Source organism: Salvelinus alpinus, chromosome 5 (assembly GCF_045679555.1).
Source record: "Salvelinus alpinus chromosome 5, SLU_Salpinus.1, whole genome shotgun sequence".
Classification (NCBI taxonomy): domain Eukaryota; kingdom Metazoa; phylum Chordata; class Actinopteri; order Salmoniformes; family Salmonidae; genus Salvelinus; species Salvelinus alpinus.
Genome location: NC_092090.1, coordinates 32,638,489 through 32,926,846, shown reverse-complemented (window position 1 = coordinate 32,926,846; position 288,358 = coordinate 32,638,489). Strand labels below are relative to the sequence as shown.

The following is a 288,358-nucleotide window of genomic DNA, read 5'->3' as shown; positions in this document are numbered from 1 at the left end:
CTTTACACAGAGCTGGTGTAACTGAGTTAGGTTTGTAGTCCTCCTTGCTCACACACACTTAAGTTCTGCCCACAAATTTTCAATGGGATTGAGGTCAGAACGTTGTGATGGCCACTCCAATACCTTGACTTTGCTGTCCTTAAACCATTTTTCCACAACTTTGGAAGTATGCTTGGGGTCATTGTCCATTTGGAAGACCCGTTTGCGACCAAGCTTTAACTTCCTGACTGATGTCTTGAGATGTTGCTTCAATATATCCACATCATTTTCTTTCCTCATGATGCCATCTATTTTGTGAAGTGCACCAGTCCCTCCTGCAGCAAAGCACCCCCACAACATGATGCTGCCACCCCTGTGCTTCAGGGTTGGGATGGTGTTCTTCGGCTTGCAAGCCTCCCCCTTTTTCCTCCAAACATAACGATGGTCATTATGACCAAACAGTTCTATTTTTGTTTCATCAGACCAGAGGACATTTCAACCCCATGTGCAGTTGCAAACCGTAGTCTGGCTTTTTTAATGGCGGTTTTGGAGCAGTGGCTTCTTCCTTGCTGAGCGGCCATTCAGGTTATGTCAATATAGGACTCGTTTTACTGTGGATATAGATACTTTTGTACCTGTTTCCTCCAGCATCTTCACAAGGTCTTTTGCTGTTGTTTTGGGATTGATTTGCACCAAAGTACGTTCATCTCAAGGAGACAAACCGACTTGCCAAAACTATAGTTTGTTAACGAGACATTTGTGGAGTGGTTGAAACCTAAGTGTATGTAAACTTCCGACTTCAACTGTATGTACGTTTTCCAGAGAGATCGTAGGGTGTGTGGGTGGGAGTAGGCAGTCTGTCAGAGAGGGTAGTGTAGTACTGTAGTGAGTGGGCAGCAGATGTCAGACTTCTCAGCCCTCCCCCGCCCAGGGAGCACCTGTTGGGCCGGGGGCCATCTGGAAGTTGAGACCTATTACTCTGTGTGTGTGTGTGTGTGTGTGTGTGTGGGCGTGCGCACATGCGTGTATGAAAAGGGGGTTGGAGGCGTTTTGTCCCGCAAGGCCACACCCCAGTGATACACTCTACACTGACCTACATGACACTGCACTTCTCCAGACCTCCACATCCCTCTCTCTTTTGCGTCATTTTCCATCAACCCCCAAAACATCTCTCTCTCTCTCTCGCTCTTTGTCTTTCCATCTAAAACATCTATCTTCCATTACATCTGGTCCTATCAGAACGCTTCGGAGGCGCTGCTGTACATACATTAACAATTCTCACACTGCCTAATAGAAAAGATAAGACATATAGATCAGAACTAGCGTCAGTGACACCCCAGGTAGAGTGAAGCTGCAGCTCTGCCACACCTTGGATGGTGATACAGAGGTGTGTATCACTGGTAGGGTTGCAATTCTACCGGTAATTTTGGTAATTAACAGAAAATATATGGCAATCTAGTTTTTTGGCAATTTAAACTTAAAGATATATTTTTTTAATTATTCATATATAGTATTCATTTATTATATCTGTGTCCATGAGTTTCTAGTAGATAGACCATACGGTTCAAGAGAAAATAGTTTAATTAATGAAAAAAAAACAATAGCATTATTTTCAATTAACTCTGGAACTCTTCCAACTATTGACTTTTTTTACAACTGCCACAAGTTTGATGCCAAAACATTGGCAACAAATACTTATAGACATAGTCAAATAAATAACTTTGTAAAAAAAAAAATATATATATATATATAAGGCTAGTTCATGCTGAAACCCTCATATTTAACACCAATGGTATTCACTAAGTTGATATTTAGGATCATGTTTTACAGCTTTGTCATTCAAAATTTTATTTTTTTTGAAAATCATCTTAATAAATGACTTCATATATTTTACATGTGATACGGCCACGCAGAGGGCCCGAGATCATTACAGACACCTGTGATATTCTGAAGTACCCAAAAGGGCCACATTGTGATAGATTACATCAAATCCTAGTTAGTTCACTGGTAAATTTTGAAAGTTTCCAGTAATATACCCTCCCTTTCCAACCCTAATCACTGGTTATTGTATCTCTGCTCTGGTCTGTAGCAATGCTGCTGCATCTCCTCTCCTGCTCCAACAGATGTGGATCCCCATGGTGACAGGAGAAAAACACCAGAGAGCACTGCAGATGGATGAGTTACACATCACAAAGAGGAGGAGACAGAATGACAGAGTATGTGTTTGTGTTGCTGTGTGTGTGGTGTGCATGTGAATGTGCGTTTGTAAAAGCAGGTGTGAGAGCACACATACAGCGTGTGCATGACTCCATGTAGACAAATGTATATATCTGGGCCTGTAGTTTCCTAATAGATGGGTGTCAGGGTGAGAGACAGACAGACAAAGGGAGAGAGAAAGCTCTCAATTCAATATTTTTTAATTTTGCCATGTCTACTGAACAAAAATATACGTGCAGCAATTTCAACGATTTGACTGAGTTACGGTTCATATGAGGAAATCTGTCAATTGAAATAAATAAATTAGGCCCTAAACTATGGATTTCACATGACTGGGCAGGGGCGCAGCCATGGGTGGGTCTGGGAGGGCATAGGCCCACCCACTTGGGAGAAAGGATCACTCACTGGAGGGCCAGGCCCAGCCAATCAGATTGGGTTTTTCCCCACAAAAGGGCTTTATTACAGACAGAAATACTCCTCAGTTTCATCAGCTGTCTGGGTGGCTGGTCTCAGACGATCCCACAGAAGAAGCCGGATCTGGAGGTCCTGTGCTGGCATGATTACACTTGGTCTGGGGTTGTGAGGCCGGTTGGACGTACTGGCAAATTCTCTAAAATGACGTTGGTAGAGAAATTAACATTTATAATGAACATTCAATTATCTGGCAACAGCTTTCCTGCAGTCAGCATGCCAATTGCACACTCCCTCAAAACATGAGACATCTGTGGCTTTGTGTTGTGTGACAAAACTGCACATTTTAGAGTGGCCTTTTATTGTCCCCCGCACAAGGAGCACCTGTGTAATGATCATGCTGTTTAATTATCTTCTTAATATGCCACACCTGTCAGGTGGATGGATTATCTTGGCAAAGGAGAAATCCTCACTAACAGGGATGTAAACAAATTTTTGCACAAACTTTGAGAGAAATAAGCTTTTTGTGCATATGTGCATAACATTTCTGGGAACAAATTCAAGCAACACTTCACATGTTGCGTTTATATTTTGTGTTCAGTAATAGTACGGTAGGTCTCAACACCTAATAGCAATACTAGTGTCTATGCGAGAGGAAAATGGAAAACGTTACCGAGTATTGGTCGTCATGGAAACCAAATTGTCGTAACGCCATATGGCTGCTGGGAGAGGTGAATTATGAGATGTTGGGGAGATGTTGAGGGTGAGCCCATGGAAGGTCATGGACTTGCAGTAGTATGTACAGCCCTGAAGGTGGCGTTGTATTGTATGACAGGTACTATACATTACCAAGCAGATTATTCTGTCATATTTAGTCACTACACATAAGCCAACAAATACTCTTTTCGATACTTTACTCTTTCTATTCACCCCTTTCCCTTTTTCATCTGTACACAGCATGTGAGGATATCATAATGGTTGTAAACCATATGGTTTGAAAACGCAACAATACCATAGATTATCATCATCACTTTCGAGCCTGCGTGAGTGGCACAGAAATTAGACAGGCATGCCGTTATGTGAGTTTTATCTGAGCACACAGTTAAATGGAGAGTGAAGGGGCATCATTCTCACTGGGGCTTAATGTGTTTGGACTCACAGGGTTAAGAGTAATGACAGCTTCTCCAGACAACAGAATCCTCCCGCCGTGCCACGCCTGCTAAAACAGCCCCGTCACATCGTATCCTAGCAGCACCCAGGGCAAATAGACACTACTCTGTCAGAGGAGGAATTCATACCCACAAAGCACTGATGCCAGACCCCCTCTCTTCCAGTCTCCCCCATCGCGCACAATCATCTTTAGGTGTCACCATGTCCACACACCCACTCAGGACCAGAGAGGGTGCAGTGGGGGCAGACGGGGAAGTTGGGGGAGGTAGGGGTGTGCAGAAGCCTGTCTATTTTGAGGTCATGTTTGATAAGCCCTTCCTATGAAGTGACGAGATGAAATGACAGTTTGCCAAAAGCGGGTCACGGGGCAGGGTGTAGGCAGCCTAGCATGGTCGTCTATGGACATAATTAGGCATTCATTATCATATCAGTTAATTACTGGACTACTGGTTGTTTTCTCTCAGGAAAGATCCCTTCTGGACACCAGCTCAACATAGGGAACAGATTTCTGATGCATACATATTTTGTTCCTTTTTCTCTCCCGTTCCCTTATTATAATAGTTGTGATGGTTAAACAATGGCTTTGCTCTTATTCTAGCTGCAGGCGCCATCTGGGAGCGAGACGTGCATTACAGGAGCTATCCATATGGTCGGGCATCATGACTTTGCTCATCTCATCTCCCGTCAACATCTCTTCTGCTCAAGTCCTCTCTCAAATTATCCACATACACATTCTTAACAGAAAGACAAAAACATGCTCGTGTTTATGTATTTTTGCAGAGATTATACAAATTTACACATATCAGTCGGTATTAGATTAAAATGTTAAACGCATGTCTTCAATACTCTTAAAATGTACATTTCCTCATTAATCAGGTGCTATAGATTAAGACTCTTCATACTATCTGATTATAACACATTTATTATAATACAGAAAATGATTTGCCACCTCAATATCATCCCCACCCCCAGTCGTTGTTCAGTGTCGGGAGCTGGGGGCTTTTTTAGACCCATCTGCTGTCTCGCACCTTCTAATCTGCACCCCCCACCCCCGGAACCCAACGGCACCGTACTCCTCATCCTGTCCCCATCCTACCCACCCATCACCCAGTGCATAATATATTCCCCCTGTAGCCAAATACTACAGCTCACATTGTATTAAGCCACATTGCATATGCTTATAACACGCACACACACAGTGATGTTTACAGACCTGTCATCTGGAATGTACTGTGGGCTAGATGTAAGATAAGTGTATCTATGTATATTTAGAAATAAAGAGTGTCGATATTAAATCAGTATAAACCTCTGTGTGTTTACTAATTAGGACAAATTCTTATTCTACTCAAAATAAACACTTATTCGTCACAATTACTTTTTTATTGTCATCTGTTTTGTTGATCAGCTTTCTTTATGTTTACAAATGGAAAACATTCTCTGTCCAGTGATACTTTTCAATGTGTAGCTTTACGAGAGAGAGAGAGAGAAAAGAGAGAAAAGAAAGGAAACAGAGAGGCTGTCCTATGTTGAAACTCAACCTTGACTGTGTACATCAGACCTCCAAACAACTGATGCCCTCTTCCTATCGTGTGTGTGTGTCCACGGGCCAGCCGAGAGAGGGTCCTAAACCTTGTAATTCCACAGAGTGAGAGGCAGAGGGTATGAGCTGTTGAACAAGATAAAGAGGAGAGAGGGGATGGAGGAGAAGAGAGGAGATGAGAGAAGGAGAGCGAAGATTAGGGGAGGAAGGTGTGATAAGGAGATTCCGAGTAGATGCAGAAGCATGGATAAATAAGAAAATATAAAGGGGATGCAAGGACAGCAAGTGAATAAGAAAATTAGATTGCTTGTGAGAGATAGACTGAGGGGAAGAGGACAAAGTTGAAGGCTGTGTGAGAGGCTGGTTATCCCCCCCATCTCCATCTCTCCTAATCTCACTCTGCCTCCTCCATATCTCTCTCTCCATCTCTCCATCTTGCCAAATAGTCAGAAAATTCACCGCCAGTGTGGTTGTGGTTTAATTGGCTTTCAGTATTCATAATTAAAACAATGCCTTGACGTGCAGCTCCTACATTGTCTTCCATTAATTTCAGATTGCTCTTGTCATTTGCACATTACCCCATGCAAAAGCAAATTAAAGTGTTTAATTTTCCCCCTTCATATTCAGCGTCATCTTCCCCAGCTCTCTCTGATTAGACTGCTATTTACCAGACCACTATCCCACAATTCTACAGCACATAAAGCAGGCGCAGAGTAGGACCCAGGGGATGCTGGGAATAAGGAAAACAAAGGACTCTGGGATGTCCAGGGCAGTTAATGACACTTTCATGAGGAAATCAAAATAGCTCTTTAAATCTGGATGCTATTTACCCTGGCAGCAGATCCTGTTGACTGGTTGCTGATGGAACAGAACAGAGCGGTCCCGGACCGTATGGACAGACTAGCGTTCAGCAGGCCAACAGGGACTTTGATTGTTTACAGGATCAGCTGAACAAAAGAGAGGGGAATCATTCCCTTCTAGCCTCAGGCTGTTTGGAGGACCTTGGCCTCCTCCCTCTCCCATCTCCCTCCTCCTCCCCCTCCTCTTCTTGGCCATGGACAGTTTCAGGGGAGGCTATCCTGGTTCCTACCCCTAATGCCAAGCCCAATCAACCCTCTGGCCCCCAGCCTCCTGGCCCCCATCCTTCTGGCCCCCCAGCCCCGAGCTGAGGAGAGCAGAGGGAATTCTGGACTGACAGTCGCCCCCAGGGCCGTTGTGACTGTGCCCCAATCACAGCCCAGAGTGACAGCTGGGCACTCTCTCACCTCCTGATCTGGCTTGGCCCTGCCTCATGGGGTCAGTCTCTGCATCAGCCAACCCAGGACCACAGGGCTGGAGGCTGGAGGACACTGCTGTTCTGGTGCTGCTGGGGGATGGAGAACTCCACTGATCCAGCTCCACACACTGGGTTCTAATAACTACCCTTCTCCTTTTCCACTGCTAACTTTCTGAGAGCTTGAGTTAGAGTTGGGAATTTGACAGCAGTGGCTATACGTCTTGTGCAGTTCCTTTTTTTATCATACTGGCTGAAAGGTGTAATTATTTGCCCCCTAAATATCCTGACGTGTTCACTAGGCCTTCCACTCAGCACGTATAATTTAATTTGAATTCATTACTCCAGTCAGTTAATATATTCATGACTTCCAATTCCCTGCGCTATCCTGCCACCTGGAGTGTCCTCCCTTATCTGTGTCACGCTCCCCCCTCCTCTCCCCCGCTGTGTCCCTGGGGGGCCATGAAGGGGTGTTAGGGCTGGGGTCAGAGTGGCCCACTGGTCCCCACCGTCATTAGGCTGCAGTGGAATGTGTTAGAGCAACCAGCTGGGACCAGGCTGGCCCTCTCTGGGGGAGTGGTGGGGACAGGGGGGGCACCTGCACCGGAGCCTGACTGGATGGGCTGGCAGGGCAGAGGGGTGAGAGAGGGGGCCCCATAAGTCTGGCAGCATTGGGAGAGGGAATGAGGAGTCAGACTAACAGATCAGAGAGACTGTGTTCTGAATTAGAGTCTGTGATTTTGGTAACACTTTATTTGGATAGTCCATTTGTAGAAGCGCTGCAAACTATCAGTAACATGTCAACAGATGGTGTGTTGAGCATCTATAGATGGACTATAGACTAACTTGTTGAAAATGATAAGATACAGTTGAAGTCAGAAGTTTACGTACACTTAGGTTGGAGTCATTAAAACACATTTTTCAACCACTCCACAAATGTCTTGTTAACCTGTCTAGCCCCGGGGTTCAGCTAGCGGAACTCCTCCCACATTCCACTGAAAAGGCAGAGCGCGAAATTCAAAAAAATATTTTTGAGAAATATTTAACTTTCACACATTAACAAGTCCAATACAGCAAATGAAAGATAAACATCTTGTGAATCCAGTCAACATGTCCGATTTTTAAAATGTTTTACAGCGAAAACACCACGTATATTTATGTTAGCTCACCACCAAATACAAAAAAGCACAGACATTTCTTTCACAGCACAGGTAGCTTGCACAAAACCAACCAAACTAACCAAGAACCAACCAAACTAACCAAGAAACAACTTCATCAGATGACAGTCTTATAACATGTTATACAATAAATCTATGTTTTGTTAGAAAAATGTGCATATTTGAGGTATAAATCAGTTTTACATTGCAGCTACCATCACAGCTACCATCACAAATAGCACCGAAGCAGCCAGAGTAATTATAGAGACCAACGTGAAATACCTAAATACTCATCATAAAACATTTCTGAAAAATACATGGTGTACAGCAAATGAAAGACAAACATCTTGTGAATCCAGCCAATATTTCCGATTTTTTAAGTGTTTTACAGCGAAAACACGATATAGCATTATATTAGCTTACTACAATAGCCTACCACACAACAGCATTGATTCAAGGCAACAGTATTGATAGCGACAAAACCAGCAAAAGATAAGCTAATATAATGCTATATTGTGTAATTATTTCACTAACCTTCATAAACTTCATCAGATGACAGTCCTATAACATCATATTACACAATACATATATGGTTTGTTCGAAAATGTGCATATTTAGAGCTGAAATCCGTGGTTATACATTGTGAAAATGTAGCAACTATTTTCCAGAATCTCCGGATATATTTCTGACACTCACCTATTCTGACCAAATAACTATTCATAAACTATACTAAAAAATACATGTTGTATAGGAAATGATAGATACACTAGTTCTTAATGCAATCGCCGTGTTAGAATTCTAAAAATAACTTCAGTACGACATACAGCTTACGTTATAGCGAGACAGCGCCAAAAATCAAGGCGGAAAACACAACAACACATTTTCGACAGAAATAGGAAATAACATCATAAATGGGTCCTACTTTTGTTGAGCTTCCATCAGAATCTTGCACAAGGGGTCCTTTGTCCAGAACAATCGTTGTTTGGTTTTAGAATGTCCTTTTTCCCTCTCGAATTAGCAAGCAAAACTAGCCAAGTGGCGCGAAGCTGTCCATCGTGAACAAACGCAGAGAACGGAACACGGCAAAACTCCCGAAAAAAATTCAATAATCTGATAAAACTATATTGAAAAAACATACTTTACGATGATATTATCACATTTATCAAATAAAATCAAAGCCGGAGATATTAGACGTCTATAACGAATGCTTTTCAGAAGCCAATACTGATGACCTTTCTGCGCCTTCCTGAACAAAGGAATTTGGGGTCATGTCATTCCAAGCTCTCTCTTTTGACCATAGATATACCTAGAAACCCCATTTCACCTCTCACAGCCTATTGACATCTAGTGGAAGGCGTATGAAGTGCATGTATACTAATAGATTTCAAGCAAATTTATAGGGAGGCCCTGGAACAGAGCCTCGATTTCAGATTTTTCACTTTCTGACAGGAAGTTTGCTGCAAAATGAGTTCTGTTTTACTCACAGATATAATTCAAACGGTTTTAGAAACTTGAGAGTGTTTTCTATCCAATAGTAATAATAATATGCATATTGTACGAGCAAGAATAGAGTACGAGGCCGTTTAAATTGGGCACGATTTTTTCCCAAGGTGAAAATAGCGCCCTCTATCCTCAACAGGTTTTAACAAACTATAGTTTTGGCAAGACGGTTAGGACATCTACTTTGTGCATGACTGTAACGTTCGTCGTCTGAAGATGAGGAATCATCGGACCAAAGCGCAGCGTGGTAAGTGTTCATGTTAATTTATTAAAACAGAACACTAAACAAAATAACAAAGAGAATGAACGAAACGAAACAGTCCTGTCAGGTGCAGCAACACAAAACAGAAAACAACTACCCACAAAACACAGGTGGGAAAAGGCTACCTAAGTATGGTTCTCAATCAGAGACAACGATAGACAGCTGCCTCTGATTGAGAACCACACCTGGCCAAACCAAAATAGAGACATAAAAAGGATCTCTAAGGTCAGGGTGTGACAATGACAAGTAATTTTTCCAACAATTGTTTACAAACAGATTATTTCACCTATAATTCACTGTATCACAATTTCAGTGGGTCAGAAGTTTACATACACTAAATTGACTGTGCCTTTAAACAGCTTGGAAAATTCCAGAACATTATGTCATGGCTTTAGAAGCTTCTGATAGGCTAATTGACATAATTTGAGTCAATTGGAGGTGTACCTGTGGATGTATGTCAAGACCTACCTTCAAACTCAGTGCCTCTTTGCTTGACATCATGGGAAAATCAAAAGAAATCAGCCAAGACCTCAGGGAAAAAAATTGTAGACCTCCACAAGTCCAGTTCATCCTTGGGAGCAATTTCCAAATGCCTGAAGGTACCACGTTCATCTGTACAAACAATAGTACGCAAGTATAAACACCATGGGACCACGCAGCCGTCATACTGCTCAGGAAGGAGACGCGTTCTGTCTCCTTGAGATGAACGTACTTTGGTGCGAAAAATGCAAATCAATCCCAGAACAACAGCAAAGGACCTTGTGAAGATGCTGGAGGAAACAAAAGTATTTATATCCACAGTAAAACGAGTCATATAACGAGTCCTATATCAACATAACCTGAAAGGCCGCTCAGCAAGAAGAAGCCACTGCTCCAAAACGGCCATAAAAACCGCCAGACTACGGTTTGCAACTGCACATGGGGACAAATATCGTACTTTTTGGAGAAATGTCCTCTGGTCTGATGAAACAAAAATAGAACTGTTTGGCCATAATGACCATCGTTATGTTTGGAGGAAAAAGGGTGAGGCTTGCAAGCCGAAGAACACCATCACAACTGTGAAGCACAGGGGTGGCAGCATCATGTTGTGGGAGTGCTTTGCTGCAGGAGGGTCTGGTGCACTTCACAAAATAGATGGCATCATGAGGAAGGCGACTTATATGGATATATTGAAGCAACATCTCAAGACATCAGTCAGGAAGTTAAAGCTTGTCGCAAATGGGTCTCCCAAATGGATAATGACCCCAAGCATACTTTCAAAGTTGTGGCTAAATGGCTTAAGGACAACAAAGTCAAGGTATTGGAGTGGCCATCACAAAGCCCTGACCTCAATCCTATAGAAAATCTGTGGGCAGAACTGAAAAAGCGGGTGCGAGCAAGGAGGCCTACAAACCTGACTCCGTTACACCAGCTTTGTCAGGAGGAATGGGCCAAAATTCCCCCAACTTACTGTGGGAAGCTTGTGGAAGGCTACTAGAAATGTTTGACCCAAGTTAAACAATTTAAAAGCAATGCTACCAAATACTAATTGTAGTGTATGTAAACTTATGACTCACTGGGAAAGAAATAAAAGCTGAAATAAATCATTCTCCCTACTATTATTCTGACATTTCACATTCTTAAAATAAAGTGGTGATCCTAACTGACCTAAGACAGGGATTTTTTACTAGGATTAAATGTCAGGAATTGTGAAAACTGAGTTTAAATGCATTTGGCTAAGGTGTATGTAAACGTCCGACTTCAACTGTATACCGTTAAGATGCTCCAGAAATGCTAAAGCCATTATGTTGAAATGCTGCTGATGGTCTACAGATAGTGTGTTGAACATCTATTGATGGACTATAGGTACATTCTTGTTGAAAGTCAACAGACAGGTGTAGAGCATCTCCAAATCATTTCTACCCCATGATGCTTGGCCACTAAGCCAGACTCCAGAGGGGAGGCCCAAGGCAACGTCCTGACTAACTGACTGACTTGATGGGACTTCAACCAGGCAGAGGCACACATAGACACACTAATAATCTCCTCCAACGTGTTGGTTGTTTTGTGGTGTGCCTCATGGTAAAGTTATGCTTCATCCACACTGCATAGAAACAGAAACACGCTTTGCCTTTAATTTAACAGTGCATTTGATCAAATAGCAATGACAGTATGGTTATAATAATTTGGGTGGGCATATATATATTGCATGCTCGTTTTGAAGGGGAAATCTGCAGTTGCTTCATCAATTATTTGACTTCTAAATGAATGACATGTTCCCATTGATTCTTGAAGACTGTAACTTCTAAATGTCTCATGGGCTTAGGTCAGGCAGAGGCTGTCGACCCCATCAGAACCTAAAATACAAGTTTGTTTTACTCCAATGTTTGTAAACAAACAGTATTGTTCACCTAATACCTTTTTTGCACTATTGGTTAGAGCCTGTAAGTAAGCATTTCACTGTAAGGTCTACACCTGTTGTATTCGGCGCACGTGACAAATACACTTTGATTTGATTATATAGCCTCAAAACATGGTTAAAACTGTACTTTTGATATCAGTCCTTGCATCCGTACCTCTGTCTAGGAATTTGAGTGTGGTTACATGTCTCCAACCCCATCTCTCAGCTTACTTATTGTATAAACTGCTGATTGATGCAGTTTAAATAAATATTGCATCTTTAAAATCAAAAAGCAGTATTATATTCTCTGTTATATAGAAATCTGACAGACACTGTGAAGCTGTTGTAGAGATAGGAACCACTATAACTCACACTGGGTTCAGAACAAGGATCAGAGATCCTCTCCTCTCCCTCCCATAACTCCTCTCCTCTCCCTCCCATAACTCCTCTCCTCTCCCCCATAACTCCTCTACTCTCCCTCCCATAACTCCCTCTCCTCCCCTCTCCTCTCCCTCCCATAACTCCCTCTCCTCTCCCTCCCATAACTCCCTTCCCTCCCCTCTACTCTCCCCTCTCCTCTCCCTCCCTCCCATAACTCCCTCTCCTCTCCTCTCCTCTCCTCTCCTCTCCTCTCCTCTCCTCTCCTCTCCTCTCCTCTCATAACTCCCTCCCTCTCCTCTCTCTCCCATAACTCCCCCCTCTCCTCTCCTCTCCCTCCCACAACTCCCTCTCCTCTCCCCTCTCCCCATAACTCCTCTCCTCTCCCTCACATAACTCCCTCTCCTCTCCTCTCGTTTCCTCTCCTCTCGTTTCCTCTCCTCTCCCTCCCATAACTCCCTCCCTCCCTTCCTTTCCTTTCCTTTCTTTCATCTCCCTCCCATAACTCTCCTCTCCTCTCCTCTCCTCTCCTCTCCTCTCCTCTCCTCTCCTCTCCTCTCCTCTCCTCTCCTCTCCTCTCCTCTCCTCTCCTCTCCTCTCCTCTCCTCTCCCTCCCATAACTCCCTCTCCTTGTTCTGCTCTTTTGTTTCCTTCCCCACTCCTGGCCCACATAGACTACTAGAATATGTCCCTTCTGTCTTTTCAATATTTCATATGAGGAGCAGCTCCAAGCTTGATCATTGCGGGGTGCCAGTGGAGGAGTTCAAAGGCAGTGGAGGTCCCCTGACAACAGGCAGGAGCAGGGGTTGGGAGGGGGGAGAGGGGGAACAGGGGGAACAGGGGAGGGTGGAGGGTAAGAGGGGGTGTCAGCCATCAAACAGCCTGACTCTGACAGAAGCTCAGCCCAAAGCAGCCCTACTGTACACCTGCCCTGGAGCAGGAAGAACGAACAACTGGCTCCTGCAGGAGAGGAGCAGCATGGATTGATAGATGGGGGGGAAGGACTGTCTACTTTACTGACTGCTGTAGGTAGATCACACAAAGAAATCCTATCTGTAAAGGGTTGGGTCACACATAAGACGGTAACTCTTGAAAGTGACTCATTTTGTGTTCAGCACCCCCATGCTGTGGACAGCTCCAGCTGCCTCTCAGCAACTGGATTAAACCAGACTAGTCTGTAGTAAACAGGAAGTGGAAGACAAAGGGCACTACTGATTGGGTATTGTTCTCCAACTGGGACGGTTTTCTTTTCTCCCTTTCTCTGTCTTTAGCCCCTTCTTTTATCTGAATATATTAATTTTTAGAGTTGGGTATTTTTAATGTGAGAGTGTTTTTGGGATGAGCGCGCGTGTGTTTGCGTGTGTGTGTGTGTGTGTGGGGGGGGGGGGGGGTGTATTAGACAGGAGGGGGCTTCATTATTAATCAGGGCCCTTCCCTGTGTGAGTGCTGCTCTCTCTCTCCATAGTTTAATGACTGAAAATGAGCCATAATTATGGGCTGTCAGTCCGATGTACGGCTCCCCTCCGCTCCTCCATTTCAGAGGTCCATGTCATCTCCTCTGCTGCCTGGCTGCTCTCTCTGCTCCACCACGCCCGGAACCCCTTGCCCCCTGTGCTGCACACCCTGTACCCATCACCCATCATCTCTTCTGTCCACCTCCACCATGGAAGGAACATGCTATTCTGTCAGCATCACTCTGCGTTAGTTGGTATCACCGAACCACATGGCAGGAAGTGCACCTGAAAAGTCCACTCTGTCCCTATGCGGAGGCAGGGGTAGTGGGTGGGGTCAAAAATGAAATACAACAATGATATGCCAGTTTCACCATGGAAACCTTAATATCCCACTTATTACATGCACGCGTTCTGTTACTACAACTATCCTTGCACCTTTCAGCATTTATTTTTTTATTTTTCATCTCCACCTTACTCAGATTGAACTTCTTTGCTCTCTAACCCCCCTTTGCTCTCCCTCACTCTCTCCCCATCCCTCCATCCTTTCTTCCATCTCCCCCCTTCGTCTTCCCTCCCTCTGCACTTAAGCTCATCTTTATGCGGTGCGTGGCTTGTCAGGCCTGATGATGAATCTGTTTATGAGTGGAGAGGGCTCATTTCCCCTGAGTGGCCTCTCTCTGCCTCAGCCCAGGGAGGATCCCTCCAGCTCTGCAGCGTGGGGTTGACTGGCTCTGCGGCCCTGCACCAGAGACCCCACTAACACCACACCATCATCATTTCAACCAATCACAGGCTGGAGAGGTCAACACCAACACACCGTGTCACTGACCACTGACACTCACAGTGGGCCAGAGAAAACAACGCCACACAGTAACATGGATCTTTATACCTCACTGACTGTGTTCAGAAGGAAGCAAATACACTGCCTTACTCCTCCACAGCAGCTGGTCCGTAATGCCTAAGGAGAAACAAAACATAGCATGCATACATATAGCTTAGGTTTATGGTTATGAATGCCTTGTAGTTACCTGTTCTCTCCTATGGTGGATGCTAACATTTGAAACATCCACTGTAATTATGTGCACGTTGAGAACAGATGCTATATATCTAACTTCCTCTTTTCAGATGCCGTATCTTAATTTGTCCGTCCTGTTGCAGGACTTTTCCTGCACAGTAGAGTATTTGAGGTTTCCACTTTAAAATGTCACACTTGATCTGCCCTAATGAAAAATGTATCAACCCCTACAAAAAAAATCCATGAATTATAATCCACAAAATTCATGTTAGAGCATTATTTTCCTGCTCTAGCAAACTATCTCAAATTAAGATCCTACATATTTATCTATTTTCTTGTCACATCTATTAGCAATACAGTATATGTAGAGGTGGGTGTGGTTCACAGGAGGCTGGTGGCACCTTAATTGGGAAGGACGGGCTCGTGGTAATGGCTGGAGCAGAATTAGTGGAATGGTATCAAATACATCAAACACGTGGTTTCCATGTGTTTGATGCCATTCCATTCGCTCTGTTCCAGCCATTATTATGAGCCATCCTCCCCTCAGCAGCCTCCACTGGTGTGGTTCCATGCTTTGCACAGGCACAGACACACAGACACAGACACACAGACACACAGACACAGACACACAGACACACAGACATGTCCCACTGTGCTATGAGCGCTCCCACTCTCTTTCCCCTTCTCTCTCTCTCTCACATGAGGGATTTGCTGCTTGTTTAAGTCTTCAGCATCACTTTCAATATGGAGAGCTTAACAAAATCAAGAAAGCAACGTTATCAACATAGAAACCATATTGTCTGGGACTGGCTGTTCCCTCCTGGGTTTTTGAGTATGAGCTTGCTGTTAAAATTCCGCCAGCGTCTACAAACCCCTGTTGGAGGTGGTGAAGGAGCTAGCTATTATCAATTAATCTTTGCTTTTTTCCCCCTCTTCCAGAGACTTGTACCATATGGTTCTCTGTCAGCGCCTGCTTTTAATTTACTCATTGTGTCTGCTGCGAAACAGACCAACAATTTATCTGGATTGCTGATTTAATCAGGAGAGCGAGGAGCGATGGAGGAGAGAGCTACACTCTAGCAGTCCAACACACACACACAAAGGCACACCAATACATACTGCTTAGTCGCACACATACACAAAAACCCAAAGGACTACACTTTAGATTTCATAATTGAAACTACAGTATAACTGTTTACATGTTACATACAGTACATATTATGGCAACACTATCTACACACTGATACAAATACACAGTCCTGCATACTTACTTACCGTACCCTTTTGTGCACACACCCCTACAAAACCGCCTACACACACACCTCCACTTCTGCACAAACCTGACCCCAGAGGATAGTTATGTTGACACATGGAAAAGTCATTGGCTTTGGTTGTGCATCTGAGCAGTAAAAACCATTGTGTTCCGTTCGCTATTCCTCAGAAGGTGCCGATATGCCTGTCGTGACCTTTAGAGGACGAAAGTGATTTGTCCAGCCAAAGAGACTGTCTGTCCAAGTCCACTTTCTAGAAGACCTAGCTGTTACACCCACTCATCCTTATTTATGTCAGCCGTTTCATGATCTAGGGAGGCAAAGTGCCAATAATACAAGAGTACTACCTGTCTGCAGTGGATGAACACATGTTTCTTACAAGGTTGTGAAGCACCGTTGTCATGCCCTGACCTTAGAGAGCCGTTTAATTTCTCTATTTGGTTAGGTCAGGGTGTGATGTGGGGTGGGCATTCTATGTTTTGTTTTCTATATTTCTTTATTTCTATGTTTTGGCCAGGTATGGTTCTCAATCAGGGACAGCTGTCTATCGTTGTCTCTGATTGGGAACCATACTTAGGTAGCCCTTTTTCCCTCCTTTCAGTGTGGGTAGTTAACTTTGTTTGTGGCACTAATGCCCTGTAAGCTTCACGGTTGTTTCTTTCGTTTGTTGTTTTGTTGGCGACATTTTTAATAAAAAGGAAATGTACGCTGACCACGCTGCACCTTGGTCTTCTTGCAGCAATGGCCATGACAACCTTAGACTAACACATCGCCAACGGAAGTCTGGGAAGGAAAATAATGTGTGTGAATGCTGTCTGCTCGCTGTTATGTTCACACAAAAAAATGTGGGGTTAAAAACAACCCAATTTGGCTATTTGGTAACCCAGCGCTGGGTAAATATTGGACAGAACACACGCTGGGTTATTCTGACCCAGCCCATTGGGTTGTGTGAATAAACCAACATGTTGGGTTGATGGAATTCCTTTAACCATCATTTGGGTTGTTATATACTTTCATGCTGGGTTGACCTAGCAGGTGGGTCTTTTTTAAGGCGTGCCTTATTAGGGACGTAGCTTTCAGGTAGTTATTTTTGACCACCCGTCAAAAAGTAAATGTAATTCCTATTCATCATGTTAAGTTTGTGCATTACAAATACATTTAAAAAAATGAATATTTCTGCACATTACATATTCTAATATAATAATAATAATAACATTATTATTTACATATTGTAACAAAGAGTTAATTATCCCAACATTGCGATTTACATATGCTTTTAAGGAACTCAAACACTTGTGTAAGCCTCATTGAAGCTTCAAAACTGTCAGTGTTCAACCTTAACATATGTTAACAATACAACAGAACAGTTGAACCGTAATGACACTGAAGTATCTGAACTATCTAGAGATAGAGAGAGAGACGTGGGTGGTTTGGTTCGTCTGCTGTATGTGTAGGTCTCAGGTGGAGAGAGTGTGTGTGTGTGTGTGTGTGTGTGTGTGTGTGTGTGTGTGTGTGTGTGTGTGTGTGTGTGTGTGTGTGTGTGTGTGTGTGTGTGTGTGTGTGTGTGTGTGTGTGTGTGTGTGTGTGTGTGTGTGTGTGTGTGTGTGTGTGTGTGTGTGTGTGTGTGGAGGGAGGTTGGATGATGGATGGAGTGATCTCATGTGGTCTCTCACCACAGATTCTCAAATACATTATCCATTGCTGCGTTTTACAGCAGGGGATTCCTACACCCTGATCATTTCTCTGTACAGTACAGTATTACACAGATCAGCATGCTCTACTGAGTCCTCTTACATAGATCAACTATCTCATCTACATCGAAATAACTAAAACAGCTAATGCATTCAAACACACGCCTAGAAATTGCTGTTATATGCCCACAAGCAGCTGTTTCAGGGAGACCCTCAGATGTGTGCTATTGTCTGTATAAGGAGCTCTTAAAACACGCACAGGTGTCAGCTACTTATAGATGCCTGCCAATGAATTCACGCTGAGTTCCTGAAAAACCTGTCAACAGTATGACACTGGGAGAGATACCCACACATTACACATCTCCTGTGGCAGCTGTGTCTGCTGAATTGGGTCTCCCAGAGTCACGTCCGTACACATCAACCGCCTACCGTTTTATCAGAGGACGCCGAATAACGCTTTCAGTGAAACGCAGACTGCGTAAATGAGCGTTTGGATTGGCGGGACGGGATATGACACGAGAGTGAAATGGAAAAGGAATGTTGTCCTTCTAACAGATAGTGTGTCTGTGTGTGTTGCTATATGATAAACAGCTTTAGAATCAGCATTGTGCATAGGGACCAACCTACCTCCAGAGGGACTATTGGGTAGGTGCACGCGTGTTCATTCAACTGTGCCTGTGCCTGTGCCTGTGCCTGTGCCTGTGCCTGTGCCTGTGCCTGTGCACATTGCCTCCAGTGGAGCTAGGCGCTGTGTTCAGTGTGTATGAGGGATGGGCAGCAGCTGTGTGGAGGAGAGAAGAGGAGAGTGGTGCTCAGGTGGTGGGTAGTGCAGGCTGATCATCACACCGTTGGGTCTGCCTAATGATGGGACCTCGGTGAGCACACAGGCAGGACAGGCTGCCCTGACCTCCCATACCCAGAGCAATCCCTACCCCAGGCTTTCAGCAGCGCCTAGGCCCCTCTAGCACAGGCAGACTAACCAGGGCAGTCTAAATGAGAGATTGTCCAGCCACGGTAAGGTCCATTTTATGAAATGGGTGAAGACAAGAACAAAAAACAATTGGTCTTTGAAGAACAGAAGAATTCCACTGACAGGATAAGACTAAACATCAGTTGCTTAAGCAAATCCAATGCTTTTTAATGAGTGTAAAAAAAAAGATTTTGAAATAGTCCCACAAAAATCCATTCTCCGATCCTCAAGCAGAAAACATTTTAAATAAACATTTCACCAAGTCAGACTAATTGCACATGCCCGCCGGCTGTATCTCAGTGTTTCAAAACAACCCTCTCTCCTGCTCCTATGAAGTTTATCTAAACTAACAAGCATCCCAACAACAGAACATGTTTGCATATGCTATCCCAACTCAGAGACTGTGCCAAGAAAGAAAGGGAAAGGCAACGGTATTTGGTCAGCCTCCCAAATGTAACACTCAGGCATTCAAATTAACATTAGACCAAATATCTTTTGCAATTTCAATCTACCGGAAATAATGAGAGAGAGGTAGAGAGAGAGGGAGGGAGGGAGGGAGGGAGGGAGGGAGGGAGGGAGGGAGGGAGGGAGGGAGGGAGGGAGGGAGGGAGGGAGGGAGGGAGGGAGGGAGGGAGGGAGGGGCACTGACAGCTGTGTGATTCTCATCCCTTGGCTCTTGGCAAATATAAGGTCATAGATTGAGGTGGCCAGGGAGCCACTCCACACACCCTCCATACACAAACAGCTCCATGCCTATATAACAATATCCCACTCTACATCTGTGCTGCCACCAGTCAACAGGAAGGGGGGGGGGGTGAATGAGGGGTGAGAGTGAGAGAGGGAAAAATAGAGAGACAGCAGTGCAGAAACAAAGAGAGGATGATGGAAATAGAAAATAAAAGATGATTGGTTAGATGATGTATGGGACAAACAGAGAAGATGATTGGTTAGATGATGGTATGGGAGAAACAGAGACAGAGCGAATGCAACATACAAGGGTGCATGTATTTTGAGAATAGTGTCCTTCCATCATGTTGACAGGGAACTAAATTCTAGTACTGATGGAAAAACTGCTGCTGTACCTTTTTCTGATCATTACAGCTCCATCCATTTGTTTAACAAGGTAGTCACGCTCTTATTGATCAAATCAAATGGAAATCAATAGGCTCAACGACTACCATTGTGCTCTCTGATTCTGCCCGTGTCTGTGTTCTGTGTGAGATTGAAACATCAGAAGACACCGTCCACAAAGTCAACCTCTTCCTCACCTCATTTACCTCCTTTTATCTCCCCCTTTAAAGATGAAGACTTTGCCGGGATATAGGTGTGCTGTTCAGAGCGTTTTATCTTTAAATGGATGACCCTTGACTTCTGTCATCAATAGCCTGAGTTGCACCCACCCCTCTGAACCAGTCATTGAACCTGACACATTACTCCAATACAGGTGAACATGATGATGCCAACTGGTCAGAAACTCAATGGCCAATGACCAATAAATATCCAGTCAGACCCTGGGGTCCCAATTTAATCAGAGACGGAATGCTGAGATAATAGAAGCAGAATGAATTGATACTGTAAAATGTAGATTGTGTTGCAGAGGTAGACTATTTGCTTGCTGAATGAAGTACCTGAATACTGAGCACAGTTTTACCTTATAGTGATAATTAGGGCCCCCTTAAACGTTCCACCTCAAGTCATAGAAATGTAGGGAGAGTGCTCTCAGCATGCAATACAGTGTACAGTATCTGAAAGCAAGTAGCGTTGACTAACAAATGAAGCGGAAAAGGACACATCTTCTTCTTCACCTTAATGCACTCTGTCACACTGATGGGTACTCAGATAAATGAGAAATCTTTCATGATCCAGTGCAATTATTCCATACTGCAGTGACGTGTATTCATGGATGCCAAGGGAAGCCAGGCTTCTCCCAAAAATGTAGCAACAAAAAACATACAAAATGATATATCTTTCATCTCTCTGTGTTTCCTTCAATTCGCAAGAGGCTGAACGTAAATGTATCTCACCGAAGAAAACATCAGAGCGAACGAAACAGCGCCCCTCGGTCTCAGTATGTGTAGAGTATCTATCTGATTCTGTCTGGTCAGAAAGAGTATGACATTGTTGCTGCCCTTGCTTTGAATGCAAGGGAAGCCAGCAAGCATTTGGCCTCCCTTGATAAAAAAAAATTATAATAGCCAATCAGCGTTAAGCTAAACTGAGTAAACTCAGCTGTGAATGGTCCTGGCGCACCAGTGTCAAGGGAAGCCAATTTGTACTTGGCTTCAGACCAATCACATCAGTCAGTTAAATAAAGGTTAAATACATTTTTTTTTATTAAAATCACGAGCAAAACAACAGAAAAAATATGGAATTGTTGCATCTCATTGTGTTTTTGTCTTCTGGTGGCAGGCTAGTTATAATCGGCCCTTTCCTAAATTAGCCATGGATGGAGATTTGGACTTGAGGTTTTACTTAATTCTCCGTACTGGCCAATGATTATAACTGCGATTCTGATCCAACCATAAATTCATACATTGTGCCCTTGGCCTGAGGGGATGGAAGTTCAACATGTAGCTAGATGTAGTAGGCTAATGTTAACTAGCTGGCCTGGTGTATCAGTACCCATGAAAGGAAGTTAGACTAGGGAGCAAGTATTTTAGCCAGGTAGCCTAGGATGACAAAAACGAAAAGCGTATACTGTATGCCATAGTCATAGACCGTTTAAGCAACATGAAAGAGGAGAATGGCATTGGCGTTTCTCTACAAGTAGGGTGAGTCAACATGTATTTTCTACTTGCACACACACACACTAATGGTGTAAGTACTTCAGTAAAAATACTTTAAAGTACTACTTAAGTCATTTTGGGGTATCTGTACTTTACGTTGCTATTTATATTTTTGACAACTTTTACTTTTACTTCACTACATTCACTACATCAAAAAGTACTTGTTACATTTTGAATGTAAAATGGTCCAATTCACACACTTATCAAGAGAACATCTCTGGTCATCCCTACTGCCTCTGATCTGGTGGACTCACTAAACACAAGTGCTTCATTTGTAAATGATGTCTGTGTTGGAGTGTCCCCCTGGCTATCAGTAAATAAAACAATCATAGAAATGATGCCGTCTGGTTTACTTAATATAAGTAATTTGAAATAATTTATACTTTTACTTTTGATACTTAAGTATATTTTAGCAATTACATGTACTTTTGATACTTAAGTATATTTAAAACCAAATACTTTAGACTTTTACTCAAATAGTATTTTACTGGGTGACTTACTTTTACTGAGTCATTTTCTATTAAGGTATCTTTACTTTTACTCAAGTATGACAATTGGGTACTTTTTCCACCACTGACACACACACACACACACACACACACACACACACACACACACACACACACACACACACACACACACACACACACACACACACACACACACACACACACACACACACACACACACACACACACACACAAAAATGCACACAAAAACACACACACACACACACATCAGAACCATGGCCAGCCACATCATACTTAGCTTACGTTGATTGGACAAAATCGTTTTTGGTATCTTTTAGTTGTCACTGTATTAGACGAAGCATACAGTCGTTGGTTAGATGATGTTGAAATGTTGAAGTTGAAATGGTGCTGGAATAGTGGAGGCAGCTCCTGTTTTCTTTGAGACTTGCGGTAACTCTGGTTCTAAATTGTTTAGTAGTCTGAAAATGTCGGAAACATTAACTTGCTTGTCCATGCTGTAGGTCATGTAACTGTTTGTTACATGCAATATGTTTTGTGTAGTTCACCGGACAGATGTTGCTCTCTGGTTTTGTAATGAAACAAAGGTGTGGTTGAATTTATTCTGCCACTGTGTCTTCTTAATGTCTCGGGCCTTAGGCCTATATATCACGGTGTCAAAGCATATGAACTAGCAGGTTATAGAGCAAACAACACAATTATCACAACACATAGGATGTAATATGGCTTTTTTTTCTGGATTGGCTTCCCCGGTAATTTTACCCATGCACCACTACAGACTACAGTAAGTGTGAATATGTCCCTGCAGTGTGCTTGTGTAAGCTTTAGTGTGAGATGGGAGTGTGTGTCTTTTGGTTCAATCACCCCCTGCTTTAATGCTCCAGTGTCTGGACCTGGCCAGTTACAATGGGCCAGGTCTGTCTCCACACAGTAGCCGAAGCACAAGGCCGCTGTCATTCTACACCGGTGCACTCTGCCGCATTCTGCTACCGTCATTATGCTGATGACAGTCCCATTCTTACCCTTCTCTCCCTTTATCTCTCTCTTTCTCCCACTTTCTCTGCTAACGGCGCTCTTCACACCTGAGGCAAGGCTATTGAGCTCCCTCATCACAGTTTCCCACTGCCATCTCTGTCTCCCACACAAACTCTGTGGAGGTGGACAATAAGCCATTCAGCCATGGACTCCCATTACTCATACACTCATTGGGCCCATTCAATACGGCCCCTCGAGAAAGGCGGCAAAAACTCAATAAACCATCCGATAGGCAGCTTAGGACTCCACACTTAAAACAGAAATGCAAACCTAATTCTCAAAAACACCAATAATATGATTATGAAGCTGTTTTTAAAGAAATAATGAAGCCTACACATAATGTGTTGCCTCATCGAGAATTTACCAACACAAGCTTAAAGAAACAATAGCATCGGTTGCCTTCCGTCATTTTTATCAGCTTTTATCGTGGCTAGTGGTGTTAAAATCAAATTAGCAAAACAAATCAGCCATATGATGCAAAGGTCTGCTCATAGTTCTTTTTATTGGCAGGTTTTTTTCTCCCGAAGTTGAAGCTTTCTCGCCACAAGGGTCCCTGTGGACCACACCAGATGTTCCAGGCAGCACACTTCCCCACTCGCCTCCTAATGTAATATTCATGGGCAACCAGGCACTGACTTATTTATTTATTTCGTCATTCTGCACAACAACAGGCCACGTACAAAGCATTTTCTCTCCCTCCTCTCACTTCCTCCTCTCCCTCTCACCCGCTTTGCGTCCCCATTTCTTTTTTTCCCTGACATTATTCTAGCTTTTTTTCTAATTTCTTATTCCGTATCTGTAGCGTAGTCTCTCTCTCTCTCTCTCTCTCCTCTATGTTTTCCTCTCAGCGTTTTATTAGGCAGATGGGTGGGGAGTGAATGGGAGTGTTGACTAACTGATTTCTGTCTGTGAAACTTAATGGTGGCTCTTAAATACATTGAGGCATAATTTACTACCTTCTCTAATGCATTGGAACACTTCACATTCTTTGTTTGGTCTTGATAATTGGGCTGGATGTTGTAATGCATTTCTACACACATCCTGTTTGGGTGACAGCATTTCTATGACAGATTGGCTTGTTGTTTTGTTTAGGGTCGAAGCCTATTTCTTCTCAGACACACTCTGGAATTTGGCAGAATACAACGTGTCAGTTGATAGGTCAGACCAGTCCCTTTCCTACTCAACCCCACACCCTCAGGGTTCCATGTGTCCTCCTCTTGCTCTGTCCATAAATGGATCAAATACGGCCAAGGAATCACAGAACCTCATGTTAGTGCCTGGCTAGAGCGAGGAGGTAGTATGGAAATCTCATTTCTCAAAACATAACATCCTTGATGACGCTCTACCACGACAGATCTGTCGATTAACAAGAGCACCTTGTAAGTCCTCAGGGGGTCGAGGGCTGACAGTGAGATTATGTCACGTTGTCTCTGAGCAGAGACCCGACCCAGCCTGGCTGTCTCTCCACAGAGAGAAGAGGGCCGGTCCCCCTATGGACACACAGAGCCCTGCAGGGAGCTGAAACAAACAGCGTCGGCACTGAGGGAAACACACAGGGAAACACGGAGGCACAGAGCCACACTGCTCTCCTGCTCCACTTGACTACGGTCCAAGCCGACAGCTGATGGCAGCGACGCTGAGCTCACATCATGGAGGAGCAGATGTGGAAGCAGCTTTCCAAGTGCAGCAGCACCGCCGTCCGCCACCACTCGCTTCCTCCCTCCACTTTGTAAACTCTCTCTACCGTCGCCATTCTCTCTGTACAGGGTTGGAGTCAATTTGGGATTTCAGAATTTAATGAAATTCAAACAATTAATTGAAATTGAATTTGAATTGGCCACACCCCACGGGAAGCAGAATTTGAATTGAATTTGAGTTAAAGGAAGTAGAATTTAATTCAAATCAATTCAACTGAGACATGAAACATTAAAGTCTCATTCATTTGAAAACAATTTTATTAAAAGGATATGCCACTTATTTATGCAAAGAATACACGTACCATTTCAAATATTAGTTTGATTATAACTCAAGTATGTCAAACAGTATTTTTCTTTGTCGTGAAACGTTAGATCAGATGTTCCCACTCTTTTATTGCACATGACCCTAAATTGACACCAGAATATGCAGGGGACCCAACTTGGAAAAATGATATCCCCTTGTTAATGCTGTGTGTTCATATTCACAACATTTTAGGTCCCGCCGGCTGTCCAGATACATAATAATGACATGAAAGCGCATTCTAATAGTGTAAGAGGTCCTTAGTTGACACTAAAAGGTTGTATTCTATACCCATGTAATGATTCAACCTCATGCTACATGTTATTGGTAACCATACCTGATGTCAAATCAAACAATTCTATGGTAATGTGTAGAATAAATAAACCATTTGAATTTTGTTGAGTTTAATTCTACTTCCTTTCATTCAAATGCAATTCAAATTCTGCTTCCTGTGGGGAAATTCAATTGGAATTAAAGTGCAATTAAAGAGCAATTCGCAACACAATTCAGAATTGACCCCAACACTGACACTATACTTACATGACTCTGTCATATTCCCCTTTCAACCAATCCTGTTCCTGTCTCACCACCTTCCTCCTCTCACCGTGCCACTCTCCACTCCATTCATCACTTCCTCCATCACTTCCTACCTCACTCGTTCCCTTCTACCCTCCAGTATCTATGTCAGTGTTTCTTCCTAAACATGGCTTCTATTTGGCTCAGAGACCGTCTCCTCCCTGTCTCTCTCTCCCCTCCACCTGTTGCAGTACAGAACCTCGTCTCCTCAGCCAGCCAGACAGTCTTCCAGTCTTCTCCCACCTGAGAAGCACCTGATTACACTGTAGTCCACATCCCGCCCTAATCCTCTCTAATCACATTCACTTTAAATTACCAGCTAATTAGAAACTAATAAGTAATTACTCTTCATACGGATTGGGAATTGTGGGGTCCTGGTTGTCTCATTTTTTATCTTGGCACCAACCTCATATCTGGATAGTTTATAGTTATGGCGGTATGCTCATTCTGTATGAGTGTATTGAATGAGCATACCTGAGTAGAGTATGTACATGAAAAAAAGTATGCACACAATTACTGTGTGTGTGTGTGTGTGTGTGTGTGTGTGTGTGTGTGTGTGTGTGTGTGTGTGTGTGTGTGTGTGTGTGTGTGTGTGTGTGTGTGTGTGTGTGTGTGTGTGTGTGTGTGTGTGTGTGTGTGTGTGTGTGTGTGTGTGTGTGTGTGTGTGTGTGCATGCGTGTGTATGTGTATGCATGCATGTCGTGTCTGAGTGAGTGCTGCATTCCCATCACACTCTGTTTGTCCTTAGCTGTAACCCTGGAGACAGTAATCTCCATACAGGCAGGGGGGGAGGGAGGACTCTCAGTGGGACGAGTATATCAGGTGTCTAGGTCAACTGGGTCAGTTAATATGGCTGTTATCTGAGCTGGAGGGTGGAGGAGGGAGGATAAATCAGCTGGTGGTACAAAGGGAGCTCTGCCCAGAGAGAGTGAGTCCTGTTGGGCCTGCAGCGGGAAGGTCAGGTGGTGCTGCCAGGTGGAGGGGAGGAGGTGGTGGTGGGGGCAGACTGATATCTGTCTCACTCCTACCTCCCCTTTGCCTAACACAACAACACAGCTATGCAAGGCCTGCCATCTTCAATATTCTAGTCAGCCAACTGCAAGAATACCAAAACAACCTGTCTGGTAGGCTGCAGATGCTCCAGCCTCTCCTCTCTTCTTCTCCTCCTCTCCTCTCGTTGCTATGTTCATCCCTTAGCCATTCTCTCACATATGCTTCTGTGTCTTTACTCCTCTCCATCTGATCCCAAAACAAAACAGACTTTTTTTCCAATGTGAATGTGATGGCGTATAAAATATCTAGACAAAACTATGTTTCATGGTGCTCTGGTCATTGTGTGCTCGGGAAGATTTACCTGAGCATACTCTTTAGTACGCTGTCAGTTTTGCTAATTCAAGTATAATGTCTAAGCAGGTTCTATACTTTAGTTGAAAGAATTTTGGCAAATAGCTTCCGCATTTGATCCTTCAAAGAGCCAGTAAATAGAGGAGAGAGATACCATCGGATATATAGTAGCTACAGGCACTACTGTACCTTGCACAGACAAAAGAAATGGGGACTGCGCCATTTAAAAAGGAAAGAAATTCAATCGCCTAACTCAATTTGAAATATTTTTCAGGCTGCGGATAGAGCTCATGTCTTTTCATTGTCAGTTCATTTTTTTTCTTCCCTTTCTCACATTTAGACAAACATCAAGTAATAAGATATGCGTGTAGTGTTGAGAAGAAGGCATGCTCCGCAGAACAAATGGTGTTAATTTGCCGCACGTCTCTGAAGCTGCACATTAGAGAGAAGCCTTCAGGGAGAGAGAAAGGGAGGGAGAGAGATGGAGGGAGGTGTGGGGGAGGGGGGGGGGGGAGAGGAGGCAGCAGCTGTGCTGGAATTAATGTCTGCATGCCAAATTAGAAACACCATGCATCTCCGTCAGAACCACCGGGGGAAAAGATAGGAGAAGGGGGGAGAGAGGGAGAGGCTCAGACAGAGAGACAGACGGACAGAGATATAGACAGGCAGAGAGAGACAGACAGACAGACAGATGTGGCTAGACAGATACATTGATAGCTACATTGATAGATACTGTAGTAGATACAGGAAGATTGATAGATAGAGCTAAATGCTACTAGGAAACCATTTCCCTATCAGTGGCGTGTATTCATCGGTGCCAAGGGAAGCCAGGATTCCCCCCAAAAATGTACCAATAAAAAAACAAAGAAACGTATAAAATAATTTATCTTTCACCTCTCTGTGTTTCATAACTGTCCTTAAAATTTCACAAGTGGCTGAATGTATCTCACCAGAGAAAGCATCAGAGTGAGGGAAATCTAGCTGATGCTGTTGAACTCAATAGCAAGGGAAGCCAGTGAGCATTTGGCATCCCTTGATATTAAAAAAAATAATGAATAGCCAATCAGCGATGAACTAAACAGAATGAGCTCAACTGCAAATGGTCCTGGTGCAGCAAAAAAAAAAGGGGGTCGAGGGAAGCCAGTTTGGATTTGGCTTCAAACCAGTCACATCACATCAAAAGCAAAACGTAATTTAAAGAATGAATGTGAATTGTTGCATCTTGTTATGTCATTGTCCTCCTGTGGCTAGCTAGCTACAGCAGCTAAAAGCATCCCTTTCCTAAATTAGCCATGGATGGAGATGGGGATTTGGACTTGGTGTAACGGCCAATGATTGTAAAGGCGATTCTGATCCAACAATAAATTCATACATTGTGCCCCTGGCCTGGGAGGATGGAAGTTCAATATGAAGCTAGATGTAGTAGGCTAAAGTTAACTAGCTAGCTGGCTCATTGTTGCCCATGAAAGTAAGTTAGGCTAGTTAGTCGACTTTAGGACAACAAAAACGAAAAGTGTGTAGGCAACATGAAAGAGAGTATGGTATTGGTGTTCCTCCACAAATAGGGGGCGTCAACATGTTTTTTATACTTGCGCACACACACACACACAGACACACACACACACACAGACACACACACACACACGCACACACACACACACACACACACACACACACACACACACACACACACACACACACACACACACACACACACACGCACACGCACACGCACACGCACACGCACACGCACACGCACACAAACACAAACACACACACATAGATCAGTACCAAGAACAGCCACATGATACTTAGCTTACATTGATTGGACTAAATTGTTCGTGGAATCTTTAAGTTGTCACTGTGTTAGACTAAGGGATAGGTGTTTTTATGACGTTGAAGTTGAAATGGTGTTGGAATGACGTTCGCGGAGGCAGCTCCTGTTTTTTGCGACTTGCGGTAACTCTCCGTGGTTATAAATCAACAGTCGGAAACATTAACTTGCTTGACCATGCTGCAGGTCATGTAACTGTTTGCTACAGGCGCTATGCTTTGTGAACTTCACCAGACAGATGCTGTCCACTGTGTGACTGTCGTCTTCTCGTTGTCTCGGTCTTATATATCAAGGTTATAGAGAAAACGACGCAATTATCACAACACATGTAGTATGGCTTTTTTCCTGGCTTGGCTTCTCCATTGATTTTACCCACGCACCGTTACTTTTATCTTGCCCTCTTTCTCTCTCTCTCAAACCCCCAGGATAAGTGAGTGAAATCCACAGTGTTCATCCCCACTCCCTATCCTTACCAGTGCACACTTGACTCCTAAATTCTGAGCATGGACCGCTCCTTTAAGTGATGAAAATTCTGATATGCTCTATCAACAAGCCTTATCTCTCTTTCTCACCACTCCGTTCCACTGCTCATCCTGCTATTACTTTAGGGAGGAAGAGAGGGGCCTTGTCTCATGTCTGTAGGGTGGCTTTAGGTTTAGGCATGGAGGCACGCTGAGGAGTCTGGTGGGAGGAGCTATAGGAGGAAGGGCTCATTGTAATTTTTTTAATTTAATTTTTATTTCACCTTTATTTAACCAGGTAGGCTAGTTGAGAACAAGTTCTCATTTGCAACTGCGACCTGGCCAAGATAAAGCATAGCAATTCGACACATACAACAACACAGAGTTACACATGGAATAAACAAAACATAGTCAACAATACAGTAGAAAAAAAAGAAGAAAAAAAAGTCTATATACAGTGAGTGCAAATGAGGTAAGATAAGGGAGTTAAGGCAATAAATAGGCAATGGTGGCGAAGTAATTACAATATAGCAATTAAACACTGGAATGGTAGATGTGCAGAAGATGAATGTGCAAGTAGAGATACTGGGGTGCAAAGGAGCAAGATAAATAAATAAATACAGTATGGGGATGAGGTAGATAGATGGGCTGTTTACAGATGGGCTATGTACAGGTGCAGTGATCTGTGAGCTGCTCTGACATCTGGTGCTTAAAGCTCGTGAGGGAGATATGAGTCTCCAGCTTCAGTGATTTTTGCAGTTCGTTCCAGTCATGGGCAGCAGAGAACTGGAAGGAAAGATGACCAAAGGAGGAATAGGCTTTGGGGGTGACCAGTGAGATATACCTGCTGGAGCGCGTGCTACGGGTGGGTGCTGCTATGGTGACCAGTGAGCTGAGATAAGGCGGGGCTTTACCTAGCAGAGACTTGTAGATAACCTGTAGCCAGTGGGTTTGGCAACGAGTATGAAGCGAGGGCCAACCAACGAGAGCGTACAGGTCGCAGTGGTGGGTAGTGTATGGGGCTTTGGTGACAAAACGAATGGCACTGTGATAGACTGCATCCAATTTGTTGAGTAGAGTGTTGGAGGCTATTTTATAGATGACATCGCCAAAGTCGAGGATAGGTAGGATGGTCAGGTTTACAAGTGTATGTTTGGCAGCATGAGTGAAGGATGCTTTGTTGCGATATAGGAAGCCGATTCTAGATTTAATTTTGGATTGGAGATGCTTAATGTGAGTCTGGAAGGAGAGTTTACAGTCTAACCAGACACCTAGGTATTTGTAGTTGTCCACGTATTCCAAGTCAGAGCCGTCCAGAATAGTTGCATTTAAGAGCAGTTGGAGGCCACGGAAGGAGAGTTGTATGGCATTGAAGCTCGTCAGGAGGTTAGTTAACGCAATGTCCAAAGAGGGGCCGGAAGTATACAGAAAGGTGCCGTCTGCGTAGAGGTGGATCAGAGAATCACCAGCAGCAAAAGCGACATCATTGATGTATACAGAGAAGAGAGTCGGCCTGAGAATTGAACCCTGTGGCACCCCCATAGAGACTGCCAGTGGTCCGGACAACAGGCCCTCCGATTTGACACACTGACCTCTATCAGAGAAGTAGTTGTAATGGCTGGAATGGAATAAATGGAACAGAGTCGAACGTGTGGTTTCTATATGTTTGATGTGTTTGATACAACGTATTCCAATCCAGCCATTAAAATGAGCCCATCCTCCTATAGCTCCTCCCACCAGCCTCCTCTATGCTGCACATACCTAAACAACCCTACAGACATGAGAGAAGCTCCTATAGATCCTCCCACCAGCCTCCTTTGGTGTGGCGTCACACGGCTGTAGTGGCCCGTGGGGAGGCATGACGTGACACAGTGATGGAACACCCTCATTGCAGAGGTGCAGGGGCCACCAGCCTCAGCCCCCGCCCCCTGGGGACGGTCACGCATATCATTAGCAGGCAGGGGATCAATAATGACTTTACAGGCCCACTCTAATGAAACCTGCAGGGCAGGAGGGCAGGGGCCTGGGGGCATGGAGCTGGGAGTACAGCATTCATGAATACACGATGAGACAGTGTGTGTGTGTGTGTGTGTGTGTGTGTGTGTGTGTGTGTGTGTGTGTGTGTGTGTGTGTGTGTGTGTGTGTGTGTGTGTGTGTGTGTGTGTGTGTGTGTGTGTGTGTGTGTGTGTGTGTGTGTGTGTGTGTGTGTGTGTGTGTGTGTGTGTGTTTGTGTGTGTAGGCCTATGTGTATCTATCTGTATACATTTGTGTGTATATATGATTCAGTATGTGTGTACGTGTGCGTGCGTGTGCTTGTACTTGCGGGAATATGTGTGTATTTGAGTGTATGTGCACGTGTGTGAATGTGTACCTCTGTGCTTTTGCATGCATATGTGTGTGTGAGTGAGCTTGTATATGTATGTATGTGTGAGTGTGTGCTGGGAGGACAGAGCAGAGCGGAGCGGGTGAGGAGGATGTCAGATGAAGGACACAGAGCAGATGGTGAAGCGGGTTCATCTGAATGCCTTGCAGTGTTTCTCCTTCTCCAGGCCGTTTGTTTTTCCACTGCAGCAGGGCCAGCCAGACAGCAAGGCAGGATCCCTCACAGCTCGGCTGCCTGACACAAACCTCCACAGGACCACGAGCCAAAGTAGGACCCAGTCAGCTTACATACCGTAGTGCCAGAAGCCTCTAGTCATATGTAGATTCATACGACTATGTTCCACACAGACATAAACACTAGGAAGAATCGCGGTGGCTGCTATCATTTATTCTGTAGCTGCTATCTATTTACACCATGCACGTAAACAGCTGTACACGTGCTATCATCATATATAACACTGGTATAATGAGCAAATGTGTAGCTCTGTAGACGATCTAAACCCAATTACACACAATCCTCGCACACAAATACTTACATTGTTTCCTGCAGTTCACAGTAAACACACCCCTACAGACACACAGAGTAGTCATACATAACTGGTGTCTGATGGTGGATGACTGTAGACACATGCTGTAGCAGGTCACAGAGTTAGAATACCCATTGACTCCATAGAGAGGAAAAACAAAAATGTTCTGTTCATTAGCCATTTAATCTTCTATCTTTTTCCCTCTGTGAAGCTAAATTAGGCGTGCCATTCTTTGTGTCCTCTGCAGAGACAAAGCACTGTATCCCCCCCCTCACCCTCTCCTCTCCTCCCTCCTTCCTGTCATTGTGTGGTGTGCATCTCCTGTCTGACCAACGGACCCCCTCCCACGCTGTGCCCCCTTCCCTACACCCCCCCGGGAGGTGACATCTGCCGGGACGCGCTCCGCTGGTTCCAGATGCACTGCCGCCAACACCGGAGCGCTCATTTCAATTCCATCATCCTCTCCCAATCATCTCCACTCTCCCCTGTGCAACATTAACGAGCCTCTTTCATTTGAATACATAATTAGCCGCCCGAGCACTCTGCTTCACTAATTTTGAGACAAAAGGATCGAGGAGACGAGAGAGTGAGGGAGAGAGAGGGGGTGTAGGGGGGAGAGAGTGAGGCAAATAAAAAATGTAACATTTGCATTCTAATTTGGAGGAGAGGGGACGGAGGGAGGATTTTCCATGTGCAGTTTGGTGCATCTCCTCCTCTCTTCTTTGTCTCCCCTCTTTCTTCTTCTGTTCTTATCTCTTTCGGTCTGTCTTTATGTTTTCAGGCACATACTGTAGCTAACTGTGTCAAGGAGGAGATGTGAGTAGGGTTGTACAGGCCTTTTCTGGTCAACACGCCTGGGCCTCTCATCTCAGAGTGTGTGTTTAGTGGATCTGTACTGCAGCCCTTGGGGGCATTTGTGCACCCCAGCCAAAATAAAACACACTCCAAGACAATAAATCACTACTCTCAATGAGCTGCAGCCAGCTGAGACACTGCACTTATCACACACACACACACACACACACACACACACACACACACACACACACACACACACACACACACACACACACACACACACACACACACACACACACACACACACACACACACACACACACACACACACACACACACACACACACACACACACACACACAGACGAAGGCAGCAGTTCATAGTACTTTAACATCTAGAAATCAGCTCTTCAATATTACTTTGCCATTTCATACTTGAATGTGTTTATTATACTTTTAAAAAATGAATAATTATATGGTTGTACATCATTTTACAGACGATAAGGATTTTGAGGTTATTTTTATTTGTAGCACCTGAAAACATCTAGTCATCTCTAGCGTTTACTTATTCCAAATGAGTTTGAGGAACGACTGCAGTCGGTAGCTGTCACATACACAACTCTAACGTATTACGGAAACATTTTCTACCACTTCTGGCTCATTTTGATTAGAAGGTTTATATGGAGGCCTCACACAGTATATGGATCACCATGTTCAAGAGAAACATAGAATCAAGTACTGTCCATGTGTCTTCAGCACCGCATTCCTGTATCCTAAAGATGCTGCATATCTAATGAGGTACCTCTGTGTTAAAGAGTGAGAACCTCTGCTGTGTAAGTATTTCCACCAACTGTGTGTGTGTGTGTGTGTGTGTGTGTGTGTGTGTGTGTGTGTGTGTGTGTGTGTGTGTGTGTGTGTGTGTGTGTGTGTGTGTGTGTGTGTGTGTGTGTGTGTGTGTGTGTGTGTGTGTGTGTGTCTGTGTGCTCGTCTCACTTCCTCTCTGGTCTCCTGCCAACCCTACAATGCTGTCAGTCAGCCGGGAGCCAATTGGGCGCTTTGATCCTATTAGGGCGCGTGCCAAATCAACACTTTCCTTCATTAAGGGGCCGCACGCGCCAGCTAACCACGTGCCCGCCCAGCTCAGAGCTGTGCCAGTCAAGCCCTACAGGTGCCCGCCTCACCTGCCGCTATCCCCAAGGGGCACCTCTGCCCTCTGTGTGATATGGGGCGGATCCAGCATCAACACTACCATGTCCTATAGGCCCTCTCTCTCAGTGATAACAGTATAATAACAACAACATGCACAGTGTAATCCACCACCCCCATAAAACATGATTACATGTTATACCCCCCCCATCACATCACGTCTCAGGCCTCATTCCACTATACAGTATATACACTAATGAGCATGACTGCCGCATTCTGTACATTGGCAACGTAGACACCAATCACAGTCAGACATGAGGATGAGTTGAATACTGTAGGTAGGTAGAGCCACCTTGATGTGTGGGGAATGTTCAACATGAATATAGTATTACCAGCAAGTCCAGCAGTGCTTCTCATTGTTTCTCAATGATTGAGTTGAGCAGGGTTTCAGGGAGGATCGGCCGTTACCATTCCAGCTCATTTATCATGTATTGACTGGGTGGTATCTACGGAGCATAGTATTCTGACAGTTCTGACTATGTCCTGTGTATGAATGCAAAAGCCCTGTCTACATTGGCAGGTCACAGGGGTCGGCGGGGGTCACAGGGTCAGGGCCGTGGCTCAGGCGGAGGGTCCTCCAGGAATAAGTCAGCACAGAGAGGAGATAAAAGCTCAGCTCCATCTCATTTACTGCACCTACATGACCTCTCCACATGACCCCTGACCCCTAGTCGGTGGATGGCTATGAATCTACAAGAAGCTAGTTTCACTACACTACACTGTCTGGCTTATTGAGCTGTGGACATCACTGCCAAACTTGGAATTCTCAACGGCTTAGTTCACTTTACATTCACCCATCCATGCACACTGATTGTTAGCTGTCATTAAAATGTTGCTTACTGTTTTTGTTTGTTTGTTGTTGTTGTGGTCTCAACTTAGTATTGCAAATTAGAATAGTAGAATACACAATGTGCAATTCCTAAATTTGGTTGTGCAGCAGCAGTTTTTCTCTTGTGATGTCAGTCACTGATAGTCACTCAATTAGCCCATGTCAGATTTTTGGGGGGAGGGATTGGTAAATTAGTCTAGCAGCAGATGTAGGTACGCAGACTCACGAGTAACTTCAGCTCCTCATGATGACTTCAGATCCCCATGAAAGTTGCCCATCCCTGCTATGGTTGGTTAGACTGGGTCAGTATGAATCAGTATAACAGTAAACTACAAAGTGGCATATAAGAGTTCGGTCATATGGTGAGATACATCCATTTAATACAAAATGTGTTTTTCTGCAAACAGTAAAAGACCTGAATAAATTCAGTCATGGAAATCAGCAGAGAATTTCAAAGGCATCAGTTTTTCAGACAGTAGACATACTCCAAACAAACAGACTAGTCCACGTATTCCATGTTGCTTTGGCTTCTTTGTTCTTATTTAATGATGCCAGGCTTTGAGGAGGCAGACACAACACAATAAAGTCACAGAGGTGGAAGTTAATTCAGCATGCCAAATCACCAGAGAGGCCTAGCAGTGACATATTAGTTCCATCTCTCAGACGATCTCCGGCATCAAGCAGAGCTAAGCGACTGGATGATGTCATTGTAGATTTGATGAACAACGCCATTTCCATATTGTGGTTGTGTAGACCATCAGACAGGCCTTTTTATTTGCACAACATTGGCTCGGTTTCCCCCTCAGTCAGGGAAGGGTTAAGTCCTCTTCCAGTGTGATGTCTCCGCATCGATGTACATTATGTTCTCCTCATTTGCATACTGCAGCGCGAGCTCAATTAAAATGAACTTTTAATTTCTTACAAGTAAATTAGTTTTGCATGTGATGCGTGCAAATGTCGGGATAATGGGTGCTTTTTAATGAGCTCCGAAGCTGAGCGCATCCGATAAACTCCCGGGGAAGAGGAGGGAAGGGGAGCGGCACAGAGCGACCAGGGACACAGCACCCTGCCAGCCAGCCTCTCGCTCTCACCCCTTCAATCCCTCTCTCTACCTCCCTCACTCCCTCCAGCTCTCTCCCCCTCTGTCCTCTTGTCTATACCTCTCTCTCACCCTCTCTCTACCTCCCTCCGTCTCTCCCTCTATCCCTCCATCTCCCTCCACTCCAGGGGTCAGAGGTGGTCTTTGTGTAGTGTGTCTGTGTGTGCTGATGATGTCAGGGACTGGGAACAGGTGTGCTGACAGAAAGAGGCCCGTTGTTGTAAGGCAGCGGCTGCGTAAACAAACCCACCGGTGGCTGGCCGCCTGCGCCACCATCGTCACCCTCCCTGACAAACGCAGGTTAGAGATGCTCAGCACTACATAGGGCGGATCACAGGAGTCACACACACACGCTGTACGGACACACACACACACACACACAGCTGGCTAACGTCTCTATTCTGAGTGCGTAGGGGCATAGTAGTGTGTGAGGTGGTGGAGGACGTGGCATGCTGGACCCACATGACAAACAGACAGTCAGACACACACACACACCATTAGAGCAGAAAACCCACGTTCACTCTGCTGCAGGTGTTCCCAGCATGAGTCGCCATGGGCCAGGGAGCCAGTGAAGGATTATCTGAGGGAGAGCTGGGGCCACTGCCACACACACGTCCTTACTGCTAAACTACCACCCACACACAAACAACACACAATACAGTCAAACTCACACATTACCTACTATATGGCTGTTTGTGGGGTTTTTCTGCATGTTTTGCTATCTTAGTACTGTGTGTGTGATTATATTAATGTGGTGCCACGTGCTAGTTCCTGTTGTGTTGTGTGTGTGCGTGTACAGGAGGGGCGCTGCCATGGTGAAGGGCCGGTCATGGGGACTGACATCTTTCTCGCGCTCTCTCTCCTCCTCTTCTCTCCACCTCTCTCTAACCCCCTCTCCCAACACAGCTGCACAGCTCCAGATTAGTGTGGCTGTACCTGAGAGGCAGAGAGAGGCACGGCAAGCTGCATGCTAAAACCCAATCAGCTAATGTTGATAAAGGAGGCGGGGTGCGGACATCTGTTCACACAACACAAAACTCATTTGAATCACAAGATTAAATGACTCACATCTGGTGAATTGGAAAATATATTTTTGGCCTCCTCATTTTAATTTGGGTGGTGGAGGTGGGCAGGCAGACTCCAGATGTAGACCTTTCGAGTGGTGGGGTCTTGTAGCGAGAGAGGGAGGTATGTGGGCGAGGATGATGATAACCTGAGCCACTGTCTGTCTGTGATTCTCAGTCATTAGTTTAACAGACGGAAGCAGGATCAACTGGATTTAGCCCAAGCCTTGGCGTAAATGAAACAGTCCCTGGTTGTAACCCTCCGGGCCACCTGCTTCCTCTCCCATGAACAGGGAATGGAAGCAGCTGCTGGAAGGAAGCAGGCAGCGGCTCTGATAAAGGTGCCACTGACATGCCATGGCCGTGTTATAGCCCCACTAACAACACAAACACACTCTCGACACTTAACCTACGACCTGAAAACCACTAGGAGACACTCAACTGCATCTGGATTGAACCAGAAAAGGGGGATACCTAGTCAGCTGCACAACTGAATGCATTCAACCGAAATGTGTCTTCAACATTTAACCCAACCCTTCAGAATCAGAGAGGTGCAGGGCGCTGCCTTAATCAACGTAATCAGCACCCGAGGAGCAGCTGTTGGGGTTTAACTGCCTTGCTCAAGGGCAGAACAGCAGATATTTCCACCTTGCCGGCTCGGGGATTCAAACCAGCAACCTTTTGGTTACTGAATCAACACTCTTAACCACTAGGCTACCTGCCACCAGGTAGTGATAAGGAGAATGAATACAAGTCTGACTTATTCATTAGAACTTTAGAGAAATGGAGATAAAGAACCAAGATTCCAAGATTCCAGTAGTTTTAGACATGATGGCCTATTTCATGTTCCATCATTGAGCACCTCAAACATTTAAAAATGCTTTGTCCTTTTGTTGTGACAGTAGAATAGAAATTGGCTGAGGGAGAGAGAATGGGCAGAAGGGGTCAAGGCCCTGAAGGCAAGAAGCTGAGAATTCTATTGTGCTGCCATTTTTTCTGCTTCCAAAACACACACACACACACGCATACACGCACGCACATATACACGCCAAGCCCTCTGCTCTCTTTTGCTTGAGTGAGTTTGGAGCAGGGTTGCTTGGGGGACTGTGAGAGGCATGACAGCCGTGTTCAGGGCGGCAGAGGGCTATGGCCACACTGGAGTAATCAACCACTATATCGCTACTTGGCTACAACCGCAGTGAAGGAGACAATTACTGTACCGTACACACAACAAGGCTGCCCCACTCCCTCAACAACACTGATTCAATTCATTTCTATCAACAACAGAAAAGACAAAACACAACCAGGTTCAATAATAGATCCCGTTGTGTTGATCCTCATTGCCATTTATTTTTGTACATCTAGTATATAAACAGTAGTCCTGGTGTGGTGTGGCTTTCTCTTCTCTCGCCACGTTATGTGGACATACATACAGGACATAATGTATGTACCTAATGCTATATATGTCTGTGGGGATTCCATATGTGCTGAGCCAGTGAAGTGGAACGGTAAAGGGACAGGTATGTACTGTAGCAGGAAGGATCTTTCTATCCATCCCCAGGCTGTTCTGTTTCTCCCTCCCTGGGTGGACTACTTCCCTACTACTGCTCCTGTGATGATCAGCGCTCCTGTGTGGAAGGATGCTTTATGAATTATGAATGGCCCAGGCAGGCCAGTTCTGTTTTAGTTTTAAAACAACTCTCCCCTCCTCCTCCTCCTCTCTTCTCCTCCTCTCCTCCTCCTCCTTTCCTCGGGCGGCAGATCTGGGCAGCCCAGTATAATTGCATCCTGGACAGCTGGTGTGTGGTGCAAGAGGGAGTTTGTCTCCATCTGTGACAACGGGACTACTGGGTACATGTGCGAGGATGCTCAGCTGAGGAGAGAGGTGTGTGGAAGGGTGGCGGTATAGGAACACACACAAATATACAATTAACACACTAATATATGCACACATTTACACTGAGTGTACAAAACATTAGGAACTGCTCTTTCAATGACATAGACTGACCAGGTGAAAGCTATGATCCCTTATTGATGTCACTTGTTAAATCCACTTCAATCAGTGTAGATGAAGGGGAGGAGACAGGTTAAAGGAGGAATTTTAAGCCTTGAAACAATTGAGACATGAATTTTGTATGTGTGCCATTCAGAGGGCAAGACAAAAGATTGAAGTGCCTTTGAACGGGGTAATGTAGTTGGTGCCAGGCGCACCGGTTTGTGTCAGCAACCGCAACGCTGCTGGGTTTTTCACACTAAACAGTTTCCTGTGTGTATCAAGAATGGTCCACCACCCAAAGGACATCCAACCAACTTGACACAGCTGTGGGAAACATTGGAATCAACATGTGCCAGCATCCCTGTGGAATGCTTTCGGCACCTTGTAGAGTCCATGCCCCAACGAATTTAGGATGTTCTGAGGGCAGAAGGTGTTCCTAATGTTAGATATATTCAGGGTATAGTCATGCTGTGTCAAAGAACAGCAGTATGTCAGGATTGGAAGATTGCTATGGGGAATAAAAATAGCATGTTTCTCTGAACATGGTGAAACAAATACATTTAAAAAGAAAAAGGTTTTATTTATGTACGGAACTGATATATAAGCAAGCTACTTGGCCACCGCTGGGGATCTGTGGGTTTAAATAATTGGAATATGGATTCATGTTATCTTAGAATTGATTTTATACTATATGCCTGTATGGTTAGTGCTGGTGTTAAAATGGCACTGTTTTACAAGTAGGTGTTTGTGAATGCGACTGTCAGTGTCAGTGCACCTGGTGACTGTGTGTCTGTTGACTGTATGTGTGTGTGTGTCAGCATGTGTGTTAGTGTGTGTTTGTGTGTGTGTTAGTGTGTGTGCATGCTCGAGGCGTGCATATTTTCTTTGTACATGAGTGGTGATTAGCACAGCTCTGCCAATCACTGAAATTTACATTAAACCTGAAATTAATTTCATACTTTTTTTCTCGCTTTAATTATGCCAACATCTGCTGCGAAGCCGAGCTGCACACATGAATTTTAATAACTCTGTTTTTTTTCTAATTCCCTCTGAACTCTGGGGAAAAACAGCTTGGTGGCAAATTTTTCCGTAAACCACAAAGAATTGTTGGTGGAGAAAATAGACTTGATCAATTAGTTTCCTCTGGCTCTATTTCTCACTGCTGTTGTCACAGCCCCTCAAATGAATACATTACCCAGAAACACTGTGCCCTTCCTCTTTGTTAGAGAGCACACAGACACAAAGTCAATCTTAATGTCTGGGAGGGCTCCACTTTATGATTAGAAATGATACACAAATCCTCAACCAAACCAATGAAGCTAATAGTAAAAGGACTACATGTGCCCAGTGTATGCAGTCCAATAACACCCTTCGGGATTATTGCACCAATTGCCCCATTTAAAATCACTGCAATAAAATAACAGCTCGTAATATCTTCAACTCCATTGTAAACACTCATACACCGTTCATATCATTTATCATCATAGTGCGTCAAGCAGAGAGCGGAGGCTTTGCCGACTGCTGTCTGTGATGTTTTCCTCTTTATATCCATGTCATCTCCTAACAAGTGTTTAAAGGGGGCACCTGCCAGTCCAGCCGTTGCAGTGTTTTAACAAACCTCCTCCAACCAGCCGTGGCCCTCCATGAGACCTCCACCCCGCTGGGTAGTTAGTCATTCATCAAAGGCCCAGAGAGGGAGCAGGGCCTGGGGTCAGGGCTGGGCCACTGGAGTAGCCGCCTGCCGACCCGACTCCACACAGCAGGACACTGAGCCATCAGCCCTCACACACTGGAGCACGAGACCTGCAATTACACAGCCATTCAGACCCAGTCCACAGCCCTAGTAACCACCGCCCATAGGCCCAACCCACTGTCACTACAGCAATCAATGAGCAGGCACAAGTGCACAATATCAACACTGATAAATAGTGATTGCTGAAATGACTTTTGAATATCTAATATGTCACACTCCTGACATTCCTGATGAATGAAAAAATACAAAGTCTGGTAAGTCAAGACTACTTTCTGAGAGACTCATCAAAGACAACTGGTGTTAGTGTGCTTCCCCTATGCAGCCTGAGGTGGCGCTGTGTGCTGTGCTGTGGTGTGATGGAGGGATGGGGAGGCCATGAGACAGCACTATGTAATGTCTCCTCAATAAGAGGCTCAGGACTGAGGGGTCCCACCACACACTGGTCCTGCGTTGTGTGAAGTCTATGGGCTGTGGGATGGGAGAGGGGTCTGGAGGGGGAGGGATGGAGAGGGAGGGAGGGGATAGAGAAGAGGAGGGGGAGGCAGTGGTAGCAGTAATTGGGATGTGTGAGAGGTAGAGTGGGAGTGTGTGTGTGGGGGGGTGATGGGGATATGGAGGGAAAGAGAGAGGGGTTGTAGGGCTGCTTGTCAGTGGGGTTTCTGTAAATACGTTTCAGTTCACGGTGGGGAGCTCTGGATGAGCTATACCCCCCCCCCCCCCACCTCACCCTCCCACCCCGCCACCAACCCAACAACACACTATAATTAATCCCTCTGAAGACAGATGAAAGAATCGACTGCACAAAAAGAATAGCAGCCCTGGCACCGCACGGCAAAACAATCTTATCTCACCTCAGACTGTGGCGGTGGCTCAACTCAGAGAGCAGGTAGAGACAGATAGAGAGACAGTGGAGCAGAGAGAGAGAGAGAGAGCAGGGTAAAGCAGGTCTCAGTGGTCCCAACTAGACCCTCTCAGATTGATGTGTTTTAAAAGACTCGTCCTGAGAGGATGATGCAGAGAGGGAGGGAGAGAGGGAGGAGGGAGATGCTTGCGTGCATGTGTGTGTGTGTGTGTGTGTGTGTGTGTGTGTGTGTGTGTGTGTGTGTGTGTGTGTGTGTGTGTGTGTGTGTGTGTGTGTGTGTGTGTGTGTGTGTGTGTGTGTGTGTGTGTGTGTGTGTGTGTGTGTGTGTGTGTGTGTGTGTGTGTGTGTGTGTGTGTGTGTGTGTGTGTGTGTGTGTGTGTTTGTGTGTGTGTGTGTGTGTGTGTGTGTGAGAGCTGGTGATGGTGGGGGGGGGGGTTGATGGGAGTTTGATGATGAATTCAGCAGGTCTCCACAGCGTGAGCCTGCCTGCCTACCGCTGACGGCTCAATCGTATCCAATCACACAAAGGATCTATTGATTAGCGGGGTAAGAAAATGAGCTCTCCCCTGTGCACGTCGGGCTCGGCAGGCCGCCTCATGTGGACTAAGCCCAGGTGATAATGAGTGGCTCTGCTTTCTCCTCTCTCACTTTATTCAAATTTCCCCTGGCTCCATCGTCTCGTTGTCTCCTCCCCATGCCTTTCCTCCCCCACCCCCCTCTCCCACACTGCAGCCTCTCTGCCGCCCTCCTCCCCCTACCACCCTCCCGCACACTGCAGGCCCCCCCCCCGCCCTCCCCCATTAGTTACACTTATTTTCACAAAAATAATGCATCAAGAACAATGATGCGTTCCCACTTATAGCAGGGGTGCTTGTTTTCTGACAATAGACAAATCATGTTGCCAGCCAAGTGCAGGAGCAGGGAAGACTCTGTATAGCTGATCTCCATGTGTAATTGTTGCCATATAAAGTGTATCGTTGAAGAGTGCAATGGAGGTGAAAGGAATGGAGCTCCAGGGATGCTTTTGTTAGATGGTGTTTATAGCTTTTTAAAGCACCTCTTAGCTAATTCTCCACGTTTGATGTGCATTTGAATGAGACACCGCATTAAAAAGGCAAAACACCACAAATACCCAAAGACAATCTGACCAGAACATTACCTACACAATCTCCTCAATAGCTCCTTATGATAAGAAACACTTTTCCTCTCTCTAGAAGGTGATTATGAAATACTCTGCATTTTGAACACAGGTTAGTGTTCAAAATGCAGGCTCCATCCAACAAAGCAAAGGAGCTGATCGTGGACTTCAGGAGACAGCATATATATATATATATATTATTATTATTTTTTTTTTTTAAATCTTTATTTTAACAGGGAAAACAGACTGAGACCTGGATCTCTTTTACGGCTGTGCCCTGTGTAACATGTTGACATGTACAGTTTTAGACATACAGACAAGAACATTTCAAAACATACACAATTCAACAGAAACAATCACAGACAACATCATATTGATCCTCCATAAGCATTTTAAAATGGGCAAGGGACACCAGAGTGTCTAACTTAAGTTGGATCTGCAGTTTGTTCCATGAATAAGGTGCAAAGGAACTGAAGGCAGTCCTACCCAACTCTGTGGAGACCGCAGGAGTCTCTAATGTAATCCACATCTGTGATCTGGTTTTAAAATTAGTACATCTTGTGGAAATTAATGATGATATATATGGAGGTAGTTTTAAAAGAAGTGCTTTATAAATAAACAAGAGAGCATGTTGCTCTCGCCTCACAGATAGAGAGACCCAACCCACATGTTGATATAGGATACAGTGATGAGTTCTGTAACTATCACCCGTGATAAACCTGAGTGCACAATGGTAAATAGCATCCAGTGGTTTTAATGTGTTTGCCGATGCATGCATATAGATAATATCACCATAATCTAAAACGGACATAAAAGTAGCCTGCACAATTTTTTTCCTATTTACAGAGGACAGACAAGCCCTGTTTCTGTAAAGGAATCCTATCTTGAATTTGAGCTTTTTTCCCAATTCAGTAACATGTTTTTTAAAAGAAAGCCTATCATCTAACCATACCCCTAAGTATTTATATGCAGAGACCTTATTGATTTGAGTACCATCCAAGCTAGTGATTACAAACGTGTTTCTAACTGAGAGTTTAGACCTAGAAAAAAACATGACATTTGTTTTCTTAGCGTTTAAAACAAGTTTAAGCTGTAAAAGAGACCCCTGTAGTATCCTAAAATCAGACTCCAACTGCATTAAAGCTTGGTCCGCTGTTGGAGCAATAGAGTACATCACTGTGTCATCTGCATATAAATGGAATTTACAATATCTGACATCATCACCAATGTTGTTTATATAAAGTGAGAACAATAGTGGGCCAATTATTGAACCCTGAGGGACCCCTTTAAGTAACTGTAAGGGGTCAGACTTGACCCCATCGACCATGACGGCTTGAGTTCTATCTTTAAGATAGTCATAAAACCATCGGCAGGCATCAGTGCCCAGTCCTATAGATGACAGCTTACTCAAAAGGATAGCATGGTCTACAGCAGGGGTGTCAAACATACGGCCCGCGGGCCGGAACCGGCCCCCAAGGAGGTTCGATCAGGCCCGCAGGATAATTTGAAAGTGGAAAAAATGCATAAAAGACATGGAATTAATATTTTTAATTCGCTGCAATTCATGGATTATCCGCTAAGGGGCGCACTCTTTCCATCAGAGTAGAAGACAAGCCGCATCACTGAGACAGACTGAAAACAGCAGACGGTATCAATGCGCCATCTGCTGCTTGTTACGACGTTGTTAATACCTTGGTCTCTACCTCTCCGCTACACCCTCATTAGCCAAAATGTCGTTATCCAAACGGAGAAAAGTAGATAAGGAGTGTAGAATTTTCAAAGAAAAATGGACCACGTCCTATTTATTTACAGAGATGCACGGAAAACCTTCGTGCTTGGTGTGTTTGCAACAAGTTTCGGTATTGAAGGAATATAATATTCGACGCCACTACGAGACTCATCACAGCGAAAAATATGACGGCTTGCAAGGACAACTGAGAAGAGATAAGATTAACGAATTGCTGGCGGGTCTGAGGAAACAGCAGTCAACTTTCATCCAGAGCCGAGAAGTCAGTGAAGCAGCGGTAAAAGCCAGCTACCTAATTGCTATGAAACGGTACAAAGACAAAATTGCAGGACTACTGCGGGAGTTTGAGAAACGTTTTCAGGTATTTGGTGAACTTGAGACAGAATTTTCAGTTTTTCGCTCACCTTTCACAGTTAAAGCTTCTGATCTGCCGGTCGAAATTCAGCTAGAGATAATTGATTTGCAGTGTGATGCAGATTTGAAGGGCAAATTTGCCTCTGTAGGTCTGGACAGATTTTATCAGTATCTACTACCAGGGTACCCCAAATTAACAGCCCTGGCTGCTAAAATTTTGTGCATGTTTGGGACAACCTACCTTTGTGAACAAATTTTCTCAGTGATGAATATCAATAAAACAAAAATGCGTTCAAGGCTCACAAACAAGCACTTAAATGACATTCTGAAAGTGACAGCTAGTCAGGACATGACACCTGGTGTTGATGCACTTGTACAGGCCAAAAGATGCCAAGTTTCAGGAACAAATACAAGTCCAGACTAGACTAACACCTTTAAAATGCTGCCTTAGATACTGTTTGCATTGAAAGAATACAGCTCTGTGAAGATGAATCCTTACTGTGGTGATTTAAAAAATGTGCACTTTAATGTTAGTCAGCAGCTTCAAAACAAAAGTTGTGTGATGGAATTCTACTGTTCATACAACTCCATAAATTTTCAGTATGTATTGTATGTGTATGTATGTTTCATGTATGAAGTTTACAGATTTACAGGACAGGCGAACACTTTCTTCATTACACATTTAAAATCACTCTCCTTAGTTTGTAAGGTGTACGCAGGGATTACATTTAGATTTTATATGCGTATGTGTAAGTGGTTTAAAAATTCCTTTCTTTAAAAGTCTCATTTAATCTTAAAGTGCATTACTATATTTTTCAGTACCAATTAAAGTTTTGTGCCTTTGTACAATCAGTGGGATCAGTTGCAATGCATATTTGTGAATGATAAAAGTAAATTGCACATTTGTCTAAGGAAATATGAGGTGTTTCATGAAATGTTTTGTAAAAGGATAGTTCATTAAATTTCAATATTTTCCTAATGTTCTTGTGCTTCTTTACACCAAAACAAAGGAAAGACATGATATTTTGGTTATTTATAGCAGAGTATGGTATAATTTTAATGGTCCGGCCCACTTGACATCTCCCTAGGCCGTATGTGGCCCACGATGCGAAATGAGTTTGACACCCCTGGTCTACAGTGTCAAAAGCTTTTGACAAATCTACAAACAACGCAGCACAGTGCTTTCTATCGTCTAAGGCATTTGCAATATCATTTACAACAAGCATAGTGGCCGATGTGGTACTGTGTTTAGATCTAAAACCAGATTGATTGGTACTAAGAATACTGTTAGCAGAAAGAAAAGACTGTAACTGTTTGTTGACTATAGATTCTAGAATCTTTACCAGACAAGGGAGCCTAGAGATGGGTCGATAGTTATCCAAATCACTACCGTCACCTCCCTTATGTAATGGCAGAACAAAAGCTGCTTTCCACACCTTAGGGATATTTCCTGTGCTTAATGTTAGATTAAAAATGTGTGTTACTGAACCAGCAAGAATAGGTGCAGCACACTTAAGTAAGTACGGGTCTAAATTGTCAGCGCCTAAGGATTTCTTAGTATCAATGGCACACAGGGCAATTAAAACCTCTGCTTCAGTTATTTTCTGGAAACTAAAAACAGGGTTACCATTTTTCAGAGTAACGGTTGAAAAGCAAGACGAAAAATCAACTAACTGGCCAGTACCACAAAGTCCACTTTTCCTTTCAAATAAAAAACCAGCAGAGATGAAATGCTTATTAAAAGCATCACAAATATCATTTTTTTCAGTTAGAATACAGAAGTCTGAGGTAATTTGCTTAGGAAGAGAAACAGCAGAATTCCCCCGTTTCAGTGAATTAACGGTTTTCCAGAATTTTGCAGGATCTCCTGCAGAATCTGTCATAGCATTAAGGAAGTAATTTGATTTTGCCTTTTTGACAGCTGCAGTACATTTATTTCTCAATTGCCTAAAAAACAGCCAATCAGCTGGAGTACCTGTTTTCCTCGCCAAGGCCCAGGCCCGATTCTTTTGCAGGAAAAGACCTGACAATTCAGGAGAGAACCAAGAACTGGTTCGGTTTCTTACTCTGTGATTCTTAAGCGGAGCATGTTTATCAGACATAGAGGTAACAATAGAAGAGAAAAAAGCAAGGGCTAAAACCGGGTCCAGAAAGCAGCAAGTGGATAAAAGCTCAGAGTGATATAAGTCAAGGATAAAAGCTTGCTGTGAGAAATGTTTATAATTTCTCTTAGAGATTATACAGGGATCAGGGTGTTTCAGCCTGGTATCTCTAATACAAGCAATAGGGCAGTGGTCACTGATATCATTTGCAAAAACCCCACTGGCTGTGTATTTATGGGGGGTATTTGTTAGAATAATGTCTAGTAGAGTGGATTTTACTGGGTTCTTAAAGTTGGGACGGGTTGGTTTAGTTATCAGCTGAGTTAGATTTAGCTCAGTACAAATGCCTTTTAATTTATCGGATACTGGTGAGAGCCAATCCAGGTTAAAATCTCCCAAAATCAGTAATTCAGAGTTTGCATAATTAGACAGTATATCAGATAATTTGCATAGAGTACAAGGAGGAGCTGAGGGGGGGCGATATACCCCTGCTAGAGTTAAATGAGCATTATTACCAAGTACCACGTTTAAAACTAGACATTCATATTGCTTTGAGACAGAGGTTGATATGGACACAGAAACATTTAAGCAGCATTTAACATAAATCGCAATACCACCACCTCTACCAACTCTATCAGTTCTATAAATATTGTATCCAATCAACTGAACATCTGAATCTGGCACAGAATCACACAGCCACGATTCAGATACAATCAGAACGTCAACATTTGATTGTGAGACCAAAATTTCAATAAAGTCCAACTTTTGGATCAGGCTTCTAGCATTCAAATGAATTATTCCAATACCATTGCTACGGGAATTCATATCAGATGGAGTATCCAAGGTAGCACCTGAAGCTGCACTGGATGAGCAATAAACCATTTTCGAGCTATTGACAGAGCTCAATTTTATGGGGACAAGATTACTACTAACAATACCTCTCTGCATGTGAGTAGTATTCGCAATACGGTGATTGGACAATAATCTAGGAATTGCAGAAAGGTTGTTAACTGTAGTTTGTTCCATATTTGCAATTGAGGAACTAATTAATGAAACTGGGAGAGGAGCATTGAACATAGTCTGATAGGGGAGCGTACAATCCCAAAAGTCAACCCCCGAGAATACACAACGTCAGGTATCAAAGGCTCTACATGAGGCAAGAGTAAGAGACATGTTGGTGGAGAGGATGCTGGAGCCATACCTGTTAAGATGAAAATTGTCCCGAAGAAATAGACCTGGTCGGTCTGTAAAAGCTGCAAAGTTATCCACAAAAGGAATTCCCCTCGTGCAGCAGTATCCCTTAAGCCAGGTGTGTAATTGGCGAATACGACTAAAAACCATATCCGTGTAGCGTGGGGATGGAAATGGACCGGAAACAACACACTGCTTCCCAGATTCCAGCAGCGTATTTATCAATGTTTTAAAATCGTCTCTCAATTTCTCTGACTGCTGGAGTTTAATGTCATTTGACCCAACATGGACAATGACAGTTGAAGCGGCGGAGTGCTTGCTAATAAGTAGCGGTAGCATGGAATCTAGGTCAGAGATCCTAGCGCCAGGGTAGCAGAAGGTCTCAGCTTTCCGGATTGAAACGTTTCGGACCATGGATGAACCCACCACGAGAACGGAAGGACTACAGATGGGTTTATTGGGTAAATGACGGGGCCTCTCCCGGGTGATCTGCCTCCTAGCTGGTTGAGGGGGGCTAGCAGCTGAGACTGACGACCTAGTGGCAGGCAAGGAGCGCAGATGAGTGTGCTTGGGCACTTCCACCTGAGAGTGAGATGGCAGCAGTAGAGATGAAGCGGAGGGACCCTGTACAGTATGATTGGAATGCACTTCCAGGTCTTCCAGGACCTTGAATCTCCTCCCCAATTGTAGCACCTCCGAAACATTTGATGGATTCCGTTTCCTGGAGTGCTTTCCTCCCCGGACAGCAATCCAGGCATCCTGAGGCGGAGTAGAAGGGGTGGAACAGACCAGGCCCTTCGGTTTAGCTCCTAGTCTGGGCCATGGCTCATTTAAGGGAACCGAATGGAGTTTCTCAGTTACAGGCTCCCCAGAAGTGGAGGTGCCGAGCCAGGGGCAGGTGACGTCGTCGATTTTGGAGGTGGTTTGTATAACCATGGAGTCCAGGAGTTCTTCGTCCTCCTTGATCTGGCGCAAGACAGATACTCTCCCCTCCAGCTCAGCGACTCTCTGGCTCAGGTACTGGCAGGTGGTACATCCAGGGGTGAGCGAAGCCATGAGAGACAGGTGGGTTTGGGCCCGGAGGCTAGCAGTTAGCAGTTTGTTTTTAGCCTAAAGCCAGCTTTTTGCCGAACTTTTCCAGAGAGAAAAAAAACACTTTCCATCCACCGTGGAGCGAGGTCAGCTTATTATATATATATATATATATGAGCACACCCCTATCCAAATCGACGAGGCCACAGTGGAGGAGGTGAAAAGCTTCAGATTCCTCGGCGTGCACATCACAGACAACCTGAAATGGTCCATCCAGACAGGCAATGTGGGGAAGAAGCCGCAACAGCGCCTCTTCAACCCCAGGAGGCTGAAGTCATTCGGCTTGGCACCTAAGACCCTCACAAACTTCAACAGATGCAACATTGAGAGCATCCTGTCTGGCTGTATCACCGCCTGGTACAGCAACTACACCGTCCGCAACTACTGGGTTTTCCAGAGGGTAGGGTGGTCAGCCCAACCTATCACCGGGAGCACTCCAGGACATCTACAGCAACCGGTGTCACGGGAAGGACAAGAAGATCAACAAGAACCGCAGCCACCCGAGCAACGGCCTGTTCACCCCGCTACCATCTAGAAGGCGGGGACAGTACAGGTGCATCAAAGGTGGGTCCAAGAGACTGAAAAACAGGCCATCAGACTGTTAAACTGCATTGTTGGAGCTAGAAACACCAGTATTTGGCTGCACCTGCGATAACATCTGCCAAATATGTGTACGCGACTAATAACATTTGATTTGATTTCATGATTTATATGTAGCAATAAGCTGACAATTTCCATATATTTTTTTAAATAAAATAAATACCATAGGGCCTCCTGAGTGGTTCAGTGGTCTAAGGCATTGCAGTGCTAGCTGTGCCACTAGAGATCCTGGTTCAAGTCTAGGATCTGTTGCAGCCTGCCGCGACCGGGAGACCCATGGGGCGGCGCACAATTGGCCCATCGTCGCCCGGGTTAGGGGAGGGTTTGGCCGGCAGGGATGTTCTTGTCCCATCGTGCTCTAGCGACTCCTGTGGCGGGCCGGGCACAGTGCACGCTGGCATGGTCGCCAGGTGTACGGTGTTTCCTCTGAATAATTGGTGCGGCTGGCTACTGGGTTAAGCGGGCATTGTGTCAAGAAGCAGTGCGGCTTGGCTGGGTTGTGTTTCGGAGGAGACACGGCTCTCGACCTTCGCCTCTCCCGAGTCCGTACGGGAGTTGCAGCGATGAGACAAGACTAACTACCAATTGGATACCACGAAATTGGGGAGAAAAATGGGTAAAAGTTTAAAAAATATATATATAAAAATAAATACCATAAATGATATACATTTAAAATATATGAAAAATGCAATAATTATGTCATAGAATCTAAGCAGTATTATAACTGTAGATACAATAACAATGTAGATGGCAGTACCACATAGGTATTCACAGACAGACACTGTCGTGGTTCATCAATTCAGTACAGCTGGTTTCCTTGGAGATGGGCTTCTTTAGTACTGGCATTTTCCATTATCTTATTTGCAACAAAAGCCTTTGCTTGTAACTGTCAGTCCCTCAAAGACATATGGGCCTCTACATGGATGGAATCACTTTATACAAGTTTAAGGGGTTGTTGGAATGCTTTCAGAGGTACCTTTGGAAAGAGGGATGTAGTGTTGGTTAAAAGCTATTCTCCGAACTGATGTAGGCATGCACATCACAATGTATCTCTGTGTGGTGCTCTGAATATAATGGCATCAAAATAACCAACAAGATACTTAAATTCACCCCTTTAGAGTGGGTATAAAAGTCTCCTACACACATATGCACGCACAGAGAGAGAGATGGGAAGAGAGAGAGAGAGATAGGAGAGAGAGAGAGAGGCACGAGCTTCATTTTCTCATTAGCTCATTCAGGCGAAATCCCTCGCTGCTCACTGGCCTTTTCACATCCACCTGTCTCCATTGTGAGTCCCAGTGCTCCCCCCCCCCCTCTTTCCCAGAGCCCCAGACACTCTGCAGGCCACCTGATCCTAAAGTTGTCAGCATTCCGCCACACACAATTAAACCCATTCCTGCTCTCCATACGCCGGCCCTAGTCCCTACACACACACACACACATACATTCACACACGCACCTCCACAAGGACACGCGCACACAGACACACGCCGGACAGAGACACACACAGGGCTTAGGCTAGGGGTGAGACATCAGCCCTGCAGGTAGCCACATGAGGGGGTTCAAATACCACTCAACCTCACAGGGGTGCCTGATGACCTTTACCACAATACCGTCACTCCTCCTCTTCCCTCCATCCCCCCCTCCCTTCCTCCCTCTCTCCAGGCTGCCCGTCACACAGACATAGGGGCCTTTATCTGCCCATCCGTCTGTGTCTCTCTCTTAGATCAGCAGGAGATTATGGGGCCGTGTCACCAGGCCTGATGGATCCTCTAGCACACAGCAGGGACCAGTTCTGTCTGTCAGGGGACGCCCAACGCTCCTCCTCTCGGTCTGGGGATGGGAGAGCTTCAAACACAACCATTCCTCATCCAATCCAACGCGTCATTATCTGAGTATCAAGTGCTGCTTTTGTCTCCAACACCATCAAACCAAAACATCACACCGCAACACCCCGGACACTATATTATATTATAATGTATTCATAAAGATGACACAGTGGAATCCCAAAGACCCAGGGAGACCTGAGAGGAGCAGTGAGATAAACCCCATATGGGTGTTTCTCAGTGTGAGCTGCAGTCAGATAATAAGCCCCTGAAGCCTGAAACACACACACACACACACACACACACACACACACACACACACACACACACACACACACACACACACACACACACACACACACACACACACACACACACACACACACACACACACACACACACTATTCATGAGCTGAAGAGGGGCGAAGCCAGGGGAGGTGAGAGAGGGAGAGTTCCACCTGGTGTACTTTACAACCAAGTAGGGGGGAAAAAACGACAAAATAATCATAAAACGTAGTCGCACTGCCTTCTGTTCCTGACAGGAGCTGTGTCTGTGCCCTCCGTGTGCGAGTGTGTGTGATGAATAATGCATGGGTGTTCATTAAGCAGAGTGTGTGTGTGTGTGTGTGCTCCCTTCCTCGCACTGTGCCGCACCGCCTGCCTTGTGGCTGCCATCTGGATTCACGCCATCGACTGCCAGCCTTCAGAGCCCCAGTTCCAGCAAACATGGGGGGAGAGGGGGAGGGAGAGACAGAGAGAGAGAGAGGGGAGACGTCAACTTAACCATTTCCAAGTGACGCGGTGTGTAGAGTTAAGAGGTGGAATGAGGAGAATCAAAAGGATGCACTAAACTGGATCGAAAAGTCGTTTATTAAACCACATTCGGAATATTTCTAATATACTAAAGGACTTGCCATTTATCCCATATGTAAAGCAGTACTTAAGTACCGGTCGTACACACTCCTCTACAAATAAAGGAGCCACGTGACTTGGATCATCTCCTGTGTGTATCCGCAGTATCCACCGATGCAGAGATGTCTACTAGCACGGCATGAACTATCCCGCCGCCTGAGGTCTGGGTGGGATACATTCAAATAGAGCACTGTACCGTAACATCTGTTGAGGTAATATGTAGTAGTAACTATATTGCAGGGCAGGGGACTTACTGGATGGGGGGAGAGGGTAGGGGAGAGGATAGGGGAGAGGTCCTTAGTTTGATGGCTTCAGCATGAAGACATTTTACAACATAACACAATATGTTATGAATTACAACAATGCTTTAAATAGCGACCCACTACACCACACTATAGACTATTATAGCCTATACGGTGCATCCGTTTCAATGGGCTTTGATAAACGTGTGATCTTCAGAGAAACACATTACAGTGTGTTGCTTTCCAACCAGTCCTGTTCCATGATGTAATTTCTCTTTCTCACTTTCCAACCAGTCAGCTTCCCCGGCCATGACGACAGTCTATGGTAGTAGATTACCCGTGGCCTCCAAACCAGAGAATGGCTATAAAACATTAAGGGTGGAGGGTGGGCACACCAATAAATCTCACACACCACACGTCAACTTCATGGTGCTCGCTGTGGCCGCACTGCATGCGCTCACACTGTAAACCGCTCCTCTGAGGCGGTCCGCTATAAAGTTGGACCATGCAGCTCTGCGGTCGGTCACCATGCAGACGTTCCGTCACCGGTCTCATCTGAGACTATACTGAGGTGCAGCTAAATATAGAGACTCAACACGGAGACGGAGGAGAAATAGAAAGAGTGGCTGTTATTTCCTGGCTAACGCGTTCTATTGTGGGACACAATCGGATTATTTCGCTTTTGTCAGCATTTTGTGTTTCACTGAGGATTCGAGGCCTTTGTATATCTGTGTTTCTCTTCATCTCAAGAGTTTTAGCATGTCAAGTTGAACCTCCAGCTCCATCTCTCTGGGACAAAAACACACTTGCTTCATTTTGATTATCGAGCCCTTTGTATGAATAAACTACAGAGGTTGAATCGTGACAGTTCTTTTGCCTGTGAGCACATTCTCCCATTAACCTTTTACTGCAGTGGGCTAAATCAGGGTCACACAGAGTGTTTCTGGGTAGTCTTAAACAAATCACTTTGAAACAAAAGTAAACACCTCACACACAGGGTTATGGCCTTAATAAAGAAGACCCCTGTACCATGTCAGATATAGAGTTGAAATGTATTACATTTTGAGTTTGCATCCCAATATTACACTTAATATAAATCACAGATGACTGAAATATAAAAAGAACGTTTGACATAGAAACACCGGACTTTCGGAATCTTAAAAAAAAAACATGTTTATTCATTATGAAAAATATGAATAACATTCCACCCATGAGGCCACTAGGTCATTTGACTACAGGAAAGAGGCTACGCTATCTGCCTGCCTGTAGCACAGCCAGGTCTGAGACACATAGCAGGGAGTGAGTCAGAGTGACAGAGACGGTTGGCAGGGTTGGTGGCTGGCAGAGACAGTGTGAGGAGTAAATGTGTGGGTGGGTGTCTGTGGGCCGCTTCATTAACACTCCTGCTGTTGAAGGTACAGCTACACACACATTCCTCTGGTGAAATGTTCACCTCCTGCTCTCCCCTCCAGCTGTCTACTGCTGCTGCAGCCCCCCCCCCCCCCCCCCCCCCACGCACTGCACCCTCTCCTCCCTACTGCCTCCTCTGAGATGGCAAGGAGATGGGCACAAAGGAATGTGTGTATGGGTGTGTTTGTACGCATGTGCTTGTGTACTGTACATCCTGTGTGTGTGTGTGTGTGTGTGTGTGTGTGTGTGTGTGTGTGTGTGTGTGTGTGTGTGTGTGTGTGTGTGTGTGTGTGTGTGTGTGTGTGTGTGTGTGTGTGTGTGTGTGTGTGTGTGTGTGCGTGCGCGTGTGTGTGTGTGTGTACATCCCTGTGTGTGTGTAACCTAACCAAAGAGCGGCATGGTAATAATGAAGCTCCTTAAAAGGAGTTAGCCGGCTGGGATGGTGTACATCTGGAGGGGGTTGCAGGTCACAGTAATCTGGCACCGCCCGTTCCCACCATAACGATCTCACCGCTGAGCAGGTGGGCTGCAGGGAGAAAAGTTTGAATACATTTTCAACTTTCCAGGAGGAGGCTACTGATCCATAGAGTTATATGAACAGTGTTGGTATGTAGATGGAGAAAGGGATTTGTTCTACACATTTATCCAAATCCCTAACACCTGTTTATGGTTAAGTAAATCAACATGGCAGACATTATTTGGCACTGAATGAGTGACTGTAGAACTGTACTCGCATCATGTTGACACGTTAGTCACCACTAGTACATCGAGTTTCAGTGTCAACAAGATATCACAGTCTCGCGTCTTGACGTCCTTGGACAAACGTCTATTTTTGACTAGTAAACTGACTTCATCTCCCGACGTCCTGTATTTAGACACACAGCTCTCCCACATGAGCTCCAGACGATTTAGGCTCACAGAAACAACTCTACGGTTAAGGCATTCACTCTGACTGGGTTCAATTAAGGGTTAAGGTTTGGGATAGGGTTATAACAGAAAGGGTTAAGGTCAGGCATTCATTTCCGATTGGTTATCAGTATAGGCATTAATTGCGATTGGTTAAGTTAAGGAGAAAGGTTTAGGATAGGGTTCATTAAGTTCAGGCATTCATTCTGATTGGTTAAGTTATGTATTCTCCCTGGTTCCTGTTTCTACTATTGCGAAGTAGTATCCAGAGCTCAATAGCATGGCTATTATAAGAAATCTAGCTCTTATCATTCCACAGATGCATAATGAACTTGTAGATTGTATGCATGTGTGTGTGTGTGTGTGTGTGGGTGGGTGGGTGGGTGGGTGTGTGTGTGTGTGTGTGTGTGTGTGTGTGTGTGTGTGTGTGTGTGTGTGTGTGTGTGTGTGTGTGTGTGTGTGTGTGTGTGTGTGTGTGTGTGTGTGTGTGTGTGTGTGTGTGTGTGTGTGTGTGTGTGTGTGTGTGTTCCTGTTTTAACTCAAGAGGACAGGCTGTACTTGGCTCCATAGTGACGAAGGATGCTTGGTTATCTCTACCTGGCACCCTTATCACATCAGCACATGTGACACCTTTCAATAACCCCCTCTCCATCTCCCTCTCTCCCCTCCCCTCTCTTCATCACCAGGGTTCAGACGTGTGTGTGACAGCAAAGAAGAGAAGAGACACAGCAATGGAGAAAAAATAAGAGAGAAAAAGTAGGGAGAGGAGAGAAAGGGAGACAGGAGAGCTAAAGCGATAGATAGAAATAGAGAGAGCGAGAGAGAGAGAGAGAGAGAGAGAGAGAGAGAGAGAGAGAGAGAGAGAGAGAGAGAGAGAGAGAGAGAGAGAGAGAGAGAGAGAGAGAGAGAGAGAGAGAGAGTGTGAGTGAGGAACAGAAGTGTGAATGGGCATCATGGCTGGCAGGCCTCCTGGCTAGGAGCCACTGGGGGATTGTGGGTGTCCCTCTGCCAGCTGGCAGGTCGTTCCTCCCATCTGTGGAGGTGCGGAGAGTGTGCAGTAATCTCAATAAGAGCGCGGCTCAGCCCAGGACAGATTTAAAGGGATATGGCCAGCTGGCCGGGCAGGTCTGAGCCAGGCAGAGCAGGAAAGGACTGGGCAGAGTCCGGCTAGCCTGCCAGCCTTAGCAGTCCATACCACCACCTCCACCACAGATCCTCTCAGCTACTGCCACAGCTGACTAACTTGCTGCCAACTACAGCTGGAGGCAGCTAATGCCATGCCAACACTCTTCTGGATCATCATAAAACAAAAGCAGAGCTTGGGAGATTCTTTTGTCAAGGTATGGGGAAAAGGCAGTTTGTACTCAGCTTCTGTTAACCCTATAGACTCACACGGTTTTATAATACGAAAAGAACTGCAACTATCCTGAACCATTTTAGATCTCTCTCGCTCTCCCTCCCTCTCTCTCTCTCTCTCTCTCGCTCTCCAAGAGTGAGCCTGGGATTGAGAGAATCAGCACAATGAATAGGTTTAGCTCACCTCAGCCACAGAGATGAGCTGGCCTTTAGGCAGGGGTTAGAGAGCTGTCTGTCCTCAGGGTGGCTCCTGGTGCTGCAGATGGCCAGTAATTAGAGGCCAGGTTGGCCCAGGCAGGCCACACACAGCTGGGCAGCAGCAGCAGCATCAGCAGGCAGGAGGCCTGGGGAGCCAGGTGAGAGAGGAAGGGATGTTAGGGAGAGTGAAAGAGAGAGATTCAGGTTAACAGCTGTGGCCTGCCCCTGGCGCGCACACACACACACATACACACACACACACACACACACACACACACACACACACACACACACACATAGAGACATACACATATTCACACAAGCACCCCTCCACACCCTCAGCAGACTAGAGGAACCAGGAGCGATTTAACTCCACACATGTGGAGGGAGACGAGGGGAGGGTGTATGAGGCTGGGGGGTGGGAGGGAGAGGAGAGGGGGTATGAGGCTGGGGGGGGGGGGGGGGGAGGAGGAGGAGAAGAAGAAGAGGGGGGTGTTTACCGCTGTTTAAAAGGCAGTGGATGCTGGGAGATTAATAAACAGGAGGTAATAGCAGAAGGATTCTATATTTATTTTTTATCTTAAATGGTGCTTGTTTGTCAGGCTGGATGAATATTGACTGTGAAATTGGGATCAGGGGCGACACATGCCAGTGCTCTGCCTTATCTCTGGGATGCAGGCAGCCAGAGGGGCGTTATCGCGCCACCACAGGAGCGTGCCAGCACTCTAGCGCTCTCAAAGCCGCCACATTCCCTTTGTATCAGCCTGGAGAAGCCTGTTTACCTTTCAGTGGCTTGATATTCCTATTAGAGCTGCTTCTATTTACTTGTTTCCTCTCTACCATGTGCCGTCTCTCATCTCTCTCTCTGACCTTCCCTCGTACCACAGGGTGGCTTATTTGGCTCTGTCTCTCAGGGGACAAATATATTCTCTCTCTCTCTCTCTCTCTCTCTCTCTCTCTCTCTCTCTCTCTCTCTCTCTCTCTCTCTCTCTCTCTCTCTCTCTCTCTCTCTCTCTCTCTCTCTCTCTCTCTGTGTCCCTCTCTCTCTTTGTCTCTGTCTCTCTCTCTCTCTCTCTCTCTGCGTCTGTGTCTCTCTCTCTCTGCGTCTCTGTATCTCTCTCTGTGTCTCTGTCTCTGTGTGTTTGTGTCTCTGTCTCTGTGTGTTTGTGTCTCTGTGTGTTTATGTCTCTCTCTCTCTCTCTCTGTGTGTCTCTCTCTCTCTCTCGCTCTCTCTCTCTCTCTCTCTCTCTCTCTCTCTCTCTCTCTCTCTCTCTCTCTCTCTCTCTCTCTCTCTCTCTCTCTCTCTCTCTCTCTCTCTCTCTCTCTCTCTCTCTCTCTCTCTCTCTCAGCTGACAGATCAAACAGCAATGTGACTTTTAAAACTCATAGTCATCGCCATCCATCAACCTCCACCTCCTCCCTTTGTCAAAGCCTGTTAGAATCTATTAGAAAACATCACAATTCACAACCAGAGGTGACATTTTAAAGGAAAGCTTCACTTCACAACAGATATGCAGATTTCAACCCTATAAAAGGGATCTTATCTTCACAGAGAGGAGACTCGTGCCCAACACACAACACAGTGAGTGCTCCCTCCCCAGAGAATGGACCAGGCTCTTTCAACACAGTGCCCTCTCCAGAGAATGGACTAGGCTCTTTCAACACAGTGCCCTCTCCAGAGAATGGACCAGGCTCTTTCAACACAGTGCCCTCTCCAGAGAATGGACCAGGCTCTTTCAACACAGTGCCCTCTCCAGAGAATGGACCGGGCCCTTTCATGGGCCAATCCCAGGCCCCCAGAGAGTGACCACAGAGCACACAGCCCCAGGACAGGCTCACCAGGGGGGCTTTGAGCATCTCTCTGTCTCGCCATCACTACATTCCCCTGCCCTTTTGAACCAAAACAGAGAGGGTCGAAGAGAGAGCGAGGGATACAAAAAAGGCGTGTGTGGAATTAAAATAAAAGTGAGAGAGAAACAAGCATAGGGAAAGAGAGAGACAAAGATAAAGAGCATGATAGAAAACAAGTGAAAAGGAGGGAGAAAGAGCGCTCAATAAAATATCTATCAGGGAGAGGATGAAAACGCAACACTAGTCTTTTAGTTCATTTTTGCCTGTAATTGAATAAGGCGGATGGGACTGGGACTGCCTTTAAATGTGCATTGAGAAAGGGTGTGTTGTGTGTGTGTGTGTGTTGCACTCTCTTGCTCTCCACAGATCCCCTTCAAGTCCCCAGAGGGAAGGGCACTCAGATTCCTTGGGCGACGTTTTCCTCTCCTCTCGCTGCCAACTCTGTAGCTGTTGTTTTTATCAGCCTCCTTCACAGGGCTTGGCTCAGGGCGCGAGGGATAAGGCAAACAAACACATGGGCAGCGCTTAGCAACCCAGATCAGAGTGCCTGTGAGGGGTCTGATAACCAGAAAGGCACAAGTGGGGGCGCCTACCCGTGCACGGGCTCCGGAGGGGCAAAGCTGCCACTGGACTGCTGTCTGACAGAAGAGCAACTGGGACTGGAGGATGGAGCCATAGAGACCCTGTTGGACTGGACTGACATCCAGGAGATACTCTGACCCCAAACCCGGACCCATAGGGTCTCGCAGCACAGCGGTCCAATATCATTACATGCTGCAGTAAGCTACAGTTTGGAGTAATTTCCATTTCAATACAGTCAATTCAGGAAGTGAACTGAGTTTAAATGGACATGACCCCAACACTTGTACAGCAGGTTACATACCGCACATCCTCAGTCCAGATGTTTTGCTCTTCACACCCATCCGTCACCTCAGCAGGTGGCACCAGACAGACGGCGTGAACTTCCTTCAGGACAGGAGACACCATTATCTGCTGAAGTGGCATTGTTGCCATGCAGAGTGTGCTGCACACGTGCAGTATCACCTGCCAAGACACGGCCATCTGATAGGCTTGGCCGGGGAACAGTGCCAGAGTGTTCCCGTGGAGAGGAAAAGAGAAACACATAGGCATATGTGAGATGAACCTCAGGAAGATTTTATAGGAACTGTATAATAACCCTACTTTCTGCTGTTTATCTTCCCCTCCCCCTGTTCCTCAGTATTGTGTATCAAACTAAGTATCATGATCTCAAAATGTTTATGAAACCTATGCTCATACTACAGCCCATTAAGATTTAACCTTTGTCTACAAGAGACAACCTCATCGCTGGGTACATAGTGTGCCTTGATTTGCCCGCCTGCCTGTCTCTCTCTGTCTGTCTGTCTCTCTGTCCGTCTGTCTCTGTCTGGCCGTCCGTCCGTCTGTGCCGGTCTGTCTGTCCGTCTCTGTCCGTCCGTCTCTGTCTGTCCGTCTGTCTCTGTCCGTCTGCCAGGCATAGGGGGCATGTTGTCCCAGCTTGTGTCCTCTGCTAGGCGGGCAGAGCGGGGGGGCGTGTCCCTGGCACAGCTGGTCCTGGCCAGGGGGAGAGGGAGAGAGGAGGGAGAGCCCCTTGAACAGGTGGCCATTTCTACGAGGCAGGACCTGGGAGAGGAGAGCAGCCCCAGCTCTACTTCCTGCTTGGCGGCTTGGCTGGCCGTGGGGCTGCAGCAGACGGCCCTGTCTGAGGGCCAGAACCTCCACAGACCTCACTCTCTCTCTCTCTCCTTGACAGCACACACATCATGCAGGCACAGAGAAGAGTGGAGGAGAAAAGAGAAAGAGAAAGAGAGGATGGACGTGAAAGGGAAGGCTGAGGGAGGTTATGGTGAGATGCAACCTTCTGTCCTAGAGCTACTACTTGGGCAAGGGGAGTCTCTTGACCCCATAGTTCACCACAATACCTCTGTGCAACTACTTTAATAAGAAACAAAGCCATTTACTATAATGAATGTGCTTCATCTCTGTTAAGCCTTTCAACTAAAGCACTTTACCCCTCCTTTATCATAGTGTTATTAATGAGATCAAGGTCTCATCTCTCCCTTCCTCATAGTGTTGTTGTTTACAGATAGGATCACCTTCCTTCTAATTGCCCTTGTCGGCTCCACTTCAAGGCTCTCACTGAAGGAGACACAGTTTGCAGTGCACATTATGGACCTCTGGCTCATATATCCTACGCTGCAATATTTAGACCTCCTCTCCAAAAATCAATACAATGAGATGGTTTTTGGCTTCATTTCTTATTTCAGTATTGATTAGTGTTACAGTTATGTGCGCAATGTCAAGCCAATTAAGGAGAGTTAATAGATTTTTTCCCCACACAGGATGGATTGAATTGGATTATGCAAAGCAGATCAAATAAAAGGACTCCCTTGCCTCACCTCTATGTCTAAAATACTGTTTTTAATGAGAAGGAGGGTACTACAAAGCAAATACACGCACCACCACTCCTGCTACTATAACCCACAGTAGTATTATTGCCTCTGTTTTAAATGTAATGCTTATAAATAATATCCACAGAGAGGTCCCAATACAAATCTAAAACACTGGCTTTCATGTGTAGTAATAATGTTAAATAGAAAACACATAGTAACATAGCATATTTCAATAGACTAGTAATAGCAGCCTTAAGAAAACTCCTACTGTGGGTGCAGCTGAGTTCCTAGTGGGTAAAAGTAATTTGTAAAATACTTTAATCAAAAGGTAGGGTTGCAAAGCTTCCGGTAAATTACCAAAGTTACCAGAATATTCAGTAATGTTGGTAATTCCATCTATGGCAATCTATTGTAATTTAGGTAATTTATACTTGAATAACTTTCAAAAAAAAATATTAATATATAGTATACATGTTTTATGTCTGTGTTCATATTGTCCATGAGTTTCTAATAGATAGACCGTATGGTTCGAGAGAAAATAGCCTAATTAATGAAAAAAGCATCTAAGCATTATTTTCTAATAACTCTGCAACTCTTCCAACTATCAACTTTTCTTCACAACTACCACCAGTTTGACACCAAAACATTAACAACAAATACAGAGACGTAGTAAAATACATACAACTGTGTAAAATAAATATAAAGGATAATATCAAAGACAGAACAGTATTGTCCCAGGGTCGTTACAGTATGAAGGCTAAAACTGCTTCTCCAATAGAAATCCCCGATGTTATGGCTCATGCGTAGAAACACGTCATCGGGTCTAACGGTCGTCTCGCGCCTTAGATATAAAGTTGTTTTTTGACAAAAATTAAAATGAGTCAGTTTGTCACTAACGAAGGTGGAGTAATAACATGTTCAACTACTTAAGACATTAGCTCGAATCTAGGTTGTGCCTTTAGATTCTGCAAAAATTAACAACTAAGGTAGAATTGTTCACTTCTCTCAATTACTTATCAAACCCCAAACCCTGGGCTAATCTGTTTTGCAAGGTTCCAGGAAGTCTCGCTATGTTGTGCCTCTTGGTTTAGAAACTGTGATATACAGTGCATTCGGAAAGTATTCAGACACCTTGACTTTTTCCAAATTTTGTTACGTTACATCCTTATTCTAAAATTGATTAAATTTTTTTTTTTTTTACCCCTAATCAATCTAAACAAAATACCCCATAATGACAAAGCAAAAAATGTTTTTTACATTTTTGCAAATGTATAAAGAATTTTTTGTTGTTGAAATATCACATTTACATAAGTATTCAGACCCTTTACTTCAGTACTTTGTTGAAGCACCTCAAGACTTCTTGGGTATGACGCTGCAAGCTTGGCACACCTGTATTTGGAGAGTTTCTCCCATTCTTCTCTGCAGATCCTCTCAAGCTCTGTTAGGTTGGATGGGGAGCGTTGCTGCAAAGCTATTTTCAGGTCTCTCCAGAGATGTTAGATCGGGTTCAAGTCCAGGCTCTGGCTGGGCCACTCAAGGACATTGAGACTTGACCCGAAGCCACTCCTGCATTGTCTTGGCTGTGTGCTTAGGGTTGTTGTCCTGTTGGAAGGTGAACCTTCATCCCAGTCTGATGTCCTGAGCGCTCTGGGGCAGGTTTTCATCAAGGATCTCTCTGTACTTTGCTCCGTTCATCTCTCCCTCAATCCTGTCTAGTCTCCCAGTCCCTGCCACTGAAAAACATCCCCACAGCATGATGCTGCCACCACCATGCTTCACTGTAGGGATGGTGCCAGGTTTCCTCCAGATGTGACACTTGGCAATCAGGCCAAAGAGTTAAATTTTGGTTTCATCAGACCAGAGAATCTAGTTTCTCATGGTCTAACTCCAAGCGGGCTGTCATGTGCCTTCTACTGAGGAATGGCTTCCGTCTGGCCACTCTACCATAAAGGCCTGATTGGTGGAGTGCTGCAGAGCATGGTTGTCCTTCTGAAAGGTTCACTCTGACAGAGAGCTCTGTCAGAATGACCATCGGGTTCTTGGTCACCTCCCTGACCAAGGCCCTTCTCCCCCGATTGCTCAGTTTAGCCGGACGACCAGCTCAAGGAAGAGTCTTGGTGGTTCCAAACATCTTCCATTTCAGAATGATGGAAGTCACTGTATTCTTGGGGACCTTCAACGCTACAGACACAATCCTGTCTCGGAGCTCTATGGACAATTCCGTTGACCTCAAGGATTGTTTTTTGCTCTGACATGCAGTCAACTGTGGGACCTTATATAGACAGGTGTGTGCCTTTCCAAATCATGTCCAATCAATTGAATTTATCGCAGGTGGACTCCAATCAAGTTGTAGAAACATCTCAAGGATGATCAAGGGAAACAGGATGCCCCTGAGCTCAATTTCGAGTCTCATAGCAAAGGGTCTGAATACTTATTTAAAGAAGATATGTCTGTTTTTTACATTTTAAACCTCTTTTCGCTTTTTGGTTATGGGCTATTTTGTGTAGATTGCTGAGGATTTCATTTAAAAAAAACAATTTTAGAATAAGGCTGTAATGTAACAAAATGTGGAAAAAGTCAAGGGGTCTGAATACTTTCCGAAGGCACTGTATGTTGAAACCCTCATATTAAACACCAATGGTATTCACTAAGTTAATGATTTATATTTCGGATACTGTTTAATAGCTTTGTCATTCTATTTTTTATTTTTAAATCATATTTTTAAATTATTTCATATATTTTACATTTAAAATACCCAAATGCGGGACAAAAGGAAGATTTCGCGGGACAGTGTAGCCTATTGAATAAAAAGCCCCCTCCTGCAGCACCGTACAAGCTAATTGAAGCGTGCCTATAGGCTACTCAATTGCCTTGCCAAAATTTGGTCATGCCGAAAACAGACCAAGTGTGTGTCTGTTTTCTGAAAATGTGGGAAAACTTGGCCAATGAAACATTTCTGGTTGGTCTCAGGGAATGTAAAACATTTAAGAAAGGAGACTTTGAAAACTGGATTGAGTGAAGTAGCAGCAAATATGTTAAGTGAGCAACTAATGAGCATGGAGAGCCTTACAAGTTTGACAAAAATGATCTTATATCTCTTCAGTTTGATCACCTTACATGTATATAAACTGAACAAAAATATAAACACAACATGCAACAATTTCAAAGGTTTTACTGAGTAACAGTTCATTTAAGGAAATCAGTCAGTTTAAATATATTCAGTAGGCCCTAATCTATGGATTTCACATGACTAGGAATACAGATATGCATCTGTTGGTCACAGATACGGTAGGGCCGTGAACCAAAAAACCAGTCAGTATCTGGTGTGACCACCATTTTCCTCATGCAGCACGACACATCTCCTTCGCATTCAGTTGATCAGGTTGTTGATTGTGGCCTGTGGAATGTTGTCCCACTCCTCTTTAATGGCTGTGTACAGTTGCTGGATATTGGTGGAAACTGGAACATGCTGTCGTACATGTCGATCCAGAGCATTCCAAACATGCTCAATGGTTGACATGTCTGGTGAGTATGCAGGACATGGAAAAACTGAGACATTTTCAGCTTCCAGGAATTGTTTACAGGTTCTTGCGACATGGGGTTGTGCGTTATCATGCTGAAACATGAGGCAACGGCGTCGGATGAATGGCACGATAATGGGCCTCGCGATCTCGTCACAGTATCTCTGTGCATTCAAATTGTCATTGATAAAATGCAATTGTGTTCGTTGTCCGTAGCTTATGACTGCCCATACCATAACCCCACCACCACCATGGGGCAGTCTGTTCACAATGTTGACATCAGCAAACTGCTCGCCTACACGATGCCATACAAGCTGTCTGCCTTCTGCCCGGTACAGTTGAAACCGAGATTCATCCATGAAGAGCACACTTCTCCAGTGTGCCAGTGGCCATCGAAGGTGAGCATTTGCCCACTGAACTGAAGTCGGTTACAATGCCAAACTGCAGTCAGGTCAAGACTCTGGTGAGGATGATGAGCATGCAGATGAGCTTCCCTGAGGTGGTTTCTGACAGTTTGTGCAGAATTTCTTTGGTGGTGCAAACCCACATTTTCATCAGCTGTCCGGGTGGCTGGTCTCAGATGATCTCGCAGGTGAAGAAGCCGGATGTGGAGGTCCTGGGCTGGCATGATTACACATGGTCTGCAGTTGTGAGGCCGGTTGGACGTACTGCCAAATTCTCAAAAATGACGTTGGAGGCGATTTATGGTAGAAACATTAACATTAAATGATCTGGCTAAAGCTCTGGTGGACATTCCAGAAGTCAGCCAGCCAATTGCACGCTCCCTCAAAACGTGCAAAATCTGTGACATTGTGTTGTGTGACAAAACTGCCCATTTTAGTGGCCTTTTATTGCCCCCAAGGTGCACCTGTGTAATGATCATGCTGTTTAATCATATTCTTGGTATGCAACACCTGTCAGGTGGATGGATTATCTTGGCAAAGGAGAAATGCTCACTAACAGGGACGCAAACAAATTTGTGCACAAAATTTGAAAAATAATATATTTTTTGTGCGTATGGAACATTATTTCAGCTCATTAAACATGGGACCAACACTTTATATTTTTGTTCAGTATACTTACTTTTGTAGCTCTTGTTCAGAAATATTTAGTAAATGACTTGTGTTAGAATATATTTTAGAAAATGAGGGACATGATTGTTTGGTTGCGGGACAAAGGGCCAGAATGCGGGACTGTCCCACACAATCCGGGACATGTGGTCACCCTAGTGATAAGGCCACACAGTGGGCCAGAGATAATTACAAACACCTGTAATAATCTGAAGTACCAAAAAGGGCCACTAGATGTCTTGTGATAGATTACATAAAATCCTTGAAACATACCAAAATTCTGCTAGTTTACTGATAAACTTAGAAAGTTTCCAGTAATATACCTTCCCTTTGCAACCTTAATTAATAGGCTATGTCAGACATTGGGGGAAGACTTTCATACCAGTAACCTGAATGTGAAAATGTTAATACCTGGGCAACGAGAAAGAGGGAGAGGTGATAATTCATTCACCCGTCTTTAAAATAAAAACAGGTGTCTCTCTGTTTGGAAATTCTACAATGACCTTTATGGAGAGTCTCCTCTGATGAAATATTCATGGAGCCGGTACACAATATGTCAGAGGCTAGCGGCCTAATTGGCTGCAGTTACATTCTGACTGGGGGTGTCTCTTTTCTCTCGGTCTCATTGTCTGCCGTCTGCTCCAAGCTGGGTCCTGCTCTCCTGTCTAAGTGGTCTGGTCTCTGTGAAAAGCACATCTGAGGACTAACGTGGGTCTATATCCTGCAGACAGACAGATTCTCTTGTTTAATGACAGCCACGTAAGAAAAAATGATAAAAAGTAAGTCTTTCAAGTGTCAGGTCATGTCATGACAACCAAGCCCTGATACCAAACAAGTCTCCAAATAAATTAATGTGACAATGGGTGTGTAAATATATGTATCCATGTTTCATTTTCCTGTTTCATTTACACAATGTATTTAATTTGTCCCATTTTTATCCTGCTGCTACTCTCTGTTTATTAACCATGCATAGTCACTTCACCTCTACCTACATGTACATATTACCTCAATTACCACGACTAACCGGTGCCCCCACACATTAACTCTGTACCGGTATCCCCTGTATATAGCATCGCTACTGTTATTTTATTGTTGCTCTTTAATTATTTGCTCTTTAATTATTTGTTATTTTTATATTTCTTTCTTTCTTTTTCTTTCTTTTTTACCTCAGTTTATTTTAGTAAATACTTTCTTGACACTTTTTTTTTTTTTAACTGCATTGTTTCTTAAGGGCTTGTAAGTAAGCATTTCAGTGTAAGGTCTACTACACCTGTTGTATTTGGCGCATGTGACAAATAAAATGTGATTTGATTTGATCCCCTAACGACACCCTACAGGGATACAGAGGCTTGGGTCGGGCAAGAGAACATTTTGCCACGGCACCCACCACAATGTATAGCACCCTACCTGTGAAAGTGGGGGGGATCAATGCAAATAGTCCAGGTAACCATTTGATTAGCTGTTCAGGAGTCTTATGGCTTGGGGGTAGAAGCTGTTAAGAAGCCTTTTAGACCTAGACTTGGCGCACCGGTACCACTTGCCGTGCGGTAGCAGAGAGAACAGTCTATGACTAGGGTGGCTGGAATCTTTGGCAATTTTTAGGGCCTTCCTCTGACACCGCCTGGTATGGAGGTCCTGGATGGCACAGTGATGTACTGGGCCATACGCACTACCCACTGTAGTGCCTTGCGGTCGGAGGCTGGGCAGTTGCCATACCAGGCGGTGATGCAACCAGTCAGGATGCTCTCGATGGTGCAGCTGAGGGGCCCCCTATGTTGAGGATCAGCGTAGCAGATGTATTGTTACCTACCCTTACCACCTGGGGGCAGCCCGTCAGGAAGTCCCGGATCCAGTTGCAAAGGGAGGTGTTTAGACCCAGGGTCCTTAGCTTAGTGATGAGCTTTGAGGGCACTATGGTGTTGAACGCTGAGCTGTAGTCAATGAATAGCATTCTCACGTAGGTGTTGCTTTTGTCCAGGTGGGAAAGGGCAGTGTGAGATTGCGTCATCTGTGGATCTGTTAGGGCGGTATGCAAATTGGAGTGGGTCTAGGGTTTCTGGGATAATGGTGTTGATGTGAGCCATGACCAGCCTTTCAAAGCACTTCATGGCTACAGACGTTAGTGCTATGGGTCGGTAGTCATTTAGGCAGGTTACCTTGGTGTTCTTGGGCACAGGGGCTATGGTGGTCTGCTTGAAACATGTTGGTATTACAGACTAGGTCAGGGAGAGGTTGAACATGTCAGTGAAGACACTTGCCAGTTGGTCAGCGTATGCTTGTAGTACACGTCCTGGTAATCCGTCTGTGAATGTTGACCTGTTTAAAGGTCTTACTCATATCGGCTACCTTTAAACAGGTCAACATTCACAAGGCGTTAACCTACCTCCTCCTCCCTCCCTGCCAGTCGGTCCTGGCATTGTGAGTGAGCGTGATGGCACTCAGAACGTGTGTCTCTGTGCCCCTTGGTGGGCTGTCATCACTCCCTGGCATTGGGAACACAGCACAGCTGCAGGGGAACCGCTCAGTGGGGAACCTTCGTTTCCATCTGTCTCCTATTCAGGGTGGCACCTATTTAGAGCAGCTCAGCGGCTGTGCATGCCATGAGCCATGAGAGGGAGGGAGGGAGAGGGGAGGGAGGGGGAGAGGGAGAGAGCGCACGAGAGAGATGGAGAGAGAGACAGGGAGAGAAAGGAGGAGAAAAGAGGGGGGAGTTGTGAGAACTATAGGAAACTACACCTGTGGTAGTTGTGGTTTTACTCCCACTGCTTGTTAGATGTCATGTCTATAAAAGCAACACTATGAAGTTGTTTGCCAACTGGGGCACTTGGTTTATGGTAAACAGACCTAATGAGCTAAATAAGAACGCTGAACATTTAAATAGAAATGTTTCTTCTGCACATTCTGGTGCCATCTAGAACCTAAAAGGGTTCTTCGGCTGTCCCCATAGGAGAACCCTTTGAAGAACCCCAGTTGGTTCCAGGTAGAACTGTTTTGGGTTCCATGTAGAACCCTTTCCACAGAGGGTTCGATAAGTAACCCAAAATGGTTCTACCTGGAACCTAAAAGGATTCTCCTATGGGAACAGTAGAATAACCCCTTTGGAACCAATATCCCAATAACCCCTTTGGAATGCCAATATCACAGTCTAATTGCTATTTGTCTTGAATTGCTGCTTTTTTATGAAAATTGTCACTCAGAAAATAGTATATGGGATAAACATATGTTATCTATAACATTTACTGTATGTTTGCATATAATAACATTGTCACTATAACATTCTCTGCAAATATACATCAGTGGCTGCATGTGCTTGTGTGGTGAGTGGGTATGTGTGTATGAGAACGCACTTAATTTAGCAGGTGCTCTTTGACAGTTCTTGAATGTGCGCCAAGTCTGCTGTAAAAAAAAAAAACTCAGCATGCATCTGTGTGGGGCTGCGCTGTGACAGATGGGGACGGTTTAACTTATAGAGTTCGGTTAAGATCCGGAGGTTTCTGGGGCTGTCTGTGCCAAGCAGGTGCACATAAACACCCCAAAGAGAGGATAGAGGAGCCTCAGCTGCCATATTTCGGGGGGCTATTTAGATGTCCATAGACTACTGAATATACACTGCCAAGGCTATAAGCTCAGGGAAATCCTCTTCTATAGCTCTCTGTGTCCTCAACAAACACTCTCACAATATCCTCCCATACTGTACAAGACAGAAAGATAGGCCATCATAGTGGAATCATACCTCCAAGCTGACAATTAACTGACAACTACTAACATCTGTCAAACCGACATAGAACGTAAAGTAGAGAAAAAACAGTGTTTTGCTGTATGTTTACATTCTACGGACCTGGAAGAAAGCTGGGGAATCCCTAAACTTTCACCAACAGTGTCACAGATATGAACACCTAAAAACAAACAGCGTGACGTAGTACAGAAACAGAGTTTGTGATCCCAGAGTCACCAGCCAGCCACAGTGTTCCATACAGTGTGTACCTGTGGCAGGAAAAACCCAAGTAAGGACTTGGTAAAGGTGAGCGGTTCATCCATTCTGAAGTGGCCAGGTGTCTGGCAGGAGGACTTCCTACCATATGGCTGCTTCCCTCCCTCTCTCTCTCTCTCTCTCTCTCTCTCTCTCTCTCTCTCTCTCTCTCTCTCTCTCTCTCTCTCTCTCTCTCTCTCTCTCTCTCTCCCTGCAGTCATGAGGCTTGTTAGACTTTCTCTCGGTGCAAAAGGTGAAAAGTTCCTCTCGTCTCCTCTCTGTCTGTTTAAAAATATATATTTTTTAACTTTTACCCCTTTTTCTCCCCAACTGGTAGTTACAGTCGTGTCCCATCGCTGCAACTCCTGTACGGACTCTGTAGAGGCTAATGTCGAGAGCCATGCGTCCTCTGAAACACGACCCTGCCAAGCCGCACTGCTTCTTGACACACTGCCTGCTTAACCCGGAAGCCATCCGCGGAGGAAACACCATACAGCTGGCGACCAAAGTCAGCGTGCATGCACCCGGCCCGCCACAAGGAGTCGCTAGAGTGCGATGGGACAAGGACATCCAGCCAAACCCTCCCCTAACCCAATTGATCTCCCGGTCATGGCCAGCTGCGACAAAGCCTCGGAAAGAACCTGGGTCTGTAGTTACGCCTCAAGCACGGCGATGCAGTGCCTTAGACCTCTGCGCCACTCGGGAGTCCCCCTCTCTGCCTGTTTTTAAAGCGACAGGACACATTTTTGAGGTTGAGCATGCATTACCAGAGAAGAGACCACAATTCCAGTTTCAGAAAATCAGAAGGGAAATGTAAACAAAAATAGAAAGAGAGAATCTTTCATCTGAAATAAGGCAGGTATATTTGCTGACTTTCCACCAGATTTTTCATCAAAAGTCCTACTTTTCCCTTCTGATGATTCATGGGTAAAGTGATAATTAGGGCATTGTCCGTCCTCCTGCTGTGTTTTAATTTGGGGAGAGAGGCCTGCATGTCGCTGATAGAAGGATCTATCTGACACGGCTAGTCTAGCCTGCTACATCTGTGAGCTGCGAGCAACAGCCGCTGGGGAAGATAAGGCAAGACTAGCCGCTCGCCCAACGCTCCACGCAGTGCTCCACCCTCTCCTCGCTCCGGTCCCCTCCCCAGTCCCATGACCTTATCTGTGGAGAGAAAGCACCGCTCGGTCACGATAGCACCTGCCAGGGCCTGAGCTGGGATAAAGTGATTATGTGGGAATCATTATCTCACCCCCCCCAAAAAAAAAATATATAATTTTATACCTGCCAACATCTGAGAGTAGGGGAGGCAGGCAGGGGTCTCCACAGCCTGACACACAGGAGCATGCACATACACACTAATCCAATGGGGCAATCTTCTCCTTCTCAGCAGGCAATCCCAGGGTTTGATTTGAGAACATGCTATTACTTGATCATCACATGTTAACTCACGGCGCTTACATGTAGCCATGGAGAGGGTCAGCATGATGAGAGGTTTAGGAGGGAGAAATGCTGGACACACATACATACAGTACATTTAAACATGAAAATTCCAACTTCGGTACATGTATTCATTCCACTGAATATCACATGGAAGCAGATTCCATCAGATTGGATGATGTCATTGGGAGAAGCTTGAATATACTAACAAATTATTTTGATGCTGTATTTTTTACCCAAAATAATCTTCGATCTTAGTGCACAGTTGAGGCAGGGAAGGCTCTCTAACATAGAAAGCACCTAGAATACAAAAAGGAAATGAAACCAACTGACTGTCAATCTATAATTTCATAGTTTCCAAAGTCCCAAATGTGTCACATGAGTGAACACCGCCCTCTACCCCACACACCCGTTACTCTCACATCCACTCTGCTGTCCACCATCTGTGTGCTGGTTTCACTCTGACAGACAGATGGACGGCACATCTGTGTGCTCACATCCCCTCTCACTTCTGTCCCAGCTACACCACACCGGGTGCTCTGCGGGTCAGAGGGGTCCCAGCTGTACCCTCTCTGTCGATTCACAGAGGAACCCCTGTTCCTGATTTTACCTCACCCGGCCCTGCTGGAGCGCGCACACACACACACACACACACACACACACACACACACACACACACACACACACACACACACACACACACACACACACACACACACACACACACACACACACACACACACACACACACACACATATACACACACACACACACACACACATATACACACGCCACTGGGACAACAGAGCAGAGAGGCCAGGGCAGGGAGGCACTTGGCATTTGGACTGACTGAACCACAGTGAGTGAAGACAAGACCCTCAGCATCTAACCAGGGGGTGAACAAACCCCCCTAAGGCCAGTATCAGTGGGGGGCAGAGCTATCCATAGGGTGCAGAGTTGGGGGTAGGGCTGGCTGGGCGGAGGGAAGGAGAGGTGAGGGAAGGGTGTAGGGAGGAAGTGTTAGGAACAGGAGGAGCCCTGTCTGTGTCCGGAGGGAAAGGGAAAACAGCGCTGCCCAGCCTGGCCTGGCCACAGACACAGCTGGTTCCTGCCAGAGGAAGCCCCAACGGAGGCCGAGGCCTGGTGTCTACCGCTATCACAACCCAGCAGCACTGTTTACCTTCCCCTGGGGAACCACCCCTTTCACACGGTGGGGACAGGACTCACACACAGACATATACACACACAGTGTTACAGATGCACACAGTCGCGGCTCACACGGGCGCCACTGCTCTGCTTTCCCTGTGTGGACTAGAGGAGGGTTCAGGCCAGTGCACTGCCCCACAGCCGGAACAACGAGGAAACGAGGAGCCACGAGGCTAGCTGACCTCCCCCTGCCACTCACACACACACACACACACTGTTACCTCACACACTCCTGTTGAGTGAGTCGGAGAAAGAGAAGGAGAGAAAGAGACTACTGGGTGGAGAGAAAGAGCATCGGACACAGATAATTACACAAGTCTGGTGGCGTCGCGATCCATCTGAAGTGACGTGTCGTGGACGGAACAAAAGTATGAGGTAAAGGGAGAGTCATTTGAAGACTGTGTTAGCTGCATAAAGTTAAAAGGAAGTCCAGTTTTTTTTCTCTGTCTGGCAGCCATGTGATCTGGCTGTGCTGGGCTCATGTTCTAATCATGAGAGCCAGAGGACTCACTCTGTGATCTCCCCAGGCCTGGATGAGTCAGTCAGTCAGTCAGTGGTCAGTCAGTCAGTCAGTCAGTCGGTCAGTACCCTGAGCACACAGGAGAAAGGACATCAACCCTCCGGTCTACACACTGACCACAGAGAGAAAGAAAGATAGTCCTATCAACTTGTGTGGTTTAGTGTGTCCCCTGACCAGTCGAGAGTTCTAAAACACACAGAGGACAGGACAACGTTGTGGATTACTGCTGTGGGAGGGGGGGGGGGGGTGCAGAGCATGGCTGCCGAGGTCCACCTGGAACGGCAGAGGAGGTCTGACCTACAGAGAGACTCAACCTCAGCCTCCACCTCGGCCAATTTGAGCGCTCCTCCCAGGGTTCCCACGGTGATGCTGACCAGTCACAGGGGGACGCTGTGCAGATGGAACCCTCACAGGCTGGAATCTGGCAAACCCAACCTGGCAACCAGGAGCCACCGCACAGCCAACCAAGGTAGGTGGTGATCCTTTTCTGTGTTATGAGAGGTACTACAGGCTGTGCCTCTGTTGGCAGCGCGCTACAGTGACGAGTGATTGTGGAGAAACTCCTGCTGTCATTTCTCCTCATTAAGTTGGAGTGATTGATGTGTAATCAGATTGTGTTGAGTTAGCACCACATGCTCCAGACAAGACATGGAAATTAGCTTCCTACTGTAGCTCCTGTAACTATGGTGAAACGCTTTACCAACTGTCACTTGATTTTCAAGGTCAAAACAGACCCCAACTTGTTTTCATTACTGAAAGCATAGTTTGCTGTCAAAACCCTACACTGTAAAGACATTAGAAGTCAGTGGCACATATGTCCAAGTGGACTGGGAGGGAAAGGGGTTCAGGCTGGTGAGGACCTGAGGATGGGGACTTCCCTCTGGGCTTCCCCTGGCAGCTGGAGGGGCACACTTCCCTTTATTGTGTTTCTGAGGGGCTAGGGGGAGGGTGGAAGGTGGAGGGTTGGAGATGCTGAGTGAGGCTCATTCATTGTCAAGCCCAGGTCAGGACCCCGAGAGACACTACTGACCCCATCAGGGCTGTTAGTTAGGTTAGTGGGGTCCCCTCCCCTCCCCTCACTTCCACATCCCTCTCCTGTCTGCTAGCTTCTAGCCGTCAGACCAGCACACTCAACAGCATCACTGGCTAAGGGAGAAATATGGTGTAACACAAAGGAAATGGGAGAGTCCTTGTAATCTTAATCTCATACTTTCTTCCTTTCTGAAATCCACTCTTTCAACACTGAGAGGAGAGGATCGCTTGACTGTTTTCAAGCACACGCTGTCAACAATGCAAATGAAAATCTGGTAATTGATTAAAGTAGTGTAAAAACTGGAGTAGTGCCTTTAGGTAAAAACTTCACAAATCAGTGAGGCCAGTAGCAGAGAAATGCATTAAAAGCATCAGACATTAAAGCTGTACTTTATAGACTCTAAATATTTAAAAGGGGTGCCGTCTTAGAGGAGGACTAATACCCAACATAGTGAATTACCTGCGGCAGCTCCCATTTCTAGGCAGTAATGAGCTTTGTGAACATTTCAGTGATAAGCACTCTATAATTAGGCTTAGTCATAAGCATCCCCTGTAATTCTCTGATAAAAACCCAGCAGAACTGAGGTAAACGCTGGCTCCATCCGTCAGGCTTGCCTCATGTTCCAAGGAGGTACCCATGTCCCTATAAACAACACTCTTTGTCTGATCAAGTAGTTTACCTGTTTGGGGGGGGGGGGTTGTACCGTTCAGGCATCATAATGGTAATGGTCTTGTGATATTTTCTATGTGTGTGTGTGTGTCTGTGTGTGTGTGTATATGTATGTGTGTGTGTGTGTGAGGCGTTATGAGACGCGGCGCAGGCTTCCTGTGAGGGAGCAGATGTCGCAGGGCTCAGGCACAGCTGCGGCGGATGATAACCGCAGTGGCAGGGATATGTCGGCACGCTGGCTCCTCTCCCTGTGTCTTATCACCGCGCATACAGCACACAGCACACCACAATGAGGAACTGCCGCCCGCCAACACCAGCACACCCTCACAGCCGGCCCTGAGAGAGGGGAGGGCAGGGGAAGAGAGGGGGGAGGGGGTAGAGGGAGCGAGAGAGGGAGGATGGAGGGGTAGACTGAATCTAGACAGAGACTTTGAGGGAAAAGGTGGAATGAAATCACAACGAAGCTTTGGATTATGCCTATCATAGGTTTCATGAACGCTCAGCTCTTCCTGATCCTCCATGGCTAGAGAAAGTCATACTGTATGCTTTATGTGCATGAGAGACATTTATGTATTTACAGTGCACACGGTCCAATGGCTACTCGTGTGTTGAGGACATCTGGCTCCAAGGTTGACATATATTCTACCCTACCTCTCTGTCTCCATCAACAACCTTATCATCCTCCATTACACAACCGGATTGTATTACATATTGGTTCTCTTAATCTCTTCACAGAGATGGGTATAAAACAAGGATGATGGGGGATGGGTCTGTGACGAATATCATCGTGAAAAGAGAGACATAGAGGGAGCGAGAGAATGTGAGAGAGAGAGAGAGAGAGAGAGAGAGAGAGAGAGAGAGAGAGAGAGAGAGAGAGAGAGAGAGAGAGAGAGAGAGAGGAGGGGGAGAGAAGGGGGGTAGAGAGAGCAGTTATTCTCTCTATTTCCTCTGCACCAGCTTTGCGGTTTCTGTGAAGAACAGATGTACACTACGTGATACAGTGCACCATGCCCCTCTCCTTGCTATCTTCAGTCCCAGCACTACCAACTGTCTGCACACACACATTCTCCCTCTCTCTCTCTCTCCCTTGCATGCCAATGTGGACACAATCGCTTGCCTGAATACATGCGGATGCATTCAGGTGCAAAGAGAAAACAGGGTAAATTGAGAACTTTCCACTGCTGCCCACTTGACTTTCTCTCCTGTTCCTGCATCCTGCTCTTTAGTAAACACTTCACTTTAACGAGGTGCTATTTCCTGGTCCTTTAGCAGGGCTGGTCACCAGCCACCACTGACCTCAGGGTCTCCTCTTTCACACACACTGAGATAAGCATAGTACAGTGTGTACTGTTTAAAAAGAAGAGAGCGTCATTTTCAGTTCAAATTCCCATCATGCTTCGATGGATTGAACGGCCACTTTACTGCACGATTGCAAATAGAATGTCAGAGGGTCTTTGGATGCAATTTGTAAAACCAGCATCAAACATGTGCTTGACTAGACGGAGCAATGATCCGTTGCGCCATGCTACATTACAGCACAGGAGCTCTCTCGTTCTGTGTTTTCTATTCTCCGGCATCATCTGATGACTTTAAGACGGTTCACAACGCTAACATAAAAGCTGTCGGATAACACACAGCTTCCACGGTCATATCATCTCAAAATATCAAACTTCAATGTGAATATTTCTACGGCGAAAAGCTTTCGCTACATCTGCAATAACATCTGCTAAATATGTGCACGTGACCAATCAACATGAATTTGATTTGATTTCACATTCCCATTGCCACACCAGTGCAATGGGTTGCACCAGAAAGTGTACTAACAAATACACAGTATAATCCTGAGCGTGTTACGTTTTTCATTTAGAGGGAAAGAGACTGTTTTGTTTTAACCGCTTCTACCCAAAATAATTTACTTTTACATTGCTGCCTTTAATGGCAACTCAATAACAGCGTCCACTGAATGTGGATCCAAGCAGCAGAGCACAATGGAGCTGCGTTCCTTTCAGACGAGAGGCACAGCGGCCTTATCTCTTTTCAACACGCCAGCCAGCCTGTGACTGGAGCTATAGGAAAGGATTTACAATATGTGAGTGGAGGAAATGCTCCAGTCCAGACCTCTGTGAATTCTCTCCCTGTAGAGCCTCCGCTGCCCCGTGTCCCCAGTCTGTCACAGAGACCTTCATTACCATACCTACACAATGATCAACCCCTCAATCTACCCTGCGCATCTCAGACCAGTCCTCCACCACCATCAGATACAGGCAACGCAACGAGGTGGAGAGAACAAAAGAAAGACAGGGAGAGAGAAAGAGAGAAAGAGAGAGGAGACAAAGCCAGGTCATTTGTGTTCATTAATGCCATCAAAGGGAAGTCGGGGTCTGAAGACGAGTGTCAGGAAACGAGGGAGTTCAGTTCATTGAGAGAGATAAATATAGTTCCCACCTTGTGTTTCTGTTGTGGGGATGAGTTATCAGACGCGCCACATGGAGGGTCATCCCATCCAACACATCACCCAACAAAAGACAAAATTAAGAAAAGAATGAGGGGCTGTCATTTGGGGAGCTGACAAGCCGTCTGCCCGTATTCCCAGAGGAGAATAGCACGCCGTCAATCATAATGCTATCATGGTGACAGGATTCCTTCTTGGTTTCACCCCATGCCCCACACACTGTCACTCATGGTCCCCCCTACCCACCCATCACCTCTCCAACATCCAGTATTATTTTTTCTAATTAAACAAAAAGACCTAGGTAAACATAAAACGTAAAGATATTCAATCAAAAACATACCGTTACGTTCAGTTGTACACACGCACGCGTACACACACACACACACACACACACACACACACACACACACACACACACACACACACACACACACACACACACACACACACACACACACACACACACACACACACACACACATACAGTGTGTGGCCCTCAGATGGACCTGCAGGACCAGCACAGGCAAGGCTATAACTCCCCAGCAGAAGAGAGAGAGAGGGGCTATAAACACTCCATCAAGTCCTGGGACGATCCACCATCCATCTCCTTGACAACCCAAATCCCAGGATGCCACATGGAACCCCTGATAGGACTCTGATGGGTTACTTGCATTGGGGAATGTGTGAGGGTGTGAACGCGTGTCTGGGGGTGTGTGTTTAATTCTCCCAGCATTCTAAGCCCAATGCAGCAGTAATAGTGTTGGTGTCTGAATTATTAAAACAGCCAAGGTAAATATTGAGAAATTGTTTCTCTTCAGAAATGCATGGATTGGTGTATATACAACACACAACTAGCTCTCTCTCTCTTTCTCAAGAAATCCTAGATATTTTAGAAGAGACCTGGCCTGAATATGTTTCCAAATCTGAGTGAGGCAGACAGAGCTGTAGGATCTCTGATTCATCTTAAGGCTGCTCACTGGATGGATCAGACTTTGATATGGTAGATAGAGAATCATAGCAGCTGCCATAAAGAGAAGAAAAAATTGCAATGGAAAGTACTGTACAATATACCTTATCAGTTCTCCCCCCAACTGAGAGCAATAATTTTAGGCCACAACACACTCACTCACTCCAGTCCCTTATGCTTGGTTATAATGGCGGATAGAGATCCCTGTTCCTACTGGTTTGCTTATGGGTCTGTGGCCATTCACTAATCATATCAATTATCATAAAGATTATCATTGTGATGGATTACCTCCAACTGTATAACCTGTTTGACATCTGAAATGGTCAGTAATACACAGAAACAACTCATCCCCTTTAGACAGTTCCCCTTACCTGTATCTGAGAGGACACCTCACACTCCGGACACCTGACAGGCTGGTGAGACAGGACACACTGGATAGCAGCTGTCTCTGTGTACTCTTGACTGACTTTGTTTGTTCTATAGACATAGTAGAGGTTAGGAGGAGAGTGTTTGTTTTGTCTTCAGTAGGCTACCCCTCTTCCTCTGTGTCTGCAACCAAGCGTAAAGGGCACACAGGTGTAGAATTCTCAGCTAGTGAAACCAGATGAACCTGGCAGATATGACGTCATCGTTTTAGCACAAAGTTTTTCAACTATGGCGCGCGGCGGTTCAACGCATCAATAAATGAGCACCATTTACTTTTAGAATTTTTCAAATTGCCGGTGTCTGGGAGCTACAATTGGGATAGGCCACTGTGCTAATGCAAATAGGCCTACATGGTAAACTAGGCATTGGTATTTGTGGTAAACGCAAAGCCATCATATGTATGCAGATAGGCCAACTGCCTATGCCATTACAAAAAATACAGCATTAACTCAAATACACACACACACTATGAGGATGTCGGATGGAATGACCGTAGAACAGTCGCACTATGGTGTTTGCCTGCAGATTCTGGAGGTGCAAATCCAACCTCTGACTATATTATTTTTACAGACACCTTTCAGCCAAAATCACCTTTTGTGATAGCTACTGCACACCGTATTCAAAAAATATATTTTTGTATCTATATTGTTGTCTATCACTTGTATTCTTTGGTGAAAATGAATAAATACTGTCTTGACCATATAGTAACCTCGTGCCCAGGCAAATTGCGCATGGGTGAAAGTGTCTTGGGAACAAGATTAGGCCTCCCTAGGCTAAAGCAGAAATCTTGTATTTATTTTCTACCATTGTCTATTGAGAAGTAAGAGGAAAATGTCCACTGATTGTCAAGCGTCTGAACGAGCAGTTAATTGTGAGGCCATTGGTAGAAATTATGAGATGATGTTGATGGCATTGCATGGAGAGATTGCCTAGGCGACGAGTGAGGTGGTTTTAGAGCTGGCGTCTGCTGATGTGAGGAAACAGCGGCCCCCTTGGGTAGACATGGGGAAAATGATTCTCTATGGGGAAAATGTCAAGACAATCTAGAATGCATACCTGGTATTATAGCCTACTGTAGGCGCCCGTATTTATACTTTATCAAACCCCCCCGACCATTTGATGTCGGCTATATCTCCTAAACTAAAGTATGGAATTAGGCTAACTTAACACTAAGCTACAAATATTCGTTGTTTCTTTGCACATAAAATAGGCCTATGACAGTGAAGAGAGTTAATAAATACAATCGGGCTGAAGTAAAAACCTCACGTGGGGAATACATTGTATTTCTAGAATTTACAAAAGAACATGATGTAACTTCTGTACTTGTTTCAAGTATAAATCAATAGCCTATATGTGTGCACAGTGTGTGTATGTGTGTGTGTGTGTGTGTGTGTGCATGAGGTCATAGTTTCATGAGTTTCAATATGCGAGAAAAAAATTGACTATATGGAGATAAGACGCGTGCTGTCAATTGTCAATGCTATTGCAGCATCGAGCAGAAATGTGGCTGTCAACTCGTAGGTCTGAAGAGAGAGAAAGAGAGGGAGAGAGAGCGAGAGAGAGAGAGGTTAGGAGCTCCGTACGCATCCTGCTCCAGATGGCGATTTAAACACAGACAGAAGGCTACAGAGGGATAGAGAGAATCACAAGACTGCACACTAGACCCGCGAGCTCAAAATAATCGAAAACTACAGAATGAACCAAAACACGAAATGAGCGAAAACAAAGACAACCATTTAGGCGCTCGAAATATGATAAAAGATTTTTACTGACTGGAGTTGACAACAGCATCTCAAGCCAATTGTTTCAGTGGAATGAGCGGTCCTATATGCCTGAACAGTTGGATCGGTTGGCAATGACGGTCTGAGAAGCGTGGTGTCTGCTGAGCAAAACCGAGTGATTCATTCAGCTTTGACATGATCAAACAAAGGGAGACTAATTTTACGGATGTATAAAGACTTGATATTGTAAAGTAATTTGGACGATTGTGTGCCAAACAACGGTTTCAAAGTCGTCTACCGAGGAGTAGCATTTGGAACAAGCGGATCCATGCCCAAATGAATTTCATATTTTTACGTTGGATGTAGCCTACCGCGCGCATCGGACAAGGATTTGTGAAGTAGCCTATTTTCTCTGACAATTTTAAGATAACACAAAATATTTATATTTTGTATCAGTTTGCCGACGGTGAGCACAAATGTTAATACATAGCTAAATCAACTATCACTGTGGTTTCTTTACTGTATTAGCCCATCCTTGCTAACAGAAAATGAGATCTAAAACAGCTCACATTTAGATAACGAAGAGAAGTTGTGATTCCCCCCCCCCCCCTCAAAATCCAGATAAACTGTTGGTTTTTACCATCGAAAACGGACAGTAGACCAAAGACTTCTATGTACTAAAGGATCACAAATCTCTGTCTAGCTTTGCGATATAGTTTTCAATTTATATCTAAGAAGTGAATTACCTCATAATTTATTGAACCGAAAAGTCAACAACACCGCTTTGAATCCAAAGGAAACAATTTTTTTTTTGTTTGACTGTAAACGTGTCGAATTGATCATTTTTTTCTCGCTCAATATCTTTCATTATCAAAGAGAAGGAATAACACCTTTGTGAATGGTGTTCAATATCTCCGAAGGCTTTATCCTTTCTTCCAAATAATGAGGATCGGGGCGTTATAATCGTCATTCTTTGGTTTGGATTATCTTCGCTGCAATTACCTCAGCCTGAACCCGACCTTCACAAAGTAAGTCACACTATTAGGCTACATGTTTATTGCAAATTATAAATTATAGCCTACTGATTGTGTGCTTGTTTGATGCGAGAGAGACGTTTGGACACGGTTGCTTCTGGCATGAAGCACATATTGCATTTTATTTTGTAGCCTATTTTGTACTCTTGAATTTTGACACTTATTTTATGAACTATAGGCGAGGCTAGATGGTGAGGTTTGGTGATAATCACTATTTAGCTAGGTAGCATAGCATGGTAAAGACGTGATTTTACATGTCCCTGATGTTAATATAACTGCATAAATTATTATGCAGATCTTTAATTATAACCAATACTCTTCCTATATTATGTTAAATAACATGTAAAAAGTTAGATTTTCAAGGGCAATAATACAATTCCCTTATCGATTAGAAATAATGTGTTATTATACCGTTTTTCTTGACTTTTTTGCATAAAGTTGTTGACTCCTACTTTCGTTGTTCAGGTTTTCCGCATTGTCAGCTATTTTTACAGGAGCTTTCATTCATGTTATTAAACAGTAAACATTAGTGTTCAGTATAGTTTCAGTGCTTCCCCATTGATGGCGTTGAATCAAAATGTTTCCATATGAATGGTTTTATTTTGACACTGCATTCGATGTGGCCTATTGGATGGTGGTTCTCTTATTTGGAAAAACATAAGATTATAGGCTAAAACAATTGTGCTGATGTAGAATTTGTGATGAAGAGGCAACAATGTATCAGCCAAATTGAAAGCATTGTAGCTTCAATAAGCCATATCAGACACTTGATAAGACAACTTTTCATATGTCTATAATATTAATGGTAAACTAGTATAAATAACTAGTAGGCATATTTCATCTCAAACAACAGAGAAGTTAAAACGTTTATACGTCGATATAAATACAGGCTATGTATTTTAGCACATTTCCTAGCAATGTTTGTTTATAGCAAATGTGGGGCCATAACGCGTCTGCCTTCCTCTGGATCCAGGTGGTGTTTAGATAAATTCGTTCTCCCAGATATAGTAGGCCTACATTAATGAAACTAACGGCACATGATGTGGTGTTTTTGCTGGTGCAGATGAGAGCGCGCGAAACTCCTTGTGTCATGGAACATGGAGGCGTAAATATACAGTTGTTGGGTCGGGTTGTGGTTTTTAGGGCTTTGTACTCTAGCGTCTCTCGTGTCTTCTTCCCGTGGTGGTACCTGTACCTCACCACAACTCCCACATCAAAGTACTGACTGAAAGTAGTAATGCGTTTGGATCGTAGGCTTAGGCCTTGGTTTTGTTTTGATATCTTGTGGGCGCCTTCCTTGAGTGATACGTGATTGAAGGAAGGATGCATGTTCAAAGTATTCGGACCAGGCCCTGCCCTGTTGTCACAAATCAGAGGAAGGGCCAGTAAATAACCTACATCTCATGGGCTGTGATATATTATTTTATTATATATATTTATACTATATTATCATGTGTTACAGAGGCACGGTAGATTATATATTGCACACAAACTGAATGGGCCAAACCATTTATAGAAGCCTAGGCTAACATGTGCACATAACCTGGAATAACCTGATCATCTCCCATGGTGTGAAATTCTGGAATAGGTGGCCTGGAATTGAAAGGCCTCTCTCACCTCTCTTCTCCCCTTTAGCGGTGCACAGGTGAAAGACAGCTGGCCGCACGTGAACCACCCTCAGCCCATGCACTTACGCCGATCTCTCATCTCCTGGGTGTGATGATCTGACTCCACAGTGGGTCAATTGCCAGATATTCAATTCACAAAAACGGCGCCTCTCAGTTTCAAGGCCAGAAAATGCAATATGGAGCTGGTGTCTGTGCCAGCCAGGATAATGAGTGAGCAGAACTGTATTGGGCGTCAGAGAGTAGAAGAAGAGCACATCGATGAGACAGCCTATTGGCATTGCTGCCAGACAGACAAAGTAACAACATTGCTCTAGCCTAGTGAAAGACAAAATGAATTGGGTTGGAAGCAATATTATTTAATGAAACATCTCAAACGAAATACAATTAGAAGACATTCTAAACTAGATATACACTGAGTATACCAAACATTAGGAACACCTTCCTAATATTCGAGTTGCACCCAACCCCATTTTGCCCTCAGAACAGCCTCAATTTGTCGGGGCATGGACTCTGCAAGGTGTCGAAAGCGTTCCACAGGGATGCTGGCCCATGTTGACTGCAATGCTTCCCACGGTTGTGTCAAGTTGGCTGGATGTACTTTGGGTGGTGGACCATTCTTGATACACACAGGAAGCTGTTGGGGGTGAAAAACAGTTATTCAGTTCTTGACACAAACCGGTGCGGCTGGCACCTACTCACATACCCCGTTCAGAGGCTCTTAAATCCTTTGTCTTGCCCATTCACCCATTCAATTGAGACATACACAATCCACGTCTCAATTGTCTCCTCCCGTTCATCTACACTGATTGAAGTGGATCGAACAGATTACATCAATAAGGGATCATAGCTTTCACCTGGATTCGCCTGGTCAGTCTATGCCATGGAAAGAGCAGGTGTTCTTAATGTTTTGTATACTCAGTGTATGAAAGATGAATAAATATAACTTAAAGAAAGATTACTCTGTGTAGATGACTCATCTTGGCCAAAAAGTCACTCACTTGAGCCTGCACGAACTCTGATATCCATCAGTGGATTCTTCTCTGTGAAAACAGAGGACATTTTCTCTGCAGGACATCACATGAATTTACTATTTAATTGGCCCTGGCGGTAAAGATCAGCTGAATAATTGAACAGCTGATAATAGACAGACAATAGATGGAGAGATCCAAAGGTGAAACCACACTACAGCCATTCAGCATTACCGCACATTACCACCAAACATCCCCCCCGCCCGCCACTCTTCTCCAAAGTCAGATGTCCCCACTTCATCATTAAGTGCCTCTCTTAAAGAAAACCATTCATTACCCCACTGGAGTTTATTCCGTCTCTGCTACTACCACACTCGTATGGATGTCTCCCTCCCGTTTAATGGGCAGACGGAAAAATACCACAGGAGGAAAAAAATGTTTTTTAAACGAGATACGTGCTCTTGTGCCAAAGCCACATGCCAATAGAGAGATGTTGTAGTGCAGTGATGGAGTCTCACCGGCCTCCTCTGGACAGAAGCAGAGACGCAGACCATGCAGTGTGTAGCTCGCTGGCTGCTGCCGGACAAACACCAGTCCTCATAGACCCTAAGAGCCCCACTTTGAGGCATCATAACTCACCCCACAGTGGTAACAGAAACATATTGAAGCTATGACCAGGGGGTTATATACTATTATAAACCGGGTGGTTCGAGCCCTGAATGCTGATTGGCTGAAAGCCGTGGTATATCAGACCGTATACCACGGGTATGACAAAACATTTACTTTAACTGTTCTAATTATGCTGGTAACCAGTTTATAATAGCAATAAAATGTAATAAAATGTGATTTGCATACTGTATTTAAAAAAGAAAAATACAGATTATTTGTGACATTCACTTAGTTACACAGGAGAGCGTCCTTATTGGTCACTCATGGCAGGGTAGGCCATGTTGTTTGTTGGTGATAGTGTCTGTTGCCTGGTCCCCGTGCCGGTTGGTTCGCCAGGTGACAATGTCACAGCACAGTGACCTGCAGCCAGAGTGTGGTGGGGAGTGTGGTGGGGAGCATGGTGGGGAGCGGGGTGGGGAGCGGGGTGGGGAGCGTGGTGGGGAGCGAGGTGGGGAGCGTGGTGGGGAGCGGGGTGGGGAGCGTGGTGGGGAGCAGTGTGGGGAGCGTGGTGGGGAGCGGGGTGCGGTGGGGAGCGGTGTGGGGAGCGGTGTGGGGAGTGGGGTGGGGAGCGTGGTGGGGAGCGGGGTGAGGTGGGGAGCGTGGTGGGGAGCGGTGTGGGGAGCGTGGTGGGGAGTGTGGTGGGGAGCGGGGTGAGGTGGGGAGCGGTGTGGGGAGCGTGGTGGGGAGTGTGGTGGGGAGCGGGGTGGCGGGCTTGTGCATGTGACAGGTAATTATTGTAATTTGAGTGCGGGCGGTGCAGGTGAAGTTGGCCGTCTTCTAATTAATGAGAGGAGCAGATGGCAGTGGGCGGGAGCACGCAGCCGGCCGGCAGAGTATGTGTGTGTGTGTGTTTGTGGAGGGGAGAGGAGAGAGGGTCAGCTGGTCAGCAGAACACACAGACACCTGGACTCACAGGCCAAACGACAATTGCCAGAGCCATCATCCCTGAATACGGCATATACTGTACTGTGCACAAACGCACCATAGCAACACTCACTACCATGACAACAGGATGACTAGATTCTCATCTGTGTAAAAAATAATCCATTTCATATGCGTGTATGCACATGTAGTATAATGTAGTTCTGAGTAACCTATTATAGAGAGTAGAGACAATAGTGTATACTAAATCTAAGTAGGAGATTGGTCAGCATAAGTATATGGGAGGCATTGAGTATAACAGTGAATTAAGAACACAGCAAGCAACTCTGCGTGGGCTGATTTGCCCAGTGCGCAGAGGCTGCGGTTTGTAAGCCACCTGTGTGTTGTGTGCAACAGTGGATTTACCGTGAATGTTCCACTGTCCTGGAATCCCAACCTGTAAGCAGCCGGCAGATTACCCTGTGAACCTAATTCCTATAATGCATTAATACTATTGTGCAATTACATGACCAGGGTACCACCCGAAGAGGCTACGCACCAAGAGACTGCATGCACACAGGTCAGAGCTGTCAGGGTGTGAGCACCCAACTGTTTTGATGTATTTGTCTGGTATCTCACACACAGCTCTGTCCTCTCCCATGATTTGAACATTAGCGGCCAAAGAGCGCGTTCAAGTGCCAGTTACGTTCCCAGGGAGACGAAATTCATCTCGAACAGAGAAATGCTTTCTTTGGACGAGCTAAATAAGAAGTACAGGGCTTTTTTTCTCTTTTGTTTATCTGGCAGCGTCTGGCCATGATGAAAAGTGCAGCAGCTGAGAAATCCATAATCTTAGGTAACGTGTGTTTGTGTGTGTGTGTGTGTGCGCGCGTGTCTGTGCGTGTGTGTGTGTGTGCGCGCTCGTCAGTGTGTGTGTGGGTGAAGATAGATGCAGACCGAGACATTGACACTGAGATAGTGTTTTGGACTGGATCGTGTCTCAAATCACTGGGTTCTGAGATCGACAGTGAAGTCTTGTTCTCTGGTAAGAGTGATAAGGGCCATTGTTCACGTGTATTATATAACTGTACATATAGTTCTGCAATGTGGATGGAATATATTTTAAAACCCCATGGAGGCATGCTGGGACATGTTTGCGGGCCTCTGTGGGTATCTCTTATTGCCCATTGAAGGGGGCAGGCTCCAGCCTTGGGAACCCAAGCTGCCTGTTGGGGTGCCAGTGAGCCCATAGTGATGGGTTCAGGCGCAGGCAGACCAGCGGTCGATCGCTATGGTTCCCTCCCTGTTTATCCGTCCAAACAGTGGGAAAGACTCTGGCGTTGGGAGCCCCAGTGTGTTCCACATGTGTTTGACATTACTGTGACATGGTCTCTCAGGGGAGAATCAGAATGTCAGAGAGCAGAGGAGCCGTCCAGCTCCCAAACATCTGGAGTAATGAGGAACGCATTGGCACCGCAGTGTGGGAGCTGAGAGTTACGTCTAAACCACATGCACGCACACTATACACACACTATACACACACACATATATATATACACACACACAGACACAGACACACAGCGCCCACACGGATACACACTCTCACTTGTTACAGAACAAACATATGCTGTACTATACTGTACTTTCACTCAAAACAAGATATTCTGTGCATACATTTCCTTTGTGTTATTATTACACAGAAAAGGGGCCTCTCTTATTTCCCATGGTACGGAGTGTAGCGTTACAAGAACCATATCACATTTGCTAAGAATTGTTTTACTTTGAGAGAAGATATAAATCTCATCTTAAACGTATTATTTTAACCTTGTCGTGTCTCCGCAGGATAAATGCTTACGGTGAATTGTCCTCTGATTGTTTTGCTGATCTCAGGTGTCAGAGCTGAGCTTTCCTGTTTTAAGAGGAATCAGTCAAAATGATTATTGTTGTGTTTTGGATGAAATTAGCGCTCAACGGCGTTAGTAAAATAGAGAACACATTAACAAACCCCTGATTTGAACCTTGCACCTCAGACACAGTATTCTCTTTTGTGACATTGAATAACCAAGGGGTGTAGTCTGTGAACGCAGATGGATTGTATCACTGACACTGACTTCATTATGAGAACTGAGCCTGTGAACTGGCGACAGCTATAGCCAAAACACTCATGACAGAGAGAGAAAGAGAGACACTTCATGTTAAGCCTCCCTCCCTCTTCCCAACTTCCCATAGGATATGCAGATTAGGGACAGACACAGGAAACACGCTGGAATAATCTGCTGTAGCACTGAGCAATTTTTAATCAAACATACAGCGGGGAAGTTCATATCGCTGCTCCACACTCTGATATAATGAGTTCCTCCCTTTTCTCCCGCCTCACCCTCAGCCAGCCCCTTATCACAGAGAGAGAGAGAGAGAGAGAGGGGAACGCTGACTGGAGATAGAGTTAAAGTTATTAAGTGTTCACCCACACTCCTCTCCACAATGACTTTAAAGGCGTCTGGAAGGGGGCTGATGGGGGCTGTGGGCTCAGGCTGGGATTGGGGAAGGAAGGCAAGTCAGACGATCATGGGGATATGGCCTCTCCACATATTTGTGGAATTAGAAAGCTGTTATCTCGTGGAAACAGAAGTTTTGCCACAGATGGTTCCGCCATTCTTCAAATGGGTTTGAGCCGAGTGCCGTTGTGTTCCCGGTTACTTATGCAGACCTTAATCTCTCGCCCAGCCTCCCTAACTCACACCCTCACATCCTCTACTTAGGATGTGAGGTGCTGTATTGTTCCTAAACTGTTACTTCACTGGGAGAACATTTCAGTTCCCACACAGATCAGGGATTTAATATGAAATGTGGAAAGAGGGGCGAGATTTTATTGATGTCAGAATTTTGGGAGAAAAAAAACTAAAGTGCTTCGAGGGGGGGCCTATCTGTCCAAGGAAACCTTAGGGCTGAATCCCTGCAGGGGGACTTTGATTTAGGGGGTGGGGGGCTAAAGTTCTCCAGCAGTCTCTGAAATATCCGGAGAGAGGACAGACAACACAGTGGTAATACCAGTGAACGAAGGAGGCAGATGGGCAGGAGGGGGGGAAAGAGAGAATAACAAAGGGATAGTGGAAATGAGGAAGACATTTACAAGTTGGAGAGAGAGCCAGAGAGACGGGGGGAGATAAACAAAGACATATGAGGACACTTTCCCCAGAGCAGAGGGCCAGCGTTCTGAAGGAGTAGAAGAGACAGTGGTGAGAGAAACCTGGACAGACGGAGGCAGGAGTTAACCCCGCAGTTGCCGTAGACTAGAAGATACACAGGCAGGAGGAGCATCTCTGTGTGGATTCTCTGTCTATGCATGACGGTGAGCTAGGGGCTAGGCCTGTATCACCACTGTGTGAATGGAAGCAGGTTACTTTAATTAGCCTATTAGCAAACACTATTACCTTGCCAATTATAGGGCCATCTATATGACTGCTCCCTCTCACTGTTTTTTTGGGGGGGGGGAAATAGGCCCTGGTTTGAACGGTGGATTCCAGCCGTCAGTCGGGTCCCAGAGGAAACACTGGTATTTATTTCAGGAGCTTCCAGTGCTGCCTGCTTCGGGCTAAATGGAGATTTGCGGGGGAGAAGCTGTCAAACCTTCTGTTTAACTTGTCACATGACTCCCCTGATTGGAGTCCCCACGCAGGCGGGTTGCTACCTATGGGGTGGCGGTGACGGAGAATAGCAGAGACACAGATTACCCGCTATGTGTCTGCCTCCCCGCTAATGTCATGAGCTATTGTGCATGTGCCTTGGGGCAAACGAAGTGGTATGAGATAGGGAGTCACAGACCGGGGGGAGCCCTTACAGAGATGGAGATGGTGTCAGTGGTGACAGACAGAACAGCCGTTTAGCTCTGAATGAAATACATGATTCCAGTTCTCAACATTGCCGACTGAGAGGAGGTGAGAACAGCAAGACTTGATGTTGCTTCTTTGGTCTCTTAGGTGCCGCTGTCAATTGGCTGTTTGTGCTCGCTGTGCGCAGACACAGAATGAGAGAGAGGAACGAGACAATGGGCCTTCACACGTCCACTGATTCAAAAACTGTATAAAAAAAATATATATATAAAAAATGAACACACTCAATGTGTTAGACGGAGATGGACAGGCCATGTGTGGTCAGTCGGGAGGTGGGTGTGTCAGGGGGGGGGTAGGTTTGTGCTCCGTATAGCAGCGACGAGCAGCAGTAGTGACGCAAGAGGCAGAGCAAACACAGCAGGTCTGGGCTGCAGCTGACCAGAGAGAGAGGAGAGAGAGAAACACACAGAGAGCGGAGACGGCAGCTGTCAGACCCCCGTCCCCGTTCCCATCGCACACCTGTCACACAGGAAGTCCGGGCCTGCCACCGTTTCCTGGATACGCCTCCTCAGCCAAACACACTCTCCTGCTGCCTGCTGCAGCCTCTAGAGCCTCTAACACATAGATTGAGAGAGAGAGAGAGAGAGAGAGAGAGAGAGAGAGAGAGAGAGAGAGAGAGAGAGAGAGAGAGAGAGGGGAATGCTGACTGGAGATAGAGTTAAAGTTATTAAGTGTTCACCCACACTCCTCTCCACAATGACTTTAAAGGCGTCTGGAAGGGGGCTGATGGGGCCTGTGGGCTCAGGCTGGGATTGGGGAAGGAAGGCAAGTCAGACGATCATGGGGATATGGCCTCTCCACATAGAGAGGGGCATCTGGGAGCTGAGAGAGCGAGCATTATGAGGGCTCTGAAGGCATCATTCATAACAGCCAAACAAAGTGCATAAGGCCCAGGGGAAACCAATCTATATTGGTACCTGACGCAAACGTTTCCCATGTAATCTCACTGACATCGCTCTGAGTGTGAAGGTCTGGACAGATAAGAGGATGGTGGTGCTCTGTGACAGACTGAGAGCAGATCACTGGACAGTATGGACCTCTTCTTTAACTCTCCCACAGAGACAATGGCCCCCATGCCCACACTTATGTGAGGAATATTCCCACGCTCGCTCACCCTTCCCCTCCCCATGACCAATCTGAACTAACCCAGATGTACAGCTCGCAGATGGACTCACACTCTCACTACATGTCTCTCTCTCTCTCTCTCTCTCTCTGTCTCTCTCTCTCTCTCTCTCTCTCTCTCTCTCTCTCTCTCTCTCTCTCTCTCTCTCTCTCTCTCTCTCTCTCTCTCTCTCTCCCTTCGCTCTCTCCCTTCGCTCTCTGCTCCCAGTTTGGCTCAGGCAGGAAATGCTAGAGTCCTGTACAGGAAGTGATGTCATACAGCCCCGTGGCAGATGGTTGATGGGACAATGACGACGAGGCAGCCAGGCTGTTAACAGCAGCCTGAGCGTCAATGTTGTCATTGGCAAAGTTCTTCTTTGTTTTTGTCAGGATTGTCAAGGCGGGTCCTCAGGAGGGCTCCTCGCCCTATTCCCAAGCCACCCTTCATGCTGCCTGTATGCAATTAACAGAGTAATTAAAAGCTTGATGAGCTAATTGGTGTTCGTTGAAGCTGCAGGTGTTTTGATAGGGGAGCTTGTTTGTGTAAGTGCACAGTATAAACAGATTCCGATCGAGGGTAATTTTTGGCACGGTTTTCCCCCATAATTTGAATAGTATGGGTGTTTAGGGAAAAGCAAGGCCATTACCGTTACTGTTAAATAGGCCAAAGTTAGGCAACGGTAATGAAATTGTCATAAATCTTAATCATAACATAAATAAATAAAAATATTCTAAGTTGTTCTGGAAAGGTATTAAGTATCAACTCAATTTGGGGAGAAACAGAGAGCGAGTGAGACAGAGAGAGAGTGAGACAGAGAGAGAGTGAGACAGAGAGCGAGTGAGACAGAGAGAGTGAGACAGACACAGAGCAAGAGAGAGACAGAGAGAGTCACAGAGAGAGAGAGAGAGAGAGACACACAGAGAGAGAGAGACACACAGAGAGAGAGAGAGACACACAGAGAGAGAGAGAGACACACAGAGAGAGAGAGTCACAGAGAGAGAGAGAGAGAGAGAGAGACACAGAGAGAGAGAGAGGCTGAGGCTGCCTCCTGTGAGAAGGAGCAAAGGAAGATAACTTCTCTGAGGAACTGGGCCAAATAAGTCCCCCTATCCTCCCTGCACCCCCCTCTCCTCCCTGCATCTCTCTCTCCTGTTCCATGTCTTATTTTTTGCTTCCCCTCCCTCTACCCAACCCTTTCCTCTCCACCTCTCTTCATCTCTCTGTCTTTCTATGTCTTTATAGTGTACTTTATATATCCCTGTGCCTTCCCCCACGCTCTCTTCTCTCTCTCTCTCCGCCATGTTGTGGTGTTTTTCTCTGTTCTGCTCTGGGTCCTCTCTCCCCCCCTCTCTCTCAGCGTTAGCAGATGTGCTGGTGACGGCTGTGTGCCCGTGGCGCTGGCGGGTCCCCAGGTGGCGGAGATGACAGTTATTGATGTTCAGGTGTGAGCTTTTTACAGTGGGCCTGGAGCCTCTTGCCAGCCAGCCAGCCCCACGCACTCTGAGCGCCGTCCCCTACTGAATGGGTCTGATAGAACCGCAACAGCAGGAATACAAACAATACAGCAACAAGTCCACCTGAGAATTTATGGTTTAGCTGCTTGTGAGCACACAGCTGTGGACTTGTCTGGTACGATTGGAAGTCCAGCTTTTCTTCCATTTTGTTGTGTTGCCAGTATGAGTAGAAGCTTGGTGCAAACTGCAGAGGCCGTATTTTTTGTTCAAATTATGATGTTGACGGGTCCAAACAACAGGCCAGTTAGTTCTTGTTGGTATGTGTGTGTTTGTGTGATTCCCTCGGAGTGGCCGCACACTCGTCTCTGTGTCTCGGGCCGGTGCCGGTGCCAGTGCCCAGTGCCGTCCTAATACACTCCAGATGGGCCAGGCCGGGGAGTTGTTCTTGGCACGGCCCGTCGCGGCAGAATGTCACAAATACTTTCCTTTATTTAGGAATGGCTCTGGGTTAGCGGCTGGGGAGAAAGGGAGGGAAGGAGGAGAAGGAGAGAGGAAGGGAGGGAGGGAGGAAAAGGAGAGGGGGAGGGAAGAGAAGGAGAGAGGGAGGGAGGAATGGTGGGGAGAAGGAGAGAGGGAGGCAGGGATGGGGGGGAGAAGGAGAGAGGGAGGGAGGGATGGGGGGGAGAATGAGAGAGGGAGGGAGGGATGGGGGGGAGAAGTAGAGAGGGAGGGAGGAAGAAAGAAACAGAGCTCCATGGAACATCTGGATTTTATTAGCAGCCATTGGGAAAATGTGAAAAGGACGTTTTTTTCCCTGTGAGTAGCGATATGCTGCATGTAACCACTTCACTGCCGAGGGACGCCCTCCCCGAAGAGAACAGATGGCCGCTAGACTTCAATACAATTATATCAATAACAGTCATCACTGACGTCAGCGCCACATGACAGGCACACGAAAGTGCGGAGGGGCAGGGAACCGAAACTTGTCTCGCAAGTGCTGTTGTGTTGGGTGGGAAGGAAGCCGCCTCTGAAACGCAGGTCCCTCGTCAGGGCGTTTTCGTCACCATCACCCTGAAGTCTCCCTCTCCCTCACAGTTCAAATCATCCCTCTCCATCAACCCTCTCTCCCTCACAGTTCAAATCATCCCTCTCCATCAACCCTCTCTCCCTCACAGTTCAAATCATCCCTCTCCATCAACCCTCTCTCCCTCACAGTTCAAATCATCCCTCTCCATCAACCCTCTCTCCCTCACAGTTCAAATCATCCCTCTCCATCAACCCTCTCTCCCTCACAGTTCAAATCATCTCTCTCCATCAACCCTCTCTCCCTCACAGTTCAAATCATCCCTCTCCATCAACCCTCTCTCCCTCACAGTTCAAATCATCCCTCTCCATCAACCCTCTCTCCCTCACAGTTCAAATCATCCCTCTCCATCAACCCTCTCTCCCTCACAGTTCAAATCATCCCTCTCCATCAACCCTCTCTCCCTCACAGTTCAAATCAAGAGCTGGCTTTTCCACCAGCCCGCCAATAACATCACATTACCCAGAAACAGCAAACAGAGAGGGAATGGAGAGAGGTGGAGGAATAAACAGTAATGTAGTCAGTAAATGAATAAGCACAAAGACGTAAGGGAATACACACTGGTGCACTGAACAATTCAGAGACTAGGAGTCCTATTTAAACATAAACAGAGAAGTAGAGAGTAGGGAGTAGCAGTATTGGTTCCTTGTTTTCCATGTTGTTCTACCTGGCCATGCCTCATGTCTCAGACATCTGAGTACTGTATCCGCTGTCTCTGACTGGTGCAGACGAGGAGAGAGCGGATCTCTCCTGTGTATTAGACCGTTTTACACTGACCCTGTCCGGGTCTGGCCTGGTCAGCTCGTGTCCTCTGCCCAGTAACTCAGTGGTAACTAGGTCAGCCCAGGAACCAGTGTGTCTGGCCTCATCCCTCTCTGCTCTCCTCCTCCTCAGATGGATGAATGGAGTGTCTGAGGACCTCCTCCTCCTCCTCCTCCACACAGCTGGGGTCTCAGCCATTACACACCACATGGGTCACCGCTGCACTGCCGCCACACCCTAAATGGTTTTAACATATATTCTGTGAGTTATTACTGTATGCGCTGTGAGGCTCCTGCCGTCGCTCAGTCTAACTTTTCCTATGTTGTCTATCTTTCATTCCACACAAACACACACACACACACACACACACACACACACACACACACACACACACACACACACACACACACGTTCACACACACACGTTCACACACACACAGGTTCACACACACACGTTCACACACACACAGGTTCACACACACACACGTTCACACACACACACGTTCACACACATGCATTTTCTCCCTGGGCCTTTCAGTTCTCGATTTTTAAACAGACATTTATTCCCCACTGAATGTTTGTTTTTACTAAACATATTTGTTCAGCCCAGTCTGTGTAGCATCGCAGTGATTCTCAAGTAACAGGGTAACGTTTGTATTTGTTTCTGCTTGTTCCGTGCTTGTACATTTCTGTGGATGGGGCTGGTGGTGTTCTCTCTCCCACCATGTCATTAGTGAACCTAAAGCCTCTGAACTCTAAATCAGCTCAAGATGATCCCAAGTCTGGTTTCTAACACACACACACACACACACACACACAGAGAGTGAGACAGAGAGAGAGAGAGACAGACAGAGAGAGACAGACACAGAGAGAGAGACAGACACAGAGAGAGGCAGACAGAGAGAGAGAGACACAGAGAGAGAGAGAGAGAGAGAGAGAGAGAGAGAGAGAGAGAGAGAGAGAGAGAGAGAGAGAGAGAGAGAGAGAGAGAGAGAGAGAGAGAGAGAGAGAGAGAGAGAGAGAGAGAGAGAGAGGCAGATTGGTGGCTGGGCTGTCTGCCATTCAGACAAGTTGACTGAGTTCTCCCAGCCAGGAGGACATTTACATCATCATCACAGCCAGGCTCCTCCATCCAGCATGTCTGATCACTATCTAACCCACTATCCCTCTGCTCCAACATCTCCCTCCCGTCAGACCTAGTCTATTCTTTATGGTGCCTCCACCCACTCCCATGCTAAGGGGGCTATGCAGGCCCAGGGTCTCTGTCAATCCCTGGGTCAGGAGAGGGGCGATGGGATAGGGAGTCTGGAGGGGGGCTAGGGAGAGGGGTGCGGGGGTCCCTGGGTGCGGGGTCCTGGGGCCGAGGCGCAGGGCTCTAATCCCCATGTTTTGATGTGAGGCCTGTGTTTGTGTGGACTACTCAGCGGCCTGATGGGGAGCAGATGTGGGAAGGCAGGCGGGCGGGCACCGAGCCAGAGCAGCTGGGAGAAATTAAAAACAACAGCATTCCTGGAGACTGGGGGAATTACAGAGAAAGGGAGAGAGCGAGAGGGAGAGAGGGAACGCGCTAGAGACAGGGAGAGATTTCGGGGGTATTAGGAGCAAGAGAAGATCTCTGGAGACCATCTCGGAGTCTGTCCGCGTCGAAGGCACAGTCACAGTAGCTCTGTTCTGATGGTCACGGTGAAGGACAGGCCATGTGAATACAGAGACAGACACTACCAGCATCCAACCAGGCTCTTAATGGCCTGTCATTACGTGATGGTTTCTCGTGTGTTTGGTGGTTTTAGTGAAAGCACATGTCCTGAAATCTATAAAGAGACCCAGAAATAGCTCCAGAATGACAAACTGGAGTGTGATCTCGCACTGAATCGTTTTTCATCTTGTTTGCAGCACACTAGGAGAGGACTGAACTGAAACCATTTTTAGAACCCCGAATGCTGACTGACCGTTCCTTCCCTGAAAGCCATTTTTAGGCGTGATTACGTGAAACATACAGCTGTGTACAGGAGAGACTGACAACAGTATAATTATCAGAAGCTTTTGACTGCACACTGTGGGCTGCAGCTAAAGCCAGAGACGGTGCCGGGCTCCCAAATCCTCAGGGAGTCTATGAAGCAGCATTGTATCCTGGGTCAAATCTATTTTCTGTATTGATTACTGTGTAGATCCACTTTGAGTGGGAGATAAAAGGGCTGCGTGGAAGGAAGAAGAGGACGGACCAGAACGTCCTGTACCACTCCCCTGAACAGGATCCACTGTGGTGTTCCGATGCCATGGTTCTTTAATTAGACAGAGGAAAACACCAGCGAAGGCAACGGGACACACGCTGTGGTCAGGTGGACATGCAGGGGGATTGACAGCTCTACCCAGGAAGTCTGTTGAGGTGTGGACCCTCAACTCTGTTTCTCTCTCTTTACTAGTATCTCCATCTCACTCTGTCTTTCCCTCTCTGTTTCTCCCCTGGCGCGAGTCTTCCTGTCCTTCAGCACAATGGGAGCACAGAGGGCCACAGATGGGGGTGGGGGGGGTTCAGACAGAGCAGACTTTCTAATGTATTAAAAGTGAAATCCAGAGTGTGCGTGCGTGTGTGTGTGTATGTGCGTCCTTTAGCTGGTCAGATTAAACAGCTGTGAGTAATCTCACGGTAGTTGCAGACAGGCCAGGAGGGCAGGACTCCTCCCTCTCTCGCCCCAGAAGTCTCGGCCCTCCCAGCCAGGCCGTGGTCACTCCCAGAAGCCTTCGGGAGCCATAGTAGCATTTGCCATGTGGAGGAACTCTCCTTAAGGATTAAATTAAGAACCCTGATCAAGGCATGCTTTCTGTCAAAAGAGGTCCACTGTTTCAATCAAATCACAGACAGCGGGTGAGTCAAGATTGTTCAGTCGTCATGGAAATAGAGTGCGTGTACATTATGGGATTCAAGTGAAATGACCAATCAGTGATCGTCAAGCAGTATAAACCGACAAGCATTTTTTTAAAGGAAAGAAGTGACAAGAACCCAGGCCTCAGACAGTTTTGTGTGCGGTCCTCTTGAGTTGTTTTGTTGTCGTTGAAGTCAGTCAGTAGAGCTACAATAGCTCCTGAACAGGAATACTGTTTGTTGAGTGTGGTGACAGATGGACGAGCGCTGCCTGCCTCCTCCTCTCACTGACAGACAGACAGACAGACAGACAGACAGACAGACAGACAGACAGACAGACAGACAGACAGACAGACAGACAGACAGACAGACAGACAGACAGACGGGAGGGGAGGGCAGCCCAACCCTGCAGCACAGGGCCAGGCAGGGTACCTGTCTACATTTGTCCCTGTCTGGGAGCGGGGACATTGCAGCCCCACAGGCAGAAGCCACCAGCTCAGCAGGGCTCCAACTCTCACACCTTGTTGTGTTTAGGGGACCGGAGCGGTGGCCTGGTGAGCGCCCCTTGTGTTTGCGAGGACCACGGTCACATTGTCAACGGCCATTGGAGCTTCTCGAATCTAGAATAACACTCTTGAAAATCAGAGCCTACATGCGAATATGGAAATAGGCCAGAGAAGAGTTTAAGAGAATGCCAACTGTGGAAGGAATACTGTGGAAGGAATACTGTGGAAGGTTTCCATTCGTAAACCTTTGCTCTGGAACACACAGTGTGCCCTGCATGGTTTTGTCATATCAGCATACTACTAGGGCCAAAAGTAGAGCACTTTGTTTATGCCAAAGAGCCCAAATTAAACACAATATTATGATATATTTATTTATGTCACTCAGAATCATTCACTTAGTTTACATATAGCACATTGGTTAACTACTGTCTTTTGGGATTACATATGCAATGGTTACTGCAAAAATAGTCTTCAAAAAGCAAACAGGAATGACCTAATTAAACTGAATGTCTGTGATTTGGCATTTCAGTTTGAGACCAAAGGTGAATACGAGTGTCTGCTGTGTTGTTTAGTGGCCCAGGGTTTGGTTGCGTCGTTTGTAACACAAGCACTGGTAGAGTTGTGAGTTGTGAGTCTGTGGTGTGAAACATAAAGTTCAGCCAGTCTGGTGGGTGGAGGGAGGGAGGGCCTGTAGCCAGCAGCAGAAGATCTGAGTTTAGTAGTCTGAGAAAGAGGAGCAGTAAGGAGATGTGTCTGTCCGCCCTGGATGTCCGTCCTGGCTGTCCGTTCTGGCTGTCCGTCCTGGCTGTCCGTCCTGGCTGTCCGTTCTGGCTGTCCGTCCTGGCTGTCCGTCCTGGCTGTCCGTCCTGGATGTCCGTCCTGTCTGTCCATCCTGGATGTCCGTCCTGGATGTCCGTCCTGGCTGTCCGTCCTGGATGTCCGTCCTGGCTGTCCGTCCTGGATGTCCGTCCTGGCTGTCCGTCCTGGATGTCCGTCCTGGCTGCGGAGGTGACTTCTCCCTGCCACCCCAGAAACACTTTAACTCTGAGGACCGCGGCACCCTCCTGCATCCCCCCTCCTACCATCCTGCAGCTGCTCTCCCTGGAGGTCAAGACCTAATTATCCTCCTGTTGCTCGTTTGGCAGTGACCCGATGTGTTTGGTTATTTTTGCACTTGATAGTGGCGGGCGACAGCGGCTGCAGCTTAGCGGGTGGGGTGGGTTGGGGTGGGGGTCTGTTCCAAACATGGCCAGGAGTACTAGAGCTACATGCTAGTGGGGTGCCTGTAGGTCTATGAGTCGAGCTGCTCCCTGCGTGGCCGACATGATCCTGCTGTCCGAGTGGAGTTAACAGTGGAGTGACCCCCGAGACAGGTGATAGAGAACGCCTGGCTTAAACCTTCCTCCTCAGAACATGCCTCTGTACTGGTCTAATGCAGATACTGGGTCCAGGGCTTGCAGGGTATATACACGTATATAAGCGCAGTGGGTACACACACACACTCGAATACGTGCACACACACGGTCTCACACACTGTAAAGCTATCTTCTCCGTGGCTGTGAAAGCCATCACACTCGGCAGCTCATGTTTTTGTAGCAGAAGGATCTCATTCAACCCACACCCCTCTGACGGCTGCTGCTTCCCCTGTTACACTCAGTGTTTACCATGGAGCATTTAATACTGAATACTCCGACACTGAGTCAGGGCTGATCACGCTCACTGGATAATGTGTATGCATGACCCCTGCAAAATATATTAGAAAGATTATTACATTTTATCCATATTATTTCAAAGAACAAACATTATTTTGAATGAAAAAGTATGTGATTATGTGTAAACGATGTATTTGAGATTGCAATCAATAGACCCTTTAATACATCAAAAAGATAACTGACATTTACAGTCTTCTCTCTGCAGCTTTGCTTAAGAAACTACAAGAGTTGTTGTGGTCATAGTAGGAGGCAGAAAGAGTGCCAGTGTGAGGACTGGGCAGTGACAAGCCAGTGTGGGGACTGGGCAGTGACAAGCCAGTGTGGGGACTGGGTAGTGACAAGCCAGTGTGGGGACTGGGCAGTGACAAGCCAGTGTGGGGACTGGGCAGTGACAAGCCAGTGTGGGGACTGGGCAGTGACAAGCCAGTGTGAGGACTGGGCAGTGACAAGCCAGTGTGGGGACTGGACAGTGACAAGCCAGTGTGGGGACTGGGCAGTGACAAGCCAGTGTGGGGACTGGACAGTGACAAGCCAGTGTGGAGACTGGGCAGTGGCAAGCCAGTGTGGAGACTGGACAGTGGCAAGCCAGTGTGGAGACTGGACAGTGACAAGCCAGTGTGGGGACTGGGCAGTGACAAGCCAGTGTGGAGACTGGGCAGTGGCAAGCCAGTGTGGAGACTGGACAGTGACAAGCCAGTGTGGAGACTGGGCAGTGACAAGCCAGTGTGGAGACTGGATAGTGACAAGCCAGTGTGGGGACTGGACAGTGACAAGCCAGTGTGGGGACTGGGCAGTGACAAGCCAGTGTGGGGACTGGGCAGTGACAAGCCATTCTGGGGACTGGGCAGTGACAAGCTCGTGTGGGGACTGGGCAGTGACAAGCCAGTGTGGGGACTGGGCAGTGACAAGCCAGTGTGGGGACTGGGCAGTGACAAGCCAGTGTGGGGACTGGGCAGTGACAAGCCAGTGTGGAGACTGGGCAGTGACAAGCTCGTGTGTCCCTGTGTATGTGGGAGGCGGCAGGGCACGGCAGGGGAATAGCAGCCCTTGTCCTATCTCCTGGAAAAGGCGATGCCACCTGACCGCTCCAGGCCGTCCCGTCCCACCTGTCCCCAACCGGAGCAGCCCTACCTTGCCTTGTTTGGTCCCTGCTGGGGGCCTCGTTGCAGCCTCGTAGAAGTGTCTCTGTGATGGACAGCGGCAGATCCAGCTGCACTTGTCACTGACTGTCAAGCGCCTGTCCATATGGAGGACGAGAGGGGACAGGCGGGGAGTGTCAGTGGGACTGGAGCGGAGGGGTGGGGAGGGAGAGTGGCGGGGGGTCCCGTCAGCAGCAGCTGAGTGGACCAGCAGGTGTTACTTTATCCAAGAGCTGTAATATTTTGCGTGTCGTTCCAAGCCCCCATCTCTCTATCTCTGTCTCTCTACTGTAGTACGACATCGTTCACAGAGGCTACGGTCCAAACACTTAAAAGACACACCCTCGTCCACTTACCTTCGCCTTATGCCCTTGGGGGAATCCCCGTCGCCATCTTGGAGGGTGGTCCAAATTATTAGCCAAGCAAGGGAAGTTTGCAACGTAAACCCTCGTTTTCAGTCGGCTTTGTGAGTGTACAAATTATCCGGGGCCTGAAACTCCCCACAATTCAATTTGCAACGGTTGTACATCCGCTAAGAAAAGTCAGTGAAAACTTAAAAACAACATCAACGGAGAAGTCAACATACAAGTGTAAGTAAAAACAAATGCAAATAGGTTAGAAATGTTGCTACTACGTAAAAAGTAAATATGTTTTTGTTTGGGTATCTTTTGGAAATTGTAGAATAATAGATTTTCCTTCTTCAGAAGTTCCAGCTAGGCAGGCTAACGTTAGTTAGATAATTAATTGGCTAGCTATCATACAGTAGGTGTATATTAATAATGATGTATTTAGTATAAGTAGACATGCACTCATAATTGAATGTAGTGCATATAAAGCAGCCACAAGCCACCGGTGGCTGAAAGCACAATCATCGCGGGATGAACGAGTGACAAATTTCTGGCCAAGGGTGGTCCATTTAAAAATCATTCCTTCCTCCCTCGCCCCTTGCCCTGCAAGTGTATACTCGCCAGACGTCATGATACGTCATCAGAAGTGTCCACTAATTTGAGGGCTGAGGAGATAGGATGTGTCTTTTAAGTGTTTGGACCGCAGCCAGAGTCTCTGCAGGAAAAACAAGACCTCACAGCCAGGCCATCAATACATTCTCTCTCATAACAAATCAGTGGGTCATGAGTGGGTGTCAGATAATGGAAGCAACATTGATCAATAAATACAACTCGCTATTAAGAATTTTTTCGGAGAATTAAATTGCTTGTTTGGGTCTGATTTTGATTGTGTGCGTTCTGTACCTGGATGTCTGCGTCTGGGGGCAGATATACTGTTGGTGTCTGATGTGTCTTCTTGTTTCTCTCTCTCTCTCTCTCTCTCTCTCTCTCTCTCTCTCTCTCTCTCTCTCTCTCTCTCTCTCTCTCTCTCTCTCTCTCTCTCTCTCTCTCTCTCTCTCTCTCTCTCTCTCTCTCTCTCTCTCTCTCTCTCTCTCTCTCTCTCTCTCTCTCAATTCAATTCAATTCAATTCAATTCAATTCAAGGGGCTTTATTGGCATGGGAAACATGTGTTAACATTGCCAAAGCAAGTGAGGTAGGTAATATACAAAAGTCAAATAAACAATAAAAATGAACAGTAAACATTACACATACAGAAGTTTCAAAACAATAAAGACATTACAAATGTCATATTATATATATGCAGTGTTGTAACAATGTACAAATGGTTAAAGCACACAAGTTAAAATAAATAAACATAAATATGGGTTGTATTTACAGTGGTGTTTGTTCTTCACTGGTTGCCCTTTTCTTGTGGCAACAGGTCACAAATCTTGCTGCTGTGATGGCACACTGTGGAATTTCACCCAGTAGATATGGGAGTTTATCAAAATTGGATTTGTTTTCGAATTCTTTGTGGATCTGTGTAATCTGAGGGAAATATGTCTCTCTAATATGGTCATACATTGGGCAGGAGGTTAGGAAGTGCAGCTCAGTTTCCACCTCATTTTGTGGGCAGTGTGCACATAGCCTGTCTTCTCTTGAGAGCCATGTCTGCCTACGGCGGCCTTTCTCAATAGCAAGGCTATGCTCACTGAGTCTGTACATAGTCAAAGCTTTCCTTAAGTTTGGGTCAGTCACAGTGGTCAGGTATTCTGCCACTGTGTACTCTCTGTTTAGGGCCAAATAGCATTCTAGTTTGCTCTGTTTTTTTGTTAATTCTTTCCAATGTGTCAAGTAATTATCTTTTTGTTTTCTCATGATTTGGTTGGGTCTAATTGTGCTGTTGTCCTGGGGCTCTGTGGGGTGTGTTTGTGTTTGTGAACAGAGCCCTAGGACCAGCTTGCTTAGGGGACTCTTCTCCAGGTTCATCTCTCTGTAGGTGATGGCTTTGTTATGGAAGGTTTGGGAATCGCTTCCTTTTAGGTGGTTGTAGAATTTAACGGCTCTTTTCTGGATTTTGATAATTAGTGGGTATCGGCCTAATTCTGCTCTGCATGCATTATTTGGTGTTCTACGTTGTACACGGAGGATATTTTTGCAGAATTCTGCATGCAGAGTCTCAATTTGGTGTTTGTCCCATTTTGTGAAATCTTGGTTGGTGAGCGGACCCCAGACCTCACAACCATAAAGGGCAATGGGCTCTATGACTGATTCAAGTATTTTTAGCCAGATCCTAATTGGTATGTTGAAATTTATGTTCCTTTTGATGGCATAGAAGGCCCTTCTTGCCTTGTCTCTCAGATCGTTCACAGCTTTGTGGAAGTTACCTGTGGTGCTGATGTTTAGGCCGAGGTATGTATAGTTTTTTGTGTGCTCTAGGGCAACGGTGTCTAGATGGAATTTGTGGTCCTGGTGACTGGACCTTTTTTGGAACACCATTATTTTGGTCTTACTGAGATTTACTGTCAGGGACCAGGTCTGACAGAATCTGTGCAGAAGATCTAGGTGCTGCTGTAGGCCCTCCTTGGTTGGTGACAGAAGCACCAGATCATCAGCAAACAGTAGACATTTGACTTCGGATTCTAGTAGGGTGAGACCGGGTGCTGCAGACTGTTCTAGTGCCCGCGCCAATTCGTTGATATATATGTTGAAGAGGGTGGGGCTTAAGCTGCATCCCTGTCTCACCCCACGACCCTGTGTGAAGAAATGTGTGTGTTTTTTGCCAATTTTAACCGCACACTTGTTGTTTGTGTACATGGATTTTATAATGTCGTATGTTTTACCCCCAACACCACTTTCCATCAATTTGTATAGCAGACCCTCATGCCAAATTGAGTCGAAGGCTTTTTTGAAATCAACAAAGCATGAGAAGACTTTGCCTTTGTTTTTGTTTGTTTGGTTGTCAATTAGGGTGTGTAGGGTGAATACATGGTCTGTTGTACGGTAATTTGGTAAAAAGCCAATTTGACATTTGCTCAGTACATTGTTTTCATTGAGGAAATGTACAAGTCTGCTGTTAATGATAATGCAGAGTATTTTCCCAAGGTTACTGTTGACGCATATTCCACGGTAGTTATTGGGGTCAAATTTGTCTCCACTTTTGTGGATTGGGGTGATCAGTCCTTGGTTCCAAATATTGGGGAAGATGCCAGAGCTAAGGACGATGTTAAAGAGTTTTAGTATAGCCAATTGGAATTTGTTGTCTGTATATTTGATCATTTCATTAAGGATACCATCAACACCACAGGCCTTTTTGGGTTTGAGGGTTTTTATTTTGTCCTGTAACTCATTCAAGGTAATTGGAGAATCCAATGGGTTCTGGTAGTCTTTAATAGTTGATTCTAGGATTTGTATTTGATCATGTATATGTTTTTGTTCTTTATTCTTTGTTATAGAGCCAAAAAGATTGGAGAAGTGGTTTACCCATACATCTCCATTTTGGATAGATAATTCTTCGTGTTGTTGTTTGTTTAGTGTTTTCCAATTTTCCCAGAATTGGTTAGAGTCTATGGAGTCTTCAATTACATTGAGCTGATTTCTGACGTGCTCTCTCTCTCTCTCTCTCTCTCTCTCTCTCTCTCTCTCTCTCTCTCTCTCTCTCTCTCTCTCTCTCTCTCTCTCTCTCTCTCTCTCTCTCTCTCTCTCTCTCTCTCTCTCTCTCTCTCCTGCAGGTAGCACAGAACAGAAGGTTGGAACGATGCCCGATTCACCTGCTGATGTCAAAACCCAGCCCAGGTTGACTCCGCCCACAATGCCACCTCCACCCCCGGCCGTCAGCCAGGCACCCAATCGCAACGCTTCATTCACACCCACCACCAGTAGGTCAAGTAAGGCATTTTTTTTATTCATTATTTCTCTGTTTGCACTTTGCACCCAAATAGACACTCTAAAATATGTATGCATGCATATATGTATGCATCAATTTCAAAAATACTTCTGTCATATTTTACCTAGCATAAACTACTATTCTGTATTGCTACCCTGTCTGTGTTTTCCCTTGAATGCCTGAATCCTCTTTCTAACTTTATAAAGAACCTTGTAAATTCCCTGAGGTGGTACTATGTATCTATCTTGAAGGTGTTTTGTGCAGCATCGGGCCGGGCAGGATGTGAACAGAATAGTGAGCTGGTAGGAGTGCTGCATCAGCTCTTCTCTGTCATTGGCACGGCTCTACCTCTGCGTCTGTTAGGCTGTTAGGCTGTTAGGAAGGGAACCTGCCTGGGCTGCAGGAGAAACAGGCTGCTACAGGCAGCTGCTGGGCTCCATAGGCCTGGCTGTGGGTTTCTGATGATAGCTTCAAAATGACCAAGACTTCAGTCACTTGTGTGTACAGGTAGAATTCCCGTTTGGAACAAGTGTCTTGGAGTATGTGTGAGAATGGCTGTGGCATTGTCTCAGTGTTTGTGTGTCTGTGTGTGTGGGGGGGGCTTGTTTACCGGCTGTAGTGATACAGGGGGCATTGCTGGGCTCACTGGGCTACAGCCCACTTTCTTCCCTATATAACAATGACAGGCCGTGTTGTTTCACCTGTTGTGAAACAGTGTAGCTCGCTCTCCCCTCTAAAACCAGAACACAAGTGGCAGGTCACATGGTTAGCCCACATGTGTGCCGACCGACCAGGCTCCAATGGACAGATTAGATTCGAGGGTAGAAATGAGAGGAACTGTGTACTGGAACATATATTCAAACACCATCTAACACACACTGTTGGCGTACTGCCATATGCACTCCAACAAACTGGGGCAGAAGTGAAACGCCCTTCAGATTGAAATGTTTTCAAACATATTAGGGATGGGTGGTACTCAGATCGTCATAGCATCCTTCTCTCATATCCGCCCTTCTCTCATACCGGGATATACGTTCATACCGTCCTTCGCTCATACCGGGATACAGTAATCCCTCGTTTATCGCGGGGGTTACGTTCCGAAAATGACCCGCGATAAGTGAAATCCGCGAAATAGAAAACTTTTTTTTTTTTTACAATTAGCAACTATTACATGTATACAAATACAGTGACTCACGTGTAGGCCGTTTCACTGCTCTTCAGACTGGGCCGCTGCATCCTGACTGCGCTCTGCAGTGTTCTCTTCTTCTGAAGCCCGCGGTGCAGGTGTGTTTGTTCGGGAGAAGAACATAGTGATAGGCAGCTGTTGTCGCTCTTTTTTCTTCTTTGCAAAAAGATCCTTGTACACCGACATGCCACCATCGATTACGTTGGAGAACTGTAATGAACGGCTCATCAAAGGGTCCCATTCCTCAGCTACTCGCTTAAGTTCAGTGGCCATTCGCACCATGGTTGCTAAGCGACCAAGCGTTAGTCCTTCCTTCCTTCCTGGCCAACTTAATGTAAATTTGCCAAGCTGTTTTATGTACGTACACATAACTGCACGAGACGACAAAATGATAGCACAATTCGTAGCATGTTTTGATACAAGAAGCGGGAGTGAGTTTTTAGCGAATCAGAATGCAGAGCACAATGCACCAAAAAAAAAAAAAAAATGCATTATGAAAATCCGCGAAATAGCGAATCCGCGATAAGTGAACCGCGAAGTGGCGAGGGATCACTGTATACGGTCATACCGTCCTTCGCTCATACCGGGATATACGGTCATACCGTCCTTCTCTCATATCCGCTCTTCTCTCATACCAGGATATACGGTCATACCGTCCTTCTCTCATATCTGCCCTTCTCTCATACCGGGATATACGGTCATACCGTCCTTCGCTCATACCGGGATATACGGTCATACCGTCCTTCGCTCATACCGGGATATACGGTCATACCGTCCTTCTCTCATATCTGCCCTTCTCTCATACCGGGATATACGGTCATACCGTCCTTCGCTCATACCGGGATATACGGTCATACCGTCCTTCTCTCATATCTGCCCTTCTCTCATACCAGGATATACGGTCATACCGTCCTTCGCTCATACTGGGATATACAGTCATACCGTCCTTCTCTCATACCGGGATATACGGTATTCCTGGCTTAGTACACAAGGTGGCGCCAAAAAAATGCCCCAAAAATCCATTGGGCATCTATTACCAGAATGCAAAAAAAAATTGCACAAGTATTATTGAATTTCGATTGAGGCTGCTAGCTAAATATGCTAATGAGCGCAAAATGATAATAAACTAATTGCAGAGACAGGCAATCCTGCTAAGAAATGTATACATATATAGGTAGGCACTACCAAATGTCATTTTTGGTGAGTTTGGACATTTACAAGCGAATGTGGACGAGAGACATTGTCCAAATGAACAAAGTTCCGACGCATGCTTGTCTTAAGGAAGAACAGTACTGGAAATCAAGATCGTGGAAGCTGTACAGATAACTCATCCAAAGAGTTTTGACTTCTCAAACATGGCAGAAAGCTAACACAGTATGATTCCCCGTCACCTTATTAGTTTAGCCACTTACTTACATTAACTCACAAGTTAAACTTAAGGGGTCGTGTAAATGCAGAATTCTGCGTTTTTCACGCAGGAAAGAAAGATAAAACGCTAAAGAAATATCTTGCTGCATTTTTTTAAACACAGACTAATTTCGTGCTTCAGTTGTATTTCTCCACTCAGATGAGAATTCACCATGGGCATTCAGCACTCTGACTGATTTCTAGCTACTTTTCTCCGGTGCTTTTCACGGTGTAGGCAGCTTACTTTTCTCTGGTAAAATGCCAGATTAACTTTCAACAAAACATTAGGAAATGTAGCTGGCTACATTCTTTCTATGATAAACATTAGAAATATGATGGCCAAGTACAGTTTTTGCAAAAAATTACGTATTTTTACATTGGAAGCTCATTTACTTGCGTAGCTAGCTGCCAGCCAAATAGCATTGCACTTCTGTTGTCATCTGATGAAAATAAAGCTATTTTCTCCAAAAATGTGTTATACTTAAGTATTTTCTGTGAAGGACCACTATAGTTGCACATCCCTGATTACTCTATTGAAGCAAAATAACACTGTTGGCTTTCAATATAAAACCCGACCACTGGACTCACCTGCTCCGCTTTCTCCCGTTGTGCTATTTCAAACAAACATGTGACTGGCTCCACTGTTCTGGGGAACTACGGTTAGCCTTATAATGTAAAATAATGTGACAGGTGAAATGAAGAATGCGATCTGCTTTATCGCTTAACGTATTGCACAAGTTAACTAAAGGTATTTACTTAAAAAGTAGCTACAAATATTCAAATGTATTGAAAAGCCTCAAATAAATAGTTTCAACATTTCAAAATACCCTGGTATACGGTATATATGGTATACCGCCCAACAAGCTTAAATCATATCATATTAAACTCACTCACACATGCATACATCCTTTAATATCTCAATAATTCAGCCACATACACCCAAGACCAAGAATAAACTAAACATAAAAACATCAGAATTATATGCAGTATACACCGTGTATAAACACTCCAAAACAACCCATATCAGAAATATCAGAGGAAACAGAATAGTATACTATATGATGAGATCCAAATGAGTGAATTGAATATTATTTCATTCTGATTGAGACATACTTCTTGTTGTGACAGTCACTGAAGACAAGGGATAGAGTGTAAGAATATCCCACCAATATTGGGTAATGTACCATTCAGTAGATGAAGCAGGGGAAAGGTGGAGCGTGGAACCGAGGGAGTAGTGGAGGGGTGTGGAGCAGGAGTGTGACAGCCAGGCAGGGTGGGGAGGCGGGGTGGGGGTGCACTGAACCTGAAAGCTGCAAATCTACTTTCAGCTGGTGGACATGTGCAAGGACTGATTTAGCAACACACCTGCTATTGGAATAAACTAACACAGGCCACAGGCCTATTTTTGGCACCTCTTTAACACGTTCCTCTTATAGTTGTGTCCTACTGAGTGAGTGGGTGAGTGAAAGTTAGAAACAGACTGGCGAAGGGGAGGAGGGGCACTGGGAGAGAGGGGGGAGGGTCAAACGGTCCCACTTGTGAGAGGCAGCTGAAGTTACTGCACACAGAGCCTTCACTCAAACTGGTATGAGCCGTGGCGAAGCAGGAGCAGCAGAGTACATGTTAGCACCCAAGTGTCTTTACCCAGCCTTAGTGTGTGCCCTGGCCCCAGCCTTAGTATGTGCCCTGGCCCCAGCCTTAGTATGTGCCCTGGCCCCAGCCTTAGTATGTGCCCTGGCCCCAGCCTTAGTATGTGCCCTGGCCCCAGCCTTAGTATGTGCCCTGGCCCCAGCCTTAGTATGTGCCCTGGCCCCAGCCTTAGTATGTGCCCTGGCCCCAGCCTTAGTATGTGCCCTGGCCCCAGCCTTAGTATGTGCCCTGGCCCCAGCCTTAGTATGTGCCCTGTCCCCAGCCTTAGTATGTGCCCTGGCCCCAGCCTTAGTATGTGCCCTGGCCCCAGCCTTAGTATGTGCCCTGGCCCCAGCCTTAGTATGTGCCCTGTCCCCAGCCTTAGTATGTGCCCTGGCCCCAGCCTTAGTATGTGCCCTGTCCCCAGCCTTAGTGTGTTCCCTGGCCCCAGCCTTAGTGTGTTCCCTGGCCCCAGCCTTAGTATGTGCCCTGGCCCCAGCATTAGTGTGTGCCCTGGCCTCAGCCTTAGTGTGTTCCCTGGCCCCAGCCTTAGTGTGTGCCCTGGCCCCAGCCTTAGTGTGTGCCCTGGCCCCAGCCTTAGTATGTGCCCTGTCCCCAGCCTTAGTGTGTTCCCTGGCCACAGCCTTAGTGTGTGCCCTGGCCCCAGCCTTAGTATGTTCCCTGGAGCGCTCCCCCTCAACCTTAAGGATGCATGTGCCTTCACCACCCTCCTCGACCCTGTCCTCCAGCGCCCTCACACCGCATGGCGCCCGGGGGGAGGAGGTAGAGGGACAGGAGGATGGAGGAGGACAACAGACTGGTACTGACGGAGGGCCTCTCTCCCTCTCTCTCCCTGCAGTGCTGAACGGGAGCAGTCACTCAAGTCACTCGCCCACGTCGCTCAACGGGGCGCCCTCTACACCCAACGGCTTCAGCAACGGCCCCGCCATGTCGTCCACCGCCTCCCTGTCCAATCAGCAGCTGCCGCCGGCCTGCGGCGCCCGCCAGCTCTGCAAGCTCAAGCGTTTCCTCACCACGCTGCAGCAGTTCGGCAACGACATCTCGCCCGAGATCGGAGAGCGGGTCCGCAGTCTGGTGCTGGGTCTGGTGGTAAGTCCTGCTCGCCTCTTCGCCTATTCTCTGTCCCTCTCCCCTTGTCTGTCTATCTCTCCCACTCATTCTCCTACTTCTCCTACTTTTCTTCACAGTACTTACTTAGTTGTGTCCAATATCTCTTTCTGTCTCTCCATGTCCAGCTTTGTCTGTCTCCTAGTTATACTGTGAAGCTTCTTCTCCAAGTGTTCCAATCTCTCCCTTCTTCTGGTTTTTGACAGAATTCCACCCTGACCATAGAAGAGTTCCACTCCAAACTCCAGGAGGCTACCAACTTCCCGCTGCGTCCCTTTGTCATTCCGTTCCTCAAGGTAAGCACATCAAAACACAACGTAGACACTCCCTCCCTGTTCCCAGAAGGCTGCCTAGGAATCCCCAGGTTATTTTCCAGTATATCCCTGTGAGCAGCTTTCACTTCTGATATTAGCTTGCATATGGCGATGAAAGTAAGGGCTTTCGAGAACAAAACCCACCCAAACAAACAAAGAATATTCTCCGGATGGCTGGCCAGTGTAGAAAGCGACCTGGTGTCTGTGCCTGAGCCGTGTGTGATTCCTCCATTACTGTGTGAGTGTAGAGCTGATTGAAGCTCGGTAGATAAAGAGAGTAGGACCCTGCCGATTTCCAACCCAGTCTCCTGCAGCCTGCCTGGCGCTGGGCTGATCTGCTGGTCCATATGGCCATCGTTTGCGATTCATTAAAACTGGCACACGAGTGTTTACCCTGAGTGGCGCGGCGTGGAGCAGAGGGAGGGAGGGAGGGAGGGAAGGAAGGAAGGAAGGAGGGGGGGTAAATAAGACTCCCTGACAGATGTTGCCGGCCCGGGGCGGCTAACACGCAGAGCTTTTCACTCTGGCTGATGTCTTTGGCCTGATCCTGTTACCTGCATTGTCAAACCCACAGTCACAGAGACGAGAGCAGAGAAAGACAGAGACAAAGTCCATCCTTCCGAACAACTGTCATTATTCATAACACATTACTCTGCTGGGGTCCAGAAGTCAGAATGCCAGCTGTTCAATATATAACACATGTAACAAATGTGACAGTAGGGTATAGGGAACGTTTGGCACTGAGGCCTTAAGGGACAGTGCTGACGGTTCTGATGGAGGGGGGGGCAGTCCTGCTGACACTGCGTGTGCGTGTCTGTGTGTGCGCGTGCCTGTGTCTGTCTGTGTCAGTGCTGAGTTCTGACCATGCTGCTTGGTGGTGACTAGGGCCCACATTCCTGTCTGTCCCACACACTCTGTCTCTGTCCCTCCTGTTTATTCCCAGAGCAGAGGGACATATGGGGGACAACAAGGGGGCGGGCCAAGCTGGAGTCATGCCTGGTTATTAACTATAATTGCAGACATGGTGGTGGCTTGTACGGTTGTGGATGGAATGTATTCCACACACCACATACCAACACAAATGCATTCACATACATACAATACATTCACTACGGATATCTTGGTTAGCTCAGTGAGGGAAAGAGTGTTGTGTAGATTAACAAGCAAACAGTATCTGCTTTATAGAAAGGTGTTAACTAGCAACCAGGCAGCATGTCCACAGTGTGCTAGATAGATAGATAGATAGATAGATAGATAGATAGATAGATAGATAGATAGATAGATAGATAGATAGATAGATAGATAGATAGATAGATAGATAGATAGATAGATAGATACTATAGATAGGTACTATAGATAGATACTATAGATAGGTACTATAGATACTATAGATAGATACAATAGATAGATACTATAGATAGATACTATAGATAGATAGATACTATAGATACTATAGCTAGATAGATACTATAGATAGATAGATACTATAGATAGATACTATAGATAGATAGATAGATAGATAGATAGATAGATAGATAGATAGATAGATAGATAGATACTATAGATAGATAGATAGATAGATAGATAGATAGATAGATAGATAGATAGATAGATAGATAGATAGATAGATACTATAGATAGGTACTATAGATAGGTACTATAGATACTATAGATAGATACAATAGATAGATACTATAGATAGATACTATAGATAGATAGATAGATAGATAGATAGATAGATAGATAGATAGATAGATAGATAGATAGATAGATAGATAGATAGATACCTTCCATAACAAAGCCATCACCTACAGAGAGATGAACCTGGAGAAGAGTCCCCTAAGCAAGCTGGTCCTAGGGCTCTGTTCACAAACACAAACACACCCCACAGAGCCCCAGGACAACAGCACAATTAGACCCAACCAAATCATGAGAAAACAAAAAGATAATTACTTGACACATTGGAAAGAATTAACAAAAAAACAGAGCAAACTAGAATGCTATTTGGCCCTAAACAGAGAGTACACAGTGGCAGAATACCTGACCACTGTGACTGACCCAAACTTAAGGAAAGCTTTGACTATGTACAGACTCAGTGAGCATAGCCTTGCTATTGAGAAAGGCCGCCGTAGGCAGACATGGCTCTCAAGAGAAGACAGGCTATGTGCACACTGCCCACAAAATGAGGTGGAAACTGAGCTGCACTTCCTAACCTCCTGCCCAATGTATGACCATATTAGAGAGACATATTTCCCTCAGATTACACAGATCCACAAAGAATTCGAAAACAAATCCAATTTTGATAAACTCCCATATCTACTGGGTGAAATTCCACAGTGTGCCATCACAGCAGCAAGATTTGTGACCTGTTGCCACAAGAAAAGGGCAACCAGTGAAGAACAAACACCACTGTAAATACAACCCATATTTATGTTTATTTATTTTAACTTGTGTGCTTTAACCATTTGTACATTGTTACAACACTGCATATATATAATATGACATTTGTAATGTCTTTATTGTTTTGAAACTTCTGTATGTGTAATGTTTACTGTTCATTTTTATTGTTTATTTGACTTTTGTATATTACCTACCTCACTTGCTTTGGCAATGTTAACACATGTTTCCCATGCCAATAAAGCCCCTTGAATTGAATTGAATTGAATAGATAGATAGATAGATAGATAGATAGATAGATATATAGATAGATAGATAGATAGATAGATAGATAGATAGATAGATAGATAGATAGATAGATACTATAGATATTATAGATAGATATATATATTATAGATAGATAGATAGATAGATAGATAGATAGATAGATAGATAGATAGATAGATAGATAGATAGATACTATATATAGATATTATAGATAGATATTATAGATAGATACTATAGATACAAAATATATTATAGATAGATAGATACTATAGATAGATAGATACTATAGATAGATAGATACTATAGATACATATTATAGATAGATAGATACTATAGATACTATAGATAGATAGATACTATAGATAGATACTATATATGTGCTACCTATATCCCCCCACTAGAATCCCCATACTTTAATGAAGACAGCTTCTCCATCCTGGAGGGGGAAATCAATCATTTCCAGGCCCAGGGACATGTATTAGTCTGTGGCGACCTAAATGCCAGAACTGGACAAGAACCTGACACCCTCAGCACACAGGGGGACAAACACCTGCCTGCAGGTGACAGCATTCCCTCCCCCATATGCCCCCCTAGGCACACCTATGACAACATAACCAACAAAAACGGGTCACAACTCCTGCAGCTCTGTCGCACGCTAGGTATGTACATAGTCAATGGTAGGCTTCGAGGGGACTCCTATGGTAGGTACACCTATAGCTCATCTCTTGGCAGTAGCACTGTAGACTACTTTATCACTGACCTCAACCCAGAGTCTCTCAGAGCGTTCACAGTCAGCCCACTGACACCCCTATCAGACCACAGCAAAATCACAGTCTACTTGAACAGAGCAATACTCAATCATGAGGCATCAAAGCCAAAGGAACTGAGTAACATTAAGAAATGCTATAGATGGAAGGAATGCAGTTTGGAAACCTACCAAAAAACAATTAGGCAACAACAAATTCAATCCCCTTTAGACAATTTCCTGGGTAAAACGTTCCACTGCAATAGTGAAGGTGTAAACTTGACAGTAGAAAATCTTAACAGTATATTTGACCTCTCAGCTTCCCTATCAAATCTAAAAATCTCAAATAGAAAACCAAAGAAAATTAACAACAATGACAAATGGTTTGATGAAGAATGCAAAAATCTAAGAAAGAAATTGAGAAACCTGTCCAACCAAAAACATAGAGACCCGGAAAACCTGAGTCTACGCCTTCACTATGGTGAATCACTAAAACAATACAGAAATACACTACGGAAAAAGAAGGAACAGCACGTCAGAAATCAGTTCAATGTAATTGAAGAATCCATAGACTCTAACCAATTCTGGAAAACACTAAACAAACAACAACACGAAGAATTATCTATCCAAAATGGAGATGTATGGGTAAACCACTTCTCCAATCTTTTTGGCTCTATAACAAAGAATAAAGAGCAAAAACATATACATGATCAAATACAAATCCTAGAATCAACTATTAAAGACAACCAGAACCCACTGGATTCTCCAATTACCTTGAATGAGTTACAGGACAAAATAAAAACCCTCCAACCCAAAAAGGCCTGTGGTGTTGATGGTATCCTTAATGAAATGATCAAATATACAGACAACAAATTCCAATTGGCTATACTAAAACTCTTTAACATTGTCCTTAGCTCTGGCATCTTCCCCAATATTTGGAACCAAGGACTGATCACCCCAATCCACAAAAGTGGAGACAAATTTGACCCCAATAACTACCGTGGAATATGCGTCAACAGTAACCTTGGGAAAATACTCTGCATTATCATTAACAGCAGACTCGTACATTTCCTCAATGAAAACAATGTACTGAGCAAATGTCAAATTGGCTTTTTACCAAATTACCGTACAACAGACCATGTATTCACCCTACACACCCTAATTGACAACCAAACAAACCAAAACAAAGGCAAAGTCTTCTCATGCTTTGTTGATTTCAAAAAAGCCTTCGACTCAATTTGGCATGAGGGTCTGCTATACAAATTGATGGAAAGTGGTGTTGGGGGTAAAACATACGACATCATAAAATCCATGTACACAAACAACAAGTGTGCGGTTAAAATTGGCAAAAAACACATTTCTTCACACAGGGTCGTGGGGTGAGACAGGGATGCAGCTTAAGCCCCACCCTCTTCAACATATATATCAACGAATTGGCGCGGGCACTAGAACAGTCTGCATCACCCTACTAGAATCCAAAGTCAAATGTCTACTGTTTGCTGATGATCTGGTGCTTCTGTTACCAACCAAGGAGGGCCTACAGCAGCACCTAGATCTTCTGCACAGATTCTGTCAGACCTGGGCCCTGACAGTAAATCTCAGTAAGACCAAAATAATGGTGTTCCAAAAAAGGTCCAGTCGCCAGGACCACAAATTCCATCTAGACACTGTTGCGCTAGAGCACACAAAAAAACTATACATACCTCGGCCTAAACATCAGCGCCACAGGTAACTTCCACAAAGCTGTGAACGATCTGAGAGACAAGGCAAGAAGGGCATTCTATGCCATCAAAAGGAACATAAATTTCAACATACCAATTAGGATCTGGCAAAAAAATACTTGAATCAGTCATAGAGCCCATCGCCCTTTATGGTTGTGAGGTCTGGGGTCCGCTCACCAACCAAGACTTCACAAAATGGGACAAACACCAAATTGAGACTCTGCATGCAGAATTCTGCAAAAATATCCTCCGTGTACAACGTAGAACACCAAATAATGCATGCAGAGCAGAATTAGGCCGATACCCACTAATTATCAAAATCCAGAAAAGAGCCGTTAAATTCTACAACCACCTAAAAGGAAGCGATTCCCAAACCTTCCATAACAAAGCCATCACCTACAGAGAGATGAACCTGGAGAAGAGTCCCCTAAGCAAGCTGGTCCTAGGGCTCTGTTCACAAACACACCCCACAGAGCCCCAGGACAACAGCACAATTAGACCCAACCAAATCATGAGAAAACAAAAAGATAATTACTTGACACATTGGAAAGAATTAACAAAAAAACAGAGCAAACTAGAATGCTATTTGGCCCTAAACAGAGAGTACACAGTGGCAGAATACCTGACCACTGTGACTGACCCAAACTTAAGGAAAGCTTTGACTATGTACAGACTCAGTGAGCATAGCCTTGCTATTGAGAAAGGCCGCCGTAGGCAGACATGGCTCTCAAGAGAAGACAGGCTATGTGCTCACTGCCCACAAAATGAGGTGGAAACTGAACTGCACTTCCTAACCTCCTGCCCAATGTATGACCATATTAGAGAGACATATTTCCCTCAGATCACACAGATCCACAAAGAATTCGAAAACAAATCCAATTTTGATAAACTCACATATCTACTGGGTGAAATTCCACAGTGTGCCATCACAGCAGCAAGATTTGTGACCTGTTGCCACAAGAAAAGGGCAACCAGTGAAGAATAAACACCATTGTAAATACAACCCATATTTATGCTTATTTATTTTCCCTTGTGTACTTTAACCATTTGTACATTGTTACAACACTGTATATATATAATATGACATTTGTAATGTCTTTATTGTTTTGAAACTTCTGTATGTGTAATGTTTACTGTTAATTTTTATTATTTCACTTTTGTATATTATCTACCTCACTTGCTTTGGCAATGTTAACACATGTTTCCCATGCCAATAAAGCCCCTTGAATTGAATTGAATTGAATTGATAGATACTATAGATAGATACTATAGATACAATAGATAGATACTATAGATAAATACTATAGATAGATACTACATTTACATTTAATACTATAGATACTATAGATATATACTATAGATAGATACTATAGATACTATAGATAGATAGATAGATAGATAGATAGATAGATAGATAGATAGATAGATAGATAGATAGATAGATAGATAAATGGGAACATCAGCAACCTTATCTTCCACACAAACCATCCCCTGGCATGGCACGGCACAGTGCTATATTAGCACACTACCCCTCTGTCAAGAGAGGGGGGGTTAACGAGGGGTGGAAACTCAGGATTCTTGACAACGAGGACGAGGAGTCAGCTAATATAAATCTATATAAGTCTGGAACAGTAATGGTACAGGGCAACCCCAAACAGTTTCAGCTGGACTTTCATCTAATCAAAGAACTAGCCCAGCAGGAGAAGCTCTCCCTTGATAAAGATACCCCCACCCCAAGTGGGTCAGACCAGACCTCCTCACCATATAACCCCACAGACGAGCAACCCTCAGCAAACAGTCAACCTCCCAGTACAGAGCACTCCTCCCTCATTGAAATGAAGGATAAATTTACCCAGCTGGAGGTAAGGCAGGTGGAGCTGGAACAGCAGGTGATTACACTCCAGTCAGCACAGACCCATACAACAGTCCAGCACAACAACCCCTTAACCAGACCAGGAGAGCTGGAGGTGGAGAGAGACATATCTGCACTCTGTACAGTGGTGAGACAACTTTAACAGGAGAAAGAGCAGAAGCAGGAGCAGAACAAAGCACTAGAGGAGAGGATCAGACTGCTGGAGGAGAGGGAGAGGGGGATGGAGGAGAGGATCAGACTGCTGGAGGAGAGGTTGAGGGGGATGGCATGTGACAGAGAACAACCCACTAGGGAGGTGGCCATCCCCACAGAGACGCCAGCAGAACAGCCCACCTCAGCACCCGACAAAAAGTCTCGACACCACAGCAGAACAGTCCACACCAGACCCTGACCATAGAGTCGACATCACAGCAGAACAGACAAAAGAAAAACCCCAAGCCCAGCAGCTCTCACCCCCTCTGAGCACCCCCCCTGTCAGCCACCCCGATAGCCCTCCTGACAACCCCCCCACACCCACTGAGGACAAACACAAGACACAGATTTTTCTCCTTATGGACTCAAATGGGAAATATATAGAAGAAAAAAAACTTTTTCCCAAACACAGTGTGTCTAAACTCTGGTGTCCAAACACCCAGTGCGCCCTAGACCTTCTGTCTGAGGACAAACTAGGCTCACCTAGCCACATAATAATACACACAGGCACAAACGACCTGAGAGCACAGCAGGAAAGGGTGGCCACAGCACTGAAGGGAGTGATTGAAAAAGCTTCTTCTACTTTCCCCAACGCACAAGTGGTTATCTCCACCCTGCTACCACGAAAAGACTTCCACCCTGCTACAATACAGCGGGTAAACGCAAGCATTTCCCGTGACTGTGCCTCAAAACCAAATGTTTTTCTGGCCCACCACTCCACCCTGGACTTGAACAGCCTCTATGACCAGGTCCACCTCTACAAGGCAGCAGTGACAACCTTTGCCCGGACTCTAAAGGACATCGCTCTCAAACGAAGCCCCAACACTTCACACAGGAGCAACAGATCAATAGACACCCCACCCAGACCAGCGAGACACCCTCCAAGACCTCCAGGACCCCCCCCTAGACCTACACACCCCCCCCACATCAACCATGCCCACACCCAATTTAGGCCCCCTCAGATCAGACCCATGCCACTCCTGCCCACCCCATGCACCCCACCCCCGCAAAGAGGGCATCAACATGGAAGTCACACATACGCCCAGGTAGTGAGCGGGCAAACAGGCCCAACCCCCACTCTTACACTCGCCCAAGCCAACGGCATGTACCAGATGCTCAGCAGGCTCTGCTCACACTTACTGGCCTGAGGCCAAACCCCGACCAACAACATTGGACACTTTATGGAACAAAAAGCCTTCACTATATCATCCTGGAATATCCAAGGTCTGAGGTCATCTGCCTTTGGCCTAAAGAGCAGGAACCCGGACTTCACCAAAGAAATCGGTAATGCAGACATTGTCATCCTGCAAGAAACATGGTATAGAGGAGACGGACCCACTGGTTGCCCTCTAGGTTACAGAGAGCTGGTAGTCCCATCCACCAAACTACCAGGTGTGAAACAGGGAAGGGACTCAGGGGGAATGCTAATTTGGTATAGAGCAGACCTAACTCACTCCATTAAATTAATCAAAACAGGAACATTTTACATTTGGCTTGAAATTCAAAAGGAAATTATCTTAACAGAGAAAAATGTCCTCCTGTGTGCTACCTATATCCCCCCACTAGAATCCCCATACTTTAATGAAGACAGCTTCTCCATCCTGGAGGGGGAAATCAATCATTTCCAGGCCCAGGGACATGTATTAGTCTGTGGCGACCTAAATGCCAGAACTGGACAGGAACCTGACACCCTCAGCACACAGGGGGACAAACACCTACCTGGAGGTGACAGCATTCCCTCCCCCATATGCCCACCTAGGCACAACTATGACAACATAACCAACAAAAACGGGTCACAACTCCTGCAGCTCTGTCGCACGCTGGGTATGTACATAGTCAATGGTAGGCTTCGAGGGGACTCCTATGGTAGGTACACCTATAGCTCATCTCTTGGCAGTAGCACTGTAGACTACTTTATCACTGACCTCAACCCAGAGTCTCTCAGAGCGTTCACAGTCAGCCCACTGACACCCCTATCAGACCACAGCAAAATCACAGTCTACTTGAACAGAGCAATACTCAATCATGAGGCATCAAAGCCAAAGGAACTGAGTAACATTAAGAAATGCTATAGATGGAAGGAACGCAGTTTGGAAACCTACCAAAAAACAATTAGGCAACAGCAAATTCAATCCCTTTTAGACAACTTCCTGGGTAAAACGTTCCACTGCAATAGTGAAGGTGTAAACTTGGCAGTAGAAAATCTTAACAGTATATTTGACCTCTCAGCTTCCCTATCAAATCTAAAAATCTCAAATAGAAAACCGAAGAAAATGAACAACAATGACAAATGGTTTGATAAAGAATGCAAAAATCTAAGAAATAAATTGAGAAACCTGTCCAACCAAAAACATAGAGACCCGGAAAACCTGAGTCTACGCCTTCACTATGGTGAATCACTAAAACAATACAGAAATACACTACGGAAAAAGAAGGAACAGCACGTCAGAAATCAGCTCAATGTAATTGAAGAATCCATAGACTCTAACCAATTCTGGGAAAATTGGAAAACACTAAACAAACAACAACACGAAGAATTATCTATCCAAAATGGAGATGTATGGGTAAACCACTTCTCCAATCTTTTTGGCTCTATAACAAAGAATAAAGAGCAAAAACATATACATGATCAAATACAAATCCTAGAATCAACCATTAAAGACTACCAGAACCCACTGGATTCTCCAATTACCTTGAATGAGTTACAGGACAAAATAAAAACCCTCCAACCCAAAAAGGCCTGTGGTGTTGATGGTATCCTTAATGAAATGATCAAATATACAGACAACAAATTCCAATTGGCTATATTAAAACTCTTTAACATCGTCCTTAGCTCTGGCATCTTCCCCAATATTTGGAACCAAGGACTGATCACCCCAATCCACAAAAGTGGAGACAAATTTGACCCCAATAACTACCGTGGAATATGCGTCAACAGTAACCTTGGGAAAATACTCTGCATTATCATTAACAGCAGACTCGTACATTTCCTCAATGAAAACAATGTACTGAGCAAATGTCAAATTGGCTTTTTACCAAATTACCGTACAGCAGACCATGTATTCACCCTACACACCCTAATTGACAACCAAACAAACCAAAACAAAGGCAAAGTCTTCTCATGCTTTGTTGATTTCAAAAAAGCCTTCGACTCAATTTGGCATGAGGGTCTGCTATACAAATTGATGGAAAGTGGTGTTGGGGGTAAAACATACGACATCATAAAATCCATGTACACAAACAACAAGTGTGCGGTTAAAATTGGCAAAAAACACACACATTTCTTCACACAGGGTCGTGGGGTGAGACAGGGATGCAGCTTAAGCCCCACCCTCTTCAACATATATATCAACGAATTGGCGCGGGCACTAGAACAGTCTGCAGCACCCGGTCTCACCCTACTAGAATCCGAAGTCAAATGTCTACTGTTTGCTGATGATCTGGTGCTTCTGTCATCAACCAAGGAGGGCCTACAGCAGCACCTAGATCTTCTGCACAGATTCTGTCAGACCTGGGCCCTGACAGTAAATCTCAGTAAGACCAAAATAATGGTGTTCCAAAAAAGGTCCAGTCGCCAGGACCACAAATTCCATCTAGACACCGTTGCCCTAGAGCACACAAAAAACTATACATACCTCGGCCTAAACATCAGCACCACAGGTAGCTTCCACAGAGCTGTGAACGATCTGAGAGACAAGGCAAGAAGGGCATTCTATGCCATCAAAAGGAACATAAATTTCAACATACCAATTAGGATCTGGCTAAAAACACTTGAATCAGTCATAGAGCCCATTGCCCTTTATGGTTGTGAGGTCTGGGGTCCGCTCACCAACCAAGATTTCACAAAATGGGACAAACACCAAATTGAGACTCTGCATGCAGAATTCTGCAAAAATATCCTCCGTGTACAACGTAGAACACCAAATAATGCATGCAGAGCAGAATTAGGCCGATACCCACTAATTATCAAAATCCAGAAAAGAGCCGTTAAATTCTACAACCACCTAAAAGGAAGCGATTCCCAAACCTTCCATAACAAAGCCATCACCTACAGAGAGATGAACCTGGAGAAGAGTCCCCTAAGCAAGCTGGTCCTAGGGCTCTGTTCACAAACACAAACACACCCCACAGAGCCCCAGGACAACAGCACAATTAGACCCAACCAAATCATGAGAAAACAAAAAGATAATTACTTGACACATTGGAAAGAATTAACAAAAAAACAGAGCAAACTAGAATGCTATTTGGCCCTAAACAGAGAGTATACAGTGGCAGAATACCTGACCACTGTGACTGACCCAAACTTAAGGAAAGCTTTGACTATGTACAGACTCAGTGAGCATAGCCTTGCTATTGAGAAAGGCCGCCGTAGGCAGACATGGCTCTCAAGAGAAGACAGGCTATGTGCTCACTGCCCACAAAATGAGGTGGAAACTGAGCTGCACTTCCTAACCTCCTGCCCAATGTATGACCATATTAGAGAGACATATTTCCCTCAGATTACACAGATCCACAAAGAATTCGAAAACAAATCCAATTTTGATAAACTCCCATATCTACTGGGTGAAATTCCACAGTGTGCCATCACAGCAGCAAGATTTGTGACCTGTTGCCACAAGAAAAGGGCAACCAGTGAAGAACAAACACCATTGTAAATACAACCCATATTTATGTTTATTTATTTTAACTTGTGTGCTTTAACCATTTGTACATTGTTACAACACTGTATATATATAATATGACATTTGTCATGTCTTTATTGTTTTGAAACTTCTGTATGTGTAATGTTTACTGTTAATTTTTATTGTTTATTTCACTTTTGTATATTATCTACCTCACTTGCTTTGGCAATGTTAACACATGTTTCCCATGCCAATAAAGCCCCTTGAATTGAATTGAATTGATAGATAGATAGATAGATAGATAGATAGATAGATAGATAGTTACTGTAGATAGATAGATAGATAGATAGATAGATAGATAGATAGATAGATAGATAGATAGATAGATAGATAGATAGATAGATAGATAGATAGATAGATAGATAGATAGATAGATAGATAGATAGATAGGGCAGTGTCTGGTGGGCGCTAGCTGTCTCATTAGTGGAGATTATTATTATTGTTGTGAGAGTGGCGTGGCGTGCCTTTAGCAGCATCCAGAGGATGGCTCAGGGCCTGGTGTGAATAGGACAGTTCTCCAGCCCGCCTGCTGTGCCATGAGGTTACACATCTGTGACATGGCAGCCAGCACTGTGCTTTGTCAAAGTGACGGCCTGACTGAGCTCTCTGACAGCACCCACTTACCCCTCCTCTCTCCCCTCTCCTCCCCCTGAGAGAGTCAGACGCTGGGGAGGAATGTGTGGTGGTGAGTCTGTGTTATCTCACTGTCTCATCCTCTCTCTTTCTCTCTCAATCTCTCTCTCTCTCTCTCTCTCTCTCTCTCTCTCTCTCTCTCTCTCTCACTTGCTCTCTAAATCTCTCTCTCACTTTCTCAATCTCTCTCTCACTTTCTCTCACTTTCTCTCACAATCTCTCTCTCTCTCTCTCTCTCTCTCTCTCTCTCTCTCTCAATCTCTCTCTCTCTTTGTCTTTCCCTCCCACATGCTCTAACTCTTCACTCTAAAACGATTTTATTTTGATGCCCTGTCTCTCCTCTCTCTCTCTCTCTCTCTCTCTCTCTCTCTCTCTCTCTCTCTCTCTCTCTCTCTCTCTCTCTCTCTCTCTCTCTCTCTCTCTCTCTCTCATCTTCCACCTCCCACCTTGACCCTCCTTCTCCTCTCGCCCTCTTCCACTTACCATATCTTCTCCTTTCATTCCTCCTGTCCCTCCTCCCCCCCTTCCCTCTCCTCTACCAGGCGAACCTGCCCCTGCTTCAGAGGGAGCTCCTCCACTGTGCACGGATGGCCAAGCAGACTCCCGCCCAGTATCTGGCTCAGCATGAGCAGCTGCTGCTGGACGCCAACGCCAGCTCGCCCCTGGACTCCTCTGAGATCATGATGGAGATCAACGAGCATGGCAAGAGGAGGACCCCCGACAGGTACTGACTGACCACCACACACACATACACTCAAAATACACACCCACACACACTCAGAATACACACACTATGCAAACACGTCACATACCACAGCTGGAAAACAACTTATCACTCCTCTCCCTCCATCTTACAGCAGAAACACAACTGAAAAAACACACACAGGCTTACACACACAAATAATTGAATTATTTCTGGGTATTTGGAAATGCCAAGCCACAAGGGGGAGGTTATAAATCCTCTGTGCGGGAGGCGGAAGTCTGGGCAGCCCTGATGCCAGGCGGGCAGGGAGGGCGATGCAGGCTGTGCCAGCTGTCTGTGAGGGGAGGAGGAGGAGAGAGGGAGGAGAGGAGGATAAGTCCAAATGCTGTGGACGTCACGCTATAACACAGCAGCAGCAGTGGCTCTGTGTCAGCGGCCCCAGTACAGTATGAGGAGATGTCCTCAGTCCAACCCACAGACAATGCCCTCACTGTCCTATACACTTCCCTGCCCTACCCACAGCAGCTTGCTGCCATATCCGCCCCCCACACTGGGCCGTATGGAGGGGGGTGTGGAGGGGGAGACACATCTGGAATTTAAGACAGACAAAACCACAGCACTACTCTCCTCCTCCCCCATCTCTCTCCGCCCCTCCCTTTATCTCTGGCTGCCTCTCCTCTCTTCTCCTCTCCTGTCCTCTCCTTCAGTCAGGTAGTCAGTCAATGTGTCTTCTTGAAGCTGCCCATATGTCAGGGATGTGTCAAGATCCTGCTGAACCCCTGCTTGAACTGATCCTGGCGAGGAGGGAGGGAGGGGGAAAGGGAGGGGAGAGAGAAACAGGGTGGAGGAACGGGCAATCCCTCTGTAATCTGCACACCTCCGCCTCCCAACCCCTGGCTTACAGTGTCACGGCGGGCTGGGCCAGCTGTTGCTTTGATTTGTGAGATATCGGTGGCGGGCTAGAGCACTGACAGAGTGGCACAGCGGTCTAAGGCACTGCATCTCAGTGCAAGAGGCGTCACTACGGGCCCTGGTTCGAATCCAGGCTGTATCACATCAGGCCGTGATTGGGAGTCCCACAGGGCGGCGCGCAATTGACCCAGCGTCGTCCAGGTTTGGCTGGGGTAGGCCGTCATTGTAAAAGGAATTTGTTCTTAACTGACTTGCCTAGTTAAAGAAAGGTGAAATATAAAAAAATACAAATAAAAAAGACATCCCCCCTCAAGTCTCACCCCACGACCCAGAGCTTGCCAGAAGTGGAGAGGGGATTGGGGGTGGAGTGTGGGAGGGGCTACATCACGTAAACAAAGAGGGGACAAATACCCATACACACACACACACACAGACTGAGTAATATACACACATGCACTCATAAACAAAAACACACTCGCATCCACATGGCGCTGAAATTCCTTTCATTTGCCTTTGATCCCTGGGATGATAGAGAGCGATTTACCTCCGAATGCCTGGCTGTTTCACCAAGCTAAACAGATTAATATCAACACCGGCGTTTAAACTGTCCAGATGGCTCCCAAAACAGGACCGTCACTGAACATCTGCCAAACACAGACTACTACGGCACCGTAGGTCTGTGGGAGAGGCTACACTTGCAATTTAAGAGAGTGAGTTGAGGGATATTAGGATTAAGAGTTTGGATCCCAGCTCGAGACACTGAATATACAGAGTGTATTTTTTACATATGGCGTACAGCTGTGCACACACTCTGGAGTAGATTCTGTCTGAAGTGAACAGTGAGCTTCTCAGTAGGGGGGATTCCTGAAACACCGTCAGATTTACTGCTCATGTCTTCTAGTAACAACAACAGGTTAGCAGCCCAGTAAATCTAGAATGTCTTAAGTTTACAGGTACATTTTGAATATAGCAAATCTCATTCTTGTTCCTCAGTGGCATATTAAAACAATAATTTTCCTCATATTCTATGAGATGTTAACAATTATAAAGTGAGTGAAAGTGTCTGATTTGGTGGTGACACGTACAACGGGAATGTAACCGTGTTGATCTGTGCTCTCTTCCTTCAGGACCAAAGACTCAGAGAGAGACGGGCACCACCCGGAGCACCTGGCCAAGCGGCCCTGCACCATCAGCCCCAGCCAGCGCTTCAGTCCCAGCACTGGCCTGCCAGCCCACCCGCCCCCCAACGGCCTGCCCACGCACCCCCCCAACGGCCTGTCTCACCCCAACCCCCCTGCCCCCCAACACTACCGGCTGGAGGACATGGCCCTGGCCCACCACTACCGAGACGCCTACCGCCACACAGCAGAGCACCGCGAGGCTCGGGATAGGCACCGGCAGACAGGTGAGAGAGGGAGGGAATGAGAGAGGGGCGAGGGAGAGAGAGAGAGAGAGAGGGCCTCATGGCATCTCTAAAGAACAATGAGAGGTTGTCACAGTTTAGTGTTAAATCCCCAAGGTAGTGCATCTATAAAAAGCCTATAGTGACACATGTTTGGATATGTCCCCCTAGGAATCCATATGCGTCTTCCCTCGGTTAGAGCCGTAATGGCTCACACTGTATAAGGAAGTGTTAGAGCCCCAATGTCCTGTATGTGGAGGAGACTGGAGCCAGAATGGCTCATATATGGTGATGGTGCTTAAGTGCTGAACGCAGGACTGTGTGTTTGTGTTGCAGCCGTGCATGGAGCACGCCAGGAGGAAGTGATCGATCACCGCCTGACAGATCGGGAGTGGGCCGAGGAGTGGAAGCACCTCGATAATGTACGTGTTGCTGGGGTAGGGCTCCCCGGTTTTATCCTAATATCTCCCTAATATCTCCCTAATATCTCCCAAATATCTCCCATCCAACAGAGAAGTGTGTAGTAGAAATCTTTCAACCTCTCAGTGCTGTAGATGATATGAAAGGAGGTGGGACGGTTGGGAGACAGGGTGCTGCTGACAGGTTTAAGAACCGAAACCTCAGCGGAGTTTGCATTTGATGGACAGCTGACCTTAGGGGGTCTGTAGAGGCTTGTGTCCATGTCAGGAATGGACAGCCGAGGCCTCTCTGGCCAGCGTACAAAGACTGGAGCGAGCACTCTGAGCTCCCCTTACCTTTACCAAGGCTGGAACACTCACTCATACACACACGCATGCACGCCACGCACGCGCACACACTCACGCACACACACACACACTCAGCCACTAAAAAGGGCCACAGATGGAGCGAGGGACCAAGTAGAGGACAGCTCCAGCTGGGGAGAGCAGCTGAGACAAGGGCTGCAGTCATGGAGCGAACCGGCCTGTGCTGGGCCTCTGCCAAATTAGAAACACTACTGAAATAAATATAGATAACAGAGAGAGGGAGAGAGAGAGAGAGAGAAGGAGGCGGAGAAAGAGAGAGAGAAGCAGGCGGAGAAAGAGAGAGAGAGATATAGAAAGAGAGAATATGGAAGGAAGGGGGTGAACGTAAAAAGCATTTTGCAGACCGGGGGTTGAAGGAGGCATAGGACAAAGGCAGAGAGAGAAACAATGTTGAGAGAGAGAACGAGAGTTAGTGAAGAAAAATATAAAGCGGAAGGCAAGGGGAGGAGGTGTGGGTAAAAGGCTTTAGCAGACAGGGGCTTGGAGGGAGCACAGGGGTGGAATGAATTGGTTAGGCCTTTTCCATCAGTAGCACAGCTGTTACAGCCATTTTTACTTCACTGCTCTGTATAACCACTCAACCTCATTCACACACACACACACACACACACACACACACACACACACACACACACACACACACACACACACACACACACACACACACACACACACACACACACACACACACACACACACATACTCAGCACCGCTGGCTCTCGCTGCTAAAACGGGGACAGGGTCACACACTCAGGAGTGCTCCTGAGAAAGTTTTGTTGCACCTAAACAGCAAAAAACGATTCTAGAGAGACTGGATTGCTCCCAAAAAAGCACTCAAATTACCATCAATGAAAATGTTCTCATACAATTTCACATCTTGATAAAGGTTAGGCCTGATTGTGTTTTTTCATAGGCTAATTTCAGAATGTGCACTATACAGTACTTCTGATTAAAACTGCGACCCTGATTTAACGGTGGACTTTTAGGTGCAGAGGCTCTGCCACTCTTTAGCACCACCGAGAGCAGCTGCCTGTTGTCAGAGTCTGAACTGTAGGAGAGTAAATCAGAGAGTAGAGCGGCGCTCTGATCATGTCTCCTCCTCCCTCCCTCCTTCCCTCCTCCTCCCCCCTGCAGCTGCTCAACTGCATCATGGACATGGTGGAGAAGACACGGCGGTCTCTCACGGTGCTGCGGCGTTGCCAGGAAGCCGACCGCGAGGAGATGAACCACTGGATCCGACGCTACAGCGACGTGGAAGATATGAAAAAAGGTGGGAGCAACGGCCAGCCACGCCCTCCTCCTCCTCCTCTACCTCTACCTCCTCACAACTCCTCCTCCAACACTCCTAACAACGTCGAGACACAGCAGCCCATAGGTACTTCCACTGCTGCAGACACCTGCACCACCAGGCCTCCAGCATGCAGGCTGTCACTCAGTCACTCACTCTGTGTGTTCTGTCTGCTCTGAGGAAAGAGGAGAGCATGCTGGCATTGCATGGCCGCAGAGACATTGGGCTGGGGAATGAAATTAAATGTTACAAAGCAAAATGAAGCTCAAGTTTGAGTGTGTTCATGTGGTTGGGACGGAGGGGGCTGAATCCTAACTAGAGATCTATGCATGTAGCTTGGATTTATGGGTAAACCATGCACTGACGTTAGTGGGAAATCTGTGCAAAAATATTGAGTTATTTTCAGTTAGGATTTGGCTCATAAAGTGTGTGTGTGTGTGGAGAGCGTGGTAGACTGACTGATGTTCTGGTCTGGATTGTGTTTCAGAGATTCATAGGGACTTCCTGCACAGACCTGCGTCTGGCTACCTACCTGAGGAGATCTGGAGGAAGGCTGGTGAGTAACCACACGTCCGGCCTGACTGAACTGTCTCTGTCCCAGTCCCGTCACCCTCATCGCAACCGCCACTGCAGATAGCCCTGAAGAGGGCCCTGCCTCTCCTGTTGCCATAGTTACATAAGGACAGGGATGGGATTGGAGGACCTGTGACTGTCATGTGTGTCATTAGGGCTAAGTACTTTCCACCTTTAACCGCGATGAACGGTGACTGCAGTTCAGCTGCAGTGAAAATGCACTAACCAACCTGGCGCTGTCCAGAGCAGCGCATGCAGCAGAGGTGGGGCCTGCAGCTTAACTGGGTCCTGCTGGAGAGAGGGAGGAGGAGGAGGAGGAGGAGGAGGGATTTCCTCTGCTTAGGAGTAGTAAAGCTTAGTTCATATAATACTGCTTTTCAATGTGACAGCTTTTAACTCATTGTTTTAAGTATAGTTGAACCAGTCAAATCAATTGCGTCCTAGTAACTGTTGGCAATCTGGGACCAAGCCCCTTAGTCAGACTAATGACTGTCACCATCATACGCAGAGCAGTCTGATTCCGTTATATGTAGCAGGGGTGGGTTCGCGTGTTGCAGTGCCTGGGCCATATATAGCAAGCATATCCCAAGAGGAGTCAGTTGTGACGCAGCCTTGGTCCCACTGAGTACCAACACAATTATGATGCAGTCCTATTCAAATACTGTGGGGAAAGATGCTGCTGTCTGCGAGATAATGTGCTGCATTTTCACCGGCAGAATAACTATTTTAATTTACAGTTGTTTTTCATACAGGTGCTACAAGTATCCCACTCTCCCCAGCACTGAAGCAACTCCAAAACAAGCAGGGTGAGTATGACAGCTCCCATCCCCCCTAGTGTGTGTGTGTGTGTGTGTGCGTGTGTGTGTGTGTGTGTGTGTGTGTGTGTGTGTGTGTGTGTGTGTGTGTGTGTGTGTGTGTGTGTGTGTGTGTGTGTGTGTGGTGTGTGCGTGCGTGCGTGCGAGACCCCTCCAATGGTATTCACTACTGCACCACCTCTGTCCTATTACCACTGCTCCCTCAGCAAACAGCATAACTGCAGTCCATCTCTTTAATTAGAAAAAAGACACGTATTCTCTGGTGTCGGTAGGGTTGAGAGACTATGCCGCCTTTGAAAAGCAAGATCTGAAGTGTGAAAAAGAAACACCTGCCGGATCCCTCCGGAATGAAAACGTTAATATTGCTGCCCCTCCGTGTTTTGCATTAAGTGCTAATTGTCCTAGCATCTGCTCTGCAGGCTCCTTGATAAGAATTAATTACATTCGTAAACTAATCGTAGTGATGCATGCATTAAGCCTGATAATTGAGCAGCGGAGGACTGTACCGATAGTTAGGAAAAGGCATGCACCTTTAAGAAGGGGGAAAAATGTAGAAATGAAATGGTGGATGAAGGTAGAGACGGGCAGGGTGAAAAAAGCAAGAGAAGAAGACGTGTGCGGGAGGTGTTGAGAGGATAAACGGAATACAAACTACTTCTCTAGTTTCTGAGCAGAGGAGACAGACTCGCACACACAAAGACACACACACACACACACACACACACACACACACACACACACACACACACACACACACACACACACACACACACACACACACACACACACACACACATCCTCATATTCAGCACATACACACGGGACTAGCCGCCCAGCCCCCCAGCCCTAGCTCAGCACAGCAGCCCCAGACAGCTGGACCAGAGAGGGAGCAGAGGGAGAAATATGACAGTTATTTATGGCTCCTCTCCTTTACACCAACTGACTGGAAGAATCAGGGAGGGAGAATAGACCACGGTATGGCTCTCACCTCCACTCTGCCCAGAGGAGGCTCACCTGACTATGTCTGTGTGTAGAAGGGAGGGGAATCTAGTAATACAACTTCCCCTCGTTTTGGTTGTACAAGACATTTACTTATCCCATATACTGTGCCAGTTGACAGTTTGATATGATATTTTTCATGGCCATAAAATATCCATTTGGTGATTGAACATGAGGATTTAATTAGTTGTATTATGTGGGGCAGCTGTTTTCTCTCGGGCAGAATTCTGAAAGAGCTAAAACCAAATGAATCTCTGATGTTGTATTTTATTCTCCTTGTAACATGAAGAAAATAAATGAGAGGGATTGTGATTCCTTCCTAGCCGGATAAGCACTGTCTTCTAATGAGAACCAGCCTTAGCTTCTATTTTGGACTCGTGTCTGTAAAGGAGTTCACACACCTGACTTTTCTAAAAACACTGCCTATTCACTCACATGAGTTGGCATTTGTAGAACAAAGGCCAGAGGATAGGACCTCTACCACAGTTAACCGCCTGTTAGCAAAGTTATGCATCAATGGTACGGAAGCCATTTTCCCTCCTCAGTTCTTACGTCTGTTTCTTTGTTCATTCACTCAGATTTCTTTTCATCAAAAGCAGAGAGTCACAGAATACTGGGTTAACAGGCAAGTTTACGAACAAAGTTTGGAGACATCTGCTGTTGTCAGCGCTGGAAATGATTGTTACCAGACGTCTTTTAATTCATTATTAACAGGCTTCTTTTTCCCGACAGAATGCTTTAAATCTTGGATGATGTGCATCTGTTTGCCGAGATAAAACAAATGGAGCGCTTAGAGTGCCTCAATAAAGGATGACAGAGTAGGAGCGGTCATGGGGACTGACGCCTCTCTCTCTCTCCACAGAGGAGGCAGTGAACGAGGTGAAGAGGCAGGCCATGTCGGAGCTACAGAAGGCTGTGTCGGACGCTGAGAGGAAGGCCCATGAGATGATCTCCGCTGAGAGGTCCAAGATGGAGAGGGCGCTGGCCGAGGCCAGGAAACAGGCCTCTGAGGATGCACTGACCGTCATCAACCAGCAGGAGGACTCCAGCGAAGTGAGCATCACAGCCTTATCGCCCACACACAAACACACACACACCCACCCATGCCCCCACACTATCCTAAACTCTTAAGTTTTCCACACACTTAACATGCGTAGAGCTACATGCGCACAACGTGCACTATTTTGGTAACATGATACCTCACCAAGGTTTTCTTCTCATTTGTTGTGAAAGCAAAAGAAGAGTGTCTTGTCTTGTCTTCCCTTGCTAGCATGTTGTCTAAACACTGCAAGCTAGCTAGCCTTTTGGCAAAGATTTTTTATAACTAAACCAAGATAGACCACAGCCTATCATTTCAAATGAGACAAATGAGTCATAGTGGGCAGAGCCAAGCACGAGCTAGCGAGATCCTATTGGCGTGTTCTAGCATACATGTGCATATTTCCGTTAGGAAACGCCTACTCATGTGCAATAACTCAATTCACCTTTGCACTCCTTCTAAACAACGCAATTATTTTAAACTTTGGCAAAGGGTAAAGTCTACAAAACGTAGTCCACTCTGTTCGTAACAGATTCTAGTTTTGGGAAAAGAAAAACTGTATTGAGATCAACTGTTTCATCAATGAGAAAATGTGCAGAATGTCGGCCAAAATCCATCTCGTTCCATCTTCTCCCACTGCTGGCCACTGAGCTTCCTCTCAATACCATATTTGGTAGTGAGTGGAAACGCCAAGTGAATGCTTCACATTTATACATCCGGTGAAATATCTGTCTCATTGTTCTATTTGTGCTTTTAGCTTCCCACATCACAATGTGAAATAATCAGATTTATAATTCATTAATAAGCCCTGGCAAATATTCTTATACTTGCCTCTGTAACCTACAAAATTATCCCAATTTGATATACCGCTTCAATGTATTCACACCCATATCAGCTAAAAATAGAATGTCATCATGTTTTGGTCGCAGAGAAAAAGCTGATATCTTTCAGCTGTTTATAACAATAGCCTGGAATCAATAGTTGTTACTTCTAAGCACAATACATTTTGGGGGGGGGGGGGGGGGGGTGTTCTAATAAGGCTATAATGTTGTTTGGTTTATTTGAACAGTCGCTGAGATTATACTAATTTATCAATGCTACTTTGATGCATAGCCTATAGATCAAATCAAGGAACCAAGCAAGTTTCATTGCCTACTGCCCCCATGACTACGCAAGGAATGATACAGCGTGTTACAATTTTCAAGTGGTACGACAGTACGCAGAATGTCGGGAGGCACTACAAGGAGCCACCCCTTTTGTGATGAAAAACGACATTGCGACATTCCACTACGCCCCGTAGGGTCTGTCTCCGTAGAGTATAAATAGCCCTTATGGAAAGAAAGATGCTATCTAGAACCCTTAAAGGGTTCTACATGGAACCAAAAAGGGTTCTACCTGGAACCAACAACAGATCTCCTATGGGGACAGCCGAAGAACCCTTTTTGGAACCCTTTTTTCTAAGAGTGTAACCCATGCCCCACAGCCTGTGCCCTCTAACATACCACAGCACAGCAGCAGGCATAAAGAGAGATACACTCCTCACCCTACTGTCAGTAAACACAGGCCCACACTGCTGCACTGCATCACAAAGCACACTCACAATCAATCGTGTCACCTCAACCCACCAACCACCCGTTTTACATAACAAACTGTCACACAGCTAACCCACTTATTTTAGACCTCACAGTACCACTTCATCAAAATAGACATGTTACACACACCTTCTCTTCACATGACTTACTGTCACACACACTTCATAACATGCCCCCCCCCACCACCACCACCAACATTTGCATCTCAGTAACAGCTCATTCACCAGTTCTATACAAGCCAGAGTCCTAAATACAATGTGTGTGTGTTTGAGCTACACAGACAGGTTCTGCACAGAGCAACAGATTTTCACAGTGCCTGGAGCAGTGTTTAACCTATCAGCTCTCTATCAAAATCCCATATTCTGCACAGAATGTGTACATCTTAAACAAGACACTGTCTGGTTGTGGTGTTAATGTGAGCCACAGCTGGCTGCACCTGGTCTGAGTCAACACCATGTTTTCATTTCGTTAGTAAAGATTGACTCCAGCCGCCTGTCTGAATAACAGCAACCACACGCGGATGGTTGGAGTAACAGTCAGGGCCAGCACAGGACAGGACAAGACAGGACAGGACAAGACAGGACAGTCCACCTAGTGGTTTGGGACATTTGTAGCCCCAGACAATAAATGTGGGAATATGTTGCCCAGAACATTAAATAACTCACCTGTTGATAGCATGACAGTATTTGATAAGTGGTAACAATTATATTTGTATAATAATATAACAGGTTTACGACCAGAGATTTATTTTATCAACTCTATGCCTTCTTCCCACTGTCTCTCCAGAGCTGCTGGAACTGTGGACGCAAGGCCAGTGAGACGTGCAGCGGCTGCAACACGGCGCGCTACTGTGGCTCCTTCTGCCAGCACAAAGACTGGGAGAAGCACCACCACGTCTGTGGCCAGGGTCTACAGGGCCTCCCCGGGGGCAGCAGTGTTCCTCTGGGCACCCCCTCCTCCAGCGCACCCCCTACACACTCAGAGAGCACCCCCCCTGGTCCACTCTCCCTGCCCGGCCAGACCAGTGGTGGTGGGGGAGGCAGTCTCTCCGGGAGTCCTAAGGAGGCTAGCTCCAGCAGTGCCTCACGCTCCACCACCCCAGCGACCCCTGCACTGCTGGACGCCACCTCTCGCTGACCCCGCCCTGCCATGCCCAGTCACTCCCACTGATGCTACAGTACAGCTGCCATCCATCCTAAATGAACAGAGGAATCTCCATCGATCGCACTGCACCCTTTCCTTCTTCTGTACGGCATCTGTAGTGGTCCTACCGTGAATACTGCACCGTTGACTACTTCTTAGCTACCTGAAGGCCTCGTTTTCTCAACTCCTCAACGTCCCCCCAAAAATCGTTCTGACTGTCTCTCAGCCGCACAGACTTTCTCTCTGTCAAACTCGAAACTAGTCAAGGGGTCCACTGTTGTGTTTAGCATGGCTAGGGCTTAATTTACTGAATGCTCAAAATAAGCCAATGCAGAAGCAGAACTTCCTCTCTATTACAAAAAAACCCCACACCAGACTTGGTTATTGAACTCTGATAATGTCATGTGAAGATAAGCTTTGTTATATGCCAGACCAACACGTGGCCTCAGTAACATAAGCCCAGTCAGTGCTGTGTATGTCGGGGGCTTGCATTGCATGAGACCCGTTATGGTACCACACGTATTGTGAAGAAGAGACATCTGAATTTAGCACTTGGAGAGGATTTCCCTTTAACGCAGCAGCAGTGGGATGACTCTTAACCCCCAGCATGTGCACTAACAGCCCAGACCTCTGAGAGATGGATAGATAGATGCGTCTATAGAACAGGCTCCTCTGTGTACTGGGCCATGGACATGTTCTGATTGAGGTCCCCTATCTAAGAAGCCAGACACCAGTCAGGAAACCCCTCTTCCGATGGAGGAGAGGGGATAAGATACACTCATGGTGTGATTTTTTTTCTCCTCAGAAACTCTTCCATAATACGGCTAATTATTTATCTAATGATTCATTTTTGGGCTTTAAGGAAGACAAAGAAAAGTCAAAATATTCTAAACAAATAATAATAAGAAAAATCATTAAAAAAAAAAGTGAACTACCTTGCTAGCGAGCCAAGAAAATGACACCGGACTCACCTCTCTGTACCGATGTGAACCCAAATGAATTCAAAGAAGGGAAAAACATGATCCAAACCTTTTTATTACACTGCCAAAGTTACTAAGAGACAAGGAGAAGCACTCATCTTGTAACCAAACGCAAGCAACTTCACCTCCTCAGCAGCAAAGCTCTGGGAGATAAAGGCTGTAGAGCAACAACAGGAGTCACACAAAAACTCTATATTGAGTGTACTGTAGCTGGCCTCTGTCAGCCTGAAAATACCCACAGTGATCCACAGAGAGAGAAATCCAGAGCAAACATTTGAACCGCCTGCCACAAAAGACAATTGAAATGGAAGGACGAACCACTGAATGTGACAGTGATTTATGTGAATGGCAACGGAATGGACAAAGAAGCAGCTACTTGGCCTCAAAAAGAAGATGAAAGGCATTGGAACTGCCAAAAAGAACCTCAAAAAAACTGATAACCTGTCCAAGCAAGCATTGTACAGTACGGATAAGACTTTTGTTCCTAATTATGTTTTTTAACTCTATCAAGAGGATACATTTCAGTCGTACCTTTTCACCCTCCTTTTCCAAAGCATGACAAACAGACTAACGAGCCTCATAAGCGGTGTAGACTCAGTTCTCTTCTCTCTCTTTCTACCTCCCCCCCACTTTCCTGTATGTTCCTCCCTAAAACTCTCTCGTTCCTCAGTCAACCCTACCCCCTTTGGACATAACCTCTGAGCAGATATCTGGGAAGGGATCAAACCTGCTTGTAGATATTCCTTTCTTTGTTTCTCGATAAAAAAAATTGTCTCTGTCTCTGGTGTCCACCTGTGCTGCCCTTGTGCGTTTTCAGAAAGAGGGACTTTTCTTATTTTTAAGTTTGGACAAAACATTGAAGCAGGAGCAAAGACACTCTAGGAGAGAAAACCCCATGTTGTACTTATTGTTCAATTTGTTGTATCTTTATCAATGAAAAGAAAATCCTCTTGTAGAATATTTTATATTGCTCGCATTGTAAGACAGTGAGAGGACAGAGGTGCAATATGAAGAGAATTCAGCTACTGGGTGGATCCTCAGCAACTACCCATAGGGGGTCATATAATATAGATACATATAAATATATTTAAAATAACATCAGTAACTTAATGTGAATGTACATAGTATTTAAAGAGGTCCAAAAATGTGTTTGCCAAATAACAGAAACCTTTAAAGTAATGTACAATGTCCAGAATATGATTTCTTTCCAGTTAATTTTTTTATCAAAGGAATTTTCATTTCTCATAAATCCTTCTTTTCTACCAGATTAGCAAAGTCTGTTGAGTGTGTAATCTCAAAAAGATGTTATGAGGAGGGATGTTGGCAGCGATAGTGGTTTTCTTCTGGAGTCACAGTTCTTATAGCTCCCCCTGTGATTGATGGCAGCGTACTCCACTGACTCCCTTCAAGAGGAGCCAGCTATAGCTCTCATGACAGGCCCAAGATGATGGTTTTAAAGAGGAGAAAGAGAGGCTTATCACACATTGATTCTAAAAGCGTCCTAGCATGAGGCTAAATTACTCCACTACTCTGGATATTGGATTCAAAACGCAACAACTTGTGCCCAAAAAGTTATCTGTATCTGTGTGAAACATTGCCATCCATTGGGCTGAAGTGCCACTGCAGTGGGCCACACTGAAAACCCTGTGGGTTGCCCTCAAAACAAAGCCAACACACTGGTCTGGAAGTCTGAAGCTTAACCTAACCATGATACTGCCCAATCCTTTCACTGGTTATTTTTTCTTACTCTGTCCATAGATTAGTTTGTGAAGATGCAGTCTCAGTCATTTATCCTCATGTAGGGTTAGGATCCTAGCAAGGCGAAAAGGACTCAGAACCTGGGCGAGTTGGAACAGATGTCTTCACAATCACAGGCTAACAAGGAGGAATGCCATCTCATACAGTAATGTCATCACAAGCTATAAGTTAAAACATCATTAAGTTAGAATTACAAGCTCAAATGGCTTTCAAACGTAGCATTAAATCGGGGCTGTACCTGCCATGTTAAAATGAATGATATAACAATCCCTAACCAATTGGCCACATAACTCTAAAATGGACCAAGCTGTTGTGTTGTTTTATCTTCTACTGTTACAAGTATGGTCTGCCAGGCTCTTTCTCATTTAAAACCCAGAGTGACATATTGACGCAGAAACGATTAGATGTCTATTAGCATTGACAGTGTGTTTAATGTATCACATATGTACATGATCTATTTTCCTATATGTCAGTATCGAAAAGTAATATATAAATCGTTCAAATGTGACAAGCTGCGAGGTACCCTGCATCTGCGTGTATATGTGTGTCGTATGTTATTACCGATGTATTGAAATGACTTCAGCCTGTTTGTGTTTCTAAACCTCTTCAGCCCTCTGCTCTTTAACCCCCACCTGAACATCCCTCCTGTCTCCTGACCCACCACAAGCTACCTCCTGTGACGCTGCAGCACATGACTGGGAGAGGTCACTGAGCTTTGGGAGCAGGGCTGCGAGCAGACATGCAAACTCACACAAACATCAGAGCAAATAGGAAACAAACCCGAAAGATCTAATACTGATAACTTTACAATGTGAATATTTTCGCACCTCAACTCTGTCAGTCAGAAATAGTGATCAAATGAGGAACACTCAGATGATTTTGATTCTAGACTCTCTACGTACACAACACTGTTCAGGGTTCGATATACAGTAATTCCTTCCATACCCAAGCTGAACGTAAAACCATTACATGCCATTTGTAGTCCAAAACAAATAAAAGCACAGACCAAAGTATTTCTGCACGGCAGTGGATTTTGAAATTGTGTAGAGAAAGACCAGAAATAAGGAGGCTTGAGGCCAACTATACCTGTTAACCAAAGTGTCTGAAATAAACACATGCTCAAAGCACAAGACAAAAACAAACAACCAACGCATCTGTGAAGGTGGAGATTTGTAGATTATTTATTCAAGCAATCAAAGCGCTTGTTTCTACATATCTAATGCCTCAGATAAGACTACAGAAACATCTCCGGAATGCGTAATGATTGCTTTGAGTTTTCTTCCTAAGCCTTGCTTACAGATGGAATAAATGCATGGTGTGTGTGTGTGTGTGTGTACTTGTTTTTCTCTTTTCACAGTTTCTCTGTACAAACTACTTGAACCTTCAGAGCTTTAATGAAACATCTCAGTCAGAACAATGGCAGAGAATTCTAAAGATGTAGCAGTGCACTGAGAGGGAAAGACAGAGTGAACTCACCCACCATATTATCCACAACATTACTGTAGGTTTTGATGACATTTCAATACACATTATCCTTTAATGCTCTCTGTGTGCTTTGCTTGTCTGCGAATCAACCCTGAAACACAATAACTCTTTGATTTGTCACAACTTGTGGCAAATGCTATTTTTATTGACCCAAAAAAAAATTGTGTTTGTAATATCTATCACACCATCTCTCTCTTTCTCTGCTGTCCCTTCTTTAGCCCAGCATTGGGGTACATGTTCTTTGAGCAGGTCTATACAGGGGTTGATGCTGTTGGACATTTGGCCATGTAAGCTGTCACTGAAAGGACAGCTGAAGTAGAGTTAGCATGCTGAGTTCCTATTCTGTGTGACCCACTGGAGAGAAAGTTAACTAATTCTCTTTTTTTTATGACCAGACAAGGTCAACAAGGTTCCTAAAGTGGTATGGGCTCTGAGGAAAGGATTTAGGTTCTGGACATGGAATAATGGAAGACCAACTGTGTGTGGAGTGTTCTATTTCATTCATGCCCTGTGATGACTCATGTCATAATGGGGTATTAGGAGGACTGTTCCTGCCTCTGATGTAAAATCTACATAGCCTGGAGGTCTATGCCTCTTATATATAGATAAAGACTGTCATTCATTCACACATACAGACCACTTTCTTATCTCTTTAGGTTTTTATTACGGCATACATGAAGAGGGCAAATTCTGTATTTTCGATGGCAAATACTAGCATGTTGGCATCAGCCTCTCCCTAACCATTTACCACCAATCTATCAATGGAGTTTCCTGGCTCATCTGATTTTAGCGATTGATTGCCCTGTAAAGCCCGCACTGATACAAAGCTGATTTGGCAAAAGTGGATACAGCTCTTGGTCTCCCCAAGCCATGGTAGGGATGAAAGTGTTTTGTTTTTGTTTTTTACATTATTACTTCAAGACAAAGACTTGGTTTTATATGTGTAGGGAAGCATTATATACTGTATTGTGCAATACATTATTACAGAAAAAAAAAAGTTTCTGTAGGAAAGGTTGGCGCTTTGAAGAAAAATGTATTTTCCTCTTTAAGGGTCCTATTACCATTCTTTAGATGAAGTGAACTGTGCCAGAAGAATTTAATTCTGATTTTTATTTATTTATTGCATGCTTTCCTTCCCTTTTTGCTATTCCCCTTCTTTAACTGTGCGCTATGTTGGATGTGTGAAGCTGTAAACATTCTAATTCAGGTTATCGTCTGTGTTGAGCTATGTAACTGCGTAATTAAACATGAAATGAAATATCAAACATATTTCCTGATTTTCTGAGTCAAAGATCCTTATTTCAATGTCATAATGAAATACTGCTGCACTGGTAAGTTGGAAAATCGTATTTTGGTGTAGTGGTATTCAAAGTCGGGGTTGCGACCAGGGGTCAACAAAATGTAAATACACTGAACAAAAATATAAACGCAACGTGTAAAGTGTTGGTCCCATGTTTTATGAGCTGAAATAAAAGATCCCAGAAACGTTCCTTACCCACAATAAGCTTATGTCTCTCAAATGTTGTGCAATTTTGTTTATATCCCTGTTAGTGAGCATTTCTCCTTTGCCAAGATAATCCATCCACCTGACAGGTGTGGCATATCAAGAAGCTGATTAAACAGCACGATCATTACACAGGTGCACCATGTGCTGGGGACAATAAAAAGCCACTCTAATATGTGCAGTTTTGTCACACAAATCAATGCAATAGATGTCTCAAGTTTTGACAGAGCATGCAATTGGAATGCTGACTGCAAGAATGTCCACCAGAGCTGTTGCCAGAGAATTGAATGTTCATTTCTCTACTATAAGCCACCTCCAATGTCGTTTTAGAGAATTTGTCAGTAAGTCCAACCGGCCTCAAAACTGCAGCCCAGGACCTCTACATCCGGCTTCTTCACCTGTGTGATCGTCTGAGACCAGCCACGTGGACCTGTTGATGAAACTGGGTTTGCACAGCCAAAGAATTTCTGTATAAACTGTCAGAAACCGTCTCAGGGAAGCTCATCTGTGTGCTTATCGTCCTCCACAAGGTCTGGACCTGACTGCAGTTCGGCGTCGTAACCGACTTAAGTGGGCAAATGCTCACCTTCAATGGCCACTGGCACACTGGAGAAGTGTGCTCTTCATGGATTAATCATGGTTTCAACTGTACTGGGCAGATGGCAGACGCCTCACAAGTCCTCAACTGGCAGCTTCATTAAATAGTACCCGTAAAACACCAGTCTCAACGTCAACAGTGAAAAGGCAACTCCGGGATGCTGGCCTTCTAGGCAGAGTTCCTCTGTCCAGTGTCTGTGTTCTTTTGCCCATCTTAATCTTTTATTTTTATTGGCCAGTCTGAGATATGGCTTTTTCTTTGCAACTCTGCCTAGAAGGCCAGCATCCCAGAGTCGCTTCTTCACTGTTGACGATGAGACTGGTGTTTTGCGGGTACTATTTAATAAAGCTGCCAGTTGAGGACTTGTGAGGCGTCTGTTTCTCAAACTAGACACTCTAAGGTACTTGTCCTCTTGCTCAGTTGTGCACCGGGAACTCCCACTCCTCTTTCTATTCTGGTTAGGGCCAGTTTGCGCTGTTCTGTGAAGGGAGTAGTACACAGCGTTGTACGAGATCTTCAGTTTCTTGGCAATTTCTTGCATGGAATAGCCTTCATTTCTCAGAACAAGAATAGACTGATGAGTTTCAGAAGAAAGGTCTTTGTTTCTAACAATTTTGAGCCTGTAATCAAACCCACAAATGCTGATGCTCCAGATACTCAACTAGTCTAAAGAATGCCAGTTTTATTGCTATTTTAATCAGAACAACAGTTTTCAGCTGTGCTAATATAATTGCAAAAGGGTCTTGTCATGATCAATTAGCCTTTTAAAATGATAAACTTGGATTAGCTAAAACAACGTGCCATTGGAACACAGGAGTGATGGTTGCTGATAATGGGCCTCTGCACGCTTATGTAGATATTCCATAAAAAATCTGCCATTTCCAGCTACAAAAGTCATGTACAACATTAACAATGTCTACACTGTATTTCTGATCAATTTGATGTTATTTTAATAGACAACATTTTTTGCTTTTCTTTCAAAAACAAGGAGATTTCTAAGTGACCCCAAACTTCTGAATGGTAGTGTATATACAGTACCAGTCAAAAGTTTGGACACACCTACTTACATTTTTTACCAATTTCTACATTGTAGAATAATAGTGAAGACATCAAACTATGAAATAACACATATGGAATCATGTAGTAAGCAAAAAAGTGTTCAACAAATCCAAATATATTTTATATTTGAGGTTCTTCAAAGTAGCCACCCTTTGCCTTGACAGTTTGCACGCTCTTGGCATTCTCTCAACCAGCTTCATGAAGTTGTCACCTGGAATACATTTTAATTAACAGGTGTGCCTTGTTAAACGTTAATTTTTTGAATTTCTTTCCTTCTTAATGTGTTTGAGCCAATCAGTTGTGATGTGACAAGGTAGGGATGGTATACAGAAGATAGCCCTATTTTGGTAAAAAAACAGGTCCATATTATGGCAAGAACAGCTCAAATAAGCAAAGAGAAATGAGGTCCATCATTACTTTAAGACATGAAGGTCAGTCAATCTGGAACATTTCAAGAACTTTTAAAGTTTTTTCAAGTGCAGTCGCAAAAACCATCAAGCACTATGATGAAACTGGCTCTCATGAGGACCGCCACATGAAAGGAAGACGCAGAGTTACCTCTGCTGCAGAGGATAAGTTCATTAGAGTTATCAGCCTCAGAAATTGCAGCCCAAATAAATGCTTCACAGAGTTCATGTAACAGACACATCTCAACATCAACTGTTCAGAGGAGACTGCGTGAATCAGTCCTTCATGGTCGAATTGCTGCAAAGAAACCACTACTAAAGTACACCAATAAGAAGAAAAGACTTGCTTGGGCCAAGAAACACGAGCAATGGACATTAGATCGGTGGAAATCTGTCCTTTGGTCTGATGAGTCCAAATTTGCAATTTTTGGTTCCAACCGCCGTTTCTTTGTGAGACACAGAGTAGGTGAATGGATGATCTGCGAATGTGTGGTTCCCACCCTGAAGCATGGAGGAAGAGGTGTGATGGTGTGGGGTTGCTTTGCTGGTGACACTGTCAGTGATTTATTTAGAATTCAAGGCACACTTAACCAGCAGGTCTACCACTGAATTCTGCAGCGATACGCAATCCCATCTGGTTGGCACTTAGTGGGACTATCATTTGTTTTTCAACAGGACAATGACCCAACACACCTCCAGGCTGTGTAATGGCTATTTGACCAAGAAGGATAGTGAAGGATAGCTGCATCAGATGACCTGGCCTCCACAATCACCCGACCTCAACCCAATTGAGATGGTTTGGGATGAGTTGGACCGCAGAGTCAAGGAAAAGCAGCCAACAAGTGCTCAGCATATGTAAGGAACTCCTTCAAGACTGTTGGAAAAGCATTCCTCATGAAGCTGGTTGAGAGAAAGCCAAGAGTGTGTAAAGCTGCCATGAAGGCAAAGGGTGACTACTTTGAAGAATATAAAATATTACATATATTTTGATTTGTTTAACACTTTTTTGGTTACTACATGATTTCATATGGGTTATTTCATAGTTTTGATGTCTTCACTATTATTCTACAACGTAGAAAATAGTCAAAATAAAGAAAAACCCTTAAATAAGTAGGTGTGTCCAAACTTTTGACTGGTACTGTATATATAAAAGTATGGTATGGGACAATAGGCCTATACAAACGTTTTTGAGAAAGATAATTTGATAAATATTTGTATAATTGGTTTCTTTTCGTTTTGACAAGAGATGAAAATGCAATGAATTGGAGGTTATTTGTTGATGTAAAAATCGAAATTTACCCAATTATTTTATTTGGGATGGGGTGGGGTCACGAGAAATTCTTGGGTAAAAAATGGGGTCTCAGCTGAGTTTGAATGCCACTATAATCTGATAGATTTTAAAACGGGATTTGTAAAGGTAACGGTACATGTACCAGCAAAAATATTAAAGTACACAACAGAAACATTAAAGTTAACATGTGACTGAGTCCAATAGGCTTAGGTTACTTCTTACAATTAGGCACCCTCTGTGGGTCAGAAATCAACCGTTAGGTTAAGATGAACGTAAATCATAGACAAAGACCACAACAGGCTTTTTACTGTTATTTTCATTATATTACACATAGTCCATAGAGGGGGACAGTGGTGTACGGGCAGCATTTGGACAAGTCCCCTTATCCTGACCTGACATTGTAATCAATAGCAGTTCGTATTGAAACCACACGAGAATGCATTTATTTGCATTTATGAAAATAAAATGATACCTTACAGATTTATTTTCCTAAAATGCCAATCCAACAACTGATGGGGCGAGCCCACAACCATGTGATAATTAATTGACATTTCCTCTCGTCATATTTGACAGACAGGTAAGCAACCACTATTGACAAGGGCGTGGGTAGATTCCGTCCGCGGGAAGATATTTTTATTTAATCCAAACAAATTTCCGTATACAGGCTACATTTATTAACCTTATTCAAATCGGAGAAGTGATAATAAAAAAAAACATCGATTGCATTGGAGTCTTCTACACTGGACTGGCTACAAGAGAGCGACGTCGCGGGGATTGAAGTGGCGTCTGCGGGCATGGGTTTGGTGTCTGCTGTTGAGCACTGAATATGGCGGAGCAAAGGCAAGATATGTACATAGAAGGCGAGCTCGCGGGAGATCATTACATGGAGGACCCGGTATGTAAGAAAACAAGATAATTGCATTCGGCCTTGCGTGATACAAATTGTAGGCTAGCCTACTGTTTTTTTTCTTTCTTGAATGCGCAATTGATTGTAGGCTACATAACAACGTAGGGTCAAAGCATATTCCAGGTAGCCTATTGTATTATTACTGCAGCACACATGCTACGTCTATGTTCCACCTATGTTACCTGATTGATATGACAGTTTTGTAGGTTTAAACTGCATTATCTTGCCACAATATATCCATCCACTGGGGCGCGCCTGCGTAATGTGGCAGCAGCAAGTGTGGTTCTGAACAATATAATTGCATCCTCAAACAACAACTTAAAACAGCTGTTCAAATAGGCCACTGAGATTATATGCATCCGAAACCTCAAGGCGCTCATCTCATACATTTCAGACATGTTTTTATGTTGTCTGAAAGTTAAGAAATTGTCTCATACTGCATATTCCTACACTACCTCTTATGACAATGCGTATTTCAGATGTTTTGGCATTTCCCATTCCATATAGGAGCTTGAAGCCATCAAGGCACGGGTGCAAGAGATGGAGGAGGAGGAGCGGCTGAGAGCAGTGCAGTATGAGGCAACAGAGAGACAGATCCAGGCAGGTGAGCTCCTGTTCAGCTGAGCTCCAGCTCCTGTTCAGCCTAGCCAGCTGGCCCACACCTGAGCCCATCTGCTGGGCTGGCCTGCCACGGTGTGGCTCACATGAGCCTCATCATTGCCCAATGAGACGAGCAGTGAGCCGCAGCGTTCCAGAAGGGTTTTATCATTGCCCAAGGCCCGGCAGCCTCTATTTCAGGTTGTCCCTTCCTCCGATGGAATGGGGCTGTCGTCTTGCAAACTCCTCTTGATAAATACATCTAAGTAGTCCTCAGTTCCTCTTGGTGGTGTTGTAAATAGTTGCTTTGTGTTTGATGTCTTTCAATTTCAGTCGTGTGCAATATGCTCCAGTGTTCTCTTCTGTTCAAAACAGCAGGAATGTTCTATACAATGACCCATGAGGAAAGGATAGATGCTGACAACAGATCTGTCTATGTGGGGAATGTAAGGTTTATTTTTTTTTTTATTAATGTCTACATTTTGCATTCATGTCAAGTTATACACAATTCATATTTGATACGATATCCACACAGTAACTGAGGGTCCTCATGCATAGACTCATGCATAGACATGATATTATATGGAAATGAACAGGTGGAGTATGGTGCCACTGCAGATGAGTTGGAGATCCATTTCAATGGCTGTGGTCCTGTCAACAGAGTAACCATCCTTTGTGACAAATTCTCTGGCCATCCCAAGGGGTGAGGTTAACTATCCATCCCATCATGTGGGACCTCAGTTTCAATGCAAAGTCCAATTACATGGTTTATGCACCGTTTTATTTGTTTCTTGGACATTTTGTATGTTCTGTTAACAATTTGAGTATGTGATTGTGTATAAGTTAACAACTTTCTTTCTCCCAGTTTTGCATATATTGAGTTCCATGACAGGGACTCAGTGCAGACTGCCATGAGCCTGGATGAGACGGTATTCAGAGACAGAGTCATAAAGGTTAGTAGGAAGGGAAACCTGAATTCTAAACTCAAAACACACTTGATTGATAAAGTTGCACATTCATGAATAAATTGAGCAGAATTAAGTTTTCCTGTTAATTGTAAATTATGATTCCAGGTCTTTTAGTAGGTTGTTTCTGTGGCCTTTGCATTGCAGGTATTGCCTAAAAGGACCAACATGCCAGGAATCAGCACCACAGACCGGGGGATTCACAGAGGTGCTCGATCCAGGGGGCGAGGTTTCCACCCACCCAGATACAATGGGTATCAACAAGGCAGGTTCCGCTACAATACTGGCCCTGCCAGGTCAGTCTCACCACACCCCTACGGGCCCCCAGCTGGGAAGAGACACTGGGGGGTTCCTGAGCACCGTGAGCAGGGCCCTAAACGACACCCATGCCTTCTCCTCATAACCCCACCGACTGACCACTCGGGGCCAGGGCACAGTGGACACATGCACCCGCAGCAACACTACTGAATCACACCTGGATTCAAGTGATTGTTTGATATCAACATGGAATGAGAATTTCAGGAAATCGTGACTTGCTCGTCTCTACTCGACTCATTTGCAAATTATTTTCAATGCATGTTAATGGGCAGAAATCGAGAGAAAAGCAGATTTCAACCTCATTGAATTAATTCATATGGCAACTTTTGTTAACAGCCTCTATAAAAAGTTATTGCAACTTAATCCTAACAAGACAGACTTTGCAATGGCCATTTTGTCCTCTTATTGTAGGGGAAATGGATGAGGCCAGCCTTGTTTTGCTGCTTAATACAGTTAAAGATTGTGCCTATGGTGTTATTTTATTTCTTGAGCAGTTTCTGTGCCATTATTTACCCCAATAACTTTTTGAATGCACAGCCATTTGCCATGTCAGATACTTTTTTTTTTTAAGGATGTTTTGATCAGATCACTCATTTTGTTGGTGTGTGGCTATCGAGCTTGTAAGTATAGTTGTTGTAAAACACCAAACACAAATGATAACATTTGGGGTGTGATTGGCTTTCTTTTGTAACTATATTGACATGCAATTGGCAGTTTGAGAGATTGAGTTGTTGCCATGTACTTGAAGCAATGTTTATGGCTGTATATAATTTGTCAAACATCTTTTGCTTTAGAAATGAATAAATGAATTACACTTGATAGTGCTTCTTTGAAATGGAGGTTCTGATGGACATAGTTTATTTCACTGTTATACACGAGGCAACATGTAAAGAGTTTCAGGAAATTATGTACAGATGTTAAAGAAATTATGTACAGATGTTCAGGAGGACAATATCAGCTAGCTTGCACCATCATTGCAGACACAATGCTGTCAAAGGCCCTGGAGAAAAAAGGTGGAAATCAATGATTATAGCAATTTTGATATACACCATTACATAATTAACAGTTTTAGTGGGGATAGCTTACTTAGACTGAATGGTGTCTCCAGGATTATAGAATGGGTTGCACATCACATCAGTAAATGAGTTATGTAGCTTTCTGAACATCTGAAGGAAAGAATAACTGTGTCAAGTAGTTTCATCAAAATCAGATCCCCAGAAAGCCATTAAGAGAACCATACAGTCAGGGGTTGACTTACACTTCTAATCTCATTGTCCCGCAGAGACGTGTTTGACGAGTCCACGACAATGACAAACTTCACCTTGGAGTTTGTCACATAGCCATATCTGGTATGTCGGTAAAGGAGTATACATTCAATTTGATAGGAGAAAAAACATGATGCAGACAGGAGTGTAATATACAATTTTATCAAATGAGAAGGATACACTTTGTAGTCCTCCGTTGGGTACAGCAACCCAAGGTAAAGCTCTCTCTGGTCTGCCATAGCTTTGCCGACTGCTGAAATCTTCTCTTCCACCACATCCAGAGAGGTATGCACTGTGTAGTGGAACTTCAGTTCATTCTGTACGGGTACACTTCGGATGAACAGAGGATAATTCTAACAGAATAGGGAATTAATTAGTGCAACCTTCCATAATAAAACCTCAATTCATCACAAAAGTTAAACTGGCCAAATACTTGCAGATAGAATGTATATGGTGCTGGACCACAGGTTGAGGGTGTGCAATCTTTTGTTCCAACCCAATAACACACCCGAGGGCTTAATGATGAGCTAGTTTGTTAACATTGGGTGTGTTGGGCTAGAATTTAAAAAAAAACTCAACCTTTGGTTTGGACCAAGATTGAAGGACAGCACTGATCTGCATATGAATTGAATACGAATAGCGAGCTACGTCTGAACATTTAACCTAAAGTCTGACTTGATGCATTATTATTGTATGCTTATCTCTCAAGTGAACCCTACGACATAGGCTACTAACTAGCTAGTCAGTTCTAAATAAACCATAATCAATTTAGCTAACTAACTAGTTAGCCCAGCTGGCTAGCTACTACCTAGCCTTATAGCATCACAGTCACCACTCAGGTTCGTAGAGGGGTTGGGTTAAATGCGGAAGACACGTTTCAGTTGAATGCATTCAGTCGTACAACTGACTAGGTATCCCCCTTTCCCATTGGAGGATAATACATAAAAAAAAAAAATGCAATACATTCCATCAAATGTCGAGGTAAATAGCATTCTTGTTTAATGTTACCTCTTTAGCGATGACAGCGACACAGACCGCCATCTTGGAATGATGTCTGCTGTGCCTGCCAAGACGTATCACGTGACTGTGTGTGCTAGCTAAAGACAAGTCAGATAACTTCAATTTCTCCCGTAATTTTGTGTAACTGTTCATGGAAAATAACGGGACTTGTGTTTTTAAGCGTGTCTACATCGGGTAGTAAAGTCAGCTTCACCCACTTGAATATGCGCAAGTGTTGCGCTAAAAAAGCTCGTGAAAGCAAACAATGAGAAATCGTCATGTGCTTCCTGAATGTGTTATCATGTGACACTTCCTCATCGCTTTCGTCGTCTTGCTTTGTGCAATGGATGTCTGTCTAATTCAAACTTTGATATTGTTTTGTAGTTTAATATGTTGTTTTGGGGCAGATACTCCTTCAAACAAGTCGACTCCGAACATTATCATCATTCTTATGGATGACGTAAGATGTTGATGTATTTTTAGTTTGGGGAGTGTTACTTTTGGGGGATGAGACTTGAAAAACGAACTTTTATAATCTCGAAAACCTGTGGCATGATTACTCAAATGGAATGCTGACATGACTGGCTGTGTCCTCTCTGATTATATACCACGTATACTTGACATATATTGACATACAATAATACACAGCATGCCAACATAGGCTTTGTATTTGGTCTCTGTCAGGAAATGGTAACCATTTCTCTCCAACTCTATTTGAGATGTTGTGTTCTAATGTAAAGTCTGCTTATCAAAGCATGATGATCCACTAACATTTGACAGCTTGTTCCTCTAATGTTTTTAGATGGGCTGGGGAGATTTGGGAGTGTTTGGCCAGCCCTCCAAGGAGACACCAAACCTTGACTCCATGGCTGCACAGGGGATGCTGTTCCCCAACTTCTACACAGCTAACCCTCTCTGCTCTCCATGTGAGTGTCAGCTACATACATGTCATACTTTATTAAAATACCAATTCTTGAATTCATAGATATAAAAACATATTACACTGATTATAAAGACAGAAGGAATTCATAGTCTGAATAGCTAGTGTGGTACCAATTCTGGATAGGAATTGGCACCACATGCATAAGAACCTGACTGTCAGTGCAACAATCAATGATGACAATTCAATAATATTGTAATTGTCATTTTAGAGGAATAGTTGCAGTGATGGTAAGTGGGATTTGGGTGAGAGGTTGGTGGTAGGTGCAGGTATCCTTCAAAAGCCTTTTGAAACAATGTGACGCATACATCAGAAGCCTAAGCTGTGTGTGTCTGGGTGATAGAGGGGAGAAGACTCATTATGCTAATAGGGATAATACACTATTGAAATATGCTAATTATACCTAATTTGGGAATTTGAATAAACGTGTTATGCAAAATAGATCGACCCTTTTCTTTTTTCTAATTAATATTTAAGCAAATAAGACCTAATCAATTGCTTATCTCACATGTGTGTGTGTGATGTGAGTGCCTGAAGGAAGCCAAGTGCATCATACCTGGCTATTTTTTATTAATGCCACGGAGAGGGTATTAGAGGATTCAGACACTGAATGTTAATTAGAAATGTAATCATATACTGAAATGGTACGTGACTTAATCACAATATCCAGGGTGAGCTCCCATATACACTACCGTTCAAAAGTTTGGGGTCACTTAGAATTGTCCTTTATTTTTTATTTTTAAGAAAACACTATTTTTGTCCATTAAAATAACATCAAATTGATCAGAAATGCAGTGTAGACATTGTTAATGTTGTAAATGACTATTGTAGCTGGAAACAGCAGATTTTTAATGGAATATCTAAATTGGTTTACAGGGGCCCATTATCAGCAACCATCACTCCTGCGTTTCAATGGCACATTGTGTTAGCTAATCCAAGTTGATCATTTTAAAAGGCTAATTGATCATTAGAAAACCCTTTTGCAATTATGTTAATACAGCTGAAAACTGTTGTCCTGATTTTAAAGAAGCAATAAAACTGGCCATCTTTAGACTAGTTAAGTATCTGGATTATCAGCATTTGTGGGTTCGATTACAGGCTCAAAATGGCCAGAAACAAATAACTTTCTTCTGAAACTCATCAGTCTATTCTTGTTCTGAGAAATGAAGGCTATTCCATGCAAGAAATTGCCAAGAAACTGAAGATCTCGTACAACGCTGTGTACTACTCCCTTCACAGAGCAGCGTACACTGGCTCTAAACAGAATGGAAAGAGGAATGGGAGGCCCCGGTGCACAACTGAGCAAGAGGCAAGTACATTAGAGTGTCTAGTTTGAGAAACAGATGCCTCACAAGTCTTCAACTGGCAGCTTTATTAAATAGTACCCGCAAAACACCAGTCTCAACATCAACAGTGAAGTGGCGACTCCAGGATGCTGGCCTTCTAGGCAGAGTTGCAAAGAAAAAGCCATATCTCAGACTGGCCAATAAAAAGAAAACCTTAAGATGGGCAAAAGAACACAGACACTGGACAGAGGAACTCTGCCTAGAAGGCCAGCATCCCAGAGTCGCCTCTTCACTGTTGACGATGAGACTGGTGTTTTGCGGGTACTATTTAATAAAGCTGCCAGTTGAGGACTTGTGAGGCGTCTGTTTCTCAAACTAGACACTCTAAGGTACTTGTCCTCTTGCTCAGTTGTGCACCGGGGCCTCCCACTCCTCTTTCCATTCTGGTTAGGGCCAGTTTGCGCTGTTCTGTGAAGGGAGTAGTACACAGCGTTGTACGAGATCTTCAGTTTCTTGGCAATTTCTTGCATGGAATTGCCTTCATTTCTCAGAACAAGAATAGACTGATGAGTTTCAGAAGAAAGGTCTTTGTTTCTGGCCATTTTGAGCCTGTAATCCAACCCACAAATGCTGATGCTCCAGATACTCAACTAGTCTAAAGAAGGCTAGTTTTATTGCTTCTTTAATCAGGACAACCGTTTTCAGCTGTGTTAACATAACTGCAAAAGGGTTTTCTAATGATCTATTAGCCTTTTAAAAGGATCAACTTGGATTAGCTAACACAATGTGCCATTGGAACACAAGAGTGATGGTTGCTGATAATGGGCCTCTGTACGCATATGTAGATATCCCATTAAAAATCAGCCGTTTCCAGCTGCAATAGTCATTTACAACATTAACAATGTCTTCACTGCATTTCTGATCAATTTGATGTTATTTTAATGAAAAAAAAAAAAAGGACAATTCTAAGTGACCCCAAACTTTTGAACGGTAGTGTATATATATTTATTTGAAAATATAGCCTGACGCAAAACCCAAATGCAAAGCTCAACTTGGTTCATACATACAGTACCAGTCAAAAGTTTGGACACACCTACTCATTCAAGGGTTTTTCCTAATTTTTACTACACTGCTCAAAAAAATAAAGGGAACACTTAAACAACACAATGTAACTCCAAGTCAATCACACTTCTGTGAAATCAAACTGTCCACTTAGGAAGCAACACTGATTGACAATAAATTTCACATGCTGTTGTGCAAATGGAATAGACAAAAGGTGGAAATTATAGGCAATTAGCAAGACACCCCCAATAAAGGAGTGGTTCTGCAGGTGGTGACCACAGACCACTTCTCAGTTCCTATGCTTCCTGGCTGATGTTTTGGTCACTTTTGAATGCTGGCGGTGCTTTCACTCTAGTGGTAGCATGAGACGGAGTCTACCACCCACACAAGTGGCTCAGGTAGTGCAGCTCATCCAGGATGGCACATCAATGTGAGCTGTGGCAAGAAGGTTTGCTGTGTCTGTCAGCGTAGTGTCCAGAGCATGGAGGCGCTACCAGGAGACAGGCCAGTACATCAGGAGACGTGGAGGAGGCCGTAGGAGGGCAACAACCCAGCAGCAGGACCGCTACCTCCGCCTTTGTGCAAGGAGGAGCACTGCCAGAGCCCTGCAAAATGACCTCCAGCAGGCCACAAATGTGCATGTGTCAGCATATGGTCTCACAAGGGGTCTGAGGATCTCATCTCGGTACCTAATGGCAGTCAGGCTACCTCTGGCGAGCACATGGAGGGCTGTGCGGCCCCACAAAGAAATGCCACCCCACACCATGACTGACCCACCGCCAAACCGGCCATGCTGGAGGATGTTGCAGGCAGCAGAACGTTCTCCACGGCGTCTCCAGACTCTGTCACGTCTGTCACATGTGCTCATGTGCTCAGTGTGAACCTGCTTTCATCTGTGAAGAGCACAGGGCGCCAGTGGCGAATTTGCCAATCTTGGTGTTCTCTGGCAAATGCCAAACGTCCTGCACGGTGTTGGGCTGTAAGCACAAACCCCACCTGTGGACGTCGGGCCCTCATACCACTCTCATGGAGTCTGTTTCTGACCGTTTGAGCAGACACATGCACATTTGTGGCCTGCTGGAGGTCATTTTGCAGGGCTCTGGCAGTGCTCCACCTGCTCCTCCTTGCACAAAGGCGGAGGTAGCGGTCCTGCTGCTGGGTTGTTGCCCTCCTACGGCCTCCTCCACGTCTCCTGATGTACTGGCCTGTCTCCTGGTAGCGCCTCCATGCTCTGGACACTACGCTGACAGACACAGCAAACCTTCTTGCCACAGCTCGCATTGATGTGCCATCCTGGATGAGCTGCACTACCTGAGCCACTTGTGTGGGTTGTAGACTCCGTCTCATGCTACCACTAGAGTGAAAGCACCGCCAGCATTCAAAAGTGACCAAAACATCAGCCAGGAAGCATAGGAACTGAGAAGTGGTCTGTGGTCACCACCTGCAGAACCACTCCTTTATTGGGGGTGTCTTGCTAATTGCCTATAATTTCCACCTTTTGTCTATTCCATTTGCACAACAGCATGTGAAATTTATTGTCAATCAGTGTTGCTTCCTAAGTGGACAGTTTGATTTCACAGAAGTGTGATTGACTTGGAGTTACATTGTGTTGTTTAAGTGTTCCCTTTATTTTTTTGAGCAGTGTATTTTCTACATTGTAAAATAATAGTGAAGACATTAAAACTATGAAATAACACACATGGAATCATGTATTAAACAAATCAAAATATATTTAATATTTTGGATTCAAAGTAGCCACCCTTTGCTTTGATGACAGCTTTGCACATACTTTTTTTTTATTAGTCTTTTTGTTATTTTTTCCCTTATTTCTTTATTATTTATTCATTTCTCCCCCCCCCCCCCTTTTTTCTCCCCGATTTCGTGATATCCAATTGGTAGTGATAGTCTTATACCATCGCTGCAACTCCCGTACGGACTCGGGAGAGGCGAAGGTCGAGAGCCATCTGTCCTCTGAAACACGACCCTGCCAAGCCACACTGATTCTTGATAAAATACTTGCTTAACCCGGATCTAACTAGTTATATACTGTGGAACTTTATGTAAAATCACATGCAGGCTCTCCCACTTTAACTACGCATTCAGCTGATCATTTAAATTGTTTATCAAAACATGATGTTGATGTCTCTTATCCTATTATTCCTTAGCCAGAGCTTCACTTCTGACAGGACGATTACCAGTTAGAAATGGATTCTATACCACCAATGCCCATGCCAGGAATGGTGAGCTCTCTCTCTTTTGAGTTATATTTTCCTTGCTGCTTTGCCACACAAATTAATGTGACACCTGACCTTTGCAGCCTACACACCCCAGGAGATAGTAGGAGGGATCTCAAAGGATGAAATTCTATTACCACAGGTACTGAAGAAGAAAGGTTACGTCAACAAGATCATCGGCAAGTGGTGGGCACCATTCATTTTGATCTCATTTGAAGTGGTAACAATAGTGACAATTCTAATTCTGTGTTTCTCCTTCCCCCATTTTTCCTGGCCTAAGGCATCTTGGCCACAGAGCTCACCACCTACCTCTGGAGCATGGTTTTGATGAATGGTTTGGTGCTCCAAACTGCCACTTCGGTCCCTACAACAGCAGCGACAGGCCTAATGTCCCGGTCTATAACAACTCTCAGATGGTGGGAAGGTATACACACACACCCTGCACACACTCCTACTCTCACTCACTCACACAGAACAGAAAACATAAAAATCCTCTCTCCCGGACTCTTTCAGTGTTTGGCTCGGCTGGCTGCTCCTCTGAATGAGGATAGTTTTTTTTACTCTTCTCTGTACCAGCTGCGCTTGTGTATTCCATTTTCCGCCCATTTGTTTTCCCCAAAACAGCCATATGTGTATTCAGGGTCATTGGCGCTAGCAGGCGGGCGCTTTTTGCGCTTAGCCGTGGGTTTAATCAGCATAGCGTGCCTGAGCCTGGACAGACGCACACACACGCACCCAGGAGACGGCAGGTTGCGTTGGCGGTGTGTGAGGACACCTGGAACAGCCCGAGCATGAGAGAGACGGCGGGCGCTGCTGCGTCTAACGCTCCACGCTTCAGTACTATCTCATAACAGTTCCCCTGCTCTTCAGAGACTTCTCAAATCTGCTTCTCTTAACTCCCCTCTAATCACAGCCTGGGAGGACGGGCTTCTCAAAGTCTGCTGCTGGGATTTTGGAATAAAATGGATTGTCCTATTGATAACTAATGACTATTGTACTTATGTAGATGACATGGAAACTAATGAACTACATTTGTTTTCTAGATACTATGAGGAGTTTGGGATCGATAAGAAAACTGGGGAATCTAACCTTACACAAATCTACTTGGAGGTAAAGTGATTGAGTGGCAGACGTCCGTCCCAGTTCTTCCTTACAAATACTACTTGTTATAGGAATTTCCAGGTGAAGGAAAAGGAGACCAGTCATTGATTTAGTCAGTCAAAATCAATCCAGTTTAATTACCAGTTACCACAGGGAGACAACTCCAGCACAGACGCGGAGAAAATGTCAAACTGCCCTTCTCTAAGCATGCCCTTCTCTAAGCATGCCCTTCTCTAAGCATGCCCTACCCGCCCTTATATTCTAATCTCACAGCACCAATGTTCTGTAAACACAGAGAGGCAGGTAGGAAGTCACAACATCAGCTGCTACAGAATCGCACAGTGTCACAGAATAGAATAACAATCCATATTGTCTGTCCTTGTACCTCCAGTCTGGCGTCAATCACCATGAACAGATACGAGAACAATCCATAACATTCAGTATCAAGTGTAGTGACCCATCAACCCGTACACAAATGAGTGTCCCAAATAGAACACTGGAAATCATGTGTATTATATAAAGGGAAAAATTAGAATATGCTAAGCATTGTGTTAATTACTTTTCACTGAATATTAACTTTATTAATCTTAAATGTTCCCATTACACTACTGTTCTCTGTCAGTTTTGTAGTGAATTTTCTGGATGGTGTCTTGTCTGATAGCAGACTATAATCTAATTTCTTTCCTTCCAGGAGGGCCTTGACTTCATATTTCACCAAAACATGGCCCAGCGGCCATTTTTTCTCTACTGGGCAGCAGACGCTACGCATGCTCCGGTCTACGCTTCAAAACAGTTCCTGGGGAAGAGCCAGAGGGGGCGGTAGGATCACAACACTTGACGCTACAATCATAAAATGTCAATAATAAAGCCACATCTAGAAAATGACACTTAGCTGCAAAGTCTTACACAGAGACATGTGATGTGTTTCTGACAAAGCATGGAGAGTTTCTCCCAGAGCAGAGAGTTTGGACACCCTCTTGGTTATTAACCTGTATCATTGCTGGCTTTGTTGATCTGGCTATTATAGGACCTAATTAGTACATTTCTCTTGACGATTTTCTACCCCGGTACAGTATTTCTGTTTTTGTACAGTGTTTACCAAACTGGCTTGTTGTTTTAAAACTGCTTGGATCTCTGGGTGTTAGTCCATTGATTTAGGGGCTTTGTGAATGTGTGAAGTGGATGAGCTGTGCCTGCAGCAGTGTTACAGGGTGGGGAAAGTCATTAGCATGAGCCACTGCGTATTCTACTTGGTGATCAATCTCTCATCTCACACCTGGAAACGTGAGTGGAATTAGATGCCACTTGGAAGAACAGAATCACGGTATCAACATGAAGATTCAAAATCGAAATGAGAAAAATATTGTAATAATGAAGAGAAGAAAAAACCTGTTTCCTGCTCTAAGGATATTGTCAATTTAATGTAGATTTTTCACACCCCTTTGCCCCTCTGTGTTAGTGGTGAGGGTAAAGGGATGTGTTGCTCGTCTGGGCGCAGGTCACTTAGTATTCCTCTCAGTCTCGGTGAATACTCAGGCCTCACTAAGCAGGCATTTCTTCAGAATGCCAAATGAGGTTTTTGTTGACAGAGAAATGGATCAGAGATGAAAAGTGTTAGCCAGGTGCCTGGGATAGGTGGCTCACACTGAGATGGAATGCTTTTCCATTTTTTTCCAACAGGCTTTTAGTCCATGTTTTTTGTGTGAAAACTCTTGTTGCTAAATACCAAATGTTTTATAGTAAATACCTAATTTACCTCCATGTTTTCTAGAATAATGTAGCTTGGTTGATGGGTTTGCCTAGCCCTAGTGCCTACACATACCTGTCTGTCTGTGGTGAGTTGGGATTGGTCATTTGAAGTTCCTGAGATACTGTAGTTTGAATGACGTGTGTGTGTGTGTGTGTGTACTGCAGGTACGGTGATGCAGTGATGGAGCTGGACTACAGTGTTGGACAGATGCTGGCCTGGCTGCGTGCTCTGGGCATCGACAAGGACACCTTTGTGTTCTTCACCTCGGACAACGGGGCCGCAGTGATGTCCGGCCCCAAGCAGAGTAAGATCTGCACACCATGATTTAGTCTCTCAACTCATGATACCAACAAATGCAATTCCATGCTGCTTTCTTACAGTTCTTGTATACACGCCTGTATGGATAGATGTGAGTAATGTACTCTTATGTCTATGAGTAGTATGTGTGGGTATTTTCTTTGTTTGGGGCTCCTTTCAGTTGTGTATAACGTAAGTTGTTTTAGTAATCTCTTTTATCATGGTGCTTAGTGTGTGAGTGATGTGTTTCTGTCCCCTGAGGTGGCAGTAACGGCCCGTTTCTCTGTGGGAAAGAAACTACGTTTGAGGGTGGAATGAGGGAACCTGCCATCGCCTGGTGGCCTGGACACATCCCAGCAGGCACGGTGAGAACTCTCTCTTTCTCTCTGTTCTACCTGTCTGGAACATCTCCAGGTTCCAGGTGTTCTAGATATGTTCTAGGTGTTCTACTTGTCTGGAGTTGGGGAACATCTCCTGGTATTTAAACACAGCTGTGAGTCACTGTAGTGCTATCTGTCTGTAAGCAGCTGGGTTTTCAAGCAGGTACCACATTAGAAAGTAATTACAATTAGTCATTTCAGTAATCGTCTCTCTCATATCATTGTAGTTCTTTGTTTCGATTTGTGTATCAATGTCCTCAACATCATCACACCTCATCTCTCCTCAGGTGCTGGCATTGCAAACGCAAACACACCGTTTTTTGTTTGTTTGAATGTGTGGGTGTCCGCGCGTGTGGATGTGTGTGCAAGGGGGGACTTTTTTCAAATACTTTTTGAGGTGGCAAGGTTCATCTTCTTACCCCCCCCCCCCTTTCCTGTCTTCCTCCTCTGTGAGCCTGTGAGGAAGACTTTCCCCCTGATCCGCTAAGCCTGTGCGTTCTGCAAATGACTTTTAATTGTATTAGGGGCAGCTGTGACACGGGGCTGTGGCGCAGAGGGATTTTTTTGGAGGAGTGAGCGGAGGAAGCAGTCTGTAGGCTGAAGTAAGCCCTGCCCCCGGCTCATATCGGAGGGGTGTGCTGTGGCCTGATAGCGCTGCAGAGTGGCGAGGGAGAGGGGGATTGGGAGCATCTTAAGCGGCTAATCTGTTTGTGTGTTTGCTGAGGTTGGATTGAGCTGTAATGAGGGCTTCTGTATCTGAATATGCCAGGCGCACAGGATAAAGGACAGAAAAAAAAGTAAAGGGGTGGTTGGGAGAAGAGAGGGAAGGGTGCACCCGGTGCAGTGCTCCACAGGGATGGTTCTGGAAAAGATGGCAGTGCCAGGGAGGTAGGGAGGGTTTTGTATGCAGGGTCTTTGGTGTGCTGGTGCAGTGCCATGACAGCCCAACCTCTATGTACGTTTGTCTGTAGCACCTGCTGGTGGGTTAACTAGAGAAATTACTGCAGATGAAACACTTCTGAGAACAGAGTATCGTGAATGAGGCACCGCTGTTATGCTGATGAACAGGGATCATCGACTAGATTCAGCCGCAGGACGATTTTGTCTTGAGAGAATGGTCAGGGGGCCGGAACATAATTACAAATCATTTCTAGACGGCAAATTGACCGCAAGAAGCCCAAACAGATATAATATTTGACTAAAACATAATAATTTCAAACCTTGCTTACATTTCTATACGATCTCATACATCTCTCTATTGTGCGTGGGAATACTCGAACAGATTTCCAAAATTAAAATCACTTGGAGCTGATTTGTTGGGGTTTTTACAGTCTTTTTATGTTCAACAATATAAAAAAATTATAATAATAAATTTGGTCCGCGGGCCGCCAGTTGGGGAACCCTGCCGAAAGCCATCTGTGGCTTTAGTCTGTGGATTGGGCAGGAATACATGGGACTAGCTCATTTGACAAAGCAGCTTTGTTGTATGGGTTTCGTTTCATCTCCCTGCTGTTGGGGAGGATGGCCAAAGAGATGATTTCCCTCTCTGTTCTTTTGTGCGGCGCTGAAATCTCTCTGTTCATCGGCACATTGAAAAGTTTCATAAGCCCTAAACATAAATGCTGCGAATAATGAACAGCCACGTGTGCCACATCGCTTTTATTAGGAGGATTGTTGGTACGGGGACCAGCAAACATTAACAAGGCCTACTCTAAATCGTTTCAGATTAAACGTGTTTTCAGGTTAAAAACTACAGCTATTATACATATATCAACTCATCATTGACGAAGCTGACACACTGATAGGAGTCATAGGTTTGGTTGGTCCAGTTTCAGTTTAGGCTAGGTAAAGTTATCTTCTAACATTCTCACACTCATTAAAATAATCTTCAACAGAGGCAGAAGACTCCATTACAATCCGTGTGAACGCCACAGTCTTATTGCACAGATAGATTAAAGTAACAAAACAAGTTCATCAGTTTGTAGATAAACCTAGCATGCCATCATGACTGTACTCCACATAGCACTAATGAAAGTGTTAGTTGTTAATATTGAGGGACAGAGAGAGTTTTGGGAGATGTGTTGGAATGAGAGAGATGAGGTTGACGGCGGGAGCCGGGCACAGGTTCACATTCCCCCGGTGACTGAGGGGCCACGTTGGGATGAGGCTGGCTGGCTGGGATGGAGGGGGGAAAGGGAGGGCTTTTCCCCCAATGCTGCTGCTGCTGCCACCATCACAATCCCTTTTGTTGTGTTTATCAGCTGGGAGACACGGAGCCTGAGTGCGTTAGACAGGGATAGCAGGTCTGCCACGTCAGATAACTACCACCAGGGTTTAACCTAGAACCACACAGACAAAAGGCTGGCAAAAAGAGTAAATACAGAAAGAAATATACAGAATGGAGAGAAAAGTATAAATGGGAGATAATGAAATGGTCTCTCTCAACTATTTAGACTTAAAAAAAAAATGGTTAGCGTTTTTTAGTTGAGGATTTAGGGTTGTCTGTGCTACCTGGTAGTCAACTTCATTAATTATCCTTTTTGATTTCTCTTGTTTTTTTAACGTCGTGTGTGTGTGTTAAGCGTGAGAGTGCAGATAACGGAATGTGTTGCAGGGCCCTTTCTGGCTGGTGCAGTGGCTGCGGGAGAAAAAGGAATTCATTTTGGTAGTGTGTGCAGGCAGCTGATAGGAGCATGGCGGCGCAGCTGCTCTGGGCTGATAGCACTATCTGATTGTGAGCGTGCCGTCTCCCTCAAAGGGCTGCTCAGGAGAGAATGGAATGGAAGATCAAGGATGACAGTGAAAAAATTGCATTTTATCTGAAAATAGTTCAAAGTTTATAAATAAAATAAAGCTTTTCACAGGGACTGTGGAAGGGAGATAAAACAGCTAGCGCCAGCCCGGGCCTCATCTTCCCTCTTTCTCCTCACTCCCCTTTTTCTCCTAATTTACAGAGGCGTTTGTGAGGTTTATAATAAACCTGCGAGCGCAGATTATAGAGGAGACTGAAGAAATGCATCATCAGGACTCACCCCACCCCCACTCCACCCAATCCGCTGAAATGGTGGGCTTTCATAGGGGGCGCGTGCACACTGTTGGCCATTGTGCTGTCGTGTTGGGTTTCATGCATGGAGAGGGATCCTTTGGTGTCTCTGCGGGCTTCTGGTGTATCACAGCCTCCCAGTAGTGTGGATCACTCTGCTCTGAGAAGTTCTCTCTACTCCCCAGCCCTGCTCTGATCACTGCGCTTCACAAGGCTGCCGCGTTTCGCTGTTCAGGGTCCTGACATGGACACTCACCGCAGCTTTGGAGGAGACGCTCAAGCATTTTGACAGGATATTAATTGATTAAAGCAAATAAAGTGTTGTAATTTGGGGAACAAAGTTTTAGTATTTGTAATTAAATTGATTAGTTAGTGCATCGATCTGGTACGTATGGATGCCCATGCAAGCCATCTAACTTCCTACAACAATCGCTGTTAAACTTTCATGTCAGCACCCATAGACAATGTGATTCTATCTGGATTTGAATTCCAATTCTTTCTCCCATCTCCAGGTGAGCCAACAGCTGGGGACTGTGATGGATCTGTTCAGCACCAGTCTGTCTGTGGCTGGCCTCAGTGTTCCAGACGACAGGCTCATAGATGGACTGGACCTCAGCCCTGTCCTCTATAACAACACACTCATCAACAGGTTAGAGCTCGCAGCTGAAAGAGGCTTAAATGGCCCTGTCAGAGGGATTCATTCATGTAAGATAAGGTGATGAATATGATGTGTTCTGTATACTGTTTGTATACTTGCCCTCCTAACTTGATCGGTACACATAACTTGAACTTTGACCAGCAAAATCATGGACCACTCAATAAGAGTTCCATCACATGCAAGTCTGAAGTTAGGATTTGGCTATGAGAGTTGGTTCAGAGGTCAGCTATGCCCTCTGCTGGTCACGGTACTTTGGGAGTTTGTGCCCCTGCTGTAAGATGGGCGGGCGGATGTAGGCTTTTGGAGGGCAGCGGTGGCGGTGCCCCCTGTAAGGAGGCTGCTGGCTGGGGCCCAGGGCCCAGGGAGAGGGACCACCCTGGTGGATAAGGTGTTCCACCAAGCACATAATGGGATGAGCCATGGCAGCGTGGTGGTGGGGCGCGAGCCTGCGAGGGAGGGCCAGGCAGTGCAGCGCAGGGGGAGGGGGGTTCTGGAGCTGAGAGAGGGCTGCTGCTTATCACAGGAATCCAGCAGTCACCAATCCCATTTCACACCCAACAGGCCCATCTTCTATTACCGCGGCAATGAGATGATGGCAGTCAGGGTTGGGCCTTATAAGGCCCACTATTGGACGTGGAGCAACTCGTGGGAGGAGTTTAACCAGGTGAGTCCCTCTTAGTGACTGTAGTGTGTATTTCGCTCTCTCGCTCTGACTGTAGATTATCTCTCATTGTCTCTCTCTCTCATCCCCACACCCTCAACAAGCCATCCACAGTGCCCTATAAAAACACACATTTGGTAGTCAGTGTTATCTTGAAAACAGCTCATCAAGTGGCTGTTGTGTACATCAGTGGCTAATGAATATTAATGAGGACACTCCACTTCACCAAAGTACTATCATTCATCAGCACTGGCTGTCGCTGGTGGAGCGTTCTCCCCTACTGCTGAGTATCCTGCTCTCCCCTACTGCTGAGTATCCTGCTCTCTCCTCCTGCTGAGTATCCTGCTCTCTCCTCCTGCTGAGTATCCTGCTCTCCCCTCCTGTGCCCTGAGAAGTGAGAATGCGTTCTATCCTCCTCTAGGCACCCTTTAAAATATGTCCTGCTCCTCTCCCTCAGAAACCTCTGTTTCAAATGTGCAAGTTTGCATTGTGCCCCATCGGTTGCTTAAATTGCTCTCTCCTAGAGGGCAGCTGAATCAATAGCAGCCTCCTTTATCAGCTCATGTGAACTGGAGTGGAACTTCACAAATAATGGCGTCTGATTGCCTGTGTGTTGCCTATCGATTTGGTATGTGTGTCCGTGAATGTGTGTGTCTGCGAGCAAAAGATGGTTTGAAGGGGAGGCTCTGGGTCTCCAAAGCTGTGACTCTGAGAGTTAATGTGTCGGTTCTTCACCAGAATGGGCAGCATGCATTCAGAGCTTTACAATGACGCTTGACCCTCACATCTCACCCGAGCATCCATCACACAGAAAAAACACTCTTTATTTCAAGCGGTTTTAAATGCGTCTGAATATTGTGCTGAAACGTTGATCCATCATTCAAGCTTACTATTTTCTCACCAGTTGTAAGTAATGTTGTGCATTTACTATTTATGTGAAGTAAAAAATAAAACAAGGATGGTGTGTCTTTCTGAACTTGAAATTCAATTATGGCTTAATAGCCATGAGCTCTACTGTGATTTTTCTCGTGAAAACCAAGAGATTTGGTGATGAGCAAAATTAGACATTTCACAGGGTTAAGTGGATTTCATCAAACGCTCTTGTTGGATGGTGTGTTAATGGTGTGAGGTGTTGGGAATGGGAACGGTCTGTATCTGATGTTATCTGCTCGGCCTTGTCTTTGTTGGGTAGCATACGTTTAATATGGCTCTTTATATAATCTTTTTCTTTGAGGAAAATATGAAACCAAAATTCTACTTTTGCATTCCATTTTATGTCCCTTGATTCCTCCCCTCATCTTATAATGTTGGCTACTTTACTCCATCTTTAAAAGAACATTGCTGTACGATCTGCTATCTTCTTAATACCATGGGAGATATGGAGTTCTGCTGTGTTTTCTTCTTCTTGGATACAGATTAAAAGGGCTTTCTCACAGTCCAAGGGGATTTAGGCTCTTTTACATTTCTAAGATCAATGCACAGAGACTGCTTCAGGACACTATGTGGGCAAGTCTGGATCATAGTGCGCTATGCAGTGTACTGAAGTGAGGTGTGTGTGTGTGCGCTCGTGCCTGTGCTCCTTTGAGCGAGGCTGCTTATGGTCCCAGAGGGGAGTCGGTAGAGTGCCTTACAGATGAGTGCTCTCTCAATATTAGTCGTGTTGCTCACAAGGGCACATGAGAGGTCTCCCCAGGGGGTCTGGAGGGGGCTGTGACTCAATCAGCCTCTGTCAGAGCCAGGCTGCTACCCCAGAGGAGGGGGGGGGGGGGGTATAGGGGAGCAAGCTTGCATGGCCCCACATTCTGACTGGCAGATAGAGTAGCCACATACAGTTGAAGTCGGAAGTTTACATACACTTAGGTTGGAGTCATTCAATCTCGTTTTTCAACCACTCCACAATTTTCTTGTTAACAAACTATAGTTTTGGCAAGTCGGTTAGGACATCTACTTTGTATTTTTTATTCATTAGGATCCCCATTAGCTAACGCCATAACGCTAGCTAATCTTCCTGGGGTCCAACACCAATTAACAAGACATTACAAGCAACCACAATCTTGTGCATGACACAAGTCATTTTCCCAATATTTGTTTACAGACATATAATTTCAATTATAATTCGCTGTATCACAATTCCAGTGGGTCAGAAGTTTACATACACTAAGTTGACTGTGCCTTTAAACAGCTTGGAAAATTCCAGAAAATGACGTCATGGCTTTAGAAGCTTCTGATAGGCTAATTGACATAATTTGAGTCAATTGGAGGTGTACCTGTGGATGTATTTCAAGGCCTACCTTCAAACTCTGTGCCTCTTTGCTTGACATTATGGGAAAATCAAAAGAAATCAGCCAAGACCTCAGGAAAACATTTTGTAGAAGTCCACAATTCTGGTTCATCCTTGGGAGCAATATCCAAACTCCTGCAGGTACCACGTTCATCTGTACAAACAATAGAACGCAAGTATAAACACAGCCGTCATACTGCTCAGGAAGGAGACGCGTTCTGTCTCCTAGTGATGAACGCACTTTGGTGCGAAAAGTGCAAATCAATCCCAGAACAACAGCAAAGGACCTTGTGAAGATGCTGGACCCACTGGAATTGTGATGCAGTAAATGATAAGTGAAATAATCTGTCTGTAAACAATTGTTGGAAAAATGACTTGTGTGATGCACAAAGTAGATGTCCTAACTGACACACAAGAAATGTGTGGAGTGGTTGAAAAACGAGTTTTAATGACTCCAACCTAAGTGTATGTAAACTTCCAACTTCAACTGTATATCCACAGTAAAACGAGTCCTATATCGACATAACCTGAAAGGCCGCTCTGCAAGGAAGAAGCCACTGCTCCAAAACCGCCATTAAAAAAGCTAGACTACGGTTTGCAACTGCACATGGGGACAAAGATTGTACTTTTTGGAGAAATTTCCTCTGGTCTGATTAAACAAAAATAGAACTGTTTGGCCCTAATGACCATTGTTATGTTTGGAGGAAAAAGGGGGGCGCTTGCAAGCAGAAGAACACCATCCCAACCGTGAAGCACGGGGGTGGCAGCATCATGTTGTGGGGGTGCTTTGCTGCAGGAGGGACTGGTGCACTTCACAAAATAGATGGCATCATGAGGAGGGAAAATTATGTGGATATATTGAAGCAACATCTCAAGACATCAGGAAGTTAAAGCTTGGTTGCAAATGGGTCTTCCAAATGGACAATGACCCCAAGCATACTTCCAAAGTTATGGCTTAAGGACAACAAAGTCAAGGTATTGGAGTGGCCATCACAAAGCCCTGACCTCAATCCTATTGAAAATTTGTGGGCAGAACTGAAAAAGCGTGTGTGTGCAAGGATGCCTACAAACCTGACTCAGTTACACCAGCTCTGCCAGGAGGAATGGGCCAAAATTCACCCCACTTACTGTGGAAAGCTTGTGCAAGTCTACCCTAAATGTTTGACCCAAGTTAAACATTTAAAGGCAATGCTACCAAATATTAATTGAGTTTAAATTAAACTTCTGACCCACTGGGAATGTGATGAAAAAAATAAAAGCTGAAATAAATCATTCTCTCTGCTATTATTCTGACATTGCACATTCTTAAAATAAGGTGGTGATCCTAACTTAATTTTTACTATGATTAAATGTCAGGAATTGTGAAAAACTGAGTTTAAATGTATTTGGCTAAGGTGTATGTAAACATCCGACTTCAACTGTAGGTAACAGTCACAGGCATACCGTAGCCCCAGGGCAGAGAGAACACGTTGACAGGTTTGAGGATGAGGAAGACATGATACTATATACTAAACAGATATAGTCACACACACTATACACCATGTACTGTACACATCTACACTCAACTCCCTTGCACAAATTCCTCCATATCTTCAAACAGAGAGACGGCATCAGGGTCAGGTGTGCAGTGATTGGGTCGGTCTGTAGGTGGACATCATTGACAGCACAATGCATCTTGCCATCCATTTTGTCTTTTTAATTGTATTTTCTTTTCAAGGGCACTTTCTCAGGGTCAGTTGAAGTAGGTTATCTGTTACCACCACAGTCTCCATTGTCCTCTGAAGTGGGCGTTTAGAAGCTAAAGATATATTGTGTATGTATGTGTGTCCACTCTAACAGGGCATTAACTTCTGTCCAGGCCAAGAGGTGGCAGGCGTGACCACCCACACCCAACAGGAACACACCATGCAGCCACTCATCTTCCACCTGGGGCGGGACCCCGGGGAGAAATACCCTATCAGGTGAGTGCTCACTAAAACAAACAAAGATTCCCTGGTGTACTGTTCGATTGTACTGAACGTAAAGTGAAAGGCAAGGGAAATATAGACAGGGCTTGACGTTGGCCAGCCAATCTCCACACAGCTCAACAAACAGCAGGTCTCTGGTTAAATAAGAGAAGACAAGAGCGGAGGAGGGGGTTGTGGGATGTTGGTGGACAGAATCTATAGGATCAATACTGATCCAGTTGTGGGAAAGAGACGCGGTAAGGACTGAAGATTGATCTGTGCAGCCCCAGACTGGCTGATTAAACGCTATTCTTTGTGATTGCAAATAGCTCTTTAAAGCTCGCTATCTTGCCTCAGACCCACTGCCAGAAGTTAAAATTGCAAGACAAATTGTTCTCGTATAAATCGAGAGGAAGTGCTGTTTAATGGACTTTTGTGTTCATTCGAACATGACCCCGTATCTATAGTTAAAATTGTGTAAAAAAAAAAACAGTTGGGTGTTAGTTTTTATTTAGAATAGTGATGGTAATGATGGTGTAAAAATGTGGACAAAAATGGCCTTAATTGTACTTATGAGTACAAAAGAAGCCTTATTCTTTTTACTTCACTTTTTTATTGGCAAAGACACTCATAGATGAACAAAAGCGTGACACACATTCATATAGTTTTCATAATGATTTGATGAGGGAATTGGCAAAGACACTCATAGATGAACAAAAGCGTGACACACATTCATATAGTTTTCATAATGATTTGATGAGGGAATACAATTTCCTATTATCTAGCTTTCTCTCTGATCCGTCTTCATTCTCCTTAATGTTTTCTTCAGTCGGATTAGCTCCTGTCCCCCAGGCTGTTTCACACCCTCTGGCTGGCTCCCTCCCTCACTATCTCTTTCTCTCTCTCTCTCTCTCTCTCTCTCTCTCTTCCTCTCTCACTTTATCACTCTCTCCTCCTAATCTCCCCCACACTCCTTTTTTCACTTGAAGGGAGATGGAATAATTAAACATTCATGTTGTTTTTGATCAGCCCATCTCATCTCTGCTCTCTTCTATTCATTCTGCATAATTAAAAACAGAAAAATCTATAGCAGTGATGTGTTGAAGCGTTTATTTGGCCGGGTCCCAGACTTATGGAGAGGAGGAGCTGGTTTGGCACCTGGAGAGAGGACCCTGCGTCCCCTCTCCCCTCTCCAAGTGGGTGGGGGTCATTGGGGTGGTCTGTGAGGTCACAATATTCCAGCCCCATCTCTCCAGCCCCAGTAATGATACCCAGCCACCCTCCACCCCCACTGCCCTCCCTCCCATCTCCTCCCTCTCTCTGTTTCCCTCTCCTGTCTGTGTGTCAGGCAGGCTGCTGGCCATGTGCTCCTTGGGCACCCAGCTGGACCGGCTGGCCATCATTAATCTCTGTCTGCACCTAAAGAGCCACTTAAGATGATGTAGGGCCTGTCTGCACACATACCTTCAGTTGTGTGGCAGGCTGATACTACAGCAGTAACACACGCTGCCCAGGCAGTCGCTCCACTGTCCCAGCCTCTTAGGATACATGGACACACTCACTAGAGACCTGCTGCAGGAATCCAGGGGGATACAGAAGATGCTTTTCCATTCATATCTGAGTTAGGATATTTCATATTTTGTGTTTCATTGATGTACAGTAAGAAGACAATCACACAGAGATCAACATTCTACCGCTGTGAGACATTTAGATCAAACATTTATTTCCGATTGTCAGTGAATTTACAGGTAAGCGTTTTCAGACTGTACATGAGCACATGAAATTGTTGTTATTGGTCCTCTTCTATTGGTGTGGTAGATGACTCCTCCTGTGGTTAGTAGATCAGTGGGATGGTGTGGCTGACTGGGTCCAGTGTATAGTAAGACAGCCCAGTTCTCCCTCCTGTGTCCCAGTGGGACTGGACTTAGCCCTGCCTCCTGCTGCTCCGGCTCACTTCCCCTGGGCCCTCGTCACCCTGTGCTGAGCACTTAAGTCCCAGCCTGCCTCGGGCTAATGTAGCAGGCAGCCCTACACACTCTGGCCTCATCTGCTGCCGACAACCACTTCAGCCCCCAATCAATAGTCTTCACCGAATTGCTCAATTTCCACAGGAGGAGGAGAAAGGGCTGAGGTATTTGATTGTCTCTTCAATTCCCTCTGCTTGATGCCTGCCTGCCTGCGTGTGTGTGTGTGTGTGTGTGTGTTCACTCTACCAGTGGGGTTATGAATCACTAATCAGAGTGTAGTGACACACCTGAGCAATGCCGCCTTCCCCCTGGGTGTCATGCATTATAAATCAAAAGAGTTCATTTGCATCCACGTTATTATTATTCCAGTTTTTGCTTTAACACCAGTGAGCTAAGGGTTATAGTAATGATAATGAGGCTGTGCTGACTGGAGTTTTCTTTATTTGAGGAGAGAAATAAACATGTTTTTATCTATATATTTTTAGGGTTAGGGTGCTCAATGCATAGACAAAGAATAGTCTTAACTCAAAAAGGGCTGAGTGTACACTTTGCACACCACACGAAGCTGCTGAGGAGGAACAGCTCATAATAATGTCTGGAATGGAGTAAATGGAATGGAATCAAAAGCATGGAAACCACCATGTGTTTGATACCATTCCATGATTCCGTTCCAGCCATTACTATTTGCCCGTTCTCCCCAATTAAGGTGCCACCAGCCGCCTGTGTTGCACACTGCGTTTGGTCTGGCTCTGATGTATGGTTCTAATATTTAGTGAGATAAAGCAGCTTCAGAAGTTATCTGAAAACGAATCACAGTGATCAATACAGAGCAGAGAAACGGATAGGATGGTAATGAAATCTTCATCATTTTGATCAAGATATTGTCTTTGGTCCATGAAGCAGAATTTGTGATTTCAAATACATACATAGTAACATTTTGTCTGAAATGAAACACTTGTTTCTATAGAAACCTTAACTCATTAAAAATATGATCAAGGCCGTGGAATGTTGTGATTCTGGGTCATTGCACCGTATTGCGTCACCACACAACCATAAGAAATAACTAGCAAGCCAAGGCGGAGAGCAGATGGTAAGTTTAGACCGCCATGGCCTGGTTAAGGACCTAAAGGATGAGTTGGGGTGGGGGAACACTGGAGCAGTAGAGTAGTGATGATGGGAGAGCAGAGGGTGTGAATATAGGACTAGCACAGGCTGAGGGAGGGGGGGAGCAGGTGCTATTGTGTGGCGGAAGCCCCACTGCCCTCTGGGAGGCGAAGGGGGGGTGGAGGGGCGGTGTGAGCCGGACAGGGCCTGGGGTTATTACACTAATTGACACTTCACCTCGCACACGCACACACCCTCCCCAGGGGCCAATCAGAGAGCTGGCTTTGGGGAGGGCCGGGGGGGACGGAGCTGGCACAGGTGCTGCTTGCGACTGTATTATGGGTGTAATTGCACTGGTGATATTTGTCTATCCACGTGTCGTGCCACCAACCGCCCACTCCCCCCAAACACAGAGAGCCCATTAACCCTACAGGTTCTATTGAGAGCAGACAGAGCAGTGTTCCTTTGAAACACTTCAGGGCCTCTGCGTTTTACACACTGAATATAATAATGCACAGAGGTGCTCCGCCGTGTCCAACAAGAATAATTGAGAGACAGGGGATAGGAAACATGGCCCATCCTGCTGAGGGCAGCCCCGAAGGGGCAGTGTTTGTGCGTGTATACGCCTGTGCATGAATTGGTAGGTGTGTTTGCTGTCAAAAGGCTCTCGTATGAGTTAAGCTTGTCGGCTTTAAACTAGCGTTTCAGTCATTAGTGTCCATTCGCTATGGATTATATCAGTTGTTTAAAGGCAGGCAGGTGTCATGCAATGATAATAGATAGTCATTTTAGGCTGCACAGCACAGACTAAGCTGCAGATTTATGAAACCGATTTCTGAGAAAATGTTTTACTAATCATACAGAGATTGTTTTACACTGGTCTATATTGTAGGCCTGCTGTGCATTTGTGTGAGCAGTGACCTTCTGTCATCTGTCTATATGCTGTGACTGACATCTATTCTCTGTGTTAAATTGTATAACCACGCCATTGGTGTGGTGTGTTGTGTGTGGAAGAAAGTGAAAACCTGAGTGTTTGTCCTTGACTACGCTCTGATTGGAGAGCCTCGTGCATCTGTTCAGACATTTTAGGTGAATCTGTGTGTCTGTGTTAGTGGGTGAATACAAGATGTGGTTGCATGCCTTTACTGTGCTGTTGTAATTCTAGATGTTGTGGCCATATGCCAATATTGCCTGACTGTTATGTTTGTATGTGTGTTTTGCACAACTACTTACGTCTGTGTGTTTCTCTGCAGTGCTGTGACTAAGGAGTACCAGGATGCACTGAGTCGGATCACAGCAGTGGTAGAGAAGCATAAGAAGGGTCTGGTACCAGGTGTGCCCCAGCTCAATATGTGTGACATGGCTGTCATGGTAAGATCAATATTTCACAGAATGTCCATTCCCCATGTATCATATTTTTAAAACTTGTTTCATATAATACATTTTATTTCATAGTATTGTTCTGTGGCTTTTGTTTTCGGTGTTAACATCTCTGTGTGTTCTTTCTCAAAGAAAATTATTTTAGAAAAGAAAAAAAAGTGCTTGCTGTAGTGACACCTTTTCTCATTTCCTCTATCTTTTTATAATGCTGAATTCTTTCAGTAAACTTTGGACACAATTTCAAATTTGTTTACGAGTTATTTTCTTTCCCTTTGTTTGTAAAATAATAGACTATCTTATTGTTATTTGTGGAAAAACACAGCAGCGTGATTCTTGGACCTTTTGTCCCAGCAACTGTTTTGTGGATTTTAGCTGCTTTTGGAAAAATTAGGGAGTGTTTGTCTCATTGGTTTTGGTTTTTACAAAAGAGCTAAAAAGAAACAATGCTGTGTATGCTCATTGCTAAAGCACTGTTTGTACATGAATGTGAGATGTGTAGCATCAGCTCCCCCATGTGGTTTCCTTGGAGAACATAATGTAAATCATGTTCAGCTCAGGTGAATGAATGTATAAGAATGTTTTCTGTGGGTTCTTTCACTAACAGAACTGGGCCCCTCCAGGATGTGAAAAGTTAGGAAAATGCCTTAAAGCCCCCAAGTCACAGCCCTGGAAGTGTGACTGGCCGCACTAGCTATCTGTTTCAGAGCCACCCTGGGAAAAGGGAGGATGTCAGCGAAGATGCTGCCTTGATGAAGAGCCATTTTCAGGAATTCAACTTGAATTTCTATTAGTTTTTAACTTGTAATGTTGAAACAGAACAACATATGGTTTGAATGAAGGACATTAACAATGGGACGAATGCTGTCTGGGTGCCATATGATTATTAATAGAATGAAGCTGATTTGCAACTGCTTTTTTTAATGATGCCTACTCTGTAGATGTTTTTCGCTCTTTACTTACTTATGCACTATTGTGGAAGACTTATTGAAATAGGGCAAAACCTTTTTCTTCTTCTCCAACTGGAATAAAAACATTTTATCCAACTTTGTCTTTCATCTCTTATGAGATGGTTTTTAGTGTGTGGCAGATTGAAGATTTCTGTGTCAACCGATGGGTCGTCACTTGCTTCCACAGTCAGTCTTAATAATAATAATAATTTATTAAACTTTGAGTGTTTTTTATAATATAAATCTCAAAGCGCATCATAAATAAACAAGCAATATATCATGACAGGTCAACCAATAGAGGCCAAGTCTTTGAATGCTGCATACTCTGCAGATGGAGAGGGTCAGTTCATGGTTTGAGAGGATGGAACTGGTCAGAGGATGGTAAATGATGGTGATGGAGTTTGCTGTTGATCTTGTACAGGGCAAGTCTGTGAACCAGCCTGAGTCAAATAGACACTGGAATTCTCCTCTTCCACTCTGTGAAGCACCTACTTGGGTGATGCCTCGGCATTCCTCTCACTATTATGAGAGGAATTGTTATTATTAATAATACAATTATGGCTAAACCCAGCCTATTTCTACAATGTATCTTTTGAACATTTTATTTTAAACCTTAACCACACTGCTAACCGTATGTCTAACCTTAAATTACGACCAAAAAGCACATTTTTGTTGTCAAACCTTTACGATATAGGCAGCCAATTCTGACTTTGTGGCTGTCCTATCTAGTAGAAATCCAATCGATATGTCGAAGTCAACGAACAGCACTGATTTGGGGTTTCCACTAGATAGCACATCTACAAGGTCAAGGGACTATATCGTAAAAAATCATGAAATTAGCTTCTTGGTCTTAATTTACGGCTAAGCATACGGTTAGCAGTGTAGTTAGGGTTAGGTTTAACATCTGATTTGTGGCTGTGGTAACTAGTGACGACCCGGATTTTGTCACACCACCAGGCATCTGACTTTTTGCATCAAGGTCCACACCACACACGAGTCGACAGGAAGCTAACGCACAGTTAGCAATGGCAGTGCACACGAGAGAAGCTAAATTAGAATGTCACAAAACATTTTCCTGATTTCCCAAGCAAAGGAATAGTTTTCAGGTAGGCAGTGAATGATAGATTACCGCAATAAGATTAGCTAGCGCTACATTTATGTGCTGAGTTACCTAGCTAGCCATCTTCGCAATGCTAGCTCTCTATTCTAAAGAACATGCATTCCTGTAATACTATTTTGTAGTAGCTAGCTACAGGCTCGATAGAATATATATTTTACAAGGGATAGCTAGTTAGATTATTTATTTCAACAGATGTGAATATGTTTGTGTCTGTCACAGAGACATCTGTCCAATTCTCAAAAACCCGGGTGCACTGACGGCAGTCATCGATCTTTTTGAGGAACGTGAGGCAGACATTTCCAAGTAGCACTGATTGATGGTGAGTCCCCATGGCTGTTTTCGACAGGCAGCCCAATTTGGTCATTTGACCAATCAGATCTGATGTGAAATAATCAATTGGTGGGAAAAAATATCAGAATTGGGCTGCCTGTATATAAGCAGCCCATGTCACCCAGTCATATGCAGCTCCTGTGGAACATTAACATGAGAGGCAATGGGACTGGAGCATGTGTCACTGAGGACACCATGTAGCTTCCCAATTTGTTTGCTGTCTGGGAATTAGGCAATTCTGAGCTCATTGAATGTTACAACTGCAGCTGTCATTTAACCACATATTTCCTTCAACACCATGGATTGTCACTGTTCTAACATTGTGATCTATGTCCTGTAGGTCTGGATGCTCAGGGGTTTCTCTTTGGATCCTTTCTAGCCCAGAGGTTAGGAGTGGGATTTGTGCTGGTCTGGAAGAAGGGAAAGCTCCCAGGGCCTACACTGTCTGTGGCACACAAACTGGAGTATGGAGAGGTGAAATTGGCTGGTGATGACTGCTGTATAACCTCCTACACCTTTCTGTCCTTTCATATCACAGCTCCAAGCCTCTGAAAAGTACATATGGATTGGAACCTACTATTCTTTTTTTCCTTTTCAATTAATATTCTTTATCAGGCTGAGGTTGAGATCCAGGTGGATGCAGTGGCTCCAGAACAGAAAGTGCTTCTCATCGATGATCTACTAGCCACTGGAGGTAAGGCATTTCACTGTTCATTGGGTGTATTTTGTACAAATGAGTGGACAGTATGACAGATAAAAATATATATTGATTTAACTAAGGGAACAGTGTTTCATTGGCATTACTCGTCTTTGTTTTCGAGGCCAGTGTCGATGATAATGCCTCCATATTACTCAGTAACTTTCTCTACTGTTTGTCAGGAACCCTGTATGCTGCCTGTGAGCTCATGAAGAAACAGAATACAGAGGTAATGGGCTGCATGGTGGTCATTGAGCTCAACGGGGTTGAAAAGCTGAAGCCAAATACCCTCTTCTCCCTGGTGCAGTATTGAGGTCAAAACAATTCAAAATATTCCACTCAACTGTAATGGAGACCATTTTTACATAGGCATGCTTTGGAAAGTTTACCTATGCACTATAAAGCAAATGGCATTAACTTTCTAAGTGTACATAGTATGGCTGTGATGGTCATGGAATTTTGGAAGACTATTTGGCCAGCCAAATGACCACGGTCACTGTAATAACAGTTTGAATAGCAGCAACTACCATTTTCTTTTAGTTTTTTTGTGTGTTTTCTCATCTCCTCCGCTCCTGACTGCATGTGCCGCCATATAAATAGAATGGGCGTCCATATTCAAGTCAATGACGGCATAATGCGTGAACTGGCGAAAGCAGGAAGTGTACCATAGAAAGAGGCGAATCGAGAGGATTTACTCTTGCCAAAACCAGTCCACATGAGATGAGCCCTTTGTATGGAACTCTGTCATCAAAGAAGGCTCACGTAATTCAACAAAGCTACTTATTCTTACGTTGGTTCAAAATACCGCCCTCTACAATGTGTAGATTAGTTGTAAAAATAAAATCCAAAAGGAAGTGCCAGCAGCATACCACCCAGCGTCCCGCTGAAGCTATGCAGGGTTGGTCCTGGTTGGATGACCAGATGCTGCTGGAAGTGTTGTTGGAATACCAGTAGAAGGCACTCTTTCCTCTGATCTTAAAAAATATCCTAAAGTTCCAGGGCAGTGATTGGGGACATTGCCCTTGTGTAGGGTGCAGTCTTTCGCATGGGATGTTAAACAGGTGTCCTGACTCGTCACTGAAGAACCCATGGCACTTATCATGAGAGTAGGGGTATTAACCTGTGTCCTGGCTAAATTCCCAATCTGGCCCACATACGAGCTGACAAGGTACAAATCTGTCGTTCTGCCCCTGAACAAGGCAGTTAACCCACTGTTCCTAGGCCGTCATTGAAAATAAGAATTTGTTCTTAACTGACTTGCCTAGTTAAATAAACACCTAATCCCCAGCTTCCAATTGGCTCAATATTTCCCTTGTAACAGCTGTAAATGAGAATAGGTACATTGGCTACGAACACAAAATAAGGGTTAAATAAAATGTGGCATTACAACTGAGAAAAACAACTTAGTTATGCACACGTATCTGGCTTCAATCAGAGGACATTTCCATTGTTAGAGCAGTCAGCCATCTTGTCAATATAATAGATCTTAAGTGTACCCAATGTGCTGTTTTGCTTTTATGCTTTCATTAGTCTTCCTCCATAACTGTCAGTTGTGTGCTAGCCCTAATATATATGCATTAAGTATCAATGTCTAAATGGTGCCTTTTGGTAATTAATTACTGTATGGTGCAATTGTATGAGGCAGTAATTTTGTCAATATACTTAGTTCACCATGGCTGGTTCATTGTGCACTACATAGAACAAGAACCTGCTTGATGGAAATCTGTGTGCAAGCAAAAACTAAAGGCAGTTTGTCAAGGGTTAAAATCTATTTACTCCAATGCTAGTGTGTATGTAATACACCTTAACAAGGATTAAACAGGGTAAGAGCGTCTGCTAAATGACTAAATGTAAATGTATATTAAGTCTGTCTGAACTAGAAAGCTTTTATTACAAAAATAGGACACCGGTGTCAGTAGAATTACTACCTAATCCACCAGAAAGTCTCCCACAACTGTAAAACCACCCACAAAATGAGTAAATTATTGAACAAAAAAAATGCAAGCTTATTGAATTGGTAAAAGTAGTTTAACTTGCTTTAAAAAAGGTAAACAAACCATCCCTGCATTGTCCAATCACTAAAAGACTTAAGTCACAAATGGCATTATATACCCAAAGGCCAATATGTCTACTCAAATTACACTTTGAAAATCATAGCAGTTTCAAAGCCTTTCTTCCTCTTTGGTCTTCTGCTTCAGTTTCTCCAGTACCACATTCAGGTCCATGGTCTTGATCAACTTGAGATAGAAGTCCTTTCTAATTGTGTGAATTGTAAGCCAGTCAGGAGTCAGTTCTGCCAGCAGACGAAGGTGCAGCTCCATATCACCTAAAAATATGTCAGTCAATGTCAGAACTACGACAATGAAAACCAAGGGATTTTTTAAAAGTAAAAAAATATATAGGATTTCATATCAGGCATTTCTTCAGATAGCTCACCTGTGCTCAGGGCAGAGCGGTAACTAGAGACCATCCGGTTACAGGCCACCTCCATGATCAGTGCTGGTTTCTTCTCTGCCACAAAGACGTTACGCAGGATCCGAGCCAGCTCTCCCAGCCGTGACATCATCACAAGGCGCTCCTCCTGCTGAGGGTTCCGGGTCATGGCAGCTTGGAGCTTCTGAGCCTCCTTTGCTCGGATCTATAACAAAAGAGGTGTCAGTCCCAGTCCTCAATGCACTACGTAAACACATTTTATCACTTGTGAAACAGCAGGGTGACCTACCCTCTCCAGCAGGGACTGAGACACCCCTTTGAGGGCACTGTGAGTTTCAGCAGGAGCCACAGGAGTTTGTGGAACAGGCTCTTGCTCTTTTACACAGACCATCTCTGCAGTCTTCAGAGCCATGTTGGCCAGTGCTTTCTCCATCTGCAAACAGCAAAATGGTTAATACCAAACAATGCAATTGAATGCCCTTTAAACTAAAGCCCAATCAAATCAAGGTTTATTCAGCACGTACGCAGAAAGTATAAAACATGCAGCGAAATGCTTACTTGCAAGCTCCCGCAACAGTGCAATAAAATAAAGTAGGAGTACACAATAGGATATACCATATAAGTGATGAATATGCCATTCCAGTATGACGTTTTACAAATATAAAGTGGATAGCGACAACTGCTCGGCCTCCGACCGCAAGGCACTACAGAGGGTAGTGTGAACGGCCCAGTACATCACTGGGGCCACGCTTCCTGCCATCCAGGACCTCTATACCAGGCGGTGTCAGTGAAAGGCCCTAAAAATTGTCAAAGACTCCAGCCACCCTAGTCAGACTGTCCTCTCCGCTACTGCACAGCAAGCGGTACCGGAGCGCCATGTCTAGGTCCAAGAGGCTTCTAAACAGCTTCTACCCCCACCATTAGACTATTGAACATCTAATCAAATGGCTACCCAGACTATTTGCATTGTCCCCCCTCCACACCACTGCCAGTCTCTGTCATCTATGCATAGTCACTTTAATAGCTCTACCTACATGTACATACTACCTCAACTAACCGGTGCCCCCCCGCACATTGACTCTGTACTGGCACCTCCCCTATATATATATATTTTTTTTACTGTTGCTCGTTAATTACTTGTTACTTTTCTCTTATCCGTATTTTTAATTTTATTTTTAACTGCACTGTTGGTTAGGGGCTCGTAAGAAAGCATTTCACGGTTGTATTCAGCACGTGACTAATAAAATTTGATTAGATTAGTGTTTGATTAGATTAGTGTTGGTCACAGTTGATGTTATGTAGACAAAACAGCAGCGTTGTGTGTGTGTGTAAGGGTTGGATGTGTGGAGGAGAATGCAGGACAGACCAGTCAGTAAGTACCTTAGGGTTCATCATGGAGCGGGCCTTGTCCAGAACCTCCTGGGCAGTGGTTAGCTTCTCAGCTCCCTGTGGGGGCTGGGGCAGCTCACCGGGCAGGACATTGGGCACCTCATCCACATTGAAGCGAGGGTGCCAGCGGGTAAGCTTGTCATCTGGGACTCTAATAGGAGGATTCAACTTGGCAAGGAACGCCTAAAGTCAACATATACATATTGGTTACCAAGTCGGGTCAACTCAAAGTATACAGTTAGAGAATATTATCTTATAAAATGGTGCCTACCTTGTGATGCCCTTTCACAATGCTGATTAGGTTTTGATGGAAGATACGTCTCCTCTCTAACAGGCGGGAAGCAGCCAGCACTGCCTTGCTCTTATCTGAGGAACAAAAACAGACATTAGGAGAAAGTCATATCAACAGTTATTTAAATACACTCATTGTGTTAAAGAATACAAAGCATCATGAGACCTCCCCCTCACCAGCTTCAATGACAGGCTCCACTGTGAGCTGGTAGCTAGACTTCTTCACTGTAGCACTGAAGGTAGGAATGTTTCTCTCCTGGCGGAAATGGTAGGCAGTAGGATAGACTGTCTTAATCTGTCCCACATGGGTCTCCTCAAAACACCTGTGAAATAAAATAAAAAGTAATTAATATTTCTGCTGCTCCTTCCCATGGATTTCTACTTATCATCCAATTAGATAATTATAGTTTGCACCATACTTGTGCATCATGTCCTGGACACCCTGCTTCACTTTGGCAAAGGTAACAGTCTCTGAGCGGTTGAAGAGCATTCCCACTATGGTGTCCATGCTACGGAACATTCCAGCAAGCAGTTTGTACTTGAAGGGCAGGGTGAGGCCAGGGGGAACATCCTGGGCAAGAGTATGGTACCGCTGATAGGCTGGGAGCTTATCTCTGAAAAAGAGCATATTACAGATCAGGACAAAGGATTAGTTATAATCAAAGCCACTATAAAAGCCTCTTCAAATAACACCGTTTCCCAACAAAGACCCCTAAAAAGGTGGCAGTTCTGCCATTTGCATTAAATATCACTATTTTGAGCTTCACCCACCCTGGCTGAATTTAAGGATGTCTAAAATTGAAACACTTGTTTCATCCTCACCCATCCTCGGTTTGTGGCCGATTATTTTCTTCAGTAGATCTGGCCTCTGCCAACCTCTCCTCCTTCCGGTGTTGTGCCTTAGCAGCAAGCTCTTTGACACAGGCTAGCTTAGTCTTCATGTCTGGGGCAGTAGCAGTAGACTCAGGGGCCGTAGAGGGCAGGTTCTCAGCTTTCCGTGTCTGGCCCTTGATCTTCTGAAGGCGGAACTTGAGGGCCACAACATCCTCTTTGGAGAAAGTCTGATGTGGTAGAAAGACAATGCCACTGAAACATTTGTGAGGATGCTGTCCATTATGGTATGACTAAAGAGTAACTTGATTAGATAAAATGAAACATTCTCACAGAGAATTTAATTGTGGCCAGGTGTGTAGACATAACAGACATAACAGAAGAGCAAAGGTGAAAGCATATGCCACAAACAATACTGTACCTTGTGCCCCTCTTTTGGTTTTGTGCTGCCCTTAACAAGTGGTTTGCGCGTTGGAGAATTGTTGGCACTGCGATTGACTAAATTCTTTGATTCTTTATCAACAGGTAGTGGATAGGGTACCTGCGGGACATCTTTAGCCAGATGGTGGGTTGCCTGGTAAAAAAATAAATAAAAAAGGATTCAGTTGTGACTTATAAATATTCAGCCCCCTTCCCAATTTGTCTTCAAATTCTTTAGCCAAACATTGTCTATGTGAGGTCTTTTGTTGTGTCTAGCTAGCTAGCCATTCTGGACCAGACTTGCTAGGTTATTATAGCAATAAAAGCTGTAAATGTGTTAACTGATTGATATTAAAGTCATAAGCCAACATTACCTTTTAAGCCTGTGCTTGTTTTGCTTAGCCTACATGAAAGTGACTTTAGTTGATGATCGTCTTAGAACAACACGTAGTTAGTTACAAGATCTCCTAAGCCTGTGTTTACCACACAGACCTTCATTTACGCAGCTTAAAAAATAAATATGAAATGACTCCATAGGCTTTGGCCAACGAGCCATGGCGGCCTACGAAAATGCGCCATTATTAAGCCAACATTACCTGTTCGTCGTCTTTGGCGAGAATCAATTTCTTCCTGACCGACTTCTTTACAACTTTAACCGGCTCAGGACTTGTCCCTGCAGCGATGGCGTGTTTATTTGCCTCGATCCGAAAACGCTTCTTTGCTGTGCTATGTTCAGCAGTGGTTGAAAATACAGCTGATCCAAGATCGAATTCAGCTTCTGTAAAGGTCCTCTTGGGAGTTCGAGGGCTAGAGAAAAGTGTTTCTTTTTCCGAGTCGGTCCTCGCCAACACAACAGACACGCTCTCCACCTTATCGACCGAAGTCGCCTCGTCAATAACCCTCCAAAACTCATCTTGTACACTGTTTTCAGAACATGTTGATTTTGAAGTCTTTATCATAACCTTTGTTGTTGGTGCCGCATTCTTGCTTTTCGACCGAGTTGATCTTGAGCATGGCTTACTTGTTACAGTGTCCACAACTTGCGTTTTATTGCCATCACCATGCGCAGCCCCACTAGCATCTTTCTTTCTCTTGACGTAGAAATCGGTGACCCGCGCCTGAGACATAATGATGTCAATCTAGAACCACACAATTCTCTTCTGGTCAGGAAAGGCGCCTGGCCAAACGATAAATAAATGTAAACTCAGCAGTTTGAGCCACCGAGGTATATATGAAGGCTTGCTCAAAGTCGCTATGACCTGAACATGCAACACATTTTCGCGCGAAATGGACACGTGACCTTCATAAAAGCCACACCCTTCTCCCGCCCTGTTTCAAAGAGATTTGTTTAATGGTTGGCCAGTGCATAGGATATCAACTTTTTTTTGAACGAATCAGTTGTAATAAGGCTGTATAAAAGACGGTACAGTATGTCGTTTAGAAACTGTTTTGGGATTGAGGGAATTCTATTCATGCCCGTATTAGCGTTGATTGCATTTGATTTGGGCCGGGCTGGTTTAGAATAATTTACGCAGCATTAAAGTAGGTTGTGATATTTAGGTTAAGGTTAGGAAAATAATTAGGATAAGCTAAAATACAAAAAAGCTGTAGACATTACCGCGTGAGCCAGGTGCTCGGTTCTGGCCGAAGGCAAAATCGGCTAAAAACAAAAGTGACGTAGGTTAAACACGTGAAGTAATGAGTAGGATTCTGTGCTTTCATGTGCAAAGGTAATTGCTTTTTATAAAAACGATGTATCTGTCTTGCCAATGAAAACTAGTTTGAAAATTCAAACTTAGGCCTATATTTTATGGAAAATAGATGTATGCTTCTGAATGATGCATCGTTCTGCATTGTTGACAATATGACCAGTTTAATGGAATCCCTTCATTGAATCAACATGTTACAATCCCTCATGTATAATTTGTATTTGCATGCAGAGAAAATATTTTTTTTAAATTGTCAATGCTATGTTATTTCTATATTTGAGTTGGTGATGGTTTTCTATCTGGCCATGTACTTTTGAGATTATTGTAGGTAATGCATTCTGGATGTCTATGAGTTAGTGTGATTATCTGACTGGTTCCCCTTTTTTTATTGGAAATTATTTGAAGAGGGTTTTCTTGATGTTGTAAATTGTGTGTGAGTGATGAGTTGCAGTGATGCCAATTTAGCAATTTTGTTGCTAGATATAGCAACTTTTCAGACTACCCTGGCAAGTTCTTTTTCAAACAGCACCTAGCTACAAATTTAGCTACTTTTAAACATTTATTTTGAACTTTTAGCAACTTTTGAAAAGTGACTCAAACGCAAAAATGCACGCATTGTCCCTCTAAATGACACAAAACATTTTTTTTTCTGTCACACACTCAGTCACAACACACGTGCCTGGCTGCAAAAGTGTATTGTGAGTGACGTCAACAGCAGGCCAGCAGCAATTTCAGCAAATTGCAAATCATTGTTGGCTGACTGCAACAGCAGTAGCACGGGTTCGACGAGCCAAACCCAATGAATATAGTTCTTGAACAGAACTTGAACAGAACTTACAACATCAATCAACAAGTTTCAATCAAAATTGTACAGAAAAGAGTGGGAGTCTGTACCTGAACAAATGTCAAATCATATTTTTTGCAGAGATGGCCAGTCAATTCGAGTAAGGTTATTGTGTATTCTACGCAATGACGCAGTTTTACGTTATCACGCAATGACATCACAACGTCATTTAGCAACTTTTAGCAACAAATCAACCTGCCTCTAGCAACTTACCCTGAAAATTTGTTGGCAACACTGATGAGTTGGGCTTGGTGTACCGCTAGAGGACGCTAATGATTTACCAGACAATATTTATTTAGAAGATGTAGAGTCAATTTCAAACAGGTTACAGCAGTGAAACTTTTTCATAAGATTAGAGTACGAGTTTTCGGGTGTATAATCTCAAAATTCATAGACTACTGGTTTACTGCGCAATTAAGGTAGGGCTATTTATTAGCATGTTGCTGAATGAGTGTCACATAGCAACATTTCACTTATAATTTCCTGCTATAGGCTAAAGTTTGTAAGTGTCATGTGTCAACGCAAAACGACAACGTGCTCTTTCAAGTAGGAAAATCGCAGGCGATGGTGCTGACAGTGAGATCTTCAAACATGCGTTAACTATGATATAGAATAGTTGAATAGGCTGAAAATGTATTCGTTTCTTTCGAAATTACCATACATTAATTGGGTATGGTTGTGAGATAGTCTTCCTCGTGGACATGTTGCTTTCGAAAACACACCTTAAAATTGTTAGTTAGGTTATGAAGAGAGAAAAACATTTCTGAGGAAGTGCCAACCCAGTGAGAGTGAATTGGATTTACAGCGATTGAAAGAACAGTTCAACTGTTTCAGTAGGCCTACTGGTGAATCACTTTTTCCAGGAAGATATTGTTTTACATGGAATATTCAGTCCAAGGGGCGGCAAGAGAGGAGAGTTGTTTCAATACGGGAGAGCTGGTAGTTAGTTTTGTTTACAATTTCGTGCGAATACACTTTATATCCCCGAAATGCGAGGTGAAGATGTCTTGTGGATTTACAGAACAAGAACCGCAATAGATTTCATTGGTACACTACTCAGGAAACTTGAAAAATATTACTTTTGGAAGTCATATGTCTGCCTAGTGGAATGACCGCACTGCATTATTTTATCGGTTCAAAAGACAATTTGAAAACCATGAACAATTTTTGCCGACTGGGTTTATTAAAATTAATTGGGTTGAATTTAACGTTCCGTCGAGGAATGTCAGCGGGACTGTAGACTGGAGTTAAGAAGTGCATTTAGGACGCGCGCTCATGGAGCTTCAGGTGGTATGTGGACTGCTCTACTGCATTCTGTTGCCGACGTTCTTGTTAGCAGGTAAGATGTCAGGGTTTCCATTGTAAATTGAATTAAACCAGAATTCTATTTTAGTGCCCAATAGGCCTAAATTGTTGATATTATGTTATTTTGCTACATATTCAATTTGCATGTCATGCTCTATTATTTATTGTTGTCTACAATAAAAACATTTACAGCCTACACTGACAGAATGTCATTGATAGATCACATCATTTGAAAATTGGAATCATTTCTGTATGAATAGGATTATTATGGATTAAGTATTTGACCTCCCTCTTTTGCACAGTGGCACAATGAAAATAGGTTATACTTTCTCTGCTTCTCCTGTTTTCCCCAGTTCAGATAGACTCCAGTAAGTTCTCCTGATTCTTTGAGGTGTTTATTTAGCAGACACACTTAGGCTTGGCGTCCTTTCTACATAAGGTTTTAGACAGGACCTCTTCCTGTTAAAACACACAAACACGCTTATATTTTTAAAAAAGGGTTCCAAAAGGTTTCTTTGGCTGTCCCCATAGTATAACCTATTTTGGTTCCAGGTAGAAACTTTTTGGTTACAGGTAGAACCCATTTGAGTTCCATGTAAGACTTTGTAGAAAGGGGTCTACATGGAAGCAAAACGGGTTCTATCTGGTACCAAAAAGGGTTATCCTTTGGGGACAGCCGAATAACGCTTTTAAATAAATAACGCTTCTAGATCGAGTGCACATTCTAAGAGTGCACACCATTGTTCACTCTCCATTCTGTGCCTATATAATGGTAGGATGCTGTGCCACAGGAAAATGCAAGTGTGAGTGGTAGAATCTACGAAAATATGTTTTGTATTTGAAGCTTCAAGTGTAGTAGGCCTATGACTTGGTAAATTAACTGAGCACATTGTCCCCCACAGGTAGGCCTATTAGTATCATGTAAGTGTTTTAACAGGAAGCCGTCCTCCTCAGTTGTGTCATCTGTAAAGATTCCTTTCTATCTCAGCCTTCTTGTCCCTGAAACTTTCCATTCCAACAGCCAATTTTAATGCACTAAAATCCAGCTATTCTCCTGCTGGTCTTACTAGGAGCTCTGTGGCAGGTATAGATATGGTTCAGACTGTTGACAGGAGACTGCTAGAAGATGTGGCATCTCTTGTCACATGGGTTCTCTGTGGCAGGAACAGAAAGTGTCTTGCGAGCCTCCTTACCCGTAACACGTGGCCAACCAATCTCCACTCATTTCCACATTGGTTGCAACTGTTTCAATCTATGTCTCACCCACACGCCTGATTTATTTATTTTTCCTTTTTTGACTGCATAATGTAGACTACATGTTGCTCTTCACATGTGGTTTAGAAGTTGCAGGGCTCATCATACATGTCCTCTGTTTTTTTTTGTCAGCAAGATCTGTTGGTGCTCATCTGGATGCAGACTGTAACCCTGCCATCTTTGTGGTCAATCCAAGGCTGGAAGGTGCACATCACTGAGGGCAATAAAAATGCCCCCGACAGTGGGTCATCCTGACCAGTGCTGTGTTCCACATAAGGCCACATAGGACCTGTTTAATCAAGACCACATGGTTGGCTGGTGTGTTTACTACTACCGTTTGAAAGTGAGACAATGAGAAGATAATGAACCTGTATCTTAGTGGAATAAAGATTTTAGAACAAGGTGGAATATGACAAACACAGTAAACCAAATCAAATGTTATTTGTCACATGCGCCGAATACAACAGGTGTAGTAGACCTTACCGTGAAATGCTTACTTACAAGCCTTGAACCAACAATGCAGTTCAAGAAATAGAGTTTAGAAAATATTTACTAAATAAACTAAAGTGAAAAAATAATAATAATAATATCAAAAAGTAACACAAGAAAATTACATAACAATAACGAGGCTTCATACAGAGGGTACTGAGTCAATGTGTGGGGGTACAGGTTAGTTGAGGTAATTTGTATGTCTATGCATAGATAATAAACATCGAGTAGCAGCAGTATAAAAACAAAGGGGGTTGGGAGGGGGGGTCAATGTAATTGTTCAGCAGACTTATGGCTTTGGGGTGGAAGCTGTTAAGGAGCCTTTTGGTCCTAGACTTGGCGTTCCGGTACCGCTTGCCGTGCGGTAGCAGAGAGAACAGTATGACTAGGGTGAAGGGAGTCTTTGACAATATTTTGGGCCTTCCTCTGAGACCGCCTAGCATATACAGTGGGGAGAACAAGTATTTGATACACTGCCGATTTTGCAGGTTTTCCTACTTACAAAGCATGTAGACGTCTGTCATTTTTATCATAGGTACACTTCAACTGTGAGAGACGGAATCTAAAACAAAAATCCAGAAAATCACATTGAATGATTTTTAAGTAATTAATTTGCATTTTATTGCATGACATAAGTATTTGATCACCTACCAACCAGTAAGAATTCCGGCTCTCACAGACCTGTTAGTTTTTCTTTAAGAAGCCCTCCTGTTCTCCACTCATTACCTGTATTAACTGCACCTGTTTGAACTCGTTACCTGTATAAAAGACACCTGTCCACACACTCAATCAAACAGACTCCAACCTCTCCACAATGGCCAAGACCAGAGAGCTGTGTAAGGACATCAGGGATAAGATTGTAGACCTGCACAAGGCTGGGATGGGCTACAGGACAATAGGCAAGCAGCTTGGTGAGAAGGCAACAACTGTTGGCGCAATTATTAGAAAATGGAAGAAGTTCAAGATGACGGTCAATCACCCTCGGTCTGGGGCTCCATGCAAGATCTTACCTCGTGGGGCATCAATGATCATGAGGAAGGTGAGGGATCAGCCAAGAACTACACGGCAGGACCTGGTCAATGACCTGAAGAGAGCTGGGACCACAGCCTCAAAGAAAACCATTAGTAACACACTACGCCGTCATGGATTAAAATCCTGCAGCGCACGCAAGGTCCCCCTGCTCAAGCCAGCGCATGTCCAGGCCCGTCTGAAGTTTGCCAATGACCATCTGGATGATCCAGAGGAGGAATGGGAGAAGGTCATGTGGTCTGATGAGACAAAAATATAGCTTTTTGGTCTAAACTCCACTCGCCGTGTTTGGAGGAAGAAGAAGGATGAGTACAACCCCAAGAACACCATCCCAACCGTGAAGCATGGAGGTGGAAACATCATTCTTTGGGGATGCTTTTCTGCAAAGGGGACAGGACGACTGCACCGTATTGAGGGGAGGATGGATGGGGCCATGTATCGCGAGATCTTGGCCAACAACCTCCTTCCCTCAGTAAGAGCATTGAAGATGGGTCGTGGCTGGGTCTTCCAGCATGACAACAACCCAAAACACACAGCCAGGGCAACTAAGGAGTGGCTCCGTAAGAAGCATCTCAAGGTCCTGGAGTGGCCTAGCCAGTCTCCAGACCTGAACCCAATAGAAAATCTTTGGAGGGAGCTGAAAGTCCGTATTGCCCAGCGACAGCCCCGAAACCTGAAGGATCTGGAGAAGGTCTGTATGGAGGAGTGGGCCAAAATCCCTGCTGCAGTGTGTGCAAACCTGGTCAAGAACTACAGGAAACGTACGATCTCTGTAATTGCAAACAAAGGTTTCTGTACCAAATATTAAGTTCTGCTTTTCTGATGTATCAAATACTTATGTCATGCAATAAAATGCAAATTAATTACTTAAAAATCATACAATGTGATTTTCTGGATTTTTGTTTTAGATTCTGTCTCTCACAGTTGAAGTGTACCTATGGTAAAAATTACAGACCTCTACATGCTTTGTAAGTAGGAAAACCTGCAAAATCAGCAGTGTATCAAATACTTGTTCTCCCCACTGTAGGTCCTGGATGTCAGGAAGCTTCCATTATATTCATTTGGAAATTTGAAGAAAACCTGGACTTGTTCGATCCAAGCAATCAAATATAGTTCAAATAATGACATACTGCATCAATTATATTTTCTACTCACACAAACACACACTTGTGTGATATGAACTCTTTCATTTTGGAACACTTCTGTATGCCAGTCGCGGCACAATGATATAAAAATGAAATGTTCTGTGCTGGCGTTGCCTACAAATACTGCGGTGTAACCTCCTTTTTTATATGTAAATTTCTAATTTGTACATATATTTCCATTGGCAATGTGAATATGAATAATTTCTCATACAAAACCCCATTTTAAATGATCAGTGAGTGCCCTTTCCTCCAATGATGCCACACTGTCTTTGACAAACAATACTAGGCAATCAGTACTGTAGAGGTAATCAGTGCTCGTTTAATGACAATACAAACCCAACCCAGTGTCCAATTAAGCAGCAATCAAATTCTATTTGTCACATGCGCCGAATACAAACAGTGTAGACCTTAGTTTTACTTTATGGCGTCCCCTCGCCCCGACCCAGGGACCCTCTGCACACATCAACAACAGTTACCCACGAAGCGTCGTTACCCATCGCTCCACAAAGGCCGCGGCCCTTGCAGAGCAAGGGGAACCACTACTTCAAGATCTCAGAGCAAGTGACGTCACCGACTGAAAGGCTGCTAGCGCGCACCACCGCTAACTAGCTAGCCATTTCACATCGGTTACATTTACAAATGCTTACTTACAAGCCCTTAACCAACAATGCCGTTTTAAGAAAAAAAAGTGTTAAGTAGATAATTGGTAAGTAAAAAAATAAAGAATAAAATAAAAAAAATAGTTAAAGAGCAGCAGTAAAGTAACAGTAGCGAGGCTATATACAGGGGGTACAAGTACAGAGTCAATGTGTGGGGGCACCGGTTAGTCGAGGTAATTGCGGTAATATGTACATGAAGGTAGAGTTAAAGTGATAGATAACCAGAGAGTAGCAGCAGGGTAAAAGAGGAGAATGGAACATGGGTCCTGTTTTGTGTGAGGATAGTTGTGTGTGTGTGTGAGGTAAAGCTTGTGTAATAAAAATGGGGGGTGAGTTTGCTGCAGAGGTCTGATAAACCGTGCGTTTGATTCTCCAGCTGCGGTACATAGTTTTAACACCTGTAGCCTGTCAAAGGCCTCACGCTCCAACACAGCTTAAATACACTCATTAACTAGAACAATGTTCCAAACACTGTTAACATTACACAGCCAGGAGACAGCCAGTGTAAACGCTGCAGATTTAAAATAGGCATTTTCACTGGAACATCACTTTTATTTTGAATATATTATTTTCAATCTCTATCTTTTGATTCAACTGGTTGAAGTGTAATTCTGTTGAAGAGCTGTTTGAGAATGTAAGATAGACTCGATCTATGCTAGTTCTCCTTTTGTCTGGTGCCAAGGATAGATTTATCTAGGTTTTATTTGGTCCACTCTCTGCCATAAAGATGAGGTATAGTCAGTGAGATATAAACCTGCAAGAGGCCTATTCTAGGGCCTACTCTGGGCTGAGACTGCTTCTATAAGAAGAGAATGTGAGAAGGAATGACTGGCAAAGTGGGTGAGGAAAATAGTTCACCCTCAAGTCTTGGCATGCTGCTCATTACCTCATGTTCAAAGCTATAAACAGTATGGTTGGCCTGTTCGCTAAATTGTGTGAGTACATTGCATTACCTCCGTTAATCCCATTTGTTTTTATACCTAATAAGAGACAATTATGTCCAATCCCAAGAATGAATCGGGGTGGGCTTACTGGGCTAAACTAAATCACAGATGTGTCTGGTGTGTTTTAGTATTTAGAGATTCACAGTGGTCTCAGCAAGTTTTGGAATATAAGGTGTGTGTGTGTGTGTGTGTGTGTGTGTGTGTTCATGGATGCTAAGAGAAGCCAGGCTTCCCCCCCAAAAAATTACCAAGGAAAAAAAGAAAAAATATTTTATATGTATTTATCTTTCGCCTCTCTGTTTCATCATTTTTCTTAAATTCGTAAGAGGCTGAATGCATCTCACCGGAGAAAGCATCCGAGTGAGCGAAACAGTGCCCCTCTGTCTCTGTATGATGCTGTCTGGTCCAAAAGAGTATGACATTGTTTGCCCGCCGGTAGTATTGAATGCAAGGGAAGCCAGCAAGCATTTTGCCTCCCTTGATTAAAAAAGTATAAAATAATAGCCAATCAGCATTGAGCTGAACTGGGTGAGCTCAACTGTAAATGGGCCTGGTGTACCAAAAAAACGGTGTTATGGGAAGTCAGTTTGGATTTGGTGTCCCTCCTATGAAATTGCATTGAGAGCATACGTCACTGACAGAAACAACTTGAATTGTTGCGTGTTGTTGTCCTCCGGTGGCCCTTTCCTGAATTTACCAAGGATGGAGATAGGGATTTGGTGTTGTGGTTTTACTTAATTCTCCGTACTGGCCAATGATTATAACGGCAATTCTTATCCAACCATTAATTTATACACTGCGCCCCTGGCCTGAGAGGATGGAAGTTCAATATGTAGCTAGATGTAGAAGGCTAATGTTAACTAGCTAACTTTGCCCATGAAAGCAAGCATTTTAGCCAGGTAGCCTAGGACAACAAAACTAGAAGCGTGTAGGGAATGACAGAGTGATAGATCGTTTCGTCAACATGAGAGAGAAGGATGGCATTGGCGTTTCTCTACATGTAGGGTGAGTCAACATGTTTTTTTTTCTGCTTGCATGACCACACACACAAACACACACAAATCAGAGCCATGGACAGCCACATCATATTCAGCTTATGTTGATTGGACTAAATAGTTTTTGGAATCTTTTAGATGTCACTGTGTTAGACTAAGCATAGGTGATTTGATGATGTTGAAATGGTACTAGAATAGTGGAGGCAGTTCCTGTTTTCTCTGCGACTTGCGATAACTCTCCGTGGTTCTAAATCAATAGTTTAGTAGTCCGAAAATGTCGGAAACATTAACTTGCTGTAGGTCACGTAACTATTTGTTACATTCAATTTGCTTTCAATTTATTCTGCCACTGTGTCTTCTTATTGTCTTGGCCTTAAGGCCTATATATCACGGACACACCGCTACTTGTTTGTGTGTGTGTCAGTACGAGTGAGTCAGCACCAGTCGAGGCGGTTGAAGCAGCTTTCACGGTCTAGTCTGAAATGTGACACAGGCCTTGTGGTGAGGGCAGGGCTCCATCCCGGCTCATCTAGCTCCGCATTAGAAACGACCCGTAGGAGGCACGCCAGTTGACTGGAGCCTGCAGGCAGAACCACTGCCCTTAAATTACCTTTACCACTGAGACATTGATTGCGTAGCCCAAAGCCGGGTGTTTGTTTTACTATGTCCTGGACATAGACCCACAGTCAACCCCGCAGCCATTTTTACCCACCACAAAATCAGGAAGGAGGTAGAGCCAGGTGAGCCCAGCCAGCAGCCCCAATGTTCCACCTACAATAGAAAGGCTTTGTTATACACTTAACACAAATATAAATGCAACATGCAACAATTTCAAAGATCTTACTGAGTTACAGTTCATATAAGGAAATCAGTCAAATTAAATCAATTCATTAGGTCCTGATCTATGGATTTCACATGACTGGGAATACAGATATGAATCTGTTGATCACAGATACCTTTAAAAAAAAAAAAGCAGGGGAGTGGATCAGAAAACCAGTCAGTATCTGGTGTGACCATCATTTGCCTCATGCAGCATGACACATCCCCTTCACATAGAGTTGATCAGGCTGTTTATTGTGCATTATCATGCTGAAACATGAGGTGATGGCAGGGGATGAATGGGGCGGCAGGTAGCCTAGTGGTTAGAGCGTTGGATTAGTAACCGAAAGGTTGCAAGATCGAATCCCTGAGCTGACAAAGTAAAAAAAAATCTGTCGTTCTGCCCCTAAACAAGGCAGTTAACCCACTGTTCCTAGGCCGTCATTGAAAATATGAATTTGTTCTTAACTGACTTGCCTAGTTAAATAAAGGATAAAAAGGAATGGCATGAAAATGGGTATCAGGATCTCATCACGGTATGTCTGCATTCAAATTGTCATCAACTAAAATGCAATTGTGTTCGTTGCCTGTACTTTACCATAACCCTACCGCCACCATGCGGTACTTTGACATCAGCAAACCGCTCACCCACACGACGTCATAAACGTTGTCTGTCAGCTTCCCTGAGATGGTTTCTGACAGTTTGTGCAGACATTCTTTAGTTGTGCAAACCCACAGTTTTATCAGCTGTTCGGGTGGCTGGTCTCAGACCATCTCGCAGGTGAAGAAGATGGATGTGAAGGTCCTGGGCTGGCGTGGTTACACGTGGTCTGCAGTTGTTTGGCCGGTTGGACGTACTGCCAAATTCTCTAAAATGAGGTTGGAGGCGGCTTATGGTAGAGGAATAAACATTCCGTTATCTGGCATCAGAGCTGGTGGACATTCCTGCAGTCAGCATGCCAATTGCACGCTCCCTCAACTTGAGACATCTGTGGTGTTTTATGACAAAACTGCACATTTAGAGTGGCCTTTTATTGTCCCCAGCAGAAGGTGCACCTGTGTAATGATAATGCTGTTTAATCAGCTTCTTGATATGCCACACCTGTCAGGTGGATGGATTATCTTGGCAAAGGAGAAATGCTCACTAACAGGGATGTAAACACATTTGGGCACAACATTTGAGAGAAATAAGATTTTTTGCATATGGAACATTTCTGGAGTCTTTTATTTCAGCTTATGAAACATGCAACACTTTATTTACATGTTGCGTTTATATTTTTGTTCAGTATACATGAAGTCAGTTACATGTTCATGTATGGTAGTTTGAAAGTTGAATCCAAGCATGTCATGGTTTTCCGTTACTCAGTGGAGTTTATTTTGTGAATAAACTGAGTGTTTTCATTTCCACTAGCTGTAGCTCCGGCCCTCTGTGTGTCTCGACCACACCCAGACGTTCAGACTGTTTACCATGGTATTACCATGGTAAAGATGAGTGCCATGGCAACATCCTGAGACGAATCTCGTGCTTCCACCTTTTAGACTGGCAAGTCAACTTCTCTAAAAATCAATGTCACCAGTACAACTAAATGCAAAGTCCTATGTCTTCTTGCATTTACTAAACTTTGAGTTTGATGATTCATAAAGCAAAGAAATTACAATATTCATGGGAAAGTTGAGTAATGTGCAATAGTCTCACTGCTGATAAAAGGATGAACTAAGACTTTTTTGCCAAGTACAGTACAGACAAATCAAATAACGCAGTTAGAGAATGCACAACCTGCCATAGATGCCATGCTTCAATGTGCTTATTACTCCCAAATGCAGTAATGTGTTCCACATGTAATAGTTTAGCTTCCGTCCCTCTCCTCGCCCCTATCTGGGCTCGACATTTCACATCGGTTACACACACACACAGTCCTGAGTGTACATTTCCTTTCCATCCCATGTACGTTAATCATGGAGAATTATTTTTATTTAACCTTTATTTAAGAATAAGGAAGTGAAAGGACAGGGGATACCTAGTCGGTTGCACAACTGAATGCATTCAACTGAAATGTGTCTTCCACATTTAACACAACCCCTCTGAATCAGAGAGGTGCGAGGGGCTTCCTTAATCAACGTCCACGTCATCGGTGCCCAGGGAGCAGTTGTTGTTGGTGGGTTAACTGCCTTGCTACTGGGGAGACAATTCGGTAAGTGTTCCGTGCGCTGTGTGTGGTGTCTGTCTTTGGGGCAGTGATGAGAATGGCAGATGGGTCACACTTTGAATGTGTATCAGCTGTGTCATTTTTAGTATTTTTATTTAACCTTTATTTTAAAGACCAATGTCTCTTTCTCAGATGAGCCCTGTATACCCATCAAACACATCAATCAATATACATTAATATTCACATCAATACACTAAAAGCAAAACACAGTCATTGAAAACAAACACATTCTTCAGTAAATAGGTCCTCAATCAGCCTTTTGAATTGCCCTAGTGGCACCAATTCATCCAACTTTAGAGAGCGCTTTGGAGATTATTCCACAAGTAAGGTGACAAAAAACTAAGAGCAGATTTACCTAACTCAGTGCAGATAGAAGGGATCTCCAGAGATTCCTGAGACTGGATCTGGTATCTCATACGTCTGGTGCAGTACTCACAACAAAAGACAGAGGAAAACCCCTGTATGATTTAATTAACATACTCAACTATTTAAAGAGAGGAGAAAAAAAAATCTGTTTTATCATTCAACCTCACACAATGTTGAAGTTTTCTTATTTTTAAAAACTCGTAGTGAGTGAAAATTGAAGTATTTTCAACCAGAAACGGGTGTGACGGTTCTATGAGTTTTACTCTGTGTTTGGATGATGGCCATGGGTGTGAATGGCCGGATCTCCATGTGTTCCCTTCCTCTGGATGTTCATGTTGATATTCAGTGTGTCACATCCTGTTTGTTAGCGTGCTCATTGCTTAAGCTGCAGGTTTAACACACAACCTGTGTGTCACCGTGGGCACAATGACCTAAGGAACTACAATGATCTCATAGCTGCTCTACTAAAGAGAAGTTGACGTAGAACACTGATGAACTTGGCAGGGACTTCAGTCTTGTTAGGTTAAAGGGTGCTGGATGATGAGAAGTTGTCTGGTCTCTGGGTGAGTAATAGTCTGGTTCAGATGGTGGTGCACTTAAGAGGCTGTAACCGGGCCTTTGCAGCAGAAGTGGTCATCAGGCTGTGCCAGAACTGTGGGGAAGTCTATTGACTTACTGTCCTCCTGGTGCACGTATGTACACTATATATACAAAAGTATGTGGACACGCTTTCAAATTAGTGGATTCGGCTACAGTATTTCAGCCACACCCGTTGCTGACAGGTGTTTAAAATTGACCACACAGCTATGCAATCTCCATAGACAAACATTGGCAGTAGAATGGCCTTACTGAAGAGCTCAGTGACTTTCAACGTGGCACCGTCATAGGATGCCACCCTTCCAACAAGTCAGTTCGTAATATATCTGCCCTGCTAGAGCTGCCCCGGTCAACTGTAAGTGCTGTTATTGTTAAGTGGAAAGGTTTAGGAGCAACAACGGCGCAACCGCAAAGTGGTAGCCGAATCCACTAATTTGAAGAGGTATCCACATACTTGTGTGTGTATATATAGTGCATGTCAGGGTTTCCAAAACATCACAAACTGACAGGTAAACTGATAATCACACATCACCACACAAATCCTGGTTAGAGCTCTCAACTGCTTGGCAGTATTTCTCTCAGTGTCAAAGTTTGACTGGGATCCAAGTGTGTCTAGAGAAGAAAATAAGGCCATGGCTTTTGTGTTGCCTTTAATTAATAGCTGAGATGCTTATGGTATGTTTGTAAACTGACTTGAAACCTAGTCACAGCAGCATTCTGGAAAGTCACATGACTTTGGTTGCTGTGCTTTGTGAAAATTAAATATAGACTGGAAGAAATGCTGCTCAGCCAGAAATGCCTAAGTCGGGAGGAGGAAAGAGAAGTTCTAGCAACATATGTATTTAGGTTAAATCTACCCTCAAATGCCATGGAGAAAGTACTGAAAGTTTCCGTCCCATACTGATGAACTGCCCCAGTAGTTACTGAATCATGAAGGGGGCAGTTCATTATAACTGCGAAGATCCACTTTCCCGTGGTCTTCTTGCAGATGAACCCAAAACACTTCTCACGACTATAAAACCAAATGAATGATGAAAAATGTCTGAAATTTGAATGACCGTGATCATATATTTTTTATCTGTGGGTCATTAACACTTGTAGGATGTGATCAATAGCGTTGGAAGACCAAAGTGCAAATTGGCCCCAAGCAAGTGTATGTTGATCTGTGCTATTGCCTTAATCAATTACCAAAATGTATTCAAACAATGCCTGAGATGCATCATCAGTATTGTTTGTCACTAAGTTTTGTTCCCTATGAGCAATTGATCAAGTATTTTATCACACCAAGTGAGACACATTCTGACCAGTGTAAGTATTCGGGAAACAGTGAATTAGCAGTGAGTTTTCAAACACTGAGGCGCAACAATGCGATAATTCCAGGAACACGTTGCCAAGCAGACTAGACAGACCAGACTTGGGTTTGGTAAGTCAATGGGAGAAGTGACAAATGTATCCTTTATTTTCTCGAATTCTAAATGCAAAACCTAGATTCGAGACGATCTCTTAATAAGTAGCTGAACCTGTCGTTACTACATCCTCGTGAAAGTGACAAACTGACGGGTTTTTATTTTTGTCAAAGACAATTTTATATTGAAGGAGTGCGTTTGGTTTGACGGCCTTCACGTGCGCAGTTCGGTGCGCCACGACCGTTACACCTGATGAAGTGTTTCTGTGCATGAGCTATGCTAGCTAATGTAGCCATAACATCGACTACAAGTGTGATCAGGAATTTTTGTTGGACAATCAGTTTCTGCATATCTTCATTAGGGCAGCGGTTTACCTCACTGTTCTCTTTCACACACACACAGCTGTGAAGGTGCTGTCATGAGTGTCCTTTGACTGAACTCAGACATAATCCTCCATGTAGGTGCTGCTTCTGTCAGCATAATTGGATTGAGATGAGTGGGAGGAAGTTGAACTTCAGCAACACATAGTGCCATAATCATAAACGCACTGCTTGAGCGCTCAATTAAATGCTCTGACTCACGCATCTATCTACAGTACTTGGACTCAGTCAGGGAAGACTAGCTTCTCTGCTAGGCCCCAGAACCACTCAGTTTGTATGTGAGGTCTGGAATCTGACACCATCCAGCACCATCCAAACTCATTACTGGTGAATTAACAGTGAGCCAAGGACAGGTGTGGGACTGGCCCGGCTTCAGAGCTTTGTCTTTCAGGCCGCAGTAAAACATGATACAGATGGAGTGAGAAGTTGATGAGAATTTGACTTCCCGCTGATGCCTCTGGCTGACCGCTAACCAGATAACAGACCGCCGTTCTGGCCTCGTGCTGGCCAGCCACCACAGACACGGGAGTGCTAAAGCACTTTTTAATGAGGAGCATGGAGCTGCAATGTCCAACACCTGTTGCGGTCACACAGGCCCGCATTTAGATGTGCTGAACTAGCTGGCTGCCTGGGGTTGAGGCTGGCTGACCACGGCCAGAGAAAACCCTCTCGGATATCTAGGGCATTGGGCAGAGCTGGGTCTGCAGCCAGGCCAACTGCCCATAGGCCCAGTGGTTCAGTCCCTCCAAGCCAAATGGATATGACACAGCGTGTGTGTAAGGGAGAGGAAGTTGCGCTTCCTCACCTCAGTGAGTTATTTTATGAAGAGAATAATTAGAAATTGAGCGGGATCTTAAGCACTTACAAGTTCGTAACATGTCATGTGAATTGCACAAAGAACATATACAGTACCAGTCAAAAGTTTGGACACACCTACTCATTCAAGGGTTTTTCTTTATTTTGACTATTTTCTACATTGTAGAATAAAAGTGAAAACATAAACTATGACATAACACATATGGAATCATGTAGTAACCAAAAAAGTGTTAAACAAATCGAAATATATTTAGATTCTTTAAAGTAGACACCCTTTGCCTTTGACAGCTTTGTACACTCTTGGAATTCTCTCAACCAGCTTCATGATGTAGTCACTTGGACTGTGTTTGAGCCAATCAGTTGTGGTGTGATAAGGTAGGGATGGTATATAGAAGATAGCCCTATTTGGTAAAAGACCAAGTCCATATTATGGCAAGAACCAGCTCAAATAAGCAAAGAGAAATGAAGTCCATCATTACTTTAAGACATGAAGGTCAGTCAATCCGGAAAATGTCAAGAACTTTGAAAGTTTCTTCAAGTGCAGTCGCTTAAATCATCAAGCGTTATGATGAAACTGGCTCTCATGACGACCGCCACAGGAAAGGAAGACCCAGAGTTACCTCTGCTGCAGAGGATAAGTTCATTAGAGTTAACTGCACGTCAGATTGCAGCCCAAATAAAAAGTAAGACACATCTCAACATCAACTGTTCAGAGGAGACTGCGTGAATCTGTCATTCATGGTCGAATTTCTGCAAAGAAACCACTACTAAAGGACACCAATAATAAGAAGAGACTTGATTGTGCCAAGAAACATGAGCAATGGACATTAGATCGGTGGAAATCTGTCCTTTTGAGATTTTTGGTTCCAACCGCTATGTCTTTGTGAGACGCAGAGTAGGTGAACGGATAATCTTCGCATGTGTGGTTCCCACCGTGAACCATGGAGGAGGAGGTGTGGGGGTGCTTTACTGGTGACACTGTCTGTGATTTATTTAGAATTGAAGGCACACTTAACCAGCATGTCTACCACAACATTCTGCATTGATACATCTGGTTTGCGCTTAGTGGGACTATATTTTGTTTTTCAACAGGACAATGACCCAAAACACACCTCCAGGCTGTGTAAGGGCTATTTGACCAAGAAGGAGAGTGATGGAGTGCTGCATCAGATGACCTGGCCTCCACAATCACCCGACCTCAACCCTATTGAGATGGTTAGGGATGAGTTGGACCGCAGGGTGAAGAAAAAGCAGCCAACAAGTGCTCAGCATATGTGGGAACTCCTTCAAGACTGTTGGAAAAACATTCCAGGTGAAGCTGGTTGAGAGAATGCCAAGAGTGCAAAGCTGTCAAGGCAAAGGGTGGCTACTTTGAAGAATCTCAAATATAAAATGTATTTTGTTTTGTTTAACACTTTTTTTGGTTACGACATGATTCCATATGTGTTATTTCATAGTTGTGATGTCTTCACTATTATTCTACTATTCTCTTGGCATATAATTATTTTTTGCAGAACATAACATATCATACGAAATGGATGACTACACAATTGTGCACCATTTTCAGGGACCAATTTTTGACTTGAGAGCTACTTACAAAACTACTGGCTGAAATGATACAACACCTTTTATAATACATCTTTAAGTAAGATGATATTACAGTTGGTTAATTTATCTGCTTGGCCGGTAGGCATCTCTTTTTTTTCTTCATTTTAAACGTTTTCCATTTGATCAGACTTTCACCACCATTCTATAGCTTCTATTTAGGATATAGCTCATAAAAACCTGATTTGATTAATTGAAACTGTTTTAATTAAGTGGTGATTGTTTGATATGAGAGACATAACACTGCCTGTCTACATAGTTATGAATATTGGACATTGTGTGATTCAGCTTGCTTCTGAGCCATATGACAGCTGTCTCTTATCTCTGGCACTAATAATAACAGTAACTGCTATATTGCTGAGGTCCCATGGATAGATGACACATTTGAAGGGTCTTCTCACTATAACTCGGCTCACTCTCTGGTTTCCAATGACATGTAAGTGAGTGATGCACTTATGGGGTTAAGGTCTCACCATGATCTTCCACTTCTCATCTCCTCTTCATGGGAATGAATGATGAGCATTTCAACAGCTCTAAATGCAATTCAATGTTAAGCTATTTTAGAGGTGTCAAGCCAAGTATTAGGCTGTCTGTTGCAATGGAAAGGATGTGTCTCTCTAATTGCTCTCTGAAAATGTAATTCGCTATATTCGCCAAAATCGCTATATTTATTTTGAAATTAATACCTTGACTTACCTTTGGGTTTAAAGGTGAAAGCTCCGAGGTTAAGGGCACTAGTTTGGATAATATGTACTGTAGGTGCTCTTTTATGTTTGTGTGGTGGGATGTACGTCAGTTCAAACGGCATGGGTAATACCAATAGTATGAATTGTGTTCTGTCCAGTGAATTGTGTTCTGTCCATGCTTATTCTGCTTGATTTTGAACCTGATGGAGGCTAGTATGTAAGGAAACACTGTAGGGAAGTGTAGCTCTTCTTGCAAATTTCATAAGAAACTGTAGAGTGGTTTAGTTCTCATGTTGCACTGCAAACTGTATCATCACTTCTTACAACTGTAACTAGGCCATATGGCCTAGCAAACTCTCAAAGAAGAAATTACAGCCAAGTGAGAGCTACAAGCTAAAACTCACACCTGTAATGGGTGCGTGCTGGTGGCAGGGAAGTCGGGCGCAGGAGAGTGAACTTGGTATAAACGAAGCAGTTTAATGAATATACAAAAACTTTGAAAACCAAAATATACAACATAAAATAAGAGGGTGCAAAATCCGTCGCACACCAGAACATAACTTGCACCAATACATACAACAAACAATCACCGACGAGGACATGAGGGGAAACAGAGGGTTAAATACACAACATGTAATTGATGGGATTGGAACCAGGTGTGATGGAAGACAAGACAAAACCAATGAAAAATGGATCAGTGATGGCTAGAAGGTTGGTGACGTCGACCGCCGAACACCGCCCGAACAAGGAGAGGGACTGATTTCGGCGGAAGTCGTGACACCATTTAACGTGTTAGATTATGCCTCTCTGTAAGCATTCCTCACACACTTGCCCTGACAAGCCTTGTGCTTTTTACTTTCGATTCCTCCAGTAACGGGATTACAAAATGCCTCATAATAACCCTGATCTCCCTGCTTGTCAGGCAGGCATCAGATGATAATGATGAGAGGGGCAGAGTACAGTCAGAGACAAGGATGTGAAGTGTTAAAGAGCAGGCTGCAGGCTGAGATGAGAGCTGGGCATATCAAAACGCTTTCTGACTTTTACGACAGGGTCCACATTCTGTTCTTCACGCTGAATGCTGCTTTTGTTATGGGCCATTTTATGGAAAATTGCTTCCTCGTGCCGTCGCCTGACTGCGCCGCTTGAGTTCTGGATCTGAATTGAGCCTCTGCTGTCTTTACTGTCAAAGAAAGAAAGAGAGAGTGACGGTCTGTTCAGGTTACTTGGCTAGCGCTGTTATCTTCTCGTGCCACATGGCACACGCCTTTGCTCTCCGTGTCCTTCGGGTGGAGACGTCTCCTACAGATAGGTGGAGAGTGGTATTCATTTTTATCCTTTAGAACAGGGTGATTTAGATGGGTTGTTATGTATTCAGAAATAGTAATAACCCCCCTTGAGCACCGCATGGCCATTCAGTCTTACAAAGGGCAGACCTGGCTGTTTGTCACAAGATACTGCATTCATACTAATGGAAATATTCATAGTGTTTGAAAGGGGCGTGTATTAGATGTTTATTTTCTATTTTAAGGGCAAAACTTCTCCGTTTCCTCCCCTGGCACCCAAGTGGTCTCAGAGCATTTTGTATTATTCTGTATGTAAATCTGAGACACTCCATTTAGTATGATATGTTATGGATTACAATTCATACGATAAGTTTTGAATAGCAATTTGTACCATAAGTTACGAATTTGCGAAACTTATGGTATGTTATGGATTCCAATTTGTTGTTGCTAACGTTAGCTAGGTGGCTAATGTTAGCTAGCTCTAGGGGTTAGGGTTAAAGTTAGGAGTTAGGTTAAAGGGTTAGCGTTAGGGAAAGGTTAGCTAAAAGGGTTAAGGTTAGGGGAAGTGTTAGCTAAAAGGGGAAGGGTTAGGTAAGTATTTATTTGCAAAGTAGATAAAAAGTAATAAGTAGCGAAAGTTGTCCTTGATGAGATTCGAACACGCAACCTTTGGGTTGCTAGACGTTTGCGTTCACCCATCCACCCCGCCCAACTACCCTACTTTAGTTTTTGTTTGAAGTAACCTGTCTTATGTAACCATACCAAACGTAACATATCTACTAATTTGAGTGTCTCGGATTTAATTTACTATGCTACGTCTAATTTATGAGACCAGTCTGCTGGCAAAGAAGTAGAACAGTTTCACCCATCACGGAGGGAAGGGAAACCAAAGGGGAAGTGATTGTTTAGAGGATTGAAGAATGAGCATTGTTTCATAGAGCTGCAATGTGCATGAACAATGAATAGAGATTGACTTGGCAGCATGCACTTCTTGCCATGCCAGCTAATTTGTTAGGATTTGACTCATATTTGTTGAGAAATGTTCTCAGGTTTCAGTGAGTGAATAGTCTCCATATTTTACCCAGGAGGGCAGCTCAAGTTCCCCATTTCTTATTCACACACCACACATACTCAATGGGCCCTTTTGAAGCTTTCATTCCTGCGGCAAGGTGTCTTTCAGAGAGCGATTCTAGTTGACAAAGTTCCCCTCCTTTGTTCTGATTTGTTTAGTTTTGTCTGGTTGTCTCTGTTTAGGCCCTACTATTGTCCTGCGGATCACACGTGAATGGCTTGTATCCTTTTTAAATTGCTACCCTTAAGGGCATGTTATGATTCTTGACTTACTCTCTCTGAAATGTTAGCAGTAATAGCATGGTAATAGTAATAGCGTGCAGAAACGGGAAAGTTTGAGAGTGATGTAAATTAACTCTTGTCTGTCGAAAGGAATTTGTCTGTTTGGAAACATGAAAATGAGCGAGAATGGAGGTCAGAATTGGCCGCTAGTTCTCCAGGAACAGACACAGACAGGAGGGCTGGTTGCTTTCAGATTCTCACTTCTCCTCGCTTTTTATTTTCCAATTCCTCGCAGGCACACAGGAAGATTTTTGTTTAATGTGTTTCACAACTGTGGGGAGCTCAGTATTTGAGCATACAGTGTGTGCAGTGTGTGGGAAATACAGAGGAAGCGGGATTGTCCCTGGCTGTAGGCCTCATGCAGGACCTGCCAGATCTATAGGCTTTAGCAGCTGGCAATGGGATTCATCATCCTGGAAGCCATTCACGGCCTGCGCTCCAGGGAGGGGTTGTCTCTCTCCACACACCCCTATAACCCAGCTCTGTGTCTGGTTGGGAGAGCTGCCCTGACTCTGGCTCCCCACCATCTCCTCTCCATCAGAACAGAGGAGCTGGGATCAGTCAGGCTCCCTGGGCCGGCCTCAGTCCAGGAACAACCCATTCACCCTAGTAGATATGAATGGATTAGATAGGTAGGCTATACCGCAATCAGAAGGCAATCTAGGGCTGCTGTCATGTGGTTTTAAGCCGTGGATCCAAATCTGTGGACGTGGCTTTTTCCCCACTGTACCGGAGAGTTGCAGTAGAGCATGTAAAACTGTCAAAGCCCTGTCACATCCAGACTGGCCATTTTAATTTTAATTATCACATAAAGCCGTCCTCATTAGTTGATCGCCCCACTGTCCACATGGAGATCGGGTCCTTTTTAAACACACAGTTGATTACTTAATGGCTTCCACGAGCCGTTGTTTCTCGCCCTGAGCTCAGCTGACATCATGGAACACTGGGGCGTCTATGGAAAACTGCTCCCTACATTTCCCCTTAAACCCCTCTCTCTTCAGCTACGCACACTCCAGCAGAATAATAGGATCAGAATAAGTGCCCAGGTGATAGACTGATAGACTGTAGTGAGCCTAGTTAGGGTACTTTCCACTGGTGAGTTGAATAAGAGGGTCCTTTCAGCTGTATAGTAGTGAAAACACAAGACATGTTGAAGACGGCAGATCTGGGACCACTGCAATGGAAGACCTCTGTGTGACTCATTCTAACCAGAGCCGAAGAGTCAGGAGGAATCACAGGGATCTATAGAGACCCATTTAACCCACACCGCTGTATGAGAGAGACATAGATAATCCACTCAACTTCTGTGAGGGATCTACATGTCATTCAACTATCCATGATATTGAAGATCTGAACTAGTGTTATGGGGTGTTTAAAAAACTTTAACGTGTAGACTTTGATATAGTGTTGTCTTTTTTAAGCGTCGTAGTTAGTCCAGTTATAGCGCCAATTATAGTACAGGATTACTCATAGCCACTGTTGACGAGGACGGTTACACAGTTGCCAGTTTAGAGTTTCCCAGATGTTTTGCTTGACATCAGCACCCTGCTGTTCATTCCAAAGATGTTTCCATGTTCCAGTATCTATCCCTCCTCTCACTACCCTTTACCCACTTGGCTCATCCAAGACGCTTACTCACCCACTCCTCTCCCATATCATCTCCCTCTCACTCCCCCACCTCTCCCTCTTTATATCCTCCCTTTCTCCTTGCTCTTCATTTCCATCTGTCTCTTTTTTCCTCTCTCTCCTACCCTCCCCCTCTTTCCCTCTCCAGCCGTCTCTCTTCCTGTCTCTGTGACCCATGCCGGACTGGTCTGTGTTCACATACCTGTAGACTGTGGTCACTGTGGGGGCCAGCTGTGGGCCCCTGGAGTCCTGTAGCTGTTGGCTTCACTGGGCCGGGCAGGCAAGCAGGCGCACATGCTCACAGACCCAACCGAGTGATCGCAGTTGGCCTCGCTTCTTGTGTTTTCCCTCGCTTTCTTAACTTCCTCCCTCCGTTTTCTGCTGCTAAAGGTTATTTGTCATTTTCAATCACCTTTGATGTGGCTGCAATGAACCGTCTGGGTTGTGTGTAGTGTGTAGTGTTTCTGCGGTGGGATAGCTATATTCTGTATGCACATGTGAGCTGCAGTCACGTGGCACTTTCTGTCGACAGTGTTTTGTGGTGTGCCTGCCTTGTCGCAGGACATGCCTTAGGTATTTGATTTTTTTTCTCTCATGTTACATTTGGTGACGCAGTCATGTTGCCGTGCCTCTGCTATGACTCAGCTAGCTCCAGGGAGAAGCTAAGATGTGATTGAGGAGCTGCTGTCAGGACCAGGGTGAGGTCCCTGAAAACTGGGTGTCTGCCCATCTGATTAACAGGCATTTGGCCACACTACCGGGGAAGACAAGCTGCAGCGAAGAGCAGGGATCATATTGGCGCCACTGCCTCTTAGTATTTGTTAAAGCACTGCTTTGTCTGAACGAGAGAAGCCTTTAACTGACGGGTTGGTCTGGGACACTGCTTGTCACAGTCACTGTCTTGCCACGTGTTCTCAGAAGCACCACTACACTACACTGAAAACACTGTAATTGCTTGGAGGGTGGAAGGTATTGCGATCCGTTAGCTCTGATATTAGACAGATCCACTGTGAGTGTGTTGCACCTGACCTGTGGCAATTCCGCACATTGGAAACGTCTTTTAATCAGATTTGGCTCTGGCAGCAGACACTGAAAACTGTGATCTGAGATGATTCCCTGCTGATCTAAAGCTGATGTGGGATAAACTGCTTTACAGACAGGCCCATACAGTTAATACAATTCAACCACCACTATCTACTGAAGCCGATTTTAGAAACCATACCAATTTGTTTTTTCGAAAACATAATCTTACGGTAGCAAAACAGTGATCAGATCAGCAGCTTGGATTCTCCCAATAGGCTTTGCCTAATGGAGATGATGACATTTTGAGTGTCCACCAGAAAATGAAAACCACCTGAGTGTAAAAGGTCAGCTCCCGCTTCAGTGTTCTTCCAATGCAGGTTTATGTTCAGTCAGCTTAGCAGGATTACTCTGTGGAGACCTTTCTATTTGCCATACAGTAAACAACCTCAAGTTTAGGAAAAACTGCCAAAGCCCTGGAAAGATTGGCAAGAACATTTCAATACAGGAGAGTCCCTGACTGTAAGTCAGTGGAGATAAGGAGTCCACATCTCCTCCCTCAGTCAACACAGGAGTTATAAAACAATGACATGCCAGATGGGAAACATAGAGCCTGTCTGGCCAGGAGTTGGACTGGGTGGAGTTGGACTGGGTGTTGTATATATGAAGTGGGACTGTCTATTGACATTGAGGATTAGACTACTGTTGAGTCTACAACTATGTAATGGGAAGATATTTCGGAGAGTAACGTGTAACAAGTCTGTTAGTCTTTGCAGTTTGCAATGCATCATTCCGTCAGTAGTTTGGTCCATGGTTTGGTATGGTAATGGATTGGCAGTGATCAAGACCCTCAAGAAACAACCACTGTTAATATTTTCTCTAATAAAGAGGAGTTATATTCAAATATAGGTTGATGGTGAGACGTGCTCCAGAGACACACAGGTATCCATTTGAAAACTATTTCCAGAAATAGCTATGCAACTCTGAAGGCAACATTGGCAGGTTTATTATTGACAAATTAGAGCTTGAGGCTTAATTCAGTGTGATGTCTGCGGAGTATAAATGGTACCTCTAAATGAGCCAGCTACAGTAAGTGTAGTCCAAAGGTGTTTTACCATAGAGCATACATAATAAGGCCCTGGGCATAAGAGACCAGCTTTTCACCGTGTTTGACTCTGCACAGGGCACAGACCAAGCTGGGACACACACACTCCGAGTGTGTTCCTCAGAGGTGCGTCACGACCCCAACTCTGCGGCATGCTGTTTGGTTTTCCAAGCTCAATTACCATAATTTCCTGAATCTATCCGATGCATAGTTTGAGAGTCTATGGGCTCTGCTATTTAGAGCCGTTGGTGGTGGGAGTCTAGGCTGGGATGTTAGGGCTTTGACCCTGTAGGAACAACAGAGTGAGGTAGTGCTGCTTTTTGAGGAGTGGGTTCCACCTCTCTTTCTCTCGATGGCTAATTGCTCCCTTGATCACATGGCATTTCTCTCTGTTTCTGCACCACAGGATCTCAGTACTCTGTCTGTCACGCTCACGCCACACCTGATTGGTAGATGTTTGGTGTGTGTGAAAGCGTGTGTTTGTTTGAGAACTTATAATACTACTACTACTCATCTGAACCGCTCATCTCTCATTGATTGTTAATAAGGAGATTCTTCAGTAATTGAAAGGTGGACACTGTTCATACTGTATAAAGCCCCTGACTGTATAAAGTAATCCTGATTTGCTGACCTCTACTTTCCTAGCTGTGTGCAATAAGTAGTGTAGTGTAGCTGCTCAGGCAGTCAGTCAGGCAGCCAGGCAGGCAGGGGAATGGAAACACTGGGGATATGCTACAGAGGAGGTAAACAGACGGCCAGCCAGTCCAGGAGATGGATGAAGGGAGATAGGCAGAAGGAAACGCAGGAGGAACTCCTCAGACTTTTTAACTTTTCCTTGCTTCAGTTGAGTTGCGACCCATTTTTCGGCACTGTGTCATCGGCTGGTTTAGTGCGTGGGTATGAGTGTGTGTGTGTGTGTGTGTGCACATTTGAGCGAGGATACTTGAGATTCAATGACGGGGAGAGGGATTAATAGAAAGGAAAAAGCTGTTACTACATTTTAGCAGCACATATTTACAGTAAACTAAGAGCAGACTAGGGGCATTCCCCCTCTCTGCTCTCTGTCGAAGCCTGTTGATTGTGGGATGAGAAGCTGATGATCTCAGCCTCTGATCCAGAACCAGCTGATTAAAGACAGACACAGGGCTGCTGGTCTTTGACCATAGAACCTCCTAGCAGCCCTGCAGCAGTCTGTGGTCGTGGTTCCTCAGTGTTGAAAAGATGAACTTGAACCACACACATTCTGAGGTGGACCTCTCACCCTTGGCCGGGCAGAGACTAGCGACCCAGTAAACCAGAGTCGACTGTCACTTTTATCAGCCCCCAGGTGCACGTTTTGTTTATTGCGCTAGCTCTACAAGGCTGATTCAAATAACCAATTAATCATCAAGCTTTGATTATTTGATTCAGCTGTGTAGTGCTAAGGCAAAAACCAAAACGTGCAAGGGGGGGGGGGGGGATGTCCGAGTTTGGGAAACCCAGCATTAGCTTATGTCACGTTAAATCATGCGAGGGTGAGGTAACCATGGGAACATTAAGTCAAAACAGTAACTCGCAGTGACTTGCCCTTCAGCCAATGTTGTCAGCCTAACTGATCCATCCTCAAGATCATTGGCAGGTTCTCTGCCACTGAGTTTGCTAAAGACATTACACTGCACATGACACTTGACATTTTGCATGTGTGATATATAAAAATATATATTGTTCCTATATGATCCACATGACAGAAGGAGAGAGTGAGAGCTGTTTAAGTTGTACCAGTGGGGGACTCCATTTCGCTGACAATTAAGCCAGAGTTAATAGGAAGGCTCCCTCAAGGGGGCCAGTGAAATCCTTAGTACAAACAGCGCTGTGTGCCACACGTTAGCTAGCTCATTGACTCTCACTTATAGGACAAAGCCTGTCTTTGTTCTCCCATTCTGGTTGTGTTAATTATAGATCTATAGCAGACTGTAGGCCAGGGCGGAGCGCCTGCGGGGCTGGGACACAGTACTGTACTGGGTACAGTGACTGACTGCAAGGTATTATTATGGTGGATATGTTGTGATGTGTAGGACGGGCTCTCAGCCGTCAGCTGTGGACACTGCAGTGCAGTGCTGTTTCCCCCTGCTGGGTCTCTGTGGGGCCACCCTCATTGGGGTCGGTAGAAACCGTAATGCTTCTGAGTTCTTCAGACCCTGCTTAGGCGTTTCTTTGCACGCCTGCTATTTTAGGTTACTGAGGGGCAGACCCAGAGGGCCAGATGAGAGTTGGTTGGGAGGATGAAATGCTGTGAGATGGACAGTTGTGGCAGGACTCTAACAGGCCTGGTTATGATCCAGAGGCTAAGGTGCTGAGCACAGCACAGGGGATCAGATCGCTGGGCTCCCAGCTCCCCCTTCCAATCTCAGAGCTCAGCCGGGGAGAGGAGAGAGAAGAGGAGAGGGGGTGTGAAGGCAGCCTTCCCAGGGCCCCAGCAGGTGGTCTGGAAAGCCCTCGTGTCCCCTGGCAGCCGCACAAATGACCAGCAGCTAGCTAGTTCACTGAACACAGGCAGAGTAACCAGCATTATGCCTGGACAATCACAGGGTCTGGTGTATTATCAGTATAATAATCATCATTGTTATTATTATAATCATTATTATTAAAGGAATGTTTAGTGCAGAGCAGGCCACGGTTGGCTGCCATCCAGCTCTGTGTTACTGTTAACACAGTCCAGCCCTGCTGCTTTCACAGGGACCTGAGAAAGCTCTGCCTGTACGTCGACTCATTAGATGTTTTCCAGTAAGGGAGGTGTGTGTGTAGATGTGTGAGGCATGCGGTTACAAACAATTACAAGTGTCAGAGGGTGTCAGGGAGACTTGTTGATGAAAGGCAAAGGTGTAAATCAACCCCAGCCTCAGCCCTCACCCTTTCTTCCTGTCTCCTCTCTGATTTCTTCAGAAGTCCACACATCAATGTGACCTCAATTCACAGATTTGTACCTAGATCATTCAACCACTGATACACAGAAATATTGCTGTGTATCAGTCATTGACTGTGATGTTTGTCTGTGTCGTGCCTGTCCTCTGACCTCTGACCTCTGTGTGTCCCCAGCCTGCCTGTTTCGCTACAATGCCCTGTCTCTGGTCTACCTGCTCTACCTGCTGCTACTGCCATGGTTCCTGTGGCCCAACAAACACACACTACGAGGTAAGACAACACGTCAGTCCTTCCCGTCATTTGGTAACTCCTGCTTGTTTTAATAGTTTCAGGCGTGGGTGGGTAGGTGTGGTTGTATGTGGGAACGCCGAGACCTCTCACCGCAGCATTGATATTGACGTTGATCAAATGGTGCAATGTTTGGAAGTTGTGCAATATAACAGAGGAGCCAGACAAAACATGTGCAATACGATTCCAAATGAATTGTGGTAACAAAAAACAAAAAAGGATGAAACAATGGAGCAGGTTTTCAGAGCATGGTTCACATCCTCATACATACCACAGCGTCTGTGTTGTAGTTGGTTTCAGACATCTTCCGTACATTACATGGCAAAATGTTAACCACTAACTTCTATCTATATTTTACCTCCAAACCTATGAGGACTGGGCTGCAACTCTGATACACGTCATTATACAATGGGTGGGTCTAATGCTGATTGGTTAAAAGCGCATTCTAGCTGGTGTCTATTCCACAAGTTACCACCGGCTAAATCTATGACGTTAAAATGCCTATTTACTCTGTTCCATCAGACTGCGCAATCCACTCTCTCTCATCCAGCCCAGGCAGGGAAGTTATAAACTTGATCTCCACTATAAAAAGCATCTAGACATTATCTCACATTTCTTTTAGACTAACTTTTAGTTTTCAACAGGGGAGATATGTATAAACCTTACTGTCTGTCTCTCCGACATTTGCAACATTATTTCAATATTCAAATTCGATCTCCAACTGTCCCACAGTAATGAACGTGTCGGTGTCGGGAGTCGGGACGAGAGAGCCAGTCGAAATCATGAATCAGCTGACATAATTTTTATGGATATATACAAAGAAATGTAAATTGAAAAAAGGTAAATCAAGACGAAGTGCAGCTAGTTTGCAGTCTTTCCAGCTTCAGTTTGGAGTTATTGTGTTAGCTGTGTTGTTGGCTAACTCCTCTGAATAACAGTGTCCAATCGAGAGAGCACATTTTCTATGCCAGGCTAAATCGTGCCTCATTAGCTCATTGTTATGGATGTATCCAAATAAATGTCACTAGAAAATAGCTTAAACAAATGCAGCTACTTTGCTGTTATTCTGGCTGCACTTTTTGACTGTAAATTAGCCGTAGTTGGCTAGCTAGCAAGCGAGGGATAAGAACGTTGCCAGTCAGTATGGCAATGGAACATTTAGAATGAACGACTGGGTCGCGTCTATAGCAACCCTAGATTTGTGTCGGGACTATATCTTGTAGAAGGATGAAATAGTACAAATAAATGAATCAATAACTTTTTTAATGAAAATATGTTGAACATTATTTGAATATGTTAGTAACCCGTTGGATAAAAGTGATAATGCCCTCGAAGCCGGTGTTTGTTGGATATATTGGCATGGTTTGCCGGCCTTCGGCGAACAACACCCGTGCCAATATATCCAACAAACACCAGCTTTCAGGCATTATCACTTAACTAAATACAGGATCTTTGTGGGTTTATAAGTGATTGGTTTTTCCTCTCAGCTATTTAAGCAATAAGGTTAGAGGTGGTGTGGCATATGGCTAAGGGTTGTGCTTTTGCACAATGCAACGCAGAGTGCCTGGATACAGCCCTTAGAGGTGGTATATTGGCCATATACCACTAACCCCCGAGGTGCCTTATTGCTTTTATAAACTAGCCAGCATCCCGGAGTCGCCTGGAGACTGGTGTTTTGCAGGTACTATTTATTGAAGTTACCAGTTGAGGACTTGTGAGGCGTCTGTTTCTCAAACTAGACACTCTAATGTACTTGTCCTCTTGCTCAGTTGTGCACCGGGGCCTGCCACTCCTCTTTCTATTCTGGTTAGGGCCAGTTTGAGCTGTTCTGTGAAGGGAGTAGTACACAGCGTTGTACCAGATCTTCAGTTTTTTGGCAATTTCTCGCATGGAATAGCCTTCATTTCTCAGAACAAGAATAGACTGACGAGTTTCAGAAGAAAGGTCTTTGTTTCTAGCAATTTTGAACCTGTAATCGAACCCACAAATGCTGATGCTCCAGATACTCAACTAGTCTGAAGAAGGCCAGTTTTATTGCTTCTTTAATCAGGACAACAGTTTTCAGCTGTGCTAATATAATTGCAAAAGGGGTTTCTAATGATCAATTAGCCTTTTTAAAATGATAAACTTGGATTAGCTAAGACAACGTGCCATTGGAACACAGGAGTGATGGTTGCTGGTAATGGGCCTTTGTACACTTATGTAGATATTCCATTAAAAATCAGCCATTTCCAGCTACAATAGTCATTTACAACATTAACAATGTCTACACTATTTCTGATCAATTTTATTTTATTTTAATGGACCAAAAATGTGCTTTTCTTTCAAAAACAAGGACATTTCTAAGTGACCCCAATCTTTTGAACGGTAGTGTATGTGGCAGGGTCTACAGGCAATTACGGACTATAAAAAGCTACCCGGCCATGTCACGCACACCAACGTATTGGCCTCAGGCCTCAGAGCACATATTCAATTTCTCCCTATCCCAGTCTGCTGTCCCCACGTGCTTCAAGATGGCCACCATTGTTCCTGTACCAAAGAAGGCAATGATAACTGAACTAAATGACTATCGCCCCGTAGCACTTACTTCTGTCATCATGAAGTGCTTTGAGAGACTAGTCAAGGATCATATCACCTCCACCTTACCTGCCACTCTAAACCCATATAAGTTTGCATACCGCCCCAACAGGTCCACAGACGATGCAATCGCCATCACACTGTACACTGCCCGATCCCATCTGGACAAGAGGAATACCTATGTAAGAATGCTGTTCATTGACTACAGCTCAGCATTCAACACCGTAGTACCCTCCAAGCTCTTCATTAAGCTTAAGGCCCTGGGTCTCAACCCCACCCTGTGCAATTGGGTCCTGGACTTTCTGACGGCCACCCCCAGGTGGTGAAGGTAGGAAACAACATCTCCACCCCGCTGATCCTCAACACTGGGGCCCCACAAGGGTGTGTGCTCAGCCCCCTCCTGTACTCCCTGTTCACCCATAACTGCGTGACCATGCGTGCCTCCAACTCAATCATCAAGCTTGCAGGCGACACAACAATAGTGGGCTTGATTACCAACAACAACGAGACAGCCTAGAGAGGAGGTGAGGGCACTCGGTGTGGTGTCAGGAAAACAACCTCTCACTCAACAACAACAAAACAAAAAAGATGATTGTGGACTTCAGGAAACAGCAGAGGGAGCACCCCTCTATCCACATCGACGGGACAGTAGTGGAGAAGGTTGAACGTTTTAAGTTCCTCGGTGTATATCACGGACAAACTGAAATGGTCCACCCACACAGACAGTGCGATGAAGAAGGCGCAACAGCGCCTCTTCAACCTCAGGAGGCTGAAGAAATTTGGCTTGTCACTTAAAACCCTCACAAACTTTTACAGATGCACAATTAAGAGCATCCTTTCGGGGTGTATCACCGCCTGGTACGGCAACTGCACCGCCCTCAAGCGCAAGGCTCTCCAGAGGGTAGTGCGGTCTGTACAATGCATCACCGGGGGCAAACTACCTGCCCTCCAGAACACCTACAGCACCCGATGTCACAGGAAGGCAAAAAAGATCATCAAGGACAACAACCACCCGAGCCACTGCCTGTTCACCCCGCTATCATCCAGAAGGCGAGGTCAGTACAGGTGCATCAAAGAAGGGGCCGAGAGACTGAAAAACAGCTTCTATCTCAAGGCCATCAGACTGTTAAACAGCATTCACTAACACAAAGAGGCTGCTGCCTACATACAGACTCAAATCATTGGGCACTTTAATAAATGGATCACTAGTCATTTTAAATAATGCCACTTTAATAATGTTTACATATCTTACATTACTCATCTCATATGTACAGTTTAAGTGGGAAGTTTACATACACTTAGGTTGGAGTCATTAAAACTCGTTTTTCAACCACTCCACAAATTTCTTGTTAACAAACTATAGTTTTGATAAGTCGTTTAGGACATCTACTTTGTGCATGACACAAGTAATTTTTCAACAATTGTTTACAGACAATTTTCACTTATAATTTACTGTATCACAATTCCAGTGGGTGAGAAGTTAACATACACTAAGTTGACTGTGCCTTTAAACAGCATGGAAAATTCCAGAAAAATTATGTCATGGCTTTAGAAGCTTCTGATAGGCTAATTGACATAATTTGAGTCAATTGGAGGTGTACCTGTGGATGTATTTCAAGGCCTACCTTCAAACTCTTTGCTTGACATTATGGGAAAATCAGAAGAAATCAGCCAAGACCTCAGAACAAAAATTGTAGACCTCCACAAGTCTAGTTCATCCTTGGGAGCAATTTCCAAACGCCTGAAGGTACCACGTTCATCTATACAAACAATAGTACGCAAGTATAAACACCATGGGACCACGCAGCCGTCATACTGCTCAGGTAGGAGACGTGTTCTGTCTAGAGATGAATGTACTTTGGTGCAACAGTGCAAATCAATCCCAGAACAACAGCAAAGGACCTTGTGAAGATGCTGGAGGAAACAGGTACAAAAGTATCTATATCCACAGTAAAATTAATCCTATATCGACATAACCTGAAAGGCCGCTCAGCAAGGACGAAGCCACTGCTCCAAAACCGCCATAAAAAAAGCTGGACTAGAGTTTGCAACTGCACATGGCGACAAAGATCGTACTTTTTGGAGAAATGTCCTCTGGTCTGATGAAACAAAAATAGAACTGTTTGGCCATAATGACCATTGTTATGTTTGGAGGAGAAAGGGGGAGGCTTGCAAGCCGAAGAACACCATCCCAACCGTGAAGCACGGGGGTGGCAACATCCTATTTCGGGGGTGCTTTGCTGCAGGAGGGACTGGTGCACTTCACAAAATAGATGGCATCATGAGGATGGAAAACTATGTGGATATATTGAAGCAACATCTCAAGACATCAGTCAGGAAGATAAAGCTTGGTTGCAAACGGGTCTTCCAAATGGACAATGACCCCAAGCATACTTCCAAATTTGTGGCAAAATGGCTTAAGGACAACAAAGTCAAGGTTTTGGAATAGCCATCACAAAGCCCTGACCTCAAACCTATTGAAAATTTGTGGGCAGAACTGAAAAAATGTGTGCGAGCAAGGAGGCCAACAAACCTGACTCAGTTACACCAGCTCTGTCAGGAAGAATGGGCCAAAATACACCCAACTTACTGTGGGATGCTTGTGGAAGGCTGCCGGAAACATTTGACCCAAGTTAAACAATTGAAAGGCAATGCTACCAAATACTAATTGAGTGTTCGGAAACTTCTGACCCACTGGGAATGTGATGAAAGAAATAAAAGCTGAAATACATCATTCTCTCTACTATTATTCTCACATTTCACATTCTTAAAATAAAGTGGTCATCCTAACTGGCCTAAGACAGGGAATTTTTACTAGGATTAAATGTCAGGAATTGTGAAAAAAATAGTTTAAATATATTTGGCTACGGTGTATGTAAACTTCCGACTTCAATTGTATATACTGTATTTTATACCATCTATTGCGTCTTGCCTATGCCGCTCGGCCATCGCCCGTCTATATATTTATATGTACATATTCCTATTCCATCCCTTACATTTTGTGTATTAGGTAGTCGTCGTGGAATTGTTAGATTACTCTTAGATATTACTGCACGGTCAGAACAAGAAGCACAAGCATTGCGCTGCACTCGCATGAAATCAAATCAAATTGTATTGGTCACATACACATGGTTAGCAGATGCTAATGCGAGTGTAGCGAAATGCTTTTGCTTCTAGTTCCGACTGTGCAGGAATATCTAACAAGTAATCTAACAATTTCACAACAACTACCTTACACATGGTTAGCAGATGTTAATGTGTGTATATGTGACCAATACAATTTGATTTGATAAACCAGCTCCCTTTTTGATATTTCCAAAAAGATGCCCAAAGGAGGGTATCAAATGTGTGAACTGACAAACTGTCTTTGAAAGGCAGGTCAGCAGTTGCTACATCCATGTTTGGACTGTTATATGAATTAGATATGTCCAGTGATTCTTGAAGAATATAACCTCTACCTGCCTCAAGCTTAGTTCCACTGTCATACCCATCAGAACCCACAATATAAGCTTGTTTAACTCCTATGTTTGTAAACAAAGTCAATGTAAACAAACATGGTTAAAACTATCATTTTGATCTCCTAGATGGTCAGGTCAGTCCTGGCGTCCATAGCTCTGTCTATTCATTTGAGAGTGGTTTCTATTTCTCAAGCACCATCCCTCCGCTGTTTACCAAAACAAGTGGTGGTGTACCCGCTTTGTAATTTTTTTTTAAACTCCGGATTACCCCTTTTAGAGTGATTTGAATTTGGGCCTTTTGGCTATACCACACAGGGCCACCCAAGCTCAAGTTCTAGTCCCTGATTTACTTTTATGTGTAAAAATGTGTGGTCTGTTTAGGAATAAAAAGTAATTTGCAGAGAAATGGCTGTGATATTAATGTGGAAAGTGAAAAACATAATGGTCAGTAATATGCGATGGCAGCGAGACAGGAATTCATCTGAAAAATGCAGAAACCTCTTATTCCTGACTCTGCTCTGGAAGCCAAACTTGATTACCACAATACACTCCTGTTGAGGGGCTGTATTACAGGGATTTCTCGCTTCACGTTTGAGAGTTTTTCGATCTCTACCTTCTCATGATTTGAAGGTGCAGTATTTTCCCTCAGTATTCCCTCGATCTAAAGTTCAGATCTCACAGTACTTAGTTGCAGTCTGTGTTAATCTCCTGCAGACATGATAAAAACACAGCAGATGTTGTTTTTCAGAGCTGTACAAAGAGAGATTCTATCAGCAGCACAAACCTACTGCTCAATGACGTCCTTATTCTATAGTTAAGTGGGTATACAGAACTATAGAGCTAACCTCTTCACAGCTTTACTCTACATAAATATTGCTCTATTTTAGACAGACAAATCTCCGGGTGTGCTCTTAATCAAATACCAATAAACAGTGGATATGATTTCAGGTCTGGAAAATCCGCTCTTTCCACATCCTGTCCCTATCCTCCACCCACATCCCTGTCTGTGGTAGCAGTTTAATGGTCTATGGTGGCTGTAGAGCGAACAATACAAATGGGACTAATTTTTAACAGCACAGATAAGCACACACACCCTGCACCCAGCCTTAACCCCAAGAGGCTTGTTTATCCAACACATCAACTGCCTCACGCTCCTGAGAGCCAATGGGCGCTATCAGTTCCTGTACTGGTGATGAGGTCTACAGTGAATCAGACCCCATTCCTGCCGCCTCTGGGAAAGTATACACAGAACCGGAAGCACGCTTATTATAGATCATTAAAACAGTTGAATTCTCTCTTCTTCTTTTTTTTTTCCATCGATGAAAGGATGGGAGATTATAACAACAAGCTGCGTTTAATACAATTCTGTCTCCATCCTGTTAGGGAAATCTGAGCATGATAAGCTGTGTGGGGTCACATGACTGTTTCTGGGGGAATTGAATATGTGTAAATGGTGTTTATTTCAGGGGGACTTGCTGGTGGAGGTGATTCCCTGTAGGAAAATCCCAGAGTCTGCCAGCCTCTATTAAATTAAGCCTGACAGAGAATAGGATTAACGGTTTTAATGAAAACCATCTTGAATCGTTCCCTGCCTCTAATTATCAGCACTTTTCTTGGTCCTGGTCGCCATGGGAGGACCAGATGCATGCAATCAAGGGGGCCGAACCAGGAGGATTCTGGAGACGTCAAGCAGAAACGACCCCTCCGCCTCACCTCCACATGCTCCTCCTTTCCAGGGAAAATGTCATCTCACCCTCCGTGAATGTGGTGGATCGTGGGGCATATTAGGGTTGAGAGTAGCCATGGTCACAATGTCCTCTGTGGATTAGAGGGTTAAAGGAGCCGTCTTATGTCATACTGCCCTGAGAGCTGACCTGGTTACAGACGCTCTGGCCTGTCTGGAAGGAAACTATGACTGTTTCCAGGGACGGAGAGGAAAACGGAGAGAAAGCTTGTTCCATCTGCATTACAATGAATAAAGGCTACCACATGCATGTGCACTCTTGCTTTCCCCTTTTGTGTTATGGAATCGATCCCATATTGCCATTCATTCAGTAACGTAAGCTAAGACTCAATTAAGTGGATCTCACCAACTGTATTGCCCATAAGGGATGGTATCATTGGATTCATTGAGACCACTGACAGAGAGGACCGTGATAAGGCTTAATAGTCCTTTTCAGCTCCTCCCCAGCCCAAATACACATCACCTGATACACTGTGTTTGACATTCCCTTCAAAATACTGTTTTCCATTGCTCGCTCCCCATTATCTAAATCCCCCGTATTGTACAATCTGGACACGCTGTCGTTTCCCCAGAGCTGATAAGTAAAAGGACAAATATTGAGCACCTGTCTGGAGCCTGCTGGGTTACACTGTTCCCAACATCGGAAACATATAGGGGATTTATTCACTGGTATTCAGGTCCAACGCTCGCAGGGTGTTTCATCAAATCTCCCCTGTGTATTCTATTCACACCTGCTGGGGCTTTACAATGTCCCTTCCTGAGGCACAGCTTTCATGTCGCCGGGAAAACATCAGTTTGAGACATGGAGGGTTGAATGTCCCTTCTGGTTTTTGTTTTGTGTGCCTTTTCGTTGAGGAAGGCATCGTGTGGCTTTCAAAGGCTCCAAAGCCCAACTGTCACGCTGATAAATGAGAGGGTGTGAGGGAAATGCACACCAGGCCAGGCCTCCCTAAATGAGTACTCAAGGCCATCCACAGCTTAAACTGGGCAGAGAATAGACTGTGGGAAGGGCCGTAAGTGCTGTTGACAACTAGTTTGCAGCTGATTTCAGATGATTTCTGTTCCATTGCTGATATATTGGACAGGACAGCTGTCTGTTCTCAGACAAATATGAGACCACGCTCAATAGACCCATCTGGTTTATTGGACCAGAATTTCCATTCAATTTGTGTACCTTTTATTTGTCATTTTCCCCTATGGAGAAATGGAGCAGGTTCAGCCATTGAAAATAGAGTCCAGCATTTTGAATAATGAGAGAGAACTAGCATCAGTATGTAAGGTATCTGTCCAACGCCACATGGAGCAAAATGATATACTGCTAGTCTGCACTGAAAAGAGGCTGCATATTTCATCACAAACCATGCCAACCTGTAAATCATTTTAATAATGAAAACAAATTACAACACTATCTTCATTAAATGGCATGTAAAGTACACCTACAAACATATTGGCTAAATTATGGATATTTGCCAAGCCTGACCCTTCCTTTCCTTTACCGGCTAGGCAGTGGAGGCTGCTGAGGGGAGGACGGCTCATAATAATGACTGGAATGGAATGGTATCAAACGCATGGTTTTCATCTGTTTAATACTATTCCATTCACTTCATTCCAGCCATTACACTTGATTCAGACATTATTATGAGCCGTCCTCCCCTCAGCAGCCTCCACTACTGCTGGGAGTTATGTGGGAGGCAGGTTTGGGGGTCAATTCCATTTAAATTCCAGTTGTCTTCAATGCTTTTCAATGAGGAACATTTGGAATTGAAATGGAGTTGACCCCAACCCTGGTGGGAGGAGTGAGGGTCTGCGGACCTCTGGGTGGTTGCTTCTCCTGGTTAGATCAGTGGCCTGAGAGAGAGAGAGAGGCCATGGGGCCAGAGAGGAGCTTTTCCCAGAGGCATGCCTGCTATGTGCCCTCCGCTCCTCTGCCCCCAACAGGAACTGGGATTCCACACACCACTGTTATTTCAGCAGAGTCGTCTTACGCAAACGGCAGCTTTTCTCACACCAACGCAGCGCTGCGACAGGACAGGATGTCAGAGAACAGCACAGATAAGCGTAGGGAGCAGGACATGACGTATGATCCAAACACGTCGTGCAAAACAACAAAACATAAATAAATGTCATTTTTGTTTACTGTCGGGCAGCTGTTTCTTCTGGTGGCTGATTTATTGTTGCTGGTTGGTAGAAGTTTTTAAACAAATGTAGCTTTGTGTAATGAGTTTACTCACATAGAACATGTGAATGAGATCCCTCTAGTAAGCAGGCCAACTAGCAGGGTCAGTGTGTTCTCTCACTCTAATATTTGAGCAGTACAGTACGGGTGGTGTAAGCCAGAGATGCAGTGTGTACCGTACGGGTCGTGCAAGCCAGAGATGCAGTGTGTACCGTACGGGTGGTGTAAACCAGAGATGTAGTGTGTGCCGTACGGGTCGTGTAAACCAGAGATGTAGTGTGTACCGTACGGGTGGTGTAAGCCAGAGATGGAGTGTGTGTGTTTCCAGTCAGTGGATGGTGTTAAGAATTGAAAACCGGTCAAGGTGTGGAGAAATGCGCGATGCAAAAAATACAAGACTTCTATGTTTAAAGGTTTAACAGACAGACGGATAGGAAGACATTACTCTGAGGTTCGCAGCAAATCTTTCCTCTTCGAGTGGAGGGCAGACCTAAATACTCTTGCCTTATCTGTTCGCTGTTTCACCCTTTCGTGCCTTGTTTCAAAACATTCAGTCAAGGCTGAGACCTTGGGGTTGAATAGACCTATACATTTGAAACGTCTTAATCGCTTAAGGACACCCATGGCTGATTTTATGGCTCAAGGGCTCAGATAGCAGTTACTAAGACCTGCTTTACGGTGACCTCTGGTATTTGAGATGGTACCTAAAGGCCAAATTTCAATAGGGAATAATCATCAGAAAATAACAGGCCCACAGTGCCCTTATTTAAACCACAACACCCTCTGTACCCTGGACTGTTGTGTCCGGAGGCTGGCCCTGTGTTATGGCCCTCTCCATAATAGCCATGTTTACACTGGCCATCTAAACCAGCTTTTTACGATGCGCTGGAAAAAATAAGCCGTTATGCCTGAGGTCCTCTTTTTGGAAAGCTCCCCCTTTACAAATGAGGTCAATTCAATTAAAGAAAATACTTTGTTTTAATTCAATAACAAACAACAACAAAAACACAGCACAGTATCGCTCAGAGTGCCTGGCAGGTGTCGGCTCATTTCTCAGGGATGAAACTCAGTTAGGTTCTATTTTCGACTTGTGCCTATTATTCCATCTCCCCTCAGTCTAAATCGTGTACAATAATAAATAAACCCAACAGCTGCAGGATAACCTCCAGACCAAACTGTGAAACTTGTGGCTGTTTAGCGGCCTGAGTATTAAACATAATACCCTGCTCTTTTAACGTGGACTGTTTTCCTTTCCACTCTAACCCGGGCCCAGGAACCCTGCAGCACCCCTCCATGTCAGGTGCACTACAGTCACAAGACTTGTTAAAACAATGTTCAGAGCTACTCTCGTAAATGTTCGAATTCCTCCAAATGATCCTGTTTCATGGAAAATCCAGTAATGTCACCCCAGATTTCAGGTTTTAGTTGAGGTTTTACGACGCATACAGCACCAGGGTGAGTGGGGAAGGAGGGCGCACGCTGAAACCGTTTTTTGAAAAGACGTCACCAGAGCGAATTTCTGCCTGTCGCTGAAAATACAAACTAGGGAAAAAAGGTCCTGTGGTTCACTGAGTTAGGGTTTGATCTCCCTGTAGTGAACTACACTACCCAGTGGCCTCTGCTCACCTCTGGCTTTCACCAAGAACCCTGCTGCCCCCCCACTCAGATCCAAATCTAGACCTTCTCAGATAGTGAACTATCTGATGAGAGATGATGAGGCCATGACTGCAATGGTTGTCATTGGCTGTCATGTCATGCTGTCCCTGGTGTGAAGATGGATGTGATTTTAATGTCATGTTTGGTTTGTGTTATGTCTTGATAGTACTTAGACATAGTGATGGCAGGTCTCAGATGTCGTTTCCACATTGGTGGCTGTGCTGGTCTCTCCTCAGAGAGATCTCATACGAAACCTGCTCTGGAAAGAAGACTACATACCAAGCTCTGGTTCCCTATGAGGAGCTGGCTCCCTCTGGCCTTGTATTAAGACACTGGAATGCACCTCCACATTCCATTCCTACTTTATCTCTTGGAAGAGGAAACGATCCCAAAGCTTTGATTACGGTGCAGATGACTTAGTGGTGTGCAACAACAGTGTAAATACAGGTAAGTGGGTCTAGGCGTGCATATTTTCTTTAGATGTTTTAGAGGTCATGTCACTCCTAGCTGACGGTCCTGAGTAATGTAACGTAGGAATGTAGTAGATGGATATCTCCATGATGACCCTGCTAAGAACTATGATAGGTTATGCTGATAGACCTCCAGGTCCTACAGGAGAGGGAAGGACTCAATAGCCTCCAACTATACTGTGACACAGGACACATGCTGAAGAGTAGCAAGGTAGTTACAGAATTTGGAGTTGAGTATTAAAGAGACTATCCATGTAATGACAATGACATCATGATTTTCCAGGGGCAGGGGTAGAGAGCCGGGGGATTGAAGAGAGGGAAGACGGTGCAGTGAACTTAACTTAAACACACACACACACACACACACATACACACACTTGGAGACAGAGGAGCTTATGTGCAAGGGTTTGGGTTGCAGCAGTTGAGTAGAGCTGTTTGTAGTAAGTCAGGGTGAACTTGTCGTCAACAGGTGGTCTAGGTCGTGTACAACGTCTTCCATTACTATGTACTCCTCTTGGACAAGGTCTCTTCTTTTCCAAAACGTACACTGAGATGTTATTAGCGTGCGTGATGTGTGTCCGCTGGTTGTTACGGTAGGCAGGCTGTGTGTCTGACATTTATCAGCCCTGTCACGTCTCTTTTTTTAAATGATTTTCCATCTCATACATGAAAAGAAAAACATGTCCAACACAGAGAGTGTCTGTGATGGATCTTGATCCTGCACAATTGGAAAGGAGGGGGGGGCGAACAGTCTTAACCTTTTCACAAAGTTCACATTGCGTCACTGAGGGGTGCACACGAAATCAAATGTGAATGGTTCACTGCATGAAATTATTTAAAAGGATGATGCTCAGAAAGCAGGTCCATGAATAATCCTCTCTCACTGCTCTGGCGTACTACCTCTAACTAGCAATGCAACGTTGAATATTATTTAATCTTCAGGTCTTGTATTAGTCATAAATGTAAATTGGTGTTCGTGGAATAAACTTAAATCTGGGATCAGGGATATGCTTGTAAATGCAATACCTAACCTCCTGAATGCTGTAATTGAGGGGGAGGTAGAGCAGCACTGAGCAGTTAAACTGCCCTTCGCCCTGCAGGCCACAGAGAGAAAAAAGCTCCATAAAACACAATCAAAGCCCCAAGCTTGTCCCTTAACACTGACTTGTTGTAGCTGCTAATTTTCTTGATCCAGTCAACGCCTGTAAAGGAAAATCCCCCATCATTCCACAGGGACCTGCAGCGTTCGTTCACTACACTGGGAGTTTGTGCCCGTGTCTTTCCTGTGGCCCGTTTCACACCACCGATGGGAGCTGACAGCTTTATGGGGAGACCAATCAAAGCTGCCTCACACAAACATGTGGCGAGGAGGAGGGGCTTCAGGGCTAGAGCGGGCAGGGGGCCATTTTATGGTCAGCAGCACAGTTCGGCACGGTCCATGCCATCCACAGGCTTGTTCCCATTTTGTTTAAAAACGGGCAATTAACTGTTACAAGCAATTCCTGCTTAGACTCTAAACGTACTGCTGTGATTACTAGTGCCTCCATGGCCTCAGTATGTGTTCTGACTGGTGGAAAATGAAGCATCATTTTGAAGGTGAGATGATGTTGAGTCAGATCAGGACAGGTCCTTGGAAAACACTTTAACCCACACCCTCTATAATGACCCGCTGTACTGTTCATGCTCGGTTAGTACTGTGCACCCTGCTATTTCCTGAACCTATTTTACCTGAGAGATGGGAGGAACTGATTATCCTCCCTTTTCATATTCTACATTGCCCCCCCCCATTCCCCTCTAACTCCATCTCTCTCTTTTCTCCAGGACATACTGGACGCTTCATCAAGGCTCTGTTCTGCACCAGTCTTCTTTTCCTGCTAGCCCATGTCTCCTTCCAGATCTGCCTGTACACTCTCCCTGACCTGGACCATGCACTGGGAAACAACTGTGAGTGAATATAGACGTCTTTGACACAGGCCGTTCCATTGCCATGTTTTCAGTCCGCATATCTAAACAATGGCCTGTGCCATACATAAGGGGCTTGTTTAGGTTCAGTCAATCACTTAGACCTCGTGTCAAACTCATCCCGCCGAGTGTCTGTGGGTTTTCGCTCCTCCCTTGAACTTTTGATTGATGAATTAAGGTCACTGATTAGTAAGGAGCTTTCCTCACCTGGTTGTCTAGGTCTTAATTGAAATGTAAAACCAAAAACCAGCAGACACTAGGCCCTCCATGGAATGAGTTGGACACCCCTGACTTAGACTTAAGAAACTCCATGAAATCATTGCTTCTCCCTCCCTGATTTTATTTTGCCACGTTAAGTCCAGCTGTCTTCACGCTCAGTCTACTGCTCTGTATTCCACGCTGGTGGCTAATGACAAGCAGTGAATGCTCCATGCTTACAACCGTCCGTCTGTAGAAAATGTGGATTTTGTTTTGCGGTCTGCACTTATTTTGGCCAGGCCATATAAATATGTCCTCAAGGAGCTTTTAATAGCTCAAGTAGTGTTCTTTGATGTCATATTATTTGCTTCTCTGGACCATGTGAGTTAGTCCACCATGCTGACTCCAGCTTCAGTCTGTCCATGCCTGGGCTCCTCACAAACCCGTTCAAGTAGCGACACGGTGGCTTACTCCCAGACTTACTGGGGGCTCATGGGAACATCTATGGTAGCTGCAGCGGGACGCTATGTTGTAGTTGTTCTCTACAGTTTTTTGCCTTGTATGACATGTCCCGCCCCTAAACGACACTCCATGTCAGAGACAGAGTGTTCTGGGGAGAGCTGGTAATCCTAACACTCTCTGTCTTTACAGGTAGTTTGTGGGAGACACTATCGAGGCATGTCGGTGTATCCAGGTATGTGAGGAATGTTTGGAAACTGTGTAGCTTGTCACTGAGGATCATTTCTCCCTGAACTGTGTGTGGAGATAATATACTGTTATTTTCAGAATTCAACCAATGTTCACTCTTACATCTCTTTTCGTTCTTTCTGTTCTTTGACCTTATGACTCACTGGTAGTGGTACATGTTATCATTTATGTACCCTCTTTACTGTCTTTGTGTAAGTGTGTGAGAATGTACACGTTGTAGTTCCTCGTTAGGTCTTTGACCCCTGCATATGGCTCTGTCTTCTAGGCTGCCCCTGGATGACCCGTGGAGTGTGGTGCGTCTGCTGACCCCTGACCTGGGGGTGTTTGTGATCTCCCTGGTTACCCTGGTGGTGTGTAACCGGCTGGTCAAGAAGAGAGATGACGTCACTTTCCTGCCGGTAGCCTCCGACTCCACACAGGGGGTGAGTGGTTATTTACATTTACATTTAAGTCATTTAGCAGACGCTCTTATCCAGAGCGACTTACAAATTGGTGCATTCACCTTATGATATCCAGTGGAACAACCACTTTACAATAGTGCATCTAACTCTTTTAAGGGGGGGGGGGGGGTTAGAAGGATTACTTTATCCTATCCTAGGTATTCCTTAAAGAGGTGGGGTTTCAGGTGTCTCCGGAAGGTGGTGATTGACTCCGCTGACCTGGCGTCGTGAGGGAGTTTGTTCCACCATTGGGTGCCAGAGCAGCGAACAGTTTTGACTGGGCTGAGCGGGAACTGTACTTCCTCAGAGGTAGGGAGGCGAGCAGGCCAGAGGTGGATGAACGCAGTGCCCTTGTTTGGGTGTAGGGCCTGATCAGAGCCTGAAGGTACGGAGGTGCCGTTCCCCTCACAGCTCCGTAGGCAAGCACCATGGTCTTGTAACGGATGCGAGCTTCAACTGGAAGCCAGTGGAGAGAGCGAAGGAGCGGGGTGACGTGAGAGAACTTGGGAAAGTTGAACACCAGACGGGCTGCGGCGTTCTGGATGAGTTGTAGGGGTTTAATGGCACAGGCAGGGAGCCCAGCCAACAGCGAGTTGCAGTAATCCAGACGGGAGATGACAAGTGCCTGGATTAGGACCTGCGCCGCTTCCTGCGTGAGGCAGGGTCGTACTCTGCGAATGTTGTAGAGCATGAACCTACAGGAACGGGTCACCGCCTTGATGTTAGTTGAGAACGACAGGGTGTTGTCCAGGATCACGCCAAGGTTCTTAGCACTCTGGGAGGAGGACACAATGGAGTTGTCAACCGTGATGGCGAGATCATGGAACGGGCAGTCCTTCCCCGGGAGGAAGAGCAGCTCCGTCTTGCCGAGGTTCAGCTTGAGATGGTGATCCGTCATCCACACTGATATGTCTGCCAGACATGCAGAGATGCGATTCACCACCTGGTTATCAGAGGGGGGAAAGGAGAAGATTAATTGTGTGTCGTCTGCATAGCAATGATAGGAGAGACCATGTGAGGATATGACAGAGCCAAGTGACTTGGTGTATAGCGAGAATAGGAGAGGGCCTAGAACAGAGCCCTGGGGGACACCAGTGGTGAGAGCACATTGTGCGGAGACAGATTCTCGCCACGCCACCTGGTAGGAGCGACCTGTCAGGTAGGACGCAATCCAAGCGTGGGCCGCGCCGGAGATGCCCAGCTCGGAGAGGGTGGAGAGGAGGATCTGATGGTTCACAGTATCAAAGGCAGCCGATAGGTCTAGAAGGATGAGAGCAGAGGAGAGAGAGTTAGCTTTAGCAGTGCGGAGCGCCTCCGTGACACAGAGAAGAGCAGTCTCAGTTGAATGACTAGTCTTGAAACCTGACTGATTTGGATCAAGAAGGTCATTCTGAGAGAGATAGCAGGAGAGCTGGCCAAGGACGGCACGTTCAAGAGTTTTGGAGAGAAAAGAAAGAAGGGATACTGGTCTGTAGTTGTTGACATCGGAGGGATCGAGTGTAGGTTTTTTCAGAAGGGGTGCAACTCTCGCTCTCTTGAAGACGGAAGGGACGTAGCCAGCGGTCAAGGATGGGTTGATGAGCGAGGTTATCTACTCTATAGACACAAACTGGGCCTCACCGCTATGCTGCTATTAATACGTGGAACATGCACGCTCACACACATTTCTCCTGCAAGTGCTAGGTAAAATACCCCAGAAACACTTATATGCAGTGCTTAATTTGAGCCGGATCCTGCCGGAACAGGATCCGGCACCTCGACGTTTTGGACTGTTTTGTTCCGGAAACCTATTTGGCTGGATCTGGTACCTCTCGTGTCATGAAAAATAATTGTCACTTTTTCCAATGTAAAAAATTGGAATAAAAGCCATCACAGTTCATTTGAGTTGCCTATTTGTTCATTCTCCTGCGCCCACAAAAAAACGTCATGTGAAAAAGTCGATTTTAAGAGTTGATTTGGGTTGGGCCGGCCCGAGTCTATGGTTCACGCAACATTGTAACCTATGTTTGAGACCAACCCGTGGCTGTGTGAGAAGAGCGCCAGTATCTCTCACATAGCTAGAATGAGATTCACTTTCTATGATCTCTCTGCTCTGATAGACAGGAGCCTGCAACTGTTATCTCTCCAGCGTTGCCCTTCATTGTGTATTTCCTTTATAGAATCATAGCCGCGCCAAGGGTTCTGAAGGAACTGCAGCACCCCTGATGACTTGAAATACATTTGCCAAAGTTATAGAATTACTGCTGTCTGTTCAGAAATAAATGTAATAATTCAGAATAGCCTACTACACAATGAGAAGGCCTATAATTTAGCAATGAGAAAGTCTATACTTTAGCCACAGAGCTTCTTCTTTTTTGATAGCCTAGCTGTGGATTGTAGTCCAATAGCATAACAAGGAATAGCCTACAGTCAGGAATGCGCGGCTAATCTGTCAGTGATAAACCAGCACGTACATGTAGACAAAACAGGCCTTTCGCAATATTTCAAATACAATCGAGGGAAAATACAGGTTTGAAAGCAAATGGCTCCTGCTGAAAAGGAGCCATTTCCAAAAATTGTTTTACAAAAGAGAGAGCGAGAGAGGCTTTTGGCACGAGTGCATCGGCCATCACCAGCAAGTGAGCTGCGCGTCATTGGGTGAGTCAGTGGAAAGCATGTTTAGGACTATGACTTCCTCCTCAATATGTCTCCACACACCAAGGCCTAGGGTATTGATGGATTCAAGACAATGTCGTTTTCATTGATCTCAGTTTGTCAGTGTCAAAGTAGCCTGCCATTTCGATATTTTGTGCGGTATTAAAAAAGATTCTGCCAAAGTCTTCAGTCATGTAAAATGACGTATGAAATGCGTTTATAAAAGTACCCCAAAAATTGGACCCGAAGCTACTATAAATGTTCCCCATGTGTGCATCTTCTGTAAGTGCCTCTACTCTACTGCGCTATGCCACTACACAAATGCGATGATTATGCATGCAATGCTTTATTCATGCGTTCCGGTACCTCAGAACCCCCCAGGAAACACCTCTCTCGCGCTCACTTTTTTTTCCGGCCCTTCCCGATCTTACAAATTTAAGCACTGCTTATATGGTAATACTCCGAACCATATATAGTAATGGTCTTGCCCTGCGAATCAGTGAGTCACAAATAATAAGCAGTGTCTCTGGCTTCCACCACTCAGGAAATGGAAGTGGTTGAGTCATTGCTGCATGGGCTGCTATATATATATATATATATATATATATATATATATATATATATATATATATATATATATATATATAAAAAGGAACTTTGTAATGATGCATTCTTATGGAACGTTATGGCACCCAATGTCTTGTGTCTGATTAAAGAGGAGGGTTATGGCTGAGGTGTTAGAATGAATATCTGAGCTGGGCTGGCCATGTCCGCCTCACCCACTCGCTTGCCTCAAGCCCTTCCACACTTCATATTAACTTCATGTTTTGTACACAACCATTTCTTAAATTTAAATAATTATTTTGTAACAAACATTTGTGCATAATTACTTCGCTATAATCATATTCCAAAATTGCAGAGTATAAATAGGACATCGCATTCAGAATATTCACAGAATTTAAGCTCACAAAGACGCACAACCGAATGCTTCCGTGAAAGGCCATCTTCCTTTTGTTGCAGCCAGATACTGCTGATAGCACTGTTGTGCAATCACTGCTGATAAGAACAGATTCACCTACTGTCAGCCTATGAGCAAGAGAACATACATGTACTGGAGGGCAGCATTATTCTCTGTGGAACTGTATCTTGTGGTGAAACGGTGTTGTGGTATGCTACAGTAGTTTAGTGTTACTGCTCTCTGGTGTGTTGGTGTTTGTTGTGGTGTTACTGGGGCAGAGAGAGAGTCACTGTGAGGTAATGGGGAGGTTCCCTCAGACCTGGTGCTGGTGACAGTGGTAGCTATTGTTTCACCAGCTGAGTTGGTTTCCCGCTCTGCTCCGCAGTGTGGCAGGCTAACCCAGCCTCAGCCTGCCTGGGAGAGAGAGGGGCTGCCCAGACGTAATGCTGCCTCCTACCCATGAGCCTCTCATACATACACACAAACAGACACTGAGGTTTCACCAGACAGTCTATTAGTGGAAGATTTTTCTTCCATTTCCTTTGTCGCTGACAGTCTCGACTGCTCTTCACTCTCCAGACTAGTTGTACTTTCAATCTCATTTTTTTTCTCTCTCCCTAATTTCTTTCTTTCTGTTGCCTTGAGCAACAGCTTTCTACTTCTGTCGTAGCCAGGGCAACCACCCAAACAAACACAGCCTGCGCCGATCTGTGTCAGAAAAGGATAAAAGGACCATGACTTGATCAATGAACAAACACAACCAAACTGCTGTTGAGCCTCTTGTCCACTCTCTGACAAGAGCTTATTACATAGCTACAATTGGCAAAAAACTAAAAAATCAACAATTTCTCTAAAGTTTTGTTCTTCATTATCTGCTCTCTCTGTTAAATCTGTATATCAGTTAGAATGTTCCTGCATACTGTGTTCTTTGCTTCAGAAGTGCTGTGCTGATTGAGGAAGCACTCTGACAATTGATTGCCATGTGTTGACTGGGTGCCAGGGGTTGCCCCTCTGCTCTGCTCAGACAATACATCGTTCAGACAGACCGCCCACTAGTTCTGCCTGACTGTACAGTACACTCAACAGCAATTGAGCAGCTCTCTCCTCTCCCACACTCCCACTTTCAGACCTGCACACACATCAAAAACAACATTCTCACAACATCTCTGTGCCGCACCGCAACGTTCTGCGGCTGTTCCTGTGTTTGGGAATGAGCGGCTACCTCCAGCCAGAGAGGCTGGGACAATGGTCTTTGATGTGGCCGGGACTCAGGGGACTGGCTGTGGAGCCTGGGAGTTTTCAGCTGGGGAAACGGGAGACTGTGTTTGTGAAATGGGCAGTTTGGGCACATCCTTTAACACATACAGTATACCTCACCCCACCCTCTCATCACACTGCATTCACTTTCCCGCTGGCTCACATGGTTTCACTCAGAACTACATCTAAGGGAGGACAGGGGAGCCAGCAGTGGTTTGTCAGTAACATAAATGTTCCTGTCTTATTTTGAAGAGGAGGATTAGTCTTCTTGAAAACCCCAAGCATATTCCATGTGCAGGTCCAGAAACCGAATCACATTAGGTTGTGCACGTGGCTAACCCTTGACCCTGTCCCCCCTGTTCATCCAGGGTGTGTGGGAGGGATGTTGTGCGGGTGACAGGTTGGTGTATGTGACAGGGTGTGGTGTGAGGAATGCCATCCCTCTTAGCCCACCCAAAGCGGGGATTCCTCAGTAATGAGACTCCCGTGGTCAACGGTTGACTTCACACGCTGGGGGTGTCAACGACTCCCCTGGAACAGGTCACACTGAGAGGAGGCTGGAGTCATGAAGGCCAGGCAGTCATCAGAGCAGCACTATAGACCGCAGAGGAGCCACTGGACAGTCGGGAGAAGAGAGGGGACGTGATGGAGGGAAATAGGGAGGGAGTGTGATGGAAAGAGCGGGAATACATAACAGATGGATAGGGTGTATTAGGGAGATGGAGAGAGAGGTATGTGAGTGCCGGCGGCAGGAGAGTGATGTTGATGATGATCTCTTGGGAGGAACCCTAGATGAAGGAATGTTCTGGGTGCTTGATCTTTCTGCCTCTAGCAATACTTCTCCCAGACAATCATAAGACCTCGCTAGAAGGATAGAGAAGCGTCTGAAAGAAGGGAAAAGTTAGTGAGAGGCAAGCATCTGTCTAGAGAGATACTTCTGGTCATAGAATGAGATGGGAAAAGCGGTATTAATGAAACATGAGGGAGAGGGGGGAGAGAGAGGCCTACTTTCCTTTTATCTGTCTTTTGATAGTTCTACCACTGAGCAGTCAGCAGCACACAGACTAACCCGAACGCTCTAGGTTTAACAGAAGACGACAGGGTCTCCAGGTAATTGGACTCCCACACACACAGACACACGCACCACACACTCTGCCTCTTATGTACTGTATTCCATCATCGAGAATAATGTTGCTGATGCTTAAGATAATGCATTTTTGGTAATGGAAAGTTGCAGATAGCGCTTTTTTTTCTCCTAAGGGTGTACTATCTAGAACCTTAAACGATGTGATTAGGTGCAGGTGTTTGTCAGGGAGTTTCCCCTTTTGAACATAGTGGCCCAGTCAGAAAGTGATCTCTATGAGTGTGTGATGTACCATGTCAGTTTGACCTTTTACAGTGTTGACCTACTGTATGTACGTAACTGTAGATGACAAGAATAGTATCACGTGTGTATGTCTGATGCTTATGCTTTGTGCCAGGTTCTTGTCATGGAAGTTAAGTGCTCTTGATAACAGGGATACAGATAGCGTTGGATCTGAGATTTACCGTACTGTTGACATTACACTTTATTGAAGTATTTGTTCTCTTACGTTTTATTGTGCAGTTGCTGCTGGCCTTGTGCTACAGGGCTCCCTTGCAAAAGAGACCTTTGTCTCAATGGGACTCCCTGCTTAAGTAAAAGTTCAATAATAAAAAATTATGAATTTCATTTATGAATATCGGTTTACATTTGCCTCATGCTTTGGTTCTTTCCAGACAGAGGATGGGTCAGAGACAAAGGAGGGTGAAGAGGAGGAGGAGGAAGAGGAGGGCGATGAGGAAGGCATTTCGTCGTCCAGTGAACCTGGGGATGACGTGGTTTCTGCAGCAACTCGTGCCAAGCAGCTGGCGGCCCGGCTACGAGCCACAGCCCAGAAGGTCCTGAGGGACCTGGGCCGGATCCTGGCCATCACCCTGCTGGCTCTGGCTGGTGAGAACAAGAGGGAGGTGAGGGTAGAGTGGAGTGGAGTCAAGGGAATAACCCCTGTATTACTGCTTAATTATTAAAGGAAATTAATTAACAGAAGAAAATTAGCAGTTTTCAGCTAGTTTCCTGCAATTCTACACATTTTGACATAGGGTGGAGAGAAATGTTTGCAGTTTTTAAGGATATCTGAGTGAGACTAACAAAGTCAGTGCCCCCCCCCCCTCCAAACTCCACCTTGATGACTACAAGTTTAGATAGCTGGCCACTAGACTAACTTACCAATCTAAAACATGTTTGCTGACATGGGCCAATTGAGTTACTAACAGTGACTGACATAACAGGAGAACATCTGTTGATGCACAACCAAATTTCTAAATGGCACCTTTTGTATTCTAGTATTCTGCCTGGCAACACCCTGACTGAGTTCCCCCAAAAATGTCATTTTGGTGGGAAATTTATCCGAGGGCCTTCAAAAGGGGGGCGTCCCGTTGGCCGCCAGTTACCTATCCCTGCATTGAAGTATGGGGGAACTGCTTTAAGATATCCATGTATGGTTTGTTGTATTTGAGAGACGACGTGCAGTATTGTTGTATTGTTTTGATAAAGTCCCTCGCCTGTATCTCTGTTCCCCAGGCATCACGTTACCCTCGGCCTTCTCTGCAATCTACTTCCTGCTTTTCATCGGCGTGTGCACATGGTGGGCCTGCCACTTTCCCATCAGCCACCTAGGCTTCAACGTGCTGTGTGTGATGATGGGCTTTTTCACGGCGGGCCACCTGGTGTGTCTCTACCTGTACCAGTGCCCCATTGCCCAGGGCATCTTCCCCCCTGCCAGCCTGTGGGCCAGGTCAGTGCCCCACCCCACCTCTACCCAAATAAGTAATTCTATTCCGTTTTAGTCATTGTATTTCATGTCTCTAGTAGCTACCCAGCTTTACTTCTCACAGGGACTGGCAGCAGCCATAGCGATGCTCCTGGTTGGCACACTAGCTCAAGATTGTGATTCAAACATATTGATTCTGAAGTGATTTGTACACAATGACTCCTTGGCGCACAAGGTTCTGATAAACTTCAACATATCTTTTTGGGGTTGTGATCTTTTTGAGAGGGTTACAGACTGCACTCTCAGCTAACAGCAGATGAGAGGAACTGAGACAGTTCTCAGTTTTGTTCCATAGTTCTCAGTATCAATGGAGGGAAGGAGGGGGAAGAAGAGGAGTGGAGTGAAATGAGGGGAGGAGTGGAGTGTGAAAGCTATGTGAGGAAATACTGGCAAGTTGTTTTTGGAATATTACCAAATACCCCCCCCCCCCATCCATCTCCTTTCCTCTTACACCTGGGATGTGAAACAGGGTGGAGGGGTGGGGGTGATGAAGCCGTCCTGTAGCATTCCATCTCGGTGCCTCAGGGTTTTGGCATAGGATGCTGGAGAGATAGAGGGAGAGATATGTACTGCTGTTATCAAGGCTTCCCAGGTGGAAACACCTGTGATCTTTCTATCTCTCCTTCTTTATCTTGACCTCTACCTCTGGCTCTTAGCCACACTCCGCCATCAACATGAGAAGTCAGTTCCAGCCCACAAATCTAACCTGACATTTCCTCTGCCTTGAAACTATACTCAATAGGTCACGGCAGGGTGAACACAGGGCTAAACTGTGCGATGAAGTTGACATCATCTGATGACGTTTCACAGAGAAACCATGTTTCCACAACTTAACTCCATATACGAGCTTCTGTTACATTCCCTCTCACCTCTTCTCAACCCCCAGACTGTTTGGCCTCAAGGATATCATCAAACCTGGCAACTGCTCCGCCTCCTATGACCTCATCCTTAACACGGAGCATGATTGGCCGGTTTATGTCAACCCCGGGATCCTGCTTCTCCTGTACATCACCGTGGCGACGGTCCTGAAGATCAGCAGCCACCATGGGTCGGCTGACAAGGTACCGACATCAGCATTCAAAGGCATGAAACATACCTCTCTGTCTGTGCTGCTTTCTGAATCAGTACTTGCTTATATGACAGGGTGAGGAGGGGGCCCAGCTTGTCAAAGGAACAGAGGCTGGAGGAGGAGAGGTGGAACTGAAGCCCTGGTCCGCTCAGAGACGACCCAGCCAGGACGACACTGAGGTGGGCATGAGATGCCTGATAGCACCCCTGCCCTGCCCCATGCAGTCCAATGTACTACTGTGTGCCATTCTCTGACTGTGTGGTGTTGTTGTTTATAAAGGTGTGTGTATGTGTTCCAGAACACGCTTCTGTCTATAGAGAGCACAGTAGACGGCGTCACCAATGGCTCCAGTCATCAGGACTTGGGCCCAGGGCTCAGTAGCGCCCCTGATGCACAGCACGGGGACCACCCTCTGCACCTGCTGGGTAGAGTGGTCATGCAGCAGAGCTACGTGTGTGCTCTCATCGCCATGATGGTAACTCAGAAATTTTATTCGCATTCTAAGTATATCCTCTCTATGAGCCCTAGGGGTATATTAGGCTATGTTCCAATATCCACATTAGAATACCACTAAGAATGCATGGGATATTGGAACCAAGACTTAGTTCTGTGACAGCAGTTCTCAGTGAGGGTATGTCATGTCTTACCTGAACTCCATCTCCCATGATGCCCCTCTGCAGGTGTGGAGCATCACCTACCACAGCTGGCTGACGTTCGTGCTGCTGCTGTGGGCGTGTCTGATCTGGATGCTGCGTGCGAGGCGCCACTTCGCCACGCTGTGCTCTCCCTTCATCCTGCTCTACGGCCTGGCCCTCTGCTTCCTGCAGTACGTCTGGGCCATGGACCTGCAGCCGGAGCTGCCCCGCACCGTGGGCACCATGAGCCTTAGGCAGCTGGGCCTGGACCGAGCCCAGTACCCCTGCCTCCGCCTGGGGGCCATGGTGAGGAGAGAGGGGGTAGGGGTGGAGGGGACAGGGTCAGCAGTGGGACAGAGCCTCTGGGAAATGTCAATGAATGCAGTCTGTTAAGTGCCTACAGGAAATTGATAGTGCAGTAGTCTGTATTCTGAAGACTGAAGAGCTGTAGTAAACATGTCCACAAGGTATCATTTAGTGAATATCTGAAAAGTTCAACCACTCAAATATTTTATGTGTAAAACATGCCTGTCACATATGCTGAATAGGCTATTTAACTGTATATGCTCCTGCACTTTCTTAAAAGGTTTAGAACCACTTAAAAGTGCAGTCCTGCAGTCAATCTCCCAAACAGTGTCAAGACTGTACTCCAATGGTGGCTCATTTCACATCTCTCTCCTCCGCTCCTCTCTCCCTCTGTCTGTTTTGTTGATCCTGTCAGCTGCTGTACACGCTGACGTTCTGGCTGCTCCTGCGCCAGTCAGTGAAGGACAACTTCAGCAGGAAGAAGGGCAGGTCTACCCCTCTACAGGAGGTCACCACTGGAGGTGAGAGGGTACACTTCTGATTCGCACTCTCTCTACACAATAAGGTACTTCACCAAAGTTATGAAGTTCCCAGGTGTGTGTTCTTTAGTATGGTCCAGTCACATTCTCTCCCGCTATCTACATTTGACGTTTTAGTCATTTAGCAGATTCTCTCATCCAGAGCCACCTTTACAGTAGTGAGCGTGTCAATTTCCGCACTGACTGCGAATCATGTGCGCCGTGCAGTATGGCAGTGTCTTCAGTTTGGTTAGTAACAAGGTGCTCCTTCTCCCTTTGGGTCCACAGAGGGGAGCGGGCAGAATGAGTCTGTTCTGAAAGTTGTGGGCAGACTGGTGATGAGCTGCTATGCCAAGTACTGGATCTACGTGTGTGGAGGCATGTTCATCATGGTCAGCTTCGCTGGCAAGCTGGTGGGCTACAAGATCATCTACATGCTGCTCTTCCTGCTCTGCCTCTGTCTCTACCAGGTAGGTAGACACCATCAGTCCAGGGGGTCACACTCTCAAGTCCTTTTAAACTATGACCCCCATCGTCAACTCCTTGCGCCTTCCATATTACAATACTACTTTATTGGTCTGACTGCTACTTTGTACGTGTGTTTTATGCTTCTGCTCTCAACCCTCCACACACAAACAACCATGAGTGATACAGGGTCAGCCCACAGTGCAGCACACAACAAACTGGTTTTCTTGTGGCAAATTGCCCCTGGTCGCACTGGGGGTAACTCCGTTACTTCGATTTGACCTGTGGTCAAACTGACTGGTCATTGACATGTTAATGAATGTTGTTGTTGTTGTGACTGTAACTGTTACTGTAACCTATATCGTCAGGTGTACTACTCTCTGTGGAGGAGGCTGCTCAAGGTTTTCTGGTGGCTGGTGGTGGCCTACACCATGCTGGTCCTTATCACCATCTATACCTTCCAGTTTGAGGACTTCCCTGCCTACTGGAAGAACTTCACCGGCTTCACTGAAGAGCAGTATGTTCCCCCCACCTCACTGTGTGGTCAAGACTAATACACACTTTCTTATTAGGTTTGTCATAATGTTTGATGATGAAGTGGCCTATATTAACATCAATCTGGGTTCATGGATGTGGTTTTTCCTGATTTAATTGGGAATTTCGAATTATCATCAATTTCCGCTCCAGTTTTTCTAGATTTCCTATGTTGTCCTGATCACTCCAATCTGTGTTTGAGGTGCACTATGAGTATAGTAGAAACCTCTGGAAATTGAAGCGAGTCCCGCTCCTCTGTCTCCCTGCAGGTTGGCTGACATCGGCCTGGAGACCTTTAAGCTGACCGAGTTGTTCACCAGCATCCTGATCCCAGGCTTCTTCCTGCTGGCCTGCATCCTGCAGCTGCACTACTTCCACAAACCCTTTATGAGGATCACAGACCTGGACCACGTCACGCCCATACACAGGTACGCTCCTCTCGGGCTCCTCCCACACTGTATGACTCACTGCCAGACAGAGGATAATAGATAATATGCTCCTCAAAAGGCCACGTAATCAAGTCCATAGTAAATGAGAGCTCAGTCGTGTGCCGTCCATCTCATTTAATGTCACTGCCGGACAGAGCCATTGTCCACCTCTGCAGAAACAATATCCTATATGATGCCACTATTTTTATCCCACAGCAAGAGGAACAGGCACAGACCAGAGGTCCGCCGCTGTGATGATGGGGCTGTGTTTGAGGAGGAAGACCTGGTGACGGATCTGAGGGATGACGAATCGGAGGATGATGGTGAGCACTGATGTTGTTGGGCTGGATTTGAATAGTGCTTTTCTAGGACCCAAAGACTGCTTACAATTGTACAAACAAAAACAGTAGAAGGCAAGAGTTTCTGTATATGTGGCATGTCTATAATGATGTCTCGCTCTCTTTCTCTCTGTTGTACAGAGATGATGCCCAGTAAGTGGGGTTTGGTAATGAACAGGCTGATAGTTCTGTTCAGGAAGTTCTCTGACACGCTGACCCAGATCCAAGTGTTAATTTGGAGGGTCCTGGAGCTGCACATCCTCAAGATGGTGGCCTTTTTCGTGGTCTGGGTAGCTCTGGGAGAGGTCAGTAGTCCACAGCAGTCATCTGTTAAAGTCTATTATGCACCGTGTGAATTTGGAACCAAGCCCCAAGCCCACTTTTTCTAAACGGCCTCTCCCTTTGTCTGTCTCTCTTCTCTCTCTATCACTTTCTTTCTCGTTCTTTGTCTATCTCTTTCTTTCTCCTTTCTCTTCTCTCTCTCTCTCTCTCTCTCAGCCGTCTGTGATGAACCTGGTTCTGGTGGTGCTCTGGGCGTTCGCCATGCCCTACACCCGCTTCCGACACATGGCTTGCTGTCTGTCCACCGTCTGGGTCTGCATCATCATTGTCTGCAAGATGCTCTACCAGCTCAGCATCGTCGACCCTGTCGAGTACTCCAACAACTGCACTGTGGTGAGACACCAGTCTGGAAAGACACACACACACAGTGGAGTACAGATGGAAGTGTACAGAGCTATGCTCTCTGTTTATATTGACAGCATTCTCACACTCCTGCTGCCAGCGTTCTGCTGAGTGCACGCCATGCTAGTATTTACCCCTGGTGAGAAGCGAATACCTTGGTGCTAATTACAGGCAGTTTCATGTGTGAATTCTGTTGACGTGTTTAGTCTCCCTGCTTTATGGCCGTTTAGAGGAGAACAGCCTTTTGTTTATTTTTCTGTGATTTGCAGCGAGACGTTTTGGCTGCAGTTCCTCAGTCTCGTATACACTCGCTCCCTCCCTCTCTCCCTTTCTTTCTTTCTCTCTTGCTTTCTCTCTCTCTCTCTCTCTCTTTCTCTCTCACTCCATCTCCATTTCTCTTTCTTTCCATCATAGCCCTTGGCCAATGAAACCAATCTGAAAGATGCTGAGGTCCTGAACTCCACTCTGTACAGAGAGCCTGTAGACCCAGCCAACTGGTTTGGCTTCAGGAAGGATGCCACCGTGCTGGGCTATAGCAAGGTGAGATCAATGCTCTTCGGGACAGTTTTTTGACTGTGATTATAAGGTAATGTCATTGAGCTTTGTTCATCGTCATGATACATTTTTTTAAATATGTGTACTAGGCAGGGTTGGGGTCAATTTCAATTCCAGTCAATTCAGGAAGAACACTGAAAAAAAAAAAAAAAAAGATTAGAATTTTGTTTACCTTCTGAATTGAAATGGAATTGACCCCAACTTTGGTACTAGGTCAAATAACAAGTGGACTGGACCTAGCTCATGCTGTCGTGTTTGTGTCCTTCCAGAACCACCTGCTGGTGCTGATGTTGCTGGTGTTTGAGGCCACAGTGAACCGCCACCAGGACCACCACTACAGGCAGCAGCAGAGGTCCCCTCCCCTCATCCCAGCCATCTTCCCCCAGGCCACCAGAGACACCCTGGACCAGGGCCTGCTGGCCTGCATCAAGTACCTACTCAACTACAGCTTCTACAAGTTTGGCCTGGAGGTAGGCCTCTTGCTGCTGTTTGGAGTTACTATTCAAAAGCATGTTGGTGTATTTCTCTATGCTTTTGGGTTCCTCTCATATCTTCCATGTCTTTTTCTGTCCATGTGTCATTCTAAGATCTGCTTTCTGATGACGGTGAATGTGATTGGCCAGCGGATGAACTTCCTAGTTATAATCCATAGCTGTTGGTTGGTGGCCATCATGGTACGGCGTCGCCGGGCGGCCATCGCTCAGATCTGGCCCAAGTACTGCCTGTTCCTCAGCATCTTCATGATCTACCAGTACATACTGTGTGTGGGCATTCCCCCTGCACTCTGTATAGGTGAGTGGGGTTCATTAATCTCCACGTATCACCATTGTTGCCAGCTTCCCAGTAGCTGTACAAGAACATCACCTTCTTTACATACAGTACCTGGCAGTGTATCTCCCTCCCTCTATAGACTACCCCTGGTACCTACAGTATCTGACAGTGTATGTCCCTCCCTCTATAGACTACCCCTGGTACCTACAGTATCTGACAGTGTATGTCCCGCCCTCTATAGACTACCCCTGGTACCTACAGTACCTGACAGTGTATGTCCCTCCCTCTATAGACTACCCCTGGTACCTACAGTATCTGACAGTGTATGTCCCTCCCTCTATAGACTACCCCTGGTACCTACAGTATCTGACAGTGTATGTCCCTCCCTCTATAGACTACCCCTGGCGATGGAACACCCCCGTCATAATCAACTCAGCGCTCATCAAATGGATCTACCTCCCAGACTTCTACACCATTCCCAACTCCAAGAACCTCATTGGTCAGTCTCTTGCCTCATCTGACCTCAGTGATATTGTGGCCTACTAACGCTATGACCTGTGTTTGACCTCAAAATATCCTGGTCATAGATGCATAATATAAAAAATTGTTCATTAGTAATTTGATGATGTTCTACTGTAGTGTTCCTCCTGTTTGATGCTGATGGTTGTGTCTGTATCTGGTCCCTCCAGCGGACTTTGTCCTCCTCATGTGTGCCTCCCAGCAGTGGAAGGTGTTTGAGGATGAGAAGAGGGAGGAGTGGATGGTTCTGGCTGGGGAGAACACAGACGACCCTAACCCCATGGACGGGCGACCTTTCAACCCTGCCCCCAACTTCATCAACTGCAGGTACTGTATGACCAGACACCGAGAACAACTGACCTAACAGCAGCTATAACCACACTCCTCATCTTCATACCCTTCGGGCCTTATTATGAGGGGCGGGAGTTTTTCCTGACCATGTGACCTGACCAGGAAACACTCTGGGCACTAATTATTATACATCCTCAACTACACCTACCAGTATACAGTATCAACATTAACTCTCATCTCTCTCTCCCCCCTCTCCTCCAGGTGTTACCTGGACATGGCCAAGGTTCTGGTGTTCCGTCACATGTTCTGGTTTGTCTTGTCGGTGGTGTTTGTGACTGGGGCCACCAGGATCAGTGTGTTCGGCCTGGGTTACCTGCTGGCCTGCTTCTTCTTCCTGCTCTTCGGCACCAAGCTGCTCAGGAAGCCCTCCCGCACGCGCCTGGTCATGTGGGACTGCCTCATCATCTACAACGTGGCCGTAATCATCTCCAAGAACATGTTGTCTGTGAGTGGCTATGCACCTCGCTGTGGACAACCACATACTGTAACCATAAGCCTATACAGGGTGGAAATAAACCTTGTCAGGTGAACTGTTATGCTTGCGTACCTTTAAGTGAGAGTGTGTTGTGTCCCCAGATTTTGGCCTGTGTGTTTGTGGTAGAGATGCAGAAAAGTTTCTGCTGGGTGATCCAACTCTTCAGTCTGGTCTGCACAGTCAAGGGTTACTATGACCGTGAGTACTCAACACATACAGATGGATACAGTTATTTTATCTCTATGAGTGAACACACATGTCACCCTCCAAATTGGCAGGAAAACAATGATGTTATAGAATAACCAAAGCGGACTTTGTATGCTTGTGTGTGTGTCCTACAGCTAAGAGTGTGAGCGATAAGGCGTGTACTCTGCCTGTAGAGGAGGCAGGGATCATCTGGGACAGTATCTGCTTCTTCTTCCTCCTGCTGCAGAGGAGAGTTTTCCTCAGCTGCTACTTCCTGCACGTGACAGCCGACCTGCAGGCCTCTGCCCGCCAAGCCTCCCGGTGAGCACTGGTCTCCACAGCACCCCCTGGAGGGCACCCTAAAAGCCACGACATTCCCCTGCAACTGCCACAGAGTTTTGTATGTACTGTATGGAAACGTTATGTTGACCTGATGTTTGATTGTGACAGGGGCTTTGAGCTGTTCAGGGCCAGCATTGTGAAGAACATGCGCTTCCACCAGGAAGTAGAGAAGAAGTCCCTCTCGCAGCTCAAGAGATCGTGAGTAACCATAGAAGTGACCACTTTCCATGTTCTCAACACATTGAGCCATTCCTCATGTATCAAGCTAAAACGGGCTAATGAGAGAGACAGATCTCATAACTAGCCCATAGCCAAGAATGGCTAGCAAGGCCAATAATCTCCCTCTGCATATGTCTGATGAATATGACAGCAGATGGACGATCTCTGGAAAACACATGTCCAAAACCAAGACTGTAGTGTGGTCAAGTGCCATATTATGTGACTGCTTAATCATATACAACTACTGTAGAAAAACTGAGAGAGGAATGAGAGCGAGAGGGTAAAGTAGTCAGTGCTCATCATGAGTCATGATGACATCAGAATATGTCTGGCCTTCCCCTCAGGATGGAACGGATCCGCTCCAAACAGGAGAAGTGTAAAGAGGGCCGTCGGAAGTCAGACACCAAGACGGATCCGGCATCAGGTACTCAACTTCATTACTTTGTACTGATCCGGCAGACATGAAATGAGGTTTGGACTTGTGCGCTCACTGTCATGAATCATCCTATTAACCGTTAATACATTTATTCAAAGTAATTCAACAACCCATCTCTACGGATGATTGTTTGAGGGTGGTTGTGTTTGCTGTTTGGTAAAGCCTGAGGCCCTTCATCTCACCCCACAGAGCCACAGAGGGAAAAGAGAAGCCACAAGCGTGGCAAGAAGTGGCAAGAGCCCTGGCTGGACCATTCTAAAGGTTTGCTCCATATCCCACTACTATATAGACCTCTGTCAGTGTATAGGCCAGTGCCAGACTGACTTTCTCCATCTCTACAGTATCTGACCCCACATTTATCTCACACCAAGTGCTTAAGTGGATGTGTTTGTGTTGTGCATGCAGCTGCTTGTTGTGTGCCTGTATATGCATGTTCCAGATGTGTCTATGAGCATCCATGTATATAATATTGTTTATGTGACTGTGCACTCTCTATCCTCTGTAATGGAATTGTGTCTGAGAGACTTCTTCTGGGAGGTCATCCAGTCAGTTAGAATCACATCATTACCTGAGGCTGGGCTGTGTCCCAAGATGCCCTTCGCTCAAATAAAAGACCTTCCATCTGCCTCAGGAGGTCCGGAAATTAGATTTGTCTGGGCTCTTTGATATTGAAATAGGAGTATTTTTCTCCTGTGGTGAGCGGCATCTGCATCTGATGTCTTCTGTCAGTGATGGGGAATGGTTGGCTGAGCCGGCCTGCACTGTTTACATGCACTGTCAGAAATCTGGAAAAGTTTTCCTTAGGACCGAACCAATCAGAATTTGTCAAACAGTTTATTAGCAGACTTATAGTGTTTCATAATGGAAACGATTCTATACATTGGGTTAGTACCCATATTTCTCTATACTTTTTGAATTGCAGGTGCAGTCCAGTAGAGGATTGTAATCTTCCTGTCTTTTTGGCCTGTCTTTCCACACATCTGTTTTCATTATTTCCTTACTCAGACAGAACTGCATTGCCCAATGCTGCAAGTCAGTTTCCTTAGTTTCTGTTTTGTTCAAAAATCAGACACTAAATACTCCTGGGATTGAAGTGGTCTCAGTGTATATGAGTTATGACTAGTTGTACTTAGGGCTGTTGCGGTGACCGTATTACCGCCACACCGTCGGTCACGAATCATGAAGGCAGTCAAAGGTAATTAGGCTTCTCCAAGCTCTGATGCGGCTGATGGTCATTAGTAGCCTACCAAACTTGCTAACTGCCTAGGACTCAGCACTCTATTGTCCCTCTAATCACTCTGACATCAATGCAAATTTTTTCGAAAATCTAATCAAACACTTCATGAGAGCCCATGAGCTCATGTTGCGCAACATTTCTATAGGCTATGCAATTGCCCGGGGAAACAGAGTGATGGCCTCTACTGAAAAGAGGAGGATCCCATCAGCTTTCTATAGGCTAGGCCTACTATACTTATTTCTCAACGTTCCTAATATTAAGCACATTGTTTATCTTTACAACAGGAGTATAGCCTACCTGGTTGGCATGAAAATGAACCACCTGAAAGTGTGGCTATTTAAGTACACAGATTACTTGTATGATAATGGTCCATTCTAAATCAACAAATTTCACGCATATATTATTTATTATATGTAAAGACAAGATAAAATCAAGAATAGTCTGATGGGTAACAATATATATTATCACTTGTGAATGATGCCCAGCATAAGAAACTGTTTTTTTTTTTTGCGACTTCTAATCGTAGTCGCACACCTCATGTAGCCTAGCCCATAGGCCTATATGTTTTGTATCACAACTAAAGTGGCCAAATAATTCTTAAAATGAAGCACATTAATCCGCTTTACAAGGAGTTTAGCGCCTAACTGGCATACATAAGCCTACTGCCATGTGCACATTGCTGCGCTTATAATGTGAAGGAATAGCCTATTAGTTTATCAACATTTTAAGCTAAATATTTCGGATCTGTTGCGTCAGCCACATTGGGTAAAAACGTTTTTTTTTATGCTAGTGGTTGTATTAATTTGGGATCTATTGCATCCCAAAAATGTTTGGAATATGTATTTCTCGCACAGAATAGAATAGGTTGACTTTTGTACTATGGGGATAGTATATTGACATAGGATAGTGCTTTTGCCGTTCGTTAGGCCTATTCATCTTGTTGGCTGATGAAAAGTAAATGTCGACAGATCTTCCAATATCTTCAATATGCAACTTGGAATTGGATAAGGATGCGCGCGGTTGTGTCGCCAATAAGTCTGTCTTCACTTGTAGCCTGTGAGAAAGAGCCGATCACGTGATGGAGAGCTATGTGAGTGAGAGGTGCTTCTTAACCTCTCTTGGGCACGTGAGACGGTAGCGTCCCACCTCTTCAACAGCCAGTGAAACTGCTGGGCGCCAAATTCAAATACAGAAATACTCATTATAAAAATTCAGAAAACAAAACATATTTTACATAGGTTTAAAGATTAACTTCTTGTGAATCCAACCACGGTGTCAGATTTTTTTGAAAAAGCTCTGTGACACTTTAGGGTCCACTCATTCAGACTGCTCTTACAGCTTAATTTTTCAGAATACAAGCCTGAAACAATTTCTAAAGACTGTTGACATCTAGTGGAAGGCATAGAAACTGCAATTTGAGTCCTAAGTCAATGGATACTGTAATGGCATTGAATAGAAAACTACAAAACAAAACAAAAAACTAGTTCCTGAATGGATTTTTCTCAGGTTTTCGCCTGCCAAATCAGTTCTGTTATACTCACAGACACTATTTTAACAGTTTTGGAAACTTTAGAGTGTTTTCTATCCAAATCTACCAGTTATATGCATATCATATCTTCTGGGCCCGAGAAGCAGGCAGTTTAATTTGGGCATGCATTTCATCCAAAATTCCGAATGCTGCCCCCTACCCTAGTGAAGTTAAGGATCCGCCCATTTTTTCCCCTTTTTCATTTTTGCCTAAAATGACATACCCAAATCTAACTGCCTGTAGCTCAGACCCTGAAGCAAGGATATACATATGCTTTGAAGTTTGTGGAAATGTGAAATGAATGTAGGAGAATATAACACATTAGGTCTGGTAAAAGATAATGCAAAGAAAAAAACATACGTTTTTTTTGTACCATCATCTTTGAAATGCAAGAGAAAGGCCATAATGTTTTCTTCCAGCCCATGCACAATTTAGACTTTGGCCACTAGATGGCAGCAGTGTATGTGCAAAGTTTTAGACTGATCCAATAAACCATTGCATTTCTGTTCAAAATCTTTTATCAAGACTGCCCAAATGTGCCTAATTGGTTTATTAATAGATTTTCAAGTTCATAACTGTGAACTCTCCTCAAACAATAGCATGGTATTATTTCACTGTAACAGCTACTGTAAATTGGACAGTGCAGTTAGATTAACAATAATTTAAGCTTTCTGCCAATATCAGATATGTCTATGTCCTGGGAAATGTTCTCGTTACTTACAACCTCATGCTAATCGCATTAGCCTATGTTAGCTCAACCGTTTCGTAGGGGACCCACCGATCTGCAGCACTCAGGGAGAAGGGCACAACGCAGCACTCCGGGCCAAGGGCCCAACAGCCGCTGGCCGCAAAAAGGCATGGATTTTTTTAGGGTGCATTACAGTCACCAAAGGAGATGCCGCCGTGATATTCGAGGCATTATCAAGTGCTTGTCAAATTGTGAATGAGAGACTAATGAAGTGTGTACACCCTGTGCAAAAAAAACAAAGCAGAACTCATGCCTTTCAAGCAACTTTTTTCAAATCATCATTAGCGTCGCATCATGCAGCCTTATATTGTATTAACAATCAAAACATATAGCCCAACATTTGTAGAACAAAAAAGTTGCATTATTAACTCTTAATTAAGCATATAGGAGTACCTATTTATTCGTTAACTGCTCAACACAGAATAGCCGCGTGTGTGCACTCCCTCAAATCATTTTGAGAAAATATCCTTTCTATTTTATTCAACCTTGTTAAATTGTATTCTTCATACTATAAAGTAATATAAAATAATGCCACAGAATTCTAAGCAAATCTTGTCTGCTAAATTAACTAGTGAAGCCCATAGCCATTTAGCATAGCCAGATCAAGACCTTAAATAAGGACAGCTCAGAGTATGCTAATCTGTTTTTCAGAATAGACTACATTTTCTTCATATCATGCTTCTTTAGACCTGTCTAAAATAAATAGTGGATTTATTTTGAAGGTGTAAGGAATATTACATGGATTTATTAGACTTTTTAAAATGTAGGTGTTCCAAAGGTCTGCATCAGTGGCTTGTGTGGAAGCCAGCAGATGCTGAGTGTGTTAATGTTAATTCATCGTCAATTACCGTGAGACAGACAGCTATTTGCTTGACAATCACCGGCTGACTAAAGTTTGTGACCGCCACAGCCATAGTTGTACTACCAGTAAATGCATTCACTACCCATGGTCTGTCCTGTCCCCATGTATTGATATCATCTGGATGGTTTCTGTTTAACTTTGCAGTGTTGCATTCTGGGGATTACTACCTGTTTGAGTCGGACAGTGAGGAGGAAGAAGAACTATTTTCAGAAGAAAAAAAGCCTCAGAAACAGACTGCCTTTCAGGTGAGTTCACCTTACAGTTAATCAACACAGCCTCTGCCACCACAGCATTTTCACAGTGCTAAAAGGCACTGAAATGTGCAAAAACAACAATATTACTCAAAATACTCCAAAGCTTGCTTTTCATAATGCAGTATTGAAGCATGTGAATTCCTCCTGCCCCCCCCCCGTGCCCTCAGCTTGCGTACCGGGCGTGGGTGACCAGCGCCAAGGCAACACTGAGGGAACGCCAGGAGAGACAGAAAGAACAAAGGAGGCTGGAAAGAGAGGAGAGACGGCAGAGGAAACAGGACAGTTCTCCAGCATCAGGTCAGAGATCACACACACACACACATACACACACACACACATACACACAGTGATTAACTTGTTGTTTTTTCTGTTACAGGTCATGAAGGTAGTCTTGAATTTGAAGAAAGCATTTCACACGAAGAGATAGACGACAATGACGAACTTGATGGAGAGGGCTCAGGTATTTTGGGGTTTATTTAATGATGAAGGTTACATATTTTGGTGTATTCCCAGTGCCATTTATTCATTAAGTTTCACACATTTTATTGTCTGTATGACCTAGTGCAATGTAATCTCATGCTGTGTTCTAGGGAAGGCAGACATCGTGCAGAGGATCCTGGACGTCCTCATGTTGCTGTGGATCGTGTTCCTGGCCATGGTGGATGGCCTAACAGAGTGGCTCAACCTCATCACCAAGCAGTACGTGGACACCTCCACCGTGCTGTGCAACGAACGCTACCACCTCATACACAACGTCAGCCAGGTCAGTTATAAGGTACCTCCCACAACCAGAAGTCATCTACTTCTAGTGAGGCACTGTCCCATTATGACCAGTGATGGACCCTAACCCTGTAGTGTTTTACAGGGATCTCTGAGGGAGCCCATGGAGGATCAGCTGTCCCAGGGCAGCGAGAGCCCCACTATGGAGACCTGTCTGGGAGACATAGAGGGAGACACGGACCACGTGAATAGAACCAGTGCCACCAGGTTGGTGAAGGTGATGGCCCATTTAACCTATTGGGCACATTAATATTGAATATCTCTTTCGAGGGAGGAACAGAATAGAATTTAACAAAATGTATATGAAAAAATAAATAATTCTTACTGGTTTGTAGTCATCTACACTGAACAAAAATATAAAGTGTTGGTCCCATGTTTCATGAGCTGAAATAAAAGATCCCAGAAATGTTCCATGTGCACAAAAAGCTTATTTCCCTCAAATTTGTTTACATCCCTGTTAGTGAACATTTCTCCTTTGACAAGATAATCCATCCACATGACGGGTTTGGAATATCAGGAAAATTATTAAACAGCATGATCATTATACAGGTGAAACTTGTGCTAGGGACAATAAAATTAGCAGTTTTGTCACACAACACAATGGCACAGATTAGGGCCTAATACATTTATTTCAATTGACTGATTTCCTCATATGAACTGTAACTCAGTAAAATCTTTGAAATTGTTGCATGTTGCGTTTTTTTTTCAGTATATAATTCAGTCAGTGTTGAGTGTTATTGCTGTTATTATGTTGTAGTGGGTTGGAGCTGGTGGAGCTGAGCGAGCGTGAGTGTCACAGCGGCACCACCCTGTGTTGTTCAGAGCCCACTCTGGAGCTGCTGGGGGTGGAGCCAGAACCACAGCACAAAAGCCGCTACCGCCACTCCAGGACCGCCAGCGAGATGCTCACTGACCGGTACTGACATATACATCACAATGTTCCCAGAAGACCTCTACAGTTGACATGCTACAGACCCCAGCTTCTAGCCTGATCGACTCAGACTGCCAACTGTTCCCACGTATCAGTTTGTGTATGTCCTGCGTGTATGAACTGTACTGACCCCGATGTCTCTATACCCCCTAACTCAGGCAGTTCTTTGTGGAGGAGCTGGTCCAGTGTAGAGAGTTCTACTCCTCTCAGAACCGCCTGCTGAAGCTGCAGTTTGCCCTGTACAACCTCCTGGCTGCCAACTCAGAGCTGGTGTGCTACTTCATCATCGTGCTCAACAACATGGTGACGGCCTCCGTCATCTCAGTGATGCTGCCCATCCTCATCTTCCTCTGGGCCATGCTGGCCGTGCCACGCCCCACCAAGAAGTTCTGGATGACCGCTATTGTCTACACTGAGGTGGGTCGTTGTTGGGTTGAAAATGCTGGTACCAAGACAGAGCTGGTTTATGGATTGTTATTGTCGCACCGATGTAGTATGGTAGTGCACACCTATACTAGCCTGTTGAGACATAGCCATTGCACAGGTGCAGATGCTTACTATCTTCTCCCTCTCCTTGCCTTCGTTGGCTAAAGTGGTGTAAACATTGCATAAGATGTGAAGTTTGTAATGTGTAAGATTTGTTTTTTTATTGCACACCTGGTGTAAACCAAGGGTAGAAACCAAATAGCATTCTAGATTTCCAGACCTAATTTAGGGCTTTATTCCACACTGTTCCCGTTCCAGGCTGTTAGCTTTTACAAACAAAACAAATAAATAATCATATTTAACAGATGGTCATGTATTAGATACATTTCTTTATGTTAAACTATGTTTCCTTCTGCATTGTTCTGGTTTGTTCCGGTTCTACTCAGGTCATGGTGGTGGTAAAGTACCTGTTCCAGTTTGGTTTCTTCCCATGGAACAGTGTATATGAGCTCACGCTGAACGAGGACAAGCCTTTCTTCCCACCTCGTATCCTGGGCCTGGAGAAGACTGATAACTACATCCGCTATGATCTGCTGCAGCTGCTGGCTCTCTTCTTCCATCGCTCACTGCTACAGGTATACCAGCCCACCATTGAACTCTCAGACATGACTTTATAATCATACACTACCGTTCAAAAGTTTGGGGTCACTTAGAAATGTCCTTGTTTTTGAAAGAAAATCACATTTTTTGTCCATTAAAATAACATTAAATTGATCAGAAATACAGTGGAGACATTGTTAATGTTGTAAATGACTTGTAGCTGGAAATGGCTGATTTTTAATGGAATATCTACACTTACAGAGGCCCATTATCAGCAACCATCATTCCTGTATTCCAATGGCACATTGTTTTAGCTAATCCAAGTTTATCATTTTAAAAGGCTAATTGATCAGTAGAAAACCCTTTTGCAATTATGTTAGCACAGCTGAAAACTTGTTCTGATTAAATAAGCAATAAAACTGACCTTCTTTAGAAAAGTTGAGTATCTGGAGCATCAGCATTTGTGGGTTCGATTACAGGCTCAAAATGGCCAGAAACATGTACTTGTACTTGTACTAATGTACTTGTCCTCTTGCTCAGTTGTGCACCGGTGCCTCCCACTCTTTCTATTCTGGTTCGAGCCAGTTTGCGCTGTTCTGTGATGGGAGTAGTACACAGCGTATGAGATCTTCAGTTTCTTGGCAATTTCTCGCATGGAATAGCCATAATTTCTCAGAACAAGAATAGACTGACTAGTTTCAGAAGGAAGTGCTTTGTTTCTGGCCATTTTGAGCCTGTAATCGAACCCACAAATGCTGATGCTCCAGATACTCAACTAGTGTAAAGAAGCCCAGTTTTATTGCTTCTTTAATCAGAACAACAATTTTGAGCTGTGCTAACATAATTGCAAAAGGGTTTTCTAATGATCAATTAGCCTTTTAAAATGATAAACTAAGATTAGGTAACACAACGTGCCATTGGAACACAGGAGTGATGGTTACTGATAATGGGCCTCTGTACGCCTATGTAGATATTCCATTAAAAATCAGCCATTTCCAGCTAAAATAGTAATTTACAACATTAACAATGTCTACACTGTATTTCTGATCAATTTGATGTTATTTTAATGACCAGAAAATGTGCTTTTTCAAAAACAAGGACATTTCTAAGTGACCCCAAACTTTTGAACGGTAGTGTACGTTTATACCACAAGATTTGGATTCAACACTCCTAACAGTTTTATTTCTTCACTGTCTCTCATCAGCGGTATGGCCTGTGGGACCAGGAATGTGCTCTGGAGGAGAAGCCCTCACGGCCATCAGAGGAGGCCAACAAGGAAGAGGGAGGAGAGGGGGAGGGGGTGGAGGTCCATCCCAGCCCAGGACCCAGCCTCATGGACCTGGAAGAACTCAAACCGGACGAGGACCAGAAGGCCGAACCAGAGCCTGAACCAGAGCCTGAACCAGAGCCCAGCACCAGCTTAGCCCCCACCCCAGAGCCGCCCCCCAGCCTGCCTGTGGAGGGACCCAAGAAGAAGGGCAGCATCATGCGCTTCCGCAAGAAAAAACAATTAAGCAAAGGTCAGTTAAAGAAACTAGCAGTAGAGAGGAGAATGAAGACATTCATGAATTAAGGGCTTGAGATTTCAAAATAGGAGTGTGTGTCCTTATGACTGCCCTCCTCAGAGTTACAGTGAAATGATTTGTATTCTGTTTGGATCCTAGAAGCCTTAGATATCAAGGCTGAGAAGAAGGAGCAGAAGAAGAAACAGAAGGGTAAGCGTAGAGAGGCAGCCAGTAAGAAGCTGATAGCAGTGGGAGAGAAGATCAAGCACCTCACCATCACAGCGTAAGTACACAAGAGTCACTCACTAGAGAGCTCGTCAGACAATACAGACGTCACACAATTACATAACCAGTGGATTCTCTAGTGTTATTATGGTTTGTAAATAATTCTGTGGGTTTTGATTTGCATTTAGAAGTGTAGTTGGCTGTGACGCGATTACTGTGCTGTATGAATCAGCGGTCCTCTATAATCTTGCCATATTTGGGCATGAGGCAGTGATTTGATTTCCCAAACCTCTTTGTAGTGTGCGGAATGTCTACAAGCCTTGTCACGAATTCTTCAGCGACATCTTACATGCACCGTACCGTGCTGCCACTGATGTCTACGCCCTCATGTTCCTCACTGACGTGGTGGATTTCATCATCATTGTCTTCGGTTTCTGGGCCTTTGGAGTGAGTACTGTTTACATGACTGCAATGAATGCACTTTCTGTACGAGGCCACTCTTGACACACAACCTATTCCTATACCTGCGCCAGCAAAAGCTCTCAAACCTTTCAAACGTCTCAAAAACAGTTCCCGTTATTGTATTACTCATTGTTGCATCACCACCTGCATGTTATTCCCATTAAACCATCAAAACACCATGTCTAGAAGCTCTGTGCTTGTTCACAGGACACTATAATAGCATTCTGTGGACTAAACGGTTCGCCCATTGTGCCTCAGAAACACTCAGCTGCAGCAGACATTGCCTCCACGCTGTCAGAGGACCAGGTGCCCGAGGCCTTCCTGGTGATGCTGCTCATCCAGTTCAGCACCATGATCATCGACCGAGCCCTCTACCTCCGCAAGACCGTCCTGGGCAAGCTCATCTTCCAGATCATCCTGGTGTTCGGCATCCACCTCTGGATGTTCTTCATCCTGCCTGCTGTCACTGAGAGGTGAGGAAGAGGAAGGTGTGTCCGCAGAGTGACACATCTCCTTACGTCTTGTCTATTTAATCACGCTTGTGTTTGCCTATCTTCGTGGTGTTCGACAGTCCTTAAGTAGTGTGCCTATTGCATCATTTCTCTGAGGTGTGTCTCCCTCTGTCCTCTCAGGATGTTCAGTCAAAACTCTGTGGCTCAGCTCTGGTACTTCTTCAAGTGTATCTACTTTGCCCTGTCGGCCTATCAGATCCGCTGTGGCTACCCCACCCGAATCCTGGGCAACTTCCTCACGAAGAAGTTCAACCACCTCAACCTCTTCCTCTTCCAAGGGTGAGTCTGTCCATTCATAGTCTCCTACTCTGCCAGACCATTTAATATGTTTGAGTCAGAGTGTCTCCCTGTTCAGGGAGGTGATGGGATGAGGTTGGGTACTGGTACAGGGTGATATTGTCTGTCTGTCTGTCTTCTCAGGTTCCGCTTGGTGCCTTTCCTGGTGGAGCTCCGGGCAGTGATGGACTGGGTGTGGACTGACACCACTCTGTCCCTCTCCAACTGGATGTGTGTGGAAGACATCTACGCCAACATCTTCATCATCAAGTGCAGCCGTGAGACAGAGAAGGTACTAAGACCTCTAGGTTACAAATGTAGTTGATCAAATCCCTTGCCGTCTGTTATAGTATGTGATTAGGCCAGCAGTTCTTACAACTGGTTCCTCTTCATCCTCAGAAATACCCTCAGCCCAAAGGCCAGAAGAAGAAGAAGATAGTGAAGTATGGGATGGGAGGACTCATCATCTTCTTTCTCATCTGCATCATCTGGTTCCCGCTGCTCTTCATCTCGTTGGTCAGATCGGTTGTGGGCGTGGTCAATCACCCTGTGGATGTCACAGTGACTGTCAAGCTGGGAGGATATGAGGTAATTACTTGGGGGGGGGGAATTATAAGTGAGCCCAATTTACACTCTAATGGGCACCTGACCCATGCTGCCCATGGTCATCTTCAACGGCAAGTCTCGTCCAGCACTAAAAAGCAAGCACTGGAGAATCTATGGAAGATACATTTGATATGTGCTCATGTTAGATTTGCTGTACTAAAACGTTAACCGTTGTCCCTCTCCATAGCCCTTGTTCACCATGAGTGTCCAGCAGCAGTCCATTCAGTCCTTCACTGAGGAGGACTACAACAAACTCACCACCAACTTCTATGACAATGCTGTGCGTAATACCTCCAACTCTACTATAAAGAGCTCAACTAATTTCCTTCCCTTGGGCACCCTGTTTTAGAATATGATTAAACAAATTGGGTACAACTGTGAGTAAGTGATCCCTGTTGAATGATGAATACAACGAACATGGACTTGAGCTCTGCTGCTCCGTGGTAGGTAGTTGTAACTTCTGACTGTCTGTGTGTGTCCCCTGCAGAGGGCTATGCAGTTCATCACCCTCTACAGCTATGAGGACATAGTGACAGCTAAGATCGAGGGCAGCTCAGGGTCAGTGTGGAGGATCAGCCCACCAAGTCGACAGGAGGTGGTCAAGGAGCTGCTGGGCAGCCCTGTGGACATGACCCTACGCCTGGCCTGGACCTTCCAGAGGTCAGCTGGGTGTGGTGTGTGTGTGCGCATCTGTATGTGTATGCACCTGTTTGTGTGTGTGTGGTTTTAAGTAGTTGCAGACGTAAAAACATTTGTTTACGCAATTGCGCTGTGGTTTTCTGTGGTATTTATTGTATTTGTGTCTGTCTCTTTCTTCAGGGACCTTGGCAAGGGTGGCACTGTGGAGCACACGTCTGACAAGTACTCCATCGATCTGGATCCAGGCAACCCGGTCAGAGCAGACCTGGCTTCCCTGCTAGTGGGGAACCGCACAGACCCAGTGTATGTTCTGCTCTCCGCTCAAAGTCAAATGTAGTAAACTCAGCAAAAAAAGAAACGTCCCTTTATCAGGACCCTGTCTTTCAAAGATCATTCGTAAAAATCCAAATAACTTCACAGATCTTCATTGTAAAGGGTTTAAACACTGTTTCCCATGCTTGTTCAATGAACCATAAACAATTAATGAACATGCACCTGTGGAACGGTCGTTAAGACGCTAACAGCTTACAGACGGTAGGCAACTAAGGTCACAGTTATGAAAACTTAGGACACTAAAGAGGCCTTTCTACTGACTCTGAAAAACACCAAAAGAAAGATGCCCAGGATCCCTGCTCATCTGCGTGAACGTGCCTTAGGCATGCTGCAAGGAGGCATGAGGACTGCAGAGTGTCCAGGGCAATAAATTGCAATGTCCATACTGTGAGACGCCTAAGACAGCGCTACAGGGAGACAGGACGGACAGCTGATCGTCCTTGCAGTGGCAGACCACGTGTAACAACACCTGCACAGGATCGGTACATCTGAACATCACACCTGCGGGACAGGTACAGGGTGGCAACAACAACTGCCCGAGTTACACCAGGAATGCACAATCCCTCCATCAGTGCTCAGACTGTCCGCAATAGGCTGAGAGAGGCTGGACTGAGGGCTTGTAGGCCTGTTGTAAGGCAGGTCCTCACCAGACATCACCGGCAACAACGTCGCCTATGGGCACAAACTCACTGTCGCTGGACCAGACAGGACTGGCAAAAAGTGCTCTTCACTGACGAGTCACGGTTTTGTCTCACCAGGGGGGATGGTCGGATCCGCATTTATCGTAGAAGGAATGAGCGTTACACTGAGGCCTGTACTCTGGAGCGGGATCGATTTGGAGGTGGAGGGTCTGTCATGGTCTGGGGCGGTGTGTCAGCATCATCGGATTGAGCTTGTCATTGCAGGCAATCTCAACGCTGTGTGTTACAGAGAAGACATCCTCCTCCCTCATGTGGTACCCTTCCTGCAGGCTCATCCTGACATGACCCTCCAGCATGACAATACAATGCCACCAGCCGTACTGCTCGTTCTGTGTACGATTTCCTGCAAGACATGAATGTCAGTGTTCTGCCATGGCCAGCGAAGAGCCCGGATCTCAATCCCATTGAGCACGTCTGGGACCTGTTGGATCGGAGGGTGAGGGCTAGGGCTTGCAGGTGCCTTGGTGGAAGAGTGGGGTAACATCTCACAGCAAGAACTGGCAAATCTGGTGCAGTCCATGAGGAGGAGATGCGCTGTAGTACTTAATGCAGCTGCTCGCCACACCATATACTGACTGTTACTTTTAATTTTGACCCCCCCTTTGTTCAGGGACACATTATTCCATTTCTGTTCATGTCTCCGTTGTTGAATCTTGTTATGTTCTCACAAATATTTACACATGTAAAGTTTGCTGAAAATAAATGTGGTTGACAGTGAGAAGACATTTCTTTTTTTGCTGAGTTTATTTCCATTTCTGTGTGAAATCCTGTCCTGAATTCTGTTTGACATTATCTATACTGTTTTTTATCAGACGTGTGCCTCACATGTTCCCCAACTATATCCGAGCACCAAACGGAGCCGAGGCCAAACCAGTCGACCAGCTGTATAAAGGTCAGAGCGGCTTTTCTGTATAAACATACTTCCTCCCATACAGTACTTGAAATATAGACGGTTAGCTGACAGCGTCACGAAAACGATGCACACACTTCAAAGGGGCAGAAGGCAGTGTGTTATGGTTCTGGATGGCCATATACCTAGTGTAACAGTATAACTTTACGTCGTCCCCTCGCCCCGACACGGGCGCGAACCAGGGACCCTCTGCACACATCAACAACTGACACCCACGAAGCGTCGTTACCCATCGCTCCACAAAAGCCGCGGCCCTTGCAGAGCAAGGGGAAACCCTACATATTGGTTTCAGAGCAAGTGACGTAACTGATTGAAACGCTACTAGCGCGTACCCGCTAACTAGCTAGCCATTTCACATCCGTCACACTAGCAACAATGACAAGAAACTGCCATTTGGTGAATCCTAAGTGGCTCGTTTCAGCTCGTTGTTCTTGATACCATGTCTTGTTTTGATTGATCTCACGTCTACTAACAGGGACAAAATTTGCTAGCTGTAATGCTTTATTTGAGAGGCAAGTGCTCATTGTTCAGCTTTCTTTCTTTCTATTTTCAATAAACATTGGCGATGATATATAGTTTACATGTTGTCAACAATCTAAGCCAACTCTGTCTGTTTTGCCCCATATTTGCTGCTAAACAACCAACCCGTCTATAAGGAAGCTCAAAGCTAAAACATGGGCAGTCAGTCTGTGTTACTGTCTCCCTGACACCATGTTCTGTTGCAGGTGATGAGGAGGGCTACCAGGATATAACACTGTCTCTGATGAGGGACCGCTCTCTGAACAGCACCCGTGGGGCCCAGGAGTGGTGGGACATCAGCATCGCCGACTGTCCTCCGTCCACAGGGGCCTGCGGCGTCCTGCCGATGGTCATCTTCAATGACAAAGTCAGCCCCCCCAGTCTAGGTTTCCTGGCAGGATATGGGTAAAGATCTATGCGTGCCTGTGTTCTCAATGGTAGCCCATTCCAGCAAATCGAATAGACCTGATTTGCATTCAAACTATTGTGTGGGAAATTAACTGTTTAGACGAGAGCTCTATGTTCAATTATGCTCATTCTACACTTGTTCTCCATTGCAGGATCATGGGGCTGTACGTGTCTGTGGTGCTGGTGATTGGGAAGTTTGTGAGGGGCTTCTTCAGTGAAATCTCTCACTCCATTATGTTTGAGGAGCTGCCCTGTGTTAACCGTATCCTCAAGCTGTGCACAGACATCTTCCTGGTCAGGGAGACAGGAGAGCTAGAGCTGGAAGAGGAACTCTACTCCAAACTCATCTTCCTCTACCGCTCACCAGAGACTATGATTAAGTGGACAAGAGACAAGCTATCAAGTGACAATCGCTAGCCCCCCCCCCCCGGCTGTCCTATCCAGATCACCCCTGGGGTGCCTCTAAAAGACCCAATACTAGCTCCAGTGGGTCTATTTTCACTGTGCACTAACCCCTCTTAGCCAGGGGGAAAGGCATGTTTTGTCTGTTTCTGTATTCTGACAGTACTATTTGCCTCTGCTGGTGGGCTGTACTGACAGACAGTGAGCCAGAGGCTGTGTGGTGGCCAAGGGGTCTGCTCCAGTGCCCGTCCAACTGGTTATGGAAAGTTTGGCTAGGCCTCTCCAATCAGAAGGGCAGGTTAGATGCTTTGCACTTTGACCACAGACTAAAGCCAGGCTCCTCTCGTCTTATTGGCTGGGTTCCAACAGAAATATCGGCTTCTGAATGAGGTGTGATGGCCGGCTTGACCTACAGACACTACCCCTTAATGAAGAGACAGGCTGGATCTTCACTACACTGACCAGCAGTGTGGACAGCGCCAAAGGGGACAATTTGAGAGAAAAAGGACCTAAAGTAGGGTGTTTGTTTCCAATCAAAACACTATTAGATCAATTTCAGCCAAATCTCCAAGTCTTACTCAAACTGTTTACAAATTGAAACGCTTCAGTTGGGAGGAAAGCTAACTTTGTACGTGGCAACAAGTTACAGGCTTATTGATCGCAAGACTTGAATCTCTTAAATGTTAAATGATAGAGTATAGCAACACTGTAAAATGTCTTAGTCATGACAATCCTTAAATGTCTCCATGCTGGAATAATGCATAAGGCAATATTGCCCCCATCTCTGGAAAATGTCATGCTGGAGTACTTTCAGAAATTGTGACACTATACAGAAAACACAGCTACCATTGTGCCTTTTTATTTGTTTCTGAATTGTTACAACAGGGTTCAGCCATTGCCAATTTGCAAAAACCTTTCCTAACTTTAAACATGTGTTATACTTTTATTTCCATATGTTTGCTCTCATTTTCAGAGAACCTGATGGGAGTTCTAATGCAGAACCATGTAGGTTGTTGCTATGGGATCTCTGTTGTGGAAGAATAATCATTTATATTTCCAATAGAATGTGATTCAGCTTCTAAACCAATGAAAATATTGTTCATTCTCATTTCTGACATGGAAAAACTAATTGTTTCAGCATCATACATCCATATTCAATTCATTAGTTATACCTGAATCAATGTTAGATTCACCACCAAGCAGTGCCATGTACAAAGCAGCTTTATTTTGTGTGCAGTTAAAATACAGTTTCAATCAGCATATTGTTGTCTTATAGCCAAATAATATTTATTCAGTCAGTTGATTAATTAAAAGCAATTGGTATTAGTTTATATTGAGACAAACAGCCTTGGCTGTATAGTTGCCAAGGGAACAACTTCACTGCAGTGCCGTTGGACGTTGTCCAGTCACACTGGGTATTAGTCTGTCATAAGGACCCATTGACACTCAGGATGGCTTCATCCTCTTCCAGCAGGAACTCACTGATCTCCTCCCTCATCTGAGACCTAGACAAGTCCATAAACAGAAGTAACAAGGTAAATAGAAGGATATGCTCAGTATAATTCTACTGGTAATAACTCAATATTCTACGCAGACATTATGGCTATTTCACGTTTTTGAGTTAAGAATGTTGTATAAATCTCACCTTCTCTTCCTTCTCTCAGCCTCTGACAGTATGTACTGGGGAAGGGCATCTTCTGCTGTCTGTAGAACAGAGAAAGGCCATGGTTCACATTGCACATTGTCCTGCTGTAGTCTTTCTAAAGATTATATTGGTCATGTTTAGGAGTAATGTGAAGTGATAGACGTTCTTTCACTTACCATGTCTTTGATGGTCAGTCTACAACTGTAACACAGGCTTTTAAGATCCACTGTCTCTGGCTTCCTGAAAGAACACACACAGTATTGTATTAATTCAATAGGATCAAATTAAACAGCCACTTGTACAAGTAACTTCAAGTTGCTTGGCACTTCACCCTAAATGTAAACACGTGAATATACACTGAGTGTACAAAAGATTAAGCCCTGCTCTTTCCATGACTGACCAGGTGAAAGCTATGACCCCTTATTGATGTCACTTGTAAAAATCAGTGGAGATGAAGGGGAGGAGACAGGTTAAAGATTTTTAAGCCTTGAGACAATTGGGAAATTGATTGTGTATGTGTGCCATTCAAAGGGTGAATGGGCAAGACAAGATTTAAGTGCCTTTGAGCGGGGTATGATGATAGGTGTCAAGAATTGCACCGCTGCTGGGTTCAAACTGAACAGTTCCCCATGTATATCAAGAATGGTCCACCACCCAAAGGACATCCAGGCAACTTGATCACTGTGTGATTATCATTGGAGTCAACATGGGCCAGCATCCCTGTGGAACGCTTTCGACACCTTGTAGAGTCAATGCCCCGACGAAGTGAGGTTGTTCTGAGGGCAAACGGAGGGATGCAACTCAATATTAGGAAGGTGTTCTTAATGTTTTGTACACTGTGTACATAATCCAGCTGTACAGTAATGCAAACATTGGAGACAGGAGACAAATGCCTACTGACTTAGCAGAGGAGCAGCAGCCCCCTTCTCCAGTCATACAGCCCTGATGCTGGCCCCCTCCAGAGGAGTAGCACTGGCCCTGGCTTGCCGAGGAGGCTGGAGGCAGCCCTGGAGCTGCTGCTGTACCAGGGGTGAACCCGGGGCCTGGGCCCCGCCTCTGAGACAGCTGCTCTGAGATCAGTGTAGCCTGGTAGGCAGAGAACTCCTCTAAAGAACATGGGGAGGCAGAGAAGGATAGGTAGAGATATTTACGTGATTAGGGTATAGAAATACTAATTTCAGTACAAAATGACATGTACTTTTATTTAGTGAGTACAGTACATATATAATGTGATGCCGTCTTAGTACACTGGCAGTGCGACTCACCTAGTTTAGTGTCCAAGGCGCACACACATAGTAGGCACTTAGCAAAGGGTTGTGTGTTGGTGTTCTGAGGGGGACATGCTGTGTGGAGCTTCTCACTGGTCCTGGAGGACAACCATCAAAACAGGTACTCAATACCAAAATCCTCAACAGCTATCTTCGCACGAGTCTAGATGCATAACAAGCTCATTTAAGATTGATATAGTATCCTAACAAAATCCACTTCCAACCACTATTTTCTTTACAAATACTGCACCATATAAACAAAAAAACAAACGTTCTCACTGTCAACTGCATTTATTTTCAGCAAACTTAACATGCGTAAATATTTGTATGAACATAAGATTCAACAACAGACAAACTGAACAAGTTCCACAGACATGTGACTAACAGAAAGGGAATAATGTGTCCCTGATCAAAGGGGGGGGGTCAAAATCAAAAGTAACTGTCAGTATATGGTGTGGCCACCAGCTGCATTAAATCTCCTCCTCATGGACTGCACCAGATTTGCCAGTTCTTGCTGTGAGGTGTTACCCCACTCTTTCACCAAGGCACCCGCAAGTTCCCAGACATTTCTGGGGGGAATGGCCCTAGCCCTCACCCTCCGAGCCAACAGGTCCCAGACGTGCTCAATGGGATTGAGATCCGGGCTCTTCTCTGGCCATGGCAGAAGACTGACATTCCTGTCTTGCAGGAAATCACACACAGAACGAGCAGTACGGCTGGTGGCATTGTCATGCTGGAGGGTCATGTCAGGATGAGCATGCAGGAAGGGCACCACATGAGGGAGGAGGATATCTTCCCTGTAACACAGCGTTGAGATTGAGCTTGTTGTCATTGCAGGCAATCTGATGATGCTGTGACTCACCGCCCCAGACCATGACGGACCCTCCACCTCCAAATCAATCCCGCTCCAGAGTACAGGCCTCGTGTAACGCTCATTCCTTCGACGATAAACGCGAATCCGACCATAACCCCTGGTGAGACAAAACCGCAACTCGTCAGTGAAGAGCACTTTTTGCCAGTCCTGTCTGGTCCAGCGACGGTGGGTTTGTGCCCATAGGTGACGTTGTTGCCAGTGATGTCTGGTGAGGACCTGCCGTACAACAGGCCTACAAGCCCTCAGTCCAGCCTATTGCGGACAGTCGGAGCGCTGATTGAGGGATTGTGCGTTCCTGGTGTAACTCGGGCAGTTGTTGTTGCCATCCTGTACCTGTCCCGCAGGTGTGATGTTCGGATGTACCGATCCTGTGCAGGTGTTGTTACACGTGGTCTGCCACTGCGAGAACGATCAGCTGTCCGTCCTGTCTCCCTGTAGCGCTGTCTTAGGCGTCTCACTGTACGGACATTGCAATTTATTGCCCTGGCCACATCTGCAGTCCTCATGCCTCCTTGCAGCATGCCTAAGGCACGTTCACACAGATGAGCAGGGATCCTGGGCATCTTTCTTTTGGTGTTTTTCAGAGTCAGTAGAAAGGCCTCTTTAGTGTCCTAAGTTTTCATAACTGACTTTAATTGCCTACCGTCTGTAAGCTGTTAGTGTCTTAACGACCGTTCCACAGGTGCATGTTCATTAATTGTTTATGGTTCATTGAACAAGCATGGGAAACAGTGTTTAAACCCTTTACAATGAAGATCTGTGAAGTTATTTGGATTTTAGAAGTCGTTCTTACAATTGGTTCCTAGTGTGGCTCGGTGTGCTACCCATCCTCACCTGTAGATTGTGCTGACAGTAGAGGGGAAGTCAGTCTGGAGTTTGGTGACAAAGCTCTCTGTTACGTGCTGGATGCTGGCCTTGTTTTGTGCCTGGAAGAGGCGGTGAAGGAAGAATACTCTTAAAATACTCAACGGACTTGGCCAACAGTGTCACACTACATAACAATGATAGTAATCAGAACACAGTCGACTCTCACCTTAGTGTCCAGGCCAGGGATGAAGACTGAGGGGATGTCAAACATTCTGTTGTAATATGCTATTTCTTTAGAGGAATAGTCCCTCATGGGTCTGACAATGACCACGTCTCCGTAGCGAGGATCTGAGAAGCCCTGTGAACATAGCAACATTTCAAACTAACACAGATGCTGCTGCCAGAGCTCAAAACACAATGTATGTCTATGTGGGGTAATGCTACGAACGGTACTTTATTGTAATATTTAGAGGGGCATAAACATAATGTTTACTATTCTACTGAGCTGAAAGAGGGGAGGATTTTTTCCTCACCGTGTCCGTTGCCAGCGATGCCCCTCGCCCCAGAGAGATGTTGCTGAGCAGTTTGATGGCCAGACGGGAGCAGCTGTCCCCCATCATCACCTTGGTGTAGCCCTGTGTCCTCGCTGTGTGGAGAATCAGGTGCAGCCTGGACAAAGCAATGCATTACACCTGTCATAAATGGCCTTTACACAAACTAGACCTTCAGAAGCATTTCAGACATGTTCATCCCCCATATGCTCTGATACGTAAATGGCATGTCTCGGAGATACGGTCTAATCTCTCACCTCAGTGTATGTAGCAAATCCTCTTTGGCTGTCAGCGTCCTCACAGAGGCAAACAGTCTCTGAAGGGCTTGGGTGTGTTCAGGGGTGATGGGGCTGGTTACTCCATTCTCGACCTCCTGCATGCTCAGACTGGACAGGTGACTCTGGGCATTCTCCACAGAGAGGTCTGGATGCTGGTTCTTCTTGGTCTGGATGAATTGGTCCACAGCAGCTTTATAACTCGACCCAGTCTGTGGTTTTTCTGTTGCCGAGGATCCTGCCTCTAGCACTGAGCTGGGGAGACTGAGTACCTGAAACACCATGGGAAGGGAAAGACAATAGACATGATGACGCAACCATATGTTCTAAATAATGACAAGCTATAATACAATGCCTTCGGTAAATTATTCAGCCCCCTTGACTTTTTCCACATTTTATGTTACAGCCTTATTCTAAAATTGATTAAATTGTTTTTTTCCCTCAATCTACACACAATACCCCATAATGACAAAGCAAAAATAGGTTGACATTTTTGCTACGTTTTATATATTTTTAAAAATGAAATCACATTTACAAAAGTATTCAGACCCTTTACTCAGTACTTTGTTGAAGCACGTTTGGCAGTGATTACAGCAGAGTCTTCTTGGGTATGACACTACAAGCTTGGCACACCTGTATTTGGGCATTTTCTCCTATTCTTCTCTGTCAGGTTGGATGGGGAGTGTCGCTGCACAGCTATTTTCAGGTCTCTCCAGATGTTCGATCGGGTTCAAGTCCGGGCTCTGGCTGGGCCACTCAAGGACATTCAGAGATTGTCCCGAAACCACTCCTGCGTTGTCTTGGCTGTGTGCTTAGGGTCGTTGTCCTGTTGGAAGGTGAACCTTCATCCCAGTCTGAGGTCCTGAGCAGGTTTCCATTAAGGATCTCTGTACTTTGCTCAGTTCATATTTTATTTAAACTAGGTAAGTCAGTTAAATTCTTATTTACAATGACGGCCTAAATCCTGACTAGTCTCCCAGTCCCTGCCACTGAGGAGTGGCTTCCGTCTGGCCACTCTACCATAAAGGCCTAATTGGTGGAGTGCTGCAAGGATGGTTGTCCTTCTGGAAGGTTCTCCCATCTCCACAGAGGTACTCTAGAGCTCTGTCAGAGTGACCATAAGGTTCTTGGTCACCTCCCTGAGGATGGCCAGCTCAAGGAAGAGTCTTGTTTCCAAACATCTTCCATTTAAGAATGATGGAGGCCAGTATGTCCTTGGGGACCTTCAATGCTACAGAAATGTTTTGGTACCCTTCCCCAGATCTGTGCCTCGACATAATCCTGTCTTGGAGCACTACGGACAATTCCTTTGACCTCATGGCTTGGTTTTTGCACTGCCAACTGTGGGACTTGATATAGACAGGTGTGTGCCTTTCCAAATGAAGTCCAATCAATTGAATTTACCACAGGGACGCCAATCAAGTTACAGAAACATCTCAAGGATGATCAATGGAAAAAGGATGCACCTGAGCTCAATTTTGAGTCTCATAGCAATACTTACGTAAATACGGTATCCGTTTATTTTTTATGCATTTGCAAAAATGTCTATACCCGTTTTCGCTTTGTCATTATGGGATATTGTGTGTAGATCGCTGAGGATTTAAAAAAAATAATTTTTTAGAATGCGGCTGTAACGTAACAAAATGGAAAAAGTCAAGGTTTCTGAATACTTTCCAAAGGTACTGTACATATTTAATGCCAATGATCAAAGCGCAGTCTCACATCCCAGACAGAAGTACAAACAACATTTTTCTGACCCATCTCTAGCTCACCTGCTCCAGGTGGACTATGTGGTAATGGTAATTAGTGGCTCTGAAAACTGACTCCAGTTGAGCCACTGCCCTCTCCCGCTCTTCCATGCTTTGACCACTGGCACCGCCCTCTGTCAAGACATAGTAATAGACAATCATCACACGGGAGCTAGTCTAATGGGCCAGAACCCCTTGCTAAGTGACAGATGAAGAAAAAACATTGTGCCAAAGAACAGCGATGATCATCTGTACATTACCATCTATGTAGATAATTCCAGGGACAAATCTCAACTTCTTGGGTGCGTCTCGACTCAAACCCTGAGAGAAGGTTCATTTTCATTCAGAAAAACAAAAACAGTTTGAAACCCTTAATAATTTGAAGAAACTGTTAATGAGTTGCATCTAAAATGTCAGCCCTGTGATATTTCAGTAATTGCAACATACAGTGTGACTACACATCTAGTAAGACATTGACCCAACTACCTCTTGAACCTGTGACAACATGGAGCTAGAGGTTGGCCCTCCAGACACTGCAAGAAGAACCTACAACAGAGAAACAATGCCAACTCAGTTGTTTTGATTTATGTAAGACGTTACACAAATGTTAGAGATGGATATTCAATACCTTCTCTCCAGGGAATATTACCCGGTTCTTTCCCAGCATTGCCCGGAACTTGTGTATGAAGTACTCCTTGAAGCAGCCCCTGGCCAGAAAACATACCCAAATAAATACATTACTTTTCATTATTAGCTACAAAGAGCATATATGCCGACAATGAGAGCAAAAGATGCACAACGAAGTAAAAATTACCACTTTTTAATTTTTGCTGTAAGTTCTGTGGGGCCAGTTCTTGAGACAAATACATGTAGTTTGTGACTCTCAAAAAGCAGTTCAATTAACGTTACCTGCAAAATGCATCTCCAGCTCGGATGATCAATACCGCTGTATTTTCTTTGCATTTGACACACTTCTTGGAGACACTGCGATTTAAAAAAAATGAATTGTGAGTGGATGGAAGCAGTTTCTAAAGCAGACAACACTTTAAGTAGCTAAGCTAACGTTAGCTAGCGAGCTGAACTTAGTTACACGTGGACATTAGCTTGACTGCAGTTTAGGCAACTGGGTAATCTAGCTGTTAAATGGGTAAATAGTTTACCGTGGAGTCACTCTGTGTTCTAGCTGTCCATTGTATTCCTCATCGACCTGACACATGGTCGGGTTGAGTTAGCTAGCTATGTGACGAAGAGCTCTAATTTATTGTAGCTTGCTAGCCAACAATTGCAGAACGTAGCTGTAACAGTTTTCGGTTCAAGCTTGCCAGTTAAAACTATGTGAGCAGATACCAGCGTTCTTCGAAACTCTATTTAGCTAGATAAATTCATTAGATTAGTGTAGCTATTTCGAGATGTATTTAATTCAGCCTATTTCTTATAGCTGTCAAAAGGCTCGTGCTGGAATAACAACATCACGCATTTTGATGACGTGCTAGATTCTTTACACAGTCATGTGAAGAGCGTTTTGTAGTTGGATCACTGTTCTTTTTTGTGGATGTATCACATTAATCAATCTTGCAACACATATTTTAAAAGAGAAAATTTGAACTATAATAACTTAAACATTTTACAACACAATGAAACAATGTATTGTGGGAATGTAGTTTGAAGCATCTGTAAACTGAGTTGGTGATATCGCGAACGAGACTTCAATGACCAGAAACGTCCTCTTTTTGCTGAAGCTGTACGGCTTGTTCGTGAGAGTCGCCCTGAACTAGCAATTGCGAAAATTCCCTGATCTTTTAATGATCTGGATATATTTTGGTCAGTTGTTTGTAATCAAAATGATTTGAAGATCGAATAATCTGCTCAGCGCCCTGCTTTTGTCCTCTCGTCAACCAGCACTGTCTTGTAATGTTTACTTCTTTCGTGCTTCGGCGCGTTCTCTTGAGCGCTTGTGTAGCGGACTGATCTAGTGTCTAATGTTAGCTAAATAATTTTACACAAACAATACATAGGTTGGATAGCTTTATTCATACGCGTTATTCACACGAAGGATGTCCATCGTGTACAATCGATGTAAATACTCGATGTGAATACTCCCAGGTAGTTACAGTTATAGTCGAGAACGAAGTGCGAGCAAGATCCTCGTTCATGATGGCGATGTTTCGCAGTTTTGTGTCGGCTACTCATCAGCTCAGGCAGCACCAACAAAACGGGGCAGCTGCAGCTGCCACTGGCGAGAGCCTCGAGAGCCAGTTCTCCTGCCCAATTTGCCTGGAGGTGTATCATAAACCTGTCACCATTGGAAGCTGTGCCCACACGTAAGTTGACGGATTTGTGATCTCTTGCTTCTCAGACAAATGTATATCACTTACAAAACAACAACGTGCTATTGTATATAGCATATATTCTCTCATAATATTTGTATTGGTTGTTGTCACTTATCAGTCCGCAGATAGAGCTGTCAAGCTCATTTTTGCTTGTCACTTAAAGTAACGGTTTTGTTATAAAATGCTTATGATTCACAGCAAAAATGCCACATCTATGATAGAAAAAACTGCATTGATACTGGGATAGGGATAATGTTTTCGTTTTTCCATGGATGCCAACTTGCCAAAGGGAATGCAAGGGAGCTCAGACAGTAGAACAAAGCGGGCTAGGTGGTAGTTCAGTGCTTCCCGAAACGCAGTATCGACGTGAAATACTAACTAGGCTATTTGCCGATTTGATGAGAAATGTTGGACAATAGCTTTTTAAGAATAAACACATAATAACTACAGACAGAGGAAATGCGTGTCTAACGGCTAACTCAACAGAAATTAGATTAGCCTAGGCAGCCGATAGTAGGCGCTAGATGGTGCCCACGATCGGCTGCCTAGGCTAAAATGAGACGTGTTGTCGAAAAGAGGAAGACCGTTTTGTATACTTTTAGCCAGCACTAGGATATGTGGAAACAGCCATATTAAAATGTTGAATGGGATGTTTTGGATTCCCATGATGCTCATTGCATTGTTTGATCTTTCATTAGTATGTAGAGTTTTAGCACTCAGTCAGAGAAGAAGCTAAGTTATTTATGTTTTTCCCCCCCCATGTTTGTTTTCCCACCAATGTTTGTTTTCCCACCACTGCGTTCGACCATAAGCTTCCCACAATGTCCTTGACTAGGCCTCGGGCACGTGGGTAATGTAACCTCAGTGTGGCACATGAGAGTTGCCTTTTGATCTGTGAGGTGCTGCCTCTGGTACATTGAGCAGAGCTTCTGCCTGCACCATTTTCTCACTGGGATCAATTCACATTTCAAATGTACATGAAAAGTCTGCAGCTGTGAAGGGAAGCTCGCTGAATAGTGGTTGTAAAAGTTAGGTTGAGAACATGGCATTAATATGCCTCAATAAGACTAATTGTTATAATCGTTTGTCCACATGTTGTTTTTTTTAAAGTAAGAACACACACCACAAGGTTGATTATTGGAAACCAAGGGGTCTGAAAGCTCTCCAGTTGTATAAGCCGTTTGGAAAAAAGCTATTTTGAGGAGCCACCACCAGCTATTGACCAATTATTGCCTAGTTTCCCTAAACTGAACATTAGTGAACATCTTTGTAGGGCTGTAGCCTAAGTAACGCTGCCTGTGTTTTTGTTGCCTCCTGTGAATTGCATTACTAGCAGTTACACTGAAAAAGTCTAGATGTAGTCCATTCTAAAATCTTCTTTTGGGGGGCAACTTGATGTCCATTCTTCTGCTGTCATCACTGAAGATTACTGGCGTTTTGAAAACGGCTCCCTTCTATTCTTCCCTTTTGACACCTTCTGTTGGTCGACGGGAATGAATGTGTATGGTTGACTTGAAGCTGACGCATTGTCACTCGCCTAACAAACCGTTCCTCCTGCCCTTTTTTAGGATTTTATTTGTGTGACAATGGGAGCTTTAATATGGCTGCTCATTTAAAGACTGGGCTCTGATGTCTGTCTGACTTACATCTTTTTTGTCTGTAACACACCTGCTCAAAGCATTTACCTCAGCTTCATCCCTCGTCTACTCTTCTATTTCTGTATCTCTCTCCCTCTCTTCCTCACGTGGCATTGTTAGTGGGCTGAACCCAAGGCAGACTTGGCAGCCTGACTCCTAACCATCCCCCCACCTCCCTCGTCTTGGGTGATTTGAGGAAGTTTGCTCATTGAGTGAGGGAGTGAGACAGAGGGAGGAAAGGAGCAAAACGGGAGCTTTTATTCCCTCAAGGTTGTTCTGCATTCTTATCTTCTCACGCTCAGCTATGCAGCGTGCCGGCGTACCTTTCTGTGTCTCTCGTTCCATTCTCTCTCCCCTGCTCTAGCCGAGCTGCTGCTGGGGAGATTGAACAAAGGTCTCACATGAGAGCCTCTTACTGCTCTCTCAGGCCATGGAGGAGACCACTCACTCTAGTGACTCACTACATTCTACCTCCAACACTACTGTATGCACGCATTGCTTAAGCATGCAGTCTCTCTCGCACACAGCCACATACACACAGACTCATGCACCTGCTTTGACTCCTGTGGCGTTGGCATGGAGCCCACTGTCACACAGTGGGTTTGAAGTCTGTTTCCTCTGGAAAGCCATATTGGCCAATCAGCTCCCCACTCTGCTAAATGGGTCTGTGGGAAAGGGCAAGATAATGTGTAACTATTGTAGCTACAACAACAAAACAACAGTAGACTACTAAAGACTGTTGCCAAGCACGATTGGCATTGCAACCTGGCAGAAAACTGATCATGCACTTTGTGTTGTTACATCAGGATACCTTTAGCGGAACCTTCCTGTGTGGGTGGGTCGTAGCCTGAAAGGCTTAAATGTCTTTCATTTAGTTCTCTCAGTACAGTGTCAGAATTGAGGGGTTTGGCCTCCCGGGTGGCGCAGTGGTCTAGGGCACTGCATCGCAGTGCTAGCTGCGCCACCAGAGTCTCTGGGTTCGCGCCCAGGCTCTGTCGCAGCCGGCCGCGACCGGGAGGTCCGTGGGGCGACGCACAATTGGCATAGCGTCGTCCGGGTTAGGGAGGGTTTGGCCGGTAGGGATATCCTTGTCTCATCGCGCTCCAGCAACTCCTGTGGCGGGCCGGGCGCAGTGCGCGCTAAACCAAGGGGGCCAGGTACACAGTGTTTCCTCCGACACATTGGTGTGCGGCTGGCTTCCGGGTTGGAGGCGCGCTGTGTTAAGAAGCAGTGCGGCTTGGTTGGGTTGTACTTCGGAGGACGCATGGCTTTCGACCTTCGTCTCTCCCGAGCCCGTACGGGAGTTGTAGCGATGAGACAAGATAGTAATTACTAGCGATTGGATACCACGAAAAATTGGGGAGAAAATGGGATAAAAAATAAATAAAATAATTGAGGGGTTTGCTTTGCCTCTCATGCAGACAGTAATTTGCAGAAACAGTCCTTTAATGTCCTCAGATCAATCTTGGTTCTTTTACAAAGAGTGTGTGGCTATTTTTAAGCCATTACTGAGAACTGGGACTGTTGTTCTTGGCTTCCTCTCTGTGAAAAATGTGTTTGTTTCACAACCTAGCCTACTGCTGGATTTTCATTCCTAGTGCTCACACTATGATGTACATTGCACTACAGTCTACTAGGCTATATTGTAAGATCCATGGGAGCGATTCTCTTGCACATTGAAGGGGACGACCGCAAGCCTGTTGTCGTGAAACAAAATAACTCGCAGAGGCAGTTAAAAGCGTTGAGAGACAGAGACTTTGGTGTGACGGTGCATTCAGAGGATGTCCAGCTGAGAGAACCTTGAGGTGTGTCATGTCAAAACAAACTGTCCTCGCCCCCACCCCCTCTAACAGTGGTGTGTCACGTAAGCCATGTGTAACGCTGGGAGTCGGGAAGCAAGTTCAGGGAGTGAATCATTGAATAAATAAATGAAACATTACAAAAAACGAACAACGCACAGACCAGAAACCGAAACAGAAACGCCTGGGGAAGGAACCAAAGCGAGTGACGGTAATCACTCGTAATGTAGGGAAGGTAATCAGGGAGGTGATGGAGTCCAGGTGAGTCTGATGACGCGCTAGTGCACGTAACGATGGTGACAGGTGTGCGCCATAACAAGCAAGCAGCCCGGTGACTTAGAGGCCAGAGAGGGAGTATACGTGACAGTACCCCCCCGCAGGACGCCGACCACGGGGACGATCCTGGTGATCAGAAGCGGATCAGACGAACCGGCTGAGGCGTGAGAGCCTGAAGAGCCGGCTGAGGCGTGAGAGCCTGAAGAGCCGGCTGAGGCGTGAGAGCCTGAAGAGCCTGGCTGATGCGTAGGAGGCCGACGAGCCAGCTTGTACGTGAGAGTCTGACAAACCGGCTAAGGCTTGAGAGCCCGACGAGCCGGCTGAAGCGTGAGCCGGCTGAAGCGTGAGAGCCCGACGAGCCGGCTGGAGCGTGAGAGCCCGACGAGCCGGCTGAAGCGTGAGAGCCCGACGAGCCAGCTGAGGACTCCCCGGTAGCTCTGGTACTGCCACCTGGACCCGACGTCACCTCCAACACACACAAAAAAACACTCCCTGATGCTTCCCTTAGGCGAGACGTTATTCCATAACGTGTGTGCTGGGAGTCGGGAAGCAAGTTCAGGGAGTGAATCATTTAATAAATAAATGAAATGTATTACAAAACATGAACAACTCACAGACAGGAAACTGAAACAATAATGCCTGGGGAAGGAACCAAAGGGAGTGACATATATAGGGAAGGTAATCAGGGAGGTGATGGAGTCCAGGTGAGTCTGATGACGCGCTAGTGTGTGTAACGATGGTGACAGGTGTGCGCCATAACAAGCAGCCTGGTGACCTAGAGGCCGGAGAGGGAGTATATGTGTTTCAATGTACAGGCAGGGGATGTATAAGCAAGGGGTTGACTGGGATGGGCAGTAGTCTCCTTTGATACTGCAAGAGATTATACAGGCTAGCTCTATAGATTCACTCATTTCTGCTGATGGTTTTCGGTGCTGTCAAGCCTTTAATTCTGTCCTGTGACGTTACAGTGACAAGCCCATCTGACGGTGTGTGAGAAGAGCCTCATTTCAACTGAGAACAAAGCTTCTGAAAGTCACATGTAAAGATGTTCTGGCATGTCAAACTTCCTGAATGTGTGAAATACCCTCGCAAACTCATACCCTCTCTGCTCTGTTAAATCTGCTTATTTGAGGAAGCCTGTGTCCTATTCCTATACTGTGTGTCTGTTCAGGGGGGAAACAACCACGAGTTCCTACTGCTCCTCTATGCTCTGCGGTGTCTACTTTACTGTAGTTCTGAGAAGTAGATTGAACTGAGCTGAGGTGCAGATGGTGAGGAGCCAACCCTGAGGCGTCTGTGTTCTAGTAGCACCTGGCTTCATTTGCTCTCATTAGCCTACCTCTGCAGCTCCTGAATTGGCAGCAAATATCTCCACTGAAGCTTCTTCTCCCTTCTCTGCACAGGAAATATGGTCAGCTTGCCTCATTTCTTCAGGGAGGGAGGTGGAGAGGGTAGTGGAGAGGGTAGATCAAATATACACAGTTATGGAGCTTCTCTCCTTATAACACCATACATCATTATATAAACCATATGCATCAGCAAGCAGTACCGGTATCCTTGGGCCAGGTGTGTGCTGCGTTGTGACGGCAGACGATGCCATTGTCTCTCTCTAGCTATAATGGGGAGATGGGCCTATCTATGTGTAAAAATAGTGCTCTTTGGTGACTCTCTTTTACTTCTGGAGGAATAGGCCGTTCCTCGCCTGCTCCTTTAACACCTTACTAGGTAGCCTAATAATCACATTCCTGTGTAATATTCTAACTATTAGCCAACTGCTTATCTTTATTCTATTGGTGAGAATGTAATGTAAATACTCAGGAAGCATATTGGTCATGGCCAAAATGTTCACAACTAGGCAGTACAGGACAGTATTTCAACAACCCCATTTTCACCCTTGAGTGTTTGTCACTCCCATGTCACCACACACTTGACCACAACTCTTTCTTTATTCCCTGCTCAATTCGACGCAAGACGTGCAAACGTGAGTGAGCCTGCAGGTGGTGGCGTCCTGCTGTCTGAATGTCAAGTACAGCGGAAGTGATTCAAGTATCTAATAGGAGGGTGCTAAATCCGGGCATCTTTAAGTGATGACAGACGATGCTCGAAGATCACCTTTGAGTCGTCTTTCGCACCAGAGTTGGGCTACAGTAGGTCTGGATGCTTATTTTGAAAGACTGCTGCTGCTGGAGTGCTTGGGACACATCTGTATTTCACTGATATGGAGATACGTTTCCCCTCAGACTGTTATGTAGAGGCAGATGAGCATTTGTAAGGGGCTCGTGTTGCTCGCTGAATGCTCTGCAGGCCGTTGTAGTTCGACATTGTCGTAGCTCTGTCTGTCCTGTACTCTCTCTTTACTTCTGTGTGTCTGTCGGTGTGACAGACCGAAAGGATGGTGTTTCAGCACTGTTGGCTTTTAGTATTCATCAGTGCTGTTTGAATATGTGTGCTTTGTTCAATGCTACTCCTCTCATGTTGGCTTCTCTATTCTCTGAGACGGTATCAACCCTAGACAGTCCTTCATCACTGTCCAGACAGAGAGCTTTACTACATCTCAGCTGATCAAACGGGTCCCCAAACGATCTCTTTTTGTGCTGCAAAAAAGTTTGATTCCCTTCCTCCCACCTATCTGTTTTATTGATCTATTAATAGGTGTTTGGGAAAGTTTTCTGAAGTGTCTGGAAACGTGAATAGGTATGAGGACAGACTGTGAACCTGATAGGCACCACACTTTGCAAAATAGACACAGGCTCGCACTTCGAACAACACCACGGAGCGACTGACTCCGACATGAGGGTCAGAAAGCAATAATGCTCCAGTGACATTTATGCTAGCCGAGCCTCACACACACACACACACACTCACACTCACACTCACACACAGTAACATGTTATGTTGTTGGATCCGAGTGTCAGCATTGTAGCAATAATTTGGCCAACATCTTTCATGATGCTATTGGTTCATTAAGGTAGTAGAAAAGGACGGCAAATGACTTGTACTGCTCTGATATTGAGATGTGCTGCAATTCTATAGCCTAGGCTAGCTGAGTATACCTTTTGAATACGAGGCAATGATAGCCCCAGAGAATATTATTACCAGCCTCTACACTCATGTATAATTTCCCAAAGAAATGTCTTTCCAAGTATTGCGGGCTCTCTTGAGAATAGGTCTAGGCGTACTCACTAGGCCTAATTATTAGTATATTTGAATGTTAACGTAGGCACACAGGCTGGGCTTCATCCAGATCTCAGCTCTACAGCGTTGTTTGGTTGATGGAAACAAACCGAGCTTGTGGATATTTGAACGTGTTTTGACTAGATGACATTTTGACTAAAAGATTGGCTGTGTTTTGGGGTTTCCTATGTGACTGGGAAGTAGGAACTGACTCCAGAGGAGGTCACATGGGTCATGTAGCTGGTTGAATATGGATGGAGTGAAGTGAGAGATGTTTAGCTATTGAAACTAAGCCCATGCTAATGTGATAACTAAGGTGCTGAAACACAGTGCCATTACTTTAATAGACATCCCTTGACGCTATTTAGCGCTCCACTGTGTTGTTAAGAGTTTATTAGCCACTTGATTAGCCTGCCTGTGGGCAGATTGCATGGCTTCTTCCACAAGCGGGGAGTTCTGGTCACCAGCTGAAAGAGAAGAACAGTGATAGACCCACAAAGTTAGAACCAAGACTGGTTGTGGCTATGCAGGGAGATTTGACTCCTGGCTCCTTATATATCTGACCCCTCAGCTCTTTGCTCTTCACGCCCCTCAGGGGTGCGTGCTCAGTCCCCTCCTGTACTCCCTGTTTACTCATGACTACACAGCCAGGCACGACGCCAACACCATCATTACATTTGCTGATGACACAACAGTGGTAGGCCTGATCAACGATGAGACAGCCTATAGGGAGGAGGTCGGAGACCTGGCCGTGTGGTGCCAGGACAACCACCTCTCCCTCAACGTGATCAAGACAAAGGAGATGATTGTGGACTACAGGAAAAAGAGGACAGAGTACGCCAACATTCTCATCGACGGGGCTGCAGTGGAGCAGGTTGAGAGCTTCAAGTTCCTTGGTGTCCACATCACCAACAAACTAACATGGTCCAAGCACACCAAGACAGTCGTGAAGAGGGCACGACAAAACCTATTCCCAATCACGAGACTGAAAAGATTTAGCATGGGTCCTCAGATCCTCAAAAGGTTCTACAGCTGCACCATCAAGAGCATCCTGACTGGTTGCATCACTGCCTGGTATGGCAACTGCTCGGTCTCCGAACGCAAGGCACTACAGAGGGTAGTGCGTAGGGCCCAGTACATCACTGGGGCCAAGTTTCCTGCCATCCAGGACCTCTATACCAGGCGGTGTCAGTGAAAGGCCCTAAAAATTGTCAAAGACTCCAGCCACCCTAGTCATAGACTGGTCTCTCTGCTACCGCACGACAAGCGGTACCAGAGCGCCAAGTCTAGGTCCAAGAGGCTTCTTAACAGCTTCTACCCCTCCAAGCCATAAGACTCCTGAACATCAAATGGCTACCCAGACTATTTGCAGTGCCCCCCTCTCACCCCCTCTTTACACCACTGCTACTCTCTGTTGTCATCTATGCATAGTCACTTTAATAACTCTACCTACATGTACACACTACCTCAACTAACCGGTGCCCCAGCACATTGACTCTTTATCGGTACCCCCCTGTATGTAGGCTCGCTATTGTTATTTCACTGCTGCTCTTTAATTATTTGTTACTTTTATCTCTTATTCTTATCTGTATTTTTTTTTTAACTACATTGTTGGTTAGGGGCTCGTAAAGTAAGCATTTCACTGTAAGGTCTACTACACCTGTTGTATTCGGCACATGTGACAAATAATATTTGATTTGCTTTTAATAATATTCTTCTCCTCTCTCTCTGAATGATGAGACGTTTCATGCTCAATTAGAGCTCTGTGTGGGCAGTATTGTATCAGTATCTGTGGCGGTGCAGGCCAGGCCTCTGTGGACATAATGGAAACATTTACCCTCCCTCTCACTGCGTGGAGACCCACCCCCAGGACTCCAGGTAAAGATTGGGCTGTGCTGTGGATGCTGTTAGGATGAGCTGATGGAGTCCGTCCCTCCCCAATAGCCTCCTCTCCTCCGCTCACCATCACGCCTCGGTCTCTGCTTGGCTGACTGCTCTCCTGCTCTCTACTATATAGCTGGTTTAATGGGGTTATTTTCGGGCTTCGAGGAAACAGTTATTGTTATGTTCTCTCTTTCCACACCTGGCTTTTCTCTGTAGTCTGACTTTTTTGAAGTAAAAAATTTGATCAACAAGATTTGTTGTTTTTAATGGGGCAAAGAGTTGCTGAAAGTGCTTTCAAAGCAACAAATGAAGTAGCAGGTGTGCGGCTCTGGGGTGCTAGTAGCCACTCTTAAACTGCTAGCTACAGTGAGAGGAAGTACAGACTGGGTCAGGTTCAGAGTACACGTTGAAATCAGTCAAGTTCAAAGGGCACCATTTTTGTCCTCTGGAAACGAAGTCTTTCCCTACCCTACCCGCTTGCCTTCAGGCCGACAGGGCCATAAAGAATCCGGCTGCGCTGTAAAAATCTGCAATGATTCAGTACTCTGGCAGTATAAACTCCTGGCTCATTTGTCAGGGGAGGTTTCACGGCCAGCCCAAGACCAGCTCTCTGGGCCCTCTGTTTGCTGACGGTGCCCTACCTGGCAGTGCTGACTCATGTCATCATGGGAGGTGACTGCCCATCACTCAGCACGTTTGCAATCCACCACAGGGGCATTTCTCGGCCCCACCGTGGCCCAGTGCTGCCAGCGGTGCCCACATTGCTCAGAGTCGCCAGAGGAGATGATGATGGGTTGAATGCTGGGTCTGTCTGACTGTGAGTGATGCTGCCCCAGCAAATGGATACACCACTGCTCTAATGGCACTGAATGAGACTGACTGACTGGAGTTCACCGTGCGGGCAAACCTTGAGAAGAGGTTCATAGAATGTTATTAAAGCTCACAAACACATCTCATTGAGATGACACACATTTTTCCTGGACACTCACTTTGAATAAACGCTCTGATTCACTTTGTGTTTAGACTTTACGTATCATTCGACTCATGTCCCGATTGTCAGTCTCTTTCTCTGAGTATAGATTTGATTATTTGGTTCCAGTGCAACGACTGACTATCTCGTGTGTGTGTTTGTGTGTGTAGGTTCTGTGGGGAGTGTCTGCAGCCCTGTCTCCAGGTCACCTCTCCCCTCTGCCCTCTGTGCCGCATGCCTTTTGACCCAAAGAAGGTGGACAAGTCCTCCAGTGTGGAGAAACAGCTGTCCAACTACAAGGCCCCCTGTCGGGGCTGCAGTAAGAAGGTGTACTACACTACTATGGCCTGCCACTCTGTCCAACACACATACTATACAGACGCACACTTGATGATACACAATACCACTCACATATACACTCTCAAAATTTCTCCCTGCCCATTAATTCACTTAATAGCATGTCTTGCGCTCTCTCTCCTGCTCCTCTACCTCTGTCTTGCTCTCCTGTTCCTTATCTCCCTCCTGTCCTCACCCTCCCTCTCTCTCTCCTCCTCTCTCCACTGGCGGGCTCCAGGTGTCTCTGGTCAAAATGAGGTCACACATCTCCTCTTGCGCAAAGGTCCAGGAGCAGATGGCCAACTGCCCAAAGTTTGTGCCTGTGGTCCCCACTTCACAGCCCATTCCCAGGTAATCTCTCTGAGGGGCTCTCAGTCGCTCCTGGAAGCTACGTCAGACACTGTGTGACATGGGACGTCAGGGTCCATTTGGACAGACTGAACAGATTTGAGTCAATATTTCTGTCCTAGCATTGATCTGCAGAACCACACTCCCAGTACATTTTAGCCCAGCAGTATGAATGTGTGTCTTTTATGAGTCATGCTCTCCTGTGGTATTCCTGGCTCTCTGGGTTGTTGTGAATACCTTTGATGTTCAGGGACTCAGGAGATGTGTTTTTCTGCTGACACATGAACACTTCTCCCTTAAGAACACACAGACACAAACACCCCCAGACACAAATGCCTACTTACAAATACCAGTACCGGTATAGGCATCCTTTGATTTTCACAGAGCAGCAGGGCATCAATGCCCATCTACACTCTTCTAAGTGTGCGTGTCTGTGCGTTTGTTTGTGTGTGTTTGTAAGCAGATGTACTCTGCCTTTGATGACGTACAGAGAGAGAGGGTGGGGTGGGTAAAAGGCAGTTACTTAGCTCTACAAAGAGAAATCTGTTAATTCCCTCCCTTTCAGTGTTTTCTGTTTTTACGTCACATCACACGCCTCACTCTGTCGGTCTGTCTGTCCTTCTGTCTAGACTAGAGGGTATGTCTGTCAGGAGGGTCTTTGTGTCTGGAGGGTCTGTGAACAACTCAGCCAGAGGTCCCACTCCCAACATGTACTAGAAGCACTGAGTTACTAGGAAGAGTCTGAGGAAGAGTACTGTGATCAGGATCTGTGACGTCCATAGTGACCATCTGGAACTCACGGGTGAACACAGAACAGCATATCTTGTGTCTTTTCTCGGTTTTCAAGGTTGTTGTTTTTACCACATTCCAAAACACAATTTAATTGGGCGATGTTGCCAGCACCACAAAGGCAGAGTCTCATCTAGTCGAAGGCCCAGAGAACACAGTGGACCATCTGCTGGTGTTGTCTACTTGTCACAAAGTCATTATTCTGACTAAACTGTCACTTTTTTTCTTTTTTTTGCCCAAGGCTGAAATTATGTTTGGTTGGTATATTTTATGGAGTTTTTCTGAGGACTGCTGTTCTACAGAGTGCACCTTTATCGGCAATTCAAACAGGCATTTCCCTTTAGCCAGTAGACTGTGTCCCACCTGAGAGACCTGTTAACACTATGTCTGATGGCACTCTGATGGGCTGCTCCTGGTCAGCTGTGGAGGGTAGTGTGTGAATTGGCCTTGTTGTCTTGCTGTGGTGCTGATGGAGCAGTGAGTTAATGAACACATTGTTAAGGACCCTGTTCTACGGGTGTGTGGGTCGGCTAGCGTAACTGTCACTGCAGCACATTGTTAAGGACCCTGTTCTACGGGTGTGTGGGTCGGCTAGCGTAACTGTCACTGCAGCACATTGCTTTCTGACCCTCATGTCCACACTGACCAGCTGTCCTTCCAGGTGTGCTGCTGGACATGATTGGCGTCCTGCTAGTGTCTGGAAACTGGGCCTCAGACTTTGGGGTTATATTCACACACACAACAACACACCATCAGTGTGTGTCTGGCAACATTTGTGTGTGCATACCCATGTTGTTTCCATTATGGCTCCTACTAAACGTGTGTTTTCTCCCTGCCTGCAGCAATATTCCAAACCGCTCCACCTTTTCATGCCCATTCTGTGGAGCCCGCAATCTGGATCAACAGGAGCTGGTCAAACACTGTATGGAGAACCACCGCAACGATCCCAACAAAGTGGTCAGTCTGCTATGTTATACCCTGAACTAAGTACACTGTCCTAGTCTGAACTAAGTACACTGTCCTAGTCTGAACTAAGTACACTGTCCTAGTCTGAACTAAGTACACTGTCCTAGTCTGAACTAAGTACACTGTCCTAGTCTGAACTAAGTACACTGTCCTAGTCTGAACTAAGTACACTGTCCTAGTCTGAACTAAGTACACTGTCCTAGTCTGAATTTACTCAAGCATTTATGTGCTGATATGAAGTGTTATGCAACGTTGACGTCACTGCATGAGAGTGCATCCTTAACCAACAGAGATTCTACTGCATTCTGATTTGGTGTACTGGTGAGGTAATGGCAGAGTTGTTGATTGGTTGGTGTGCCTCCAGGTGTGTCCTGTATGTTCAGCCATGCCTTGGGGGGACCCCAGCTACAAGAGCTCCAACTTCCTCCAGCACCTGCTCCACCGGCACAAGTTCTCCTACGACACGTTTGTGGTGAGGATAAGGGTTGGGGTCTGGGCTCTGTGTCGTCTGTTCTTTAGATAGGACTAGAGCTGTTCTGTTGCCAATAATGTGACTGTAATATCCTAGTACTGTAACTGTAATATCCTAGTAATGTCACTGTAATATCCTAGTACTGTCGCTGTAATATCCTAGTACTGTCGCTGTAATATCCTAGTACTGTCACTGTAATATCCTAGTACTGTCGCTGTAATATCCTAGTACTGTCGCTGTAATATCCTAGTACTGTCGCTGTAATATCCTAGTACTGTCGCTGTAATATCCTAGTACTGTCGCTGTAATATCCTAGTACTGTCGCTGTAATATCCTAGTACTGTCGCTGTAATATCCTAGTACTGTCGCTGTAATATCCTAGTACTGTCGCTGTAATATCCTAGTACTGTCGCTGTAATATCCTAGTACTGTAACATGAATGCACTGCATATCTCAAAGAAGCTTTATTTATTTGGTGTCAGGCATTATTTACTCAGTGGTTGACTGTGTGACTTTGTGTTTGCAGGACTACAGCATTGACGAGGAGTCATCACTGCAGGCAGCCATGGCCCTGTCCTGTCAAATCAAATGTTAAAGTGAGTGACCGTCTGACTCTGTCTTTGCAGGATTACAGTATCGATGAAGAGGCGGCACTACAGGCAGCCCTGGCTCTCTCTGTGACAGAGAACTGAGATTCCTCTGAGTCCCCCATTCTGCTGTCTGGGGACGGACTTCCATCCTGACACCCCACTAGCTCTCTTTCTTTCTCTGGATCCACCCCATATCCAGCCCCCTCCACAGCCACCTCACTGGGAGAGTTTGGAAGGACTTGGCCTAGACTCCCACTCTGGGAGAGCTACAGAGGGCTTATCTCCTAACCCTGTCCCTGATCCTCTACCTGGCCCTTCATCCACTCTGCTCACCTGCTTAACTCGTCAATGCCCATTACCATTACATCATATCCTCTCAGCCAGCAGCAGCCTCTTCACTTCCTGTATACTGGGGAGGAGGGGAGCTTGGCCTCCAATAAATGTTGCAATTCAAAACCACTGCAATGCAAAACAATGAGGGCAGCATGGACATTTTTGTTATTCTACAGAAAGAATGAAGGTTCCAAAAAAGAATGATTTATGGTATTTTCTTTTACTCTTTATTTTTCACTGTTCAACTGAAATGTTTTCAAACTCCAGGATGAGTCACATGACACACGTTCTGGTAAAAGTACCACAGATTAGTTCTGTTAAAGTTTATTCTCAAGTGCATCATTTGATGGCTTTTTGATTAAGAGGGACTACAGTTGAATGGCTGGACCTCATTCTCAGTGTGATAATCTTACAGCTGGGTGACAGTCTAGACATGACCAGTTAAACACAGAGAGTGAGGTCCTTCTTACATCCCCATCACGACAACAACACACTAACATTTGCAACGCGAATCAAAACAAACTATCCCCTTTTGTATTCAGAGTTCTTGTGAATACTTGCACTTGTCACATTTTTCTACGTAATTGAACTATAGATTGTTCTTATTTCATAGTTAAGAAACATAATTATAGTACTGCATTTATTCTTCACACTGCTGTTACTCTGCTGATATTTTTATGAAGCACCAAACAAGATCAAATATATTTTTGGAAAATGTTTCCGTTTTCAAATGGTTTACTAATAATAAGAAACATGTGTATTGGAGATGTGTTCGTTGTTTTCCCACCTTTTTCAAAGTACCCATTGGTACTGTACTGCTGCCATCAAACAGTTGTTAGCAGGATTTTAGGGCCTATGAGTAATACACTGTCTCAAACACAAGAGGGCACCCCAGTCTCAAAATAGGCCGGGCACAAGTCAATAGTAATTTAAGTCAGTGTTACTCCGTCAGTTTATACCCATGCACAGTATTCTGTTTGGTTTAGTGCCCACTAGTATTCTGTTTGGTTTAGTGCCCACTAGGAGAAGTGCAAGAAGTGAAATATTATGAGGTGAGTATTGTTGGATAAGTCTATCCTTGTGGTGGAATTGGTTGCTGCCCCATAAGAGTCCAGTTTTATGCTAATTATTGTCTTGAACACCAATGTTGGTCTGATAGTAAAATGTAAAAGTGTACATTGCTACACTACAGAATCAGTGCAATATTGCTAGGCCATTTACCTTCCAGGATCCACACTGCTACTGTCTCAGTGGGGTCTCCCCAAAACCCATTGGTCAGAGCTGTGAAAATCTGTTTGAGTATACCATACACATTCCAGTCCTGTTACAATCATTCTGTTCCAATGGTTTGTTAAAGATATCCACTTTCTGATAGCGCAGTAATTATTAAAGTTGGATTTAAACAAAACTGCAGAACAGCTGCATATTCAATCATATGATAAAAATGTCTTTAAAGGCACTTTGCTTCAAAGGGATACAATTATAAAAGTATGTTGCCCCCAAGTAGATGTCCAAATTATAAGCCATGTTTGAGTAGTAGTGTACCCGTTGAGCTAGCATTGATCTATGGAGATTTAAGATCATGTTTTGGTTCACTCTGATGAAGGATGCCTTATAGGAAACTGGTTAGATTTTATAGCGCGCAATGGAGGAAGATATTATGTATTGTGATTATTTGTTACTAGACTGACTAGTAAAAGTATAATGGTCTGTCCATTTGTGTTTTTCCTTGTTTCCGAGGAGAATTGTACATACGGTAGAGAATGCAACATTTAGGTTTAGGTCCCTGTGGTAACTACGAATGAGAATGTATTCGTTTTTTTAATAAGTTATATATTTTCCACGGGAATGCATTGAAATATTGCACTATAATAAAAAAATATATTTAGAAAAAGGGCAGAATTTTTTTATTGTAATTATTATTCTTTTTTTCATTCCAATATGTACATTTCATGATGGATGATAATGTAAGTTGTGGCTGTTTTTGTGTAAGAGCAGAGGGAATGTTAATTATTATCTCAGTCATAACATGGTGATGTTTTGGTGTACTGGGACGGTACAGACAATTTGTCTGTGTCGTTAATATTTTATAGATGGGTATATATTGCAAAACAGACTGAGAAAACCATCCCAGATGTACAAAAGTGTTACAAACAAAAATTTACTCTCAGCTTAGTCAAAGTGTTCTTGGAGATAATGCATCCTTATTTGATAGACATCGACATGTTATATTTTCGGTGTTTAAATGTATTTTACTGGTTGGCACATTATTGACAGGGGTGGCCATTAGAGAAAAACTGTCATCACCATGAGAAATCCTGAGTTTCTTCTGGGGCAGCAAGGAATTGTTACGTATCTTTAATTTAATCATTTACTCAGCCTTTTTACTACCTAATAATGATGCTATTTTATAAATGTTTGTAAGGTTAAAGGTATTGTATGTTTAGATCAGCGTTCATGTGCACAGCTGTAGCCTAACATGTAGATTTTGTATGGAGTACACCTGAAATGTATACTTTTCACTCTTTGTGTATTGTTGCATCCATGCATAATTCACTGTACTGTATATCATCATCCCAGAGGTCCTGCTTGTGGTCAGAACCAGCCCAATCTCTGTCAAATAAACTCAATGTTGCAGGTCACACACTGATAGACCACCTGCAACAGAGACATACACCAAAAACAGGGACAGAAAAAAAAGGAAACTATTTTGTATGAACTTTGTTAGGTCATTTTTGTCAAGAGGGCCTTACTGAGACTGTCTGTTCTGAACTTGGTAAGGCTGACAGGAAATAGACTTTCATAAAGACTGGTATCACAGCAATCAGAGAAGACAGAGCCTGTGTCTCTGACTGTGTCCCCCAGGACTTGGCTGCCCTGGGAGTGTCATGTAATGTCACTCAGTCTAGACACAGGCTGATGTTGTCCTCCCCAGGGGGGACTGAGCTACACCAGGAACCAGGAAGTTTCCTTCAGGGCCACTGTACCCTAGATACCCACCATGGGGCTTTGGCCCTACTGTCAGGGCCTGTGTGTGTTTAAATGTGATTTATGCATTCTTGAAAAATAGTAATAATACCAGTAATAACAATGGTTGATTGTTAGCAGCATAATGTGGATATTTAAGTTATAACACTGTTTGAACTTTAATAAGATATTGTATTTGTAGCAGATTTGTTTTCCCCTCAATAAAAACACTGACCCATCCCACTATTTTTTTTCCTTCCTGATATTATGTTGTCGCTAGATTTTTTTTCATTTGATACCCCCACTACAACCTTCACCTTGAATGGGTAACGTATTTACTGCGTTGTGATCTTTGAACTGAAATTAGAGACTAACTTTAATCAGGAGTATTGTCAGGAGAAGATCCCTGTCTTCTGCTGGTATGTAACAAGTAGCGTACACAGGGAGGTGTGAGACATGGGGTACAACGCATAATTACTGGCAGTGAATAGAGGGCTGACAATCTCTTTTAGTGGGGGCCTTTTTCAACATGAGAATGGGGGACCCAGAGCTCACTGTGGACCCAAGAGGACTGTAAACAACCACTGGTTGCCAGGGAGATGCCTGTCTTTGGAGGTGCTCTAAATGGAAGGCGACAGGGACCTTCTGTGACAACACTGCAGCACCGAGGTGACGGAAGACAGAGGGCAAGCATGCAGACCCTCCAAACCGGTGTGGTGTCTGGAGACGGGCGGCATCTGAAGCAAAACTGCTCTCACAATCAGACCTTTACTCTGTGGTGCGGCCTGGACTGGTGTCACAACTGTAAACGCTTCACCCAACAATCATTTCTCTCTTTTGCTTGTGATTAGCCCCCTGGCCCTATTAATAATGATACTGTCATTGTCTTCCTTTCTACATGGGACAGAAGCTGGGTGCCAGGTGAATGGATATGGGATTGTCCAGCTGTTAAGTTTAGGCATTTGTGTTTTGAGCAAGTGTGGAGGTGTTGCTATAGTCTGGGATAGTCTTTAAGAGGACACGAGGGTCCTACACATTAGTTACTCAAGGTGAACTGGTCCAATTAACCACAGTCTTAACAGAGCAGAGGGCAGCCCCTGTGACATGGGCCACACTGGAGGATGCTTTTGATTGAGCTATGGATTGGTGGAGTTTGTTGTGTTATGTTAATACAACTGAGGCTTGGTTATAAAGACCTTTCAAACTCCACACACGCTATTCAGACTGGTTGAAAACATTCTCCTCATTACCCGTTGTCATCTCTAAGATCCTCTGTTTGTGTTTCACCTCTGCAGGTTTTAAGGGTGACTGGTGTCATAGTGTGTGAAAACAGTCAAGAAAAAACACTTCACTCACCCCAAGAGAAAGAAATGACAAGTGACACTACATAGACCTTCCTTATAATGAAGAAATAAAGCGTTGACGTTTTTGCATAATCAACCAAATAATTTAATATAAAAATAATATCTTATAAAATGATGACTTTATCATCTTGCTGTTTGTCATTAAATATGGGATTATTAATCTTGAGTGCATCAACCGATGTAATCTTCCTGACCTTGAGCGACCACCATTGTAGTCCAGCGCTCCCCTGTCCCCAAAACACCTGGCCCTTGAACCCCCTTCCCTCCCTATCCATCCCCATACTGGGGCCTGGGAACCAGGCATGGGTCAGCCACTGATGCCGTGCAGACCAGTCCTCTTCCATTATATCAGAGAGAAAGTGTGTTACTGAATGGCAGCACACACATACAGGCAAAGAGACTAAATCAAGAAGATAGTGAGGGATCATGCAGAAATACCCTTCTGTCTGTTGAGCTTTCATATGAAACAATGTCGTTGAACAAAGCTGCATTTGATTATCATCAAAAGTGCACACACATATTCATAATCTTTACCAATGATACTATATTTCAGATCATTGATCATTCATGATCATTTATAATTTTCAAGCACCATTTTTTTTTTTTTATGTATTGATAAATACAATGTTTTGTAAGTACAATATAATTAGCATGGCAAGCCAAAACATTTTGGAAAATTTTTGGAACATGGACCTTTACTGTTGGCTGGTCATTAATCAAATCTTGTAAATGATATAGCTGTTTCACAGTTACAATCGCTATGCACTCTGAATATGGACTCCTTTGAATAATGGGACAACTTTAACTTTGGGGTTAAAGGTCAGGGCATGGAAAGGGAATGTTGTGAGCAAGCAGCCCTAGGACGAAAAAAATCTCAGATATCAGTTGGAAAATAGGGCGGGGGAGTTGGCTGATTTCAACGGGCCTCTAAATGTTACCAAGCTGCACCTGTTCAGGCCTGCAGGGCTTTTTTTCCACAACAAGTGAACAGATATAACTACCCCCTGAATCGCCCCACCCCCAGTCCACAGCAGCATAGTGGCAGGGTTTTGGTATCAAGTGCAACACAGCATTCATACTCAGTGTGTCAGGGAGCTACAGGAGCAAGATATATTTATAAACACTCGCTGTGGAAAATATTCCACATATTCGAATCCGTGCAAGGCTGTGCTGAGGTCGTTCATAAAAATATCCCACCAGGCCAGATAGCATCCTCTGGATAGACTAAAAATAGCCCCACTTTGTCTTCACAGGGGCTATAAGTGGCAACTGGGATTGTATTACTATGATACTAGCAATGGAGTAGTGGCATGCTTATTATAAACAGGTTATCCAGTATTTATAGGCCTAAACGTTTGTATTAATATCCATATAGACATGACCCGGCTGGATATCCCCTGAAGTCAAGCTGAGCTTGCATGCACTCATGCTTTGATGACGTTGCCATGGCAACATGTGGATGTAGGTAGTACTGTCCATGATGTGCTCATAGGCCAACACACACTGGAAAAATGTCAACTTTGACCCACTCGCTAATCCCAAATATTAAATCTGGTGCCGATATAGGATTCTTCTTTTGTCTAAAGGCTGTAGGTACTATCCCTAATTTACAGTGCTATTCTAAATGGATCTATTACCAGATGGTCTTTAACACTTTTCATTGATACAAATTTTCCAATAGACTGATACTGTATGACCCCATGCCACATCGGCCTATTGGAAACCAGTTTGAAAATAGATAGTGCCTATTCAGATCCATAGGTTTTCTTCACATTTTATTGTGTTACAAAGTGGGATTAAAATTGATTTATTTGCCATTTTTTGTCAACAATCTACACAAAACACTCTGGAATGTCAATGTGGAAGAAGAATTCTATTTTTTTTTTTTATTCATACAAATTAAATAACTAAAATATAGTCGTTGCATAAGTATTCAGCTCCCTGAGTCAATACATTAGAAACACCTTACGTTAGACACACCTTTGGCATCGATTACAGCTGTGGGTCTTCTTGGATAAGTGTATAAGAGCTTTGCACATCTGAATTGTGCAATATTTGCCCAGTATTATTTTCAAGCTCTGTCAAAATGTTGGGGATCATGGCAGCAACTTTCAAGTCTTGCCATAGAATTTATAGCAGTTTTAAGTCAAAACTGTAACTTGGCCACTCAGGAACATTCACTGTCTTCTTGGTAAGCAACTCCAGTCTAGATTTGGTTGTAGGTTATTGTCCGGCTGAAAGGTGAATTCATCTCCCAGTATCTGGTGTAAAGCAGACTGAAGAAGGTTTTCCTCTAGGATTTTGCCTGTGCTTCTCTCCATCCCGTTTGTTTTTATCTTGAAAAATACCCCAGTATTTGCCAATGTTAAGCATACCCATACCACGATGCAGCCACCACCATGCTTGAAAATAAGGAGGCAGTTACATAGTGATGCGTTGAATTTGCTCCAAAGGCTTTGCATTTAAGCCAAAAAGTGTATTCCTTTGCTGATTTTGTTTTTGCATTATTACTTTCGATGCATATTTTGGAATATTTTTATTCTGTATATTTGTATTCTTCTTTTCACTGTCATTTAGGTCATTATTGTGGAGTCACTACAATGTTGTTGATCCTTCCTTAGTTTTCCCATCACAGCCATTGAACTCTGTAGCTGTTTTAAAATCACCAATGGCCTCATGGTGACATCCCTGTCCTGCAGCTCAGTTTAGAAGGATGACTATCTTTGATGTGTCTGGGTGGTTTAATACATAATCCACAGCATAATTATTAGCTTGACCATGCTTACAGAGATATACAATGTCTAATCTGTTATTGTTACCCATCTACCAATCACTGCCCTTCTTTATGAGACTGTCGAAAAGCTCCCTGGTCTTTGTAGATCAATCTGTTCTTGAAATTCAATACTTGACTGAGGGACCTTACAGATGGTGTATGTAGGGGGGACAGAGGAAGGGGTAGTCATTCAAAAATCATGTCAACCCCCATTATTCCATGCAAATTATTATGGGATTTATTAGGCCAAATTTTACTCCTGAACTAATTTAGGCTTGTCTAAACAAATGGGCTAAATCCTTATGCAGCAACTATATTTTAGCTATGAATGTTTTATTTATCTTTTTTTCATATATAATTTTTCTTCCACTTTGACATTACAGATTATTTTGTGTAGACTGTTGACAAAAAATTTACAATTAAATCCATTTGAATCCCACTTTGTAACACAATAAAATGTGAAGAAATCTAAGGGGCCTGAATACTTTTGCAAGAGCTTTTATCAAGAGCTTGATATTCAAATACAACACCGATACATTTTAATTTGTGTCTGTTGGCGGAAATACAGACTAATTTTATTCTGTTTAAAGTCAGTTGTGCTTCAACATTCAATAAACATTTTACAGACAAATCACTGATTTATCTTCCTTCACCTCTCTTCTCTAGAGTACGTGTGCTTTTCATGATTTCTGTGATGTTTTGGGTCTTTGACATGCATTTATCATGAGATAGCTGTCACTAGTTTTATCCAAAGCACATAAATACTATCTAATCTCTAATCTACAGTAGATTCTCATCACTACAACCAACTGATCAAAATAAATGCTCTAGACAAATACACTGCTCAAAAAAATAAAGGGAACACTTAAACAACACAATGTAACTCCAAGTCAATCACACTTCTGTGAAATCAAACTGTCCACTTAGGAAGCAACACTGATTGACAATAAATTTCACATGCTGTTGTGCAAATGGAATAGACAACAGGTGGAAATTATAGGCAATTAGCAAGACACCCCCAATAAAGGAGTGGTTCTGCAGGTGGTGACCACAGACCACTTCTCAGTTCCTATGCTTCCTGGCTGATGTTTTGGTCACTTTTGAATGCTGGCGGTGCTTTCACTCTATTGGTAGCATGAGACGGAGTCTACAACCCACACAAGTGGCTCAGGTAGTGCAGCTCATCCAGGATGGCACATCAATGCGAGCTGTGGCAAGAAGGTTTGCTGTGTCTGTCAGCGTAGTGTCCAGAGCATGGAGGCGCTACCAGGAGACAGGCCAGTACATCAGGAGATGTGGAGGAGGCCGTAGGAGGGCAACAACCCAGCAGCAGGACCGCTACCTCCACCTTTGTGCAAGGAGGAGCACTGCCAGAGCCCTGCAAAATGACCTCCAGCAGGCCACAAATGTGCATGTGTCTGCTCAAACGGTCAGAAACAGACTCCATGAGGGTGGTATGAGGGCCCGACGTCCACAGGTGGGGGTTGTGCTTACAGCCCAACACCGTGCAGGACGTTTGGCATTTGCCAGAGAACACCAAGATTGGCAAATTCGCCACTGGCGCCCTGTGCTCTTCACAGATGAAAGCAGGTTCACACTGAGCACATGAGCACATGTGACAGACGTGACAGAGTCTGGAGACGCCGTGGAGAACGTTCTGCTGCCTGCAACATCCTCCAGCAGGACCGGTTTGGCGGTGGGTCAGTCATGGTGTGGGGTGGCATTTCTTTGTGGGGCCGCACAGCCCTCCATGTGATCGCCAGAGGTAGCCTGACTGCCATTAGGTACCGAGATGAGATCCTCAGACCCCTTGTGAGACCATATGCTGACACATGCACATTTGTGGCCTGCTGGAGGTCATTTTGCAGGGCTCTGGCAGTGCTCCTCCTTGCACAAAGGTGGAGGTAGCGGTCCTGCTGCTGGGTTGTTGCCCTCCTACGGCCTCCTCCACGTCTCCTGATGTACTGGCCTGTCTCCTGGTAGCGCCTCCATGCTCTGGACACTACGCTGACAGACACAGCAAACCTTCTTGCCACAGCTCGCATTGATGTGCCATCCTGGATGAGCTGCACTACCTGAGCCACTTGTGTGGGTTGTAGACTCTGTCTCATGCTACCACTAGAGTGAAAGCACCGCCAGCATTCAAAAGTGACCAAAACATCAGCCAGGAAGCATAGGAACTGAGAAGTGGTCTGTGGTCACCACCTGCAGAACCACTCCTTTATTGGGGGTGTCTTGCTAATTGCCTATAATTTCCACCTTTTGTCTATTCCATTTGCACAACAGCATGTGAAATGTATTGTCAATCAGTGTTGCTTCCTAAGTGGACAGTTTGATTTCACAGAAGTGTGATTGACTTGGAGTTACATTGTGTTGTTTTAGTGTTCCCTTTATTTTTTTTAGCAGTGTATATCAGAGCACCTTCTCTATCTCGATGGACGGTAACTCCTCGACCTCTATGCTATCAAATCATCCCAGGAGTTGATACGATACAGCAGAGTAGCAGGACAAGTGGAGATGGGAGTGAAATCCCCAGCAGCTGAGAAACCGTATGGGGGGGGGTTACTGGTAGGCGAATCCCTGGATCAGGCCCAGGGATTGTTCCAAAGGGAAACAACGAGGCACAGCTCTATGGAATTGTAGAAAGCTAACTCACTCGCTCGGAGCATTGGAAACTCTCTAGGTTCCACTCATCTTTGCCAGGGACCTGAGAGAGACTGGAGGCTCCTGTCAGCCCACCCCAGGGGCTAGAGTTTGGCCAGACCCAATTCACACTGGGTCAGAAATAGCCCCACTGCCTCTATTTTTGACCCATCTGCTGCTGTATGGGTATCAGGTCCATGCCTCTCTTGCCCTGACTACAGGGTATTTATAGGGTGAGAGGAGTCTTTTGTGGCGTCACAGTGGCTATAGTTCGAAGCTGCTGTGGCGTCAACTGACGCACACGTCATGAAGAACGGCAACAGAGGTCATGATCACGTCTGGAGCCGAGCCTTGTGTTTGTCTATCGTCCTCATCCTCTGGGTCTGTCCAGTAAAGGCTGATCAACGTTTCTATCAAACCTCTGATACGGTTACATTCATAATGATCTCCACAATGTTAGTAGTACTGGAAGTTGTCCATGATTGACTGGGTCCATGGTGTCCTGCTGCAAAATAATTATGTTTGTATAAATTGAATGCGTCAGAAAGGTGAAGGATGGGCCGAGACGGCTCCAGCCAGGATATGCTGAGGAATGCGTCTGCCATGCGTCTGCCATTTCAGTCTCCACTAAAATCCCCCAGCAACACCCCAGGGAGCTGTGACGGTGGTGCCAGAGCCCTGCCACACGGGACCTGGCCTCCTGAAAACACTGGCCTGGCTCGATGAGCTCTGCTCTGCGTGGGCTTCCTGCTAAGTTATGGGTTTTGTGGCCCAAGATACCATTTCTCCCCGAACTTAGAAACTTCCAGGTGTCGTTTTAGTCCCACAACTATGTCACCTACTGTGTATGTTAACATTTTAGTCATTTAGCACAGAGTTTCCCCCTGGGTGCACGTTTTTGGTTTTGCCCTGGCTTACACAGCTGATTTGAATAACCAACTCATCATCAAGCTTTGGTTATTTGAATCAGCTGTGTAGTGCTAGGGCAAAAACCAAAACGTGCACGAAGGGGGGGCCCCAGGACCGAGTTTGGGAAACCCTGATGGCAGACACTCTTATACAGAGCAATTCATAATATGTGCAATCAATGTACATTTAACATTTAGCACATTGATATTTTTATTTGTTCACCCTTTATGGATTTTTTATTTATTTATTATTATTAAATGAGTGGTGGTTATAACAAGAAAAAAAACTTCATTTTTATTGGTCAAAGGGGGTTGACCCTCTCCAGTTGCAGGTACTGTAGATAGCTGGCTATTGCTGCCATGGCCGTATATGTGAAACAGTGTACAAGTAAACAGTTGACAAACATTTAATTGCCGGCCAGTGCCAACACAGCATCCAATCCCCATTCCTCTTTCTACTCTACCAATCATCTAACAGACAGCCAAGTTGCTCCACAACCTGCGCGTGTTTGGAGTGCCTTGGGACATGCTTGACATGTTTAGGATTCTGCTGGAGAAAAGCAGTGTTTCTCCCGACTGGCAGTGACAGGCCATGTGTTTGGGGAGCTCTCTCCACTCAGCTGCTCCACCTGTGCTGAGCAACTGGAAAGAGTCGACCCAGCCCCCCCGCAAGGCCTGGCATGGCGCCACCGCGGCATGCAGCTGGCCTCCCTCCACCTGCCAATGAACAGATATATTTAATACGAATTTTCCATGCACCTTTACAAATGGGAAACATCACAGTTTTATTTAGACTCTTAAAATATCCTCCTTCACCAGCTGCCCTCCAAAAATACTTTAATTAGCTGAGGGATTTAAATGCTCCCGTCTCAGAGACCCCTGAGAGATCCTGCCTGGGGATAGGGGTGTCACAAGAACACTGCCAGAATGTCAACCACACTATCTGTTTTCCGTTTATCCTAATCGCTTTATTCTCCAGTTTCC

The 288,358-nt window shown here is 44.8% G+C and overlaps 8 protein-coding genes, 4 long non-coding RNA genes and 1 pseudogene across 25 annotated transcripts in view; 8 read left to right on the top strand and 5 right to left on the bottom strand.

The window, feature by feature from the left end:
- LOC139575951 (uncharacterized) overlaps window positions 1–5,072 on the top strand; it is a 22,979-nt gene extending 17,907 nt beyond the window's left edge. Inside the window, exons 2-3 of the long non-coding RNA XR_011675035.1 lie at window positions 2,069–2,195; window positions 4,376–5,072. This is a non-coding gene — a long non-coding RNA (uncharacterized lncRNA). The remainder of the gene's footprint in view (window positions 1–2,068; window positions 2,196–4,375) is intronic.
- A 49,462-nt stretch (window positions 5,073–54,534) lies between these two features.
- On the bottom strand, window positions 54,535–59,642 carry LOC139575952 (uncharacterized). 2 transcript variants are annotated; one of them, XR_011675037.1, is made up of 3 exons: window positions 59,514–59,642; window positions 56,766–56,925; window positions 54,535–54,845 (listed from the first exon to the last, which is right to left on the bottom strand). It is a non-coding gene; the product is annotated as an uncharacterized lncRNA (long non-coding RNA). The 2 variants fall into 2 exon arrangements; XR_011675036.1 differs by lacking the exon at window positions 59,514–59,642 and having other exon boundaries at window positions 56,766–57,166.
- On the top strand, window positions 56,271–61,048 carry LOC139575950 (uncharacterized). Its single transcript, XR_011675034.1, has 3 exons — window positions 56,271–56,565; window positions 60,402–60,494; window positions 60,991–61,048. It is a non-coding gene; the product is annotated as an uncharacterized lncRNA (long non-coding RNA).
- Window positions 61,049–72,050: 11,002 nt separating this feature from the next.
- On the top strand, window positions 72,051–138,839 carry LOC139575936 (protein CBFA2T3-like). 7 transcript variants are annotated; one of them, XM_071401415.1, is made up of 12 exons: window positions 72,051–73,242; window positions 103,772–103,914; window positions 109,004–109,254; window positions 109,479–109,568; window positions 122,639–122,820; window positions 124,839–125,116; window positions 125,450–125,550; window positions 127,033–127,273; window positions 127,674–127,742; window positions 128,512–128,565; window positions 130,436–130,626; window positions 132,991–138,839. In XM_071401415.1, exons 1-12 carry the CDS (start codon window positions 73,025–73,027, stop codon window positions 133,339–133,341), a joined length of 2,169 nt encoding a protein of 722 aa, XP_071257516.1. In that variant the 5' UTR covers window positions 72,051–73,024; the 3' UTR covers window positions 133,342–138,839. The 7 variants fall into 7 exon arrangements, with proteins under 7 accessions (XP_071257516.1, XP_071257518.1, XP_071257519.1 ...); XM_071401417.1 differs by having other exon boundaries at window positions 72,064–73,242; window positions 125,450–125,535; XM_071401418.1 differs by having other exon boundaries at window positions 72,070–73,242; window positions 103,772–103,923; window positions 127,033–127,168.
- Window positions 138,840–142,961: 4,122 nt separating this feature from the next.
- Window positions 142,962–146,035, top strand: LOC139575942 (embryonic polyadenylate-binding protein 2-B-like). Of its 2 annotated transcripts, none has more exons than XM_071401428.1 (6): window positions 142,962–143,324; window positions 143,844–143,940; window positions 144,312–144,379; window positions 144,530–144,636; window positions 144,799–144,886; window positions 145,046–146,035. In XM_071401428.1, exons 1-6 carry the CDS (start codon window positions 143,256–143,258, stop codon window positions 145,364–145,366), a joined length of 750 nt encoding a protein of 249 aa, XP_071257529.1. In that variant the 5' UTR covers window positions 142,962–143,255; the 3' UTR covers window positions 145,367–146,035. The 2 variants fall into 2 exon arrangements, with proteins under 2 accessions (XP_071257529.1, XP_071257528.1); XM_071401427.1 differs by having other exon boundaries at window positions 144,309–144,379.
- Window positions 146,036–146,041: 6 nt separating this feature from the next.
- Window positions 146,042–147,633, bottom strand: LOC139575946 (trafficking protein particle complex subunit 2-like protein). Its single transcript, XM_071401432.1, has 5 exons — window positions 147,490–147,633; window positions 146,662–146,834; window positions 146,475–146,562; window positions 146,303–146,382; window positions 146,042–146,216 (listed from the first exon to the last, which is right to left on the bottom strand). The coding sequence occupies exons 1-5, from the start codon at window positions 147,631–147,633 to the stop codon at window positions 146,171–146,173; spliced, it is 531 nt and encodes a 176-aa protein (XP_071257533.1). The 3' UTR covers window positions 146,042–146,170.
- A 134-nt stretch (window positions 147,634–147,767) lies between these two features.
- galns (galactosamine (N-acetyl)-6-sulfatase) lies at window positions 147,768–170,613 on the top strand. Of its 3 annotated transcripts, none has more exons than XR_011675033.1 (14): window positions 147,768–147,940; window positions 148,283–148,406; window positions 152,934–153,008; window positions 153,086–153,188; window positions 153,283–153,426; window positions 154,046–154,112; window positions 154,795–154,922; window positions 156,018–156,157; window positions 156,412–156,515; window positions 160,086–160,222; window positions 160,793–160,895; window positions 165,032–165,134; window positions 169,444–169,561; window positions 170,175–170,613. XR_011675033.1 is itself a non-coding variant. In XM_071401424.1 (14 exons), exons 1-14 carry the CDS (start codon window positions 147,824–147,826, stop codon window positions 170,259–170,261), a joined length of 1,569 nt encoding a protein of 522 aa, XP_071257525.1. In that variant the 5' UTR covers window positions 147,807–147,823; the 3' UTR covers window positions 170,262–170,613. The 3 variants fall into 3 exon arrangements, 2 of the variants coding, with proteins under 2 accessions (XP_071257526.1, XP_071257525.1); XM_071401424.1 differs by having other exon boundaries at window positions 147,807–147,940; window positions 165,013–165,134; XM_071401425.1 differs by lacking the exons at window positions 165,032–165,134; window positions 169,444–169,561; window positions 170,175–170,613 and adding an exon at window positions 161,140–161,286.
- Window positions 170,614–170,721: 108 nt separating this feature from the next.
- Window positions 170,722–178,401, top strand: LOC139575947 (adenine phosphoribosyltransferase-like; annotated as a pseudogene).
- LOC139575938 (DNA replication factor Cdt1-like) lies at window positions 174,537–179,317 on the bottom strand. Its single transcript, XM_071401421.1, has 10 exons — window positions 178,625–179,317; window positions 178,030–178,182; window positions 177,600–177,838; window positions 177,197–177,391; window positions 176,955–177,100; window positions 176,758–176,852; window positions 176,478–176,669; window positions 175,387–175,530; window positions 175,101–175,302; window positions 174,537–174,990 (listed from the first exon to the last, which is right to left on the bottom strand). The coding sequence occupies exons 1-10, from the start codon at window positions 179,153–179,155 to the stop codon at window positions 174,827–174,829; spliced, it is 2,061 nt and encodes a 686-aa protein (XP_071257522.1). The 5' UTR covers window positions 179,156–179,317; the 3' UTR covers window positions 174,537–174,826.
- Window positions 179,318–180,632: 1,315 nt separating this feature from the next.
- On the top strand, window positions 180,633–254,755 carry LOC139575931 (piezo-type mechanosensitive ion channel component 1-like). Of its 3 annotated transcripts, XM_071401403.1 has the most exons (50): window positions 180,634–181,920; window positions 206,749–206,844; window positions 220,765–220,887; window positions 221,755–221,797; window positions 222,077–222,233; window positions 228,859–229,072; window positions 229,703–229,916; window positions 230,839–231,013; window positions 231,096–231,200; window positions 231,320–231,496; window positions 231,702–231,962; window positions 232,378–232,483; window positions 232,769–232,950; window positions 233,314–233,462; window positions 233,749–233,907; window positions 234,124–234,230; window positions 234,387–234,550; window positions 234,744–234,920; window positions 235,344–235,469; window positions 235,754–235,954; window positions 236,072–236,276; window positions 236,650–236,754; window positions 236,945–237,101; window positions 237,327–237,570; window positions 237,702–237,798; window positions 237,942–238,107; window positions 238,237–238,326; window positions 238,692–238,771; window positions 238,973–239,044; window positions 243,303–243,403; window positions 243,580–243,709; window positions 243,789–243,872; window positions 244,003–244,175; window positions 244,278–244,399; window positions 244,950–245,108; window positions 245,282–245,540; window positions 245,996–246,184; window positions 247,354–247,669; window positions 247,814–247,937; window positions 248,179–248,326; window positions 248,600–248,814; window positions 248,974–249,132; window positions 249,274–249,421; window positions 249,529–249,717; window positions 249,923–250,015; window positions 250,223–250,395; window positions 250,555–250,677; window positions 252,221–252,300; window positions 253,044–253,242; window positions 253,398–254,755. In XM_071401403.1, the coding sequence occupies exons 1-50, from the start codon at window positions 181,857–181,859 to the stop codon at window positions 253,660–253,662; spliced, it is 7,665 nt and encodes a 2,554-aa protein (XP_071257504.1). In that variant the 5' UTR covers window positions 180,634–181,856; the 3' UTR covers window positions 253,663–254,755. The 3 variants fall into 3 exon arrangements, with proteins under 3 accessions (XP_071257505.1, XP_071257504.1, XP_071257506.1); XM_071401404.1 differs by lacking the exon at window positions 244,950–245,108 and having other exon boundaries at window positions 180,633–181,920; XM_071401405.1 differs by lacking the exons at window positions 180,634–181,920; window positions 206,749–206,844; window positions 220,765–220,887; ... (1 more) ...; window positions 222,077–222,233; window positions 228,859–229,072 and adding an exon at window positions 229,496–229,588.
- Window positions 197,741–202,009, bottom strand: LOC139575953 (uncharacterized). The gene is made up of 2 exons (XR_011675038.1): window positions 201,751–202,009; window positions 197,741–198,466 (listed from the first exon to the last, which is right to left on the bottom strand). It is a non-coding gene; the product is annotated as an uncharacterized lncRNA (long non-coding RNA).
- On the bottom strand, window positions 254,485–262,371 carry LOC139575939 (cytoplasmic tRNA 2-thiolation protein 2-like). Its single transcript, XM_071401422.1, has 15 exons — window positions 261,976–262,371; window positions 261,725–261,799; window positions 261,444–261,522; window positions 261,302–261,361; window positions 261,076–261,136; window positions 260,840–260,949; window positions 259,050–259,339; window positions 258,775–258,910; window positions 258,468–258,599; window positions 258,269–258,360; window positions 256,558–256,658; window positions 256,194–256,398; window positions 255,469–255,532; window positions 255,293–255,351; window positions 254,485–255,152 (listed from the first exon to the last, which is right to left on the bottom strand). The coding sequence occupies exons 1-15, from the start codon at window positions 262,029–262,031 to the stop codon at window positions 255,074–255,076; spliced, it is 1,599 nt and encodes a 532-aa protein (XP_071257523.1). The 5' UTR covers window positions 262,032–262,371; the 3' UTR covers window positions 254,485–255,073.
- Window positions 262,372–262,576: 205 nt separating this feature from the next.
- Window positions 262,577–279,932, top strand: LOC139575944 (E3 ubiquitin-protein ligase RNF166). Of its 2 annotated transcripts, none has more exons than XM_071401431.1 (6): window positions 262,577–263,136; window positions 273,056–273,212; window positions 273,460–273,572; window positions 275,201–275,315; window positions 275,689–275,796; window positions 276,423–279,932. In XM_071401431.1, exons 1-6 carry the CDS (start codon window positions 262,967–262,969, stop codon window positions 276,486–276,488), a joined length of 729 nt encoding a protein of 242 aa, XP_071257532.1. In that variant the 5' UTR covers window positions 262,577–262,966; the 3' UTR covers window positions 276,489–279,932. The 2 variants fall into 2 exon arrangements, with proteins under 2 accessions (XP_071257532.1, XP_071257531.1); XM_071401430.1 differs by having other exon boundaries at window positions 276,323–279,932.
- The last annotated feature ends 8,426 nt before the right edge of the window (window positions 279,933–288,358 follow it).

Bases quoted from the DNA above. Each gene is read 5' to 3' on its own strand.
- LOC139575931 (XM_071401403.1), top strand. From the start codon at position 181,857: ATGGAGCTTCAGGTGGTATGTGGACTGCTCTACTGCATTCTGTTGCCG. The intron at 222,234-228,858 runs GTGAGTGGTTAT...GGTTCTTTCCAG, and splicing joins CCTCCGACTCCACACAGGGG to ACAGAGGATGGGTCAGAGAC. The intron at 236,755-236,944 runs GTCAGTCTCTTG...TGGTCCCTCCAG, and splicing joins CAACTCCAAGAACCTCATTG to CGGACTTTGTCCTCCTCATG.
- LOC139575939 (XM_071401422.1), bottom strand. From the start codon at position 262,031: ATGTGTCAGGTCGATGAGGAATACAATGGACAGCTAGAACACAGAGTG. The intron at 261,523-261,724 runs GTAACGTTAATT...TTTTCTGGCCAG, and splicing joins GCTGGAGATGCATTTTGCAG to GGGCTGCTTCAAGGAGTACT. The intron at 255,352-255,468 runs GTAAGTGAAAGA...TCTGTTCTACAG, and splicing joins GACTGACCATCAAAGACATG to ACAGCAGAAGATGCCCTTCC.
- LOC139575942 (XM_071401427.1), top strand. From the start codon at position 143,256: ATGGCGGAGCAAAGGCAAGATATGTACATAGAAGGCGAGCTCGCGGGA. The intron at 144,380-144,529 runs GTAAGGTTTATT...GGAAATGAACAG, and splicing joins GATCTGTCTATGTGGGGAAT to GTGGAGTATGGTGCCACTGC. The intron at 144,887-145,045 runs GTTAGTAGGAAG...TTTGCATTGCAG, and splicing joins TCAGAGACAGAGTCATAAAG to GTATTGCCTAAAAGGACCAA.
- LOC139575944 (XM_071401430.1), top strand. From the start codon at position 262,967: ATGATGGCGATGTTTCGCAGTTTTGTGTCGGCTACTCATCAGCTCAGG. The intron at 263,137-273,055 runs GTAAGTTGACGG...TTGTGTGTGTAG, and splicing joins ATTGGAAGCTGTGCCCACAC to GTTCTGTGGGGAGTGTCTGC. The intron at 275,316-275,688 runs GTCAGTCTGCTA...GTGTGCCTCCAG, and splicing joins GCAACGATCCCAACAAAGTG to GTGTGTCCTGTATGTTCAGC.
- galns (XM_071401424.1), top strand. From the start codon at position 147,824: ATGGATGTCTGTCTAATTCAAACTTTGATATTGTTTTGTAGTTTAATA. The intron at 147,941-148,282 runs GTAAGATGTTGA...TAATGTTTTTAG, and splicing joins TCATCATTCTTATGGATGAC to ATGGGCTGGGGAGATTTGGG. The intron at 156,516-160,085 runs GTGAGAACTCTC...TCCCATCTCCAG, and splicing joins GACACATCCCAGCAGGCACG to GTGAGCCAACAGCTGGGGAC.
- LOC139575936 (XM_071401414.1), top strand. From the start codon at position 73,025: ATGGCTGCCGAGGTCCACCTGGAACGGCAGAGGAGGTCTGACCTACAG. The intron at 109,569-122,638 runs GTAAGCACATCA...CTCCTCTACCAG, and splicing joins TTGTCATTCCGTTCCTCAAG to GCGAACCTGCCCCTGCTTCA. The intron at 127,743-128,511 runs GTGAGTAACCAC...TTTTTCATACAG, and splicing joins GGAGATCTGGAGGAAGGCTG to GTGCTACAAGTATCCCACTC.
- LOC139575946 (XM_071401432.1), bottom strand. From the start codon at position 147,633: ATGAACAGTTACACAAAATTACGGGAGAAATTGAAGTTATCTGACTTG. The intron at 146,835-147,489 runs GTAACATTAAAC...CTATTCTGTTAG, and splicing joins TCGCTGTCATCGCTAAAGAG to AATTATCCTCTGTTCATCCG. The intron at 146,563-146,661 runs GTATCCTTCTCA...CCGACATACCAG, and splicing joins CCAACGGAGGACTACAAAGT to ATATGGCTATGTGACAAACT.
- LOC139575938 (XM_071401421.1), bottom strand. From the start codon at position 179,155: ATGTCTCAGGCGCGGGTCACCGATTTCTACGTCAAGAGAAAGAAAGAT. The intron at 177,392-177,599 runs GTGAGGATGAAA...GCTCTTTTTCAG, and splicing joins CGGCCACAAACCGAGGATGG to AGATAAGCTCCCAGCCTATC. The intron at 174,991-175,100 runs GTGAGCTATCTG...ACATATTTTTAG, and splicing joins CCGCTCTGCCCTGAGCACAG to GTGATATGGAGCTGCACCTT.